Raw genomic sequence first — 288,358 nt, forward strand, 5'->3', positions numbered from 1 at the left:
CAAGACCATAACCTGACCTATTTATTCCTACTTTTCCAGTCTTCTTATACCTTACACCTCCCCAAGTACTCTGTGAGTATATTGATATCTTGACTAATTAGATATATCATATTGCAATTTGTTAAGTGTATTCTATAAAAAATCAACTGGCAAAATGGGGAGGTTTTGGAGAGGGGGGAGAAATGGTACCTTTTTTGAGGGATGGGGTAATCCACTTCAGGTAGCTACTCTCTGAGTGTCTAACCACAGACAACAAAATCAAAATTCAACTCATTTCCCTAGGCCATCAGTCCAAGACCACGGCTAGAGTCACAGCTGCATAAGACAATGAGGGTGCTCATTTGCATTAATGACTATTATTCCCCACTATAGTTATTGAATAGACTGAGCATCCACTTGATATCTGTTATTTTGGGGTTGCCATTCAGCTGGGAATTGGGGTTAGTTGGGCGAGACCTGGCAAATGCCACTGGCAGTACTGTCTACTGCAGAAGACATGTCTAATGAAGAGTAAAACAAGCACTTTCTTTCTTGGTGCCAGGTCAAGGGAAAATGGCCAATACCTTGAGATAGTTCTATTCCCATTGGTTGGCTTATAGGACTTTATTTTTAAAGTGATCCAGAAATTATATTAGGGATTATAGTACACCTATTTTTTTCTTCCAGGGTAGGGCATTTGAGTGAGTATAAAAGAACTCCAAATATGAGAATTTGTTGAAGAAATTAGTTGCCTTCACAATGGGCTTATTTCTTCTCCCTACCTGTTCCATTTTCCCCAAATGGAAATTCTATTAGAACCTATTAATTTGTGTCCTCTACTTGCCATTGAAAATAAATTAATTGAGTATGCATAAATTAAGTGAGTGTGCATATAAAATTAAATTAAGTGAGTGTGTTTGAGATACTACATTAAGTTCCAAGTATCCAAAGACAAAAACAAAACAGTATATATACATACATTAAATAATATAATATGTATGACTATATAGGCAGATAGATGGATGAGTGGAGATAGATAGATAGATATATGTATATATATATGTGTGTGTGTATATATATATGACCTACTCAGTATAATCTGTTATCTCTTAGTTGTGCCAGCAGAAGCCAACACAATATATACATATATATATATATATGACCTACTCAGTATAATCTGTTATCTCTTAGTTGTGCCAGCAGAAGCCAACACAATGGTAAAAACAAAAAAAAAATACATATGGGTAGGCAGAGTCCAATTCTTTTAAAATACAGATTTATTCTCTAACTAAAAGGGTTAAATTAGATGCTAAGAACTCTTTAATAAGTGTGGGAGATGTAAAATACTTGGGTCATTGTTTGAAATCAGATGATCCTACATGGAAAAATATTAAGATTCCTTGAAAGAATAAGAGTATGACTATTACAGCAAGTCAATTCCAGTATTCATTAGTAATGTGTCAAGTGGTAGTCATTTGAGAGAATTGTCCTTGGAAATCAAGTCTCTCTCCTTCCCACTCTACCATCATTAACCAAGTGATGACCTTGTGAACTTCAAAAAGTCAGAAGATTTGGAGTTCAGTTGCATCCCATAATAGCAATGGCTGATGGCAACTTTTGCATGAGGAATAGAGAATAAACAACACGGATAAAAGACAGCTCAGAATTTTAGAATGGCACTAATCCTAAGATTCCAGTAGAGAGCTATACCTAAGGGGAATTATACGAAGTGATTGAAATGGGGGAAAGGATTTGAAATAATCAGGAGACATGTTTGCCCATCTGCCATATTAATTCTTTACATTTGAGCCCACTCCTACCTTCTTTCTTGTTTACAAACATGCCTACAACTTCCCATCCTCAAAACCCTCTCTTAATTCATCCATCCTGCTAGTTACCATCCTATATATCTCTTCTCCTTGAGAAAGTTTTCTGCAACAGGAGCCTCCACTTCCTTTCCTCTCATTTGCTTCTTAACTTTCTACAGTCTGGTTTCTGACCTCATCATTCAACTGAAACTGTGATCTCCAAGTTACTAATGCTCTCTCTCTCTCTCTCTCTCTCTCTCTCTCTCTCTCTCTTAGTTTTTGCAAGGCAATGGGGTTAAGTGGCTTGCCCAAGGCCACACAGCTAGGTAATTATTAAGTGTCTGAGGTCAGATTTGAACTCCGATACTCCTGACTTCAGGGCTGGTGCTCTATCCACTTTGCCATCTAGCTGCCCTTAATGGTCTCTTAATTGCCAAATCCAATAGCCTTTTCTTAATCTCATCCTTCTTGACTCTTTGTAGCCTTTGCTACCCTCATTCACTCTCCTTGATGTTCTCTTCTCTCTACAATTTTGTGAAGCTTATCTCACCTGGTTCTCCTCCTTTTTAGCTGACCATTCCTCCTCAGTAGGCTTTCCTAGACCTTATTCAGGTCATACCCTGTAAACATGAGCTAATTTTGGATCCTCTCCTCTATATACAATTTTAATACTTCACCTCCCATGAATTCAACTAGCGTTTCTATAAAGATGATTACAGATTTCTTTGTCTAGCTCTAAATTTTTTCCCAACTTTCAGTGTCCTGACCACATCTCCAGTTACTAGTCATCTCAAACTTCATGTCTCTTATACAACCTGGACAAAACTGAATTCATTTATCTACCCCCTGCAACTCTTTCCTCTTCCTAAATTCCTTATTACTGTCAAGTATATCATCAATCTCTCAGTCAACTAGGCATACAATTTAACTGTCATTCTCACTTTCTCTTACCCCCAAATCAAATGAATAGGCAAATTCTTATCATTTCTTCCTCTGTAATATCTCTGGCATATGTCCCCCTCCTCTCTCCTGACACTGTTACTACCTTTGTGTAGGCCATCATCTCACACCTAGACAATTGAACTCCTCGCCTCTATTTTCTCCACTTCAGTCCATTCTCTATCCATCTCTCAAACTAGTGTTCCAAAAGCCCAAGTCTGACCATATCACCCCCTATTCAATCAAGTCTAATGATTCTTTTTTTGCCTCTAGAATTAAACATAAAATCCTTTATTGACTTAAAAAAACCCACTTTACTTGTCTCCTTCCTACCTGTCCAGTCTTCTTTAATTACTACCACCACCCCCATGAAATGTTTGATCTGAGGATATTAGCTTCTTTTCTGGTCCTTAAATAAAACTCTCTATCTCTGGAACTTTGAGCATTTTCATTGGCTCTCCTCCATGTCTAAAATTCTCTCTCCTTTTTCAGGTTCACCTCCTAATTTCTCTTGTCTCTTTCAAGTTAATCTGAAGTCTCACCTTCTGCAAGGAATCTTTCCCAATTCTAGTTAATGCTAGTGCCTTCCCTCTATTAGTAATCTCCAATTCATTACATATTAATATGTATATATATATTACATATATGCATATATGTGTCTTTTTGCCCATAGTCATTTGCATGTTGTTCTCCATTAGACTGTGAGAACTTTTGTCTTTTTCTGTATCCCCATTGAAACCTAAAAGAAGGAAGGTTGGAGTGCCTATTCCCTAGCCACTTCCCATGAGAGTAAAACCTGTCATTGTCACAAGGAGATCTGAGGACAAGTGTGGGTGCACTGAGTGGATGGAAGGGCTGTGTAAAGACTTTTGCTTACTCATTTGCTTGTATAGGTTTCTGGGTCATGGATAGTTTATAGCTTCCCCAGGGGCTGAAGTCTAGAACAGAAGGGAAGGTGTTGAGAGCTTAAACAGCCATGGAAGACTAATCTTAGAAAGGAGTAGAGTAGGAAATAATTACCTAATAATGATGATAATAATAATAATAACAATAATGTGGAGTTGTTTTGAAGATGAATCCCAAAGTGTGAGATGCAACTCATCTCCCAATTAGTTATCACCCTACCATTATTCCCTAGTGTACAGGGATCAACTTGGGAGACTACTTCCCTAGGGGTGCAACTGTGAGTCCTTTCCGTATTTATTTATCAACAGAATTATATTTTATTTGTAAATCTGAAGGCATTGTGAGGGAAGTTGGCAGCTGCTCTTATGGTAGAGGCAAAGAGGGAAAAGATGTAGTGACAGATATTGGCATTACCAAGTTCTAACTGGGTAAGGACAATTTGTTAGAAAAGCAAAAGATGGCCAAAGTGTACCTGAGCTATACATAAGATTATAAAAGTGCAAGGAATCTAATAGACTGTCCAATTCCCTTCTTTTTACTAGTGAGGAAACTAAGGTCATAAAAATTTAAATGATTTATACAAAATCACACAGGTAAATTAGGGATTCAAATTCAGGTCCCATGATTCCAAGTTCAATGCTCACATCAGAAAGAAGCCTTTACTATAAATCTGTCCCTAAAGCAATTCCCAATGTTTTCTTTACTCTGCCATTGAGAGGAAAGGTGTTAATTCCTGCAGCAGATGCCTGTTTTCATCTGCCTAGGGAATGCTATTATGGATGTTCAGGTTCATATCAGCAATCCACTTGGAATGTTAAATAGTATCTCAGTTTTGCATACTATGCTAACTTCTACCAACAAATGGCATTCATCCTATTTGCCAGTGAAGCAGATGAAGTGCTAATTAGTGCACTTAATGCTGAAAGATTGACCAAGACCTTAAAAGCCTCATGAAAATTGGATATGGGGAAGACCTATTGGGCTATTTCATGTATTCCTGCCAGTTTAGGATGGTTCTCCACAAAATAACTACTAGTGCTTTGGCCAGTCAGGTTATAAATGTATTAAGTAATTGTATTTCTGCAGTCCTCCTGGGAAATTATTTCTCTGTTTAATTGGTCTCACAGTCAGGATGTTTTTCCTGATCAAATAAGCCTAATTTTTCCTTTTCTTGATTTCATTCCATTACTTCTACTTACTTTGTCTTGTTCTCTGGTAAATAAGTTCCCTGCATTTTTTGATATTAACAGTCCTTGGATATTTGCTCTGCAAATGGATATTTCATGATCTCTCCATATTAAGATAGTCAAGTCATGTATATTTAATTTTTTAACCTTCCCTCATAAATCAGTGGCTCTAACTCTTTAATCATTTGTGCTGATCTTCCTTTCTTGAATGGGTCTTAGGAAATAAAATATAGTTTATTGAGATTTTGGTTCACTGGAGTTTGAGAACCAAGCCTACCTTATCTCATCATGCAACACCTTGTAAGGATAAGATTGACAAATCTTAATCATTTCTGATTAAAGACCCCTTAGGTGGACAGACACAGTTTTCCTACTTTTTATACTCATTTGCTAACTAGTAGCAGTCATCTCTGATTCCTATCATTCACATTTGCAAACCAAATAAGGGGTCCAGAATTTAATATTGGATGCTTCAGGAATTTAAGGCTAAGAGAAAGAGAAAATGAGAGGCAAAGAGAGATCATAAGGAACTGGTTATAGAAAGAGTGGCACTAGAAAGATGTCCTGTCTCTGGCAAGGGTTCAGCAAGAAGCTATTAATTAACTAATGTGCTGGACAAAGGTTACTACAATCTGACCTCCTCCCACGATTGGGACCTTTTTCTCCCAATGCAAAATAGAGTTATAGATATGAGCACCAACCCAGTGAAATAGTGTGAAAGGATTGCTAAGGTGTGAATAAGTAACCCAAAGTAGAAGTGGCTATGAGAAAAAAAATTTCCCATAAAAAGTACTCAGGCCTGTACTGTATAAGAACAGTTTGCCCACTGTATTTAGTTACATAAACACACCCTCCCTCCTCTACCCACCTATGATAACAAGTTTTAGGAAGAGATACATTAATATTCCTATTTCTCTTTCTTTAACAACAGATCAAAGTTACTGATAGTATGTTATACCTGCACTCTTCTTTTATCACTAAAAATCAAGACACTTTTATCAGCCTGAAATCAGGCTGATGGAACTTGTAGTGTTTAATCTTGTGGGAAGCTAAGTGAAAGGGGCATTCATCTTCATTTTGTACCCTTATTGATGATATAGAATTAGAAAATTAATGATATGGTAATAAAGTCTACAAAAGAGTCTACAAAGCATTTCAAACATTAGAAAATTCAGTCAAATAAAATTAATAGTGTATAGATAAGAGAGAGAAATTGAGAATTAGCTGGGGAAAATATGAACTAATGTAGGTAAATGAAATTAGACAAGGACATAGATATATATTGAATCCTATTTTAATAAATATTATTAGAATTTCTCTGCATCTTTGCATAACAAATATGTTCTCAGTTTTGATCAACAGATATCATTATATATATACAACAAAATTTAGTAAATGAAAAGTTCTGTATGACAAATGACTTTGCAGATTGCTAATTTTTTCATCAATTAATGTGGAGTCTAACATGTATTGAAGTATTTAAGTACTGTATTTATTAAATCTATGAAACACTAGTCTATCAAAAATTGATTTTTGTACTGGTTTAGATGTTGAACTGTTTTTAAAATAGTTTGAGTACTCTATATATCTATCTCTTTATGTCTCTTTCTGTATTGTCTCTAACTTTATCTGTCCAGGATGACATGCCTTCATTGGAGAAGGTGCTGTCTTCTATGAGCAAGGCAGAAATGTAGGAACTCAAAAGAAATTTGAGATGTGAAAATTTAGAGAATCCACCCCAAATGTTCATATAGCCTATTCATGCCCATCCTGTTATAGAGTATTCTAAGCTAATATCAGTTTGATTAGTCACATTTGTGACTGTAACTCTAACATAGTGAGATCACTTTGGTCCTCTACAAGAAAGATGGACAAAAACCAACCATCTATTCTGTCTCTCTCATTCTCTCTCAAATCTGTGAACCAGAAAAACAAAAGCATAATGTACATGGAAAAATTAAAAAGGAAGGCAAAAAAGAAAGGAAGAAGTAACAAAGGAACGAGGAAGGAACAAAAACTGAAGGAAAGAGGAGGGGAGGAAGAGAAGGATGGAAGACTGAATTCTCTATAGTAACAAAACTTGGACTTGAATAAGAAATGCTCCCTTCCCTACAGAAGTGGTAATCTATAGTGTGACTATGAGAAATTTGCATATGCTGTCAGATTAAGTTGAAGTATTGATTAGTTTTGCTGAATTGCTTTTACACCCCTTTTGTTCTTTGTTAAAAGGGATAATTCTCTAGATAAGAAAAAATATATTTGAAAACAAAAATCAGGTGAATAAAATAGCAAAAAAAGTTTAAAGAATGCTTCTTAGAAGGATTAATTGGACTTTGCTAAAAAGGAGATCTTAACCTGGAGCTTATACCTTGGCTTTAAAAACTATTTGTTAACTCTATTTCAATAAGAATGATTTACATTGTAATCATCTATATTTCATTTGATGCCTTAAAAATAAATATTCCATAGGGTTTCACCAGATCACCACAGTAACCCATGATACAAAAAAGTTTAGACTGTGGTTGACCTACTGACTGTGGTTGAATTCTAATTCTCAGATTTGACCCCAACTGCTCTGTGAGAGTGCACTATGTAAATAGATGGTGCAGACTAAATGGGTAGGTTGAAGGGATTGGTGAGTGAAGTCAATGGGTAGGAGTCCAGCAATTTAAAAGTTGCATTTCTCTTAAAGGTTCTGAGAGAATAAGCAATGGAGGAAGCTAATTGGAGAAAAAGGAATTGAGACAGAGTGTAAGAACTGTTTCTTCCATCTGACTTGGATACCTGATATTTTTTTTTTCCATCTTGGAGACAGCTAGGTAGCACAGTGAATAAAGCACTGGCTTGGAAAACAGGAAAATTCATCTTATTAAATTCAAATCCAGCCTCAGACACTTACTAGTTGTGTTACCCTGGGCAAGTCATTTAATCCTATTTGCCTCAGCTGTTCCTCATCTGTAAAATGATCTAGAGAAAGAAATAACAAACCACTCTTTGCCAAGAAAACCCCACATGGGTCATGGACAGTCAGACACACCTGAAGCAATCAAATAACAATAATGCATTTAAATTAGTTCTTTACAGATATGGAAACTGAGACTCAGAAAGATAAGGTGACATCCTTAGTCACAGTGCTAGGAAATACTACGCCCAGGACTTAAATCTAGGTCTTGCAGTCTTTGCTCTTTCCAATATGTAAATTCTTAAAATATTTCTTCAAATACAATTATAAGAAAGAAAAATAAGATAGAACAATATTGATTTTCCCAGGTTTTAGAAGACTTAAAACATTTTTTTTGGACATTGTAGCATGTTCCTCATCCTTTTCTATGTTAATGTTACTGCTTACAATTGTGCCCTGAACATTTGTTTTATTTTAGCAAAGTAATCCCACGAAACTACTAATGTAGCCCCTTCTCCCTTGGTGTCTTGCAGAGCAGGTTTCTATTTTAATGAGATTTAAATACAAAGTAGCAATTTCAATGTCCCATCAAGTTGGTTAAAATTGGATTTTACCTGCACTCAATAGTGGGAAGGTTTGAAGCAAACAGCAATGTTCAAAGTAACCTTTGATTAATTAGGGACACAATATTACATTATTAATTTACAATATGCTCTTATCTCCCCAATGGCTAAGTTAACTTCCCATTCCTAATTAATGCATTAACTCTTTCAGGTCATTAAAGAAACTTGAGCAAATCATGTAGCCTTGGGTAGGGAAAACATAAAACTGATTGTGGCAGGGGAAAAAATCCAGTACAATTAAAATTGCAGTATTTCTTTTTTTCCTCTTTCCATTTGCAATTCTAAGGTGAAAAAACAAATAATAATCCATTCCATTCTAGATGCTTTTGATATTAAAAATGTATAATTCCATAAAAGATGAATAAATTGCCAAAGAGATCAATCTATCAATCAACAAATATTTATTGATCACCTACTATGTTATAGGGAGACCTTGGACTGGGTATTGTAGGGGAGGGAGAAATTTTAAAATTCTTTATATTAATTCCTCATGAAACAAATATTTATTGAGCACTTTTCTAGGGGTTGCAAAACAAAGTCAATAATAATTTGAATAAAATTTTTAATATTTCTCAAAATCCTTCCACATAGATATTAAGAAATATTCAAATAAGAGAATTATTGGAGGTGAACCAGGAGACCAAAGCTGCCAAAAACAAGATATAAACAACTCTTTATTTTATTTGACTTAAGGGTCTTTCCTAGATGGGGCAGGCAGAGCAAATCATATGCAATTTTCCTTCCCCCTTCCTAACATTTGAATACAAGTGAATTAAGATTAATAGAAATATCAAAGGGCAATCTTGAAGGGGAAGAGTTGATCAAGGGAGAAGTAAAGAGTCTGCAGAATTTGTTTAATTGTATAAAGGCAGTTCAGCTGTACCTTGCTGGATGGGTAAGGTGATAATTAATACTAAAGGTATATAGAATTATTATGTATATTACAGGTTTTATTTATTTTTCTTGCTTCCTTCCATCCTTTCTTTCCTTCTCTCTCTCTCTCTCTCTCTCTCTCTCTCTCTCTCTCTCTCTCTCTCTCTCTCTCTCTCTTCCTTTCTTCCATTCCTTCCTTTCTTTCTTTTCTTTGAAAAGGACTCCCCAATACCACCACTATCTTCCCTATAAACTAACCCCCATGTCGTACTCATCTGTCAACAGTGTAGTATATCTGCCTCATTTCCTATACTCTAAGGAAATCTATGAATATTAGACAGGAATAAGGCAAATAAAACAATATCTACCAATAATGCTAGCAACATAAGTCCCATTTATAAATAGATTTATTCCCACTTTGTTGATAAGGAAACTGAAGGACAAAAACAGACAACTTGACTGAAGTCAGTAACCCAGAACTCAAATCCAGGCCTTCTAACTCCAAGTCCATAATCACATATGCATAGTGTTTAACAACCAAAAAAGCAGTATACAAATTTGTTTTATTTGTGTTATTATTGTTACTATTATTTCTTATACACCTAGCTCTCTCTTACTTTTACCCAAGGGTCAAGTTTAATCCCCACCAAATTTTCCTTGCCAGAGCTGCATCCTAGTAAGGAGGTTCTTTTCCCCTCAAATAAAAAATAAACAAATAAATGAGTGAATGAATAAATGAATGAATGAATTAAAGATTAAATGAATAAATGAAGCAATAGGATAACAACATGTCTGTATTTTTGAAACTTTAAACCCTGATATTCTATTGCAATCTCTTATCAGGAGGTAACCCTGAATTTTCTAAGGTTATGCAAGAGGGGTACAATCTCTAGTAAATCCTATCTAGAAAGAAAACTTCGGTTTATAGGCTTGGGAACAGAACATATGTTTGTGATCTAGTTTGTGATTTAGTTCATTTCAGAGAGCTTCAGCACCAAAATATTAGCCATTAAGGTGCTTGATTTTTTTCAGTAGTAAAGTTCATCCACCAAAGTGAAGAAGCTGCACTCTGTAAGGTGATGGAATGCATCCTGAGGACTTCCTGGAACTTTGAAGTAAGAAATATCTTCCTCAGAAGGAACAAAAAGTATTATCGAAAAATATGACAAATTTGTATATGAAATAAAATTAATTTTTACTTGATTCTCAATGAAGACAACGTATCATTACTTAAGAAAAATAATTAGATTTTTAGAAGACTCAACCTTAAGCAGGTCAAAGAAAGTCAAAGCATTTTATATCAAATTTAAAAATGAGCATTGGCAAACTGTAGCATTCTTTGTCTATTTTGTAGGCTAGACAGGAAGTCATGTTAGGCCCCTTCCATCTCTCATTCTGGTGATTCTGTGTTCTTTTGCACTAGTTGAACTGCATGACATTATGCTATTCTTTTTCATTTTTTAGAACTCCACTCACCACTTAATAAAGCCAGTTACTTAATTAGCCTGGCCAGAGCCTCCCACCCTACCCACGCTATGTGGAACAGTTGATGATGGCAACTTAATTAAAATTTTTGCTTTCGTGCTTTACTCCTATCACTTGGAAGGGAGGCTTCTGGGTATATGAAAATTTAACGCTCAGGAGATCATTAAGAAGACAGGCCGATTATCATTGCTTTAATATGTTTAGCAGCAGACTAGGAAGTGAACAGATCTGTGAAGTTGATACTTCAACACCCCCCAGCTCTCTCCCTTCCCCCAACTTCCAGGTTTGCTTGTCATCTGAGCTAGCCTAGCCATGGAAGCAGCAACGGGGGCTGCGCAAGTATATGGTGATAGGCTTCTTCTAATAGTGGGGCTGCCAGCTGCTCCACTAATTTCTTAACACAGCTCCATCAGAAAAACCATCTGGGCCTGATGCTTTCCCTGATGCTAATCTCTTAATAGCTTGTTTTCCCTCCTCTCTGGTGATGGGTTAGTCCAATCTTTCTTGGGTTTCCCGCGATAAATGGGAAATTCTTCTAATTTTCAACAAAATATTCTTCTGCTGCCTTACTGCCTTTTATTTGCCAAAGTGAAGCTTCATGTGTTGTTACTTGGGGAAACAGAGGGAAGAAAGGTGTTATCTGTCTCCTGCTGGAAAGAAAGCTTCTGACTTGCTCTGATCCTCCAGGGACACCAGCTGATGGTGTTGCTATTTATTTTCCTTTTAATTGGAATGCAAGGATCTTATCTCTTTATTACCCCCTTATTGTGCCAATAACTGCTTTCACTAGTTTAGCCTCCACAAATGTTTGTTTTATGTACTAAACCTCAATGTGTGGCCCCTCTTTTTAAACCCCTCCCCTCCCAAATAATACATATATACATGTATTTGTATATGTATTATGTGTGTATATATGTATTTGTCTTACACATAAATGCCACTAAAAGTCAGGGGCTTATACCCCTTCCCAGGCTACTAACTGCACTGTTGACATTGATTGGTCTACCCAGTTTTCCAGGAAGGGGCTAGGCTGATTGACTACTCTTGTTCATTACCACCTGAGTTGCCCTGCTGTCCTAATTGTTGAAGATAAATTCAGAAAGGAACTAGTGCAACCACCACTGTAACCTTAAGGTGGCCTCTGCATGGCTTTATATTGTTTGGAGGGAGGCAGGGGCAGGAAACTTGTGCCTCCATTTCCTCTTCTGGGGCTGTCCAAAGAAGGATTTTGCTGACTCTGCTCTTTCCTCAGTTGACCAATCTAAAAGGAGACTTAGGTAGAAAACTTCATCTTTTGGTAAGCCAGTGCCAAGAATTTCTCCCCCAAAAGACATTTATAATATGCAAGCTCAATAATGTCCCCTAAACAAGAGGTTCTTAAACTGGGATCCACAGATTTCCAAGAGGTCCAGAAATAGCTTTCAGGGAATCTTAACTTAAATGAAAAAAAAATCTTTATTTTCACTAACCTCCCACTGAAATTGAGCATTTCCTTCAATTGTTTAAAAATATTATTCCAAGAAGGGGTCCATAAGCTTCACCAGACTGACAAAGAAGTCCATGCCACCCAAAAAAATTAATTATCTTAGCCTTTAATCAATGAATCAAATTGTATGACCACCAGCCACTGGCAGGAGTGAAAGCAGTCAGGTTATTCTGGAGTAAGGAAGGTGATTCCATTTTGCTGAATTTTTATATTCTTTCAGAAACAAAAATTCCTTCATAATTAAATGATCCTTCCCCTATCCCCTAAAGGAATGAAAAAGGAGTACAAATTAAATGGTGTGACATCAGGAGGTCAGATCTGAATTTTGTCATAAGGAAAGCTCCTGAATTAAAAGTCTGGGAAATAAAAGTAAATTTTCATAGAATTGACACTGATCACAAATGGCATCATAGAGACTATTATTTAGTATACTCTGTAACCAGTATTTGGGATAATCAATGAAAGTGTAAGCAGTATTTGGTACATGCTCATATCACCTATAATGTAGGCATCTGCTGAATGACTTTCATAGGAATATTCTTTTTCTATTGGCTACATAGTCAAAACTATCTGCCTCTTTAAATCTGCTAGTGTGATATATAGTCTCTCTCTCTTTCCAATAGCATCCAGATGAAAAGGTCTCAATATCTTATAGCAGGTATTTCATGGACATTATGCAATAAGCAGAGGAAAGGCCTAAGGGACACTTTCCCCTTTACTCAGGTTGCATGAACCCCAAGATAGAGGCTTCTGCTTTTGGTCTTTTTTTTTTAATTTGTCTCCTAGATCTAGGAGCTTAAGGTATGAGAATCTTGGAGCCTGGGATTCTAAATTCAATGTTGTAACCAGTCCAGCAGAGAAGACCTTGGGTAGCCAGCATCCCAGGAGGCAAAACTGGTTTGTTTTGGACTTGGAACTTGGTGGGCCTAATGTTATGTAGAAACTGAACTAAATTGTGAACTTAAATTCCAGTGGCTGGTGATATGCAGAGAAGGGAGAGCATGCCCATATTTGTGTTAGTTCTTGCTTCACCTTTGAAGTAAATATTTCTTCTTCATTTGTCAGAAGGTTCTACTCTAGATTCTCTGGAATTTCTATCTGCCGTGCCACAGAAGGCTCCTCATGCTGAAATTTCACTCCACACTTGGACTTTTCACACTAGAAATACTGCTCCTGTGGCTCCTCTTCTAATTGTCTTTTTTATCTTAAGGTTCCTTCATTTTAAGAAAAATTTCAGGTTAGTCAAGTCTTCATGCCTTTCCAGGTTTTATTCTCAAGCCTGTATTTTCTTTATCATATCCTCTCTTTTCAGCTTGTGGATTATTTTCCTCCAATAGAAGGTAAGTACTTTGAGGGCACTGACTTTCTTCATTTCTGCTTATACTTGAACTTCTACTTAGCCCATTGTGTGGCACATAATAAATCCTTTATAAAGGCTTATTTCTCTGACTTTGTAAAAGTTGAACTGACTGTTAAGTGGTTTTTAAAAAATGTGGAGCACTTGAACACCTAAAAGTGAGAAAGAATTGGTGAAGACTTGAGTCAATGGCAAGAGACTACAGATATCCCTCTCCAACCCTCCAAGGCAGAGGCACTACCACAGCAACCATAGACAGGACTTGAAATTCAATAAATTGAAGAGCTTTTTAGGGGTGAATTAATTAAATGTTTGATCACATGTAGCAGGCAAATAATGTTATAAACATGCAAATGTCCCTTGGCAGAAAAAGTTTCGCACTCCTGTTCTAAGAGTACCAGAGATCTGAGGAGGGTTAAAATGTAACACCCTTTCAGGAAGTGGGATCAGAAAATCATTATTTCAACAATGTGAATTATAAGAAGATACAAAAGAGTCCCCTGAAAGTTTATCATATACCTAGAAACTCACAAGTATCTATGACACAGACTTTAGAGCTCTTTTTTGAAGAAGAGGGCAAGCAGAGCACATTAGAATGTAGAAGTGTATTGAGGAAATAAAGATGATGATGATGATAATAACAACAACAATAATAGATAACACTGGGACAACTAGATGGCACAATGGATAGAGCACTGACCCTGGAGTCAGGAAGACCTGAGTTCAAATTCAGCCTCAGACACTTAACAAGTACCTAGCTGTGTGACCTTGGGCAAGTCACTTAACCCCATTCCTTGTAAAAGCCAAAAAATAATAGATAACATTAATATAGCACTAACTTTGTGCTGGGCACTAGTTTAATCACTTTACAATTATTATCACATTATAACATTATCTCATCATAACAACCCTGAGAGGTTGGTGATATTATTATTCTCAGTTTACAAATGAGACAGGGCAGCCAGATAATGTAGTGGATAGAACTCATTTTCATGATTTCAAATCTGGCCTTAGACAATAATTTGCTGTGTAATCCTGGGCAAGTCAGTAAGTCCAACATCTTCATTTTATAGATGACAAAATTGAGTGAGAGAAGTTAAATGATTTGTCTGGGGTTATAAAACTTGTATCTCAGGTAGGGTTTGACTCAGTTTCTTTACCTGTGAAATGAACTGGAGAATGAAATAGCAAATCACTCCAGTATCATTGCCAAGAAAACCTCAATCAGACATGATTGAAAATGACTAAGAACACCAGATAAGACAACTGAGGAAAATAGAGGGTAAATGATTTTCCCAGGGTCATATAGCTAGTAAATGTCTGAGACCAGATTGAAACACAGGTATTCTTCAATTCAGATTCATGCTACCCAGTAACAAGTAGAATTTATATGAAGAGTCTTTAAAGAAGCTCATATAGGCTTTAAAAAACCCCAACAGAACTGTGTTATTATTTTACTATTTATACAGAGATCTCAGTGAAAGATGCCTTTTCCCAATTGACATCAAACTTGCTCAGCAAATTATCATCTTAAAGAAAGGATTTTTAATCTGGGTCATTTATACCAAAAGATATACCTTGTTATTGTTGATCAGTCATGTCCAACTCTTCCCATTTGGGGTTTTCTTGGTAAAGACACCAGAGTGGTTTGCCATCTCCTCCAACTCATTTAACAGAAGAAAAAACTGAGGCAAATAAGGTTAAGTTATTTGCCTAGGGTCATACAACCACTAAGTATTAGAGGCCTGAACTCATGAAAATGAGTCTTTCTTACTTCAGGCCCATCACTCTATCCACTGCACCACTTAGGTGCCCAAGAATGTGTCATCTGTTATGCTATATTTTGAGTAGGAAGGGTCTTTAAAAGTCATTGAGTCCAACTGCCTATTTTTATAGATAAGAAAATCAAGCATGAGAGAAGTTAAGTGACTTATCTAGGGTTATACAACTTCTATCTCAGGTAGGGTTTGACTTCAAGTCTTCCTGGCTCCAAGCTCAGTTCCAAGGTGACACAAGCTCCAACATATTACCTTGCTGCCCAGGGTCAAAGGTGGCACTTGAGCCTGAGTGTTCTTCCATTTCACCAAGTTGCCTCCCTGGATTCAAAAATTCCATTTGAAATTATTTCATTACCTTGGAAAACATGAACCTTGCCATTACTTTGGCTGCCACATTGCCAAAAAAAAGAAATTTTGGAAAACAATGCCAAACATCCATTAATTCATTTAGCAAATGTTTTTGAGCTCCCACTTGCATATAGCACTTTGCTAGGCATTTGAAGCATCATTATAATTATAATCATTACAAGACAAGGTCATCATCAACAAATAGTATGTACAAATCATCAAAGCACATGGCATGTTTCTATATTTTGGAATTCTAAAATGCAATTTGTAAAATAAGTGAACCTGTACAAAAATCCCAAAATAGTGGGAGAATTTTTATCATCCCTCTTTTTGGAATAAGTGACAAAGTTATTTTATTAATTCTTTGAGTCACCAAAATGAGACTAGGTAGAGTTGAAGGGCAGAGTCTAGGAAAAAAAATGTAAAAGTTGATGCTAATTGGAATTCCAACACTATCTTTGGAAAAGATTTGAGATGGCAAATAACTCTTTATGGGTTTTTTTTGTTTGTTTTTAGGTTTTTGCAAGGCAAATGGGGTTAAGTGGCTTGCCCAAGGCCACACAGCTAGGTCATTATTAAGTGTCTGAGATCAGAATTTGAACCCAGGTATTCCTGACTCCAGGGCCAGTGCTTTATCCACTGTGCCACCTAGCTGCCCCTACTCTTTATGTTTTTTAAACAAACTTATTGATATTAATAATGTTACACAGTAATACAATAGGAGGATAGCATCAAATGGCTGATATCATAATAATAAGACACCTAAAAAAAAGGAACTTGAGGAAAAGGACTAATTGGAAATTTGAAATAGCACAAGCTGAATTCACTGCTTCCAAGATAATCACCCTTTCATATGAAGAGCTTCAGTTCATGGGTGTCAATTTCCTCAAGAGGAAATTTCCTCAGTTTCCTAAGAACTAAATTAATATGCTGCTACATTGAGTAAGGAGAGTTAATGGAAGGTTTTTAATGCACCAGGCCCTTCAAAAAGCTGATGAAAAGCACATTGTTGGAACTGAATGAATCTTAAATAATAATGAGTTGCAGAGGAATGGTTACACATTCCACTTGCTCAGGGAATGCCAATACAGCAGTCAAAGAAAATCAAAAAGAAGATGGGTATAATACAGAAGGACATAGGTGAAAAAAGAAGGTGGGCAAACCATTTTTAACACAGATCAAGTGAATAAACTTACATGAGATATTTTCACAGCAGATTGTTGTGGGAGTGAGGGAAGAAAGAATAGTTCTCACATGGGGTCCAAAACAGTTACTCTTCGGCTCTCTCTTATTTTCCTCTTGCTCCTTCACCTAAAATCCTATTCAGCTAAAAAACAGCACTGAATTCCTGAAAGTAGTCACACCAACACCTACATATTAGACTCTTCTGCAGTGCACATAGGACAACTAAGGACTGCTGACCAAAGAAAGTAAGCCTCAGGAAATAGCCCTCAGTGCTAACCTCCTGATGTCCACTATGAGATGCTGTGGGTGAAAACGTTTGAGAAAATGTAAGTGCATTTTCAGATACGACCAATATCTGTTGTTTTCCCTGACTCTGTTTGTTATAAGGAAGAACTTCTGTTTAGAGGCAGGAAGAGTTAATGAGTAGTGGTAAAGATGTAATCTTTTTTTAATAGAACATAATCAAATATTTTGAAAATAAACAGAAGAAAAAATTTCAGAAGTGGAATAGATAGGACATCTGTGTTACTAACTTGTTAAATTAATATATTTTTCAAAATAAATTATAAATAAGAGTTTATAGGTTCACATATTAACTTTTTATTCTTTGTAGATAAAAATAATTGTTTTTATTGTTATATTTTTGGATTATCATTATGTTCATAAGAAAATTTTAAAATACAAGTGTTAACCAAATATAAGAATGTATCATTATTACTGCTCTGCTACTACCAATAACTAATGACTCCTTCCCAAGCTATTTAATTTGACATCAAAATAAGAGCATGGAATTCCTGTCTTCTGTGCTAAAATCAGAGAAGTTATTTATAAATAAATATGCCTTAGATTCAAATGCCTTTTTTTTGTCAAAGAGGTACAAAAAATACAGAAAACATTTAGGACTCCAAGTAACATTAGCAATGAATCTGATAGTTCAAGGAGTAGGGGGTTTTTGTCCCCAATTTACAAAATAGAGAAACTCAAGCAGTGAAGTGCCTGACTCACCCAAAGTCAATAAATGAGTCATTGTCAGTCATAGGTGAACCCCTGTTTCCTAAGTCTTTGGTCTACCAGTATTCCAGGGGATTTCGTTGAGTTAAGTAATGAAAAGAAGAGGAACTTCAACTGTACAGTAATAGAATTTTTAAAAATGGAATCTTAGAGCTGGAATGATCTTAACTAATCTCACGTTTCTCATTTTAATGTTTTTTAATTTAAAAAATCAATTCAATAAATATTTGACTTATTTTTAAAATTTCATCAGTGCCGTTTCCCAATGATCCCACCCATTCCTATAGAACACTCCCTACTAATAAAGGAAAATAGTTTAGAAAAATCAACCAAAACACAGGTCATGTGTGACAACTAGCCCTCATTCTGCACCAGAGGACACCCTCTCTTTACTTCCAGTCCTTTAGAATTAAACATGATCATTACATAGATCAGGGTTCTGCCATTGTTCAGTGTTGTTTTCCTTCACATCATAGTGGGCATTATGTAAATTGTTGTAATTCCACCCCTCCACCAATTTTACTGATGGAGAAACTGAAGCCCAGATGAGTTCAGATGACTTGCTTTAAGTCATGCAGCTGGAACTCAGGAGTCCTGATTCCTCATCCAAGGCTCTTTCTGTTGTGCTGTTTCTTTAATTCTAATAGAATTATAGTCTGGGGAGCAAAGAAAAAGGAGCAGCAGTCTCAGGGAAGCCATGGCCTTGAATGGAGCAGCTCTTATATCACCACACCTGGCAATTAAATGGAGCTTCATACATGTTGCTGAACTGAATTGTGAGTAATGTCTGTGACCTTGAAAAGTACAGGGGTCATGATCCTAAGGGGGTGGTAGAGAGAAAATATAAGTTTCACAGAGGTATGGAGGAAGCAAGAAGACCTTTAAGGCAGCTCTCTAAGAGGAGCATGACTGTTAAAGCTCTGAGCACCTTTATGAGAACAAAGAAAGAAGCAAAATAGGAGTAGAGACAGTTAGTTGATAGTGGATAAAGTACAATACTTGGATTTAGGATAAAAATGAATTCAAATCCTACCTAAAATCATACCTAAGTGACTCTGGGTAAATCACTTAACCTCTCTTTACCTCAGCTTCATCAGCTATAAAATGAGAATAATTATAGCACTCAGGAGGAACAATTGAATTTGCATGAAGTGTTTTCTAAACCTCAAAGCACTATAAAAATGCTAGTAAGTATTAGAACAAAATGTCACAACTTTATTGTTTATCATGCTGTTGGATGTTTTTGGTAATCTAAAGAAACCAACCAGATCACAATAAAAAGTCTATGATCATCTGCTTCATCATTTAGTTCATCAAAATACAAGTCCTTTGAAGTAAAGTATTTATAAATCAAAGTTATGAAATGATCAAATGTACTGGTCAGAGTTAAATGGATTTGCTACATTTGGAAATACAATCGCCAACAGAATTGGGGTATAAGTAACAGCCTTCCTGTTCTAATATGAAATGGTGAAAAGGAGCTAATTCAAGATGCAAAGCTCAGACCTTTGTTTTCAAGTTGGAAAAAGCATTACTGTTTCTAATTTTCAGTGAAATTACACTAACACACGCACACAGCTACATACACTCAGTAGACTCACGGTACCCACTTAGAGTAGAAGATAAAATCTTGGACTGCCATCCTGTGGTCAAAGAGGAGAAAATAATGAGTGAGAAAAAAATTTCCACTGGAAAAGATAAGGCAATTAATCCTCTGGAAAAGCTATGAAAAAAAGAGTTTACATGGACAATCAACTAGCAAGTGTCTAGATATGAGAAAAGATTTCAGGATTTCTTATGTAGTAAACCTAGAAGATTTGGGAGAGGCAGAGCACACCATTTAAGAAAGAAAGAGCTGCCTTTCTGATGTTCTGTCTCAGCTAGAATTGACATTCCATCTGCTCCTGAAGATATTTGAGAGTTAGTATGGACTGATGGTAAAGAGGCCACTGAATTAATAACAGACCTGAGCACTAAACCCTCCCCCCACTGCTTCTCGGTTTGAACTTGGCCAAGTCACTTACCATCTCTAGACCTCTTTTTCAGAGAAGGAAAAATGAGGAGATTGAACTTCATGATCTCTAAGGACCCTTCCATCTCTACAATTCTATAATTCTGAGATTTCTGCTCTATGTTTTTCATCCTGATGTCCCTGAAAAACACAAAAACCATGTGCCAGATACTTGGCATAGTTTCTGGCATGTAGTAATCACTTAATAAATGCTTGTTGATTTGACTTGACTTGATCTTCCACCAGGTGACCAAAATTAATTTTTCTAGAGTTGGGGACATGCCAAGCTGACTCAACTTGAGGTCATTCCAGATTATCAAAGTGATAAGGTAGAGTCCACTATGCTGAATTTGAATCAAAAAAGCTTGGGAATGTGATTCAATAAATAGCTTGAAGCTTGAATACTGGTCAGCACTTATCTGAACTATCCAAGCCTTTTAAGTCTGAAAAAATTTGGCTGTAACCAGATTCTCCCTTGAGATTTTGGTACTTCCTGCTACTGGCTAGCCAGTCATTGCTAAGAACAGCTTTTCTCATGGTATTTTGGCAGTTGTACCTTTCTTGCTCTGCCAGAATCAGGAAATGTAAAACAAAAAAATTATTTATATATACTCATATATACTAACACATATAATATTGTATACACAGGGATGTATACATACATGTATTTATTTACACTCATTATATATACATTGTAGGTATATATACACACAAATATATGTATATATATATATATATATTATATATATATATATACCTGATGATGTGTTAATAAATTCAGATTTTGAGAAAAAAGGTTGATTCTTGCTTCATTCAAATCATGACATCTGGATTCAGGCATATTCTGCTAAGTTTGTAAATCTATAAATAGCAAAATGTGGAATGAATTTTTTTAAATGCTAAACTTTTCTATGAACTACTTGGATTAGAAAGGTACTTGAGAAAGAGTATAAAAATAAGTATTTTGCTTTAAAAAACACTCTGCAGCTGATGGAATGAGGGACTTTAATATGGGTAAAGAACAGAGGTTCTAAAATGAGTAAAGACTGACTAATATTTGTCTTCTATTCCTTAAGTGTCTGATAAGTGTCTGGTTCTACTCTTATACTTGAAGATTTGGAAAGTAGTTGTGAGTCACCAACTTAATCAAGCCTGAAAAGTTTGAACTACTCTCTTTCCTCCTCAATCTCATCAATTTGCTGTAATGAGAAATCTATGGGTGAAGGAAGATAGCCAAAAACAGAGAACTTACAAATATGTGAGGCACATTGCACAAAACAAGCCAAATGCTCATCTCTCCTTTTGTCCAGAAATGGATGACATTTTCTGACCAGAGATTCATTTGAGACCAAGATTAGCCTTCTGAAGATATAGGTATATATGGAGATTATTGGCAGCAAGGAAATTTTTCCATTTGACTGTCTGACTTAGAAAGGAAAAGGTTTGTGGACCTCTGGGGCAGTTTTTATTGGAATTGAAAAAGAAAAAAAGCAGTGACATCTACTTTAAATATGTAGTAAATTCCATTTGGGGGAAATGAATGGAACATTGTCTACCACATTACCATAGGGTAACAAAAAGGAACAGGCCAAAAAAAAGAGGGCATAAAGTGAGCCAAGGAGGGGAAAAAAGATGTCACGTAGGTAATGTGTAAAATATGCAGCTAGGAAAAAAGTAGGACACTCACCAAAATGTCTGGTGTGCAATTCAAAGCTGCCTAGGGATAGCTCTGACTTGTAGTCTGCCACTAGAGGCAAAGATCCAGTCATGATTTACTGTTACAATGTGCCTGGGAGGAAAATGACCTTAGAATTGTAAGGCTGATAGGTGCTTGTTTGATCTGCTTCTTTGTCAATTTAATTCTGAGACACAGATATAATCTCCCATCCTCCCACCAACTCTACAACTCCCCCCATAAACTGTTAGTACCTTCTGTTTGAGATTAAGTACCATTTGCATTGTAGATAGTTTATACATTCAGAGCTGTTTTTTTAATGTCTCTCCTCCATTAGAAAGGGAGCTTCTTGAGGACAGGTACTGTGATTTCTCTTTCCTCTACCCCTAGCATGTAGCTTGGCACAAAGAATATTAATAAATGCTATTATTTGCTTACTTTTGGAAATGACCTCACATTTTCATACATCTATCTACATAATCTAAATGTGGAGTATTTATAGATAACATCACTATGTATATATGAAGACATGAACTGGTCATCCCTTATGTTAACCAAACCCAGTAAGAGAAAAATTCAGATTTGTACCAAAAAAAAGAGGTTGGCTAGAAACAGTCAATCATTCTATTAAAAACTCTTAAAGGAGAACTTTTAGTAGTAAGAGCACTCTTAAAACATGATTGCAGGGTGAAAATTTGTTTTATGCAAAACTTGTTAAGAATGTCTATTAGATAAACCAAGATTTGCTTACAAGTATTTCTGCTTTTTATAATGATAACAAGTTTGTCAGTTCTAAGACTTATCTTCTGTAGATAAATACCTTCCCTTTCCCATTCTCAACTATTCATACATCCTCATTTCCTGGCTACACTTCTGTTCATAAGCTTTCCCTTAGTAGAAATCTATAATAAGTAAGCCATGTTCACCTGGATGAACATTTTTTGCCTCATCACTTCCTAAAACACTTTTGAACTGGCATTAGATTTATCACATGTATCTCAGTTTTTTGACAATTGGGTCATTATTACTTCCTTGACTTAACTGTACAAACCTCTTTTTCCTGACTATTTGCATGTCATTTCTTCTTTTCAGACTCTTAGTTCCTGCACTGTTAAATGAGAAATGTGTTAGATAATCTCTAAGGTCCTCTCAGATAAATCTAATATTATGTAATAATGACCTTCATTTTATCTTTTAATAATATCTGTTTTAACCTCTGGGTGCCTAAAGGATCTTCCTATTCAGTCTTATTCTTTTCCTTTTCCTCTTCACTATCTTCAGTTATACCAGAGGTTTTCTTTATCTTTCTCCTCCTTCTCAATCTGCAGAGTCACTAGGCACCATCCATTGTTTCCAGTTTTCTCTTTTCTTCACTTTCCTTTGTAATGACAAACCATCATTTGATTCTTCTATCTTCATGGATGACATTCAAAAATATAGCTTCCACCTCTTCAGCTAGATGCCCTTCTTGTTTGCCTTAGCAGATAAGTTATGTATTAAACTTCACTCACTTCTTTCTCCTCTTGGGACATTCTTCCAAGTGAAGATCACTTTAAAAAATGAAAAAGAACATTTATTCTTCAAATGCTTGCAATTTAAGGGGACTTACTTTAGTTCATTTTTATATCTCCTTCATATGCACACTTGTTCATATGCTCATATATCTCCCCTGTATATGCTCACTTGTTCAAACTTCTTCCTGGTCTGAATTTTGTAATTTTAGTGTAAAAGTGGCTATAAATGTAGAAAAAATAAATTGTATCAAAGACATACTTCCAAAAAAGGCCAATTGTGCCACAGTGTGGCAGAAAATAAGAATGCAAACTAGAAAGTGGAAATTTGCCTTAACAGCTTAACATGTTTGTTCAATTCAAGATATGGTTTCAAGTGCCTATATTAGACATTGGGGATACAAAGCCAAAAATCAAAAAGGTCTTGCCTACAGAGAACTTACTTTCTATTGGATAGAACTATTTCAGAAATGAAAATTATATTCCTAAATTTTAAAAGAATCAAATATCCCAGTCATTTTCTGAAAGTTTCTTATCCTCAGTAGTTTTTTTAATAAAAATGGATAGGACACTGTATTCTTGAAAGTTTCATTTCTAATATTCCTATAACAACTACCCCCCATCTATAATACACACATACACTGTGAACATAGAGAAAGGATTCAATTTATTCTTGCTGAATAGAGAGCCAAATACTAGTATATATTAGTCATCAAAGAATTATTTAACAAACTTATTCTCTGGCCCTGACCCCCTCATTCCAATACTTTTGTAGATGGTAAAGAAGTCCTTGGAATGTTGTGATACTATTTCCCTTGCCATTTTTTGAGTTGGTGATAAGAATATGAGAAATAACAATATATGTATATACAATTTTATAGTTGCCACCCCCATATTAGCCATAGGTCAAACCATGAGGGAAATGTATGAGTGTTTTTACTCTTAGATTATAAATAAACTGAGATCCAGTTGACTGAAATGATTTGCCCAAAGTCCCAATGAAAATCTCCTAATGAAAGAGTTTTGTGTGTTTGTGTGTGTGTGTGTGTGTGTGTGTGTGTGTGTGTGTGTGTGTGTGAGAGAGAGAAGAGGAGGGGGATGGGAACACATGAAAGAAAAAAGGTTTGTTCTGACAGGATGTGGAGTGTGGAGAGAATTAGGAAAAGCAAGAGAATGAGAAAAGCACAACTCTCTTCCATGTGTCCCTAGAAATTTACATGTCTTCTCTCAAAAGGGTGAGAAACACTAAACAAATAACTACCTATATATTTTTGAAAACTTGAATTTCAATTTCCAAGTGTGGGCATGTTATATACTCAAAACTGTATAATACATACACCTAATAAATTCTCCCCTATTTTTCCTGTTGGATGTACAGGGTCTCCCAAAAGTTTTAGTGTACTTTTAGACTATTAAAACTTGAAATTTCACTAAAATTTTTGGAATACCCTGTATAATACATGTGAATATAAACTCCTTGAAAGAATTGGCTTCTTAATGATATTGTCAGTCTGTTGAGGTTTTGGATTATTGTTACTGCAATCCTTTCCCCTTGAGCTAGCATCTAAAACCCAATAAATCAAAGCTATCTTAGATTCAAGGCTTGGGGGAAATTCAATATTGGAACTACTCAGTAATTAGAATTGTCCCCTCCTCATTAACATGGAACATTCCCTTATGTTAATGAAGGAAATTTCCCATTCCCTTATGTTAATGAAGGGAATTTCCCATTCTCTTTAAGCTTTCCACATTTGTCTTTTTTAAGAAAATTGAGGTTTGTCTTTCAAGAAATAAGGTCAGTGATTATGTATCTGTCATGAAGTTGATGAGCTCATTAGAATCTCTCAGGGAAAGTGCTGGCTATACTGAGTCAATACCTTTTTACTGCCCAAATAGGGTCTCCTCCACCTTCTTTTTTAGGCTCCTGTACCTTCTTATTTGGGAATATGTCCATGAATAGATGCTTCTATAAGGCAGAAGGTTGCCACCTAGTGGATTTCTTTATTTATTACATGCTCAGGAAGCCATACAACTTTCCTATTTCATTGTACCAAGTCAATCAGAATAAATATATATAAAAGGTATAGTAATAATGAAGAGAAAAGAGTAAATGCCACATTCTATGGATCTTTCACTAAAAAATTCATGTCCCTAGTGCTCTGATTTTTTTCCTGTTTTGGAGAAAGGAATCTTCTAACAAGTTTCCACTTAGAAAAAAAGAGAGAAAAAGAAAAGAAATTCAGACATCTTTTCTTTCCTTTAAAGTACAGATAAATCTTGTACTTTAAAACAAATAGTTCTGGGTCTTTATTTTCCCTAAATGCCATTTCTTTTTTAAGGCCATTGCTACCAACCTAATGCTTTCAAGCCACAATTATACAAAGTTGATATGAGGAGCATCTGCCTTCACTCCTGTGATGCAGTTAAGTTTGTGGGTGTGGCTAAATTATGAAGCCTTATTCTAAGGAAAGGCTGAGGAACACATCTGTTTCTTAATGCAAACCATCTGCTATTACCAGACACTAAGTCAGGCATTTTAACACGATATATTCCTTACAATTACACTTACTAAACAGAATACTATTACAGAATTCCTACTAATGTTCTCATCGCACACCAACTCAGGGATCTTCCCTTGCACCTCATATGGGATTGATCAGTGCAATTATTTTGTAAAGGTCTTTGTCAGTAGATTCAAAATAACCAGAAATAGTAATTATTATTATTTAGCATTCAAGTGTTAATTTTCCAGCTGAGATGTTGCCTCAGCTTTACACAGTTACAGGTGCGGAGAAAGTCAAAAATAAAGTCATTTGTGTGCAGCATTTTTTTGGAGGAGGGGAGAAAGATGGTAGTGGTGTTTCTTCTTCTTTGACAGGAAGTATTCTTATTGCTTACATGTAGGGTGAACATTGCCCTGACAAGCTCCACAGAGACCAAGTTCTATGAATCCCTGTCTGTCTAACAATACTGAGTGGATACCCCATGCTGTCCCTACATACATAGGTTATTTCTGACTGTGTTCTTAAACTCAGGAAAAACTAGCTCCTCTGAACTTCTGAGAGAACGTTTCTTTTTTTGTGTGGTGTTTTGTCTGTTTTATTTTAAATATGGCAGGTAGTCAATGAATCTCCTCTCAACTCAACCTAAGGCAAATACTTCATTAACCCAAGAAGAGCTGCTACATAGGTTGGAATAGATAAACTCAATTTTCTTGTTAAACTCAAGAGATTATTGATGGGACTATCATATCCTGGTTGAAAAATCAAAATCATTAGATTTGGAAAGGATCTTGGCAATCATCTTGTTCAATTTCCAATCCAATCTTATTTATAACATTCCTAAAAGGAAAGAAGAAAAATATTTTCTCATTTGAGCTTTATAGCAATCTGAGGAAATAGATGCTATTATCATTCTCACTTTACAGTGGAAGAAACTGAGGAAAGCAGCAGGTGTGACTTGCCCAGGGTCATCCACTGTACCACCTGTTAATCTATTATAAATGATCAATAAATCTTTGAATATGTATTTCCAGTAATAGAGATCTCATTGTTTCATAAGGCAGTCTATTATATTTTTAGTGGATAAAAGTATTAATTTTCCCTTCTATTGGACTGAAATCTGCTTCTGTATTTGCTTGCTCTTAACCATATTGCTTTGGGGAGTAACACAGAACAGTTATTTTTAATAAGTTTTGCCAATGTCACCAATCCAAAACCAAGTGTTACCCAACTCAAAAAGTGCTTGCATGAATAATATTTCAAGTTCTTTTGACATCACAAGTCACCTATTCAGCCACACCTGAGCTGTTGTCAATCAACAAGAATGTACTAAGCAAGTACATATTAAGTGCCAGATACCTGCTAGGCCCTTGGAATATAAATTCAAAAAAGAGAAACTGTTCCCATTCACAAGGAGCTTGTATTCCAATAGGGGAGATAACATAAGAATATAAAGATATAAGAATAAACATATAATGAATAAATATAAATATATTCAAAATAGTTAATTTCAAGATAGTTTATAAGGGAAGGCACTAGTAGTTGGCAGGGGATCAAGAAAGTAGTTGAGGGGATCAGGAAAGAATTTCATCAGAAGATAGTGCTTGAGCTACATCTTGAAGGAAGAGAGACCCTCTAAAAGGAAGATGTAAAGATGTAGCACATTCTAAGCATGAGACAGACACACAGAAATGGGTCATGGAGTCTTATGTGTGAGGAGGAGAGGGAAAAGTCATTTTGACTGGATCAAAGGGAAAGGGAGTAATAATAGCATCCAATGAGGTAGAAAGATAGTTTTGGGGGGTCAAGATGTATAGGGCTTTGAAAGCTAGGATCATAGCATTAGCCTTAGACAGGACCTGAAAGACCATGTAATTCAATTAATTCATTTTACAGTCAAGGAAACCAAAGCCAGGGATAACAATGACTTTTCCCAGATCAAAGTGAAATTTAAATCTGGGTCCTTTGACTCCAGAATCAGGCCTTTTTTCATGCATCTAGCAATCTGAGGTTCATACACCCAAAGGACAATAAAACTGTGTGTAACCTTTGATCCAGGAATATCAGTACTAGGTCTGTATCCCAAATAAATCATAAGAAAGGGTAAAAAAATCCCAAAATATACAAAACTAGCAGCATTTTTTATAGTGGCAAAGAACTGGAAATTGAGGGGATGCCAATCAACTGGGGAATGGCTGAACAAACTGTGTTATATGAATGTGATGTGATACTAATTTTCTGTAAGAAATCATGAGCAATTGGACTTCAGAAAAGCCTGGAAAGACTTACATGAACTGATACTGAGAGACGTGAACAGAACTAGAAAAACATTGCACACATTAACAGTGATATTGTATGATAATCAACCATGATAGATCTGTTCTTCCCAGCAGTACAATAATCAATTTTAAAAGTCTTGGGATAGAAAATACCATCTACATCTAGAGAAGGAATTATGGATTCCAAATGCAGACCAAAACTTACTATTTTCAATTTTTTTAATTTAAGTTTTATTTTTTCCCCTCATGTATTTTTTCTTATTGTTCTGATTCTTCTGTCACAACATGATTAATATGGAAATATGTTTAACAAAGTTTTAACCTATATTAGTTTTCTCTCTGTGAAGGGGAGGAGGGGAGGGAAATAGGGGAGGAAGAAAAATGTGGAACTCAAAATCATACCCAAAAAAATGATTATTGAAAGCTATCGTTACATATAGTTGAAAAAATAAATAAATTTATTTAAAAATTTTAAAATCTGAGGTTCAGAAAGGCCTAAATGTCTGTCTAAGGATACATATATATGTAGCAGAGCTGGGATTTGGACCCAATTCTAGGTAGATAGTTGACTCAGCGGTTTTGAAATGAGAAAGACTAATGAGTTCAAATCTAGCCTCATTCACTTGCTTGCTGTGTGAACCTGAGCAATTCATTTAATACTGTTTGTCTCAGTTTCCTCATCTGCCTAGTAAGCTGGAAAAGAAAATGAGAAACCACTCCAGTACCTGCCAAGAAAATCTAAATGAGATCACAAAGAGTCAGACACGACTGAGCAATCACAAATCTGAATCCAAATTGAATGTTTCTTTCACTAATACCATACAACCCATTTCAACCTTAGGTTCTAGCTGTTCTACTAAGATTGTCAACAAAAGTGCCAGGTGTCCTCTTAATCATAATGCTGAGCTTTAAGAGCATGTGGGGAAAAGAGTCAAGTTCACAGGTCAATTTTTTCTAACTCTCCAACAGACTTATTGATCAAGCAAATTTCTCTGCTACAAGGAAGCAGAAAATAGAAACACTTGTTACTTGCTGCACAAAAAATAGAGAAAATAAGGCTTTTTTTCCCTTCCCAAGGCACTGATTGCTTATTGGAGAGTTTTTAAATTTATTTTATTTTTTTAATGTAGTATGGGAAGACTTGAAATAATAGGATGACTGGTGTTGGCCTGGATACAATGGGAGACCTTGATCTTTTTAAAATCATTGAAGCACCTTGGCATTGGAATATCATCAAGCTTAAGGGATTTTGGCTTAACAACATTCAGTCAAAATTCCACAACTAGTAGTTGTATGCCTTTGATTCCTCATTCAAGCAGATATATCCAATCAACGGAACTATAGTTCCACTTGTATTAGGCAATCAATCATCAGCAGTAGGGTCAAACTCGCCTAACCTGTTCAGCTCTGCAAACATAATCTCCCTGGAACCTAAAAACTTTGGTTTCCTAGAAGTTGAATGACTGGTCATGGGATCATGATGATGATGATGAGGATGAGGATGAGGATGATGATAATGACTATTATTATTATGTCTAAAGAAAAACAAAGGCAGTCCACTTTATATATTCATTTATACAAATGTTTTATTAACATTGATCATCAATTGACTGTTTCATTTTTAGAAAATTATTAAATATAATTACTTTTTTTGGATATTCTTTTCTGTGAAAGGGAATTTTTAAAAACTCTCTGAATATTAAAGTAAACTCTTCAAGGACTTCAAGGTAGCTATTCCTGCTTAAGCATATATCATTGAACATAATAGTATTAGAAGGGTTTATGCTTTGTTTTCATAGTTACTATAAATATTTGTTACCATATATATATATATGACTCCTATCAGTGTGATTCCATCAATGTAAATATTCTCTCTATTAATGAAGGTTATAACCCATTTCTCTAACTAATTCCTGCTCAGTAGGTGCAATTCTCTTCAATATCCTCCCTCACATTTGCCATGAAGCCTACCCATTGTGGGCCTCTTTCAGATTCTCTTGCCATAACACAGATGCCAGTAGAGCATGTGGCCTTTCCAATAGTTATCTCTTGTCCTTGCCTTGTGACTGAACTATCTTTTAAAAAATATTCTTTTTAGTGATATCTTCAGGTTTTTTTTAACCTTCATTTTTTATATATTTCCCTTTCCCCTCCCATACCCAGTGTACTATTCTCTTGTAACCAAGATTTTAAAAGGGAAAAAATGTTAGTAAAACCACCTAAGACATCAGGCAAGTGTGACAATATACAAAATATCCCACTTCCATAGTTTTCTTCTTGTCCCCTTCTGTAAAGAAGACAGAGACAATGCTTTCTCAACTCTGCTCCAGGCTAAAATTTTATTAATCATTGAATTCAGTTTCATTGTTCTGTTTTCCTTATAAAGTTGTCATCATTGTATCTGTTGTTTTTCTGTTTCTGCTTACTTCACTCTTCATCACTCTACATCAGATAAGTAATCTTTCCATGATGCTATGAATTTCTTTTATGTCATTTCTTATAATATAGTAATATTATATTTCTGTACCACAATTTACTTAGGCATGCCTCAACTGATGGGCATTTATTTTCATTACTGTCCTTTGCTACAAAAAAAAAAAAACCAAAGCCCATCTTTTTTTCCCTATTCATATACTTCTTTAGGGACATTTATCATACTGTTTCTGCTGTGCAATTCTGTGTTTGAGATGTATTACAGCCTTCTCACATCTACTAAACAGCCTTCTTTTGTCCTGTGAGTAATCTTCAGCTTCAATTTTTTGGAGAAGGCATTGTTTCATGAATCTTAAATATATAATATATAAATGGAAGAAGATTTGCATTAAATAACTTCAATATTTATGTTGAATTATTTTTTAGGTTTTTGCAAGGCAAATGGGATTAAGTGGCTTGCCCAAGGCCACACAGCTAGGTAATTATTAAGTGTCTGCAGCCAGACTTGAACTCAGGTAACTCCTGACTCCAGGGCAGGTATTATATCCACTGTGCCACCTAGCCACCCCCAAGAATTTTTAATGTTTCTTTTAAAATTTTTTTGTTTTAGAGAAAATCTTGGGGATCATGAAAGAACTTGCGATTTCTTGAAGGCAAGCCAACTGATCTTTGTTCTGTTCATTTCTTGGGCCAAATTTGTTCAATTACTTTTCTCATCTTTATTTCCTTTACTGCCATTTCCACTTTTACTGTAAGTCTAGACTATCTTTGTATGTCTCCCTCACTTAATACAGGGGCTTACATGTAAGAGGTACTTAATAGATATTTGTTGAGTGAATGAACTAGAAGGACCCAGATAGTCCTATAAAACTTCTATAACTGCTGATTTAATAGTATGAATGTGGTAGCTCTACATTGTCCTTGACAGTAAAAAAAGCTTACTAGAAAAAATTTTTTAAGTCTTTTCAATTTTTTATGTTTGTGGACTTCCAGTTTCATCTTTAAATTTCCTCAAGATCTGGGGCGGCTAGGTGGCGAAGTAGATAGAGCCCCGGCCCTGGAGTCAGGAGTACCTGAGATCAAGTCTGGCCTCAGACACTTAATAATTACCTAGCTGTGTGGCCTTGGGCAAGTCACTTAATCCCATTACCTTGCAAAAAAAAAAATACAAAAGAAATTCCCTCAAAATGACTTTACTTATCACCAAGTTTTTTTGTAAATTTGTTTTGCCCGTTAGTGATTCTTGTTTTTTTATGAGAAAATATTGCTCAAAAATCTTCCAGCATTCTTCTCTGTAAAATTTTACAGATGAATTTTTATTCCAAACTAATGTTGCCTTTGGCTGTCATATCTTTCTCTTTGGCAAGGAAATCAAGTATTTGCTGACTAAGATGGCTTTTTTGCCTTATGTAAAATTAATAATATGTATGTATATATATATATATATACAATATTTTAAAGAGATAGTGAAAAATAATGTTAATTTAAGTTCCACACCAATGCCTCGTTATAATGCATACATCACTGTGGTTATGCCAGCACTGCACAAATTTTGGCATCAGGTAGGGGTCCAGTAACATATTATCTTTCTGCCATTGAAGGCCAGCCTAGCTAAGTTCAGAGAAACCCTTCATCAGGGTGATGAATGTTTTAGTTGCAAAAGCTCTTTAAGAGCAAAGGGATTACCCACACTAACAAAAGAATTTTTCCTTAGAATATTAAAATAAAGAAAAAATAAAGAACTTTAATTTATTCCATGTTCAATGAAATTGGAGGGGGCAGGGAAAGAAGTCAATAAAGGCATGTTAAATTAGAGTTAAATGAAAGCTACTGAACAAGAAAAAAGGAAAATAGAAATGAAAATTTGGTTTGGAAAAGGAAAGTGATTTGTATATAAGAGTACTTAGTAGTTTGGAAGAAGAACATAAAGTTGAGCAACTTGGTAATAAATAGACCACATGAAATATATAAAAGAGAATATTTGCTAGTCTCAAATTTTTTTAGTACTGTGTGGGGAAAGGAGTACTAATTAGTGGATATTATAAATATTCTCCATAACAAATAATTCTAAAGCTACAAAAGTAAAAAAAACTTTGAAATTGATGTGATCAAGAGGCATTTTTAAAAGAACTAGAAAAGAGAGGGACTCACAGAATTCAAATTTGGAAGGTATAACCATAGTCATCTGGTCCGAACTATGCTTAAAAGAAAAGGAATCTAGAACATGCCCAAGTCATCTAACATACACTTGAAGACCTCCATTAAAGAGAAATAGATAATCTCCTATGGTGGTCTTTTGGATAGCTCTCATTGTTAATAAGTTTTTCCTTACACTTAAGTATAAGGAAACCTCTTCAATTTCTACTCCTTGACCATAGTTTTTGTCCTCTTTGGCCAAGCATGACAAGTACAATCCCTTTTCTCTATCAGCAGACTTTCAGATACTTGACTGTCCCTAACACATAAGTTTTTAAGGATAGGAAAAAGAAACCCATAAAATCCTTGCACTGGGGATGTGACTTTTGGAGAGAAGTTGTGAAATTGAATTCTGTTTCACAGAAAGGAGAAAGATCATGATTGGAAACAATGAACTATGATCATGATAAGAAAACTAGACTGGCTCTTCCCTAAGTACCAGAGGGAAAAGACAATTTTTTTGAATAACTAGGATTTGGTTATAAAAGAGAAGTTAGAGGATTACAATGTCCTCAAAAGCTCTTTACTCAATTCCCTGAAGTCCCCATCTGCCCTCTCTCTAAGTCACCCTTACCCAAATGCTTCTGTAGTCACTACTCCCAGGCCATTGTAACTACCAACATTAGTTTAGAGCTAAGACTATTTCCACTGGCTAGCAGGTGGTAAAGGGAGTGAGTGTCCCTAGTGAGTGTCCCTAGTTCCCTCTATAGTATGGAAATGTGTGCTCTTAGGATCCCAATTTGGCATTCTGAATGTATTTTCCCAAAGAAATGTTGTTCTCCATAGTGATTGTTTTTGATGTTGTAATTAATACAGGCACAGCCAAGGCAATCTGCTCTTTGCCAATATCTAGAATAAAGCAATTCCGTTCTCCTTTTTTGCTAACTCCTTCCACCTCTGCCAGAATGCCAACCACTTGAGAAACCAGACTGTTTTTTAATCTTGCTTTGAGCCGCAGTCACATTGCTCTCTCTAGCTGCATTCTTACTAGGATGACCTAGTGGTCTAAACCATCTTGGATGGCTAGGATCAGTGTAATATTCATCATAAAGATCAGTAGCTTTGGTCTCAACCAATCCCTCAGTAAACTCCTTTAAGAAAGAATCTTTGTCTCACAGTCTCTTTCTTGGAATCCCCGTCTCTTGTAAAGAAAACATTCAATAACTATTTCTCAGTTATTTTTGTAGTAGTTTATTTCCTGTCAAACAAATTGTCTATACCTGACCCCACATAACTGAGAGTTCTACTTTCATCAGAATCTGCAAAAGACCATGAACACCATTCTATATAGAACCTTGAGCTGATTTAACTTCCTAAAACTTGGTAGTGCTCATACATATGATTAGCAAATTCCTATGATTCATGATTCAAGATCACCTTCTACCTAGCTGAAAAAATCCTTTCCCCATACTACCTCTTTCCATGTATTCATTCCAATTGAACTTAGTTGTAGTTCTCCTGGTTCCCTATTCTCCTTTGTCCTCTGACATTCCTCTGTGTAACCTACTCAGTTGTTAATGACTCTCTTAAAGGTTTAATCCTAATTTTATGGCTCTTCCTTTCATATTTTTTTCATCTTCTGAAGCTCATTGAAGCCTAGCTTTTTTTCTGATGACACTAAATCTCTTGACACCCTTTCCAAACTGGGCTACTCCTTCTTTCTCATCCCCAATAAAAAGGGTCAGGCAGAGTTGGCGTACTCCTTGTTTTTCCTGCCATGTTCAGACTCTCCTACAAAAATGCCAGCAATCATCTCTGTCTTAAAAGTTAATTCCAAGGGGTGGCTAGGTGGTGCAGTGAATAGAGCAATGGCCTTGGAGTCGGGAGTACCTGGGTTCAAATCCGACCTCAGACACTTAATAATCACCTAGCCGTGTGGCCTTGGGCAAGCCACTTAACCCCATTGCCTTGAAAAAAAAACCCTAAAACAAAAAGTTCATCCCATCACCCTTTTTACTATCATCTATGGAAGCAATTCTAAAATTAGGTGCAATAGACAGACTCTTGAAAATAAAATGACACTAAAAATCATTATCTATTTGCCTCAAAAGACTGCCATCTCTTTAAATCATTATAATTTCATTCAGAATTTATTCTGGGAAATCTCCAAATATAGCTTGCATTCATCTTGCATATGGGTTCCCAGAGATATGAGAATAGGGTCCCCAAACCTTTTATGAACACTGAACATAACAAATTTTGTTATTAGGGAGACTACAATCTTTATTTCATTTATCAAAAATCAAGATGATTCAAAGAAGTCACAGGAAGCTATGAATAAAATGTACAAAGCACATAAAAGTGCTTATAACAGTCTATAAATAGCACAATTATCCTCCTGCTCTGTGAGTCCCAGTTTCTTCTGGACTTTTACCCTGTCTTCCTTTCCCAGATTCCTGCTATCATCTCATGGTTTGGACTTTTTAACAAAGGACACACAGCTTGAGTCTAAAGATAAGAAATCTCTTTCCTATCATTACTATAATGCCCAATTAATACATGGCAATAGTAAAGAACATAAGTCTTTTGTTCTTTCATGTGGTGTTCTTGCCCCTTTGTTGAACCTTTGACTGGTAGGGAATAGGGAATGTCTTAAGACAAAGAGAAAAGTAACTCCTGTAGGGTGGTCCCAATGACTCCTTCCCCTAATCCACTCAGCCCCCCACTCCTGCCCCTGAGTATCCTATCCTATTCTTAGAAGAAGCTGAACAAAACCCATTAGCTGAGATATGAGTGTAGAAAAGAAGACTCAGTGAACTTTCCTTACTTCTAGCCAAAAGTCTTCATCCAGGTCCAATGAAGCTACTATTGGCATAACTCATATAAAGAGAAGCTCCTTAGAACTAGCCCCTCAAGGGACGCCTAGGTGGCACTGTGGATAGAGCACCAGCCCTGGAGTCAGGAGGACCTGAGTTCAAATTTGACCTCAGACACTTAATAATTGCCTAGCTGTGTGACCTTGGGCAAGTCACTTAACCCTATTTCCTTAAATTAAAAAAACTAGCCCCTCCCTAGTGTTTCTCCCAAACTAGCTACACTGACTCCTTCAAGAGGGACCATCCAAGACCTCCAGAAAATTCTCCCCTCTCCTCTCATACCTGTGATGGATAAGCACCCCTGCTCACAGCATCCATTTTTATTTTAGCTCAGAATACTTCTCCAACTTGCCCACCAAGATGTAGTCAATTAAAAAAAAAACAGAACCTATAATCACTGCTACAAATGCTTCTTGCATGGCAGAATAATCCCTAAGCCAGAAACAATGTGTCATTATAGCTGAACCTCTTCTCTTTCCAACAGACATTGCTCAGGAACACTCACATCTCTGGATAGAAGACTGAACACTCAAATTTGGGGTTAGTAATTAGGCAGTTTCTAAGGCTAGGGTTACTCAAGAAATTTCCCTAGGAAATCCCTGTTGTTTATCTAGAAGTCAATAGTTCATGAGTGACATCATCCATGAACTCCTCTCTTTGATCACATGGGCAAGTATGTATAGATTCTCTAGAATAACTGTACCACTGATCCAAATCCTGCCATCTCTTGGTCCATGAATGCCTGTTCTTATATCTTTAGTTCTGATCTGCATTCAGACAGAAGAAAAAAGGGACCAAAGATAATGAGTTACTCTCCTTTTGAGCCACAATGAGCATAAGCAGTCCTTATGTGGCCATGTACCAAAATTGAAGATGGGAAAAAATGGGCTTCAGGGAGAGGGGGTTTAGGAATCCATGGGGGTTCATTGTGGGTGAAGAAATCACCAATTCTCTGACACAGGAGAGTAAGAAAAGGCTTAAATTTTAATTCACAGATTACTGCAAAAGTTTTCAAGTTACTACGAAAAGCTTACAGGTTAGGTTCTTTGGAGAAGCAGGTTTCAATAAAAGTAAAAAGAGAGTGGGAGAGTTTGGTGGTACAGTGGATAAAGCTCCAAATCTGGAGTCAGGAAGACTAATCTGAGTTCAAATCTGGTTTCAGATATTAAATGAACTGGAGAAGGGAATGGAAAATCATTCTAGTATCCTTTCCAAGAAAACCCCAAATGAGGTCATGAAGAGTAAACATGACTGAAAAACAACTGAAGAATAATACATTAAGATAGTCAATCAACACACATAGTTAACAGTGTTTTTGAGGGTTGTCTTGGGAAACTAAGTATCATTTATAAACTATTTCTATGAGGAAATGAATTCTGAGTTCCAAAAAACTTACAAATGAATTTTCAGAATATGTACAATCATATGAAGTTCACTAATGCAAAGCAATTTTGAAGCAAAGTTTTTAATAAATTTTCTCTAAGGACTAATCCTTTATGTGGAGAGGAAAAGCACAAAGCACTGTTATGCTAAATCTCATAATTGGCATTATCATTATATTCATGAGCATGACTAAACAACATATAGTATTAGATATTAAGCATATGACTCCAATGCTTGTCATTATCAAGAATAATAGCATTTTGGGGCAGCTAGAGGACCTGTGTTCAAATTCAACTTCAGAAACTTAATGCTTACCTAGTTGTGTGACCTTGGGCAAGTCACTTAACCCCATTGCCTTGCCAAAAAATAAAAAACAGAATAATAGCATTTTGAACAAGTTATAAATATTTAGAATAATTTAAAATTTGGATATAAAATAATAGCTACTATTTAGACTAAATGTACTACTAATCCTGTGATGAACCACACCATTCCAAGTATCAGGGATCTCTGGGATCATCTTCAAATCAGGTATGAATGGTTGTCTTCACATTATATTTAATGAAATGATCACCCTAAGAATTCCAGTTAAAACTCTTGTGCATTTTTTTCCTTCCATCTCAAAACTTAATGTAGAACAACATTGTAAAGAGTCACTGGAGAGATGTTTCTTTCTATTAAACATCCCCTCAATTTAATAGTCTCTCCTTATGTCTGTTCTGTGCTACATATCAATGATTCAGATCCATCCTCTGTTTTGAATTACAATAAGATGGTCACCTTGGGTGTAGATTTTTTTTTTATAAAACCTCTCTCCAGTAGCTATTGTGGAAACTTGGGAATTGTAGGAAGAGAAACAACCTTGACTGAGCTTTACACATGAATACCAAATGGAATTCATACAGGGAAACTATTTATGATTTACATAAAAAAAATGAGCAACCAATAACTTACGCTTTAGATACAGATGAACAAACTGAAGAAAGGAAAATGAAAGGAAGAAAAGAGATATTTATTAAGTAGCTACTATGTTTTTATAAGTACTATCCTATTTGATCCTCATGACAACCCTAGAAGTGAGGTTCAATTAATATCCCCATTTTATAATTGAGGAGACTGAGATAGATAGAGGTTATACAACTTGCCTAGAGCCAGAAACTAGCAAATATCTGAGACCAGATTTGAATTCAGATCTTCCTGACTTTAGGGCTAGTGTTCTGTCTACTGTACTACCTACTACCTCCATTAATGAGCTTCATGAGAGGGCAGCTGGATGGCAGCTAAATTGCGTTTGGAGTCAGCTAACAGTAGTTCGAATCTAGCCTCAGACATTTGACTCTTGCTAGCCATGTGATCTTCAGCAACTCACTTAACCCTGATTACCTCACCCAGGGCTGTTCAAATCTGCCTCTGGACCCAGATGACTATGGAGGAGAAAGTGAGACTGGTAACTAAGCAAAGTACCCCCTCATTCAAAATCCAATTCATGAGCTTATCATGACATCATCTCCCTGATGTTGTGGTCTTCTTTGAAACTGAAGGACAAACATTTATAAGGTTGAATTCATGGAACATCTAAATTATCAACCTATCTTTAGATAGCATTCTCTTTTTTAAAAAAAAGTAATTTCAAAAGGATAACTTAGACATCAGTGGTAAAGTCGTCCCCATCCTATAATGTAATATGTAATGAACCTTCAGGATTCACTTCAAGGAAATTAATAATAGCTCCCATTTATGTAATGCTTTAAGGTTAACCAGGGGCTTTCCTCACAACATGGTAGTGCAAGTATTATTCATGCCATTTTACAGGTGAGGAAATCCAGGCTAAATATGGTCATATGGCTACAAACGTCAGAACTTGGCTATACACACACACCTATCTGACTATGTTTCCAGGATGTCTGCCATTGTATCACAAATAGACATTATAGAATTGAACAAGTCCCTTGAAGTCAGGGCCTGTAGCTTATTTATTCTTCTACCTTCTTCTATCTCTCTGTCCCCTACAACCCAAGCATAAAGCATTCATAGTAGATGCTTAACAGATGGTTGCTCAACTAATTCTCAGGAGCTGGGTCTCAGTATCAGAGTACCTTAAGTTAAATTTAATAGTTGGATTCATTGAAGAGGTATCTCAGAATTTTTAAGGAGAAAACTTTAAGCATGGTAGAAGCCAAATTATGTTCCTTTCTCTTAGATTTTCTCTGAGGAAAAAAAAGCTGCTCACATAACCCCAAAGCATATAGGGAAAACTCAGTTAGTGAAACTTCTTACTGCTATCTCCATACTCTTCTGCTAATTAGCAATATAATTGAAGATTATAATATAAAATTGAGTCTTTCAAATTCTGATTCTTTAAGGAGTCACTAAACATATATTCCCACCGGTCTTTGCAGCAGGAGAGCCATCTAGGGGTTTTATAGCTTTTCCCTTTAGTAGGAATGAAATGACAGTAAAAGTAGAAGGTAGAAAGAATTACTGTCTGCCTGCATCTTCTCATGATTCTCCCATTGCTTCAAAGTGCTAGGATATATTCCTGAAAAACAGCCCACTGTTAGTATAAAATACATCCTAGGCCATCTCTATGGAATATGTACATGGCTTCCTCAGCATACCCTTTATTCTAGTCAATTTGTGGGATCATTTGAATGCCATGTTTCTGATTGATAGTTAGAAACCAACGTGTTCTAGTCTCTCTGATTCCAATCCGTCATGTTCAGTGTGCCAGATGCTCTCACAGGGAACAAAATCACAGATGTTGTCTTCATTCCTTATGGCTCTTCTTTCCTTCTCTATAGCATAGGAACCTTTTCTAACTAATATATCGTTTTTTATAGTACTCTTTTTTTCCAAGAGCATACAATGTATTTTTTTAAAAGGTAGTCTGTTCCTTTTGGCCAAAATATATTCACTTTCTTAATTTCTAGCTTTTCAGAGAGCCATCTTGGTGAAGATAAAAAATGTTAAAGCCCTTAGGAATACTAAATAGAGATATAAACACTTGATTGAACAGACCTAGTACTGACTTTTTCTTTATAAAATGGAGTTTGCTTTGGAGACACTAGGTATTTGGCATGATCTGATGAGTCTAAAAAATTGGATGTACTGTTAAAATTGAGTTCTCAAGCAAATCTCAAAATTTAATTTCATCTTATATGAAGGCTTTCCTTTTTACTACTAAACTGTATCATGTTTACAGATATATTTGAAGCATTTTTAGACCCCATTGACTCACCTTAAGATTGCTAGAATTTAGTTCTTCTGTTAATATGTTTCTTCATTGGTCATTAGACAAGAGCCTTGAATTAAGATGACAAACATCTATGTTAAATTTATAAAATGTCTAAAACTTGTGTTATTCTTAAAGACATTTCCGCCACTGTAGAAAACATAAGAGATCAAACAGGATTTATAGCTACTTTGTATTTGTTTGTTTTATACATTGCCAAAACTAAGGAATTCATCAACAATTGGGAAGTCTACTGGGAGTGATATTCTTAATACTTAGAATAATCTTCAGGAAATAAAAACAATCTATAGTCAGGATAATGATGATGTTTGTTCATTCTCAAAGAAGACCATGACATCAGGGAGGTGATGCCATGAAAAGCAAGGGAAATGAATTTGAGTGAGGGGGAACTGCATCAAGTTACCAGTCGTACTTTCTCCTCCGGAGTCATATGGGTCCAGTGGCAAGATATGGATCAGGATGACAGGAGATGACCCTAGATGTGAGGTATTCAGGGAAAAGTGACTTGCCCAAGGTTACACAGCTAGTGTCAAAGGTATGAGGCTGAATTTGAACTCAGTTCTCCTGATTCCAGGGCTCATGCTCTATCCATTGTACCATCTAGCTACCCTCAGTTGGTTCAGATCATATTCAAAAGCTATTCAGCACAATAGACTCTAAGTTCCATAATATGCTTCAGGAATCTAAGGTCACTTTCATATCATAGTGAAGCACTGGAGTAGAATGAATGCAGTCAAAAATAGAATACAAAGAAATAAGAAAGAGAAATAAAGTCTATTAAGGAGATGTATAAAAAAAAGCAGACTGGTTCTTGTCTTTTCTTATCAAAGAAGATCAAAATGACATCATTATGTTGAAGACATATTACAGTGTGTCTAATTGTGGCTGATCAGACTGATACAAGCTAGAATGCCCTACCTACCTCAGATTGAGAACAAATAGTCCATGTGAACAAATGGGGTGCTTACTCTAAACATACATCACTTGTTTCCTCTAACCTGCTTCAATTCTTCCTTGCTCATATAGTCCAGCGCCCTCTCTGATGAGGATGCCATAATGGGTGGTCCTCTGTCAGTATCTCCCATACAGCACAATCAGTTCCAAAGTTCCGAGACTTTCTGGGTGTATCAGTATCACTTTTTCTAACCCCCTTGTGAGTGCTTGCCTATGTAAGGTCTCCATAAAATAATCTTTTTGGCAAGCAGACATTTGAAATTCTAGCAATATGGCACATCCATTGTAGTTGCTCGTTGGCAGTTTGGCTCTAGAAAGGACCTCAGTGTCTGGTATCTTCTCCTGCCAGGAGATCTTCAAAATCTTCTTAAGACAATTTAAATAGAATGATTCAGTCTCCTGGCATGGTCACTAGTAGACTGTCCAGATTTTACAGCATACAGTGATGAGGTAACACATTGGCTCTGTAGACCTCATTTTGGTAGTCAGTCTAATACCTCTTCTCTCTCACACTTTCTTTCAGAGCCTCCCAAATCCTGAACTAGCTCTGGAAATGTGTTCTATCAATATCATTATCAATGTGTATGTACCTCCCTGAAAAGTATACTACCAAGGTAAGTGAACTTATTTGTAGTATTTAACATTTCTCCATTTGCCTATAATCAATGGTTCCACATATGAATAGTATGATGCTGGCTGATGGAGCACTTGTGTTTGCTTGGTGCCAATGGTTAGGTCAAAATTAGCACAAACAACAGAGAATTGAAACTTTATTGCATCTCAGTTCCAAGGTTGCACTGAGTATACAATCATCCACAAACAGAAGATCAAGCACTACCTCCTCTTTGGTTTTGGCTTGTAGCCTTTTCAGGTTGAAGAATTTGCCATCAGTGCGGTAGCTGACCTTGATACCCTGTGCATCCTCAGTGAAGGCATTTGATAACAAGACTTAAAACAACATGATAAAAAAGAATGGGAGCAATAGCACATCCTTGTTTCACTCCATTGGTGACTAGAAAATCTCGAGAGCATCATCCACTATGCAGGATCCAGGCAAGCATGATGTCATGAAACTGACAGATAACATTGATGATCTCCTCAACTGGCAACAGTGATTGTCACCCACTACTGAAAACTTGTGCATCTCATGAGTTTCTTGTCACAAACACTGTCTTCTGCTAGACTGATCACAGCTTATCCTTTGTTTATGAGTGTGTGTACATTCCATGGACCAGTGGAATCTATTTTCTCATGTCAAGAGAAAGGGACAAAGACCCAAAGCACACTGAGGCAATCCTCCAATCCCCTAATGTAGACATGAGCAAGAATCATGCAGGAAAGATAAACACAGATGGGTCATGGAGGGAACTTTCATGTTAAGGCGCTAATTACTTCACATAAATTTTGAGGGCAGCTAGGTAGCACAGTGCACAGTGCCAGGCCCAAAGTCAGAAAGACCTGAATTCAAATCCAGTTTCAGGTGTGTGACCCTGGGCAAGTCACTTAATTCTATTTGTCTCAGTTTCTTCAACTGTAAAATGAATTAAAGAAGGAAATAACAATACTCTAGTATCTTTGCCAAAACAACCCTAATGTGGCCACAAAGAATAGGACATGATTGATGATGAACTGCATGTATTTCTGCATAGAAAAATGACACTGATAATACTCATATGAACCTTCTAAGTTAATAGAGCAAGTAGAGGGAGCTTTTATAGTTGAAGCACAGGAGAAAGCTGAATTTGAAGATAAAATATGGTGTAAAATGGAGTCAATAGAAAAAAGGGAAATGTAATGGGAGAAAGAAAAAGGAGAGGGGGAATAGGCCAAGATATTTCATATTTCATATAATAATTTTACATTTATTTTTATTACAATGAGTTATTGCAATGATATGGAAGAGGGGAAGGCAAGTGGGAATGAGGGAATCTTTGCTCCCATCAGAGGTGGTTAGGAGAGGAAACAGCATATATACTCAATGGGGTATAGGCATCTGGAGTAAGAAGGGGGGGACAGGGGGGAGGGGGGATGTGAATGATGGAGGAGAGGATGGACCATGAGGGGAGAGTGATCAGATATAACACATTTTCTTTTTTACTTCTTGCAAGGGGCTGGGATTGGAAGGTCTGTCTGGGACCATAGGGCCAGGTGGATGCTGGGCCTAAGGGGTGGTATGTGGGCTCCTGGCCTCTTGGTCCCAGGGCCAGGAATCTGTCTGCTACGCCACTCAGCTGCCCTACAGCAGAGTCAGAGTGAAAGGAGAGAGAAAATATAGTACATGGCAGTGGAGAAATATGAAAGGAGGGAGTTGCGATCAACAATGGCAATGGTGGAAAAATATGGAAGTAACTTTTGTGATGGACTTATCATAAAGAATGTGATCCACCCACGACAGAGTTGTTGGTGTTGGAACAAAGACTCAAGCACATTTTTTATTATTATTATTTGGGGGGGGGGGGGTTCCAGGGAAAATGGGACTGGGTGGCCTGCCTGGGGCCGCATAGCAGGGTGATCGTTGGGTTTCTGAGGTCGTATTTGGACCCAGGTGCTCCTGGCTCAAGGGCCAATGCTCTGTCCACCACCCACCCCTACTATTATTACTATTTTATTTTATTTTGGGTCTTTTTTTTTTCCTTTTTTTTTTTTTGGTTTTTGCAGGGCAGTGGGGTTCAGGTGGCTTGCATGTCACATGGCTGGGTGATTGTTGGGTATACGGGGCCGGATGTGGGCTCGGGTGCTCATGGCTCCAGGGCTGGTGCTCTGTCCATTGCACCACCTGGCCATATCTATAATTATTACTATTATTTTTTTTAATTTTAATTTATTTTCTCTCCCCTTTACTTTATCGCTCAAGCAAATCTATATTTATGGGGGGGTATTTTGTTTACTCTTAAACAAGAATATTTTATTAATGTATGAAAAATTATTTGTACAAAATGAGAATAAATATTAAAGAAAAAAAGAAAAAATAAAGAATAGGACGTGATTGAAATGACAGAAGAATAAAATATTTTGAGTGAAATGAAAACTCAAGTTACTGACACTGATACTTCAAAAAAATTAATATATCTTGTCCTTCATTCTGTTTAAACTCCACTTTTCTTATTCTTTGGGGCTTTATGTTTAGAATGTTATTGCTAAAGTTATTGCTTTCCATGTTTACCACTTTAAATAAGGTAACCCATCATTTTCCACATGTATCATTTTGTGATTCTGTTAGAGATTATATCTATTTTCTGTAGCAGCTACAACCATATATCTACTCTTTTATCCTTTCTCTTTTTGATCTCACCACAGGTAGACTTCTTCCATGCTCCAATCTTATTTTCAGCTTCCCCTTTGGGGTAGGACAAGTTTTAAGATTACATTATTGAAGGTTTTTCCTCTTTACAATGCCTCTCCAGGTAGTACAAACCTCTCTTCTGTTATGACAAACCCATTAGATTCTAAAAGCTCACTGTATAATGATTCTGTCACAGGTTTCAATCTAGCATATGAGGCATAGATAGCACTGATAGAATTGTCCCCCAAAATTGAATGATTTCTGATAATTATCTTTATCCTAAATGATGTCCTGAATCTTCAAATGGAATAGAAAAATTTCATTTTCCAAGAAAACTATTTATGACTGCTAAGTGTTTCTGTCTAGGGCAGTTAAGCTCAGTTGATGAGATATTGATGTTGAGGAAGCCAAAATTAAAAGTTCAAATCCCATATGACAATATGATCATCTAGGTCCACTATCTTGTAAATACATGCTAAATCCTCTGTACCTCCTGAAAGAGAGATTATGACTTAGGGTTTAAAAAGATAGATAGATAGATAGATAGATAGATAGATAGATAGATAGATAGATATAAAGACAGACAGATATTTGAACTCCAAGTCCAAATATATATATATATATATATATACACATAAATATGTCTATGTATATAAACATTATTTCTATAATGTTTATATAGATAGCCAGTTCAGAAATATATTTTGCTGGACTGTACATTTTTGTTGCAAGGATTTTGTTTTTCTTTTCATTTTTCCCAGTAGGAGTGAGAAAGAAAGCAAATGGGAAAGAAAATGGATTTTTGTTAATTGCTGAATAAATAAACAAATAAATAAATGAATTGATTAATTAATTAATTAATAGATAAATGAATAAATAAATGAGTAAATAAATAAACAAATGAATGAATAAGTAAATAGATAAGTAAATAAATAAATAAATAAATAAATATGATCCAACTATAAGTTATAAGGTAGTCTAGGGAAAACTTATGATGCAATATAAAATCATGAATAAAAAACTAAAGTGTCCTCCCTTAATGATTTCTTCATTGGTGGTCAAAAAAATGCATATACACAAGTACATACAACTGTGTATCCTACTGTGAAGATATTATAATACAAAATAAGCATTCTCTTAATGATCAGTCTCATTTTTGACATGAGACATGTCTTGCATTGGGTTTTGGCTTTAAGTATGCAGTGTAATTAAGAATGGGTAGAGAAAGATAATTGAATTAAAGTGCAACTTTCTAATGACATACTTATTTGAGGATATTTCACCCAACTTATTCAGGGCATCTTGGCAGGTAATTTCAGAAGTCCTTAGACACGAATACATTTTCATTAGTAAGCACTGGTATTATGAAGCTTTCCCATGTTAATCACTGTCGATTCCTCTCTCTACTAGCCTCCCCATTGTTCATAGTTGCCCCCCATAGAAAAATCACTTTGTATTTACATATGCATATTTATATCACAAACTTTTACACATAGTTTCCCAGTAATATAATGGAAACTCCCTGAGGACATAGGCTGTTTTTGTCTTTGTAGCTCCAGCACCTAAAACTGTGCCTGGTTTGAAGCCTGCATTTAATAAAAGCTTGTTAATTAATTGATTACTAGCTTCATTGACCATAGATTAATATGTTATGGAGTATAGTGAATACAGTGCTGAACCTAAAGTCAGAAAGACCTGAATTCAAATATGATCCCCAATTGTAGGGACCTGGACAAGTCATTTCATCTCTCCTAGCCTGTTTCCTCATATATAAAATAGGTACATATTAGCACCTAATTCACAGGGTTGTTGCCAGAACAAAATGAGGCAATATTTGTAAAGCACTTTATAATAAATTGTAGTTGTTATTATGAACAATAGTATTGTGGTTATTATCCTCTGTCACTAGACTAAATCAGCATTAGTTTCAGCTATTTAAGGTAAAACATACAGAGGGGAGTGTGGTAGAGTGGAATGAACTCTGGCTTTGCAGTTGAAGACCCAGGTTATGAATCTCAGACCTACTCCTTATTAGTTATTGATTATTGGCATATTACTCACCTTTCCAATTTCTTACTGAACTAACTGATCTTCAAGATGCCTTCCAGTCTAAAACTAATGATGTCCTCAGGAATCAAAATTACTGCAACACTTTTGATAGAAAGAAGATAAAGGCTTTATCTTGAACCTTTTGTCTGACTTATTTTATCCTCAGAGTATACTGGGGTCTGTGGGATGTTCACAGAGGACTAGCATCCCTGGTAGGAGGACTTGTCAAGCCTTTTTCATGGTTATTCATTCATCTTTGATGTCCATCTGGCACTCAGCTCTTACCTGTAGCTCCAAGAAGCTGAAGCATGAACAGCAGTCATACCCCAATAATGCCCTCTGGGCAGATAGGAATCATGTAGAGGGTAAGCCAAGGGGCCTCAAACACATCAAAGAGTCAGGAAGATGTCAATTCCAAACATGTGAAGACTTCCATAGATGGAATGAGCACAGGAGAACAATTTGTTTCAATATCCATGAAGGTTGTTGAAGCAGGCATTGTGGGGCACTTAGAGCTTGGTCTAATACCAAAGACAACAAGGTTGTTCTGTGATGGGTCATCACAAGTCATTCGAATTTCATCCACCACTGAACTTAGATGTCTCTGGAAAAGAGAGTAAGTCTGATGATTTTGTGTAACTCTGTTTCACTTATATCCAGTTCACACATATATCAAGATACCATCTTGTGATATCTTTTTCCAAAATGAAGGACAAAAAACAATATCCTAATTTGCACATTAGGGATCCAGTTTTTTTTTAAAAGGTGCTATATGTTTCAACAAATGAATTGACATACTTCATTCATGGAGACAATTATCTTTCATACTTTGGTTGCTTTATAATCCTTACTTTCACAGTGGAAGAGCAGACATAAAAATTCAAGGCAATTTTTTCCTCTTCTGTATCATACTATGTGGTATTCAACCTAATTAACCAAAATGGAAAAACCAAATATATAATGAGGGAATCCATATGTTTGGCCTTAAAAATAATGATAATTAAAATAAAATTAAATATGTATTAACCTTCAGATGTTAACTTCCTGAGATTGGCCATAAAGCAAAACAAAATTAGGTTAACATACACATTTATTAATATTTTTCTTGATTACATAGGCATGCATGAGGGATCTGGTTAGAGAACCCCCAAAATAGAGCCCTAAACTGAGGTCTTTATACATTCCAGTATCAGAAGAAGGGATCTGAAAAGTTATTTGTCCATCAGAAAGGGGAGGACCCTCAACCCAGAATAGGGTGAGGTCTCTAAGGATGAGGCAGACATAGACAAGAATTGCACAGGATGAGCAGGTATAGATGGGTTGCAAGCTGTATAATTAGAGGGAATGCCCACATCAAGGAGATCACAAGTCCATTGACGCATCTAGTGCTGTACTTGGCACAAATTAGGCATTAATAAAAGCTTGTTAATTAAAGTATTATATGTGTCATGCATCTCAGAAGGTGCTCAATTCATTCTCTAATTCAAAATATATCTCTGGAAAAATATGTATTCTGGCCAGAAGAAAGTATCAAATGCAAACTCTGTAAAGAACAGAAACTTTCCCCAAAGGGATATGAATGGCATTTCAGAATAATTACACTCTGTTAGGATTTTGTGGGAAGAGGAAGGGGAACAAAAGAAATTGCTGTTCATTCTTGAGTCCTAGATTATAGCCAGAATTCTGCAGGTTATTGTCTTCAGGTGATTACCTCTAGGAAGACACTAAAATTGAGCAAACCAGGGCAGTATTCCCAGAAGAAATGAATCTGCAGAAATTTCCCAAATATAGTTTTGTTTTAGGAGAGCTACACTAAAGATTTTTTAACCTTCTTTAATAGAACTATTTTATGTTTTCCAATTATATACAATAGTAGCTTCTACTAATTATTTGTTGCAAGGTTTTGAATTTTACAATCACAGATATTTTTAAGAAATTTTAAAAAACACTTAGTTAAACAGATGGACACTTGTAATCACAGTACCCAGGGCTTGGATGAGGACCAAATGAGATAATATTTGGTTCTGGTTTTTTAATTTTAATTTTTTCCAATTACATGCAAAGATAGTTTTTTCTCTTTCTCTTTTAAAATTAGTTTTCATTTTCTTCTTAAATTTTTTTAATTTTTCCCCAGTTACATGCAAAAACAAGTTTTATCACTCACTTTTAAAACCTTGCATTTCAAATTCTGTCCTTTCTTCCCACCCCAATCCCCCCTTATTGAGAAAACAAGTTATTTGATAGGTTAAAAATGTGTACTCAAGAAAAACTTTACCGCAATTATGATGTTGTAAAAGTAAATATAACCCCCTCCCCCCAAAAAACTGAAACCTCAAAAAAAAAGTAAAAAAAAAAGTCTGCCTCATTCTGTATTCAGATACCATCAGTTTTGTCTTTGGGATGGATAGTCTTTATTGTAAGTCCTTCAGAGTTCTCTTGGGTCACAGCATTGATGAAAAAAGGTAAGTCATTCACAGATGATCATTCTACAACATTGCTATTTCTTTGTATATAGCATATTTCCTATTGCATCTTGTTCATTAGCATTTCATCTTGATCAAATGCCAGTGTGTTGAGTCATCCCCCAAATGATAAGCATCTCCTCAATTTCCAGTTCCCTGATGCCAGAAAAGAGCTGCTACAAACATCCTCTCCTAATTTTCATTTCTTCTCAGGTAGTGGCATTACTAGGTCAAAGGATAGACATGGTTTTATAGCCCTTTGGGCATAATTTCAAATTGTTCTACAGAATTGTCAAATCCCTTCATAACTCCTCTAAAACTTCATTAATGTCTCATCCTTCCTACATCCCTTCCAATACCTGTCAACCTCCCTTTCTATCCTACTAGCCAATCCAATAGATATTAAATATAACCCCAGGATTGTTCCAATCCATATCTCTTCTGTCAACAGTGAGCTAGGAGAATTTTTAAAATGATTTAAATAGATAGCATTGATATCCTCATCTGAAAACTGTTCATATCCCTTGGGGAATGGCTCCCATTTTTATAAATCTGACTCAAATTCAATTCATGGCTTGTTATGGAATCACTTCCCTGATGCCATGGTCTTCTTTGAAAATGAAAGATAAACATTATTTCACTCAAGTGACCAGGAAGTGATGGATTCAATTATCAGCTCTATTCTGAACAGTCTCAAATCTACACATATAACCCTAACCTCTCTCCTAACCTCCAGCCTCACATCTCCAACTACCTATTAACCATCTTAAACTAGATATCCTACACATATCTTAAACTCAATATGTCTAAATCTGAACTCATTATGTTTTCCCCAAAACCCTATCCCCCTTTCAGACCTTTCCGTTATCGTTGGGGGTCCCCATCACTCAAGCTTACCACTAAGGTATCATCCTCAATTCCTTACTCTCTCAAACCCCATGTCTCAGCTATTGTTAAGGTCTATTAATGGCCTTCACAACATCTTTTATGAATGTCCCTTTTCTCCTCACCACCTCATCATCTTAAGCCTGGACTGTGTCAAGGGGCTACTATTGGTTGAAGTCCTTTCTAGAAGTCTCTCCCTACTTGAATTCATCCTCCATTCAGCTACCAAAGTCATCTTCCTAAAGAGATCTGATCATGTTACTTTTCTACTCAATAAATAAAATAAAACTCCAGTGTCTATAACCTCCTGTATGGAATTCTCTGTTTCACATTCAAAATTTTTCATAACCTTAGTCACCCACTCCCATCTTGCTAGTTTCCTAATAACTTATATTTCTCCATATATTCTATAATTAGGTCAAAATGGCCTATCTTTGCTGCTTTATCTCAGCACTGTATCACCCAAACCTGGCTATCCCTTTTTTGCTGGAATGTTCTCCCTCCTCATCTTTGCTTCCTGGTTTCCTTCTTATCCCAGCTAAATTTTTATCAACTATATGAAGACTTAATCCACAACATCCCAAAGAGATGTTGTGAAGGCAATCCATTGAGATATGGGATTTGAGAGTAAGGGATTAAGGATGATACCTTAGTTGCAAGCTTGCATGGCAGGGAGGATGGTGGTATCTTTAACAAGGTACCTCTTCCCACCCTCCCCCCCCCACTTAATACTAGTGCATTCCTTTGCTTTAATACCTTTTTAGGAGAAGATGGCCTGATTTGTATGCGGAGGGATGATTTCTCCCACCATACCCTTCCATGTTACTAGGGTTTTCTCTTTATGTCTGAGCAACACAACACTTAATATGACCAAGTATTCTTCTCCAGCTTCAAAGAGATTCAGCAAAAAGTCTAAACTATGTGGGGCCAGGGAGAGAAGGGAGGAACATTGCCTATATGTTGAGGTAGAGAATAATTGGATGAAATTCATTCACTACAAAACAGTTAGGAGTAATGGTTGGGGGACCTTTTTTTTGTAAGATAATGGGGGTTAAAGTGACTTGCCCAAGGGCACACAGCTAGGTGAGGCTGGATTTGAACTCAGGTCTTCCTGAATCCAGTGCTCTATGCACTGTGCCACCTAGCCACCCCTGGGACTTTCTTTTGAGAGAGTTGAGGCAGTAGGTATAAACAGAAGTCTGAGAGACCTTTTCACATACTAACTACATGGAGTTGGATTAGATCACCTCTGAGATTCTTTCCTCCTCTAATATTCTGTGATTCTTTGTGCTTTGGGGGATGTGGACAAGATTTGAAAAAAAAGAAAAAAATTAATATATGGAAATGGGTTAACTAGTCCATGGTTACAAAGTCATCTATCACTGCATGAACTGTTAATATTTTCTTAAGAAAGATTTTGATGGCAGCACAAGGAGGTGGCAGTGAATATTAAGTGAAAACTATAATAGAAAATCAAGGAATCCCTGGACCAAGATCTAAGCTTCAGGACTATGAACTAGTAAAAGTGGCAGTTTGATGGTACAATTGTATAGAGTACCAAGTCTAGAGCCAGGAAGACTCCTTGATTTCAAATCTAGCCTCAGACAGTATTAGCTGTGTGACCCTTAATTAACCCTGTTTGTCTCAGTTTCCTCTTCTGTAAAATAAAATGGGAAAGAAAATGTCAAACCACTCCAGTATCTTTACTAAGAAATTCCCAAAGACACAAAATGATTAAACAACAAACACAAGTAGGATGGAGTTCTGGTGCCAAATGAAAGAGTAACTGACTTAAGCCAGGAGCTACAGGAGTTAAAACTAAGGAGCAACAGTGCATAGAACCAGGATATAGAGGAGCAAAGTCAAATCTGATCCATCACTGATCCTGTGATAAAAATGGTATATCACTGTGGTCTTTGCATGTCTGGTAGAGAATAGGCTGATGGTCTAGAGACCCCAAGTTCTTTCCTTACAGAGTCTTCAACTCCCTAATAGGTTGTAAGTCTCCAGAGATTAGATAAGTTTATGAGAAAATTTTTGCTTGCTTAACTCTCTAACAATAAATCATTAATTATTTTCCCACATTAGAGGCTTCAACCCCAGGAAAATAATACAAGTCTAGAATGACTATAAAGATCCTTGGGAAAGGGAATGTGGAGTCTTGGGGTGGGGATCCTTTTAGCATGAGTATGTTCTTTTTTTTTTTTTAGATTTTTGCAAGGCAAACGGGGTTAAGTGGAGTATGTTCTTTATATAATAAGCTTTTTTTCAGTATATCAATTCAGTTTATGACATATCAATCCTCTTATGTTTTCATTTCTTACACTTTAGAAAAGACAGTAAGGGTCAGCTAGATGGCACGGTGGATAGTACTGCTCTTTCAGTCAGGAGGATGGAAGTTCGAATCCAACCTCAGACACTTGACGCTTACTAGCTGTGTGACCTTGGGCAAGTCACTTAACCCTGATTGTTTCAATTCCAGGGTCATCTCTAGTCATCCTGATTCATATATGGTCACTAGTCCCAGATGGCACTGGAGGAGAAAGTGAGACTAGTGATTTACCCCTCACTCAAATACAATTCATGTACTGGTTATTGCATCATTTCCCTTGACATGGCCTTCTTCGAGAACAAAGGGCAAGCATCATAATCAGAAAAGGCAGTCCAGGGGTAGCTAGGTGGTGTAGTGGATAGAGCACCTGCCCTGGAGTCAGGAGTACCTGAGTTCAAATCCATCCTCAGACCCTTAATAATTACCTAGCTATGTGACCTTGGGCAAGTCATTTAACCCCATTGCCTTGTAAAAACTAAAAAAAAAAGGCAGTCCATAATCTCTTAGACCACAAAAGAATCTCAAGATCAATGCTTGACCATTTATGAACAGAAAATGACTATATGCTTTATTTTATTCTGGAAATTTTTCTTTAATCATTCATTCATAGTTGCATCCTCCTCTTTATGATCCTATGCACCATGCTATCTATAGCATTCTTGGTAAAGATACTGGAGTGGATTGCCATTTCCTTCTCCAGTGGATTTAGGCAAACAGAGGTTAAATGACTTGCTCAGGGTCACACAGCTAGTTAGGGTTTGAGGTTGGATGTGAATTCAGATCTTCTTGACTCCAGGACAGTGCTCTGTATTGGTGGAACCACCTAGCTACCTCCTACACTAGAATTAACTGTAAGAAGCTACTCATAATTACAGCTTTCCCAAAAGAGACTTGACTTCTCTATGAATTATAATTTAAAGCTTGTCCCTGAAATTACAAGCAGAGGTGGGGTGGTTGCTACCAAAGGAGAAAATTTTCTTTACTTTCTTTGGGCTTAAGAATGAGTGTTTCTGCATTTTTTATTACCTATAAAAAATGTAATCTACGATCCATGCCTTGGAAAGCTTAGAAGTTCAAGGGGAACTGAGAGTACCTGGACAAGAGTTAGAAATTGATACAGGAATTTCCTCACCAAGGACTCCTCTACAAATATTAAATCACTGGTCCAGTTTAGAGAACAGTTTTAGTTTCTTTTCTTCAAAATGTTATATGTTTCCATGTTAAATGAACATTTTAAAAATGAGAATAGCCTAAAAGTAAAGACAAGATGTCAAATGAGTCATTCAGATATTTGCTTGTAGCATGAAAGGATAGTGTTTGCCAAGACTATTGCTGCTGTCCAGCTGAAATTTAGGTCAGCCATCCCATGACAAGCATATTGTATCATAATTTTGTAGGTTTTTAACTTTCATTCTTATTCATGAATGAATAACAGACCATAAAGAAATACTGTTGTACAATTGCATTTCACCTTAGTTTTGTGCCTAATCATTGTATATGAATGTTGGAACTTGGTTGAAAGTGAAAATAATGGACATATTTATATTAACTTCTCAGGAATGTGCATTTTCCCCCATATTGTAAGTATTTATGACCTGAGGCTCCAGCTATTTACATAAGATTTTCCTCATTAAGGAACATGATTACTCCGCAGACCTGTGTGAAGTACAGAACTGGTGAGAGCTCAGAGGTGAGATTCTTATTTTTTTGAGTTTTATATGGACATCAGGGAGAGGACCCTGGAGGGAAAGAAAGACACCAGGAAGAAGTTGAACATTATAAATGTGTTTATTTTTTTTATTTTTTTGCAAGGCAAATGGGGTTAAGTGGCTTGCCCAAGGCCACACAGCTAGGTAATTATTAAGTGTCTGAGGTCAGATTTGAACTCAGGTACTCCTGACTTCAGCACCGGTGTTTTATCCACTATGCCACCTAGCCGCCCCCAAATGTGTTTATAATAAATATAGTAATAGATTTCATTGTATAGTCCTTTAAAATTTGAATTTAAATTTAATATTTAAATTAAAAATAATTTTTTATTAATATTATGTCATTTGAACAAGGATCATAAGTTTATAGGTTTAATGTTGTAAGAGAATGTAGACTCCAGTCTAAACTCCTTATTTTACAGGTTAGAGAACTGAAGATTATTAGATTGTAAATTCTTTGAGGATAGGAACTATCTTTTGCCTCTTTTTGTATCCACTTAACATAGTGTCTGACACATAGTAAGTAGGTGCTTAATATATTTTTATTGATTAATTGGAGAGGTCAAGTTAATGGATGTTTTAGAAAAATCAGGGCTTCAAGTCACCACATTAATATTTTGTAATCCTTCAGAGAGTTGGAGGGAGATTTGGGGGAAATATTTAGAGATTTGACTTGGGTAAGATGGGAATTTTACATGTAAAAATTATGCTTTTTAATTTAATTTTTAATTTAGAGTAAAGCATATTATGTGCATTTAAAAAAACTTTTTATGTTTTTTCTTTCTTTCTCATGGTTTTTTCCTTAGTTCTAATTCCTCTTTCACAACATGGCTAATATGGAAATATGATATGCATAATTATACATAGACAACCTATATATCAGATTGCTCTCTGCCATGAGGAGGTGAGAGGGAAGGAAAAAAGCAGTAGAAAAAATGTGGAACTCAGAAACTTGCAAAATGATTTTTGCATGTAGTTGATGAAAACTAAAACTAAAATAAAAAATAAAATTATGCTTTTGAGGTATAATTCATACCATTTAAATTTTTGTTTAAATAAATAATAAAATATTAAAATTCTGGTAGGATGTGACTCACATTGAAATATTTAAGCAAAGCTTATTAGAGAATTGAAATGCTAAACCTGTCTCTTTGTTCTATGACTGGTCCACTTATATAAAAGTAGGCAGATGAAAAGACTTTTATGCAGGTCATAAGAAGTTGTACCACATTACTTTGTCAGGTCAATCAGATGAGCACAGGGGAATACCTTGCTGCCCATCTGTGGAGGTAGGAGTGTGGGATGGAGGAGGGGTGAGGAGAGAAGTGAGGGTCCAGTGTTTACAGAGAAAATTCTTATAATGCATAGAATTTACAGTCTTTTAGAGAAGAATTGTGATAGAAATTTAAGACAAATGTATTTGTATCCTTTTGAGAATGTGGTGGATATCCCAGGAATTGTATTTAATTTTTTATATCTTGAAAGAGATCTAAAATTATTCTCCATCCTCTGTCTCTCTCTCCAACCTCCAACCCTGCTTTGTTGGAGGTGGGATTTTGTAGCCCTTGCCTGAGCACTCAAGATATAATCAATCACACTCATTTAATAGTCTTCCTGGGGAAGGTACTGGTGGTAGGAGAGTCAGGGTAATGGAATCTAGGAAAGTCTCCTGTTTCTAAAGATGTTGCTTGAGCCTACTCTTGAAAGAAGTCAGATAGTCTGTGAGGTGAAGGAGACTGGGAAGAGCATTCTAGAAATGGGGAGAGGTAGGAAATTAAGCATTATGTGTAAAGAGTAACAAGTGGAATAGTATGACAGTACTGTATAAATGTATCAAGGAGATAATGCATCAGAAAATACAGGAATACAGGAAAAGGTCAAGTTGTGGAGAGTTTTAAATGTCAACAAGGAGTTTTTCTGGTCATAAAGGTAATGGGGAGCTACTGAAACTCATCAAGTAAGGAGGTGGTCAGGTCAGACTTGTGTTTTAGGAAAACTTTGACAAATCTTATGGAGGACCTATTGAAGTGAGGAATTAGGAGTCCATTTCAGTAATCCAGACAAGAGGCAGAGTCTTTGGGGGGGGGGTGGAGATAGTATTTTTAAACACATATATAGCCCCCCCACACACACATATACACATATACATTCATGTATTTAAAATTATAAAAGTGGGGGGGGGGGGGTAGCTAGATGGCGCAGTGGATAGAGCACCAGCCCTGTAGTCAGGAGTACCTGAGTTCAAATCTGACCTCAGACACATAATAATTACCTAGCTATGTGGCCTTGGGCAAGCTACTTAACCCCATTTGCCTTGCAAAAAAAATAAAATAAAATAAAATTATAAAAGTGACAAAATGGATACACAAGCCAAGATAGGGCCTATCTCTTATACACTAGTTTTTTAGCCTTGGAAAACTCACAATTTCCCAGTGCTCTGGACAACTAACTCTCTAAGTAGTTAGAGAAAGTTAAGATTTGTATTAAGACTTAAAGGGTGTGACCTTAGGCAAGTCACTTACCCCATTGTCTTGAAAAAAATAAAAAAAAAGACTTAAAGGGAATTTTCTTCATCAGTAAGTTCTTAACACCAATGAAAATATAAATCTAGTCTGTATTCCCTATTCCTAATAAACTATGCTAATATTAACTGTAGAAACTACATTAATATCAGGAAATTCTAAATAAACTGATTATCTACTCAGAGGGGACAATGCAGTGGATAACAGTCCTCAAATTAAAGTGTAATTGAGAAATATTTATCAAAATAAATAAAAACACAATAAACATAGATAATATTAATTTACATATTTATAAATCAATATGTGGTCTTTTGTTATGCAGTTTAGTGGCTATTTTGAATTTGATGCCATTGATCTACAGAAGTTCCACAGAGTAGCCTGTCTTCTGTATGATATTTCTTTATTGTTGTTGAGTCATGACTTACTCTTTGTGATCTGATTTGGGGTTTTCTTGGCAAAGATACTGGAGTAGTTTTCCATTTCCTTCTTCAGTTTTTACAAATGGATGCTGAGGCAAACAGGGTTAAGTGACTTGCCTGGGGTTACATAGCTAGTAAGAGTTCAAGACCTGATTTAAATTTAGGGAGATGAATTTTCCTGTTCCCAGGCCTGATACCCTTAACTACTACTGACCCTTTATTATCTAAAATTCAACAAATATTGTAGTAATGAAAATATTTTCTTATGTGTAGATATCACTTTGTGCAAAGTATCACCCAGCTTAGATTACAGTAGTTACTAGAATTTTTAAACCTCATATTAAATTTGAAAGGAAAATTCCAAACTTTTGATATGAATACTTTTTTCCTAGAGTTTTGGATATCTTGTATGAAATTTAAAATGTGGAAGCAGAAATTCACATATAAAATTTTTTCACCAAAAGTTCAAGTATGGGGCAGGCCTGTGTCCAGTAATGATGTACCCAAATGTATCATCTTACTATCTAATATATTATGTTATCATTCATAAGCTAGTTTTTTAAAGGTATATATGAGCTAAAGTTTATTTTAAAGAATTAAAGCTGTGAAAGAATCCTCTTCTAATTCCCAACTCTAGATTTTCCAGTAAGTACTAACTTCTTTTTCTAGTAAACCCTTGTGGTGATAACCTCACTGAGTGTCCTTTATATTATCCAAGGCTAAGCCTGAAGTATGTGATAATTTTAACATATGGATAATTGAGAGGTGCCACTTTTAATGGACAGTCCCCCCAGTAACTTCTTTACTTACAATACCATCCCTCCGGAAGAAAAAAAAATCCAATTTTTGATTCCATAAATATAGATTCAAAATTTGTTCTCAGTTGTAGGATTTGCTACTAATGGTCATTGTTTCTTTCTTTAATTCCTTAAAATAGAAATTTTATACTAAATGGATTTCATGTTACACCTGAAATGTAAATTAAAATTAGTAACCTCTAGTGTTTAACTAAGTTTCAGTAATGTATCCCTTTCAGCAATGTTAAACTATATTGCTCATCAGAAACATTGTAGTGGTGTTTTTGAATATATTAAAAAATTATTTTTCCTTAGAAAAATGGACTACAAATATTAACTTATTTTTATTTTTTACAGGAGATGGGAGCATTTTAATGACAGAGGAATAACAGAGTAAATTTCTCCCTAGGCAAAGCTAGTTTCCTCAGGTCTTGTCTTGCTCTGTAGGCCAGTGCTTTCTTTGTCAATCCTTCCCTGGGGGTCTGTTAGACACTGAGGAAGGTCCTCTTTCGGGCTATGTGAGTATATGGGTGCCAGTGCCACTCCACGTCTGCTGTGGCTTCATGCTTCAGAGTGTCCAGGTGGATCAAGTACAATTTCATCTCAAATCTTGGCCCCACCTCTGTCAGCTCCACTGTGTTATGATCTGGTTTCTGGTATACATGTTGCCAAAAAGAAATGTAGTCATTCTTCTTGGCAAAGGTAATGACACAGAGGTGGCTAGGTGATGTGTGCAGTGGATAGAGCACCGGCCCTGGAGTCAGGAGTACCTGAGTTCAAATCTGGCCTCAGACACTTAATAATTACCTAGCTGTGTGGTCTTAGACAAGCCACTTAACCCCATTGCCTTCTAAAAAAAATTTAAAAAAAAGTAATGACACAGTGGCTATCATCCTTAGATACGGGGAAGAGGTATCGGAGGATATTTGAGACTCGTCCAAGATGAGAAGAAAAGCCATGGAAGATAAGGTGGAGAAGGGCCTCTGAGGCAGTGCCAAGGTCAGGGATATCATGTCACATCACCACATTACACAGTGTGAAATATGCAGTAGGCCCAAAGGGCAAGTGACTCACAATAAGGCCAACTGGAGTCCCTCGGTGCTCATGAACCAGCAGCAGATCTGTGACTCTTGGCTTTATAAGCACAGACAAGAGTACCCATTTCATGTTGACCTTGGTTTTCTGAGCACCATGGAATATCAACTTCAGCTCCTTGGCAAATATCTTGAGCCTAGAGCTGGGATCTCAAGATGTCGGGATCATGATTCTGGGGTCTTCTACACTGCCCATCAGTATTCATTATCTTGGTGGCTCAAGACACCTTCACCTCCAGCATCATCAAACTACAATGACCATTTGAGAGTCAATGCTTCCCTTCGCAGCTCAGTAGGTATTGGCTGATTCTCATCGAGGGTTCTTTTGAGTCTCAGTTTCTTCTCCTCCAGAAGATGCTGCTTCTGCTCCTGGGTCTTGTGGTACAAACACTCCTGGCACAGGCAGACCTCACATCTAAGCCTGTCTGCAGTCCTCCACTGCTTCTAATTAGACCACACTCATGGGGCAATCAAAGCCCCTGTTCATTCATTTTTAGAAGTATCTCATTATCTCAAAATAAAAAAAACATGTGAAACAATATTAAATATGCTGACATTGCTGTTTGAGATGAATGGTTTTATTTCTTTCTTTCTTTTCCCCCTCTCCATGTTGACTTTATTTACATAGTTATAGTCATTAAGTAAATTGACCTTTTGGCCATGCTTTCATCATTTTATATTACTTCATCTGATCTTGTATTTCTCTGAATCTTTTTTTATTCATCAATCCTTAAGGCAGAGTAACATTTTTACATTCTTATACCATAGTTTATTCAACTGTTCTCCAATTATTGGGCATGCATTTTATTTTCAATTTCTTATTATTACAAATAATGATGTTGTAAACATTTTAGTATGTAAAGGTCTTTTCTTGCTGTCAATAACCTTTCTTGGATTTAGTTCTAGTAGTGGAATCTATGGGTTAGATAAAAGGTATCAACAACTTAGCAACTTTTATTTAATGTTTTTAAATTGGATTCTAGAACAACTGAGCCAGCTCACACTTCCATCAGCAGTAAAACAGTGTGCCATTCTTCCTGTCAGTTTTCCATCAATGATCATCCCTATCTTTTAGCATGTTTGTTAGATGGAATTTTGTCTGAATTTCAATTACCCTGTTTTTGTTTTTCATTTCATTTAATTCATTTTTGTCTTTTTTTTATGAATAGCTTGGTCTAATATATTTCTAGCAATTACCTACAGATTTTGGACATTTTTTTATTTAATGAAAAGATCATTTTTGCACTTTCTATCTTTTCTTCTGATTCTAGCTGGATTGATTTTCCTTTTAAAAAACCACACCTAGGGGCAGCTAGGTGGCATAGTTGGTAAAGCACCGGTCCTGGAGTCAGGAGTACCTGGGTTCAAATCCGGTCTCAGACACTTAATTACCTAGCTGTGTGGCCTAACCCTGTTTGACTTACCAAAAAAAAAAAAAACACACCTGAAGTTTCATTGCTATGGGGAACTACAGAAAAAGGAAACTACCTCTACCAATCTGTATTGGCATCTGTGCTACAACTTACAGTTTTAAAGCTCTTATTAACCTGAGAGTTTAAGTCACTTGCCCAGAATAACATAGTTAAGACTTCTTGATTCTGAGGTTGGCTTTCTGGACACTAAATCATACTGCATTTAGCATAAATTTTATTTGTGAATAATTTTTTTAATTTTACATAATCCAAATAGTCTATTTGTTCCTTTTCTGCCCAAGGCTAGATAGGAATTTTTCCCCATCTGTAACTGTGAAAGCTTAAATTTGCAACATCTCATATTCTCCCTTAAATTTTAAGATGTGGTTTTTCTATTTAAATCATTTATCCTTTTCAAATTTATCATGATATATGTGATTTTAGTATATTTTATTTAAATTGCATCCTATATTAGAATAAATGAAGCTTATATAAATCAAGAAAATGAATTTAAATTTAGGTCCCTAAACCCCAAATAACTAATATTTCTTGTTCCCCTATCAAAGGAGAAAAATATGCTATTTAAATTAACTATTTAAAGAATTGCTTAATATTTATTAAAATGGATTTATTTAAATAACTAAGTCTGGTACTTTCTGGGATAGAAATAATCAAATCCTGTTTTGTTGCTACACTTCTGAGCTGCATTTCTTAATCAGTCTTTGACTGATGAGATTTTGTCTTACCTTTTTCTGACCAGGTCACAACACCACACTGACTCAAGCCTTCCTCCAATTTTCTTCTCCTATCTTCCTTCTCTCCATCTTCCTCCTTCCAAAATCTTCTCCAATGGAAGGCAGAAGAACTTCCAGCTCAAATGTCTACAATACAAACATCCTAAAGAAGAGTAATAAGCAAAATGAAGTAGAAAGCTCAACACAAATAAGTAAATTTTACCTCACAGGTATCACTGACATTCTGTAAGAATGAGATCCATGATTGGAATAATACTCTGTTTGGTTATACATCATTTAAGAGGAACGAGATAAAAATGGGAGGGAGAAATATAGTAGAGTTGCATAGTAAGAAGGTATATACTTAGCTGAGAAAATACAAGAATCAGAGGGTAGACAGTTTTTTCTATGAATTTGATGGTGAGACAAAGGAGCCAGAGAGAGATAGGGACCTTAAGGGGATTATAGAATCAAGTGAAGATTATTTTTTAAGTATGGGAAGGCCTCAACATTTGTTTTATAGACATCAAAGAAGGAGTTTGTATAGAGATACTGAAGACTGAGGGTGGAATGGTAGGAAAAAAAATGACTGCTAATAAATATTTATTAAATATCAGGGAGTCAAGGCACTCTGGTGGGTGTTGGGGACACAATTATAACCCAGTAATCTTTCCTCAGACCTTAATCTTCTTGACCTCTATGACACTCCTGAGCAATCTCTCATCCTAAACACTTTTTTCCCCTGGGTTTTTGGATTTATTTTTCTCTTTTTTCCTATCACCTGTTTGTTCTTTCTGTTTTCTTTGCTGAAACGTAATTCATCTCTATTCCCTACTGCTGGAATACTCTCTAAAGTTCTGCCTGATCTTCTCTTGTCTTATCTTCTCTCTCCTTCTTTCTCTTCTTTCCAACCTGTTTCTCAAAACCTACCCAGGATCACAGGGTAGAGAAGATCCCCGACTACCATGCTTGCCTTCCCCCCGTTGGCCCTCCCCAAAACTGTCCATCCTAGAATCCATCCAAGCAGAGGAAGATTTGTCGCCACCATGTGACACTTTGCCCTTGCTCATCTTGCCTGAAAGCAAAATCAGCTTCTCTATTCTTCTAATGATATTGGGGGATCACTGTGTCTTGCCATCTTGTTGTCCTTTATAGCATCTACTTTTCCTCTATGCCTTTGAGTCCCTTAGCACTGTCATCTGACTTATTTCTATAATCTAAAGGCCAATGGACTTTGCTGCTTCCTTAGGGCTTCTGAACTTCTGACAGCTGAACTTTTATGTATCATCTCTTACAGTTGGAGTGCGAGCTCCTTGAAAGCAGAAACCATATTAATTTTTCTAATTGTATCCCTAGTGTTTAATGTCTTGTTTAGCAAATGGTAAAAACCAAGTCCCTGCCTTCAACATACTTACACTTCAATGGGGGATGCAATATGAAAATGTATAAATGTAAAACCATACACACACACACACACACACACACACACACACACACACACAAGCAGAAGAGAGAAGGACACAGACCCCAGGTTAACTCAGAACTAGGTGGGGCAGATCTCTTCTAATCTCAGGTTTAGATCAGGTTGAGGCTAAGTCTTTTGTCTTACACTCACATACCTGCCCATGGCAACAATATAGGCAGACCCCAGTCTGAAAACTAACAATCTCCTTTCACATTCTTGTGGAAGCCAAACACACCCACATATTCCTCACAGGTCAGAAAAATGGAGGGGGGGATATTGTAAAGGGGAACAACCAGTGAAATTACATAGAGGTGGGAGATGTTATGCTAAGTCTAGGGACAACAAGGAAGACAGTATCATTGGATTTCAAATTGTTTATGTGGAGGGGTAAATAAGGTGTAAGAAGACTGAATGGATAGTTATAAAGGATTTTAAAAGCCAGCATATCTTACATATATATGATCCCAGAGGCAATAGAGAGCCATTGGAATTTATTGAATGTGAGGTGCACTTTAGAAAGATTACATTGTAGGACTGCAATGGGAAGAGACTTGAGGCAAATATCCATCAGAAGGCTACTGCAATAGTCCATGCATGATGTGATAATGGCCTACATCAGGATGGCAGCTATTCAAGGAGAGATGAGAGAGAGAAAGACAGACAGACAGACAGAAACAGAGAAAGATAGGGAGACAGAGATAGAGAGACAGAGAAAAAAACAGAGACAGAGAGAGATACAGAGAGGCAGAAAGAGAGGGAAAGGGGGGGAGAGAAAGAGAGAGAAGAGAGAGAGAGAGAGAGAGAGAGAGAGAGAGAGAGAGAGAGAGAGAGAGAGAGAGAGAGGAGAGAATGAGAGCTACAGAGTGACAGAAAGAAACAGAGAGAGAAAAACCTAGAGATGCTGCAATGGCAGAATCAAAATATTTGGCAACAGATTTGGTTTTTAAGGGGGTGATGTGAAAATGAGTAACTGAAAAAGTAAGAATGGTGGTACCCTCTAAAATAATGGTGGTACTACTAGGTCTATACCCTGAAGAGATGATGAAAAAAGGTGAAAACATCACCTGTACAAAAATATTCATAGCAGCCCTGTTTGTGGTGGCAAAGACTTGGAAATCAAGTAAATTTCCTTAAATTGGGGAATGGTTTGGCAAACTGTGGTATATGTATATCATGGAACACTTGTTTTATTAGAAACCAGGAGGGATGGGAATTCAGGGAAGCCTGAACTGATGCTGAGTGAGATGAGTAGAACCCAAAAAACCACTGAACACCCTAACAGCAACATGGAGGCCATGATCAACCTTGATGGACTCACTTATTCCATCAGTGCAACAACCAGGGACAATTTGGGGCTGTCTGCAATGGAGAATACCATCTGTATCCAGAGAAAGAACTGTGGAGTTTGAACAGAGACCAAGAACTATTAACTTTAATTTAGAAAAAAACTGATATCTTATTGTCTGATCTTGTTATCTCTTATACTTTATGTTTCTTCCTTAAGGATATCATTTCTCTCTCATCACATTCAATTTGGATCAATGTATACCATGGAAACAATGTAAAGATTGTCAAATTGCCTTCTCTTGGGGGTGGGGGGAGGGAAGTAAGAGTAGGGGAAAAATTGTAAAATTCAAAATAAATAAAATCTTTAAAAAAATAAAATAATGGTGGTACTCTACAATAAAGAAGGGAGGGTTTTTTTGGGGGGGGGGAAGTAATGAGTTCTTTTCTGGAAATGTTGAGTTTAAGACATCCATGGGACATCCAGTTCCAGTTGCCAAAAAGGCAGTTGGAAAGATGTAACTAGAGGCTCCAGAAGAGAGGGCTGGATAAATAGATCTACAAATCATTTATATAGAAATGACAAAATATATGACAGCTAATTAGATCATCAAGCAAAATAGTATACAAGGAAAAGGTAAGTGGGCTTAAGATGGAGCCTTGAGAGACATCTATGGTTAGCAGGCATGACCCAGATGAAGATCCTTTAAATGAGACTGTAAAGGTGTGGTCAGACATGTAGGAGGAGAACCAGGAAAAAGAAGTGTCTCAGGAATCTGGAGAGAAATTTTCAAGGGGGGAAAAAGTGATGAACAGTATCAAAATTTACAGAGAGGTCAAGAAGCATTAAGAAAAGGTCATTAGATTTAATAATTAAGCAAGTAAAGTAGTAAAGAACAGTTTCAATTGAGTAATGAGATAGGAAACAAGACTGCAGAATGAAGTAAAAAGAAAGAAGGGGAATGGATTGAAACAATTTAAGGTTAATCTACATTTTCTCCATCACTCTCTCCCATCTAGACAATTAACAAAACAATAAATCAAGGCTTATTTGAAAGTTTGTTGAGATCTGACAGGGTAAATGCTGACACTGAAAATTTTTAACAATCAGTTCTCCCAATAACCACCAAGATTTCTGGGCTTACCCAGGGTATTCATTTGTATTTACTTTTATATATATGTGTAACTGTTTTCTTCTGATAGGAAGTAAGTTCCCTGAGGGAATGTTTCATTTTCCCCCCTCTATTTCCCCAGAATCCAGGACAAATTCTGGTATATAATAGGTGCTCAATAAATGATAATAAATAAGTGATTGAATGTTCTGATTCACTGATATAGTTCTGTTCACTGATATAGTCACTAGCTTATAGTGACTATTTAAACTTCCTTCACTCTTCTTTCTTCATGCTAGAACCCAAATCTTACCTCTGCCCTTACTAACTATATCACCTTGGAAAAGTCACAAATTTTGTGATGCTCAGTTTCCTCATTTATAATATGGAAGACTAGCATTTTAACTTTATTGCTAGCCTTTTCCATTTTTTATCTTACTGTTCAAGGATATATTTATAAGTAGTTAAGTTTTGATGAAACTTGGCAGGCTTCAAGAAAGTATTAAGATTCAATTTGTGGCATATTTTCTGAAAATTTGAGCAGATTTAAATTTGGGGTAAAGACTAGCTTATAAAGATTCTTAATTGTGCTTTGTGAATCTGACATTTCACAAAGCTACTGGCTTTCCCTTCTTTATAGAAATTATGAAAACAAGGAGCCTGATTTCCCCACCAGTTTCTAAGTGTTGGTTCACACAATCACAAAGGTTGAATCAACAAGCCAGCTTTCTGGAGGATTTTTAGTGAAGAAGCAGTTTTATTGTTTCTCAACCTAACTCAAGGTATATTGTTCTGTAGAATGCTAAAATATATAAACTCTGCAATTATGACTTCTTCACTTATTGTGGGTGGTTCTCAAGGGTTGGAATTTAGGGGGGAATAGATTCAGGGGTATGAGGAATATTGGGGGTATGTTTGGTTCCCATAAGAATGTGAAGAGAGATTGACTAGGGTCTGCCTGTATTGCTGCCTATGCACAGGTATGTGAGTGTAAAACAAAAGACTTAACCTCAACCTGATCAAAACCTGAGATTAGATCAGGTCTGTCCTACCTGGTTCTGAGTTAAAGCTAGGGTCTGTCCTTCTTGTGCTTTCTCCAGAAGATTACTATTCTCACCCCTGTGCTCATTAAGGGGGGGGGTGTCTTTTGTTAAGATATCTTAATAAAAAGCCATTTTTAATTACTCTGTGACAAGGGGTAAGGGGAGGGGTTCTAAGCTTTTTTCGTGTCATAGAACCTTTTGTGTCATAAAACCTGCTCAAACCTTTAGATCCCTCAGAATGTTTTAAAATAAAATACATAACATCACAAAGTAAGTCAATCAAAAATAAATTCAGTTACTAATATACACACATGTGTGCTTATTAAGGTATAAAAGCACATATTTAATCCACATAATATACACATATATGTACATATGCATATGCATATGCACACACATCAACTTCATTGATCAGCTTAAGATTCCCTGCTTGGGGGAGAAGGATGAAGCTAGAGCAGGTAGGAATGAAGCAAAGCAGGGTCGTGAATCAGTAAAAGAAATGGTTTAAAAGTTTATAAATTTTATGGAGCAAAAAGCCTTTGGTTATATTTTATTTACTAGATAAAAATTTTGTGGGTCTGTCTGGTCCACAGTTGAGAAACAGTGTTTAATTCTAAGGCATCATTAATACTTGCTTGAAGACACTCCCACGCTCTCCATCCCTGTTCCACCTCATAAGTGAGGTGCTCCTATTACTTTGTTAATTGTTTCTTGGGTTGGGCTTGTCTCCCACAACTTGACTGCAGGTTAATTAGGGACTGGGACCTGGAGATGTTTTGGGGTCAGATACGGCAGATGTGATAGCAAGAGAAGGGACTGGAACATCAGGGCCAGGAGAACCCTAGAAGGTTCCACAGTCCCAGGCAGCCCAGGGGTGGCTGTTGTGAGTGGCAGTTGGCAGTCTAGGGTATCTATCTCTTCCATTCTGCTATGAGAAGCATCCCTTGCAAGAAGGCCCTCTGGAGGTACTGAAAATTCACTTTTTTTTTGGGTGTCCCAAGAATGGGGAGTTGCTGAATTAGTCTACCTAAATGCTAGGTTGTAGAGGTTTTCTTTTCTCATTTCTCCTTTTAAAGGATGAGGTGAGGGGAGAGGCAAGTGAAGGGAGACTCTTTTAAAACTCTGCCTTACATTCACGATGTCAAACTCAAATAAAAATGAATCCCTGAGGGATCTCATATTGATTTTCAACATTATCCTTGTTGTATTTTTATTTATTTGGTTAAACATTTCCTAATTCCATTTTTTTTTTTTTTTGGTTTTTGCAAGGCAAACGGGGTTAAGTGGCTTGCCCAAGGCCACACAGCTAGGTAATTATTAAGTGTTTGAGACCGGATTTGAAGTCAGGTACTCCTGACTCCAGGGCCGGCGCTTTATCCACTGCGCCACCTAGCCGCCCCCTAATTCCAGTTTAAGATCTTGGCACTCTGGAGTTTTGCTGGACACATTGGTCAGTGAGTTTGACATTTCTACTTTATGTGACAGAGAAAATAGATGCATTGGGGAAAGGGCAGGAAAGGAGATTTTGATTGATGAAAATGTTTTTGGGTGGCGATTTGCCAAGCAAAACTGTAAAATGGGAAGCTTGTCTCACAGCACTCCCCACCCACCTCTTTTAGCAGTATCTCCTGGTTGCCAGGGCTCTTCCCCTCCCAGTGCCAAGGGATAAAGGAATTTGCTTTGAGGTGTTATCCCTTAGAGGTAGCTGTTAATCATTTTTGCTCTAGATTGAGTGAGGAAAGTGCTTTCTAAACCAAGTGTTATCAGGATTAGCATTTTAAAATGACAAGCAGGGAAGGATTTAACAGTGGACTGCCAGACCCTCCAGCACCTCTGAAAAGGATTTGGGGGTCAGAGCGCCTAAAATGCTATCAAGTTTGCAAAAGTCTCCACCTGGGCAATCGACTTTTGCTCAGAACGGATGATACAAGGGTGGACCTTGCATGTTCGGGCTGATGAGCCTAGAGAAACGCAGATGGTGTTTCCTTTGTATCTCTAGTCCCCAGAAGAGGGCCCTGATGCCCAACACTTGTTTTAATCACTGTTTCTCCAAATGCAATTGAGAACTTGGTGCTCTTTAGAGCGCCCCCCCCCCCCCCCCCGTGCTTGTGAACTCGGGATGGGTTTCATAATTTTGTGATAAGACGGATCTATTCATTGAAGGAGTCGGGCCAGGAGTGTCCATAGCTCCTGAGGCTCTGTGGAAGCAAGGGGCTGGGAAGTCTCTCCATTAGTACCAGGGTGGGTTCCCCAGCAATGTGCTAAGCTGGGGCGTGAATTTTTTAAGTCCCGTTTCTTATTTATAACTCGCGGGCGGCTTTCCAGCCGGGACCAGAGACTACGGAGGGACCACAAGGATGCTCCTACAATTTCTCTCCGTGGGAGGGCTCTCGACGAGGTTCCCGGGGTGTCGACTACGCAAGCGCAAAGGGCTTTCCTTCCTTTTTTTTTTCTTTTTTATAGGGAGGACCCGTTTGCCGAGAGACTACAAGTCCCGGCATCCGCCGCGTGAGGGTAATCCAGGAGGAGCAGCGGTAGGTCAGGCCGGCTTCCAGAGACGCCACTGGGGACAGTTGCATGCTGGGATTCGTAGTCCTCAAGCGGGCGGACATTCAGCGAGCAACCACGAGGGCTCGGGCGCAACCGCTTCCGCCGATTCCGCCCCGGCGCGGGGTATCCCTCGAACGTTTCCGGTACCAGTTGCTCCCGCGGCCGCCCTCCCCCCGAGCTCCCGGTCCTCCGCGGCCCTCCCTCCCGCGTGCGTGAGCGCGTACGTGTGTTTACACACAGGCCGCCCGCCCACAGGCACACACGCGGTCCGGCGGAGCACGTGAGAAGCCGCCCCCCGCGCGCCCCGCCCTCTCCCGTCCGTGACGTCGGCACGTCGTCCAGGAAGTCGTCACGGGCCGGGGCCACTGGCGCGCGGTGACTCGCTGAGCGCAGGGCGGGAAGAGCCGAACTGACCACCTCCGCCCCTGCCCCGCCGCCGGGGCGCCGGGAGTTCCGCGTTACTGTGGCTTTAAATGGGAGCCGGGCCCTGAGGACGCCCGCGCGCCGGCCCTGCCTTCCCTGCCCGGGCGCCGCCGCCCGCCCCGGCCCGGCCCCCCGCCGAAGGGACACTGACTGCCCGCGCCCGCTGCCCGCTCCGTCCGCTCCGGCCGCCGCCGGGGCTCGAGCCGGCGGCCGGCGCGTTGCCATAGCGACTCGCCCCGCGCGCGCGGTGCCGCCCGGCCGGAGGGCCATGGAGGCGCCGGCGGAGCCCGGCGTCGGGGACTCGGCGGCCGGGGGCCCCGCGGCGCCGCCGCCGCCGCCTCCGCCGCCGGCCGCGGCCGTGACCGAGATCCGCTGCCCGGGCCCCGGGCCGCTGCGGCTGCTGGAGTGGAAGGTGGCGGCCGGCGCGGCGGTGCAGATCGGCACGGTGCTGGCCGTCTGCCTGCCCGTCGTGCCGCCCGCCGGCGGGGAGGCGGGCGCGCTGGCGGCCGGCGGCGCGCGCCGGAGGGCCGGGGAAGGGGAGGCGGCGAGGGGCGGCGGCGGCGAGGGCCCGCGCCCGGGGCCCGCGCCCTGCCCGGAGGCCGGCGGCTGCGGCCGGACCGCGCGGCCGGCGGAGCGCAAGGTGAAGTCGGAGCGGGCCGGAGTGGTGCTGGAGCTGTGCGCGCAGCGGGGACAGGTGGTCCCGCCGGGGTAAGCGGCAGCGGGCGGGCCGGGGGCGCCCCCGGCCCCGGCCTTCGCCTCCTCCTCCCTCCCCACCGGGCCCCCAGCCTCCGGAGGACGCCGCTCCTTGGCTCTGCCCCAACTCTCGGCCAACTCTGGACTCCTCTCTTTTAAAGTGCTGCGGGTTTTTTTTTTAGTTTTTTTTTCTTTTTGCAAGGGAATGGGGTTAGGTGGCTTGCCCAAGGCCACACAGCTATTAAGTGTCTGAGATCAAATTTGGTCTTCCTGACTGCAGGGCCGGTGCTCTGTCCACTACACCGCCTAGCCGCCCCTTGTTTTTTTTTTTAATTAAATCTGATTTTCTTTAACAATTTTTTTCCCCTTCTTGTAACCAGAAAGCTTTGATAGTTGTTATTTTAGTACAGTCAAAAATAGGGGGATTGGAGTCAAGCATATTTATATCACTTTTTAAAAATTTTATTTGACCTTAAAAATGAAATGATGAAAGTGAAATATGTACATATCTATACATGACTAAATCTTAGTAGGAAATGTGTGTATGAATGGACACATGTGTTCATATATACACATATAACTGGATCATATTGAGTATTGTTTTGACACACCGACGTGTTCAAATCGAGCAAGTTGATACTCTCTTTTTTCTGAATTCTAATCTTGTGAGAATAAGTTATAAAAATGTGATAAAATTGTGCATCTTAGGCAAAGAGGAATGCATGAGACTGAACTCTGTAGAATATAAAATTACAGCAACGCTTTGTGTCTAGTCAGCTCCATGCTAACCCAGTCCTTGTTTGTTTCAAACTCTTGACCAAAATGAGTCATGAGGTCATCATAGGATAATTAAAGGTGAATAAATAATCATTTCACTTGAGTGGTAGAGTCCACTGCTCAAATGTTTACTTTTTTTTAAAAATATATTGTAGTTTATTCATCAAATTCTGGAACTTTACTGTACAATGACTCTAAGGGAAATTGACCTATAATTATAATTTCCCCTTGGGTTCAAAATAATGTTATTATTCATTTTATATGTATGATAGGGGAAATGGTCAGCTTTTTGTATAGCATACTTATTTGCAATTGGTCAAAAAAGTAACCTTTTTATAAGACCTTCGAAGAAGTGTGGTGTGGTGGGTTAGTTAGAAAGCTTGTCTTTAAGTATCATTCAGAACTGTGTTTAAATTCCACTTCTGACACAAGCTGTCTACATCCCCTTAAGCAAGCCAGCTAGAAAATTCTCTGAGTACCAGTACAACTGATAGAATAGTAGCTGATTTGTTTTGGTAGAGGGAATTCCTTCACTTTCAGTTCCCTACTCGTGAAACTATACCCCACAAACCTAACTTAGGTTTAGCCTACAGATTAAAAACAAATCAATTTTATTGCTTCCATTGTTGTTATTGTTCCTTATATAGATTACTAATATGGCATCAGAAATCAAAGAGCAGAGTCTAGCCCCCTTCCTTTTACAGAAGAAGAAACTTTTGACCCAAGGAGGTTAAGTAACTTGCCCAAAATAATAGTTTAAAGTGATGTAAGAGATGACACTTGGACATCAGATTCAGTACTTTTTAACATTGTACCATGCTGTGGTGACCATTTTTTTTTTTTTGCCTCTGGAATTTAATTTGATAGGAAAGTCAATCTTTTGGTTTACTTTTGCTCTTTCAATTCAAGTTACAAATGTTAGATAAGGCATTGCTAGCTTTTGTGGAGTTCTGATTAATGGAGGGTAAAACATGAACAATTAAATACAATACACTGTGAGAGTTTGACATTACTGGAATTACAAAGGAATGTTAAGGTTTAGGGGTTTTTTTAATCCTTATTAGGGGCAAGAATCAGAATCCTTGATGTCATTTTAATTGGGTTTTTAATCAAATGGATTTGATTTAGTAGGTAAAGAGATGAAAGGTAGGGTTTTTCAGCCATAGGGAATAGTAAAAGCAAAGGTACAGAATACATTTGGAGAACAGAAAATAGTTTGGTTTATGCATAGAGTACTTTAAGAAAAGTAATATGAAATAAGGCTATGCAAATTGTGGAGTCAAGCAAACATTTATTAAGCTACTACTGTGTGCCAGGAGTTGAATTCCCAGTCTAATAGAGGAGAGGACATGCAAACAGCTATTTAAAAACAAGATCTAAACAGGATTAGTTGGAGATAATCCCAGAGGGAAGTCACTTACTTGAAGGAGGATAGGGAAAGGTTTCTTGCAAATGGTGGGATTTTAGGTAAGATTGAAGAAAGCCAGGGACTCCTGGAGTGAGAACATTATGGAGTGTCTTTTGTGATCATTAGCAAGGGGACGAGCCAACGTAACTAGATCACAGGGTAAACAGGAAGAGTAAGAGACAAGAAAACTAGAAAGGTTTTGAAGGTAAGAGTATTTTATATTTATGACCCTAAAAGCTATAGGGAGCCAATAGAGTTTAGTGTAGGGGAAGACATGGTCAGACTTAAACTTTATGAAGACCATTTTGGCAACTCAGTAGAGGATGAATGGCAGAATAGTGTAAAATTTGCTTAAAAGGTAATATTTATGGAGAGGGATCTCCTGAAGAATAGAGCCCAAAATAATGACATGGTCAGAAAGCCATATTAGAAAGATGAGACTGTCACCTGTTTGAATGATATTTCAGAAAAGATCGAGTGATAAGACTTATTTGGGAGCTGTTGCGGTAGTCCTTATTAATGTTATTAAAGTATGGATGTGGGATTAGCAGGATGGATATGAGAGAATTTACAGAGAAGTATAATTAATTAGAATTCACAGTGAGTTGGATATGTACCATAGAGAGGAAAGAATCAAGAGAATATAGTATTACTATAATAAGGAAGTCAGAAGAAAAAGTAAATTGAGGAGGAAAAATAAGAATAGTTTGGGTATTTTGAGTTGGAGTGAAGTGGCTATCCTGGTGATGATATATATCACACACACACACACACACACACCATAGGTTGTACATTCAGGTCCAGAACTCAGAAGAGAGGGAATGGAGGGAATGATTGAAGATAACAGATGTGGGAATCCTTTGCAGAGAATTCCCTTAAAAACCCTCTGTGAGTGAATGAGATTGTCAAGAATAAAGAATGCAGAAAAAGATAATTATGGATAGTAGTAGTATTACCCTTTCTCAGCCTCTCTACTAGTGTAGTGCTTTGCATTTAGGTACATGTTGGATAAGATTGGATGAGGAGCTAGGGAAGCAAATAGTTGTAGTTATTGAGTTGGGGAGGAAAAACTAGGAAAGTATATATTTCTGAAGCTAAGAATGTTCTATTTAAGGAGTGTTAAGAAAGGTTTTGAATTGGAAGTTAAATGGTCATTGTCATTTTGAGAGCAGTTTCAGTAGAGTGGTAAAAGTTAAGGTAGAATAGATGTTAAGAAAATGGAGGCATTGGCTATGGTGACTTTCAAGTTGTATGGTGAAGAGAGAGAGAGATGAAATGTTATCTGAAATGGGCAAATGAAGAATTTGTGTTTTTTAGGATTTGACACACATAGACTAATTAGAGTATCTTCCTTGGATAACTCTTCTTTCTCCTGATCTTTATATATTTTGTGTGTTTTTCGAGTTTCCTTTCTGCCACTAATTCTTCATGTGTTATGACTTTGGGAATATCTTTTATCTCTAAAATGAGAAGGGGGGTTGATCTCCAAGTGTACCTCTATTAGCTTTAAAATTCCATCATCTATAAAATATGCATATATATATATGTATATATATCTTTATAAACACAGCTCTCCCAAGAAATGTTAATCAGCAAGCACTGTTGAATAATTGTACTATGTTAGACCTATAGGAATTAGGACAAAATGATAGTACTTAAGGAAGTTTATATTTTCTTGGGGGAGATAATGTACATATATGAGCAAATACAAAATATATTGAAGGTAATCTGGGGGGGAGAAAAGGGAGATACTAGTCAAGGGGGGGGTCAAAAAGGCTTCATGTAAAAGGTGGCACTTTATCATGGTTTTGAAGGAAACTGAATTATTAGAGACAGAAGTGAGAACAGAGTACATTTTGGACACTGGTTTTCCTGCTTTGTTAATTTGACTCCCATAATGTTTGTGAGAACTCACCTTTGGAGAGATTTAACTAGGAAAGACCATTTAACAAAGTCATTAGTTAAGGCCGTGTTTGCATTTCTTTTGGCAACTCTAATTATATTTGTTTGAACTAAGGTTTAATGCTTCATTATAATCATTAGTGTGCACCAAGGAATGATGTATTGTAATTTCTACAAGCATGCCTGACTTTTTCAGTTGGAGCAAAAACTATTTTCACATACATGAACACTTATGATTAAGATATAGACCTCAAAACTAGTATTTTCCCCCTTCATGGTTTTCTTTGTGTGATATTTGTTTCATGTATATAAATAAACATACACATATGTGTATATGTTTGTGTATATGTATGTATATATGCGCATTTTTTAAAAAATTGTTAAATTTTATGTATTAAAATTTTAAATTGGGAGTGGGGGGGGAGTTGAACCAGATCTTCAAGTTTTGAGTAGCCTTTTGGAGTCCTATCACATCCAGCAGTGCTCTTGAGTTTGTGAGCTATTCAAGTTTATTTTTGCTTACATTAACTCAGGAAATGACTCTAGACTGCTATCTATGTCTTTGAGTTTCTGAATTTCTTCCATTCTTTCTTTTAACTTTTTCTTTTCTTGCTACCCTCTATCATTTAGAACTCTGTGCTTTCCTGTAACAGACATAGTGTTTTTATTTTTCCTCTCCCCATTCTAATTTGCTTTTCCCATCTGCTACTATCAGATATTAGATAATAAAATAATCAAACTTTTTAAAGCAAAGGTAAATATTAGACTGAGGGAGATCCTCACATTTTTGACTGCTGATATTGATTTTTACTTATTATTTCTTAATTTAAAGAATTTTTCTAGGTAATTTGCCAGAATACTAACTTGAAGGGTAAAATATGCTAGTGATTTGTTGCATCTGAAACTTGAGATTTGATAAAAAAAGATCTTTAGAAATTATCTAGTTCAATTTACACATCTTATAGATGAGGAAACTGAAGCATAGAAATGTAGAATGATTTATGCAAGGTGACACAAGAAATCAAATCTGTGGCCAACATTAAAACTTAAAAGTTATTTTAAATTATTTTAGGAAAAAAGGAAGATTTTCATATAATCTGTCAATGTATTGTTTCAGTATTGCTTACCAAAGCATGATATTAAAAAAGAAATGAAACACAGATTATCAACTTTAAAATAATAAGCCTGGGGAACAATATATATTTTAATTCCTGATTAATTATTTGAAAAGCATTCATTTTTGTTGTTGTTAGGTTTTTGGAAGGCAATGGGGTTAAATGGCTTGCCCAAGGCCACATAACTGGGCAATTAAGTGTCTGAGGTCACATTTGAACTCAGGTCCTCCTGACTCCAGGGCTGGTACTTTATTCATTGTGCCACCTAGCCACTCCTGAAAAGCATTCTTTTGGTACATCATCCCAAAGAGCTTCCACTCTATTCCTCTAACAGTGATGTACATTTTGAATATTTTTTTTAAGTCTGAACCAGTAAAATATTAGCATAGTTCCAGACTTAATGGTAGTTTACATAATAATTTGAGATTTAAAGATCACTTTACACTTTAGAAATTTTATCCTTATAACAATTGAATTATCATTTCAAATATTATCTTCATTTTACTGATGAGAAAATCTTGAATTCCTTAGTACCCAAGTCTTTTGGTTCCACGGTTGCTAATCTTTCTAATAAACCCATATAGGTAAAGTTACAGGTGGAATATATCTAGTATTTGTGTAATTCTGAGACTGTGCCTATCACAGAGACTTCTAATGTTTTAGGAGATATGAAATTGATATATAGCCCAATTTCAGAAATGCCCATGCCAATGTTTGAGCCTTGAAGTGAAATTTAAATTAATTTTGATTTGAAAATTTTTAACACCTTGAATCTGTTCATTTATAGAACTGAAAATCATTTTTATTTTTGACTATTTTTATGATTGCTATCATTGGCACAGAATGTACTCCTATTTGTTTTACATATAGTAAAATGTGACCACAAATAAACAAAATTCACAGGGCAAGGCAAATGTGAGAAAAGGTTATTAGAAATCATCTCTAAGTATCTGTAATAGTTTGGAGACTATTATTCCTGAAACATGGAGATTTTATTTACACTCCAAAAGAAGAATTTTTATGATGTTATGACATGTCTCTAGTATTTCAAGGAACCATGATTCCTTTGGTGTAACAATGTTGTGGTGTAGTAAAGATTACTGTATTTTAAGTTAGAGAATCTTAGTCTGAATCGTATTTCCATCACTGACATATCATGTGAATTTTACTTTTTAAGTTGCTTCCCTTAAATTCATAACCTTATCTTTAAAATCTATTTGGGATTATTTGATCATGTGACATCTGAGGCACTTTCTGGACTGAAATCTATGATCCTCTGACATGCCTTTTTCTGATGGAGCATTACAGTCACTCTGCAGCTTAGTCTTTATTTGTTTCTGTGACTGCTACCAAAACCCTATCACTTTGTAGCCAACTTTGGGTTACCTGCACTTTACTATCCTGATGTGTTGCCAGATCTAGAGGCTTTCTCTAATTTTGAACTTGCCATAACTTGTACACTGCTGGCTTAAACCTTAAAGAACCCAAAATCATTTCCAATAAGACTTTCAGAGTAGTATTCTATTGGGGATAAGGGAAGGACTTCTGCTTTAAAGAAAATAAATTTGTCTATAAGACCGAATCTCATTCTATTTTAGTTTATTTATTTAATTACATTGCTTTTGTGTTTTTCATCTTTTTAGCATCAGAAAAGTAGAAGTAAGGAAATTTGGTGCTTAGAACATTAATGAAACATTCTAAAAGTCTGTGAGGAAAGAATGTTTTTGCAAAACTCAATTTACTTAATACTTTAACATTCTTTTATAATAGTCTGAGTTTTTTGGATATTTTCTAAAATCTTTCCTTTCTTTTTTCCTTCCAGCTAGCATCAAAGACTGACTTAGATTGACTTAGAAATTAATTTCAGTTAAGCAATTTTTTTTCCTTCAATGTTGACTATTGCTCAAAAGATCACATTTAAGTTTGCAAGGTGTGAAATTATCACATAACCCAGTGGATTCTATTAAACCAGAAGTTGTTTGTGTTTTCAAGTTTAGTTATAACTTAACAGGAAACAGTCAAAACTTTTTTTACTTCCTTTGTTTTATAGTGGCAAATTGTATATTGGGAGGGAGTGGAGGTTAATTTCTTTATTTGAGTGCTTTAGAATTTAAACTTTTTTAAAGACTGTGAATCATTCAGAATGTTTGCTATTTAAAGATGCTGAAGGCTGTGAGATATCATAGTCACTCTCCCTGAAACTCAAGCAGCCAGCAAAACTTCTGAGTGAGGCCTAAACCAGATTAAAATATAATTGGAATATGTTTAATAAAATAAATAATGCTAATTTGTGGTTTTCTAAGTCATTATCTTTTTCTGTTTGTTTTTGGCAATACTTCTCTAGGATCCAAGAAAGTATAATATGTATTATCAAACAGTAGCTTCTTAAGATAAACATGTAACTTTTTTTTTGAGTTAACAAATGGTACCTGATTCTTCAGCTGGTGTCAGTGAATTTATTCTTTTAATGTTTTGCTTATTGGATTTCAATTTAATTGATTTATTTTATAATCTATGTATTTTATATATTTAAAAATATTTTTAAGAGAAGGGTTCATAGCTTTCCCCAGATAACCTTGGATGGGAACTAAAAAACCCCATTAAGAATCCATGTCAGGGGGTGGCTAGTGTGCCCTAGTGGATAGAGCACTGACCTTGGAGTCAGTAGTACCTGAATTCAAATTTGGCCTCAAACACTTAATAAATTACCTAGCTGTGTGGCCTGGGCAAGCCACTTAACCCCATTTGCCTCTCAAAAACCTAAAAAAAAAAAAAAAGAATCCATGTCAGAAATATTTGTTGGAATGAGAAACTGCTGAGATTCTCCTATTGGTTATTTTTATTCATTTTATAACTTGTGATGTATGGTATCTTAACTGTGAGGCTTTGGGACTGACTCAATTCAAATTGAAATCCTTTTCATGCCTTCCTATCTTGCGTTGTATAAAGGATACGTCCAGTGTAGGAGAGGCCTTTCTCTTGTCTCTCTGTCTTACCAAAAGACAAATTTTGTGATGCAGAAGTAAAAAAAGATTTCAAGGCTCACTTTACAGCTGAGGAAACAGACTCCAGTAAATGACTTGCCCAAGTCAAGACCAAGGAAATAAGTAGCAGAATCAGGATCTTCAGACTCTCTATGGAGTTCTTTTACTAGTTTTATATACATCTTTTAGGCCATTTTTTTGGTGTATTCACTGTTATTGATAATAACCTGCTGTCTACTTATGTTTATCATATTTCTTAATATTTCTTATGTTCTTAATATGCTTAAATATTTCTTAATATTTGTAATTTTTATTCATCTATATTATGTCATGACTTACTTGAAATCACTTGGGAGAGATATATTGATGTCAGAAAATGGGTAATTGTGGTGGTGAGTTGTTTGGGACAATAGAAAGAGCTGTGTAGTTTCTAAAAGAAGTTCAGCCTGATATTCCCCTGTAAGCCTTTTCCTATCTCATTGTCCATCTGCTACACTCATTCATGATATACATATTGATGAACTTACTTGATTGCCTAAATGCCACTGTCCAGGCAACATGTATTTTTTTTTTACTGGGCTGGTAGCATATATGGAAAAATTAAAAGATAGAGAACAAAAATATAGCTCTCTTACTTTGAAAACATGTGTGGTCCCCATGATATACTGAAATTGTTATAGCAGCAGTTTTTTGGGTTAGCAAAGAATTGGAAATAAAGTAGATACCCATCATTTGGACAGTGGATAAACACGTGAAAGTTATGAAGTGTTAAATATTAATATTTATTAATAAACATTAAATATCTGCTATAAGAAATGATGTGGGTGATAAAAACATAGACAAGCATGGAAAAATCTATAGGAACTGTTGCAGAGTAAAGAAAGTAAAACCAAGAAAAATGTATACCCAATAGCTAAATATAAGTGGAAAGAACTACACAGCAGAGAAATCAAAAGTAAAAAATTATAAAGATCAAGAAGCATTCAAGTGAAGAGATATGACAGGACACATTTTCATAATAGCAACCCAACTCACCCTTTCAGAAAGACAAAACACATTGCATATGTTTTCAGACTTTTTTTTGGATGAATCTATTAATTATGCTCATTTTTTTTCTCCTCTAAAAATACTATTTGTTATAAAAGATGACTTTGGGGAGAGGAGAGATATGTGATAACTATGAATGTTTAAGAAACAAAAGACATCAATAAAAACTTATGTAAAAAAATAAAGATAAAGTGACTCCAAAATGGACTTCTATATTTGTAAATTGACTTGATAGGAGAGTGCAGTTTTAAATGAATGCTGTAAAAAGATTAAAAATAAATTTTCATAATTTTATATTTTCATGTTAGGATTTTCTTGAGGGAGGCTAAGGATATTTATTATATTTTCCACTTTGTTTTATTTTAAGCTGATCCCTTTCAGATTCTGCAGTGTAGCTTAACTTCAGTTTTATTGTGTGTTTCTGCTTTAATGACAATTTTCAGAAATTGTTCTTTGATGGTTAGTCAGCAATTTGTTGAATACCTCTGTGGTTAGACCCAGTTTTGTCTAGACTTTTAGTGGCAAATTAGTGTCATTTATTTTCAGGCTGAATATAGTTTTTCTTTTGATAACAATAGAAAAGTAAAAGCAGCTAGTTCAAAATGACCATAACTAAAGAATCTTACAATTTTGAATACTTGTGGAATTTTCATAATAAATAGCAAAATTTACGTTAAATTAAATTAGAGATTTAAGACATTATTTGGTCTGGTAGATAGATTTTGGGAGTCCATGAACTTGGGTGGCAAAAAATTACATCTTTGTTTCAATGTAATGTTTCCTTTAGGATCATAGGTATTTTATTTTATTACAAACAGTCTGAGAAGGGTCCCATATGTTTCAACAGACGTTTTGAAAATGATCTCTGAAGAAGGAGAAGGGAAGGGAATAAAGCATTTATATAATCCCTACATTGTGCCAGGCCTGGGCTTGGCATTTTACAATATGTCTTTTGATATGATACAAAAAGGGTTCAGCTTGGCTTGATCCAACATGGTGTTTAAATAGAGAAGGGAAATGGCTCCTTTTGAGAGCTAAAACTTTTGCTCTTGGTTACAGAGCTGAGTAGTGACAGCACTCAATCAGTTGTCCTGTTCTTTTTACATACTGTCTTTCTTTTACATTATGCTTAAGCAGTTATTTACCTAATTTCCTCATTGAAGATGGGTATTGAGTATAAAAATGCTACAAGCACAGAATGCTGTACCAAAAGGTTGGACACAAATAGACCATATGAACATTTGGGGTGGATTCTCTAAATTTGTGCATCTTGTTTCTCATGAGCTACTTCAATTCTGCTTTGCTCCTTGAGCACCTTCTCTTATGAGGCCAATGTAATAAGCTTTTTAGTCGTAGCTTCATTTCTATTTATTTATTTTTTTTTTCTTTTATGGAAATCAGTGATACCATGTTGTGCCCTACTTTGTTTCCTGTTCTACAACCACATATCTTTTTCTGAGAAGGTACTTGCCATTTGACTGAATGAATTTTTGTTTGTTTGGTATAGGCATAGGATGCTAAAAAAAAAGTCTATTCACTGACTCTCTTCTTTGGGAGTACCTTCTTAAAACACCTTTAGACTTGGGGGCAGCTAGGTGGGGCAGTGGATAGAGGACTGGCCCTAAAGTCAGGAGTACCTGTGTTCAAATTCGGCCTCACACTTAATAATTACCCAGCTGTGTGGCCTTGGGCAAGCCACTTAACCCCATTCGCCTTGTAAAAACCTTAGGGAAAAAAAGACACTATTAGACTTGATGAAGGAAACTGAATGTCTTTTATCTCCCTTTTTCAAAATTCAGAAACTAAGGTACTTTGAGAGAGGATATTAGGTTCAAGTGATTAAAAACTGGAGAAATCTACCTCTGTGACTCAATCAATATAACATGATTTTTTCATTGTTCTGGTCAGTATGATAAATATATTGACTTGGTGACATTAGACAATTCAAATTTTCCTGAAAAAAAAGATTATGCAAACCCAATATGAGTCAGCATTGTGATATGACTGCCAGAAAAGATAATGCAAACTCAAACTGCACCAAGGGGCATAACTTTTAAGAATAAGGAAGTTGTAGTCCCTCTATACTATACTATACTCAATTTTGAAGTATTGTATTAAGTTCTGTGCATCATATTTTAAGAAGAAGAATGATAAACTAGAGGGTATCCAGAATAGGGTAATCTAGTAAAAGACTTTGAGTCTGTTGTATGAAGATTGAAAGATCTGGAGATGTTTAAATAGAGAAAAATGATGGAGGACCAGGTAGAGGGCAGGATGAGATAGAATTTTTTCTTTAGGTTTTTGATGGGTTGCCATGTGGAAGAGTTTCTATTTTGTCCCAGAAAGCAGAGTTAGGAGCAATGCATAGAAGAAATGACTGAGGCAAATTTAAGTTCAATGTTAGGGGAAACGACCTATCAATCAACAGATATTTATTACCTACATATTACTGTACCAGGTACTATCCTAATCACTGAGGATATAAAGAAAAAGTGTAAACTGTCTGCCCTTAAGATTTTATTCTGAAGGAGACAGATATGACAGATACAAAATAAATACAATAAACCCTTAGAAGGAAGGTACTAGCAGCTGAAAAGAATAAGGAAAAACCTTTTACTTCAAGTGGTCCTGAAGAAAGCCAGGGCTTCTAGGAAGTATAGGTGTGAAATTCCAGCCATGGGGGATAGCTAATGCATAGGTGGAAGATAGGACTTGTATGTAGGCCAGTTTGAATTGTGGAGTGTAGTAATGAGTGGGAAGTGATGTGTGGATTGTGAAGCATTCTTTTATGCCAAACGGGAAGTAATTGGAATTTAATGAGTTGGGAAAAGATATGGATAGATTGGAACTTTTAGGAAATTGCTCTGGCTGCTATGTGAAAAATGATTGGATGGGAGTTAATACAACTGTTTAGATCAGAGGTGATGGAGACTTGAACTAGGATTAAGTGCTGTGGGAATAAAGAGAACAGGATGTTTGTGTGTACATATTATGAATATCTCTCTAAAGATCTATTTTGAATATAGAAATAGCTTGGTGGTTCAGTGGATAGAGAACTGGGTCTGAAATCAGGAAGACCTGAGTTCAAATACATTCTCAGACACTCAGGCTATGTGATCCTGGTAAGTTACTTAACCTCTCTTGGCCTCAGTGTCTTCGTTTGTAAAATGAGGCTATAGTACCTCCCAGAATCAAATGAATTAATAATTGTAGGGTGCTTAGCACGGTATTTGGCAAATAGTAAGCACTACATAAACTTTAGATTTTATCACTATTATTATGTGAGATTAAGGGATAGTAAAAAATCAGTGGTAACACTGCAGTTGTGAAGTAGGTTTGAGTACAAGTTGACCTTACTTTATGAATAAGTTATGTTTCAAATTACAAATAGTTATTTGATTGGAAATAGGAGTGCATTTTCTTTTAGAAAAGATAAGCAGTGAGTCAGTTCATTAAGAAGTAGCTCTAGGGGGGGCTAGGTGGTACAGTGGATAGAGCACTGGCCCTGGAGTCTGGAGTACTTGAGTTCAAATCAGGCTTCAGACACTTAATAATCACCTAGCTTTGTGGCCTTGGGCAAGCCACTTAATCCCATTAGCCTTGCAAAAAACTAAAAACAACAACAATAAAAATAAAACAAGGAGCTCTACTTTTGTACATTTAGGACTGAAAAATGAAAAATAGCATTGTTGCAATATTAGTAATTAAGTAAAATGAAGTTAATAAAAAGGGTTTTATACTAAATGCTAATACGCGAGGGGAAAGCAGCTTAATTATGCAACTACTGTTAAAGACTTTGAACTTTTGTGAAGGGCTTTAAGGGTTGATACTTGTTCTTTGTTGAATTTCATTTCCAAACTTAGCATTCCATTTGCTTGATTTAAAAAAAAAAATCTTTGTGGAAGTATAGTTTGGCTACTGCTCCTGCCGGTAATATATAGTCATATCTACTAAGAACCTAGAAAAGAAAGTTTTTGTCAAAAAATTTAACAATAAAAACTGATATATATGGTTTAGTCAATCAAAATGATTTTAAAGATGTATTGCCATCCGCTTTGTACCTGTGTTCTGAGGACATCTTACAGATGACAGCTTCCTTTTCCTTTATCTCCTCTATTGGAATGGAAACACCTTCCCATTTGTATTCTAGCTCTTTGCAGACAGAAAATACTGAATAATTTTTTCCCCCATTCATTCATGCCCATTGATCAGAACTAGGTCAATGTATCATGATCTCTTAGCCATATTTAGAGTGCTCTCTGCAGTCTGACTTCTACTGAAGCTCATCGCTGAGGTTACCAGTGAGTGCAAGAGTGCCTTCCCCTGAGTTCTTAGCACAGTGCCTGGCACATAGTAGGGTGCTTACCAAATGTGTATTGGATTGGATTTTTTTCACCTAATTTAAAATATTATTGATTTCTTTTTGTTGAGATATTGAAGTAATTTGCCTCCCACCTCCTTCTTTGAGACAGAGGAGAACATTTAGGGGAAAAAAATTGGATATAAAGAACCAGGCTGGCAATAGAGATAATATTCTGTCCTGCTGTGACAGAAGAGGGCTTGTTGGTATGTCTCAATAAATCATCTCTGTAATTTTCCTTAAGCCATTGACCTTTTTGCAGTCCTCATTTTCCTTAATCTTTTTGGGATGTGATCCCTACCCTCCTTCCCTTTTGGATACTCTCTCTTCCCTTCACTCTCTTGGCTCCTCCTACTTCTATCTTCCTTCTGTAAATTCTTTACTGGTTGCCCTGGGCTTCTGATTGGTAAGACTTCACCACTTTTTTTTTTTTTTTTTTTTTAGGTTTTTGCAAGGCAATGGGGTTAAGTGGCTTGCCCAAGGCCACACAGCTAGGTGATTATTAAGTTTCTGAGGCTGGATTTGAACTCAAGTACTCCTGAATCCAGGGCTGGTGCTCCATCCACTGCACCACCTAGTCACCCCTGACTTCACCATTCTTAAGCCTTTTCTTGAACCTCTGTTCTCCTTTCCACTTGTCTGGGAATTATTAATCAAATCAGCATTGTCATTCTAAGAAAGGTTGTGTCAGTCAGATGCTGGATGACTCTACTTATCATCCCTTCAACATCACTAATCAAAATCCCTTGCTGGCCACCACTCATATTTTGTTTTAGCATTTTGAATGTTCCTATTATCACAGTACCTGGCGCATTTAATTTTAGATTTTTTCATTTTTTTTTATTTGCTGGTTTTTCTTCCTAGCTCTCTAAAGTGGATATACACTTCTGACCTTATCAGTCTCATGCTTTACATTTCTTCCCTTAAAATTTTGTTCAGTCCCATGTTTTCAAAGAGAAGAAAGGAAATAGGCATTGTGTTATATGGTATGTCCTCTGCGAAGTGCTTTATAAAAATAACCTATTTGATTGATTTTCATTTTCAGTTCTCATCAATGTGAAGTTAACTCCTACATGACCTATATCAAACCATATAGGGCATCTCTATCTTTTGGGGGTTTTTTGTTTGTTTTTTGTTTGTTTTTTTGCAAGGCAAATGGGATTAAGTGGCTTGCCCAAGGCCACACAGCTAGGTAATTATTAAGTGTCTGAGACCGGATTTGAACCCAGGTACTCCTGACTCCAAGGCCGGTGCTTTATCACTATGCCACCTAGCCACTCCCCATCTCTCTTTTTATTTTCTTACCTTATTTGTTATTAATGGTACTTTGTCACCCAGATGATTTGTTAGATAATTTTTCCAAACTTCTTATCCAAACAGTTGGAAAGTTTTGCCAATTCTACCTCCACTTTACTTGTTGGTCTCTGTCTGCTTTGCAAAACTCTAGAACTTATTACCATTTACTTGAACTGGTACAGTACCTCTCTCCAATCATGATCTCCTATCTTTTTTTTATCTTAGTTGTCAGTTAACTCTCTATGCCTCAGTTTCTTCATCTGTAAAGCGATCTGGACAAGGAAATGGCAAAATGCTCCTTTGCCAAGAAAAACACAAATGGGATCACAGAGTATTAGATGTGAATGAAAACAGTTAACAGCAATAAATAGCTAGTGTGCTCTTTCTTTTCTACCCCTATCAACTCATGTAAGCCTTCACTGGTTCTCTGCCTTTCCTATTCCTCCATTCTCCCTACCTCTATCACACAGAATTTTGCTCATACTTCTTATGTGCTTATGAATTATTTTATGTTGGTTGTTGTGCATCATTCCCATGAGGGAAGCTGCTTAAATATTTGAATTAGATTTTTTTTTTTAAAATCACAGATAAAATGAAAAGGAGGAAGGAAATTGTTTTTAGTCAAGATATAGATAACATGCTATTCCACTATAATAAATGCTGAACAGGGGCGGCTAGTGGATAAAGCACCGGCTCTGCAGTCAGGAGTACCTGGGTCTCAGACACTTAATAATTACCTAGCTGTGTGGCCATGGGCAAGCCACTTAACTCCATTTGCCTTGCAAAACAACCCTAAAAAAAAATAATGAACAGAATGCTCTCAGAAAAACCTGGAAGACTCTCATGAGTTGATGCAAAGTGAAATGTACTGCATACAAAGTAACAGCCATATTGTAGGATGATCATGTAGGATGTGAATGACTTGCTTTTTCTCAGCAATAGAGAGACCTGAAGAACTTATGAGGAAGAATGCTTTTCATTCCCAGAGAGAGTGAGCCTGATAGTCTGAATACAGATTGAAACATACACTTTTTAAACTTTATTTTTCTTGAGATTTCTTTTTTTGGGGGGCAGTTGGTCTATGTTTTCTTTCATGACTATTATGGAAATGTTTTGCATGACTTCACATTTGTAACCTATATCAAACTACTTTCTTTCTCAATGGGGATAGGGCAGAAGGAAGGGAGCAGATTTGGAACTAAGAGTTTTAAAAACAAATGTTAAAAATTGCTTTTACATTTAACCAGGGAAAACAAAATACTAAAAAAAAGAAGAGTTTTATTCCAGAGGGGAAAGAGAAAAAGTGATAAAGTTGGATTTGTCTAAAAAGATAGTTGATTTTTAAAAGATAAACTTTAACTGATTTGGAGTAGTGGGAAAACAGAAAAGAGCACTGGATTTGAGGGCTTCAGTTCAAATCCCACCTCTCCCATTTAATACCTGTGTGACCATGGGAAAATCATGTAACCCCTCAGGGTTTGAGTTTCTCATCTGTAAAATGAGAAGATTGGGCTAGGTGGCACTAACAATCCTTTTAACTCCAAATACCATTCTAGGAACATGATTCTTTTTTCCTGCAAAAGAAAGATGGTTAAAAAAAAAAGATATTAGGTCAGAGAGTTCCCTCTGCTGGCCATCAAATAAGAAGTCAACCCCAGAACAATTTACTTTCTATCTGGTGTGGTTTGGAGTTAGGGAAAGGAGACAAGTATATATAGATAGCTATTCATATATGAAGGGTGTTACATAACTTTGGATGTGTTTAGTTCTAGGAGTGGTAATTATAATTTGCAATATTTTGTCACCTAGTTATAAAACTTTCTGGGATTACTTAGATATACAAACTTTATAAAAAGAGAGATCAGTGATTTATGATACAGAACCCTGTCTTCCTTATTTCCCTATTTTGTTGTGGTGGAGTTGTCAGTGCACCTAACTCCCTTATTTTAGCACATCAAAATAAAGAAGCCTGATTTTAGCATCTTGCTATTTTTTAATGTTGCATACATATAAAATCCTGTTTTTATCAATGCCTTCTCTTTTTATACATCTTAATTTCTGAGTAAATCCCTTTCTCCCTACCCCCCCCTTAGCCATCTTTGTAGCAAAAAATTAAAAGGAGAAAAAAAAGGCAGTTCATCAAACTGCCAAAACAACAAAAAAATTGTCTGATGGCATATGCAGTATTCCACAGTATTACTCCCATACATGTTCAATGAAGTGGTATTTTATCAACTCTTTTCTGGAACCAGATTTGTGATTTTAATTTTATACTGCTCAGATTTGTTGTGTGTGAATACACACATATACATTATATATATATATATATATATATATATATGTCACTTTAAAACTTAATGTATCTTAAGTTAGAATGACAGCATCTTTATAAATTATGGTGTTTTATGGCTTGTTTTTTTTAATAAACTGGTATAAGTGGAAATAACTTGATTTTGAACTGCATTTTTGGTTTTTTTAAGGATATTCTACTTATGAAACAATATAGTCAAGTACATATTTTCATAGTTCTGCTTACTTTATACTGAATCAGTTAATTTAAGTCTTTTCCATTCTTCTCTAAAATTTATATTGACCATTTCTTAAAGGCACAATAATGTTTCATTACATTCATTTATCATAATTTTAGACATTCCCCAGCCAATGGTTCCCTGTTTTGTTTCTAGTGCTTAACTACCATAAAACTGAGAGAGAGAGAGAGAGAGAGAGAGAGAGAGAGAGAGAGAAAGAAAGAGATTGAGAGATTGATTTCATCGAAGAACTGTGGAAATTCTTTTCCACTGCCAATAGTTTGGCAACTGATCTACATTTTGCAGATTTAGCTGCTGGTGATGCTGGGAATTCAAGTGACCTGCCCAAAATCCTACAGATAGTAAATGTCAGAAGAAGCTTGAACTCAGGTCATAAGATCAGAGATATAGATCTGGGGAATCATTTATTCTAACCCCCTCATTTTATACTAGGTCTTTACGCCATAATTAGTTCTCATTCCCTTGCCTACTACTTTTGAAACTTTTTAACACTTTGAAACTTAATGTATCTTAAGTTAGAATGACAGCATCTTTATAAATTATGGTGTTTTATGGTTTGTAGTTTTTTTAATGAACTGGTATAGATGGAAATAACTTGATTTTGAACTGCATTTTTGGTTTGTTTGTTTTTTTTTTAGGATATTCCTACTTATGAAACAATTCCATTTAATCCTCTTGATTCTTTGAATCTTTTTATAAATGTAAACTACTCATCCATGTTGTAAACATGGCAAATGTGGAGAGGAAAAACCCCAACAAGCTTTGGTTCATGTCCAACTGACTGCAGGCTTTAGAGTATTGCCATTACCTAAAAAAGGGCTACTATTGTCTATACAGCATAAATTTGAGTAAATGGAGTGTCCCACTCTTATCTAGAAATAAGGGGAAAGCTCATCTTTTGTTTATTGTTAACTAAAGTATATAAGTATTTTTAAAAAAATACTGCTAGTATAAGAGGTGGTATTAGTTCTTGGCTTTGTGTTAACTCCTCTAAAAGTCTATCATCTAACTATATAACTGTTTTCAGAGATAGCAAAAAAGTGGCCATAATTTATGCTGAGTAAAGTACAAGAAAAAAAGTTTATGTACAAAGTTAGAAAATATTGTAGTTTTATTAGCATGGTGGGAAAATGTAGCTAGCTTTGTGTCTTACAATAGGAATGCTATCTAAGGCAAATTTAAATACCTCTTTTGAAAGTATTTTTAATTTTTACAACTTAAAGTATTTTAATCGGTTCAAGATTTTATCAAGAATCTTAATACTATTTTATTCAGTATTTCTTTTTCACTGTATTTTTTAAAAAGTCTGAGATGCTGCAAAACACAGTGTTTTTGTAGTAGAAATTGATGTAGGGTGAGGTGGGGTTAGAATCACATAGGAAACACTTAGCCTGTATCTGAAACAGGAGGGTCAGGACATTATATATTGAAGACCAAAGCTTTCTATAAATCTTTAAGAAATATAAAATATGGAGCAATTACTAGATATAAGTAATGTTATTTCACCTGTAGAACAGACTTGGGCAAAAAAACAGAATTCTCAAGTGATGGCTGTAGTCTATGACAGAAATTGTTCTTTTTGAACATTGGTGTTAAATTCAAATGGAAATGGGGTCTGTATACTAATCTGGAAGTATCTCTGTAGACCTTTTTTTTTTTCTTTAGGATTTTTTGCAAGGCAAATGGGGTTAAGTGGTGTGCCCAAGGCCACACAGCTAGGTAATTATTAAGTATCTGAGGTCAGATTTGAATTCAGGTCCTCCCAACTCCAGGGCTGGTGCTCTATCCACTGTGCCCCCTAGCCACCCTTAGACCACTTTTTAAAAAAAAGATTTTATTTATTTTGAGTTTTACAGTTTTTCCCCTAATCTTAACTTCCCTCCCCCCATCCCCCCACAGAAGGCAGTTTGCCAGTCTTTACATTGTTTCCATGGTATACATTGATCCACATTGAGTGTGATGAAAGAGAAATCATATCCTTAAGGAAGAAACATAAAGTATGAGAGATAGCAAGATTAGACAATAAGATATCAATTTTCCCCCCCAAAATTTAAGGTAATAGTCCTTGTTCTTTGTTCAAACTCCACAGTTGTTTCTTTGGATACAGATGGCATTCTCCACTGCAGACAGCCCCAAATTGTGCCTGATTGTTGCCCTGATGGAATGAGCGAGTCCATCAAGGTTGATCATTGCCCCCATGTTGCTGTTAGGATGTACAGTGTTCTTCTGGCTCTGTTCATCTCACTCAGCATCAGTTCATGCAGATCCCTCCAGGCTTCCCTGAATTCCCATCCCTCCTGGTTTCTAATAGAACAATAGTGTTCCATGACATAAATATACCACAGTTTGCTAAGCCATTCCCCAATTGAAGGACATTTACTTGATTTCCAGTTTTTTTTTTTTTTTGCCACCACAAACAGGGCTGCTATGAATATTTTTGTACAGGTGATGTTTTTACCCTTTTTCATCATCTCTTCAGGGTATAGACCCAGTAGTGGTATTGCTGGATCAAAGGGCATGCACATTTTTTGCTGCCCTTAGGCATAGTTCCAAATTTCTCTCCAGAAAGGTTGGATGAGTTCACAGTTCCACCAACAATGTAATAGTGTTCCAGATTTCCCACAACCCTTCCAACAAAGATCATTATCCTTTCTGGTCATATTGGCCAGTCTGAGAGGTGTGAGTTGGTATACCTCAGATAAGCTTTAATTTGCATTTCTCTAATAAGTAATGATTTAGAGCAATTTTTCATATGACTATGGATTGCTTTGATCTCATCTGTACATTGCCTTTGCATATCCTTTGACCATTTGTCAATTGGGGAATGGTTTTTTTTTTTTTAAATAAAATATGACTCAGTTCTCTGTATATTTTAGAAATAGTCATTTGTCAGAAATATTAGTTTTAAAGATTGTTTCCCAGTTTACTACATTTCTTTTGGTCTTGTGCAAAAGCTTTTTAATTTAATGTAATCCAAATCTAGTTTGTTTTTAGTGATGTTCTCCATCTCTTCCTTAGTCATCAACTACTTCCCTTTATATCTGACAGGTAAAGTAATCCTTGGGTGTGAGGTGAGGTCCAATCTAAGTTTCTTCCATACTAACTTCCAATTTTCCCAGCAGTTTTTATCAAGGAGAGTTTTTTATCCCAATAACTGGACTCTTTGGGTTAATCAAACAGCAGGTTACTATAATCGTTTCCTGCTATTGCACCTAGTCTATTCTACTGGTCACCACCCTATTTCTTAGCCAATACCAGATAGTTTTGATGACTGATGCTTTATAATATAATTTTAAATCAGGTAGGACTAAACCCTCTTCTTTTGCACTTTTTTTTCCGTTAAATCCCTGGCAATTCTTGACTTTTTATTTCTCCATATGAATTTACTTACAACTTTTTCTAACTAAAGTAATTTTTTGGAATTTTAATTGGTAGGGCACTAAACAGGTAGTTTAGTTTTGGTAGAATTGTCATTTTTATTATATTAGCTCTACCTGTCCATGAGCAGTTGATGTTTGCCCAGTTATTTAAATCTGATTTAATTTGTGTGAGAAGTGTTTTATAATTGTTTTCAAAAAGTTTCTGAGTCTATCTTGGCAAATAGACTCCCAAGTATTTTATATTGTCTGAGGTTACTTTGAATGGAATTTTTCTTTCTAGCTCTTCCTGCTGTATCTTGCTAGTCATATATAGAAAAGTTGAGGATTTATGAGGGTTTATTTTATAACCTGCAACTTTGCTAAAATTGCTAATTGTTTCCAGTAGTTTTTTGGATGATTTCTTGGGATTCTTTAGGTTTACCATCATGTTATCTGCAGAGTGAGAGTTCCGTTTCTTCCTTCCCAGTTCTAATTCCTTCAGTTTCTTTTTTCTCTAATTGCTGATGCTAACATTTCTAATAGAATATTGAATAGTAGTGGTGATAAATAATGGGCATCCTTGTTTCACCCCTGATCTTATTGGGAATGCCTCTAGCCTCTCCCCATTGAATATAATGCTTGTTGATGGTTTCAGATAGATACTGCTTATTATTCTAAGGAGCAGTCCATTTATTCCTACACTCTCTAGTGTTTTTAGTAGGAATGGGTGCTGTATTTTGTCAAAAGCTTTTTCGGCTTCTATTGATATGATCATATAATTTCTGATAGGTTTGTTGTTGATATAACTGATTATACTAACAGTTTTCCTAATATTGAACCAACCCTGCATTCCTGGGATGAATCCTGCTTGGTCATAATGTATTGTCCTAGTGATAACTTGTAATCATTTTGCTAAGATTTTATTTAAGATTTTTGCATCTGTATTCATCAGGGAGATAGGTCTATAATTTTCTTTCTCTGTTTTAACTCTTCCTGGTTTAGGTATCAGCACCATATTGGTTTCATGTAGACCACTTTTTAAACTTAATTTTTACAAAATATTTTAACGTGTTTTTCATTTTGGTAAATATTTACAAAATTTACATTTTAATCTGGTTTGATTTGTCATGTTTTTAAACACTTCAGTTTTAGTCTATAACTAGTGATATGGATTGTAATTAGGGTTAATAGCTTCCCAAAAGGTCATTAAACAAAGCTTAAATAGAGTTTTAAGTCTACTTAATTAAATTATTTAGTGAAAAAATATTTTTTGTAATATCTTAAAAGTCAAGGTTTCCTATTTTTAATTAATAACCTTAAATGCCTTAGTCTCTACAGAAAAGTGATATTTTCTTTTAACTACCAAATTATGTATTACTTTATATTGGTATGTATGTGTAACTCCTTATACAGGATATCCCAGAATGTAATTTTGAGTTGTTAAGTTGTTGAAGTTTATAAATGCTCTAAGACATTTGGGACATTCTGTAAGTCTAGAAGTTGCAGAAAAATAACTGGTCTGTATTGGTAGGAATTTTTTCCATGGGAAGTTTACTATAATAATGAAATCAAAGATTTGGACCAAAATTCTTTTAAACAAACCAGCTGGAAGTAGCAATTATTCCAGACAAATTCTATGAAATTCTCCTTTGCTGTAGTGGATTACAAAAAATTGAAATAATTTTTCTTGCTTTCTTTTGCTGATAGGGTCCCAGGTGCTACATCCTAATAAAAATATTATAATATTTGGATAAGCTTATATTTTATAAAACTATAAATTTTATTAATCTTTTCCTTCACAGTACAAAAGCCAGTCACTTACATGTTGAAGCTGGGACTTAAATCCAGGAGTATTCATTTCTATTCTGATGTGCTTTACCATATTTAATTTACTGTTTGTATTAATTGTGCTATTAAAATGTTTCATGTCATTTTGTTTTGCAGAGGTGTTCTGGTGAGATTAGAAGGATGTAGCCATCCAGTAGTCATGAAAGGTTTATGTGCTGAATGTGGTCAAGACTTAACACAGTAAGTACAATTGTAGGTTAAAAAAAATAATAAAATTTGTTTGAAAATAAGCTGGTTAGCGAGTGGCTAGGTGGCACAGTGGATAGAGCACTGGCTCGAGCACTGGCTCTGGAGTCAGGAGTTACCTGAGTTCAAATCCGACCTTGGACACTTAATGATTACCTAGCTGTGTGGCCTTGGGCAAGCCACTTAACCCCATTGCCTTGCCAAAAAAAAAAAAGAAAGAAAGCAAGCTGGTTAAAAGGATTAGACCCAATGTACTTGATTATTAACATGACTAGTGTTATAACAAAAACAGACCTAACTTGATTCTCTTTTGATCTATTAGCATTGATATTTATCTGATACTGACTACAAATTTAAGACAGTTTTTTGTTTAATATTAAAATTGACTTCTTTCATCTATTATTTTGAAATTACATAAGTCTAAGAAAGTAAACAACTTGACTTTATCGTTTCTCTAAAGGTGAAGATGATGACAGACAGATATAAAAAGCTTTGAATTAATTATGTGTGCCAAAGCACATGGCATAGCTCATATTGGTACTTGTTTGTCTGTCTGCCTATCCTCTGGTCAGGCTGAATGATCAAAATTTAATTTTTTTAACGTGAAGAAAAGTCAGAAAAAGGAAAAAAATGGAAATATTGAATATTTTGCCAAGTCTGTCACATTATTTAAAAAAAAACTTACTCCTTGGTCATCTTAATTTGATTTTCATGTAAACAATTTTAACCATAAAAAAAATTAAACATTTATATAAATATATATATATATATATATATATATTCAAATGTATGTAATTATACTACTCCTAATCTGTTAACTTAAAAACTAGGAAAATTATTTGTATTGAAGGATCTAGTTAATAGAATAAACATAAAAAACAGACTCATATAGTTTGCTTAAAAATTTAGAAAATTCCTAATCCTTCAACCCCATAGGGGATGCACAGTTCATCCAGAATATTGGGAGTAATGAGAAGGTGATTAGGAGCTTTCCATTATGTTCCTTATACCTACTTTGTTAGAGCATTGTATTAAATTTTTTTTGCAAGATTTTGCAAAATATCGTAATTTATTCAGTCTTCCCTAATCAGTGGCACTTCCTTAAGTTTTAAATTCTTTGACACCACACAAAGAGGTATATATGTTTTTTGCACACATCAGTCGAATAGTATTTTTAAAGCCCGGCCCTATATTTAGCACTGGGGATACAAATAAAGGCAGAAAACATTCCCTGCCTTCAGAGTTCACAGTCTAAAAGGGGGAGAACAATATACAAGCAACTATGTACAAATAAGTAACATGCAGGATGGTTTTAAGAAGTAATCTTTACCCTTTGAATAAAGAGGAAGTTTTTGTTAAAAAAAAAAAAAGGAGAGATAATCAACAGAGGGAATTTAGAGAAATTTCCTTTAGGATGTAGTATACTAGCTGAGATTTGAAGGAAATCTAGAGAGGGAGATGAGGAAGGACAGCCAGAGAAAAGGAATGGCAAGGAGGCCAGAGTCACAGGATGGCAGAAGACACAGTAGGGATTGGGGGGCGGGGTTAGGCTAGGAGGGGTCTGAATGCCAGACAGGATTCTTTGATCTTGGAGGTGATAGGGAGCTACTGGAGTTTATGGACTAAGGTGCTTTCCTTCTGATTTTTGGGGGAGGAGAAAGAAGCCTACTGAGGGTATCACTAGGTCAAAGGATGTTGGACTAAATATTATGTGATATAATAGTTTGGACAAAATATCGTGTGATGTCATAGTTGTTTAAAGCGGGGGGGATCTCTGAAGCTGGAAAAAATGTTAACTTCTTTTCCCAGTTTTCCAACACTAAAATTTTCCTAAAGAATTTATAATATGTAGGGTATAATGCTTGTTCAGATACAAGTAGTATCTGTAAAAGGGAGAAGAGAACAAAAAAACATAGAGTATCAATTATTTGAAGGGGATGACTGAGAGGACTATCTAGAAAAATGATCACCTGCAGATTTTCCTCAGGGTTTCTGTTGCTTGATTTCTGTGTGCTTGGACAAATTCATTTTCCCTGACATTGAAGTAGTAATGCAGCTAAGTAGTAATGCTGAGATATTTTAGACTTGTAGGGGCTCTGAAATAGAAGTTGTAAATGTGAATTTTTGTTGAAAATTTAGAAAGGTGTGTGTGTGGTGTGTGTCTAATGCATTGATTCTAAGATAGAGACTTAGGGCTGTGATAAACACTTAATCCTGGTGATATAAAAATAAGGTAAGTTAATTTATTTTCAGTCCGTTACGATCCCTTCATCTCTTTTAAATACTGAGCAAGTGAAAAAACAGATATAGTTTCCAATAAAGCATTTCATCTGTTACTATGAATTCTGTCACAATAAAATCTCTTTCCGACAAATGGATTTAATCCACTCATTTTCCAAAAAAGTGGAAAATTTAAATGGTTTTAGAAGTATTATAAAATTTTCATGATTTTTTTTCTCAGCACATAACAAGATAGGTCTAACCTTGTGCTTTATTAGGCAACATCCAGCATCCAACAGATATAATAATAATAATAATAATTATTATTATTATTATTATTTTAATTTTTTAGATTTTTCAAGGCAGTGGGGTTAAGCGGCTTGCCCAAGGCCACATGGCTAGGTAATTATTAAGTGTCTGAGGTTGGATTTGAACCCAGGTACTCCTGACTCCCAAGGCCGGTGCTTTATTCACTGTGCCACCTAGCCACCCCAGATATAATTATTATTTAGATGATTCTTGTATTATAATATACTTTGAAGTAACTTCAAATAAAAGGAATACTTACTAAAATCAAATTGCTTATTCTGATTTATAAATAAAATCAAAATGGTTTATCTTGTAAAAAATTTTTGGAACTGCCTATAATTAATTAAGCTGTAATTTAAGGTCTAATTTTATATTTTTAGGTTTAATTTCTGGAAATTGTTAACTAGTTGGTTGTTTAACTTTTATTTTTATGACCTTCAGTCCATTTCATAGTCATACATTTAATGCAACTCCCAAAATATGATATTCAAAAGTTAATCCTAACACCTGAAGGTGACTTTTTTCTTCTTGAAGGATTTGCAGCTTTTCTCCAATTTAAAAAAAAAATTTTTCTCTTTTGTTTCTAAACAAAGGTTACAAAGTAAGAATGGAAAACAGCAAGTGCCATTATCCACAGCAACTGTCTCCATGGTGCACAGTGTGCCAGAACTGATGGTTAGCTCTGAGGTAAGTTTAGTCACTTGGGGCAAAGATTTCGGAAGATTTTTCATTAAAAAAAAGTGACAGGGAATTTCTGTTTCCAGCCTGATTGGAGGGAGAAGCGGGGAGGAGATAACAAAATCACATTTCTTTTGTTCACAATTTCTGAAAGTTAATATTAACTATGCATCTTATTTTTTTAAACTAATTATATTCATACAAAGCTCCTGGAATATAATCCTGTTCTCTCATTTTTCTTTTTTCCAAAGGGCATTCTGCACTTGAACAATAGAATTATATTAAACTGAAGTATTACTAAATGGTTACATCAAGTTAATCATTTTAGGAATTTAAAAATTTTTCTTCTCTATATTTAGTAGAAATCAGTACATAATATTATTGTCACATTTAACTTTACTTTCACGTTATGGAAAAAAATAACTTATTTCCTCTGTCTTATTTTGCTTAATTTAAAATCCAGTATTGGTTCAACTTACAAATAAAATCAGCTTTAGGGATTTAAATGACAGAGAATCTCTTTTAGTTAAATGTTCCTGATTTTTGGAAAGTTAAGACAGCAGGGTTATTCTGGATTATCTCAAAAAGTAATTTTTTTTAGTATTTTTAAAAAGGTGCCTTCTTACTTTTCTAAAGTTTATATAACTATATTTCCAATGTTATTCACCTTTTCTCATAATAGAGGGGCAACTCCTTGACAGTAGGGAGGATTTCATTTTTGCCTTTGTAATTCCAGTTTTCACAAAACATCAGACACAGTAAATGCTTAATAAATGCTAGTAAATTGATTGATTTTCTTTACCACTTTTTTGTTTCTTTTAGCGCTTCCTAATATTCTTTGTTCGTCCTCTCCTTTCTAGTTTTTATTTAGAATATGTTCATTAATAACTGTAACCAAGCCCTTCACAATTTTTAAAAGTGGTAGAGGACATGTTGGGAAAACAATTTTGTATATTTTGTAATTTTTCTCTTTATTGGATATAATTATTAAGTGAAGCTATTAGAGTTTAATCATTAGCATAATCATGTAGCATAATTCAGCTAGGATATTCAAAAGAGATAAAAGTTCCATCACTTTCCTTTATACAAAGGTGTTTTCCATACTTAAACTTTTTTTTTAATTCCTTCATTTTAAAAGCAGAAGACTTTAGGTGATTTGTGTGTGTGTGTGAGAAATCTGTAAGGCTAAGTTCACATCTAGTATTGTAATACTTTCTAGTTATTTCTTTATGGATTATTTTCCTAACCTTTTCCTATTATAAGATAAAAACAACTTTACATTTTATTTTTATTATATACAAATTTTATAATGCCAATGTTTTCTTTATTGATTATATTTCATCATTTAGTAACCTTTTCTTGATATGTTCTGTGTCCTTGAAAAAGCATGGAGTATAGTCAAGAGAAAAAAAAAGAATGGAGAAAAATAAATTAGAAGGGATAGTAGCAAGGAAGAGGAAGTTTCCTGTCATAGGGAATTATGACCTGTTCACAGTCTTCACTCAGTCTTAATATTTTGTCTTTTTTAGTATGATACAGATACTCACTCCACCAGTACAAATTGTAACTTATTGGCACCTCCTTACTCTTGTGCTCTGAATGTTTTTTGTACTCCTGGATTGCTTTTTTTTTAAAGTAAAAATAACTCACTTTTTATATTAGCTTTTTTCTGAAGAGATTTTTTCAGGGGTGAGTAATAATGTCATATGCTTGATGTGACATTTTATTCATAATATTTGAAAGTATAAGAAACAACTGTCAAACTATATTTTGTATTCATACTTAGAAGTATTAGTAAATGCAATTTTATTAGGTGAGTTGTACTGCTGAACTTGCTCCAAGTTATTTTATAATAGGAAGGCATATAGAGCAACCTTAGGATTTTTTTTTAACTGAGATCTCTTTTTAAAAAGTGTCAGCCAACTTTTTCTTGATCTGCCAGTGTTTAAAAAGAGTTGAATCTCTAGTTGACCTTTTAGTTTATGACTTATTTTGTTGCTTTTATTCTGTTTGTTTTTTAGCAAGCTGAACAATTAGGCAGAGAAGACCAACAAAGGCTGCACCGAAACAGAAAGCTAGTTCTCATGGTTGATTTGGATCAAACATTAATTCATACTACTGAACAGCAATGTCAACAAATGTCAAACAAAGTAAGTGATATGATACATGTAGCAAGTAATTTAGTAATTGTTTTTTGGAAATGTTTACTATCTATTTGGATGGAGGAAGTTTCCTTTTATACTTTGTCATTTCTCTGTTTCCATTTTTTTCTTTGACCTGTTTGTAAAACTAACTAGATCTCCTAAATGACTCTGTGTGTGTGTGTGTGTTTGTGTGTGTGTATACACTTACTTTTTTTTAAATTTTTTTTATTACAGATATTATTTGAGTTTTACAAGTCTCTCCCCCCCCCCCCGTCTTACTTCCCTCCCCCCACCCTTCCATGGAAAGCAATCTGTCAGTCTTTACTTTGTTTCCATGTTGTATCTTGATCCAAATTGGGTGTGATGAGAGAGAAATCATATCCTTAGAGAAGAGACAAGAAGTCTAAGAGGTAACAAGATCAGACAATAAGATACCTGTGTTTTTCTAAATTGAAGGGAATAGTCCTTGCACTTTGTTCAAACTTCTCGGCTCCTTATCTGGATACAGATGGCACTCTCCTTTGCAGACAGCCCAAAATTGCTCCCAATTGTTGCACTGATGGGATGAGCAAGTCTTTCAAGGTTGATCATCACTCCCATGTTGCTGTTAGGGTATACAGTGTTTTTCTGGTTCTGCTCATCTCACTCAGCATCAGTTCATGCAAATCCCTCCAGGCTTCCCTGAAATCCCATCCCTCCTGGTTTCTAATAGAACAAGAGTGTTCCATGACATACATTATACTACAGTTTGCTAAGCCATTCCCCAATTGAAGGACATTTACCTGATTTCCAATTCTTTGCCACCACAAACAGGGCTGCTATAAATATTTTTGTACAAGTAATGTTTTTACCCTTTTTCATCATCTCTTCAGGATATAGACCCAGTAATGGTATTGCTGGGTCAAAGGGCATGCACATTTTTGTTGCCCTTTGGGCATAGTTCCAAATAACTCTCCAGAAGGGTTGGATGAGTTCACAGCTCCACCAACAGTGTAATAGTGTTCCAGATTTCCCACAAACCTTCCAAAAATGCTCATTATCCTTTCTGGTCATATTGGCCAATCTGAGAGGTGTGAGGTGGTACCTCAGAGAAGCTTTAACTTGCATTTCTCTAATAATTAATGATTTAGAGCATTTTTTCATATGGCTATGAATTGCTTTGATCTCCTCATCTGTAAATTGCCTTTGCATATCCTTCGACCATTTGTCAATTGGGGAATGGCTTTTGTTTTAAAAATATGACTCAGTTCTCTGTATAGTTTAGAAATGAGTCCTTTGTCAGAATCATTAGTTGTAAAGATTGTTTCCCAATTTACTACATTTCTTTTGATCTTGGTTACAGTGGTTTTATCTGTGCAAAAGCTTTTTAATTTAATGTAATCGAAATCATCTAATTGGTTTTTGGTGGTGTTCTCCAACTCTTCCTTAGTTATAAACTGCTCCCCTTTCCATAGATCTGACAGGTAAACTAGTCCTTGATCTTCTAATTTGCTTATAGTATTGTTTTTTATGTCTAAGTCCTGTAACCGTTTGGATCTTATCTTGGTAAAGGGTGTTAGGTATTGGTGTAATCTAAGTTTCTTCCATACTAGCTTCCAGTTATCCCAGCAGTTTTTATCAAAGAGGGAGTTTTTATCCCAATGGCTGGACATCAGATTACTATAATCATCTCCTGCTTTTATACTTAGTCGATTCCACTGGTCCACCACTCTATTTCTTAGCCAATACCAAACAGTTTTGATGACTGATGCTTTATAATATAATTTTAGATCAGGTAGGCTAAGCCACCTTCTTTTGCACTTTTTTTTTCATTAAGCTCTTGGCAATTCTTGACTTTATTTCTCCATGTGAATTTACTTACAATTTTTTCTAACTCATTAAAGTAATTTTTTGGAATTTTGATTGGTAGGGCACTAAACAGATAGTTTAGTTTTGGTAGAATTGTCATTTTTATTATATTAGCTCTACCTATCCATGAGTAGTTGATATTTGCCCAGTTATTTAAGTCTGATTTAATTTGTGTGAGAAGTGTTTTATAATTGTTTTCAAAAAGATTCTGAGTCTGTCTTGGCAAATAGATTCCCAAGTATTTTATATTGTCTGAGGTTACTTTGAATGGGATTTCTCTTTGTAGCTCTTCCTGCTGTATCTTGCTAGACATATATAGAAAAGTTGAGGATTTATGAGGGTTTATTTTATAACCTGCAACTTTGCTAAAATTGCTAATTGTTTCCAGTAGTTTTTTGGTTGATTTCTTGGGATTCTCTAGGTTTACCATCATGTTATCTGCAGAGTGAGAGTTCCGTTTCTTCCTTCCCAGTTCTAATTCCTTCAGTTTCTTTTTCTTCTCTAATTGCTGATGCTAACATTTCTAATAGAATATTGAATAGTAGTGGTGATAATGGGCACCTTTGTTTCACCCCTGATCTTATTGGGAATGCCTCTAGCCTCTCCCCATTGAATATAAAGCTTGTTGATGGTTTCAGATAGATACTGCTAATTATTTTAAGGAAGAGTCCATTTATTCCTACACTCTCTAGTGTTTTTAATAGGACTGGATGCTGTATTTTGTCAAAAGCTTTTTCAGCATCTATTGATATGATCATGTGATTTCTGATAGGTTTGTTGTTGATATAATTGAATATACTAACAGTTTTCCTAATATTGAACCAACCCTGCATTCCTGGAATAAATCCTACTTGATCATAATGTATTATCCTAGTGATAACTTGTTGTAATCGTTTTTGCTAAGATTTTATTTAAGATTTTTGCATCTATATTCATCAGGGAAATAGGTCTATAATTTTCTTTCTCTCTTTTAACTCTTCCTGGTTTAGGTATCAGCACCATATTGGTTTCCTAGAAAGAGTTAGGCAGAGTTCCATTTTTCCAAAGAGTTTATATAGACTTGGAACCAGTTGTTCCTTAAATGTTTGGTAGAATTCACTTGTGAATCCATCAGGCCCTGGAGATCTTTTTTTTTTTAGGAGTTCAGTGATTGCTTGTTGAATTTCTTTTTCTGAGATAGGGTTGTTTAGGTGTTTAATCTCTTCTTCATTTAACCTGGGCAACTTATATTTTTGTAAATATTCATCCATTTCACTTAGATTACTAAATTTATTGGTTGGGCAGAATAATTTCAAATTATTATTTTAATTTCTTCCTCATTGGTGGTGAGTTCACCTTTTTCATTTATGATACTAGCAGTTTGGTTTTCTTATTTTTTTTAGTGTACACACTTTCAAAACAAGGATATTTTAAAAGAGAAGATAGTTCCTCTTGCATCTGAGTTTAGTCAAGTGACATTTTTTTTTCATGTCTTCTTGATGATAATTTGGAATACCAAGGAGCATATGATACAATCTTAAGGAATTTACAATCCAGTTGAAGAGACAAGATAAGAAGCATTTAAAAATAATTAATATGGCATTGTAACAGTAAGTAGAGCAAAGGTTCAGAGGAAAAGAGCCAGCTTTTTGATCTGGGCCTTGAAAAATAGTAGGATTAAGATAGGTGAAGGCAGAGATGTCAAACAGCTAGTGCCAGAAGGGGCCATATCTCTCCTTTGTATCTTGAATCAGATTAAAATGTAACTGGGAAGTATGTAACAAAATAAATAAAAATTCAAAAAACATAGATTACATTATGTTTTAATAGTAAGTCAATAAGTGGTAAGCAGGGATCCTTATGCACAGATTAGTGGCCCCTGTGTTTAAGTTTGATACCCCTTAGTTTAAGGAAGACATGGAAAAGGTATAAAATGAAACTTAAGAAGATTGGAATGCCCAGTAACTAGTTTATGGAACCATGAGTTTAACAATCTGGTTGAAGCAGGGGGTTATTGTGAATGAGTATAGGGAGTGAATCTTCAAAGTAGTTTGAATCTTGAGGACCTTTAAGTCATGTCTAACAAGAGCAGAAATGGGAACAGTGGGTAGAAATGATTGAGGTAAATTTTGGCTTGAGACACAGAAATCTTTCTAATACTAGAGGTGTACAATGCTGCCTCTAGTGGTAGAGGGTTCTTCCTTACTAGAGGTCTTCAAGTGAAAACTGAATCATGATGTTTGGGCAACATTGTTGTAGCATGAAATTGTAAGTCACTTAATAAAGTGGGATCTGTGGCTAGTGAAGAGATTGGTATTCTGAATTTGGAATTTATCCTGTGGTCATTGACATTTTAAAATTACTTTAATCTGGGAAGGTATATGTAGAAAAGTGTCTTGGAGGGAGAGAAGCATGTTCTTGATAAGCAGTGGCTTAATCCATGATTACTTGGTTGTGTTAGGTTTGGAGTTGGTGGGTTTGTTTTTAATCAAAGCATTGAATGTGTTTGTAATTGTTGGAGAGCTGTGTTATAATCCAAGAAAATTGAAGAATAGCTGGATGTAAGAATACTTATCGAGTTGATATTGGCTATAATAATACTAGCTGGTGTTTCCCAGGAAAATAATTACGATTCTAGGTAATGACCCACACTGAAACTCTTCATTTAGTGGGCAGCATTAGTTTTAAAATAACAAAGCTACATATATAAACATATTGGTACAGTTTTTTTTTTAAGGATTTTAAAAAAGCTTTTTCAGGAAAAAAAGCTACATATAGTAAAAAGTTTTAATTTTACATGGTTAAGTTTTTTCATTGGCTCAGTTTCAATTATAATGAATAAGTTAGTATCATAAATAGAACTGTAGTGAACAACTTAGGAGAACTATTACCATTAATAATTTATGTGAAAGCATGACAATAATACTGTTGTAAATAAATCTTAGATATCTATTACAGTTGGCCTTGTATCACCTTTCTGTATGCCTTATATTTTTTAAAGTTAAAGCTGCATTTCCTTAAGAAAAATTTTTATATTTCAGATAAGGTAAACCTCAATTAGTCAATTTTACTCACATATTTGTGTCCTTGAAACTTGAAAACAAACATATATATATATATATAGCCATTACAACTGATTTTCATTCCTTAGGAGATTAGTAATTACATTTATCTATTCAGATCTCACATGAATCAGGTCTTCTGTTTTGAAATAACTACAAAGTTAAGAAAGCAAGTTCTTTTATGTAAATTTTTTTAAGGAACTTATTTGAACCATTATACAAAACAGTAATAGGAATAAAAATTCTGGAGCTTAATCACATCATTTTATATATGAAGAAGGGAAGGGGAGAGCTCAGAAGTAGAGCAAATTGTTATATGAAATGTATACTTAACAGTTATTTTGGCATGATACCTCTTTACTATTTCTGATGGTGATTTTTGAATTTATAAGAATTTTAAATCATCATGGGGTAACTAGTAAGTAGTAGTAGAACAATAATTTGGCCCATTGTAATAATTTGCAGTTTCTAATAATACATTTTATTAAGAACAAATAGGATATAACTCAAGCTACATGTTAAAAGTATTGTCTCTGACAATACTGAAAAGAAAATTTAATGATGAGTTATTACTCTCATTCCTTAGTGATTTGTTCTTTTATCAGTTTTTCTTTTCTTCTTCTTAGGGTATATTGCATTTTCAATTAGGCCGAGGCGAACCTGTGCTACACACCCGTTTACGTCCTCATTGCAAGGAATTCCTAGAAAAGATTGCCAAACTATATGAATTGCATGTTTTCACATTTGGTAGTAGACTTTATGCACATACCATTGCAGGTAAGCAGTCTGTTTAAAAAGCTTTGAAATATTTTGCTTAACTTGACATAATGGGATTATTATTTTTATTTTAATACTTTTAACTAGGACAGGGCTGTCCAATTTGGGGTTATCTTAGGGCCACATTAAAATAAAATAATTGTCTGAGGGCTGCACCCAGAATAAAAAATATGGTATACTAATATAATAGTAAAAAAGTTGCCTTATAATAACTTCTTAGAAAGTAGGGGAATGCACGTCATCAGTATGACAGGTGAAGGCACAAATCACAAAAGCAAACACAAAACAACAACACCAGGGTCTAAAGGTAGGTGCATATTGACTAGTCTGGAATGCATCCACAGATTGATTGAAAATTCCATTTTTGACATGTTCCATCCATAATACTGCTTAAAAACAACAAAGAAAATTAGCATCAATGAGTTTATTTATTAGTAATAGAATTTTAAAATCTAATATGCATTCCATGGAAATTATTATTTTATTTTTTTGCTTGTGAAAATTAAAACCCACAGGTGGGCTGCATAAAATCACATTGTGTATTTTGGATAGCCCTGAACTGGGATGTGGAATATTGGAATTAAGACTAGCAGTGATTTGATTACTTCTTAATCTGGCTTCCTCATTTTACTTAAAGGGGCAACCTGAGGCCTAGGGAGTAGTAGTGACTCACCCAAAGTCACAATATCAGAGCTGAGATTTAAACCTAGGTCTTTGGCTGCAAATCCATTGCTCTTTATATTACATTATCCTATCTATTGATTTATTTTCATTCTACAAATAGAATAGCTATTTTGACACAGGTAACACAGTTATCATTCGTTTATGTTTTTTTGATTCGAATGCTATATTACAGTCATTTTGGACCTTGGGACCATAATCTGGTTTATTCACAACAGTACTGACAAGGTAGAAATCTTGATCATACCTATATGTTTTGTCTGTTTTTCTTAGTTTGACATAGTTTTTGAACTATACTGAAAGACATTTTAACAGTCTTTAAAATACCCTATAGTGAACAACACACAAGTAGTGATTATTTAGGCAAGTGTCATTTGAGGTTGTATTTTTTTAGTCACCTAATGGGACATGTAAAAGTTACTTTAGCTATAACAGGGTTGAACACTTGGTGGCAGTGTTGATCATAAAAATGGTTTATAAAAATATTTTTTATTTTAGTTCATTGGAATTGAGATCAAAGTTAAAGGGCATTGCATTGATCTATTACAGAAAGATCATTAATATAAAGTTCAATGTAGGGGACTATATATAGTTATTGATATATGCCTTTCCCCAATCCCACATCTAACATTCTGTTTTGTTATGATAAAGGCAAAAGATGAAAATTATTTACTGTAGAACTATAAACAGAATCTTGATTCAGAATTTGATAATTGTTTTTCTTGCCAAGTGCTTCATATTATAACTTTTGAAGGCTATCTTATAGTTTTATAAAAAGTGGTTTACTTAAATTTAAAATATTTTTGCTTTTAAGAATATTTTAAGTTTTTATACTTGTTCCCCTTTTAATACATTTATGACTCGTATATTTTTGTAAGCTCAAATTTAGTACAACAACAGTATCTTTGGGATCCAATTCCACTCAAGACCTCCTAAGGTTGTCTAGTCTAGACCCTCGAACTCCTGGGGCTAGCTAGGCTGTGAGTAGAATACTTAATGACTTAAGAATTAAAAGGCCAGAATTTAATAGCTTTGTCTGTCTGGGTTATGGTATGGGGGATTATAAGCACGATCATACTAGATCCATTCATTAGACTCTTTATCAATTCATCATTTGGGAGTAGTAAGGAGTTAACATTACCTTGATAAAAATATTTATTTTTAAAGAAGAGACTTGTTTTTTACACTTTAATCAAGAAATTCTAAAAGAGCAAATGAGTTGCTAGTGTCTAAACTTTTTTGTTGAGGGAGTAAGAAAGACTTTTAATTCACAGGTTGATCAAACAGTTTACTTCAAGAAGTTCACAAGATACTACAAAAAGTTCACAGATTAGGTTCTTTTGAAGAAGCAACAAGATAGTTTCAATAGAAAAAAGAAGGTGGGAGAGTTTGGAGAATCATGACCCCCAATAGTGGGCTAGCTTCACAGCAAAACAAGCATAGAGAAGGGCTAAGAGACAGGAAAGTTTGGGGGATGACACCTCCCCCTGACCAGGGTGGACTGCTCTCCAAAGGAAGGCAGGTTGGCTAAACTTTTAAAAAGCCATAAAAATATGTTTAAATTGGACATTTTACATGGACATTAAAGTTTTCATTATATCTGCATTAAAAGGAGCATAGTTCTATCTGAAATATCACAGAATCTGGCTTTGAAGTGACCTGTTGGCCATTAAGTCCAAACTTTACCTGAACGGCCTTTGATGGGTAGGCTCATTTTGTAGATACTAAGACAAAGTGAAACATTTTCTGCCTTCATAACCTAACAGGGTATGCACATATAAAGATGCTTATATAAAACCTACAAAACAGATTTGAGATTACTAGGAGGAAGCAAAGGTTAAGGACACAAGAATTCCAAGATGTAGAGTTTAAGAACAAGAGTTTATCTTTTATTATTGAAATAACAGATACTGGAATTTAGTGAAGGGAAGGGGACCCTTTTAGGAAAATAACAGTTTTGGTCTTAGTTGGACTAGATGGCCACCTAAACTACTTCTAAATCTGAGATTGTGATGTTGATAATTTGACAATTAGACTTTTATTCATTTAGGGTTTTATTTAAAGTTTGGCCACTGGGTGGCTCATTTGCTCTTATAATGGAATACCTATTTTTTGATTATGGTGTCCCAAAAAACTCATAATATTTGATTTTTATAAAAATTTAAGGCAATGAGATTAAGTGACTTGGCCAAGGTCACACAGTTAGGTAATTATTAAGTGTCATAATTAATTATTAATTAATTATTAAGGGGCCAGGTTTGAACTCAGGTACTCCTGACTCCAGAGCCAGTGCTCTATCCACTGTGCCACCTAGCTGCCGCTTAATATTTGATTTTTAAATTAGGATATTCAACAGTGGAATGTTAACTTCTTACTTTTCCCATGTGGTGAGTTGGTAAAGAGTCCATTTATATAGTACCCCCCCCACCTTCATCCTCCATCCTCCCTCCCCTCTTCACAAGGCTATTGAATTTTTGAGGGCTAATTTTTAAGTCATTCCAGAGTAGATTACTTAAAGCTTGGACAGCCCCAGGAGGTCAGGTGATTTTAAGATTTAATTGGGGCAACCTTGGAAGGTCTTGAGTGGAATTGAAACTGAAAAATAAATACTCTTGTGACTGAGCTGGATTTGAGCCAGATTGTATAGATGACAACCCCCCCCCCCCAAAAAAACCCTTATAATTTATCTCCATTTAGTTTTTAAGTAGAATTACCATCTATCCTTTTGCATTTTTGTTATGAAGAATTGAGTTGTAATTTGGATAATAACTAGCTTATTTTGTGCTTTTAAGTTAAAAAAACCTTATCATTTATCACCATTTAGTTTTTAAGTAGAATTACCACCTATCCTTTTGCATTTTTATTATGAAGAATTGAGTTGTAATTTGGATAATAATAACTAGCTTATTTCATGCTTTTAAGTTTTACCAAGCACTTTATAGGTTTAGACATTTATAAGTCTTAGATATACTTTATAGATATAGGTATAGGACTCATTTGATCTCCCAGCAACTGTATGAAAAATAGATTCTGTAGTTTCCTCATTTCATAGACTAAGAACCTGAACTTCAGTGAGGTTCACACAGCAAGTATATACATCAGTGACTGAATATGATCCTATCTCTCTGACTCTAACCCCTAGTATTGTATCTACTATACCACCTTGTGAAAATAATTTCCTAGAAAATTCATTTGAGTAAATGTGTGAAATTGAACAAAATCTGATAGGATCATACATTAAGTTAAAAACCCTTAGAAGACTTCTAGTCCAACCCCTTCATTTTACAAATAGGGAAATTGAGGCTCAAAGAGGCTAGGTGGCATTCCCAAGATTACTTAAGTAGTAAATGACAGATCCTTTGATACCAAATCTGGTGCTTATATAATATAGTCTTAGATTATTCTGAATACTGTAATTCATTTATGAAAGCTCTTTAAATTTCAATAGGGACATGGTTAATGAAGTAGGGTAAAGGATATAGTTTCAATGAATGGAGACTTTATTTTGTCTTTAAAATTTGAATTATGATGAAATCAAGGGCAATATGAAAGAGCTTTAGACTTCAAGTCAAATCAGAATTTGAGTCCCACTCTGCCAGTACATTAGTGGTGTTAAGAAAGTTAATGTAATTGAGCCTCAATTTCCTCATCTTTAAAATGAAATTAATACCTGATCTGCCTATATCATAATTTATGACAAAGCATAAATTGGTTTTTATGCAGTATGAGATAATTCTCCTTGTTAAAATATTGGCAGCATGTCATAAAATGAGATATTTGGGTGTTGTCAGCTCTAATGAACTGCTGAGTGGAAGGAATCCTCTTACTAAGCCATTCAAGATATAGTAGCTGAGAAGAGAAATTATTTTCATAACTCTCATATGTATAGAACTTTTAGGGAAAAGATAAAGCTGCTTAGAATATTGTGTTCTAGGAAAGATAAGTTTGAAAAAAAATTAATTGTACTGTTACAGAAACTTTTTTATTTTACACCTCCCCAAATCTTGATTACAAATGCCTATTTCAGCTACATATTTTCCTAACATAAATGAAAATATTTTAGGAGTTTTTTTAATCAAGTATTTAACCATTCATTGGTCAAATTAGAATTGGGTTTGATGCTTCAAATATAGTCATATAATAGATTTTTCAGGAAGGAACTATATTTTTTATGATAAAAATACATTTATTTTCACTGAAAAAAATTTTTCTTAATATACCTGTGTCCGTCATATGCATTTCATATCCTTTATTCTTAAGACTATTGTAAAAAGTGACATTCTAAGTTCTCTACCTCCTAGTTATTTGGTGCTTAGAATTAAATAAAATAAACTTATGATTAAATATTTAGATCCTTATTAGTACAATAAGGCTTACCTTTCATCAGGTCAGGTTGATCAGTTTTCTGACACATACATATATATACATGGGGGTGTGTTTATGTGTGATTAATACTTAAATATGCTGGATTTAGTGATAGTTTTTCTGAAAGTACATGTAAGTTAATTCTTTTCACCATCATGCTTTTTGTCTGTGATATTACAATGGAAACTTAGAAGTCAAATACATCAAATGAAGTTTAGAAATAATTTAACTTGTCCTTTTTTTCTTTCAAAAGGTTTTTTAGATCCTGAAAAGAAGCTTTTTTCTCATCGAATATTATCAAGAGACGAGTGTATTGACCCATTTTCTAAAACAGGGAATCTTAGGTATGTATGTGATTATATGTGTGCAATTGTAGTCATCACCTTAGAGTTTCTTTTTTTTCTCTGAGAACAAAATATATTTGGATGCCACTGTAAATTTAAATGTTAAAAATGTTAGGTTACAGTCCCATTTAATTCCTCCCTTCTCACTCATTTTTAAATGTAATTTTGAAAAGCATATAATAACTTTATATTCTGATGAAGGGAAATTATTCTCACTTAGCCATAGTACTCTGGTTGTAGTGGATTTTTTCCTAAGCTCTGTTCACATCTTTGTACTTCCAATTTCCTCATCTGTAAAATGGGCCTAGTAATACTACTTATGTCATCTCAGAATTGTTAGTAAAGTGCTTTATAAACCTTTAAACATTTCGTAAGTGAATAATTACATATTTCAAAATATCTTTTGCTTTTCCCCCCCTTCTTTTTTGTTCCTTCCCAAAAGCCTCTGCTTAAATCAGTATTCAGAGATGGTGGTGGTCGTGGATGAGAGCTCGTTGCAGTATTTCTGTAGTTTTGTGAAACTTTTTCCTAAAAGGGCAAGATATGTAGATTTCTGATCAGAGTATTCTGATCTATGTGGCCATTTCTAAGGATATTTTTGTTCTTTTTTCTTTTTTTTTTTTAAATAGTGTACCCAGCATAAAGTCCTGGGAATAATGCAAATGGATGATATGTAATGACTAAGATATGAGAGTTAGGTATGGGAGGATAGAGAACAATGGAGGTTTGAGGGAACATTGAAGCAGGGATGAGGGATGTTAAGTGATGGGAATGGATACTAAAGAATAGAAGTAAAAGAGGATCAGATTGTAGAAGAAGGAAAGGGCTAGAGTCTGGACAAATATAAACTCTACAAGTTTGACTCTAAATATATGAGCAAATTTTTCAGCAAATATTGGCATTTTGCTAAGGGCACTCATCTTACATTTTCTTTATTTACAGCTAAACTCTTTTATTTTCACTTTCTAAGGAATCGATATGTTAACTCTCAGTAGCTTACAAAATCATCAGTTACTTCAGAAATTATCAGTTCTTCATCTTTTATCCATATCTTTATTTTTCTACTTCACATGTTTCCTACAAGAGTTCTCTTTTCTGTTTGTCCAGAAGCTGTTGTTTTTGTATTCTAGGTAATGCTACTTATTTTCCCTAAAAAGTATTTGAGGTTCTGTCTCAAAAAATAATCTTTCCCTTATAAGAGGTTTCTTGTTTTTTTCCTTAAATATTGATATTACACACAGCCTTATGGATGATGTCAATGCTTATGACCCTTGCCCTGCCCTGCTTTAGAAACTGGTATACACCCTGAAGTTACCCTTGGATAAGCTTATCTATTTTACCTTAAGAAAATAGACTTAAGTCCTTATTTTGTGCCAGGCACTTTGCTAAAACTGACAAAAAGGAAATTCCCATCTACTAGGACTTGCTTTCTAATGAGAGTAGATCACATGCAAAGGGATTTAAAGAGCTAGTGGAGCTGTGTGGCCACAGTTGAAGGTGAAGGTACCCACCCAGGGTCTGGTGTTGATCTTTAGAGAGTGAGATGCATTGTCACAAGGAGAAGGAAGGTTGGCCATCCTGGGTCCCTCTTTAAAATGGAAGCAGTCAATTCCAGTTTGAGAAGGACCCAGGTCCTGAGGGAAGCTCCAAAGGGAGGCTTCATTTGAGGTATAGCATTACAGTCCAGAAACTCAGAAGCACAGGTTATTTCTATAAAACAGATGAAAAATTACCGTAAGTGATTTTAGAACGGATTCTTATGTGTTTCCTTCTCAGTAGGAATTCTCCTAGTAAGTCAGTCAATAAATATTCATTAAATGACTACTATGTGCCAGGCCCTCAGATAATGCTAGAGGCACTATTCAAATCTGACTCAACCACCTGCTAATTGTATGACCCTTGACCAATTACCTTCCCATTGTTTGCCTCAATTTCTTCAACTGTAAAATGAGGTTAATTACAGCACCTACCTCAAGGCTTGTGGCAATAAGGATAAAAAGCTATTTGTAGCCTTTTTTAAAAAATTTTATTGGGGCTTTTTTCAGTCCTCATCATGGTGTTTGGCACACTGTAGGTGCTATGTAAAATCTTAATCCCTTCACTTTCCTGCTATGTGAATTAATATGAGCATTAAGAGAAGAGAACATTTTAGAGGTTGGCATAAGAAAGAAGGAAGACAAGTAAAAACACCTGGATATGAACAAGCATCACTGCTTCCATGCAAAAAAAAATGAATATTCTGTCAGTTTCTCTTTAATTCCTTAGGATCAAGTGCCTTTTCCCCCCTTCTTTCCCTCAAAAAAAAAAAAACCAAACAAACAGCTGAATTTTACTGTTCATTCTTTTCTCTTCCCTTGTCCTCCACCCTTGATGTATTTAAACACTTTTAAGATCTACAACTTTTACCCTGGTTGTTGCTCTTAAAATGTCAAAGAAGAATAAAAAAAATAGGAGTGTCCTGTAGAGCTAAGGCTTTTGGGCATTTATCTAATCATTTTTTTTTTGTGCTCATTCTTTATTTTGAAGAAGAAATATGGGAAGAAGCTGGGTAAACCAGAAAGTTAAGTGCTGGCTTATTGATTCCTAAAGTTGGAATTACAGCGTTACTTCTATATCATTCTTAACAAGAACTGCTTCATATCCATTCCTCTACAGCTTAGTTTACCTTATGTCAGAAGCCAAAACTTAGTGTAACTAGAAATGTGAAGAGGAAAAGAAATGTGTATTGTATTCTATATTCATTAATATCTGTGATAAATGTATAATCTTTCAATCACATTTTCTGATTGTTTGAATTCCTATTTTAAGAATTAAATTGAATTTTAAATATATACATATTTTCTTTCCCTCCCCCACTGAAAAAGGAAAAAAAACCCTTGTAACAAATACTTGAGCAAAAACTAATTCCTGCATTGGTTATATTCAAAAAATATGTTTCTTTGTATCCTAAGTCTATTATTTTTCTGTCAGAAGAGGAGTAGAATGTTTCATCATGGGTTTTCTGCCTTGTGGTTGGTCTTTGTGCTGATCAGATTTGAATGCCTCTTTTAAGAATGGTAAAGCTTCCAATAGAAACATGATCACATTAAGAGAAAAAAAAATGATTTTTTAAAAGGTAGTCAGTGTCTTATATTCTCTTGTGTGTAAATAGAATCTCTTAGCTTTCTTAGAAATTCAAATGCATTGAGGTAAAGTATAGTTTCATATTTTCAAAAAAAGCTTTTTAAGAAGATTGGAAAAATTACATTTGCTTTTTTTCTTAAAAACTGAAAAGAAAGCTCTTTGGTGAGAGACTCATAAATTATTCAGAAATTGTTTATTGGTAGTGTTGCTTCTCAGTTATTTCAGTAGTACATATGCCTCTATATTATATGTGGAAAGAAGCAGAGAAAGAGAAACTTTCCTGTTGACTAAAAGTAAAAGCTTAATCCAATCAACCCAGTAGAGTTTTTTTTTTAAAAATTATGCTAATAGTACTCAGACACATTTTTCCTTTTAGAAATCTTTTCCCGTGTGGAGATTCAATGGTTTGCATTATTGATGACCGAGAAGATGTCTGGAAGTTTGCGCCCAATTTGATAACTGTAAAGAAATATGTATACTTTCAGGGCATAGGAGATATTAATGCACCCCCTGGATCCAGGGAAACTCAAATGAAAAAGAAAGGTGGGTAACAAGTGACAGACGTTTCACAAAAAAATTGCAAGTTAACATTTTGCTTTATGATACTGTAATACTTATGTGCTATTTATCTATTTTAGGTGATAGAAAATTTAGAACTGCTTTTTTAGTCTTAGAGGAATATTTTGAAACTAAATTGGTGGTGTCTACTTTTAGTTTTCTATTAGTATTTCATGTTTTTAAAAAAAGAAGAGTAGTGTCATTTTCTCTGGTGTGAAGATTTGTCCCCAGTATTTCTTAAGGAGAGAAACCCCATGTCAGCATAATAGTAATTATGAATTATTTGTACTATTCTTTAAAGTTAATGGAATTTTCAAATTACCTAATTGTAGTTCTGGGACAAGTTGGGTGACTACAACAGCTTAAGTAGGAAATCATTACCCATCTCTTTTATTAAATACATGGTATGTTGAATGAATGCATTGAATTGGGAAGGGAAGTTGCTTTAGATAAAATAACTTATTATGACTTTTTTTAATTATGGGAACTTTTTTCCCTTTTATATGCATTCTCCTAAAGCAGCTGAAATCTCAGAACAAACCACACCCCTGAAAGATGCTGAAGATGGAAAGAATGTTTCTTGTGTAGAAGAACAGAGTAATGGCCTTGGAAAATCCACAAAGGAATTGAATGGTAGTAAGGTTGTACACAGTGAATCCCCAAAATGGTGTTCTAGTGATAAAATAAATGAGAGAAATTCCTTCCATAGTTCCAGTGATCACATAACAGATGCTACTGGTACTAATGATTTGATAATTACTAAGGAATCTCAGATTTCTTCAGAACAGGATGATAGAACATTATCAGAAAAACATCCTGGCCAAAGCAATGCAGGTAATGACTTGGATTTTGAACTCTCAAGTGACAGTGAAAGTAACAGTGAATTAGATGGTCGAAAATCTGCTTCCTCTTCTGCATCTGATAGTGAAAATGAGGAGAAGAGAAAATGGAAGAAGTCAAAAGCCCCACAAGAAGAGGATTCTCAACAACAGGATGGCACAGACACAAGTGGGGAGAAAACAGTTGGCATCAATCATTCCACAGAGTCTGGACCTAGTATACATCTTCATGGCAAAGTTGGTGACCTTGAAGTACCAGAAGAAAGTGAACAAGATGGTCTTTGTGATCTGGGAAATGGTTGCACAGATAAGAAAGAAGCAGAGACAGAGTCCCAGAATAGTGAACAGTCTGGGATTACAGTGGGTGAATCTTTAGATCAGAGCATGGAAGAGGAGGAGGAAGAGGAAGAAGATAATGATGAAGATGATCATCTCATATACCTTGAAGAGATTCTTGTTCGAGTACATAATGATTATTACACAAAGTATGATAAATACCTGAATAAAGAGATCCAGGAAGCACCTGATATACGGAAAATAGTACCGGAACTGAAAAGTAAGGTGTTGGCAGATGTTACTATAATATTTAGTGGGGTATGTCCAACAAATTATCCAATAGAAAGGACACGAGAACATTATCATGCAACAGCACTTGGAGCTAAGATCAATAAGAATTTGATATTGAATGCAGATGATCCCAATAAAGCAACTCACCTTATTGCAGCAAGAGCAGGTAAGTAGTTTGTTGGCCTGATATAATGTCAGGGTTTTTTTTTAACTTTTCAGTCATATTTTCTTTTGTATCTAGGTTTTTCAGAATATTTAAGGTGATTTTCTGTATATTCAATAATTCTGTATTGACTTCTCTCCTTAATTATCCTGCTGACAGTATTCATTTTAAAATTAGTGTATATTTCTTCAACATTAAAATACCAAATGAATTTCCAAAGTCATTGCATTTCAGAAGAGAATTAAACTGATCATTTATAAATAAATCCAAACCTGTTTACTTTAAAAAAAAATAATTTTACCTATTCCACACTTTCACAGATAATTATTAAACAATTTTGATGTACTAGGCTCAAGGGAGACAATGATTAAAATTATCTTCTGTGCCCTCAAAGAGCATACATTTTAATGTAAGATAAACTTAATTATTTTTCATATGGATAAGTAAATAAAAGAAAATGAATAGTGTTGGCAAGAAATCAATTTTACAAACCTCTTTTTAGGCATAAGAAATTAAGCACCTTGAGTATGTGATGAATGGAAGTCAGGACCACTGATTAAAACCCCAAATCTTGAGAGTTCTAAAAGACAGATGCAAACATTTTGTTAAGACTGGACCCATATATAATGTCCTTGATAGCATTGATGAGAAGACTGAAATTTCTTTTCTTCCCTTTACCCCCCATTTTAATCACTTTAAAAATAAATTGAGGAGTTAGTATGTATGCTTTTTTGTTTGTTTACAACTTATTTTTCCTTTATGCTCAAGGCATATGTAGAATCAGGAGCAGATGAGTAACATGTCAGAGGTTAATTTATATGGTTTATTTTATTTTTGTCCTGTTCACTGCTCATTGCATTGTTTGAAACTTTAATTTTAGATATAGTATATTTTTAAAAACCAAAATGGAACTCGAAATCTTTATGAGAAGAAATGATTAATTTATGGAACACATAGTTTTTTTGTTTGTTTTTTTAGTTTTTTTATCTCAAGGAGTTTACAATCTAATTAGGAAAAGGCGATAATAACTCATGTGAAACAGACAACAGTGCAGAACCATCTATAACTAAGTGCTAAATGTAGATTTCACAAGAGTGAGATTAATGAAGTAGGTTAGATTAGGCTTTCATGGAAGAACTAGGTGTTCATTAAGATTAGTGTAAGTAGGGACAGCTAGCTGGCACAGTAGATAGAGCACCAGCCCTAGAGTCAGGAGGACTTGAGTTCAAATGTGACCTCAGACACTTAATAATTACCTAACTGTGTGACTTTGAGCAATTCACTTAACCCCAGTGCCATACCAAAAAAAAAAAGACAAAAGAAAAGAAAAAAGATGAGTATAAGCAGAATAAAGGCAGTCAGGATTTCAGGTGCTGAAAATATGGGGATAGAAAGATGTTTGTTTTAAAATTTGTATGCCATAAATAGTTCTTCTGGGTTGACCAACTTCTACCTTGAAGAGATCTGACTAGTCATGTTGATAATTCTTTTTGCTTCAATGAAACTTAAAGATGTATGACACAATAATGCCTCAGTATCAGGCTCAGAAAGCATTTATTAAGTGCTTGTGCCAGGGGCTAAAGGCAAAACATGGTAACTGTTCTAATCATGTTCTAATCATGCAAATAACTATGTTATCCAAAACTATATAGTTTAAATGGAAAGCAATTCTGAAGAACTGAGGACCATCTCTTTCAGAAGGTGGGAGTTTTGAATGAAATCAAGGAAGCCAGAAGGCTGAGGAGGGGAGAGAATTCCAGGCATGAGAAAAATCATTCCCACTTTGTTGACTTGAGCATGGGAGAATAAGCAGAAATCTTTTGCAGTAACTTTGAAATGGTGAAAGCCTACATCATGGTGGTAGCTATGTGAATGGGTAGAGGGGGACAATTATAAAACGTGTGAGGGTTGAAACAAAAAGTTGCAGCAAGATTGGGCATGTGCAGTGAGTAGAAATGAAGATTCAAAGATGACACCAAGAATGTTAAACTAGATAATGAAGAAAGAAAGTTGGAATCCTCAATGGTAAAAGTAAAGTTAGAAAAAGGGGAGGACTGCAGGGAAAAGACATTGAATTCTGGTTTAATTAAATTTGAGATTTCTAGTAGACAGTAATGCCGTACTGGAAGAGAGATTAGGACAGTATATATAGATCTGGCAATCTTGTGCATTGAGATGATGATTAAACTCACAAAACTAAGGAGATCACCAAGCAAGATATTACAGATGACAGAGGAGACAGAACCTTTTCAGAGATTACCCATAGTTTTTAGGCATGACTTAGATTTGAGCCAACAAGAGAGACTAAAGATTTAAACTCGTTGGAGGAGAGTCAGAAAAGTAATGACTTGAAAACTTAGAGAGAAGAGTTATCCAGGTGATTATCCAGTTTACATTGTCAGAGACAAAGAGTGGCCTGGAAGGAGGAGATTGAGAAAAATTGTCAAGTGCTGTCTTATCCTGTTTGATGCTTATGCACCAACCCTAACTCATTTCCTAGGTTCCTGAATGTCTTCTTCCTCAGTTTTCTAACTCATAGTTGCTTAAGCTATCTTCCTGGATTCTATACTAAAAACCTGTGACCTCTGATCTCTTCCTAACTTATTAAGTCTTGCTTTTTTATATGACTAATCCTGTTTGGGTTCAAATTTTAGCACTAACATATTCTTCATGTTGAATTTATGATCTGATTTTAGTTGCCTAGTCTGTTTTGCCCATCAACTTCCTTGTTCCTCTAGACCTGACCTGTTCCTTACATCTTTCTCCTTAAGTACTCAGCTTGTCTTAGTTTCTTGGGTCCTCTTTTTGTATCTTTTACCCGTTCCTGCTTTAATTCTGTATCCTAACCATTGAGTTAGTTGTACTGTAAGGAAGCTGGCCAAAGTAGAACCAGAGCCATAGATGTCAATCATTCAACCTTCTTTCTTCTGTTTTTTCTTCCTTCCTTCCTATCTTCCTTAGCTTTATAGAAGAGAGAAAATTCCCTAGAGAGAAAACTATTAAGAAGACTATTAAGTTTTATCCCCGTGTTTTCAATGTATAGTTTTATGTAATGAAATACTGGATAAATCAGAAGTTAAAAGTTGCTTTAGTTAAATACTTTCATTAAATGAGAATATATTTTATTTTTTTCCTGATCACTATACATGTGTCTTTTATTTTTGCTTTTATTTATTTTTAGGTACTCCCCTCTCCTAACTGAAGCCTCTGAATCTCTCTAATTTCAGACCTTCACTGTTTAAATCAAGTTAATAGGATTCACCACTTTTTATTTAGAACCTTGGGACTGATTTATTCTATAAGCTTCTGGTTCCTTGGTAGCCTCCCCTTCCAGCTTCTATGAATCCCTTTCATTCTTGACTATTTCCTGTTAAAGAAAAAAAAAAATCTCTTTGTCCTATCATTGCTTCCATTTTTCCCTGAAGTTACCATATCTTTGCTATTATTTCTCAAGGAAAAAAAATGTGCTTTTTTCCCTCTACTTATAAACCCTTTCTCACCCACTGTCAGTCAAACTCTTTTTCTTTGAAGTTCATACCATTTGATTGTTGTTGCTGCCCATCTAATCTGCTACTAGTATATTCTTCCTGCAATGCTCAGTATCTGGTTTAGAGCCATACCCTTTGAAATCTTGAGTCCAGGGAGAAAAATGCTATTATAGTCCTCATTGTTTGCCTTTTATAAAAAAAATTGCTTTGTGGTAGTTTTTCCATTCTTTCAGAATCTTCTTCCTTTTAGAAATTATGAGACTGAGGAGTTAAGATGTATCTAATCCAAATTAAGGTTTCTTCTCTTTGTACTTAGTCAGAGACAGGCATTCTTTTCTGTTACATCTTGAATATAGTACCTGTTACATCTTGAATATAGTCCATGTATCATAGCAGTGGAAGACCAAATGTGGTTATTCTGCTGTTTAATGCCAATAAAAGAAAATTATAAAAATGCTTCCATATCTATTCCATTTGTTTTCACTGTCCTGCTTTTACTAAATATAGTCTTAGAATAAAATAGTTAGAGTTAACAGTAAATTTTCTTCAGGTTTACTTTTCCTTTAATAATTCTTACTAATTTGAGGCAATATAGTGCCTTATCTTTAATTTTCCTGCTGCTAATATATTCTTATATATTCATCTCTTATTAAAATCCCACTTGTACTGATTTATTCAACATTTCCCTTGACTTAAACCCAGTGTGATTATCTATCAGAACTGTGAATGGACGTGGCATATGGTGCTTATTAAACTTTCTCTTGCTTGGGGACAAGGGGAGTACTAAGTATAGTATTAGGAGTCCCAGCTCAGGTAGCAGACATGCCAAGCCAATATCAAAAATCAGGAGAACTGATCAGTGAATTAGAAAGAGCCAGAGCTACAGGGCAATGTTAAAAAAAAAAAAGATGTCTCAAAACCTGAAATGGACAATGAGCAAGATCTGATAAAAAGTTTGAGAGGGGAAATGTCATGGTTTGAGACTGCAAGGGTTTGTTCTTAGGTGTCAGGAGTTGATATAAGCAAAGAAAACTTGTTCAACTTTTCCTCCTAAAGATTGCAGTGTTGTCTGAATCTTAACCTCTTAACCCTTCCTGTAGGGAGTCTGAATAGATTTTTCAGGAAAACCTGTGAATTTTGATGGGGGAAAAAATTACAATTTTTTTGAAATGAAATTGATTTTCTTTATAATCCTGTGTTTTGTTTTATGCATTTAAAAAATGTATGTGCCTAAATGGAGAAATGACTAGAAAGGTTAGAAACTTGACATAGAAGTTTATCTAAGCTTAAGGTAATTATGCCAGGACAATGTTCAGGTAGTTGGAGGGAAGGGGACAAATATGAGAAATGTTTTGAGGGTAGACGTGACAAGACTTAACAATAATTTGAATGTACTTATGCATTAAAAATGCATTTGTTTTATGCATTATTATAAGGAGTTCTTAAACTTTACCAGACTCCTCATAGTCATCCTTGCTCAAAAAACTCTTATGGAAGCAAGAATTTCTAGAACTGTCAAAAGCTTTACTAATCTTTCCAACTATTTGTAGAGGGAAAGACATTATTCTTCTTCCAGGGAACTTGGAATTGTGTATGTTGGAGAGTGGCTTGGTGGCATTCCAGTATGGAGTTAAGTTTTGAAAAAACCTAGAGTGAAAATAATTGTTTGAGTGTAGTGAGGAGTTAATTTTGGAGCAGTTGTTAAAGCAGAGTCATTTTCCTGAGAGCTTTTTCCACCATGAATTAGAATACAGGGACCATTGCAGTTTTCAGTTGTCTTAGAAGGATGGGAATGGAGGCTATTGTGTGGTGTATTAGATTGAATATTGGACCTAGAATCTGGAAGACCTGAGTTCAAATCTAGCCTTGGACACTTATTAGCTATGTAAATAAGTCATTGTCTGCTTCGGTTTCTTTCATGTATAAAATGGGGATAGTAATAGAGTAAATTGAAATCAGGAGAATGAGCTTCTGGAGAACAGGACTTGAGGACCAATGTGGGTTCCTTTTGAGAATAATTCACCAGAATCTCTGATGCATGGAGGTAAGAAAGGCTTAGATTTTTAATTCACAGGTTGTACAAAAGTTTACAATCCACTACAAAAATTCACAAGGGAAATTCTTTAGAGAAGTAACAAGATAGGGCAGCTAGGTGGCACAGTGCTTAGAACACCAGCTCTGGAGTTAGGAGGACCTGAGTTCAAATTCTAGGCATCAGATACTCATTAATTACCTAGCGGTGTGCTCTTGGGCAAGTCACTTAACCCTGTTCCCTTTAATAAATAATTTTTTTTTTGCAAGGCAAATAGGGTTAAGTGGCTTGCCCAAGGCCACACAGCTAGGTAATTATTAAGTGTCTGAGGCCAGATTTGAACTCAGGTACTCCTGACTCCAGGCCAGTGCTCTATCTACTGTGCCACCTAGCCGCCCCTGAAATTTTTAAAAAAAGAAGTAACAAGACAATAAGTTTCAGTATTCTGTGAGTAAAAGAGAAAGAGAAAGAGACTTAAAGGACAGCAGATGCTGAGGGAAAGAAGGGCTAAAGCAAAGGCAGGAAATTACTGATCTCTAATAAGGGAATCAAATTTAGGTACTTTAACAAAGGTAAAGAGGATGAGTTTCTAAGAAGGTTATCAAGATAAGCAAAGACAGACAGTTATGAGTGGAGAAATGGGACTTTCTAAGTAGGTAGTGGAGTTAAGGGAAAAAGAGTCAGCCTGAGGAGCTGAAAACAAATCATGTTATTGGGAGTAGTAGTTTTTGCTACATTATAGAGTAGAGGGTAGTAAAGGATACAAAAGACTAGAAACATAAGAAGAGATTTGATTATAAAGAACTTTAAAGTCTGGAGGAAATATAGGGAGTCCCTGGTATTTGTGCTTTAGTAATGGCACCTAAGTGGAGAAATGACTAGAATGGTTAGAAATTTGACATAGAAGTCTATCTAGGCATAAGGTAATTATGCCAGGATAATGTTCAAGTAAGTGGAGGGAAGGGGATAAATATGAGAAATGTTTTGAGGGTAGAAGTGACAAGACTTAACAACAATTTGAATAGGTGGTGGGAGGGGAATTAAACCTGACCCTTAGGTTGCAAGCCTAGATGTGCTTCCCTTGTCTGTAATATTCCTTGAACTCCACAAGAGAGATAGAATTGTTGACTACCAGTGGAGCAGTCCATCAAACATCTTCCTCTTAAAGTCCATTTTTTAAATCCCCTAAGAAGTTTTATCATATCACTGTGGATGATGCAGATTTGTGAGGTCAGTCTCCTAAATTTCCTTGACCTGCATGTGACAGGCAACATAGTATAAGACAAAGCCTAGGTCTGGAGTCATTAAGACCCGAATAGAGTCAGATTCAAATCCTAACCCTAAGTATTTAGTAGCTATATGGCCATGGGTAAATTAATTAACTTCTCTTAGCTTTTGTTTATTCCTAGAGAGTATATACTTATATGCCCATCTTACAAGGTTGTTAAATTAAAATGAGATAATGCTTTGCAAACCTTAATGTGCTGTCAGTATCAGATATTGTGCCTAACATCTTTGCCAACCATCCACAGTGATGGTCATTGTTTAGATTTTACCATTACTGCTACATGAAACATGATCATTACCTCTTGACTTTTCATCTCTTCCTTACTTGCTCTCCTTGGACTTATTCTTTGTACTTACTATGACCTCTAGAATATCCATCTCTCTTTTTTGTTAAGAAGTTTGATCTAGAGAAAGGAAGGATCAGAGGAAATAGTCTTTGAGACACCTCCTAATTCTAATCATTGTAACTAAAACTTGAACCAGACCTTTGCAGTTGCATTCTTGCATTCTGTTTCCAAATAGACTCTAACCTTGTTTTTCTGGCACTGGCTATTCCAAACCTTTTCTGTTCTCTTACAGTCTTTTTTTTTTTAATATCCTTTTCCTCTTAGCAAAGAAATTTTCCTGTTTGAGCTCACGAAGCATCATGAACTCCTCTTTCTTTTCTTTTTCATTCCCCCAGAACTCCTATGTTATCCTGAATCATTTCATTTTGTATTACAGTTTCTGAAGAGGAAACCCTACCCTAGCCAAGTCTAACCCCCTTGCCTTATACCCTGATTCCATCCTTTCCTGTTTTCTCCAAGGGTTTGCTCCTTCAATCAGTTGCCCTATCCTCTTTTGATTCTCCTTTATTGCCTCCTTACCTGCTCCCTATAGTCTTGCCTCTCACTCTGTAATTCCCATTCTTTAAATTCCTTCCCTTGTTATGTTATGTCGTCAAATTAGCATTTTGTATATTTTGTATATTTGCTATAAATGTCTACAATACCATTTATACTCATGCTTTCTTGTAATCTGCCTTCTGACCATACTACTTATGCAAGTGACCCCCAGAATTGCCATTCATCTCCTAAATATAAAAATTAAGGACTCCCCTTCCTTTACCAGTTTTCCTTTGCCTTCTGTGGCATTGCTTTGTCTTAGTTCTTTACCATTTTCATCTTCACTCAAAAATTATATTCTCTTCTATAAGGCAGCTGTCTGACGCATCAGGTAGGGCACCAACCCTGAAGTGAGGAGGATCTGAGTTCAAATTTGACCTCAGACACGTACTAGCTGGGTGATTTTGGGCAAGTCACTTAACCCTGATTGCCTCACAGGGCAATTTCCAGTTATCTTGATTCATATCTGGTCGCTGGACCTGATTACTCTGGAGGAGAAAGTGAGGTTGGTGACTTAGCACAGCACCCCCTCACTCAAATCCACATCATCTCCCTGATGTCATGTTTTTCTTCAAAAATGAGGTAGGTGCTATTATTATCTTCATTATACAGATAGAAAACTTAGAGTGTCACATAGTTAGCAATGTTAGAGGCTGGATTTGAACTCGAGTTCCAGAGCTCTATCCACTACACCACCTAGCTGCTTTATCCTTTTAGTCACTCAGATATTGTTTTTCAATTGTTTTAGTTACGTTCAACTTTTTGTGAACTCATTTGAGGTTTTCTTGGCAAAGATACTGGAGTGGTTTGCCATTTTCTTCTCCTCCAGCTCATTTTACTGATGAGGAAACAGACAGAGGATTAAATGAATTGGCCAGGGTCACATACATAATAAGTGTTAAAAGCCAGCTTTGAATTCAGGTCTTCCTGACACCAAACCCATTGGACCATTTTAACTGGCTAGGTTTGTGATCTCAGAATTATATTTTGATTTTCTACACTCACCTACAAGTAGTTTCTCTATTTCTGTTGATTCTTCCTACAAGTTCATTACCTTACTATAGACCTTTATCACTTACTTAACTAAACTATTATAATGGCCTTCTGATTATTCTTCCAGCTGCAGAAATAGATCATCCAAAGCCCCTACTTCCTACTATGCCCCTCTCCTGCTCAGAAATTTCGAATGACTCCCTATTTCTTTTGGGATAAGATGCAAACTCATCAATGTGACTTATAAAAGATTTGGTGGTTCTTACAAAGAAGATGGTGAAGGATGCTCAGGTCTGGCTCTCACCAGTCCTGACACCAAGAATCCAGAGTGTAAATTTCAAAGATGAATGGCTCATTTCCTCCATGGCATGATCTTTGGAGGGTGAAATAGAAGTAGCAAGGAAGATGGCTGAGATGATGTAAATATTAACAAAAAACACAGTTGTGTCTAAAAGCATTTTTAAATATGTTTGGTTTTTATTTTTTTATGGGGCAGTCATGGGATTGTTTTAAATAGATCACTACTTAAACATTAATTTTTAGAGTAATTATTTTAATACTAGGCACAGAGAAAGTAAGACAAGCTCAAGAGTGTAAACATCTTCATGTTGTAAATCCTGACTGGTTGTGGAGCTGCTTGGAAAGGTGGGACAAAGTAGAGGAACAACTCTTCCCTCTAAAGGAGGATTACATCAAAACGCAAAGGTAAAAATTCTTAACTTTTCCACTTTTCCTCTTGAATCATTTCATATGTGGGTAAAGAATTAAGACATCTAGACTAGATGGTTTAGGTCTCTTCCATCTCTAAAATCCTATGACTTTCTAGCTTGCTTCATATCCCGCTCCTCACTTTCACAACTGATTTATTATTACTTATTTAGCAAGAAGAATACATTGAGGGACATATTAGTTTTTTAGAATTTAGAGCAAAACTTCTTCTTTGAATAAACTTCAGAGGTGTTGGGAAAAATAACTCATTAATAATTAGTGGGTTTTTACATTTTAACATTTAATAATTCACCATTACTCAACCCCTTTTCCTCATTATAAATCCTTTGTTTCTACATCATGTCACCCCATTCTAGTTTGAACTTTTCCCCTCTTATTATAAGTAATCAATCTAGAGGTAGTTTCATTTTTGCAATTCTTTCCCTTCCAAAAAAGAACGTACCTTGATTTTTTTTTTTATAACTTCAGCATTCTAATTTACAATACTTTTATTTGACCACAGTCAAATACATCTTTTTATCTGACATGGTGTATTATCCCCATCATTACTCTTTATCATCATCATCATCATCATCATCATCATTATTATTATTATTATTATTAAAGTGGTTAATCAAAATTAGTTAGAGATAGCAGCATCAAATAGTAAATGGAAAGCCAATCTCTGAGTTAAAGAGAACTGGTTTAAGTTTTGCCTCTGACATATGCTGGCTGTGTTACATGTTCAAATCATTTAACATCTCAGTGTCCCAGATAATTAATTTACACATGCCTAATATGAAAATATTATGTATGTTTTGTGTAGTGCAGCATATTTCTATATCATTGTCCTCTCAGTGGGTTGGGGAGGAACTGGAAAGAGAGAGAACTTAGAACAGAAAATTTAAAATTGAATGTTAGGGGCAGCTAGGTGGTACAGTGGATAGAGCAACATCCTTGGAGTCAGGAGGACCTGAGTTCAAATCCGGCCTCAGACACTTAATAATTACCTAGCTATATGACTTTGGGTAAGTCACTTAATCCAATTGCCTTGGCAAAAAAAATAAAACAACTAAATTGCATAGCAGTTGATCTTTATTGGTAGAGGGAATTTCTTAGAATAATAAATTCAGACATTTGTTCTCCCCCCCCAATAAATCCATTTACCTGTATTTAGTATGTTTTATGTCTGAGCTAAAAGATGAATTTTTATTTATATATTGACTAAAAATAGTGGAGGGAGTCAAAATCCCCACTCTAAATATTCTCCCTCTTCTATTTAGAAACTGGAACAAAGTATCTTATTTAGAATGAAATTATATTGATTTTCTAATGCAGAAGCCCTTAAAGCCCATTCATGTGACATTATTATATTTATTATACTCATTTGGTAATCTGGGTTACATTATAGTCATAAATAAATAATGAATTTTATATATGCGGCCCTTGATAAGTTTTTGTTGGGTGATATGACCCAGGAGAGCTAAAAGCTAGACACCCATGCTCTGCTATAAAAAAACTATAGCATAGTTTTTTTTTAATCAATAAATTTGAGATATTCTTTTCTACCTTATGTTTAGTAATTCTTTCAGAAGAATATTATAAATACTTTTCAAAGTGGAGTTAGGAGCATCTATTACAAAATTTAAAATGTTTTATCAAGAGTCCACTTCGGTATATTTACTGTGGAGAAATCAAAATCAACATGTTTTGTTTAGCCCAGTTCGGTTTCGAAGAATTTTGAAACATTTTCTAACCAGAAGGCTGAATGTCATAGCTAGATAAACAGAAGAAGTTTACTGCAGAAAATCTGTGGCATATGTACCCTATAATGGTTCCCAATAATTTCTGGCATCTAGATTCCTAATGAGAGCAGTATAGCACATCTGTTCCCAGTAATAATGGTCACTGGTGTGACTGTTTTTCATTCCATGGCAATGGATTATTCACTTACATTTTTGAAAGGTTTCACAAATCCCAAATCATTGTACAGATTTAAAGTATCCTCCGAATGTAGTTGAATGTTCCTAAAATTACTTAACTATTGATACCTACATTTTTTTTTTCTGGAAATGACATGAGGTATCTGTTTTGTTCTTAATTGAAAATCATGATTCTTCTTTTCTGTTGAATACTAATATTAAAAATATTTTCTAATTTAAAACTGTTCAATCTTTATCCAACAGGGAAAATAGTCCAGCAACATTTCCTGATATACAGAGTGCTTTTCCAACAGCCTTGTTCCATCCAACTCCTATCCATCCAAAGTGTCAACCTGGTCCAGAAGTTCGAATTTATGATTCTAACACTGGAAAGCTAATCAGGAAGGGGACTCAGAATTCTGGACAATCTCTGTATATCCAGTCACCAGCTTCTCCTGTCACCTTACCAGTCCATGGGGAGCATTCTTCTTTCAGGTACATTAGTTAGTAAGCCTGGACCAATCAGATTAATTGTCAAAAATTATTTTTTCAAACTCAAAGATTTTGAAAAGTTAATTCATTTATTAAAATTATTATATTATATAATTATATTATTATATAATTATATGTTATATTATATAAAGTATATTAGCATATGAAGTTAAGAAATTTTCCTTTGTTGGCTAGAGAATTTGGGTTGGACCATCTTGACTTCAAACTTAAATAAATGAGGACTGAACCATAATCGATTAATCCATTAATAAATTATACCAGTTTATTTGTCATTGGTATTCAATCACTGAACAACCGCTTACCTCATGATCACAGAATTATAACAATGAGAAACTCCATAATAAAGACTCAAATCTCTTTTGAAACATGATTCAAACAATATTTGTGTCAACATAGTCTCAAAAATTGAAAAATTTTAGCAGCAAGAACAGTAAATCTGAGTGGTTATATCATACCTGGTATCTTCTTGACACCAAAAAAACCCCCAAACATTCTTCCTTTGATCTTTTAAAGGAGAATGTCAAATCAGAATAGTAACCGACCCCCACATGTATTCATAGAGTGTATCCAAAGTAATATTATACTAAATAATATCCTTTACTCTCCAAAAGCAAATCAAAGATAGGTCAGACATTGACTAGCTTAGTTGAAAGCCAGATACTTTATAAAATGTTCATTGCTTATAGCAAGGCATAACAGAATATATTAATGTATTAGTACATTAATGTATTCTTGAGACAACTTGGGGAAATCCAAGTAAAACATTCCCTCTCTATTTCTGTCATATAGAAGAGGGATTAGATTTGTTTTAGGCCAACTGAGAACTATAGGCAGAACTTTCCAGAGACTGATTTGGATTGGTAGGTTGAAAACTTTCTAGCATTTGAGAACTTTCCAAAAAATATCAGTTTCTTCAGGGATTACTGCATTCCCTTCACTTTAGCTCTTTAGGAGTCAGCTGGGTCATTGCAGGGAGGATAGGGTTGAGTTGGATTAGCTAAGCCCAAAGGAATCTTCCAACTTTGGGAATCTGTGATTCTGCATTAACTTCTTCCCTTAGTTTCAGGAAAGATGGTTTGACCAGTATTTGAGGTGGGACACTGAGGCTTCTTGGGAGTGGCTTTAGTTAATCCTGCTTCCTGAATTATGACAGTGTACCCCCTTCCAGAGTTACTTTTCCTTTCTCCCCTTCCTTGCACTACCTACTTCAGTCAAATTACAGGCAGAGGAAGCTGTATGATGCAAGCTGAAGGGAAGTTAACAGAAAGGGAAAATAATACCCTTCACTTATGAATACTTTGTTGCCATCCCCATGAAACCCCATAGTCCTAACCACTGCCATTTCTACAAAGGTGAGACCAAGCACCAAAAATGTTGAACTCTTTCTTGGACAAATACTCACTTTCTTGTATTAATGATTTGTACTTCAGTAAGATAGACCTATTTCCAAATGTTCCCAAAGGGAATGATAGTGGTGCTATCAGTGGAACTTTCTGAAGAAGAAGAGCAGTTGGATCCAGGAATAAGCTCTGATCACCAAGTGGAGAAGGCAGAAGCTACTAAAAAGAAATGTTCTCTAAGCCAAGGAGATATCCCCAAACCTTTCTTTCAAAGTCAATGCTTTGTAGCACTGTTGAGCTAAGACTGGTATGAATATGAATCTGACCATCTGTTTAAGTTTGAAGCAGTCTAGTATCCAAATAGGTCTGCTTGTGTAGAACTTTAACATCTGAGATAGTCATTCTTCTACCTTAGGTTTCATAGGAAGTTCTTTTTGTGTAATAAAATTTGATTTAGATTTGACTTTTCTTTCTCAACAATAATTTAATATTTACTAACTTTTACATAATTAGATTTTACTTCCTGTTGTTTTTCTGATTTAAGTAATTTTGTGTTTTTTCTTTGTCTTTCCTTCCCCATCCCCACCTCCCTTTAAACATTTTTTTGAAACTATGGCTAGTTATTACCTCATCCTTTTTTTAACAGGACAGTCTTTTGATCTCTCTTTTTCTTGCCTTCATTAAAAAAATAGATTTGTTATTTTTGTCTCCTTTTCTTTATAAGTTGTAGAAGTAGCCCTTTCTTGGTCCAAGCAGTATTTTATAATTCTCCTTTAAGCTTTCTAGTATTTTTCCTGAATCTCTGCTGTAATAGAGTGGAACTGATGCCTTGCTTTTGTATGTAAATGATAAGGTTATCAGGAATTTTGAAATAGATAACACAGCAGCATTTCAGTAAGAATAGCTGTAAAGAAAAGATTATTTCAGGTACCTTTTAGATTTTTGAAGGCTTGAAATTGTATTAATGGATTTTCTTGTGGTGGGAGTGGCTACAGTTGGCCAATCCTTTTTTTTAACACTTAATAAATTTTGTGGATTCTTGTAAACTGAACTTGATTCAGAGAGATAATTGAGTGGTTGTTTGTTTTAAAATATAAGCATTATTTGGATAGGATTAATACATTACTGAATTTTGCTAAAGTCATTGTGGTAGGATCCCATATTTTATCTCACTTGTTCCTTTATTGTGCAAACCAATTAACAAGGAAATATTGTGATGATTTTTTAATCAGGTTATTTCCTATCTGTAATCTTTTTTGTTTTCCCATTTTATCCTTCTTGAGAAATATGCTAATTATTATATAGTTTGCATTTATTTACTCAACAAAATTATTCCTTTTTTAAGTTGTTTTTTTTTTTTTTGCAAGGCAATGGGGTTAAGTGGCTTGCCCAAGGCCACACAGCTAGGTAGTTATTAAGTGTCTGAGGCCAGATTTGAACTCAAGTACTCCTGACTCGGGCCAGTGCTCTATCCACTGCGCAACCTAGCCGCCCCCTCAACAAAATTATTCTTTAGGAAATAAAGTTGCTTTAATATTGTAGTAGGGGTCAAAAACCCATGAAAAAGGTTTTTTTTAAATCCACTTGCCTTTTCATGTGTACTCTTAACAGTATTAATTGATCTGATGTGTTTTTCCCCCCATTTTCTCATGCTATTAGGTAAAACATTTTGTATGATAGAAACAAAATAATGTAATTAAATATTTGGGGGGAGAAATATGTTATCCTATGTTTGTAATTCCCATCTGCTAAATGAGTAATAAGAAAATGCCTAATTAATTAAACTAATTAATTAAAAATTCAATGTATGGGAGAGAATTAATGTATAATAAAAATAGTTTTTACAATGAGTTTGGCAGGATTGCTAGAAATTCAAAATGATTTAAAAAAAAACCTGAATGCTGATGGTAGATATTGAGATCTCATTGATACATTCTATTTTGAACAATGAAGAATTTCATTATTAAAAAGTTTGATTTTATGTTATCCCATTGTTTACCTTTAAAATATTAACATCTGTGACTTTTTAGTCCCTGCATTAAGGCTTCTGACATTAATAGTAAAGGACAATGAAGTTGTACCAGATGCCATTTATGTTTTGTTTTTATTGTGTGAAGTTTGAATAGTTGCCCAAGTCAGTGACTTTTTCATCTGTGCAATCAATTTCAAACTACTAAGGAAGAAGGTAGCCAAGAATGATATTAGCAGCTATCATTAAATTATCATTGAGTGCCAAATAATTAATACAATAAAAAGTTAGAGGTAAGACTGCAACAGGATCAAAGAATAAATTGAAGCTAACAATCTTAAATTTGGTAAAGCTGAGCAGAAATTGTATGTTGTCTACTTTAGAACTAGGAAGTACCTCAGAGACCAGTCCCTTCCTTTTATTAGATGAGGAGACTGAGGCCTAGGGAGGTTATAGTTACTCAAGTAGCAGAATTCTGACAAGAAATGGAATTCAAACTCAGATCTTCTGACTCACGGTAATGAGTTCTTGTGCTCACAAATTCCATTCTTCATTTACAGGATAGGGGGGGAATGCTCTAGATAACAAGCAGTTCTTATAAAACAGGGATAAACTGCTATGATCGACTGCAGCTCAACCAGTCAACAATGTATCATTACAACTCCAGAAGCTAACATGATCATAAGCTTTCATTCAGTATGGGAGGTATAGTTTCCAAAATGAGTAAAGTAAGGATTTCCCTGGTCAGACTACATCTGGAGAATCAAGTTCCATTATGTTTCATGATTAGTTAATAAACCATTTAAAAAAAATTTTTTTCAGGTCTGAATTCTCTCCCTTCAATTTCCCTCTCTTACCCTTTGAGAAATCAAGAAAAACAAAATCCATTACAATTATGTATGGTCAAATCAGAAAATTCCCATTGTTAGCTATGAAACCTCTTCCCTTACCACCAAAATAAAAGTATGCTTCTGTACTCTTTAGTTCATCACTAATTATAGCTGGTCATTGTGTTGATTAGAATTCATAACTCAATTATTTGTCTTTATAATATTATTGTCATTGTATAAATTGTTATGCTGGTTCTTTCTATCATTTTGAATCACCTCACAAAAGCCTTCCCTGATTCAACTCCTTTCTTATTTCTAAGAACAGAAAAGTATTCCAAGACATTATTATACTTTATCTCATTTAGCCATTCTCCTATCAATGGGTGCTCCACTCCCTAAGTTTTCAATTCTTTGCTACCACAAAAATAATTACTATGATTACTTTTGAACATATGTAATCTTGTCCCCTTTCTTTGATTTCTTGAGAGAAATAGAATGAGTAATGGTTTGTGGCATCAAAAGATATCCATTGTTGAAAGGGTTTGGGTCACAGTGCCAAATTGCTGTCCAAAATGGCTAGACTGGTTCATACCTTCACCAGCAGTGCATCAAAGTAATACTTTTTTCCACATCCTTAACAGTATTAGTCCTTTCCCTTTTTTGTCACTTTCTCCAATCTGATGGGTATGAGGTAGTACTTAAGAGTATTTTTCTCTAATTTTCAAATTTTTCTAGTTTTTAGTGATTTAGACCATTTTTTCATAAAGATACTGATCTGAAAGCTGCTAATCCATAGCCATTGGCCACTTATCATTTGGGGTAATAGCTCTTATTTTATGAATTTGATTCACTTTTTTATATATACCTTAGATAAGCCCATTATTAGAGGTTACTTGCAACAAATTTTTTTTTGCCAATTTTCTACTTCTAATTTTAGCTGTATTAGTTTGTTCTTATAAAAACTTCTAAATTTTAAATAATTAAAAGGGTCCATTCTATCTCTTATGAACTTATTTTTTAAAAATTATTACCTCTTCCCTTTTCCCTAGATATACAGTTAATTTCTTCCATGCTCCCCTAATTTGCTTAAGATGTTACCCTGTAAGTCTAAGTCACAATTATTTGGAGCTTGTCTTGGTATGTAGAATGAAATCTTCTTTCAAACTGCTCTCCATTTTTCCCAATAGTTTTTCCTCAAATAATGAGTTCTCTTCCGAAGAATTAGGATCATTGGGTTTATCGAGCTTTAGGACACTATGCTATTTTGCTTTTGTATGTTATATACCCGAAATGTCTTATAAATTAATCTTTCTGTTTATGATCCAATATGAAATTACTTTAATGATTATGACTTTGTTATGTATTTTGAGTTCTGGTACTCACAGCCTCCCTTCCTTCCTTTTTTTTCCTTTTCATTCTTTTTTTTTTTTTTTTTTTTGCAAGGCAAACAGCGTTAAGTGGCTTGCCCAAGGCCACACAGCTGGGTACTGAATTTGAACCCAGGTACTCCTGACTCCAGGGTCGGTGCTTTATCCACTATGCCACCTAGCTGCCCCTCTTTTCATTATTTCTATGGATATTCTTGACCTTTTGTTTATCAGGATGAATTTTGTTAATATTTTTTTCTAGCTCACCGAATTATCTTTTGGTAGTTTGTTCAGCATTGAATAAATAAATTAATTTTGATAATATTATGGATTTTATTATACTGGCTTAACTTACTCAAGAGCAATTAATATTTTTCCATTTATTTACATCTGTATATAGAGTTTTGTAATTGTGCTCATATAGTTACTCTGTGTGTTTTGGTAGGTATACTCCCAGGTATTTTATATGCTTGTTTTTTTATGCAATTTCTCCTTTTTGTCTCTTCCTACTAGAAATGGAAGTCATTTATGTAGATGTATTTTATATTGTGTAGCTTTGCTGGAGTTGTTAATTAATTGAAAGTGTTCTTTCTTTAAGTTAACTTTCTAGGCTTCTCAAAGACATCATAGCTGCAAAAAATGTATAAATTTTTTCCCTCTATTTTTATCTTTCAATTTCTTTTTCTTCTTGCTATATGTATATCATTTCTAGTACAATATTGCAAAATAATGATGATGATAGCCCTGCTTTACTCGTAGTCTTATTGGAAAGATGTCCATTATCCCTATTGTTTGCTCTTAGTTTTGGGTAGATAATTTGAATTATGTTATAGTTTTTCTGATTTTGAACCAATTCTACATTTTTGTTATAAATCCAGCCAAGTCGCAGTATATTATTTCTACAATTTATTGCTATTGTCTTCTTGCTAATATTTTATTTAAAATATTGTCAATGTTCATTAAGGAAATTGGTCTATAGTTTGCTATTGTTTTCTTGCTAATAATTTATTTTAAGTGTTTATATCAATATTCATTAGGGAAATTAGCCTATAGTTTTCTTTCTCTGTTTTAACTCTTCCTGATTTAGGTATCAAGACCATATTTGTATCTTCCCTTTTTTTTTTAAACTTTTTTCCCCCACCCTATTTCCTTCTTGGGTAAGGTGTATTTCTGTACTCAACACTATGTATCTGTATTCTTATCTCTTGACCAATTCAAATGAAAGTACTAAAAGCACCTCCCTTCCCTTTCTTGTTTTATAGACTTCTACCTTTTCACTGCACATTCTTCCTCTGATTTCCCTTCTCTCCAGATGTATGCTGCTACTCTACCATTTCTATTCTTTCTTTAAAATCATTAGAACATAACAGAATCACAGAATCACTTCTAGGTTTTCTTTTTTTTTTTTTAATTTTTATTAAAGATATTATTTGAGTTTTACTTCTAGGTTTTCTAATTAAACTCCCTCTATGATCTCTGATGATAATATAGTTTTTAGAGACTATCTGTATTATCCCTTATAATAATGTAAATCATTTAATCCCAATTAGTACTTTAAAGTTGTTTGTTCATATTTCTCTTTTTATGTATCTCATGTATATATTAAATTTTCTACTCTTTTTATGAGGAATACTTGCATGACTTCTGTTTCATTAAAGGTCTGTTTTTCTTCTTCTATAAACTTATACTCATTTTGATTTAAAGTCTTTTTCTGAAATCGTCCTGCTTGTTATCTCTTATAAAATGATAGTATTCCATCAAAATCATGGACCACAATTTTTTTCAACCAACCTCTAATTGATGAACAGCCCCTTGATTTCCAGTTCTTTTCCACCACAAAAAGAGCTATTATCAATATTTTTGTACATATATGTCCTATCAATTAATCTTTTGGGATATAGGCCTATTCGTGGTTTTACCAAGTCAAATTTTATAGCCCTTTAGGCTTAATTCCAAATTGTTCTCCAGAATAGTTGACTTTACAACTCCACCAAAAATTCATTGCTGTCCTGTTTTTCCCTACATCCCCTTTAGAATTTGTTGTTTTTCTTTTCTGTCATGTTAACCCATCTGATAGCTATGAAGTAGTACCTCACTTAGTTTCATTTGCTCTCTCAGTAATGGGGCAATTAGGTGGCACAGTGTCTAGATTGCTGACCTGAAGTTGAGAAGACTCAACTTCCTGAATTCGATTCTAGTATCCAGTACTTATTAGCTATGTGAATCAGGGCTAGTCACTTAATCCTGTTTACTTCAATTTCCTCATCTGTAAAAATGAGATGGAAAAGGAAATGGCAAACTGCTCCAGTATCTTTGCCAAGAAAACTTCAGTGGGTTCATGAAGAGTCAGACACAACTGAAATCAACTGAACAATTGCAAAGTGAGTTGTGATTTAGAACATTTTAAAAACATTATTATTTTTGCTTTGGGTTTTGGTTTTTTAGGTTTTTGTAAGGCAGTGGGGTTAAGTGACTTGGCCATGGTCACACAGTTAAGTAAGAAGTGTCTGAGGCCAGATTTTTAACTCCAGTTCTCCTGAATGCTCTATCCACTGCACATATGTAGTTGCCCTCTGTGAATGTGTTTTTGTTTTTTTGGGGTTTTTTGCAAGGCAATGGGCTTAAGTGGCTTGCCCAAGGCCACACAGCTAGGTAATTATTGTCTGAGGCTGGGTTTGAACTCAGGTACTCCTTACTCCAGGGCCAGTGCTCTATCCGCTGCGCCACCGAGCTGCCCCATACAACTTTCAAATACATATTACCTTCTCTTCACATACACAGCCACCACTCTAGGTCAGACCTCCACCACTCTAGATCAGACCCTCACCACTTCTTCCTGGACTGTTCCAAAAACTTTAAATTGTTCTCACTGTCTCAAGTCTCTCCCCATTCTAGTCTATCTTCCACTTTTTGCCAAAATAATTTTCCCAAAGTGAAAGTCTTACCATGTCATGCCTTGTTCAGTGGCTCTCTATCCCTTCTAGAGTCACATGCAAGACATCCATTTAGTATTTCAAGTTTTTTTTATAACCTGATTACTTCCTTCCTTTGCAGTTTTCTTAAATTTCATTTCTTTTCACACAGAATACAAATCAGCTACTCTTACCTACTTGCTTTTTTTTGAGTTTGATATACCATTTACCTTCTTTGTACCTTTTCACTGGCTCTGCTGCATGTTTAGAATGTTTTGCCATTGTCATCTCTTGTCTTTTAATTTTCCTTGTTTCTTTTCAAGATCAAGCTCCAATTCCACTTTCTGCAACAGACCTTAGACCCAGTTGTTAATGTCCTCCCCCATGTTGTTTTTCAGCTATTCCTTATATATCTTTTATGTGTCTTTCTATTTGTATGTTTTCTACCCTACTTAGAATGTGAGCTCCTTAAGGACAGAGATTATTTCTGCCTTTCTTTGTACCCCTGGACTTAGCATTGTGTCTGGCACATGCAGCCTCTTTGTAGACTGTTTGCCTGTGCTCTTTGTCTCTTTGGAGTAGTTTCCTTAGTAGTCCTGAGGATTTATTTTCTAGGTCATAGACTGGTTTGGGATCTTCATTAAGTTTCATTCTTTTCTATGTTTTCTATGTTGATGAAACTGGATATCTTGGACTGTTGATAAACTGAATTATATCAGAAGTAAAAGACTAGAAGGTGAAGGAAGGAGAATCAGGAGATGGATGTTTTCAAATATATGAAGTTGTTCAAGCTTTCTTTATGTATCTCAAGAACCTAACAGAGAAATTTGCACATAGTAGGCTTTTAGTAAATTGAGCCATTTGTGAGAAGGCAAAGTTGGAGTAATATTATTGTTGGATCCATAAGAAATAATTTCTTACTGATTAAGAATATCTAAAATTTACTTTGAATAATACTTTGATAAGTGGTAGGTGGCATCAGTTTTCTGGCAAAGGCTGAATGATCTTTTTTTATCTGTAATATTTTTAAGTGTTGAGTATTGTATTGAGTCAATTGACCTCTGATTCAAAGATTCTAGATGCTGATTTTTCTGATGAAACATTTGTTTTTAAACGAAGTAAGCTTAAGTTTATTTACCAAAGACTAATAAATCAGTCTAATATTAACCAATTGTAAGCGAAAATAGCAGCCACTTTCTAAGAATGATGGTGCTGTTGATGATGGGGAAGTTTCAAAGAGGGTATGATTTTGGGTTTCCATTTTTGAATTGTGATTAAATTTGAGATAACTTTAGGAATTCCATGTGGGAATGTTCAGCTGGCAATTGGTAACATTATACTAGTGTTTAAAGGGGTTAGGGCTGAGATTCACTTCTATAAAGATAATGCTTGATCTCCTCCCAGGAGAAGATTAGGTTACTAAGAAAGAGCAATTACAGAGTAGAGAGGTCCTAGAATGAAATACTAGAAAGCCAAACTCAGGGATGGAAGGATGATTTAGCAAAAAGAAAAAAAAAAAGTGAAGAGAAGTCAGATGGGTAGAAGGAGAACCAAGGAGCAGTGTTGCAAGAATGTTCAGGAGGTGGAAAATAGTGTTAAAAGCTCCAGAGTGGTAGGTTATGTGAGACACTACTGAGTTATAAATAAGTTATTAATCTTAACTAGTGGAGGGGATTTCCACTTGAGAAGGCTTCCTATTCTGTTGAAATAACAGAGCTGTGTTTACTACAGGATGGATACCAGAGGAACTAAAGGAATTAGTGGATGAGAAGAAAAGTATAAAAATTTTTGCCAGACAGATGAAGTATTACTGGGAGATCTCTGAATAGAACTTCTGTACTTTAAAGAAAGGGAGTCATTCTAGATTTGCTTCTGATAGTGCATAGTAACTGATAGTATTAGAAGCATCTTTGTCAAAGATAGTATGATATAATGAAAAAATGCTAGATGATTTGGAAAAATTGGATTTGAAACCCAGCTATTTTACTGAGTAGTGTAACTATGGTTTCTTTATTTGCAAAATGAGGGTGATGGTCCAGGTATTCTACTTCAGGATTGTTACAAGGAAAGATTTTTAAAACTGCAAAGTATACAAATGAATTACTATTATTATTACAATTATTTCATAATAGCTTTTATATTTGGTCTTTTGGAAGAAGAAAAGAAATTTTAACAAAATGTGTATAAAGTACTTTATTGGCAACCAGTACAAAAATATGCCCCATATCAAAAAAGATTAGAAACTACAATAGCTTGAATAATTGGTAATGTTTTTTATATGCTGTTGTTTGGGGTTTTATTAGCAGAGATATTGGAGTAGTTTGCCATTTCCTTTTCCAACTAATTTTACAGGTGAGGAACTGAGGCAAAGGGGGTTATGTGACTTGATATTGAAGTTGGATTTGAAATCAGATCTTCCTTACTTTAGACCTGGTACTCTGTCTGTTGTGCCATCTTTACACATGCACACAGTATACATATTTTAGGCAAGTTTATCCAGAAGGGTAAGGAGATTCAGAGTTAGCCCCCCCCAAAAAAAAAAAATAAGAGAGAGAGAGAAGGCAATATTTGGTCAGTCATTTCCCAATTGATGACCATCCCCTCAGTTTCCATTTATTTCTAAAAGACCTGCTGTAAGTATTTCTGAACATTGAGGTCTTTTTCCTCTTTGATCCCTCAGGGTTACAGACCTAGCAATGGCATTGCTGAGTCAAAGAGTATGCACAGTTCCGCAGCCCTTTGGGCAGTGTTTTAAGTTGTTCTCCAAAACTTTTGGATCAGTTCACAGCTTCACTAGCAGTGCATTACTTTATCTTTTTCTACATCTTATCTAGCATTTGACATTTTTCCATTTGCCTTTTTTTAGAATAATTTGAGAGCTGTGAGGTAGTTTCTCTTGAGTTGTTTTCAAGTGACTTAGAGCATTTTTTCATGTGATTATTGATAACTTTGATTTCTTCTTCTGAAAGCTGCCTGTTTATAGCCTTTGATCTTTTATCTAATGGCTCTTAATTTTTGTTTAAATTTGACTCAGATCCCTATATATTTGAGAAAGAAGATGTTTATCAGAGGAATATGTCATAAGATATTCCTTGTTTCCTTTTTTATGGGTTGTATTTTGTCAGAATCTTTATGTGCCTCTCTTGTATACTCATACAACATTTGTTGTTTTAATTATTGATATGTTAATTATGTTTATGGTTTTTTTATAATTAGAAAACTAGTCTGGCATTCCTGGTATTTTTAAATCCCAACCTGGTCATAATGATCCTTTTAATATATTGCTAGTATTTTGTTTAAAATTGTTGTATGATTAGAAAAAATTGGTTTGTAGTTTTTGTTTTTCTTGATTTAGGTATCAAAGCCAAATTTGTATCACAAAAATAATTTGAAAAATATTTTTCTAACTGTTTACATAGTATTAATAAATAGTTTTTTATATGTTTGGTAGAATTCACTTGTAAATCCATCTGGTTATAGGAATTTCTTTTTTTTTCTCCACTTAGGGAACTCATTTATGGTTTGTACAGTTTCTTTTTCTAAGAATGAGTTACCAAAGTACTCTTCCCCCCCACTTCTGTTAATCTGGCCATTTATATTTTTTGTAAATATTCATCCATTTCATTTAGGTTGTCAGATTTATTGGAACATAATTGGGCATAATAGTTCCTAATGATTACTTTAATTTCATCTTCATTGATTTTCACTTTGATATTGTTAAATTGGTTTTCTATATTTTTAAAATTAAATTAGCCAGTCGTTTACCTATTTTATTGTATTTTTCCACATAAAACCACTCCTAGTTTTTTTATCCAGTAATTTTTTTCCCTTTACTTTCAATTTTATTAACCTCTCCTTTGATTTTTCAGGATTTCTCTTTGGTACTTATTAGGATTTTTTCATTTTGGGGGGGGTTGTAACTTTTTTTATAGTGACATACCCAATACATTATTTACTCTTGCTCTCTCATTTATTGACATAAGCTTTTAGAGATACAAATTTTCCTCAACTGTTGCTTTGATTGCATCCCATAAATTTTGGTTTGTTGTCTCATTGTTTTCATTATCTTTAATGAAGTTGTTGATTGTTTCTGTGATTTGTATTTTGACTCACTTATTCTTTAGTATTTAGATTATTGAATTTTTAGTCTATGCTTCTATGGTTCTTTATTGAATATAGGGTTTGGGTTATTTTGGCCTTATGATTTGAAAAGGGTGCCTTTAATATTTCTGCTTCTTTGCATTTGCTTGTAGGGCTTTTATGCTCTAATACAAGTGTCAGTTTTTGTGTTCTCCAGAGGTCAGTCATATCTAAATTTTCTAAAACTTTCTTCAACTTCTTTTTTATTTAAAAGTTAGATTTAGCTATATTTAAGGAGGGGTAAATTGAGGTGTCCTACCAGTTCAATTTTACTATCTCTTTCCTGTAATTCAAGAATTTGGGATGCTCTGCCATTTGGTACATAGATATTAATATTGCTTCACTTTCTGGTACTTTTAGGAAAATACAGTTTCCACAATTATATCTTTTAGTTAGGTTTATTTTTTTATTTTATTTTTTTGTCTGCAAACATGATTGCTTTCTCATCTTTTTTTTTCCAACTTCAGATGAAGCTTAGTAGATTCTGCTCCAGGTTCTTATTTTAATTCTGTGTATATATTTTTGTTTTCAAATGTGTTTCTTTTAAGTAACATGTTGTTGATTCTGGTTTCTAATCTATTCTGTTATCCTATTTTGTAAATGAGTTCATCTTATTCATAGTCACAGCTGTATTTGGTAACCATGTGTTTCTCTTTCCTACTCTCTTCGTTATCCTTCTCTTTTTTGACTTTTTCCCCTCTCCAAAAATTTATTTAGCTTTTGATCATTATCTTACTTAATTTATCATAATATATTTTTAAGAAAGATTTTATTTATTTTGAGTTTTAAAATTTTTTCCCCATTATTGCTTCCCTCCCCCCACCCCTACAGAAGGCATTCTGTTAGTCTTTACATTGTTTCCATGGTATGCATTGATCTCAGTTGAATATGATGAGAGAGAAATCATATCTGTAAAGTAAATCTATTACCATATACCTCTACCATTATTCTTAGCCTCTTCCCCTCCTGCTTCTCTATTATGTAAATTGAGTTTCTTTGCCCAATTTTGTGTGTGTGTGTGTGTGTGTGTGTGTGTGTGTGTGTGTGTGTGTGTTTTTCCTTTGAACCAGGTTAAATGAGAATTCAAGTATTTAAATGTTGCCTGTTCTCCCCCTTCCAATTTTCTTTCTATTTTAAAGTCTTTCTTGTGAGATAGTTTACCATTCTTCTTCTTCCTTCCCCCTTCTCTCAGTGCATCCCACATTTTTACCCTTTTATTCTTTTTTTTTTTGAGGTTATCCCAGAATAATAGACTTACAACCATACTCTTTATCTAAGTTATTTATGTCACCATTTATCATTAATTCTCTTTTAATTTTTCTTTTATTCATGGTTTCCTCTTAAGTCTTGTGTTTGAATGGCAGATTTTCTATTCCATTCTGGTTTTTTTAAATTTCAATTTTCCCCCTATAGTATTGTGTTCAGTTTTGCTGGATACTAATTTTTTGCCTTTCAGAATATCATGTTCCAAAACCTGTACTCCTTTATCCTGTTAACCTCTCAAACTTATGTGATCCTGACTATGACTATGTGGCATTTGAATTCTTTTTTTCCTCACTGTTTTATTTTCTTCTTTATATTGGAGTTCTGGGATTTGATTGTGATATTCCTAGGATTTTTCATTTTAGGATCTCTTTTCATGAGGTAATCATTGGATTCTTTCTGTTTCTACTTTGCCCTTTGGTTCTGTTATCTAAGCCATTTTTCTTTTTAATCTCTTGCAATGTTTATGTCTATGTTAGATAACAATTAGATCACAAAGTTCCTTTACTGATCCTTTACTAAACATTTATTTGAAAGTGTTTGTAGGTTACAAAGCATAATACAGGGTGGAGTTTTGAAAACAGTGTTAGAATGACTTTTCAGGATACCACATTTTTATTAATATGCTCTAAAGATTTTGTTGTCTTTTTCAAAAGCGGTCACATTGTTGGCTCATATTAAGTACTAAGAGTAAAGCAAGTTTACAATAAAACTTTAGCTGAAAATAAGTCTTTAATCAAAATAACATTTTTGCAAGTACAGGATAGGAAGAAATGTGTTTTTATTAAGATCTTAATGGTTCCCTGCTGAGAAGGTTTTCAGTCATAAACTCAGTGTGTTGTTATAGGAGAACAGATAGAAGCATATGTTATCCCTGTTCTTAAGGATTCTACTATGTAGGAATACATGAGGAAAAAGCAAATAAAGTAAGACTAGGGATAAGCAAATGCCAGTTTATGAGAAAGGCAAAACTGCAGGAGATCAGAGAAGGGGAAAATTATTGAAGACTGTAGTAATTAGGAAAGCCTTTATTGTAGAGCTGAACCTTGAAAAAAAGGACACATTTATTACAATAGATAATAAGGAAAGGGGAAGGCTTCTAAGGGAAGGGAATAGCCTGAATCTGTTCATAAGACATTGAGATTAGATGATTGAATTAGACTGGAAGCTAACTACATATTGCATGGTAGGAAATAAAATCCATTCGTTTGGGGTCATATCCTGGAGGATGGTGAAAGTGAAGGTAAACAAAATTGATTAAAAAATTAAGAATAATCCAATTTTCTTGAAAGAAAATAGTAGTCTAGTATATACAAGATTTTACATAATTTGCAAAGTACTTTTCTCATAAAGACTGTGAGGTTGGTAATAAGAGAATAATCCTTATTTTAAAAAAAATAAAACTGAGTCTCTGAAAGGTTAAGTGATTTATCCATCAGAACATATCTTGAGGTGGACTGTAACAGATTTCCCAGTTCCAAGTCTGATGCCATTCATGATGCCATGCCATTTCTAAGATAATGCTGGAAAACTGGAGGATTTATAATGCCATAATTCAAGTTTATTTAATATGTAGGAAGAAGCCACTAAAGGATTTTTGAATAAAGCAGTGATATGAAAGCAGTGCATTAAGAAGATGACTCAGATGGCAACATGAACAATGATTTGGAGATGAGATAGAATTATTTATGTCAGAGAACATTAGTATGGATATTGTCTTTTATAAATATTACTACTACTAAAAATATCTCTCACAGAACATTTAGGAAATCCTTCTCAGATTCTCATAAGACCATACTTATGGTCTGCCATAGCTAGTACAAGTGCTAGACCCAGGGTAAATATCATGCTGTTTTTTAAAAGTAGATTTTTGAAAGGTTACATGTCATTTATCTGTTTATGGGACAAAGGAACACAAAGGGGACTCAGAAGTACCTATGTCTCTTCAGAAACAAAAAGGGTTTTTTATATAGTTATAATCACAAGCATTTGTAATTTGTATATGTTGTAAATTTCTAAAAAGAAAATTTATCTTGATTACTTACATGTTTTATTCTTGTTTCTAAATGTTAAAATCCCTCTAGTGATGTATTTGTTTTTTTGTATTTTTCTCTTGTCAATTATGCCTTGCCATGCCTCATCCTAGCATGTAATCCTCAGTTTTTGAAGGTTTTCAAAGTAGAAGTCAAGTTCTATTAAAAGTGGAATGAATTTGGGTATAGCCTAAGAAGAAGCATATTTCAATGTAACTTTCCAAACATCAACCTAGTTTAGTTTGAGAAGTTTATTAACAGAAGGGTGGTCCCTAGGAGATAAGTTATTTCTGCTGTAGCAGTTCATTGAAAAATAAGCTTAAGGCTTCAGATCTCTGATCACTGCAGTGATCAATCCTTACTGGAGAAGACTGATGATGAAGCATGCTTTGGCACTGTTCACAATGAGGATGTCGATCAGGGATGCGAGTTTTCAGACATGGCCACTGGATCAATGAATTTTGTTTGGTGGCACAGTGGATAATTTGTTGGAGTCAAGAAGATTTTTCTTCCTGAGTTCAAATCATACCTCAGACATTTACTACCTGTGTGACCATAAATTTCTGTTATATTCTTAAAGATATTATGAAATTTTGTATTTCTGTTGTTTTAAATCTTTTTTGTTCTTCATATATTGAAATATTTTTGTTTGCTTAAGTTAATAATAAAGAATGTTTAAGAAAAAATTTTGAAGTCTAAAGCTTAGATTGTGAATTACATCAGTAGAGAGGGAACGTTGAGATGTAGATCTTGCAGCATTTTTCCCAATATTGATGTTTTAAAAACATAGATCTTGAACTTTATTCAGTATCTTGTACTTTGAATAGTGGCAAATTAAGAACATTACATATCTATAAAATGTAATGCTTGTGAAATTTAATTTCTGATTTATTATTCTTATAATACAATATATTGTTATCTTAAAATATTTTGAGGTCTGAATTATGTGTAATTAAGATGAATTTTGAAAATAAATCTGTTATTAATATTTTTCTAGCATGAAACCTATGCTTTTGACTATATTCTTTTTCTTTGGTCAAAATCAAGAGCAAAACACAGGCATGTTGTCATAAAACATATAGAAAACATACAGCTTAATAAAAAAAGCATTTGACTCATTCAGCTATACTTGGAAATAAATGGCAATAAACTATAGAATTACAAAGATTCATGAGAGAAAATAATTAAGTGTTGTCTGAAAACAGACTTGCAGATGGTATGCTGAACTTGAGTAAAGTAAAAAATAAGACAGTGTGTTCAACTTGGATAGCACTAATAATACAGCAGAAGATAACAGCAGATTTGTTCCAAAATGTGTATAATTTACATGTGAAAAGTAGTTTTTCAGTTTCAAGTGACATGGTATAAAGAGGCAAAAATGTTTCAGTTACTGGAAGTTTCTGTTGAGAAAAATTTGTACAATCAGGCTGAAATTTGCACAAGGAGTATAATATATTGTATAAGTTTCATCTTTTTAATTGGAAGTTTGATTTATGTCAAGGTGACATTTCAAAATTTTTAATGCCTATAGTGAGATGTTCATTTGAATCATTTCTGTATTGTGGTGTAGGGTAGCTACTACTGCCTTTAGTGAGATGTTCATTTGAAATTTTTACTCTATTGTGATGTAGTCAAACAACAAACATTCTAAGTTCTCTCACTAGAACAGACATTGTGCTGTTTTCACATTTATTGTGGTCCATCAGATGGCAAAATATAGAGAATGCTGTATTTGGAGGTAAGGATCTGTCTCTAAACCTTTATTTTCTCCACCGGTCTCATGGAACTAATGCTATTTTCAGTCTGTAGAACTAGAGAAAAATCCTATGTGTTTCAATTCTTACTTCTAAAATCCTACATGTTTATCCAAAATGAAAGAACTCATGCTCCAAATTTCCATGAACAAATTTGTTAGAATTGAAACATAGTCTATCCTCAGGAGACCTGGAAAATCAGAAAGCTACTCTTAGCCAAGTCTAAAACTCTCACTTGTCCTTCATTAATTGTTTAGGTGACTAGTTGCCTATAATGGCATCTCATCTTAACATTTTTTAATGTTGGAAAGGTCATAACTCTGATATTGTGCCACTTTTTCTTGTTTCCTAGTGTGTCTGAGGTAGTTTTTAGTATTACTGTAAGGTGGTATATCATCTCTGCTCCCACTATATACATTGGGATCCTTGAGCATAATATTTTAGGGGCCCAACTAAGGAAGAGTCTGACTTTGCTCGTGGTTGACGTATTTGGTTTGTACTCATAGAAAAAGGAGTCTGTTCTTATGGCCTGGGCTGTTCAACACAAATCATTCAGCTGTAAATTTCCCAGAATCTTTCATCTCACAACAGTACCTAGAGTCATAGTAGGCACTTTAAATTTATAAATTCTTAATGAGTGATCAATCCTTCTGCATAGTTTCTTATAAGGAGCTTCCTGGCAAAAGAAAGAACACAGATAGCATGGTCTAAGATTCCAGCTAATTGACAGGTCTCTCCTACAACATTTTTTTTTAACATCTCCTCTCTGACTATAGAATTTTATGATATAATAGAAATGTTTTTGTGGAGGCTTTGAATCAGCCTAATTTCATTCTCAATGTATGTCAAAAATTTTTTATTTGTTATTGGTCTTTCCTGATGAATGCTTCAATGAATCTTGATCATATCAGTGTGAGAATTCTGTCTACTGTTACATATAACAGTTCCATCTTTTTCTTATCTTTTGCTTTTATCTACATAATGATGTTTATGTATTTAAGTTATAATGGTAAGCTCATTGTAATGATTAAAACTGCATTTGAACAATGATAGTTCTTGCTTATGATTATTATATATTTTTTTCTTTATGATATAATTCAAAGACTGTGGGTTTCCTAATTTATCCCATGACAAACTGTAGTAGAATTCTACTTGCTAGAAAATTATATTGAAAAGAAATTTTAGATACATGTAGAGGACAATTTAGAGCATGTGGATTTAGAAGGAATTTGGAGAAAAATAATTTTACCTCTAATGGCCAGCTCTCTGTTGTTTAACTTGTTTACATATATTCTTTCTTTTGATGATGGTTTGCTCTGTAATTTTCTATCACTTTAATATTATTACTTCTAGCACATTATAGAGGACCAAAACTAATGTAATAAAGCTGTTGCTTCATCATATTCCATCTTGCTCTCAGCTGGTCCAGGGTGGTTTATATGAACTGATTCAGTTGGTGATACTAAATATACTTTTACTTCTCAAAACTGTTTTTATTCATTTCACTCAATATTTCTCAGTTACCTGTAAAAAATTAAATAGTCTTAATTTTGGATTTCAAATTGTCTATTTCCATATCTACTTCCTGCCTACTTCTCCCCCCGCCCCACTTAAAGGCAAATATTTTGATTTCTATGTGTGATCATAGCAAACATTTTCATATTAGCGCAATTGTTTAAAACTATACACATTCACACACATACACAAATGAAATAAAACAAAATAAAGTTTAAAAAAGCTCATTTCTATCTGTATTCAGAGTTCATAAATTCTCTTTCTGAATGTATAAAGCATTTTTTGTCATGGGTATTTGCGGATTTTTTGGATTATCTTATTGATGAAGTAGCTGAAATTTTCATAATTGATCATCTTTATGATTTTGAAATTCCAGTGTATATATTGTTTTCCTGACTTCACTTTGCATCAGTTCATAAGTCTTCCCAGATTCCTCTGAAATCATTCTGCTTGACATGTCTTACAGTGCAATAATATTCTATCATAATAACATATCACAACTTGTTCAATCATCCCTCAGTTGATGGACAGCCCCTCAATTTCCAATTCTTTCATGGTAAAGCATTATTTTGTGTAAATACATCCTTTTTTCCTTTAGTTTGATGTCTTTAAGATACAGATATAATAGTGATAGTGCTTGCTGATATACAACTCCACCAACAATGCATTGATGTCACAATGCATTGGTGTCTCAATTGCCCCACATCTTTGCCAGCATTTGTCATTTCTAACAGCTGGAAATTGATGTTTTTTGCACTAAAGATTTCAGATCATGTTTAATAAAATATTAAGTGTTCCTTGGATTTCTTGAAGGGAGCCTTGAGATTCTATGACTTTAAATCTCTTTGGTACTCTTTTATGACTGATCATCTAAATGCATATAAAATATTTCTAAGCTTTTGTTATAAATAATGATAAAAAAGTGTTTCATTCTCAGAAAGAAAAAATGAATGTTTCTTAGAAAAATTTATTTTCTAAATTGATAATTGAAAGGTTACAATTTATTTTCAAGCAAAGATCCTGACCAAATTCCATGATGTAGCTCTTCTCAAGGTTAATGTTTTCTGTACTTAGTATATTTGTACATGTTATTCATAGTCATGTTAAATTACCAAAACACCTGATTACCCCACTGTACAATCTACTCTAATAATCCTGTTCTTAGTCATATTCATAATGATTATCATAAATACTACTAGACAAACCTGATTTTGTTATTAAGATTGGAGATTTGATTAGTTTAATAATCAACTTTAGAAAACCATTATTTACCAAAATATCATCTATGTATTTCCCTGATTTAATCTGATAAGACTGGTGGACTGTGACTCCTCCTAACTTCATTTGACTTCACATGGCAACTAAATACTAGACTTGTTCTCAAAACTGTTTCTCTCTGGAACTTAGCATCTCTGTCACATGAACAATTCTGTTGACCTCTATGAGCTTCAGTTTTCTTATCTCTAAGACAGAACTTAATACCTGTGCTGCCTTATTCACAGGGTTGTCTTGGGTTTCAAATGAGACAATATATATGAGTACAGAACTCCTTGTATAGTGGTTGTTGACAGCTTTTTGCAGACTGATTTGTTTATATATGGGACAGGGCTTAATCTCATTAAAAAATTTTAATAGCCATCATTTACTGGCTCCTATTTTCATTTGTGAAGAATTTCAATTCTTAAATATTAATTGAAGAAAATATTTTAATGAATTTATTTCAAATATAAATTCTCATTATTATTGATTCTAGATAAAGATCATCTTTCTATACATTTCTGTTTTATCTAAGACAACAGAAGAGAGATGCACAACTTCAGCCTAGAAAAATAATGTTCTCATCTTTGTAGCCCAGATGGCATTGATATTGCTTCCAAGTTCCTAACAACACCCTCCTCCCCATCCCCAATCTCCTACAGACACACAACACAGAGATAATAGAGAAGCAGGAATGACACTTATTTTCTTTCTTTTTTTTTTTTTTTAAAAGATTTTTCAAGGCAACGGGGTTAAGTGGCTTGCCCACGGCTAGGTAATTATTAAGTGTCTGAGGTCGGATTTGAACCCAGGTACTCCTGACTCCAGGGCCGGTGCTCTGTCCACTGCACCACCTAGCTGCCCCAACACTTATTTTCTTCAGGAATCCTGAAATTAGAGGAAATAGGTACATGGAGAAAGAGGTAGAAACTCAGGTGAAAGTCTAATGGGGAGAATACTGTGTGAAAACCCAAATTGGAGACAAGACATTCTAAAGCATTTTTATTCAGACTAAAGGGAAGAAATCACAGTAATTGGACTCTTTTTAAACCAAATTCCACTTTAATAGTAGAAGAATGAAAAATCTTTTTTTTTTATCAAGTTACTGACTGGGTGGAACACAAGAACTCATGCAGAATTAAAAAAGCAGTTAAGTTTATAAGGGTCACAAAATAATAAAAATTTAAAATAAGTTTTATAAGCAGGTTGTTAAGGAGGAAAGCAGAAGAGAGGGGAAGAAAACATAGAAAGAATAAGTTAGGGGCAGCTAGGTGGTGCAGTGGACAGAGCACCGGCCCTGGAGTCAGGAGTACCTGGGTTCAAATCCGGTCTCAGATACTTAATAATTACCTAGCTGTGTGGCCTTGGGCAAGCCACTTAACCCTGTTGCCTAGCAAAAAAAAAAAAGAAAAGAAAGAAAAAAAAGAATAAGTTATAGAGCTTTTAAAAAAATCTTTAGTTTCTCAGGGTAAATGATGAGTGCTCAATACATTGTTGGTACATAGCAGATCCTTAATGTTTACACATTGATCACCTATCGCTTCTTCAATTTTCAGAGTTTTTGTTTCTTTAGCAGTTAACTACTTTTCAAAATTCTTTCATAGTTTTCATCCAAACATTCAGCATGTTCTAAGTGAGAAATTATTCCCTATCAGTAACTGTCAACTGAGCAATATCCCTAAATTGTCTCCTTTCCTCAGACCAGTTAAATCAAGTTTGGAGGCCAGCTTCTTATCCCAGGATTCTGGGTAGATCTAAATGTAATTCTTCATTAACTTGACTGCTGATACTTAAACTAGTGTTAGAGAAATTTGGCTACCTAAGATAATTAACATTCCTTGCTAGCCCCTACTGTTGAGACCAGTATTCTGTCAATTGTTTGAAAAGTAGAAGCTCAGGGGGGCAGCTAGGTGATTCAAGGGAGAGAATGCTGGACTTGAAGTTAGGAAGACTCATTCATCTTCCTGAGCTCTGATCCTAGGAAAGACACTTCACCCTATTTGCCTCAGTTTCCTCATTTGTTAAATGAGCTAGAGAAGAAAATGTGAAACCACTCCAGTGTTTTTGCCAAGAAAACCACAAGTGGGGTCATAGAGTCAGACAACTGAAATACAACTAAGTACATCATACCTGTGCTACTTTTTCTTAATGTATTGTTCTCTGTAGGAGCTCTTTGGATCTCAGAGTGATCTTTTTGTTTTTCCTTTTAAATAGCCATTATTGATATTAGAAATAAGAGTGAATATTACTTAATACATTACTGCAGTCATCAAATGACATTTTGAATATCCCTTTGTGAATAGAATAGCCAAGGAGCAAATACACCACTAAGTTGAAGAAAGAAATGTCTCTTTTGGACGTTATTGGCTTACAGTGGGTGTTTGATTTGAAGTTTTCTATTTTAAAGCTAGATCACCTAACTTTATTTTTATTTTTAAACTGAAATGACTAGTTGCTTTTTTCTTAAACTCATATAATTTGTGTAAAATAAATGGACAAAATCAGTGTAAAATAATGCTTTTTGACCTGAACAAAAGCATATATCAGAAGTTATTTTGTTGGACCATTAATTCTATAGACTGTTGGGCTTGGCTTTTTTTTTATTGGGGGGGTGCAGGGTAAAGTTTTGTTGTCATGTCTCTTACTTTAGTTTTTTGCAAGGCAATGCAGTTAGGTGATTTGCCCAAGATCACACAGCTAGGTAGATAATAAGTGTCTGAGGTTGGATTTGAACTCAGGTCCTGACACTAGGACCAGTGCTCTATGACTCTTACTTTACAAAGGAAACTGGAGACGTTAAGTGATTTCTCAAAGTCACACAGGTGGGAATGGAATTCAAACATAAGTCCTAGTCTTCCTAAGGTTTTTTGGCTGTGTTTTGCTTTTTTTTTTAAACTCTTATTTATGAACATCCAAGAGTCAAGAATCTGATTCATTGCTGAAATGATGCACTTCAAACTATTTTTCCTCATATGGGACCTGTGAAATTTTTTCAGAGTTGTTCAACCACATCAGCAACAGATGTTTGATGAAGAATTGCCAACAAGTCAAGATGAAGATGAGCAGCCTGGTCCAGCCAGAAGAAAACGACAGCCAAGTATGTCTGAGACAATGCCGCTATACACACTTTGTAAAGAGGATTTAGAAAGTATGGATAAAGAGGTGAGCCATGACCAAATGCCAGGAATCTAAACAAAAGGTTTTGGGAATATAAAACAGAAGTGTTGGCTGTTACTAATAGTGGTAATATTTGATCACCATTTTTATTTCTTTGCATTCTCTCTTACAGCTAAGTTTTGTTTCTCTAAATTTTGGTAAATTGCATAGCAGAAGCAAAATTGGAATACTATATTTATGTTGTTAGTTTTACATTTATGTGTTCTTTTATATTAGAACTACAGGCATTGTAAAAACTATTAGATCCATGAAACCATTGGCATTGTGTACTTTGTGCTGTAGACATTATTTTTCGATTTATGTACTAATTTTTACTGCATTACACATATGCAGATTCAAGTGGACCTAGTCTAAAACTAAAAATATCTATTTGTCACATAGTGATAATGATTTTTCCTAATGAATTTTAATATTTCAGTTTTTATAATTTTTTAATCTTGTGGTATGTGGAAAGGTTAGCCTCCTGATGCTTTTATATTGCTTTTTTAGATAGTTAAATAATTTTAGACTAACTTTTTTAAAATGCTGCATTGTGGATCTAATGATAGTGGAATCCAGTCTATTTTTAACTACAGACTAAATATAGTGGTTTTATTTCTTGGAGGGAAAAAAACCTTAAACTTAATAATGAAGATTTTAGATTTTAACACCAATTTGCTCAAGTTAAACTACTAAGCAATGTCATCTTTAACAACAGATTAAATTTTTTAGGTCTAAATTCATGAATGCTTTTAAATGAATTAAAATTTTATTAATTGGAGTAATAACTGCATATTTTTCAAAAACTTGTAATTTTTTTTTACAAGACACTTATTTTCCAGTAAATGCTTTGTTTAGGAATTTTAGGACCTCTTAAAGTAATTCCTCAAATCAACAAATTGGGAATCTCTAATGTAAGGACTCTTTGAGTTCTATCATTTTATGGTTCTTTATGGTAACCACATACAGATTTATAACACGTATTTAAGGTTTTTAAGGAATTCTGATTATGTAAAAGTTGTCATGATTTCTTAATTCGTGAATGTCTTTCATAAACCAGCCAAATTAATTTAGTTCTTTTTACTTTGGAGAGAAAATAATCATGTAAGTTTAGATTGAGAATAATGGACCATGATAATGAAAGATAACACCTTAGTGTTATTTATATTAAAATTCACAATATTATAATATTATCAAACTACTTTCAGAATTGCCATAGTTATTGTTATGCCTTCCTTGTTTGATTACTGTTGATATACATATTAAGTATTAATTTATTAAATATTGTATGTCTGAGGAAACAATGAAAAAATAAATACAATACAGATACAAAAATGAAACAATCCCTCTCTCTTCTGTGCATTCTATTAGAAGCTGCAAATACCCATGTAAGTAAATAGAAAGTCTTCAGTGAGGAAAGGCATTAACAGTTGGCATCAGGAAGAGCTTCATGTAGAAGGATTCTAGATGGTGGAAGAGAGAGAAAGAAGAATCCATTCCAAGCAAGGGAGATGGAGGTGCAAAGACATGGAAATAGAAGAGTGACATGAATAGGGAGGAGGCCAGCTTGGCTGAACCATAGGGATGTAAGAAAGATGTGTAATGAGATTGGAAAGATTAGTTGAGGTCAGCCAAATGGAGTAGCTTTTATCTTGGAGGCTTTAGAAGTCATTGGAGTTTATTGAATAGGATGAGATAAAATATACTCACGTTTGTTTTACTTAGTTATCTTAGAAAAAGCTTTAAGAGAACTCAAAAATATTTTTTTCGAATAATTTTATTGTGCTTTGTAACAACATGGAACAATATGGGCATAGCTGCAATTTACAAGTCATTAAACAGCAGCATGTTTTGAACCAAGGCAAGAGAAAAGTATCATTTGACATACAAAAAAAGGATATCTTTCTCTGGGGCATGTGAGCTTTTGAATATGAGCTAGTTCCCATAGGTATTTTATATACAGAAAACATAGTCATAATAGGTTCACAATTATATAGTCACTGGCTTGTTGGGGAAGGGACAACAAAACCTTTCTAATATTGTATGTTCAGTTGGCTTATTCTTATTTTTAGCCTTCTGACATAATTTATCAACAAGTTTAAAGTTTGTAAATATTTTACTTATCCTCAAATTTACAAAATAATACTATAACAGATTTTTGATTATTGTGTTCAGTCTTGCTTACTACTTAATTGTTGCTTACATATATGATCAAAAAGTGTTTTTTCAGTACCTACTGTGTTTTGGTGAATACAATGCTAAAATGCATCCTTGTTTCTTTAGTTTATATTGTATTATACCTTAGACTGTGCTGATTAGTCAGTATACAGTTGAGTTTATGAACAGTCTTTCTGAACTCATGATAAGTCTAGGGAACAGTTCAGTTTTGGCACATACTTAGCATCCATGGGAAGCAAGCTCCTATCAGAGGGCAAGCAGCTTGCCCAGTGAAATTTATCTTTAACTGTCTCAAGAACAAGTATGAAAAAGCTTCTTAGAAAGAAAACATCAAAGCTTGTTTTCTTAGACTTCTTAAGAAAAGTTACAAAGTATATTAAAATGCTTGAACTTATCAGAGGCAAGCTAGGAGGTTAATAGATTAATAGGTAGATTCAAAGAAATTTGTTAAGCAAGCAGAACTTTTCCCAAAAGGTGGGTCACATTGCAATTTCCATATTAATTAGTAAAAAATTAATTCAGTTCCACATAGGATTTGCTTCATCACTAACCCTTACTTTTCTGAATAGAAATTCCTACTTGAATGGCACCTCACATTGTATAAACCTGTGTTAAAGGATACTGGCCAACAAAACCCACTCATAAAATAGTCAAACTACATGTAGAATATGTGTTCAGTTCAGGGCCCCCACTTTTTATGAAGAAATTTGAAAAGCGTGGGTGTATATATATATATATATATATATATATATATATATATATATGTATACATATAAACTAATATACATATACACACACATATATATATGTGTATATATATATACATATATATATATAAAATATATATATATAAACTAATATGGTGGCATGGAGTCTCTTTGACTTTTATGGAATGTCATATAGGGCTCACATGATGTATTTGGGGATTTAATTTAGGAGGTTGTTCTATAGCTTTGTTTGAACCCAGAATTTATACTGGTATCACTGGATGGATAGATAGATGGTAAAAGGAAGTTGGTTTCAGCTCATTAATTTTACAAAAAGTACCAGTCATTGACCTTTAAGAAACAGTTAGTTTGAAGGTGAAGTAGACCTAATTTCTGGAGCTTATGTAATAGAATAAGAAATGGACATTCTTGGGGCAGCTAGGTGGAGCAGTGGATAGAACACCGGCCCTGGAGTCAGGACCACCTGAGTTCAAATCCGACTTCAGACACTTAATTATTACCTAGCTGTGTGGCCTTGGGCAAGCCACTTAACCCCATTGCCTTGCAAAAAAAAAAAAAAGAAATGAACATTCTAGATTCTCTTTCATTTTAGATAAGATTATGTGATCATTACCATTCATCTGTCATTCACAAAAACCTTGTCTGAAACAGCTATGAAAACATCCTTGTGCATTGCACATTCTTTCACTGAGGCCTGAGAAAAATTGAATGCTGTATTTTTTTTTAAATTAATGACCTGACTACTTCCTACCATGGGTGTGTGTGTGTGTGTGTGTGTGTGTGCGTGTGTGCACGCGCGCACATCTATGTTATGCCTGCATGTGAAAAAAAAGAAATGCCTGAAGATGATAAACTCAACTATTCCAGAGGTGAGACATTAAATGTACCTTTACTGGTCATTAGCCAAATAATTGAGTCCATTATAATTAGCATTATTGAAAGTAAGAATGCTATATATGTCATAGGACATATATGTCTTCCAGTAGTTTTTAATTCATATATCTACAATTGTGTTAAGTTCAGGGGTGATTTTTAGAGGATGTTGATTGATATCAATCCACAGTGTCCTAGGCATAAAATATCTAAAGACTTTCTTAGGGGAAAATAAAAAGTTTTTACTGAATCATCTAACCCGGTCATGACAAAGCAGGCCAGAGACAGAGTGCCAATAAATCAGATAACAGTTAATTACTTTCTTTTTAAGAAACTGATTTGCAAATCACCAGATTGCTCTATTCCTCCCTGTTGTATGGAACCAGATATTTTCTACATAATCATAAATGGTCAGGTAGATCAGGGTACTTAATTATTAATTAGTTCATTAATTAGACTAGCAAATAATCATTAAATTGAGTAGACTCTATAACCAAAAATGGAGATCCCTGAATATTTAAATACCTTTGGAAAAGTAGGTACACCTGAAAGGTAAAAATCAACCCTGATTGGTGAACAATTAATGGGTGAATATTTTCTAATTAGGAAACGGGCTAAAAGTCTTAAGGTCCTTTTGCTTAGAATGTGACTTGATCATAAGACTTAGCTGCCTCTCAGGATATAGGAATCTATTTTCAAACAGACTACTCAAATTTGAACAAAGGTGGGAAGGGTGGATTTGAGACTAATGCTTTCAGGGCTCCAATCCTAATTTTGTTTATTAATATTTGAAAGAAATAAATTCTCTGATTTATATGCCATGGATTGTGTTAAAAGCAATGGATACAAAAAGAAACAAATTAGTCCTTGCCCTCAGGGAGCTTATGATCATTAGAAGGAAACACCATGCAAACAAGGAGAGATACATATATCCAAATATGAAGCAAGTTATATGCAGACTAAATAGAAAATAATTGACAGAGAAGAGGCACAATATCAAGAGAGATTGAGGAAGGCTTGCTGTAAAGGTGAAATGCTGGTTGAGAGTTAAAGAAAGCCAGGGGGACAGGACAGCTAGGTAGCACAGTGAATAGAGCACTGACCCTGGAGTCAGGAGGATCTGAGTTCAGTTCTGCCTCAGACACTTAAATAATTACCTAGCTTTGTGATCTTGGGCAAGTCACTTAACCCCATTGCCTTGCAAAAAGCGAAAATACAAAAAAAAAATTGAAATAAAGGAAGCCAGAGGGAGAGAGATCAGTAATCAGAGCAAAGGAGAGAAATCATTTCTGGCATAAAGAACAGCCATAGAAAATGCCCAGAGTCAAGTTGTCTTGTTCTTAGGACAGTCAGAAAGGCCCATGTCCCTAGATCAAAGAGTTCGTGTTGAGGAGTAAGGTGTAAGAAGACTGGAGAGGAAGGAACTAGGTTTTCCAGGACTTTGGATACCAGAGCATTTTGTATTTACTCCTGAAGCTTTTTTGAGTAAATGAATAATTAAATAGCACCTGCACTATAGGGAAATCATTTTAATGATTGAATGGAGAATGGATCAACAAACAGACTATTGTATTAATTCAGATGTAATATGATAAGAGCCTGTACTAGTATAGTAATGTGAGAGAAGGGGGCAATAGATTTGGATATGGGGACTGAGATATTGAGGAATATAACTAACTCCTAAATTGCAAGCCTGGGGAACTGGGAGAATGATGGTACCTTCTATAGTAATAAGATAGGAGAAAGGGAAAGTTTGATGGGGGGGAGGAATAATGAATTTTGTTTTGAACATACTGAGTTTAGGTTCTGTTGGACATTTAGTTCATGATATCCGAAAGGCAGTTGGAGACGCAAGATTGGAGGTCAACAGAGAGACTGGGATAAGGTAGATTTGAGAATCATCAATATAGAGATTGTAATTAAATCCATGGTTGCTGGTGATATCACCAAGTGAAATAGCCTAGAAGGAGAAGGGAAGATGACTAGGAAGGAACCCTGAGAAAAATCTATGGTTGGAAGGTGGGATCTGGAAGAGAATCCAGCAAAGATTGAGAAGGAATAGTCAGGTAGGAGAACCAGGTAAAAATGGTTTCTTGAAAACCGAGAGAGAAACGAGTATTAAGGAGAGAGTGATCAACAGTGTCAGAGGTTGCCGAGAGGTCAAGGAGAATGACTGAGAAGAAAATCTATTGAATTTGGCAACTAAGAGATGTCTGGTAACTGGAGAAAGTTTCAGTGCAATGATAATATTGGAAACCATGTTATAGATGTGGAAGAGGTAAAATAAAACATGAATCTCATAGTTTTTGCAGTCTACTATCATATAGTGTCAATCTCCCTAGTAATTATTTTCAGGAGTTTTATGGCATTATGACTGAGAGATATCATTAGTCTTAGTGAGCAGTAGATACATAGCCACAGGTTTGAAAATATACTGCATATCGAAAGTAAAGCAAAAACCTTAAACCAATGAAATTATTATAAGAGTGAGGACTAGAAAAATATCTTGACTAAAAATTACTACTTAGCCATACAAAGCAGAAGTGAAAAGACATTTCTGTTGCCATTCATAATGCACCAGCCCTAGAATCAGTTCAAATGTGACCTTAAAACACTTGACACTAATTGTGTGACCTTGAGAAAGACACTTTACCCTGATTGCCTCATATCCAAGGTCATCTCCAATTGTCCCAATTCGTATCTGGTTCCTGGACCCAGATGGCTCCAGAGGAGAAAGTGAGGCATCCCTTTATTCAATTCTAATTCATGTGCTTGTCATGGCCTCACCTTCCTGACATTATGATCTTCTTTGAGACTGAAGACAAACAACAACAAAGGATGATAACTGTTGTACATAAAGGAACAGTTCTATGATGACTGCTTGTTTCCAAGTTACCTAATCATTGGTAGGTATCCATTAAAGGGACAGAGAGTGAAATTTAAAAATAAAAGTTAATTTTAAAAAATAAAAGAGTAATCCCATTGATTTATAAGGTCAAAGACAGATTGAAACCTTAGAGGCGTGTAATATAATTCTTCATTTTATAGATGAGGAAAGAGATTATAACTGAAAAGATTTTGATTTCATTTCATTTAAGTGGTAGAAACAAGAGTTGGACCTCAGATTCCATTGTACCAGTTTAGGTTCTTTCTCTTAAACTGTGCAGTGCTTATCTTTGTCCTTATAAATCCTTTGTCAGGGATCCAACCATCTTGCTGAGTCCTTCCTTTATGTCTTCTAATATTTTGAGATGATGCTACTGCAATAAGGATAGCTCTCTTTTATTCACCACTTCTATTACATAATCAGCTTACCTTCAGCCTTTGATTTCATCATTGTTATTTATTAAGCATAAATCCTTGTGGATAATGAAGCAGTTTATTTACATCTACTATGCAACTTTCTCTTGCTTTGTGGGCCATTTGCCATTTTGATTCTTCTGAGATTGCTGTGTTCCATGATTGATAGACATAGCATCTTACTGGGCGAGCATAGGAAAAATGGGTTTTGAGAAGAGGGAAAAGCTTAGATCTATTTAGCACAATACATTTTCTTTAAATATTATTTAACTGCTCTTATCTCTTTCAACTTTAGGTTCTGCTCACTGTCAAATTTCAATTTCTCTTCATGGTTAATGAATTAATATAGTTTCTCTTTTATAGTACACACAAACTGCCAAAATACTTGTAAGCATATTACTCTTCTATTCCAGAATGTGTCATAGCTACATATTATTGTAGAATATCACACAAACTCCTGAGCTTGACATTTCTAAAACATTTCACTCAAGCCTAACTTTCAAGACTTAGTTTCATCCCAGTGCTGAATATTTGGGGCCAAATTTGGGCCAAAATATAAATTTCACAAGAGATCAATTATAGTTGCAGTTTATGTTACTTTCTTCCTAACTATCCTATAAATTAAACTAAAAGAAACTATATAACAAATAAAACTTGCAGAAAAACCTGCATTTTTCAGCAAAACATGCTCCTACACTGAAAGAGTTAGGAAACTGGAGAAGCCAGGATGGTCAACAGTGTCTTGTGTTTCCAAGAAACTGAGAATAAAAATCATTGAATTTGCAAGTAAGCAATGAAATTAATGGGTGGAAAAGCATTAAATGATTACTGTGTGGCAACTGGGTAGCTAGGTGGTACAATGGATAGAGCACTAGGCTTGGAGGCAGAAGGATTTGAGATTAAATCTGGCTTTATGACTTTGGGCATATCACTTAACTTTCTCATCCCTAAAATGATCTGGAGAAAGAAATAGCAAATCACTCTAGTATTTTTGCCAATAAAACCCCAAATGGAGTCACAAAGTTGGACATGATTCATATGACTGAGCAAAATGTGGTAAGTGCTGTGATAAGCTTTAGGGATACAAATGCAAAAGGCCTCCAAAGGAAATAAAATTCTAGTTGTAGAAGATAAAACATACAGGGGAGCTAGAGTTGGAAAGTGGGAGACAGAGAAGAGGGGCAGATGGTAAGTGTGTGGTGGCCTGGTTTGATTCTGTTTAACAAAAAGTGAAAAATTCATCTCCCAGAGTCCAACCTCCTGGAAATGGAAAGTGCAAATTACATGGTTAGAAAATGGCTGAGAAGCTGAAACTTAGAGGAATTTGGAAACTAGAGTGCAAAAGATTGAGAAATTTTTTAAAAAGTTAGGAATTTCCACTTAAAATGGTGATATAAAACATCTCTGAGAAGTCAGCTCTCTCAAGTAAAAACCCAGGGGGAAGAAATGGAAAAGGACTTAACAAAGAAAAGCAGAGTCAGTGAGAGCTCACCTAAATGGACCAGAAACCAACCAACACAATGATCAGAGAAGTCACAAGTGAGGCAGAGTTCCAGCAGTTAGAAGTTTGATCCTAGCTCTTGGTATGTCAGAACAGAAGTGAGAACCATCTCCTAGACAGAGTGGGATTTGTACTTAACAAAACACTTGGATTAGATAGAGTCAGAATGGGGACATAATTTAGACAGAAAGGCTGACATGGGAAAAATTTTCTCTACTCCTCTAATTTGCTTATTCTATGCATAAAGAAAGAGCTTATGACCAAACAAAAGAGGTAGAGAGGATCAAAGATATTATATGCCAAAATTAGAAAGCAGGCAACTGGGGCGGGGGGGGGGGGGGGTGATTTTACAGCAAAAGTGCCATTCCTCAATAAAGTCCAAGAATATGAACAAGCAGTTTCAATTCAGCGGTACCAGTTTTCATATTGTTTTTTTTGGGGGGGGGGGTGTTTTTTGCAAGGCAATGGGGTTAAGTGATTTGCCTAAGGTCATATTTGGGTAATTAAGTGTCTGAGACCAGATTTAGATTCAAATCCTCCTGACTCCAGGGCCAGTGCTCTTCTCCACTGCGCCACCTAGCTGCCCCTACCAATTGTCATATGAAAAATACTCTCAACATCTGTAAGATTGACTAACATGACAGAAAAGAAAAATGACAAATACCAGTGAGAATGTGGAAAAATCAGAACACTAATGAGCTGTTAGTTTTTAATTGCTCCAGATATTCTGGAAAGCAATCTAGACCATAAAAGAACTGTAAAAGTAGTACTCTTTGATTCTACAATATCATTACTAAACCTGTGGATCAAACAAAAAGGTGCAAACCTAGTGATAGTAGTTATTTTTTGTAGTGGTCAAGAATGGGAAATCAGAGGGATGTCCATAGGTACTGTTGTACTGATCAGAAATGATGAGTGGGATACCTTCAGAAAAACCTGGGAAGACCTGTGTGAATTTATGCAGAATGAAATGAATAGAACCAGGAGAACATTATAAATAGTAACAATAGGGTAATAAAAGACACAGTTACTCTACAGTAGTCCAAGACAGTTCTGAAGGACACATGATGAAAAATTCTATATACCTCCAGAGAGAGAACTGATAAACAAATTTGAAATATAATTTTTTATTTTTCATGCTTTTTTTGCAGCATGGCTAAATAATGGAAAATATATTTTGAATGATTAATGTATAATTGATATCGTATTGCTTGGGAAGGGTCTCAAGGGAGAGAATTTGAAACTCAACCACCTCCCCCCCCTCCCAAAAAAGCACTTGGATCCACAAAAGGGGATAAGGCCAAGTAAGCATCTGTAGTATAAGGGCAAGGGAAATTGTACAGGTTTGAGATCATTGTAATCTTAAACATGTGACTGGAACTTGTCATGGCCACATCACGGGATGAAACCAACTCCTGATTGAGATGAAGAAGGAGATGAAGAAAAGTCAACAGTGGTCAGAACCTGTGGTAGACAACCAGGAACTTGATTGAAGATCAGGGAAGAACATAGAATGTTCTATTAATCCCCCATCTATATTGGCAGCAACAGCAACATCTAGACTAGAAGAAAATGAGATTTTTTTAAAAAAGCCTCCTCAATTTGTACAAGAATGACTGACTTAACACAAAAATCCTAATCCAAGAACTGAATTTGAAAATATGAGAAAACAGAAGAAAAATTCAAACAAAAAATACCATGAGTTAAGATAAACCCCAAAGGTTAAATGCAGGTAACCCTACCATAACTCCAAGCAAAGCTTAAGAGGAAAAACATGATTTCAAGGACTACAATGAATAGTGAGCATAATGGAAAAGATTTTAAAAATTATACAGAAAAAATTGAAAGAATGACTATTTTAGAACAGAAACTATAAAACCTTAAGCAAATAAGGAGTATATTTCTAAATCTAGTATATATATTCTACAAATAAAGAACTCAAGAAGAGTTTAAAGGGTTTAGAAAAACATCTGCTATTCAAAGCAGCTGACCTGAGAAATGGGTCCAGGAAGAAATAATTTTAAGTGCCATTGGAAATTATGAAAAACCATAATCAAACTACCTGATTAATTAGGTTAAGAAATAATTCAAGAAAATTGCCTAGATTTATTAGATTTAGAGGATTAAATAAATTTTTGATAGTGTGATTTGAGAGTATGAGGAAAGGTTGTTTTATGTGATGTTGACAACCTAGGGTTTTAGAAATGACTGTAATACAAAGGAACCAGTAGGTCTGAAAGAAAATGCAGGTCATGTTTTTATATTGTGACTTGATGGAGTGTGATCTCTGTGAAGCCAGGGGCAAAAGAGTGAAAGGAAGAGTTCAAAATGAAGGAAAGTTTGTTAGTTATGGACTAAGGGTATAATGGTTAAGGTAACCAAAGAAGAAGGGAGACATCAAGGTATTTAGGGTTGTGGTGGACAGCAATAGGAGGTATGAGGTGAGTTTAAAAAAAAAAGGTGCAGAAGCTAAGGCAGCAGCCTTAGGATGAAGGAGAAATGACCAGAGAACAGTTGTTTCCCTCCCAGATTTCAGTTATTTGTACTGGATTAGCAGAAAAGCATTGAAGGAATTTTAATCAACAGATAGTTAACTATTTAGCTCTCTTTATCTAGGAAAAAAAATCCTTTAAAGTAGTTTGTTGCAAGCATTGTTTTTTCTCTAATTTCTATACTCAATACTTTTACTTTCATCAGTGCAAAATACTCAGTAGGATAGTTTCCCTTTATTTTCTTAGCATTTGTCAAACATATGCAGAGGGCTAATAGGCATAGTAAATATAGCTGTAGAGCCCCCACTGTTCAAACCTTTTGTCTCAAAATAAGAATAAGTTTGACATTTGCTGTTCAATTTAAAGTTCATAATATAATGTGTGTATGTATGTATGTATATAGATAGACCTGTACTTATAAACGTGTGTGTACATATATACATATGCATGTATGAGTGATCCAAGAAGATCTCACTTATGGAAAATGACTTTGGTATCAATATATAGAATGAACTGGAATGATGAGGTCAGTTAGAAAACTTTAGCAATTATCTAAGTGAAAGGGCTTGCAGCAGAGTGGTGGATTGTGTGAATGAAAAGAGGGAAATACACATGTGACAGCAGAAATGGCTAATTGATCATCAAATGGATATGTGAGGAGTTGAAGATAATATTGAGATTGTTAACTTGGGAGACTAGAAGGATGAAGGTACCTTCAACAGAAATGTGAAAGTTTGGAAGAGGGGAGAGTTTGGGGGTGGGGTGGGGGCAGGGTTTAAGTTTCAGACATGTTGCATTTGAGATGTATCTAGCACATCCGGTTTGAAACATTTAATAGGTAATTGGTGATGAGGGACTAACGCTCAGAGAAGAGAGACCAAGGTAGAATATGTATAGATCATAAGTCACATGCCTAGAGGTGATAGTTAAAACCCATGGGAGCTGATGAGGTCACTAAGAAGGAAACTCTGGGGGCAACTAGGTGTCACAGTGGATAGAGCACTGGCCCTGGAGTCAGGAGTACCTGAATTCAAACCTGGCCTCAGAAACTTAATAATAATTACCTAGCTGTGTGCTTGGGAAAACCACTTAACCCCATTGCCTTGCAAAAAAAAAAAAAACTTAATAAAAATAAGAAGGAACCTCTGGAGTGAAAGAGAAATGGATTTAGGGGTAGAACTGGAGGGAATACTTACAATTAGGGAGAGCTTTATGGAAAAGGCGACATCAAAGAAGACAATAGGGGTGATCAGACAAGTAGAATAAGAACCAGGGAAGAATAATGTCATAAACCCAGATAACAGAAAGTGTTTGTGCAAGAGGAAATGTAATCCCCAAAGTCAAATGCAGCAGAGAGGTGAAGGATAAGAACTGAGAAGAGACCATTAGATTTGGCCATTTCAAGATAATTGATCATTTTAGAGCAATTTTAACTAAGAAATGAGATCAGAAGATAATTGTAAAGAGTTGAGGAGAGACAATGGAAGCTGATAGAATAGATAGCTCTTTTATTTTTATTTTTTAAAGGACAGAGAGAGAAATATAGGACAATTGCTTAAAAAGACAGTAAATTCTGGTGGTTAGGGGAGAGTTGGACATTTTTGAAGAAGGAAGGAACTAATAGATAAAAGAGAAAGAAGAGGGAAAGAAAAAGATGTATTCTCCTTGAGAAGACAGTAGAGAATAGATTTGAGGACACATGAATGTATAGGGGTTGATTATGGCAAGGAGAAGGGCCACCTCCTAGTCAGACACTGGGGGAAAAGGACAGAAGAATGGTAAATGAGATGTTGAGAATGGGGAAGGTGAGAGCTCATATTTGATTGCCACACAATTTTTTCAGGAAAGTAAAAGTCAAAATCTTCAATTGAGAGAGAGTGGAGAGGAAGTTACAGCACACAATGTAATAGATTTGGATTGATTTCTTTGGGAATGAGGATGAATGAAAGATTTACCTTGCAGCTGAGGGCCTATTTCAGATTGTTACTTATTGCTGCCTTCATTAAAAAACAGTAAAGATTGTAGAGGGAATTCTTTCTTGGTTAGAGGTTGGACTAGATAGGTACTGAGTTCCTTTCCATTTCTAAAATTCTGTGAATTTATAAAGCCACATTCCTGAGAAGCAAAGATTTGGACTTAAAGTATGACCCTAAAGATGAACATCTAGATATAATGCAGGTAATTCGGTCAATGAAATTAATAACTATTCGATATGATATGGTTTTTTTTGGTGGACATTAACCAAAGAAACTATGTAATTATTTCTTAAATCAAATTTCTTTTATCTGCTAAAGGCTATATAGACTTCTATGTAATATCTAATATCACGGGGTGGCTAGGTGGTGTAGTGGATGAAGCACCGGCCTTGGAGTCAGGAGTACCTGGGTTCAAATCCGGTCTCAGACATTTAATAATTATCTAGCTGTGTGGCCTTGGGCAAGCCACTTGACCCCATTTGCCTTGCAAAAACCTAAAAAAAAAAATCTAATATCACATGTAGAATGAATGGGAATGGTGAAAGTCCTGCACCAGGAGGTCAGTTAGTAAACTTAGCAATTATCTAAGTAAAGTTACATATTACTATGTAATAATTGATAAAATGAAATTTTATCTGTGTAAAAATCCAGTAAATGATTTTTGTCCTTATTTTTAATTAGAGAAATAAGCTATTTTAAGTGAGGAAATCTATGAAACTTTTTTGAAAATATATCTACAAACATATGCATTTTGCATATGCCCCTCCTTGGGGATATAAACACTTTATAATTGCCTTATTGTTGCAACTAATAAAAATGAAGCATTCAGAGGCAGCTAGGTGGCACAGTGAATAGAACACTGGTCCTGAGGTCAGGAGTACCTGAGTTCAAATCTGGCCTCAGACGCTTAATAATTACCTAGCTGTGTGACCTTGGGCAAGTCCCTTAACCCCATTGCCTTAAAATGAATGAATGAATGAATGAATAAGAAAAATGAAGCATTCATTACCAAAATCTGTTTTAAGGGAATGAATGTAACATAATTCTTAAAACTTTCAGACAATTTCTTTTCTAGTCTTGGAATGCATAGTGTAGTTTACATTGTTTGGTACATATTTATCATGGAAAATAAAATGTCTTCCTTAATTTTGCAAATTCAGTTGTCTTATTTATAAAGTTAAAAAATGTTCAGCAAGTCTGAGAAAATGGTTTTCTGTTGGTGCAAGAGAAACATGCACACACTGCAGCTTTCAAAAATAGTAAGTTTAAAAAAGCTGAATTTCTTCTTTGTAGCCCCAGAGCACTGGCAGTTTTTTTTTATCTCTTTTACCAAGGTAATTATGTTTAGATGCTGTGTCAAGTGACCAACAGTATGACCATTTGTGTCCAGAAAATGTTATTCTTGTTCTTAGCTTTTAAAAAATTAATAGGTTGTATCCCTCTCATTGTCTTAGAGAACTGTGATTAAGATAAAATGCTTATGAAAACTAGCTGCTTTTCCAGAAAAGACTTAATTGAATAAATTGAGTACTTTTCTTGTGTGTGTACTGTATTTATTGTCATTTTTGTCCCAAAAGAGATTTCATCCTAAATAAATATGAATTGATCTAGTGCTTTGTCGTTCTTTAAAATATTTAAAAGTAGCAATACAAAGGCAGAATTCATTTTTCCTTTGACTCACTTGTGTTTACTGCTTGATATCACATGAAATTCTTGTCACCTAAAAATCTTCCTTCACATTATCCACATATAGGCATTTTGGGTAACTCGTAATAGTCTCATAATTATTTGTCTGCTACTTATTTTACAGTTTAAATTGTATATTTTTATCCATATACCTTATTTTGAGCTAGGTTGATGAATGAAGGAGGCATATATCCATTAACAAATAAATGATCATTTTCACATAGATTGGAAATTTGATTTCTGCTTTCCTTGTTAAATTGATTCCGCTGTCTCCAAGATTAACTCATCTCTTGCCAAATTGCCCTTTCTCAGTTTTCAGCCTTCGTAACCTCCCTTTAGCATTTAGATGTTGTCCCTCTTCATGGATATAGAATTTACCCTGGTTTTATTGGTGTCTTCTTTGTTTCTTCTATCTGTCATACTGTTCTTTCCCAGTATGTATTTCTAGATACTTACTCATGTCTTCTACCTCCAGTTTCTCCAAGGTATGGGTATGCATCAAAGCTCTGGCCCTTTTTCCTTTCTTTTAGTAATTTCTTAGTGATTTCATTAGTATCCATGATTTTAGCTATCATTTCAGGGTCAGTACTTCATAGAGATCAAGGTGGATAACAGTTGAAAAAAGGTTGTAGGATTTATTAACAAACACATCATTTGTCATGGTAAATAGAGTGCTTCTTGTAACATAATGGAGTGAAGAAAAACTGCAAAGAATTAAGGAGCAAGTTGTGAGTTAACTTTGGCTAGACGGAGCCAAGTTGAAAGAGTTGGGGGCTGATATGTGGGAAAAGTTTTAAATCCTGTCTCAGACATTTGGTATCTAAGTCACCCTGGGCAAATGTTAATTTTTCTTTGCCCCAATGTCCTGCTCTGTAAAATGGGTGTGATAATAATTATATTTACCTCACAAGGTTATCATGAGGATCAAATGAGTTAAACTGTGAAGTGCTCTTAAACCTTAAAGCACAGTATAAGTCCTAGCTGTTTTTATTGTTGTATTTATTCAAGGTTGGCAGAAAAAGAGGAGCAAAGGAATGACAATGAAAATGGTTAGAATGGAGGATTTGTGTTAGAGAATAGTGGACAAGAAAACTGGACATGTAAGTTGGGCCAGATTATGGAGAAATGTGAACATTAGGATCTTAGATGTATTATCAGTGCCAATGTGGGGTTTTTTCTTTTGTTCATGAGTGATGTGGTGAAATATAATTTGGAGTGAAGAAACTAGATTCACCATAATCAGTTATTACTACTATTTTTACTTGTACATGTATGAAGTAATGAGAGCCTGGCTTAGGAGAGGATGGAATGGAGAGAAAGGTATGAATCTCAGACACTGCTAGGACAATGAATGACAAATGAAAAGGCAGTTTGGTGTGAGCTAATTGCAGTTTATAGCTAATATGTTTTTCAAATTCAACACCGTCATTTTCTGGAGCAACAGTTCTAAATGAAAGATTTTTCAGGAAATAATAGTGGTATTAACCTCTGCTATAGGTTAACCTGGTCTACTCTTTTTTTATTAAATATTCTGACACATGATTCCTGATGGAAAAGCCTTGATAATACCTGCTATGATATTTTCACATTGCCACATTTCCCTCATTTGAGTATAGCAGCTGTTCTCAGTGTGGCGCCAGTATGATCTGATGAAAAAATCTCTTTTCACATAATTGCCTCTTCCTCCCCCTGAAGTATTAACCACAGTGCATACTCATATGTGAATTACATAAGAGATGTGTTTTTTCCTTAGAATAAAGTATGTGTTTTTAATTAGATGCTGATTTGCCCACCCTAATTCTTGTCTTGTTGAAATGTGAATGTAGCAAGTTTATACAGTGCTAATGTCATCCTCTTTTCCTTTAGAACATTTCAGTATAAGTGTTTCAAAAAAGTATTGAACTTAGGAGAATCTTAGATTTGAATCTTGCATCTGATAACTTTTCTTAAATTTATTAATTTATTAAAATGAATTTATTCTAATGTTTTCAGCATTCATTTTTTGTAAGGTTTTGAGTTCCACATTTTTTATCCCTCCTTTCCTTCCTCCCTTGATGAAGAGTAATCTAAGTTATACGTGTTTAACTTTGTTAAACATAATTCCATATTAATCATGTTGGGAAATAAGAATCAGAACAAAAGGAAAAAATCTTGAGAGGGAGAAAAACATAAAACACATTTTAAAATTTTTAAATGGTATGCTTTGGTCTGCATTCAGAATCCATAGTTGCTTCTCTAGATGTGGTTGGTATTTTCCATCACAAGTCCTATAGAATTGTCTTTGATCATTGTACTGCTGAGAAAATCAAGACCCTCATAGTTGATCATCATGCAGTATTACTGTTATTGTATACAATGTTCTGGTTTTGCTCACTTCACTCAGCATCAATTCCTACAAATCAGGCTTTTCTAAAGTCTGGCATCTCATGATTTCTTACAGAACAATAGTACTCCATAATATTCATATACCATGACTTATTCAGCACTTCCCCAGTTGATGGGCATCCCCTCAATTTCCATTTCTTTGCCACTACAAGAAAAGCTGCTATAAATATTTTAGTACTGGGGGGGGGGGGGGGGGGTTGGGATACTGATCTAGTAGTGATATTGCTGGATCAAAGGGTATGCAATTTTATTTACTTTTGGGTGTATTTACAAATTCTCCAGAAAGGTTGGATCACTCCACCAACATTGCCTCTGATAGCTTAATAGTTTTTGTGACCTGGGACAAATTACTCATGCTCTCAGACCCTCAATTTTCTCTCTATAAAGTAGAATGATAATACCTGCTGCATCTACATCATAAGCTAGGCTTAAATGCAATCATGTATATAAACTTGGTGCTAAATAAATAATTATTATACCTGGTGAACACTGATAAATATTTCTGATCTTGGTCTAAATCTTTTAATCTCAATTCTTTCTTTGATTATTCTTATTTCTTTAGTAGAGTTTATATGCATTGAAAATAGCAGATCTTATTACTGTATTTTTAGGATCAGATTTGTGAACAATGACTTTTGACAGTACTTTTACAGATGCAGATGTTTCTTTTGTTACGTCTTCCTCTGCATCATCAACATTTATCCTAATATGTTAACTACATATTTTAGTAACAATTCAAAACCTGTAGTTAATTTATAAAAGACATGATTTTCCACATTGCTTTAATTGTACTTATTTGGCATCTCTAGTGACAGATTGGATAATTTTTCCTTTTTTTCTTGTGGATATGATCTGCTACTAAGGCCCAGGAAATAGGGAGTATATAGTGAGTCTTTGCAGACTGCTTCATTTCTTTATCCACATGAAGGTTTGGGGGGGGACAAAAAAGCTATACACTTATAGCAAAAATTAGATAATCTCATTTCATACTTTGCATATATTAAAGTATTATGAGGAAAGCACAAATATATATATATTATTGTCACTTCTCCCAACAAGTAATATCTTATTTTAAGATCAAATCAATTTTGAAAATGTTAACTCTGGGACACTTAAATTATAAATTTATGGGGTTTTAATATTCCCTTATTCTCTTTTGATTGTCAGTCTCTGACATGTACTGCAATAAGCGAATGTCAAGATTGTCCCAAGGTCGTTATTCTCTGACCTTGTTGTTAAAAGTACACCTTTTGTCTTGGATTAGTCTTGGAATTTTTTTTTAACTTGTTCTTTTGGTAACTATGTGATTTCATAGACTTTGCCAAGCTGCATTTTGAATCTACTCAGATAAGTGGTCTCTTATTGGTTTTTTGGAGGATAATAAAAATAAAATATTTTTGCCCTAATGAAATGGAGACATTATGGAGACTATATTCATATTGCCATGAAGCCTCACTGACCTGCTTGTATGTCCTTTGAACAATTAACTAAAAATAGATGAAGCAGATCATAGGTCAGTCTACTAAAAGATGAGACTTCTTCATAACTTATATAAATTAAATGCCTCCCCCACCCCAGCATTGGGTAGGGATGGGATGAAATGGAAGCCTAGGACATTATTTTCTCAATAAGTGCTGTGTTCCAACTACTCTTTTTATTATTTTTTCTTGATTCAATATGTTTTACTTTTACTGTTTGTCATTTTAAGTTATCCATAAAGCATTGAAGGAAATCTCCCAGTGTTTTTGAGAACCTGAGTTGGTTTCTTCACGTAAGAAAGCACATAAATACCTCTATGGTCACTTTTAAGTCTTACATATACATTACCATTTTTCTCTTCATCCTTCTTTCTTCTCTGACTAGTCTGGTCCTAAATTCCTTCATGTCACACCAGCAGGCAAACTTCCTGTGCACACGGCTTCTGCAGTGTTTTTTATTCTGTGTTCCTCCCCAAAATAATGTTGCAATGCCAGGGAAGAAAGCAGGTGGGAGAAAAACGTTCCTCTCCTTCAGTCAGAAAAATAAGTGACCTTCATTTTCTGGGAATGGTTTATAGAAAAGTGGTTCTTTGTTTACCCTTTCTAATGCTATATGTTGAAGAAGTTAGACTGACTCTAAGATATCTCAAATGTTCTATTTTGTATCAATACTATTTGTGTCTTTATCTTCTTTTTCCTCTCCACCTACCCCTGTGTATAAATCCAATACTCTTTTATTCTGTACTAAGTAATAAGCTCTTTTCTATCTCCCTACCACTATTGCTACGTAGGGGCCAAATTTTGTAAAACACCTTTTATTTCAGTAAATATCTGTCAAATTAATCATTTGGCTCTAATTTTAATGGTTTAGAGTGAATATTTCATTTATCCTATTCTGAAATTATACTAAGGTTTTAATTTTAAATTTTACAATTAACTTTGTATGAATGAGATTTTTTTGCATTCAGTAGATATTTTTGCTAACATTAAAAACTCAGATAACTATCTACATCATGAACTCACTTAAAAAAACACAATTTGAAATGTTTTTTTTGAAGAACCATGTTAACCTGTAACAAAGCATTCTCTATCAAAGCTTTTTTCAGCTATGTTGAATATGTAGTGTGAACAAGGTCAGAAACTCTAGCTTAGAACATTTTCTCCTCATTATCGCTTCCTTATGCTATGATGAAATAAGCAATGAGGGGAGAATTTTTAGCATAATTTAATTATATTTTAATAACTTAGATAAATTTTTAGTATCCCAAGTGAGAATTTAGCAGTTATCTTTTGCCTGTTTTATTTTGTTTCACCTTTAGACAGCATAGGGATGTAAAAAAATAGCTATTTACTTTGGTTCTAAATGCTTATTAAATATTACCAGATCCTGTGTAATCTTTATTTGAATTTTAATAACTGGAGAACTTTGCACATAGTTAAGTGCTTTAATCTGTGCTGATTAATAAGTATCTATCTCAAGAATTTTCTTCAGTGTATTCCTTCCACCAACAAAGTTCTTAGTTCCTTTATAACTTTGTAGATGGTCTTTGACAATTTCTGTATCTAAAAAACAATTTTTCTTGTGCCCAGCCTTGTCATGATCCTCACCAAACCCAGCTAGTCTGCTTGCAGTTGGTGTGTTGTGTGGGTATGTGGGTGCATTTGTGGGTAGGTGTGGGTGTGTCCCTATCAAAAGTGCAGTAGCATACAAACTGCTTGAGGACAAGCAAGCACAATAGGGCTTCACTACTTATCTAAAATTATAGAAGGATTCAGATTTTGGTTTTTGCACAAACTTAATCTAACAACTAAGACTGAACATAATAATTATAATAAAACATGGAACACAGTGAGTAAATACTGTGAGTTAAGAGAAGCCAAAGAGAAAGCCAAAAAAAAATGTATGATTAAAGGATAGTAAAGCAAAAATGCCATGATTCCGACAGTATCAAGAAATTTTAGAACAAAGTCAAAAAGAGTGAAAGGATAGACCATATTAAGTATATCAGCTACAACTTGCCTATAAAGAATTTAGAGAATTTTAAGAATCATCAGATGCTATGAAAACAATGACCAAAGAACCTTAATATCATATTTCTATACATAATAAAAGAAAGCTGCTTCTATCAGTATCAAAGGGCAAAGTGAAAATAGAATTACCTGTCATTTCTTGTAAGAAATTCCAAATAGGAAACAATATCTTAACCAAAATTCAGAAATTCTCAAAGAAAATACTTCAAGCAGCTGGAAAGAAAGTTCCATTACCAAGGAGTCACATCATTAGATAACATACAACTATGCAGCAACTACTTACAAAGAAGAGACCGCTTCAGAAGCCAAAGAACTTAAGTATCACAACTAAAAATAACTTATTGAAAAAACCAAGACAGGCCTTCAGGGGAAAATGTGACCATTAAATAAATGAGAACTTTAAAGCATTCTTCATAAAAAGACCAGTTGGGGGCAGCTAGGTGGCACAGTGGATGCAGCATCAGCCCTGGAGTCAGAAGGACTTGAGTTCAAATCTGGTCTCAGACACATAATAAGTACCTAGCTGTGTGACCTTGGGCAAGTCACTTTAACCCCATTGCCTTACCAAAAAAATCATAAAAAGACCAGCTGGGTAAAATTTTTAAAGTACAAATATAGGAAACCAGGAAACCTAGAAAGATAAAATACCTTGAAAAATTGGAAGAGGCTAAGGGGTGAATAAGTACTTACATTCTAATGAGAGAAAAGAGCTATGTTCCTTTAAAGTCTCACTATCTTGAAGAGTCACAGAAAGAAAAACATGGAACTTAGGGATTGTTTGATATCACCTTGAGATTTTGAAAGAGGAAAGAAGAGAAACAAAAGGAAAGAGTTCATTAGTGAATAAATTAGGAAGAGGGAGGAGCCTAGTTTTGAGGAATGTGAGAATGGAGAAGAATGAGATAAAGGAGGGTTCAGTACTCATACACATAATTTGACTTAAAATACATTAAATTCAATACAGAAACATAGGAAAATGAGAAAGACATATTGAAGAAGAAAAGTATCAAAACAAACCGAACAAACTCTCTTCGGAAACTGGATCACAAAGAGACAAGAAATCACAAAGAATCTGACTGTTGAAAAGAGGAGTGGTAGAAGAAAGTTAAATGAACTTACGATAGCATATTTGGCCCAAGGTCGATCAACTCAATCATTAAATTTTAGTTTAAAAAAATCACAATAATCACATGTTTATAGTAAAAGAGTAGACCAACAAATAATAACAAGTGTTTTTGTTAGTTTGATTTACCACAGTATAACCGTACTGATGGTCTCTGAACTTCACATCATTCAAGAAGATCACCTTTTAGAGGACTGTATCAGAGCTGTCATACACTGTTGATAAAATTGGACAGAATGGGGAGTATTATTTCAAATATTCTCATAACCTTCAGTCGCTCCTGTAGTATGCTTTCACACTTCGTATTTTAAGAAGCTAATGGTGCCATTCAGTTCAACACACACTTATTAAGTAGTTGCTGTGACTGGTCCTCTGACTTCAAATCTGTTTCTCTTTATATTACCACTTTATTTTTGCTTTTTCAAAGTTATTCATACATAGTGTCATAAGTAACTTTAAAGAGTTACTGTTCATCTTGAAATCTAACATTAATTTTGATGTCTTATCTTTTATATGGTTTAAACATGGATTTTTAAAAATAGGAATCTGCAAATTACTGCTCTGTTTTCTTTGGGCAAATTAACTTAAAGTCTTGAATTAGTAACTATATGAGAAGAACTCATTAACTTTAGATTTTTATTGATACTATTTTATGTCTCCTAAAATTTTCATCTCTCTCTCCATCTCGAGAACTTTTTATCCTAATAGAATTTTTAAATTTTTTTTATTTAATTAATTTATTTTTATTTTTTGTACAAATGATTTTTATAATTACTAAAATATTCTTGTTTAAGAGTAAACATAATACCCACTCCTCCCAAAGGATATAGACCCTCATGAGAAATAAAGTAAAGGAAAGAAAGGAAAACAAATGTGCTTCAGTCTACGTTCCAATACCACCAGCTCTGTCTTGGGTGGATCACATTCTTTATGATAAGTCCATCCATATTTTTCCACTGTTGGCCATTGCTGATCACAATTCCCTCCATTCAAACTCCCCACTACCATATACTATATTTTCTCTCTCCTTTCACTCTGTCCCTCTTCTAAAATGTTCTGTAGGGTAGCTGAGTGGTGCAACAGACTGATCACCAGCCCTGGGGCCAAGAGGCCCCACCCCTAAGGCCCAACACCCACTCGGCCTGGACAGGCCACCCAGTCCTAAGCCCCCCTTGCAAGAAGTAAAAAAGAAAATGTGTTATATCTGACTACTCTATCCCCACCCTTCCCCCGTCTCCCTTCTCTTCGTTTTACACTAGATGTTTATACCCCATTGAGTCTATAAGCTGTTTCCCCTCCAAGCCAGCTCTGATGAGTGAAGGTTCCCTCATTCCCCCTCACCTTCCCCTCTTCCACATCATTGCAATATCTCATTGCAATAAAAAAATCTTATCGTATGAAATATTACTTAGCCTATTCCACCTCTCCTTTCTTTTACTCCCAGTACATTTCCCTTTTAGCCATTGACTCTATTTTTACGATATATTATATCTTCAAATTGAGCTCTCTCCTGTGCTTCATCTGTAAAAGCTCCTTCTACCTGCTCTATTAAATGAGTTTTATATGCATATTATCAGTATCATTTTTCTATGCAAGAATACATACAGTTCATCATCATTAAGTCTCTCATATTTTACACTTCTCCTCTGCTCTCTGTGCTTCACCTGAGTCCTGTATTTGAAATTCTGTTCAGCTCTGGTTGTTTCAACAGGAACAATTGAAATTCCCCTGGTTCTTTGAAAGTCCATCTTTTCCCCTGGAAGAGGATGTTCAGTTTTACTAGGTAGTTGATTCTAGGTTGCATTCCAAACTCTTTTGCCTTCCAGAATATTATATTCCAAGCCCTACGAGCCTTTAATGTAGTTGCTGCTAACTCCTATGTAATCCTGACTGCAGCTCCACGATATTAAAATTGTGTTCTTTTGGCTGCTTATAATATTTTCTCTTTGACTTGGGAGCTCTGGAACTTGGTTATAATATTCCTGTGGGGGGGTTGTGGTTTTTTTTGGATATCTTTCCAGAGGAGATTGGTGGATTCTCTCAATTTCTATTTTGCCCTCTGCTTCTAGGATATCTGGGCAGTTTTCCTATAGGAATTCTTTAAAAATAAGGTCAAGGCTCTTTCCTGATCATGACTTTCAGGTATCCCAATAATTTTTAATTTATCTTAACTGAATTCGTTTTCCAGATCAGTCATTTTTTCAATGAGATGTTTCACATTTTCTTCTAATTTTTCATTCTTTTGGTGTTAAAGTATATTATGTCTTAACTTCTCATAAAGTCATCAGCTTCCTTTAGCTCCATTCTGAAGGATTTGTTTTCCTCAGAGAGCTTTCTTATCTCTTTTTTCCATCTGTCCAATTCTGCTTTTTAAAGCATTCTTCTCTTCAATAACTTTTTGAACCATTTTATCCATTTGACCTATGCTGGTTTTTAACATCTTCAGCATTTTTTGGATCTCCTTGACTAACTAAGCTGCTGACCTTGTTTTCATGTTTTTCCTGCATCTCTCTCATTTCTTTTCCCAATTTTTCTTTTATCTTCCTTACTTGACTTTCAAAATCTTTTTTGAGCTCTATCATAGCATATAGCCTTTGCCCAATTTCCATTTTTCTTGGAGTCTTCAGATGCAGGAGCTTGTACTTCCTCATCTTCAGATCCTTCTTGGGATCATAGACAATGTATTTCTTAATGGTGTTCCTCTTTTTTCCTTTGTTTACTCATTTCTCTAGCCTGTGCCTGGTTTTGGGGTGCTTCCTGAGCTTTTGAGTATTATTGGGACCCCCCCCCCACAAGGATCTCATTGTGTGAAGCTCTGTCTTCCCTCCTGGTCTGTGAATGACCAAAACCGGACCCCTCTGCCACAGGCTGAGGTGGGGGGGGGGGGCGCTGTTCTGTGGAGGGCCTAGACTGCTATCAGGATCTGAATGTGGTCAGAGTCCCAGAGTCCTCTTCCAGGTATAGAGGACAGACCTCTATAGTCTCTCCCCACTCCCCTACCTTTGGTGGGCTGAGCACTCAAGGTGCTTAGGGGCTCCTGCTTACCAGCTCTGCCTGCTTCTGTTTCCTGGATCTGGGCTGCCACGGGTGCCCCTGCTCACTGAGTGCCCTAAGGGCTGGGCTTCAGGTGCTTGCTCTGTCAAAGGCCATCCCCCACCTCCCCCACTGATCTTCTAAGTTGTGCCTGGTGCTCCCCGGGATATAGGTCAGGAAACTGCCCCTGCTGCTGTGAGCCACAGCTCCCAGGTGCCCTGAGGCTCCCTCTGGGAGGCTACAGTTTCTTCACTCTGGTGGGCTGCCCCTCTCACCCTGTGGAGTGGAGCCTTTCCACTATTTTTCAGGTTCCCTTGGTCTGGAGAATTGCCTCAACCGATCTTTCTGTAGGTTCTGTCTCTCGCAAATTTAGTTAGAGTCTTAATTTTAAGATTTTTGAAATATTATGGATAGAACACCTAGGAGAGGCTCTTCTGTCGCCATCTTGGCTCTGCCCATAATAGAATTTTTTAAAAAGAATAAGGGAAAAAATGACTAAAGTACTGTCTGAGAGAGATCAAAAATACAATCTTATGCAATCATCTATACCCATCAGCCCTAAACCCCTCTGTAAAGGAATTGAGAAAAGTGTGTGTGCATAAGTATGTATGTGAGTGTGTTGTGGTTGATCCTTCTATTCACATTGTTGTAGTCATTGTTTATAATGTATTCTTGTCTCCAACTCCTTTTTACATCAGTTCATGTACATATTGACTCTTGATCAATTGATAGGTTGATGACATCTTAGGAGAAGGGAGTGATGACAGTGACACTGAAAAGAAGAAGCTAGAAGAAGAGGGAGAGAAATCCCAGAAGGATGAAACTGAGAATCTTGGAACAAAAATTGAACAAAGACCTGGATCATCATCATCAAGTGAAAAAAGCCTGACAGGCGGTATACCCAGGTAAGAATTCACCATGAAGACAAAAATAAGTTACTAGGATTTCATGTTGAGTTATGTTTTGCTTTGCTTTTGCTTTGTTTTTTGGTTTATTTTTTTTTTAGAATTTACATCTGAAAATCTTTTACTCTCTCAAGATATTTACCTATAATAATATAATCATTAATTAACTTGAATTTCATCAAAATTATTTCACTATCTCAACTTTCAAAAATAGAAGCTGGTTATAATCTCATGTAAAGGTAACATATAGTACTATTTAATTTTTTTTTGCTAATAGCAGATGTTCAATGCACACTATGTTTATAAACAATAACAGATTGGCAGATATGATAGTGCAAAGTATTTATCCAAAATTTGAGCTACTGTTACTCTACTCCTTCTATGTCTGTAATGTGAAAGTCTTGTAGGTCATCTAAAACTTGTAATTCTTGGTTTTATCTGTCCTTTTCCAACAAATGAAGCTAGAGGATATAATAAATTGCAGATTCAAATTATACAGATGAATAACAGAATTGACACATTGGTTTTATCTGGGTACCATCAAACTTCAGTCTATTTGGTGTCTTCCTCCCTCCCTCTCTCTTTCCTCTTTCTGGTTCTGTTTCTGTCTGTCTTTCTGTTTCTCTTTCTTTCCTCTCAAAAAGAATTAAAATCAAAAGAAAAATCTATAAGAGAGATCTGCTTAGTCATTTTTTAATCTTCTGTAAGCTAAAGGCAACATAATTTTTAAAAAAGAATCAAAATCAAAAAGAGAAAATGATTTATGGCAGAAATCCCTTTTTTTTAAGTTCAAAGTTGGTAATTCCTTTCTCTATTTCCTGTTATTTTTTATGAATGTTAGTTTCATGTTTACATTATCACCAATATAAGAGACTATCAACTCTAGAGCTAGGTGTTTCAATCTACACACACTTAATAGGTTAGATACAGTATGCTAGATACCTTGCTAAGTGCTGAGGATTCAAAGGAAGGCTTTGTCTTCATGGAGAGAAGCAAGATATAAACCAGTTGGATGTAAACATAGAGGAAAAGGGTTAAGAAATGGGGGAGGAAAGGATGGGACACCAAGAAAGCCTCCTCTATATGGAGCTGAGTCTAGAAGGAACTCTGGAATGTCAGCAAGGGCTGTGATGATTTTCACTTTTTATTATTTACTTTTCCTTGTCTTTCCAACTGAGTTGTCTCCTTCAGGTTTTATTTCCTTATCTGCTATAGCACAAGCCTTTAACCTGATAACCTTTTTCTTGGATTATTGCAATGACCTCCTAAACTGCCTCCCTACCTCAGCTCTCTCCTCTCTCCAAATCATCCTGAACTCAGCTGCCAAAATGATTTTACTAAAGTCATTCCACACCTCCTACATAGACTCCAATGGTTCCCCAGGATCAAACGAATAAAGAAAAACCATTGATTTGACATCAGAAGCTGCTGCTGCCTTGCTACCTTGCCAGCCTTTACAGTTTCTTACCTGACATTCCATGCCTGGAGGGATCTGCCTTCTTTGTCCCTTTCTCTGAATTCCTTCTACACTCCAGTCAAATCCCAACTCCTACAGGAGGCCTCCCCCCCAACTCCAGCCTTGCTGCTAGTGCTTTCTCACTGAAATTATTTTCCATCTGCTCTGCATATGTCTTTTATGTACATATATAGATAGATAGATAGATAGATAGATAGATATAGATATATATATATATATTTGCATGTTGCTTCTTCCTCCATTAGAATGTGCTTCGAGAACAAAGACCTCAATTTGATCTTTCTTTATATCACCATAGCTTAGCACAGTATCTGGTACATGGTAAGCAATTCATAAAGAGCTTATTAATTGACTGACAATTGTAATTTGGGGGGGGGGTTGTCATCTTTGCCCATCCTTTGAGTGTAATGTGCTATCTCAGAATTGTTATAATTTTCACTTCTCTAATTATTAGTGATTTTCACTAGGCTGTCAATAGCTTGAACATCTTTAAGAACTGATTGTTCCTTTCCTTGGCCATTCATCTCTTGGGGAATGATTCATTTATATGCAAATCAGTTCCATCCAGTCTTGGATTTCAGGGCTATATCAGAGAAACATTGTTCAATGATTTTTTTTCCTAGTTCAAATTTTAACAACTTATGCTTTTAACATTGTTTTTGTATAAGCTAAGCAATTTATGTAGAGATATTTCTTTCCCTTGATTGGTTTATTGTATGACCTTTCATTACCTGTGATGTATCTATAATTAATATAGCTTACATCACAAAGTTATAGATTACCCTCATCTCCATGGTTGTAGAATTTCCTGTACCATGATTCAAGAGCATATAAGTGGTTCAGTTAGAATCCAGGTTTGGCAAACTTACTACAAGGATGACATGGGATAGGATGTGAGGGGAGTGATTGACACTAATCACAGTGTATAGTTGATCTAGTGTATGTACAATGCTTAAAAGAGGAAAGGTAAAACCAGAGCAGAGGTGATGTTCTAGTATCTGGAATAGGAAGTGCCAGGAGAAGTTCGGTTTTTTAAAGGCATGAGATAAAGAGGGAGGAAGCTGTGATCAGAAAGAGGAATTCAATAGTAAGAAAGTAATACAGTTATAGATGTTGGACCCAAGTGTGGATAGCTAGCTAAATTGGAGTTAAAAAAAAAAAGACATGTCACTAAGTTAAAGGATATGACTAGTTTATAGCTTAATTCTGAATTGCCAGATTGGTCTCCAGAAATGTTTCTGTTTATCATTCTATTGGCAAGGAGCATGAATTTTTTTTTTCATAATCCCACAAGTATCCAGTTTTAGTTTTTTTTTTTTCATTATTTTTGTCAATTTTCTGGATTTGAGGTAGTATCTTAAGAATTGTATTAATTTGTATCTCTACTAAAATTGACCTGTTAAGACTTCTTATCCATTGTGCACTTAGAATTCTTAAGGTTTTTCTTAGCATTTTAAATGTACTTTTTCTACTACCTTTGTGCGAAATTTTTTCCCCAACCTATTTTAAAAAATTGTTATTTTTGGTTTAGAGAAGATTTTAAAAAAAGAATAACTAAGCACATCTATCTTGTAGATTTGTAAAATCCAAAACATATACATTCCATATTTGAGATTATCATTCCTTTTCCTCCCTAAAATTTAACCATCTGGTTTCATGGGAGGAATCCTTTTAGATAGCCTAGTTTTAAATAACTGAATACCAAAACATACATGTCAGGAGTGGGGATGTCATAGAGCTAGTAAGTATCTGAGGCCAAATTTTTTCTCAGGCAGATGAGTGATCTTGACTTCAAGTCCAGCACATTTTCCATTGCATTACCTAGCTGGTCTACCTAAATAAATATCAAATAAAAGTAAATTTTAAGGAATTGATTAGGTAGATAACCATTGTACTTGAACTTGTTAAAACCTGCTTCTTAACCATCAGTTTCTAAGAGTTTAAGGTTCATTTGTTTCAAGTTACTAAAAATGTTTTCATTTGAATTCTGTACAGGTAGACTATTTAATAAATTGGTGATGTTTTTGGTGGTTTTTCTTTTTTAAAAGAGCTATAACGCACTCCATATTGAAATTCAGCCTTTTATTTTTTTATTTATTTTTTTTTTTAGGTTTTTAGGTTTGTTTTTTTTTTTTTTTTTTTTTGCAAGGTGTTGGGGTTAAGTGGCTTGCCCAAGGCCACACAGCTAGGTAATTATTAAGTGTCTGAGGCTGGATTTGAACCCAGGTACTCCTGACTCCAGGGCCAGTGCTTTATCCACTACGCCACCTAGCTGCCCCTTAGCCTTACTTTTACACATAAATGTTCTAGTTACCTGCACATCCTGCTGATTTCAAATTGGCAGGATGTTGTATAGAATTTTCATTTCACTTGAATCTGACAGTGATTTTCTGAATGATAGATTGAAGGACATTTGGTTCTTTATTTGCATAAAAATACATGTAAAATATATGTATATGTGTATGTGTGTGTGTGTGTATAAATTTCCTTAACCAAATCAACAAATATTAATTGCCTACCACATGCAAGATAGATAAGAATGTGAGACACTTTGCTGAGAAGCCCTTAATAGAAACGGACTTAGACAAAACTTATTTTGGTATTTGAGGAGGATTTATCTATTTTATTGTAATTGAAAGTTGTTATGCCATGCTATTTAAAAATCCCTATTACCTGCTGACCTAGTCTTGAATATTCAGCTCAGTGTTTGAGTATCTATTCTTTCCCTACTGCAATTCTAGGTATAGTTAGATAATACAAAATTGTTATTTAATACAGACTCCCTTCTCCAGATGCTCTTGTAAGAGGGTTTTTTTTTTTTGTTTTGGGTTTTTTTTTTTTGTTTTAGGTTTTTGCAAGGCAGATGGGATTAAGTGGCTTGCCCAAGGCCACACAGCTAGGTAATTATTAAGTGTCTGAGACTGGATTTGAATGCAGGTACTCCTGACTCCAGGGCCGGTGCTTTATCTACTGCGCCACCTAGCCGCCCCACTTGTAAGAGTTTTTAAGAAAGTAAGACATAATATTCTAGAAGAATCAGATAACCATATGCTTATTTGGGCATTATAAGAGACAACATAGCAAAATCTTTAGAGTACTGTAGTGGACTTAGAATCATCAAGAACTGGGTTTAAATCCCATCCCTGACATTTATTAGTTGTGTGATCAGTCAGCATGACCAAATTTGCTCTCAAAATTCATCATCTGAACCTCCAGTTTATGATCTGAAGAAAAGGGATAACGACACCTCTAAATGCCTTCAACAGGCAATGACAATGAGATGCCAATGAGATGATGTGTGTATGGAAAGTACTTTGTAAATTCTACAGTGCCATGGAAATGGCAGCATTTTTAAGTAATTTTGTAGGCCAGACAAATAAAATAGAAGCAATTTATAAATAAATGGTCAAATAAACATGGCCCTCAAAGATTTCATTCTAAAAAAGTAGAAAATTAAAACTTGGGTACTGTGTCCTTATCTCGTAAAATGAAAAAGACATGGTAGTGTAATTTTAATAATGGCCAAAAGGCTCCATTACCTAACTGTGTAGCCTAGTAGTCTCATTCTTCTCTCTCTTTTAGCACTAAAGTGGAATTCATCTATTCAATAAACATTTAGCTCATATTCTGTACAAAGAACTGTAGATAGCAAAGTTTATGATTATAACTGACTAAATTTACATGCCCTTCACCTTAACTTTTTATTCAGATTTTTAATTTTTTTGTATTCTTAAGTTGACAAATATCCCTAAAAGTAAACACTTTGTTTATTTTATTTCCTCTTCTGTCAATCTGGGCAATTTCTTTTTGTAAATATTCATCTGTTTCACCTTGACTGTCAAATTTTTTGACATATAGTTGGGCCAAATAGCTCCAAATTATTGTTTTAATCTTCTCCTCATTGGTGGAGGGTTCACTCATTTCATTTTTAATAACTGGTAATTTGGTTTTCTTCTTTCTTTTTTTGATCATATTAACCAAAAATTTATCTATCTTATTGGGGGTTTTTTATAAAACCAACTATTAGTTTTATTTATTAGTTCAGTAGTTTCTCTCAATTTTATTAATCTCTTCTTTGATTTTCAAAATTTCCCTAATTACTGCTTTGACTCCCATAAGTTTTGATATGGTCTCATCATTGTCATTGTCTTTTGTGAAATTGTTAATTATTACTATGATTTGTTTTGTTCACTCAGATAATTTATTTTCCAATTAATTTTTAGCTTATCTTTCCTGGTCCTTTATTACATGTATTTTTTAATTGCATCATGATCTGAAAAGAATGTATTTCGTAATTCTAACTTTCGCATTTGATTGTGAGGTTTTTATGCCCTTTTGTAGGTGTTGTGTATTCAGATAATTTAGTTTCCAGTTAATTTTTAGCTTATCTTTCTGTGGCCCTTTTATTACATGTATTCTTTAATTGCATCATGATCTGAAAAGAATGCATTTAATATCTCTGCCTTTTTGCATTAGATTGTGAGGTTTTTATGTGCTTGTGTAGGTGCCATGTACAGCACCACTTCATTTTCCCCAGAAGTTTATCATATCTGACTTGTCCAAAATTCTATTCACCTCCTTAACTTCTTCATTGTTTATTTTATGGTTAAAATTATCTGTTTCTGAGAGAGGGAGGTTGAGGTCTCCCGCTAATATAATTTTGCTGTCTGTGTCTTCCTCTAACTCTTTTCTCCTCTAAGAATCTGGAGGCTATACCATTTGGTGCATACATGTTTAATAATGATATTACTTCGTTGCCTGTGGTACCTTTTAGGAAGATGTAGTTTCCTTATCTATTTTTGTTTTTGCTTTATCTGAGATCAGGATTGCCACCCCTGCTTTTTTATTTCAACTGAAGTATAAATTTTAGCCTGTGTGTATATTTCTGCTTCAAGTGTGTTTCTTATAAATAACATTGAAGGTATGGTTTTTAATTCACTCTTCTATCCTCATCTGATTTTGGGGTGATTTCATTCCATTTACATTCAGTTATGATTACTAACTGTATTTCCCTCCAGCCAATCTTCCTTCTGTTGTATTTTTTTTCTTTCCTGTCCCTTTATTCTTCCTCACCAGTGGTTTATTTTTGATGACCGCCTCCCTCAATCTGCCCTCCCTTTACTTTTCAGTTTTCCCCCTTTATTTTTTTTTAATTTTTACTTGTACTTTCCTGCCTCCCTTTTATCACCCTCTTTTCCCTTTTTCTTTCCCTTCCTCTCTCTCCTCTGCCCAGCTTCCCTGGAGGGTAGGATAAATGTCTAAACCCAGCTGAAAATTGTTATTCTTTCTTTGAGCAAACTCTGTTTGAGAGTAAGATTTATTCATTACTCACACTGTCCTTTCTTTTCCCTCATATATTACCATATTTCCCCATGTGCAAGATGTACCTTAATTTTGGAGCCTGAAATTTGAAAAAAACATTACATAAAGTTATTGAACTCAAGTTTTATTCATCAAACATTCATACAACTCCTTATCACTGTCAAAACTCCCATCCATTAATTAGCTCATCCTCATCTGTGTTTAATGATGAATCCCTGTCTTAGGAGAGGCTCTGGCTATTGTCCTGCCTGTGCTCTGGTCTGTGGTTGACCACAAGCTCTACCTGGGCAAGTCTGGTGCCTGTACACATGCTTAGTCCATTCCATTTCATGAACCCAAAGCACCAATTGTGTCCTTTGAAATCAGTAACTTCTTTTTCATCAGCAATTCTTCTTGCCTCATGCTGAACTAGCTTTATGGACACAGGAATTCCAATTGCTCTTTGCTCTTCAATCCACATCTTCAGTTCCCTCACTAATTCAGACTATTTGGCTGATTTGCCTCTAATGACTGCCTTCTGCTATGGCGTTTTCAGTTGTATTTCTTCTGCCTGGTGCCAGTCTCAGACTGTTTTCTTAGTTGGAGGAGGACCAAACTTACTTTCAGCAGCACAATTTCCATTCACTTTTGCAAACTGGAATCACTTTGAACTTGAATTCAGCACTGAATGAAAATATTTTCTGAGCTATTTCTGGACAGAACATGGCAAAATGTAACCTAATATGCTGGTAACAAATGTGAAACAATGAGTGCTGAAATAATAAGTGCTAAAAAACAGGAAATGCAAGTAAAAAATCTATAGCAATGAGTGCAAAAACAAGTGCAAAAAAGAAGGAAATGCTAGTTAAAAGATCTACAACCACTATATAACTTGCTCCTAGTTTTTAGATCCCAAGTTTTTCAAGAGAAGGGTGCATGTTATACATGGGGAAATACAGTAGATCTTTTGTGCCTCTGCCTTCCTTTTTCATTTCCCATGTCCTATTTGTTTTATAGCTAAACTGTATCCCCTTCCTCTGTCAATGTATATTCTTTTCAACTGTCCTAATAGAAGTACAGCTCTTAAGAGCTCTAAGCATCCTTATATCATAATCAGTTTACTCATACCTTTCAAGAACAGTCTCTCCAATTCCCCTAATATAAATACAATTCTTAGGAGCTAAAAGTTTGATCACATCACAATCAATTTATGCCCACACAGCCTTTCCAAGTGTCCCAATAGAAATACAACCCTCAAGAGCTAAAGGTTTGATCACATCAGTCAAATTTTATATACATGACCTCTGGCTAAATATGATCCTTTCAACTGTCTTAAAAGAAATACAGATTTACAAATATTGTCTTTCTATGCAGGTATGTGGACAGTTTAGTCTTATTTACCAACATCTCCCCCCTTCTGTTTAGTTTTCTATGCATCTCTTGAGTCTTGTATTTGAATATCAAATTTTCTGTTCAGTTCTGGTCTTTTTTATGAAGGAAGTTTGAAAGTCTATCTTTTCAGGACAGGTGGATGGCACAGTGGATAGAGCACTGGCCCTAGAGTCAGGAGGACCTGAGTTCAAATGTGGCCCAGATACTTAATAATTACCTAACTGTATGACCTTGGGCAAGTCACTTAACCCCACTGCTTGGCAAAAACCAAAAGAAGCGGGGGGGGGGGGGTCTAAAAAATGCTAAATTTTGTAGGGTAGTTGATTCTTGGTTGTAAATCCAAGCTCCCTTTACCCTCCAGAATATCATTTTCCAAGCCTTCCAGTCCTTTAATGTTGACACTAAGTCCTGCTTAATCCCAATTGTAATTGCCTGGTATTTAAATTGCTTCTTTTGGGGGGCTTTTGCAAGCCAAATTTCTCCTTTTGAGCTCTTCCAAGCAGTCTTTTGAATTTGAGACCAATTCTTAAATCCCTTTCAGGCTTTATGGGTAGGCATTTTCAGGACTTCTGAAATTTGGCTATACTATTCCTTGGAGTTTTTGTTTTTGGGTCTCTATTTGGAGATGTTTGATTCTTTCAAGGACTCTTTTATCTTCTTATTCTAGAATACTAGGGCAGTTTTGTATGATAATTTTATACAAATTGTTGTCTAGGCTCTTTTTCCTGATTGTAGCTTTCAGGCAGACCAATAATTTGTAAATTATCTCTTCTTGATCTATTTCCAGTTTGGTCATTTTTCCTAAGGGTGCTTTTCATTTTCTTCTATATTTTTTTTCAGCTTTTTGGTTTTGTTTGATAAAATCTTGGTGTCATTTGTTTTCATTTGTACAGTTTTATTTTCTTCAATTAGCTTTTATGTTTTCTTTTCCAGTTGATCAATTTTATTTTCCATCTGGTTGATTTTCTTCAGTCAATTTTTCGTAACTCTATGTGACTTCATTTTCTTTTCTTCATTTTTCTCCTTCTCCTCTTCTTTAGTTTTTAAAATCCTTTTTTTGAACTCTTCCAAGACGTCTTTTTGAATTTGAGACTAATTCGTAAATTCCTTTGGGGCTTCACATGGAGGTATTTTGTTACTGCTCTCCTCCTCTGAGATGTTGTTTTTATCATCCCTATCATAATAGTAGTATCATTGATTAGCATTTTTTCAGGGTTTTTGCTTATTTTTGATAGTTGAGTTCTACTCCTGCGGTATAGGGTATGTAGTTCCAGCATTCCAAGACTTGGACCTGCTCCCCAAGCTGCACTGTGGTTAAGTCTCTCACTGGCTTCCTAGCTCTCCCACATACACTGGGTTATATTCCCATTTTGTCCTCAAGACAACCCTTTTTCTGTAATTCTTCCAAGAGATCTCACTGAAAAGTTGTTTCACTTTTACTTTAGGGTCTGTTTAGAGACTCCATACAAAGTTAATTCCAGAAAAGCTCCTTGTGGGAGCTTCCTAGCTTCTAGCCAGCATCTTGAATCCATATCCTAAATTCCCTAAATTTTTTGTACCTCTTATTTCTTTTGAACCACCTTTATTCTCAGATGTTGGCATGCCATGCTGGGAAGTCCTGTGACAGCGTCTCCCAAATCATTTCTTCAGACAACATGACCAGCCCAGTGAGGGCTAGCAACAATCCCCTCCTTCCCTCCTGAAAGTCTAGGTGGAAGATATTCTTGAAGGATAGCTTGTGGTGGGATAATTCCTTTATTCAGTTCCTTTGTGTTCACTGGAGTCCCTTAAAGTCAGTTAAATTCCTTAATGCAAGAATAGATCAGAAATTAGAAAGAGAACTAGATTTTTAAACTTAAGCCATTACAGGCAAAGAATAATGACTTAATGCAGTTACAGGACAAAAGAAGTTATAGCACAAAATCAATCACTTGTAAATAGGATCAATTAAAAAAAAGATACAGAATCCATTCAGTCTTCTCAGTTTGATAGTTTTTTATTTTATAAAAGTTTAAGATCATTAAACCTGTTTATTTGGATTTTTATTAATATAATAGCTAATAAATATAACATATAGCATCTTAAGTTTAAAATAATTTATATTCCTTATTACTTTTGAGTTATATGAATTTGTGAAAATGAATGTTACAGCTGTTATTGCCATTTTTTGATCAGGAAAAGAGGATTAAAAGTTAAGGATCCTAAGTGATTTGCTTAAAGTCACAGAACTAATTGGGTTTTTTTAAATTTTTATTAAAGATATTATTTGAGTTTTACAGTTTTCCCCCCAATCTTGCTTCCCTTCCCCCACCCCCACCCCACAGATAGCACTCCTTCAGTCTTTACTTTGTTTCCATGTTGTACCTCGATCCAAATTGGGTGTGATGAGAGAGAAATCATATCCTTAAAGAGAACAGAATTCTCAGAGGTAACCAGATCAAACCATAAGACATCTGGTTTGTTTTTTTTTTCCGAATTAAAGGGAATAGTCCTTGTACTTTGTTCAAACTCCACAGCTCCTTATCTAGATACAGATGGTACTCTTTGTTCCCAATTGTTGCTCTGATGGAATGTGCAAGTCCTTCAAGGTTGAACATCACTCCCATGTTGCTCTTAGGGTGTACAGTGTTTTTCTGGTTCTGCTTATCTCACTCAGCATCAGTTCATGCAAATCCCTCCAGGTTTCCCTGAAATCCCTTCCCTCCTGGTTTTTAATAGAACAATAGTGTTCCATGACATACATATACCACAGTTTGCTAAACCATTCCCCAATTGAAGGACATTTACTGGATTTCCAATTCTTTGCCACCACAAACAGGGCTGCTATAAATATTTTTGTACAAGTAATGTTTCTACCCTTTTTCCTCATCTCTTCAGGGTATAGACCCAGTAGTAGTATTGCTGGGTCAAAGGGTATGCACATTTTTGTTGCCCTTTGGGCATAATTCCAAATAGCTCTCCAGAAGGGTTGGATGAGTTCACAGCTCCACCCACAGTGTAATAGTGTCCCAGATTTCCCACATCCCTTCCAACAATGATCATTATCCTTCCTGGTCATACTGGCCAATCTGAGAGGTGTGAGGTGGTACCTCAGCGAAGCTTTTAATTTGCATTTCTCTAATAATTAATGATCTAGAGCATTTTTTCATATGGCTATGGATTGCTTTGATCTCCTCATCTGTAAATTGCCTTTGCATATCCTTTGACCATTTGTCAATTGGGGAATGGCTTTTTGTTTTAAAAGTATGACTCAGTTCTCTGTTTATTTTAGAAATGAGTCCTTTGTCAGAATCATTAGTTGTAAAGATTGTTTCCCAATTTACTACTTTTCTTTTGATCTTGATTACATTGGTTTTATTTGTGCAAAAACTTTTTAATTTAATGTAATCTAAATCATCTAATTGGTTTTTAGTGATGTTCTCTAACTCTTCCTTACTCATAAACTGTTCCCCTTTCCATAGATCTGACAGGTAGACTAGTCCTTGATCTTCTAATTTGCTTATAGTATTGTTTTTTATGTCTGTGTCCTGTAACCATTTGGATCTTATCTTGGTAAAGGGTGTGAGGTGTTGGTCTAATCTAAGTTTCTTCCATACTAACTTCCAATTATCCTAGCAGTTTTTATCAAAGAGGGAGTTTTTATCCCTTTGGCCTGACTCTTTCGGTTTATCAAACAGCAGATTACTGTAATCCTCTCCTGCTTTTACATCTAGTCTATTCCACTGGTCCACCACTCTATTTCTTAGCCAATACCAAACAGTTTTGATGACTGGTGCTTTATAATATAATTTTAGATCCGGTAGTGCTAAGCCACCTTCGCTTGCATTTTTTTCATTAAGCTCCTGGCAATTCTTGACTTTTTATTTCTCCATATGAATTTACTTACAATTTTTTCTAGCTCATTAAAGTAATTTTTTTGGAATTTTGATTGGTAGGGCACTAAACAGACAGTTTAGTTTTGGTAGAATTGTCATTTTTATTATATTAGCTCTTCCTATCCATGAGCAGTTGATATTTGCCCAGTTATTTAAATCTGATTTAATTTGTGTGAGAAGTGTTTTATAATTGTTTTCAAAAAGATTCTGAGTCTGTCTTGGCAAATAGACTCCCAAGTATTTTATATTGTCTGAGGTTACTTTGAATGGGATTTCTCTTTGTAGCTCTTCCTGCTGTTTCTTGCTAGACATGTATAGAAAAGTTGAGGATTTATGGGGGTTTATTTTATAACCTGCCACTTTGCTAAAATTGCTAATTGTTTCCAGTAGTTTTTTAGATGATTTCTTGGGATTCTCTAGGTAGACCATCATGTCATCTGCAAAGAGGGAGAGTTTTGTCTCTTCCTTCCCAATTCTAATTCCTTCAATTTCTTTTTCTTCTCTAATTGCTGATGCTAACATTTTTAATACGATATTGAATAGTAGTGGTGATAATGGGCACCCTTGTTTCATCCCTGATCTTATTGGGAATGCCTCTAGCCTCTCTCCATTGAATATAAAGCTTGTTGATGGTTTCAGATAGATAGATACTGCTAATTATTTTATGGAACAGTCCATTTATTCCTACACTTTCTAGTATTTTTAATAGGAATGGATGCTGTATTTTGTCAAAAGCTTTTTCAGCATCTATTGATATGATCATTTGATTTCTGATAGGTTTGTTGTTGATATAATTGAGTATACTTACGGTTTTCCTAATATGGAACCAAACCTGCATTCCTGGAATAAATTCTACTTGAGCATAATGTATTATCCTAGTGATGACTTGTTGTAGTCGTTTTGCTAAGATTTTATTTAGGATTTTTGCATCTATATTCATGAGGGAAATAGGTCTATAATTTTCTTTCTCTGTTTTAACTCTCCTGGTTTAGGTAGCAGTACCATATTGGTTTCATAGAAAGAGTTTGGCAGAGTTCCATCTTTCCCTATTTTTCCAAAGAGTTTATATAGGATTGGAACCAGTTGTTCCTTAAGTGTTCGGTAGAATTCACTTGTGAATCCATCAGGCCCTGGAGATCTTTTTTTTTTTTAGAGAATTCAATAATGGCTTGTTGAATTTCTTTTTTCTGAGATAGGGTTGTTTAGGTATTTAATCTCTTCTTCATTTAACCTGGGCAACTTATATTTTTGTAAATATTCATCCATTTCACTTAGATTATCAAATTTATTGGCATAGAGTTGGGCAGAATAATTTCAAATTATTATTTTAATTTCCTCCTAATTGGTGGTGAGTTCACCTTTTTCATTTATAATACTAGCAATTTGGTTTTCTTCTTTCTTTTTTTTAATCAAATTGACCAGAGGTTTATCAATTTTATTGTTTTTTTCATAATACCAACTTTTGGTTTTATTTATTAATTCAATAGTTTTTTTTGCTTTTGATTTTATTTCTCCTTTAATTTTTAAAATTTCTAATTTGGTATTTGATTGGGGATTTTTGATTTGTTCTTTCTCTAATTTTTTTTAGTTGCATGTTTAGTTCATTGATTTCATCTTTCTCCAATTTATTCATATAAGCATTTAGAGCTATAATACATCCCCTGAGAGTTGCTTTGAATCAATCCTATAGGTTTTGGTATGTTGTTTCATTATTATCATTATCTAGGATAAAATGGTTAATTCTATAATTTGTTTTTTGGTCCACTCATTTTTTAAGATGAGGTTATTCAGTTTCCAGTTTGCTCTGGGTCTATATCTCCTTGGTCCAGTATTGCATATGACTTTTATTGCATTGTGATCTGAGAAAGATGTATTCACTATTTCTGCCTTTCTGCAGTTGATCATTAGGTTTTTATGTCCTAGTACATGGTCAATTTTTGTATAAGTTCCATGTACTGTAGAGAAAAAGGTATATTCCTTCCTATCCCCATTCAGTTTCCTCCATAAATCTACCATATCTAATTTTTCTAATAATCTATTTACCTCCCTAATTTCTTTCTTGTTTGTTTTATGATTTGATTTATCTAGATCTGATAGTGGGAGGTTGAGGTCTCCTACTAGTAGAGGTTTGCTGTCTGTCTTCCTGTAATTCTTTCAGCTTCTCCTCTAAGAATTTGGGTGCATATATATTCAATATTGAAATGACTTTATTGTCTATGGTACTTTTTAGGAGGATAAAGTTTCCTTCCTTATCTCTTTTAAAGCTATTTGGTTTTTTTTGCTGCTTTGTCTGAGATAAGGATTGCTACCCCTGCTTTTTTTTACTTCAGCTGAAGCAAAATATATTTTGCTCCAACCTTTTACCTTTACTCTATATGTATCTCTCTGCTTCAAATGAGTTTCTTGTAAGCAGCATATTGTATGATTCTGGTTTTTAATCCACTCTGCTATTTGCTTACGTTTTAAGGGAGAGTTCATCCCATTCACATTCAAGGTTATGATTACTAATTCTTTATTGCCCTCTGTGCTATCTTCCCTCTGTTTGTATTTTTCCCCCTTTCTCCCCCTTTTATCCATATTCTCCAGTATTTTGTTTTTGAATACCGCCCCCTTCAGTGTGTTTGCCCTCCTATATCACACCCTCCCCTTTCTTTCCCCTTTCCCTTTTTCCCTTTTCCCTTCCCTTCCTTTTGTTATTTCCCCTTATTTCCTCCACTCCACTCCCCTTTCCTTTTTTCTGTCCCCCTCCCCTTTTCTCCTTTTACTTCTTGAAAAGTTAGATGTTTTATAAGTTAACTGAGTATGTGTAGGCTAACTTTAAGCCAAGTCTGATGAGAAGAATATTCAGGTGTTTCTCCTCTACTCCCTTCTTCCCCTCTATTACCATAGGTTTTTTGTACCTCTTAGTGTAATGAGATTTGTCCCATTCAATCCCCTCCCTCCTCCTGTCTTTTTCCTGTCCCCCTTTTTAGGGAGGTAGTGTATTTTTTTTTAGATCATTCTAACTCGGCCCCTCATTGTTTAAGAGTTCATGGGAGGGAGGACAGGAGGGATAAAAGTGTCTGCTGAGAGGTGGGGAGGGAGCGGGAATGTGATCACAGAAGAATAAAGACTCATTATCCACCTCAGGCGCTCTGTCTGGTTCTTCCCCCTATCTAAGTCATAGAAAATTCTGAGTGTCTGTCCCTTCTAGTTCAGTATATTCTGTTGAATAGAGTCAAAATTCCTGAGAGTTATTAGAGTCTTTCTCCCCAGTGGAGTTAAAGCCAGTTACATCCCATTAGATATCAGTCTCATGGATAGGTCATGGATGTCCATCATTTCTAGCTAGGTATATTCTCTCTTTTAGGGTTACATTTCTCAGGATTTATGAGAGTCTCTACCCACCCCATGCTGGGATATAGCCAGTTTCAACTTGCTGGATTGCATTTTTTTCCTTTTACTGCCCCCCCCTTTTTTTTTACCTTTTCATGTGTCTCTTGAACCTCCTGTTTGATATCCAAATTTTCTGTTTAGCTCTGGTCTTTTCATCAGAAATTTTTGGAATTCTTCCATTTTGTTAAATGTCCATCTTTTTCCCTGGAAGAGAAGGCTCAGCTTTGCAGGAAAGTAGATTCTTGGCTGCATTCCAAGCTCCCGTGCTCTTCGAAATATCTCGTTCCAGGCCCTTCGATGCCTTAAAGTTGATGCAGCCAGGTCCTGCGTGATCCTTACTGTGGCTCCTTGATATTTAAATTGTTTCTTTCTGGCTGCTTGCAGGATTTTCTCTTTTATGTGATAGTTCTGGAGTTTGGCCACAACATTCCTTGGTGTTTTCCTTTTAGGATCTTTTTCTGGTGGGGATCGATGTACTCTTTCAATACCTACTTTGCCCTCCGATTCCATGATGTCAGGGCAGTTTTCCATCACTAGATCTTGTAATATTAAGTCCAGGCTTTTTTTTCTCTTCAATGTTTTCAGGAAGTCCTATAATTTTCAGGTTTCCCCTCCTCGATCTATTCTCGAGGTCAGTGGTTTTGTGATGAGGTATCTCACATTTGCTTCTATTTTTTCTATTTTTTGATTTTGTTTAACTGACTCTTGCTGTCTCGTGGAGTCATTAGTTTCTGTAGACTCCATTATTTTTTGGGGGGGAGGTGTTTTTTTCATTAACCTTTTCCAATTGGTCAATTCTACTTTTGAAAGAGCTTTCCATTTGACCAATTGAGGTTTTGAGAGAATTAATTTCTTTTTGCATTTGCTCATTTGAGCATCTGAGAGAATTATTCTCATTTTGTAATTGTCCAGTTGATGATCTGAGAGATTTATTCTCCTTTTGTGTTTGTCCAATTGTACTTTCTAAGCTTTTGTTTTCTTGTTGCAAGGTATTAATTGTCCCCCCCCCTCAAATTTTCCAGTTGATTTTTAAACTCCTTCCTTATTTCTTCAAGGAAGTCTTTCTGTGCTGGAGACCAGATTGTATTCTCAGATGTTCCAGGTCTCTCTGGGTTGGGGTCTTTCCCTTCCAGTAATTTTTCTATGGATCCACCTTTCTGCTGACCCTTCTTCATTATGCTAAGACCTTGAGTTGGGTGGGGCTGGTTCACCTGGGCTTGGGATCGCTAAAGGCTTTACTGAGTGCAGTTTCTCTGGCTGGCCAGTAGGAGATGCTGGTTGCCCTCTCTGGGGTGTCTGTGACCTTGGTTGAGAGACCTTCTCCCTTTGCTTGAGGGAGGGAATTGGAGCTATTGAATTCTTTTGCCTTCAATCAGTGGTGGGCTTTACCCTGGCCTGAGGTCATTCCTCAGCTGGGCTGGTTCTTCTGCTCACACACCTGGGCCTGAAGCAGAAATAGTTTGCATTTGTTTGGGAGGAGGCCTCTGTGCAGTGGAGGTGTGGACTCAGAGTTTTTCAGACCTGAGGAGCCCAGGGATGGTGTCTGCAGCTCTCCTGCACCAGACCTCTCCCCGCAGCCCCTTCCCCAAGCTCCAGGGGGACAGCACCAACACCAGCGCCTCTGCTTCCCCGCGGACCCAAGCCCCCTTCGTCCAGCCCCACCGCTGATCCAGCAGGTCCGGCTCTCGGGCCCTCAGACTCCCGGTTCTGATTCAGCTCTTGGTCTGGCTGATCCTCCCTGGGAGCTCAGACTCACCTACCAGTACTCAGCCAAGGCTGCTGCAGGAGACAAATCCTGAGGTAGATTTTCCTCTCCTGGCTTTTCTTTCTGGGTTTCCTGATTCGGATTTCTTTTAAGAGGTTTGTTTCATATGATAGATGGGGAAGAGATCAGGAGGCTTTAGAACTGTGCCTGTCTTCTCTCTGCCATCTTGGCCGGAAGTCTCCTAATTGTTTTTTTAAAGTAGGATTCAAACCCCAAAATCTCCAAGGTTGCAGATCTATTACTCTAATATGCCATCTTATGTCTCCACCAGCTGAATGTCTGTAAAAATAGGGGAAAATCCTGTATTCCCAATACCCATTATAATTTGAGATAGTGATTCCCTTCCAAGACTACAGTTATTGTACTTTTAAGTTAGAATGAAATGCTTTGTTATCTCCATTAGAAATCCAAGTATTCAAATAGACTTGTGATCTCATTGATTTTGGAGTATCTTCCAGTAGTACAGCTCACACTTGTCCATGATTGCCTATTCTATGCAGTTCTTTTTGACCCAGCATATTTGACAAGCCTTCTTTCTCCCTCTTAACATCACAAGGGTGCCAATATCCATTTGTGGCTTCTGCCATATCTCCATTTTTCTCTTCCTTGATGTTGTCCTTTATTCTTTTGAGTTTCTTTACACACACACACACATATATATTTATATATAGATAATAGACTATGTCCTTCATGGTACATAGCCAGTATCTTGTGATTAGGAGCAGTTAACCCAATGTCATTGATAAACATTGCTGAGAATGAAATTGCCCAAATTTCAACAGATAGGAAAATTTCTATTGATGTGGCAGTTTTCTATGAGTCAGCCATCTGTATATGCTTAGTTCATTAGTTTATCAAAGCTAAGGTATGAATTTGCTTAATTAAAAAAAAGAAAAATTAGAAAAAGTTATATCATTCAATTAAAATCACTTATCCTCATGTATTTTAAATAAAGTCAATTTCAACCAAAATTTGGAAATTTTGTATATTAATAAACTGAATCTATATACTGTTATTTTTTAAAAAGGCTTTGATAAAGACTTAAGTTTCCACATATTTTCATTTTTAGTATATGAAACAGCAATCAGGTTCAAAAATCATCCTCATTGGATTTCCAGCTGTAAAGTGGCAGCTCCCATTGTGAGACATCTGATCCATGAACAGTTAGGAAGACATAGGAACAGTGGGTAGGTTGTTCTCTAAAAAGAAAACTCTGGAAATGTACATATACACAAATACTAAAGTAATATGATCTTTGAAGTTTTGTGGGGTTTTGTTATTTAAGCTTCAATTTAATTTTTTCTATATTTGCGTCTATGCATATCTGGGTCTATAAAGAATTTTTCTTTTAAAACCACAAATTCTTCAGTACAACATTCAAAGACAAGCAAGGGTTTATTCTTTAAAATGTCCATTATTCCTTTTTCTCATCTGAAACCAGCAAAGCCCTCATTGTTTCATAATGTGATAACTGGAAGAGCCTGACTCACAAGAATTTCTTCTTTTGGGTGATAGAATTTGTATTATAAAAACAATCCATTTGCATTATAAAAACAATCTATATAAAGCAGCTAAGTATTGTGATGACTAGAATGCTGGTCCGGGAGTCAGGAAGAAGGAAGACTCAATTAAAATCTAGCCCCAGACACTTAAAGAAAGGTCATATGACCCTGAACAAGTCATTTAACTTCTGTCTTCCTCAGTTTTCCTCATCTATAAAATAAGAATAATAATATTACCTACCTGACATGATTGTTATGAAAATTCAATTGAGTTAACATCCATAAAGCACTTAGCCTTGCCTGGAACATACTAAATATATAATAAATTTTTATTCCCTACACTTCCTTCCCCCACCCTTACGTGGGCCAATTCTGATTTTAAAAGATCAGTCCTTTTAGATAATAAAATATTAAGACTAATGATAAAAAAAAATACTGCAGAAATTTCTCTTAAGAATGATTGTTTTAGTACTTAAATTGTTCAAATTGAAAACACAAGAAATAAGTGAATTTTCATACAAAGGAAGAACTCTTTCATTATGAATAATCAATCCTATATTACATTTTCCCATATGTGCTGTTGGGGAATGGCATACACTCTAAACTGGATCAGAAAGATTATAGGATCTTATTGGAAGTCGGGTCCAACTCTTTGTGATCCCATTTGGGATTTTCTTTTCAAAGATACTGAAGTGGTTTGGTATCTCGTTCTCCATCTAATTTTATAGATGACAAAATTGAGGAAAACAGTGAAGTGACTTGCCCAGGTCACTAATAAGCATCTAAGACCAGATATGAACTTGGCTGTTCTTTCTTTTTCTATTTAACTCCTAGAATAAATTTTCTATTCTTCACCTCTTCTTGACCAATCCATTTTCTTCAGAAGTTTTTGCACTGTAACAATGAATCATTCTGTTTAAATAATTACCTCAAAGATTACCAGTCATTTCCTAACTGCTAAATTCAATGACTTATCTAGAGAAGAATATAATAGGAAATTCTAAGCATGCTTTATCAAATTTCAGAGATCATAAAATCTTATCCTGTTATTTTACAGAAGAGAAAACTAAGATGAGAATAGGTTAAGTAACTTGCCTGAGATCTCATAAGGTAGAGAGCAATAGAATCAGGATTCAAATAGCTTTTGTGACTCCAGGTTTAGTGCTCTTCCACTGTGACCTGATGATGCTTCCATTTGTTACTCATCCATTTTTACCTTTAAGTATCTCTCTCTCTCTCTCTCTCTCTCTCTCTCTCTCTCTCTTTTTAGGTTTTTGCAAGGCAATGGGGTTAAGTGGCTTGCCCAAGGCCACACAGCTAGGTCATTATTAAGTGTCTGAGACCGGATTTGAACCCAGGTACTCCTGACTCCAAAGCCAGTGCTTTATCCACTACACCACCTAGCCACCCCTTAAGTAGCCTTCTCTTCTAGATTTTTCTCTGTATGTTCATGACACAGACTTTTTCAATCTTTCTAACTATTCTTTGTCATTTTCTTATGTTGAATGCCTTCTCCAAGCATAGGTGTACTCTAAAATTGTGCCATGATTATCTTCTCTCAATTTTCCCAGCTTTCAATTTCAGTTGAGGGAAATGTGTTCCTGGCATCATGAGATACAATATATTTTCCTGGAGTTATATTATTATGAATCTTAGTTGTATATTATATTAATATTAAAACATCAAAGTTTAGCTACATTAAGTGAACTTGAAGTTTTTGAGCTGATTTGGGAAACTGCCATCATCATTAACATCATAGTACCAAATGATTAGTTTACAACCAGGTTGTGTTTCTAAATTTGATTCTTAAGTTGAAGTGCTTGGACTGCTTTGAATGAGGGAAGTGATGTGTCATTAATAAAATTACAAGAGACAAAATTTCCAGGTATTGAAGATCAATTTATTAGTCTAACCAACATGTTTCTCTCAGTGACAAAGTCTCTCACAGACAGAGATAGCATCTCCTATCATCTTAAATCTTCCTATTCCCCTTCTGCCAGAGCCGTCCTCTGACAAGAGGTAGGTAGGCTAAGAGTTCTCAACTCCTCCTGAATATTTCATCTTCAAAGCTGGAGGTCAGTTAAGGAATGCAGTTTGGTCCTTAAGTAGCTAGCAGTCTGGACACACTGATAGATTCTCTGGTTTTATTTCTCATATATTAAAAACTAGGTTGCCCCAAATTCAAATGAAGGGAGCAAGTTCATTCCCTGTGGAGAAGGATCTGACTCAAGCTGGATCCTGTTTAGATAGAAAAACAGAACTCAGGGTTCCAGTTGGGTGAGGCTAAGCCCAACCTAGTTAATAAGCTGATGCTTTGTTAAGACAGTCTGATGAATGAATTGGGAAGCTTATTGAGTGAGTACTTAGTACAGGAAAGGTACTGTGTAGGATACAAAGATAGGGAATCATCAAAGAGAGATTTAAACTACAGCTTCCTGGCAATAATGTAATTAGAAGTATGGGTGTAAACTAAAACTTGGTTTTCATTACATGGTATTTCACATTAATCATATGAACTTAAAGTAGAGTATATGAGATTACTCATTGGCCAACAATTAGCAAATGCTCACCTGATGTTAGTTGATAAGACAACAAAAAGAGTAAAGTTTAGGTTGACAGGATTTGAGAGAAACCTAAAAAATATCTCGTGTGTGTGTGTGTGTGTGTGTGTGTGTGTGTGTGTGTCTCTGTATACACACACACACTTATATAATTTTTATAACAATTATCTAACTTGAAATAGCACTTGAAAGTTTGCAGAATGCTTTATAAGTATTACCTCATTTGATCCCCACCACAATTGTAAGAAGTAGATACTATTATTGTTCTCATTTTAATAGATGTAGAAATTAAGGCAGAAGTCAAGCAACTTTCCCAGAGTCACCTGGCTAATAAATGTCTTAAGTCCAACTCTGTCCAATGTACCACCTATCAGTTACTGAATGACTATTTTTCTGTATCCCTAATGCGTTATATAAAAAAAATAGTTCAATTGAGATGTAAGTTATAGACATTTTAAATCATACAGATTTATAATTTCAAATTATACTGAAGTTTAATTTAAAACAGTACTGTAAAATTGCTTCTTCTGAATTAACAGTACAAAGATAAGCACAAGGCTAGGGACCTGAATAGAACTTTAAAAAAAAAATTAGGGATGATATGTTATCTAATGATCCCTGAATGAAATAGAAAGGAACCTATATATTTCTTAGTTATAAATAGTAGTTTAACAAAAATTGACTATGTTTTAGACCATAAAAACTGAGGGTATATTTTCTCTCACAAATGTAGAAAAGCAAAATTGCTAAACACATCCTTCAAGATGCAATAAAAATTATAATCAACAATTTTTCTTTGAAGAATTAAAATTAATTGGAGGCTAAATAATTTAATTCTAAAGAATTGGCAACTGAAATTTTTCATCAAAGAAAATGACAGCAATGAGTAAATATTTTCATAACATTTGGGGTATAAATAAGGGAGACAGAATAATTTATTTCTAAATGCTTTCATCAGCAAAAGAAAATTAAGAAATCAATGAATTGGACATGTACCTAAAATAGCTAGAAAAACAACAAATAAAAATCTCAACTAAACAGCAAATAGGAAATTTTTGGAAAGTCATAGAGATAAAATTAAGAGCAAGAAAAAACTATTAATTTGATAAATAAAACTAGGTTGCTGGTTTTTAAAATTTCACAAAAAAGATAAGCAACTTTCTTATAAAAGAAAAAAACAAATTGTTCACATCAAAAATGAAAAAAAGGATTGTTCTCAATAATTGAATAACTACTAAAGCAAGCAACCAGAAATTATTTTGCTCAACTGAATTCCAATAACTGCAATCATTTAAATAGCCTCTGATTTTTTATAAAAATACAATATAACTTCATTAGCAGAGCCAAATAATAGAAAAAGAAATTGAACAAATCAATGGGAAAAAAACAACTCTCCAGTATCTGATGGTTTACAAGTGAATTCTAACCAACATTCAAAGAATAATTCTAATCTTGCATAAGTATGCTTATAAAAATAGAACCAAAATAAATCTTCCAAACTCCTAGATCCATATAAGACTGATATATCTAATCCCAGGAGAGTATCAAAATAAAAAGAAAACAATAAACTAATAATATCCCTAATGATTTTAGAAAATATTAAAATGTCAGCAAATAGGCTATATGTTAAAAAGATATTACCAGTTTGACCTTATACAAGGAATGCAAAATTGCTTCAATATATAAGTATAACCAAAGCAATTCAAACCACATGATTATGTCAGTAAGTGGTGAAAAAGTTTTTGACAAAATCCAACTTCCAGTTGTCAAACACCACCCCCCAAAACTGGGAATTATAGGAAACAATAAATGGAATTTTCTCTAATGTGCTAAATAGTAGCTATCTAAAAACAAGATACGTAAAAGAGAAGGGTTGGAGCAAGATCAAGAGTGAAGCAAGGGTGTTCATCATCTCACTATTAATTTTATTTAATTTATTTAATGCTACTTATTATTACATTGGAAATATTTAATATAACAGTAAGACACAAAAAAAAATATAAGGGGAAAAAAGCACAGGAGGAAATAAAATTATTGGTTTTTGAAAATAATATGGTGATCAGTCTAGAGAATTCTAAAGTATCAATTAGGCTCTGGCCTTAGAGTCAGGAGGACCTGAGTTTAAACTGGATCTCAGACATTTGACACTTACTGATTGGGTGATCTTGGGTAAGTCAATTAACCCTGATTGCCTTATATCCAGAACCATCTCCAGTAGTCCTGATTCATATCTGGCCACTTGACTCAGATGCCTCTGGAGGAGAAAGGAGGTGACTTAGCCCAGCACTCCCTCACTCAAATCCAGTTCACATGCTTGTCATGGCATCACCTCCCTGATGTCATGGTCTACTTTGCTCACTTCGGCAGCACATATACTAAAATTGGAATGATACAGAGAAGATTAGCATGGCCCCTGCGCAAGGATGACACGCAAATTCATGAGGAGAATGAAGGACAAACATCAAAGCATCACTTAAAAAATTAATAGAAACAAAATCAGTAAAGGTGTGAATTTTAAATTTATAAAAATTAACATATTTCCCACAAAACTGAAAAAAAAATTTAAATTCTATTTAGATTAACTATAAAATGTGTAAAATACTTAAGTACTCCTCAGTTTGCATTTAGTATTGTGCTTGGTTCCAACTTCATGGAACAAGCTACCCCCGTCTCCCACCATTAGATTGTAAGTTCCTTGAGGGATGGCTTTTTATTTTTAATCAATTTTATCTCCAACACTTAGAACAATGCCTGACATATATTGGTACTTAATAAATGTTTATTTAATTGGAGTCTAGATATTACAACATATACGATAATATATAAATGAAATTCCACAACAGTTTTTACAAAAATATAGTTCTGAATATTTGGAGTATTAATCATTGTTCTTGAATTGACTGAGTCAATATAATAAAAATAAGAGTACTACTTTATTTAATTTATTCAGTGCTATGTCATTCAAACGTTTAAAAACTTTTTTTTTTGAGTTAGAAAAAGTAATAATGAAATTCATGTGGAGGAGTAAAGGTCCAGAGTTCATGAAAAAAAGGAGACAAAAGTGGGAAAGAAGTGGGTCTTCAAACTATATTTTTTAAAAAAGTATCCATAAAAATATTTTTGTACTGGCTGCCAAAAAATATATTATTGGAAAAGTTTAGGTATAAAACAAAGAAGCAGATAAATCACAGTAGTATCATGTTGAAAATTGGAAAGACTCATATATTGGAGTTAGGACTCATTACTTGACAAAAATCTTGCTGGGAAAACTAGAATGTACTCTTACAAATCAAATAAAAATCAAAGTTGAAAACTATATTAAGATAAGCTCCAAATAGATTCATGACGTAGACATAAAGGATGACATCATAACCAATTTAGGGCAAGGAAGAAATTACTTCATATTTATGAAGAGACTATGGCCAGAGAAGATGATAGAAGATATCCCTGAACATTTTTGATACATAAAATTAAATGGGTTTTTGCATAAATAAAACAGTTTACCTAATTAAGGGCTCATTCAAAATATACAAAGAACAGATTCAAATTTTGGAACAAGCTATTCTCCAGTAGATAAGTGGGTCAGTGGTCTCTAATGAGAAGTCTTAAGCCATCAGCAGCCAAATGAAAGAGTTTGAAGTACAGTGACCAGTTACAATTTCAGAGGAATGATTATGAAAAGCACATGCTACTGATCCTCCTGATAAAGAATTGATAGACTTAAAATGTAGAATAAGATCTCGATTTTTGGCCACAGCCAATATATTTGGGTTTATTTGATCCTACAAGGGCTTTGTTTTTCTTTTCTTTTTTAAAATTTGAATAGGGATATAGATGGGCAAAGGGTCCTAGAAATAGGATAACAAAAAAAAAAAGAAAGGAAAAAGTACTATTGAAGCCTCTTTTTAAAAAAAAAAATACAGTGAAGAGATCACAAAGAATGTCAGAAAGAAGCATAAATAAACAGAACAACTTTGAAAGTTACAGGATGAACTTGTTAATTAAACAGAAAATCTGTATGATCAATAGTTGCACTTTCGTGTGTAGTTCTCTTTTATACTCTACCAAATGTATGGAAATGTCCATTTTGTTTGGTGTTTTTGGTAGGAATAAAATTAATTGAGGACAAAAATCAATATATTTAATGGTTTGAACATAATGCTAGAAAATACAGCAGTATTGTGTTCAAAAGACTGAAATAAGAAGTTTTCTCAGAGTTGAACATTTTCCAAAATTGAATTGCAATCAGTATTTCTCTCTGGAATTATGCAGTTGGTTGTAAAAACAAACTGTAAACATTATGTATTAAATAAAGAGAATGTGAAGTCAGTCTTGATTATAGGCATTCATTAACTGGGTGGTATGGCTATCTGTTTTTAATTTTTGAGAATTGTTTTTCACTAAAACTTAATCATATATATTTTTAAACATTTACTATATTATTTAGTCATACTTTAATTCTTGCATAAGAGAAACATCACTATCTTTTTTTTATTAAATTAGACTAATGACCCCCCCCCTTTTTTTTTTTTTTTTAGTTTTTGCACAGCAATGGGGTTAAGTGGCTTGCCCAAGGCCACACAGCTAGGTAATTATTAAGTGTCTGAGGCCAGACTTGAACTCGGGTACTCCTGACTCCAGGGCCAGTGCTCTATCCACTGCACCACCTAGCTTCCCCTAGACTAAAGACTCCTGAAGGGAAAAGCCAGAGATTTTTACTTATTAACTTTTTCTAAAATAAGGTCCCTGTAACCTTACCCCTTTACAACTATTAAACCTGTAACTTTTCTGTAAAGACTAAATTAAATGTCCATGGGATCTTCCCCTATCACTGCACCTCCTCTGAAATTTTAATAGACTACAAACCCATGTAAATCAATATATTACAACTTTGCAGGCAAAAAAACCAATATAATTTCAGCATATATGAACAGAGACATAATCTCCAGAATATGAGGAAATAATAATCACATAGTACTTTGTCCAGACCAAACATCTGGCATGTTGTTCAATTTGGGATATAATTTTTAGGAAAGACAATTGACAATCTACAGAGTATTTTTTTAACTAATATTTGGAAGGGATGCCAGAAGTCAATTCAACCTCCCTCCTGAGGAGGAGTCCTCCATGCGGCAGACCTGAGAATCTGTCCATTTGTCACTCTTCTCTCCTTTTGTTCTCTGTGACTTTTCAAAGTTTTTTAATCTTATAGTATATTCATTTTGGAGGAAATTGTTTTTTGAAGATTATGAATACTCTGTATGAAAAGGCTATTGTTAAACAGAATAGTAAATAATGATGGGTATTTAATATTTAGTATTACCAACATCATGTTAAATATAGTCTTACTTTCTCAGTTTAATATAATGGAATTGCTCCTAATAAAAACGTTACAACTTATTCTTTATGGCTTTAAAGTTTAAAAGTAGCAATTCAGCTATGAGATTTTATTAATGCCTTTTGAATTTTAGAAAATTATTTGTTCATTTCAAAGAATTGTCAATATTTGACAGCAGCCAATTATACTGTCATGTACAAGAACCAAGTTCATACATAAATGGTAGTTACCACAAAGAGGCATATTTTTTATTTCTCTTTTCCTATTCTTTTCTTTTTCTCTCACATCATAATGAACTCCAGGTGTTTTGTGATGTCAGAGTCACATAGGGCAATCTTGGTATTGACTCCTTTCTGTCACTTTTTGACTTAGGCTAGGCAAGTGACTTCTGGGGGGAAATTGTAGAATTAAAATAAGCCATTATAAATGGAATCAACTAAATTGTATATTGAATATTTGGAGTAATTTTTTTTCATTGTCTTTGAGAAAATTTTAGCAATAGCTCCGTTAATTTCATTTTTCTAGAAATTAGGTACTGAATCCCTAACCTTAAAATAGTTTATATTCAGAGTTCATTATCATCACAGTGTTGTTAAATGTGTTCTTTATGTTTTAGGTGAATACATTTTAGCAGAATGACTTCCCCTTTAACTCGGACTTAAGTTTTCTCTTTGAGAACTAAGAAAAAAGGAAAAAAGAACATATCAAAACTAAATGAAGCTTTTGAAAATTCATCAGTGAGGGAACTCATTCCTTGTGTACTCTGCAAGACAACATAATCTAATGCAGCTTGCTCCAAATTATGATTCATAGAACCATTATTTACCAACAAAGGTTGCTGGTGGACTTTGTTATTTTCCTTTCTTGCTAGTTACAGTGATCTTACTTGATGCATATTTATCACTTCATGAAGGTCAAGAGGAAGATAATTAATTTAGACGTGAAAACCAGGCTTCTAATTAAAGAGGTCTAAGATCTGATTGCACCCTTTCCTCTAAATTGCCTTATAACTTGAATTTTATTTTTGAAAAAAAGTTAACTACTGTATGCCATTGTTTTACCTTTCTATAAAATATTCTCACATCATGACCCAGGGATTTATCTTGGTCAAAGACAAATTATATTTCATATGCAGTGAGTCAATTTGGGCAAATAATTTTAGAATAGTATTTTAATTGAATTTCTTTAATGTATTCAGACTACATTAATGTCCATCATCACAATTATTCTTTGATTTTTTTGTAACTATCTTGACATTGAATAGACATTAATATTATTAGAAACCATTTTTACAGGTAAGAAAAAAAAGACTGGCATAAGTTCTAAAAATAAAAAACAGGTCTTTTTTTTATTCAGGGCTTTAGTTCATTTGTGTTCATTAATTTTCCATCCTTGGTAAAATGTCATGTTCCACTTATAGCAAATGCCTTGAATAAATTATTTTTGGTGTTTTTAAGTTTGAAAAAAGAAATGAAATTACCAGAGTTTTAATTAAACAAGCAGAATTATTTTTCTTAAAGTTGATATGGTAGTAGTAACATAAAACTTTAAAAAGATTTCCTTATTTCCTCTTTTCCTCCCTCATTGGTACTGATTTTTTTTATTTATAAAGTATGTCTTTGATGTAAATGTCTTTGATATAATATCTAAGAATGAGATTACAGTTAACCAAAACTTGATTTGTTAATCCCTTAGAACAATTATACAAATGTAGTAATTTCAGTGTGTTATTTTAATCTCTACTTACATATGAGAATTATCAGTTAATAAAACAATTGTTTGCATCATATATAAACTAATATAAATTGATAAGTTCCACTCCCAACAGTTGATATTTTAAGCCCCACATGTCATAAAAATAATAGCACTTTGCACCTTATATATGTATAATATTAGTGTTTCAAAGCAATTGAAACTAAACTGTAGCTCATTGGATTCAAATATTGGTTATATCACTTAATCATTATAATTTTACAGTATTCAGTTTCTGTTTTTGTTTTTCTTTTATTTACATTGATAGTCATCATATGTGTTCTTTTTCTGCATGTGCTTCACTATTCAGCAGTTCATATGTTTTTTCATTTTTCTTTGAATTCATCGTATTCAGTTTCCCACACATTATTATTTCCATTGTTCCATGAACTCTTGTACTATTCCTTGATCAATGCACATCTATTTGGTTTCTAGTTCTCTGTTACTACAGAAAGTGCTGCATAAAGAACCTTTTTTTAAAAGAAATCATTTGCCTCATTTGACTAGCAGTGGAATGTCCTAATCATTTTCTTAGTATAATTCCAAATTGCTCTCCAGAATGGTCCAATTCACACCTCCAGCAATTGTGCATTAGTTTGCTTTGCTTTCCATTATTCCTTTAACATTAACTTTTTCTTTCTTCTGTCATTTTCATCAATTTGCTCTGTGTGCAGTGCAGCCTCAGTTGTTTTGGTTTGCATTTCATTTGTTATTAGTGATTTAGAGAATTCTTTCTTCTAGTTAATAGTTTTCCTTTTTTAAAAGAACCTTGTGTTCATATACAAAGAGACAAATTTTAGTTAATTAGATAACTGAAATTTGATGAGTTTTAGTTATCTTTGACTAGAATGTGACTCTTGAAAGGTATAGGAACACAGTGCATGGCTCAAGAGTAAAAATAACATTGTACATAATAGGAGAGGTATACTTATGAAGAGATCTAGAAATCTGGAGAAAATAAGGGCATAGGCATTTGAGGAAATACCAGCAGAAATATACACAAAAAAGAATATTGTTATCAGATTATATGTTAACCACTTGCACAGAATCAGGCAAAGAAGTCATTAACCTGGTACAGAAGTATGATATTGTAATGATGGATAACTTTGGTTTATATGGTCATTTTTTTTGGAGCTCTCAAAAGAAAAACAGCTAGCCATTTCTTGGCTTATCTTAATGATAATTTTATCTTTGTATAAGAAGGAGAAACTAACTGTCATTATGGACTCAAATCTCATTTCTTATCAAGGAGAGAAGTCTGCTGAAGTAGAAATGCTGGAAATCTTGGGGAAAGGAGTGGAGTGGAGTGTCTAGTCTACCTTAGATTTGAAATATAAGAAGAGAAAAAAAACAGACATAGTCTGGCATGGAATCTAGATTTAGGAATAGCAAATTTCAAAGGATTTAGAGGAAAAGATAGGCTTCCATGATCTGATTCTCTGTAGGGCAAATCAGCACATTGGAAATTCTGAAGGCTCAAAGAGAAAATTCAGATGAAGTACCAATGCTAACTTTGAGGGTGTATGTGTATGTGATTGTCATTAACTGACCATTTTTTTAATACATAGAATATGGGCAAGTACAGCATGGTTTATCAGTAAACATCATGGTTTATCTTAGAAGAATAGTGTCAGAAGTATTAGAGCTCAGGAGGAGAGGAAGCTGAAAAGTTAGGGCTAACAACAAAATTGAGGGGAGGGTGGAGGGTTAAGACTTTTAGCTAAATGGGAGAATTGGGGAAATAGCCGTCTTTAGTTGGATTGAATGATTATTATAATGGAAAGCAGTGTTTCTTTGATTTTTAGTAAAATTAGTTTATAGATCAGAAACATAGACAGAAATGATAATAGGGAATTGACACCCAAGATAAGTTTGGACGACAATAAGAGAATATCCAAAAATGTTCAAGTCTTATTAGACCCATACAAACTGTATCTCAGAGCAAAGAACCAGCAGATTACTGAACCACTGATGGCTAATAGTCATCCAGGGAAGGAAGTGGTGATCATATAGAACCAGTTTAGCTTCATCAAATATAAGTCATGCTTACCAACCTTAATAATGCAGTACAGCTCACTTCTCTCAATAAAGTAGGAACGAGGGGAGTAAGTGGGTTCATATTTATATGAATTGTTCTCTAATAACTATTGGTTTCAGTTGCTGTTTCTGTTCGTTTTGTTTAAATGTTTGTTTTTTATAAATCATTTTATTATATCAAAGCAACAACCTCCACTTAATCCTCATTCATTGTTCCTTGAACTTAGCTGAGCTCAAAAAATGATCCATTATATTTTCTGCTTGAATTTTTTGATCACCATTCATTCTGGTGCTATTTCCTTGATTGTTCTTGTAGTTATAGGAGAGAGCTAGACTGTATTGTTACTCTTTGATATCTTTGCCACTCTAAGGTATGCCATACAAATATAATTATCCCCATTATACTGATGGAAGAAAACTGAGAATCAGAAATATAAATGACCTGTCTATGATCATATGGTATTTGAGCTATGACCTAAAATCAGATCTTCCAACACTCAGGCCTTATACCACATAAAGGGATTGACAATAGTTATTTTTTGCTCTTAGTTTAGATTTGATAGACTATTTTTTTTTAGTGCTTTTCAGTAGTATTGTTCTGACAAATTGATTAAAAGCATTATATTTAACTGGAAATCAAGGCAGTTTGGCACTGTGGATAGAGAAATACTGTTGTTATTATTATGGCAATAATAATAATAAATCACAGTACTACAGTTTTACATTTAGTAAGAGTTTCCTTTCTTAGAGTTCCTAAGTCTGAACCAGTTGAAGAACAACAACTGTCACTGACCAAGGAAGGTGAACCTATATGGCCAAGCTCTAAAGACCTCAGTCTTAGGTCATTACAGTCTGAGAGTAAGGGTTGAAAAAGGCTCTTTTCTTGCCCTTGCACTCAACCCAGAGTTCCTTGATAATGTAAAGTAAGGATTAGAGTTATTTTTTAAAGTGATCAGATAGCCACGGTATGGAACAGTTGAGTGTTACCATAAAATTGAAACAAAATTAAACTGACACATTGCATAATTCATATAATTATCTCATGGCAATTGTGTATGCATGTTAAATAGCATATATAAATGACACTTAACCCTTTTAAAAATGTTGTACATTTAACTCCTAAAAACCTGCCTTGTTTGTTTTTTTAAGGTGGATGAAGGGAAAGGAATAAGCTTTTTTATACAGTGCCAGCTATATGACAGTCGTTGAACTTACAAATATTACCTCATTTGATCCCCTCAACAACCCTTTCTCCATAGGTTTTTAATTATCCCATTTCACTTTTGAGGAAACTGAGGCAAACAAAAGTTAGGTAACTTGCCCAGCTAGTAAGCATCTGAGGCTGGATTCTCTTAACTGTTAACAACTGATGCCCCATTTTTTTTCAGGATAAAATACAAACTTACTTGGCATTTGAGGTTCCTCATAATGTAACAGCAAGCTTTATTTCATATTTGTCATCTGCCTTCAGTGAACTCTATAGTAAAGTCCAAGTAGACTTCTAGCTCTTTCTCCCTCCCTCCTTAATTGAGTATTATTTCATATTATATTCATTTGAATAGGCCATCCCTTCCTACCTAGAAGGTACTCTCCTTTCATCTCTAACTTGCAAAATCTTTATTATCATTCAAGGCTCAAGTACTACTTCTTCTTAGGAAACCTCTGATTTCTCCAGTTTTTTTTTTTTTGTTCTCCCTTCCTTACTTCCCCATATACTATATTTATTTATGTATATTCATGTTATTAGCTTTTCAAAGGCAGATTGCTTTCAGTTTTGCCCTTATATCTCCACTGACTTGCAAATAGTAGATTTTAATAAATGTTTTTAAATTGAATTTGGGATAATACCACCTTGGTATGTTAATGGGAAAGTTTTTTTTTTAGATTTTTTTTTTTTTGGCAAGGCAAATGGGGTTAAGTGGCTTGCCTAATGCCACACGGCTAGGTAATTATTATTAAGTGTCTGAGACCGGATTTGAACCCAGGTATTCCTGACTCCAGGGCCGGTGCTTTATCCGCTGCGCCACCTAGCCACCCCCAGTCCCTTCATTTTACAGGTATCTTCTCTCTTACAACCGAAGATATTATTAGCTAACATAATAAGTTAAGTGATGAGTGTGTGTGTGTGTGTGTGTGTGTGTGTGCCTATACACACATATGTAATTATCTCTTTTGTTCTTCATAGATAACCCTCTGAGGTTGGGTGTTACCTCTATTTTATATACAAAGAAATTGAAACTTAAGAGTGTGACTTGCCTCTCATTTGATTAACAAGTGATTGAGGTTGGATTCAAACTCAGATCTTTTTGACTTCAAGTGCAGCAACTTATCCACTGTCTCTAGCTGCCTCTTGGATTAAATGGCTTGCTTAAGATCTCAGACTTTATATGGGTCAGGTTTTAAAAACTGAGTTATAAACTACAAGCCACTTTCCATTCTACCTTTTTAATTAAATTTCATTATACATTATCAAATACAAGGTATAATATATGTGTGTATACATATTTATGTGTACACATACTTTTTTTAATTCAGCAAATTTACTTCACCAATTTTGGCAGATGTAGAATTTTAGAGCCCTCATGTCACAAATGACAAAACAGGCCCAGGGAGATTGTCATTTGCCAGAAGTTATACAACTATTTAGTAGTAAAGCTGAGGTTAGTTCAGATAATAACATAACTCAGTATTTCAGGACCTAACCGTAGATCTCAAAACTGTAGATATTTAAGCAAATTGCCACACTGAGGCTTTCCATTTATTTGCTAGGGCAAATAAGAAGGAAGCCCTAGCTGATAAAAGTATTGTTTCTATTCTTCCTTGTGGGGAATTAATTTTCACTTTTTACTCCTGGAATTGTTAAAACTTGGGCCTTTTCCCCACAATCTCTCCTGCTGCAATATAAAAAATTGAAGATCATAGTAATTCATCTTCACAAAAATAGTGGTGAATCTCTGCCAAATAATGCTATTTGACTCAGGATTTTAAAAATTATCATTTTCTGATCTGCAGGTATTTATTGTGAATGTAGTCATTAAAAACTTAATTTTTTTCCCCCTTTCAGAATGATATTTGAGTGCTTGTAAAAGGTGCTGTAAATTAGTTTCTTTCAATTAAGTTTGTATTAAGCATAAATGAAAGATATTATCTCATCTTGATATACTTGTCAGCTTTTTGTTTAATTCTGTGATTATTATAAGTCAAATAACATAAAAAAGCTTGTTTGGGTTGTTCTTGTCTTTCCAACTTTTAGCCAAGCAATAATTGTTCATCTGGTTAATGGAATTTTTCTTCCAAAAAGCTGATAGCTTACTAAGGCCTGACTTCATTATTTTTCTTAGCATTTTCATAAAGTAAACAATGAGTATTTAGAACTTTTAAAAGTTGAGACCTTGCAGTTCCGAAAAATAAAATAATTCTTAATTTGCTCAAGGTCATATTGTGAATAAATAGTAATTTTATAATCGGAGCCAAATCTTTCAGGTCTTTTTTTTGTATTAAACCAATATAACTCATATTTAGAATTAATGTTGGAACTAGAAGAGATTTTTAGACCAGTAGTATCAAACTGAAATAGAAAGGGGAGAGAGGCCCCTAAACTGCATAAAAATCCTTTTCAGGTGTCATATTGACTTAGGAAAAAAACATTATGGATCTGTGTTTAGCATATTTCCACATGTAAAGCCTATATTAGATTGCATGGTGGGGGGGGGGATGTAAAACTCAAAATCTTGCAAAAAAAAAACCCAGTGAAGACAGCTGTTGCATGTATAAAAATATTTAAGTTGAAAGAAAGCCACATAATAACATTACCTATGTTCTCACCCCAGAAGTTCCAAGTAGCTCAGTATCAGGGGAAATTCCCTCTTCCTTGGGCTGGATGGATGACATAGGGGTGAATGGTTTGAATCTTTTAAATCATAGGTAGTACATTTCCAAGACTTAGCATAGATTTTTCTGGATACATTTAAATTATTCAGGTCATTCCTGGATAGGTGATGAAGACCATAATCAGACTATTAATTTTTCAGTGTTTGAAAGAAAATATTTTTGTATGGGAAAAAGGTTGAATGAATAATGAGCCTGACTTTGTGCAGGCAATTCATTTAGACAAATATTTGAGTACAAAGCATGTACCCAAGTAAGTCATTAATTTAAGCAGAGAACATACTCACCTGTTTTCATATCATGAGAAGCAGAGACCATTCTTACATATGTTGCTTAAGGGAATGAGCAGAATTAGACATAGATATTGATGTGATGATGAAAAACACCTAAATGGAACTAATAACCACCTAATTACAAGGACAGCACTAGTTTGTTGTATATTAGAGACTTTATAAATGAAACCAGGGATTCTCCATGCCCAAAGCAAAGAGAATGATATAACCTGGGAGAGAATAGGGTAGAGAATGCTTCTGTTATGTGGGGACGGGAGGGGGGTGGCGATAAGGCTTACTAAAAATATAATTTGGTTTGACCTGGAGAATAGAATTTTATGTTCATTGTTTACATTGGTTGATCCCCAGAAGCTTTTGAGCTATTAAATCCTTCAATTGTACTTGGCATCCACATGTTGCCCTAGATCACTACAGAATGAAGGCTAGAAGAGGAATATGCAAAAATAAGTCAACATAATAAAGATAGTAAGTATGATGGAGGATTACAGTACAATCCCTTTTTGCATCAAAGATCTCTAGATATGAAGATCTTATATTTCTTATTTTATCATTTTGCACCAGATGTTTTTTATTTCCTTCCTATTTTAGTTTAAACCTATTTCTTCTTGGCCATTCACAGAGGAAGAAGTTAATTTAGCATCTCTTTACACGATTTAAAGTACTAATGAGTTATTCCTTAGCTTCTTTCTTATAACATAAACAACTTTAAGGTATCCATTGCAGACAACCCAAAATTGTCCCTGATTATTTCACTGATGGAATGAGCAAGTCCATTAAGGTTGATCATCACCCCCATGTTGCTGTTGGGGTGTACAGTGTTTTTCTGGTTCTGCTCATCTCACTCAGCATCAGTTCAGGCTTCCCTGAAATCCTGTCCCTCCTGGTTTCTAATAGAACAATAGTGTTCCATGACATACATATACCACAGTTTGCTAAGCTATTCCCCAATTGAAGGACATTTACTTGATTTCCAATTCTTTGCCACCACAAACAGGGATGCTATGAATATTTTTGTACAAGTGATAATTTTACCCTTTTTCATCATCTCTTCAGGATATAGACCCAGTAGTGGTATTGCTGGATCAAAGGGTATACACATTTTTGTTGCCCTTTGGGCGTAGTTCCAAATTTCTCTCCAGTAAGGTTGGATGAGTTCATAGCTCCACCAACAATGTAATAGTGTCCCGGATTTTCCACAACCCTTCTAACAATGATCATTATCCTTTCTGGTCAGATTGGCCAGTCTGAGAAGTGTGAGGGAGTACCTCAGAGATAGCTTACACCTGTTGATAATGAATTTTATTGATTTTGAAAATTACCTAATTTCTTAGGAAGATTGTGAAATTGATTTCTTTCTGTAGAGAGTTAGTCTCCCAAATTTTCAGTGTCTAGGATATCAGTAAAGACATTGAAAAAGAATGAAACTCAGAATTTATTGCTGCTTTCTACCAGTTCCCAGATTGATACTTATTCTCCCCTCCCTACCTCTTTGGGTTTGTTCTTTGAAGTTATTACTCCCATACCTCTATTTGACAAAAAGAATGTAAGGATGACTTGAGTTCAAATATTTCATCAGATATTCATGTATATACATATGTCACCTTGGGAAAAGTCTGCCTCAATTTCCTCATCTGTAAAATGGAGATATTGATAGCACCAATCTCTCCAAGTTGCAGTGAAAATGAAACAAGATAATATTGGTACACTACAAACTTAAAGTGTTATATAAAATCTAGCTGTTATCATCATTGTCATCATCATCATGTAAAATGGAAAGTAAAAGAGAATTCTCATACACTTTGAATGCTCACCGTGGAGGAAATATGTCACCATGGGAGCTGGTAAGCACTGATTTTTTTTTTTAATTCACTAACTCCATGAAAAATATTAGCTGGAATATTAAAAACCATTCTGTACTTTCTTGTTATTTAAAATGATTTATAAATGATTTATAGTTCTGATATTACTATCAAGGTCAAGAATAATCCTTTTCCTCATTTCAATAAAGGGAATGGTATAACAAATTGATCCTATGATAATATATTTTATTATATTTTACTATTTAAATTTTAATTTCTTCCTAAGACAGTAATAGAGAAAAATTGAAAGTATTTTAACGTGAAAAATAAAATTATAAATCCTATTTGATATTTAAGAGAAAATAACCCATTTTATAGAGTGTGAAATTTAAATTTAGTTTATTGTTGTCATTTTCAAATAGTTATCACTTAAAAAACCTTAGAAATTATTCAGCCCAACTCTTCCTTTTGCACAGATGAAAGAACTGAGGTCCCCTGACTTGTCCGAGGTTCCCTGACTTATCCAAGGTCATATAGAAGCTAAATAACAGAGTTAGGCTTCTGTTTATTCATTTTTGGAGCATTTATCTTTCCTTTACGAATAATTTTTTAAATTAAAAATAAACTTCATAATACTTAACCAAGGAAGAACATTTTGATAGGTTAGCCAATTCTACAGATAAATGTCTCAGTGAACATTTTGATAAAGTCCCTAATTTTAATGTCAATCATCAGGCCTCTGGACTCGTGATTCACTATTGTAGTGATCAGAGATCCAAAGTTATTCAAATTTGTTTTCTCTCTGTAATGCTGGTGTCATATAAATTGGCCCCTTAGTTCTCTTCAGCTTTATTCTATATGTGGTCATAGAGGCCTTCCCAGTTTCCCTTGAAACTATTAAAATAATATTCCATTAGATTTATTTATATGTCATATTATGTTTAGACATTCTTTAATTAGTAGGACATCACTTTAGTTTCTAGTTTTGGGTTACTTGTAAAAAGAGTTGCTTTTAAATATTTTGTATACATGCATTCTTTTCCTTTTTCTTTGATCTCTTTAGGGTATGGGCCTAGTTATGAGTCAAAGGATATTTGTGAGCCAGTGAGACCAATTCCTTGAATGTGAAACTATAAAAAGTGAAATGTATGTGAAAAGTATGCTTACTCGTGGCTCCTGTCTGCCCCCAATGCTTCCTAACTGTGGCTCCATTACAGTTTCCAGGGTTCTTGCCCCTCATTCCTAATTAGGTAATTCAAAGAACTACTTGATTTCACCTCTCCACTCAGATGACAAAGTAGTATTCTCATAGTGCCATTCTTTTGTCTTAGAGTATTTGGAACCTAAAGGGCTTAGAGGTTTTAATTAGAGGACATATTCATGGGAACTAAGGTCAGTGAAGGTCACATACCTATGCCGTTTCCCTACTGTCATCTGTTCTTCCCTAACCACCATTTCTGTGTGGCAGTGTTATTCTTTGAGAAAGCCTCTACCCCTTTATCCTTGAAGGCTTACTTCCAACTTGCTGTCCAGAATATATGGACTAATTCACAGCACCATTGTACATGTTTTCCCCATAATCCTTCCAACATTTGTCATTTTCCTTCTTTGTCATCTTTGCCAATCCCATAGGTGTGAGTAGAAACTGATAAGAGTTGCTTTAATTATTGGTGATTTTGAGCATTTTTCATGTGTTGTTCATATATTAGATATTTCCCTTGAAAATTGCCTACTCATATCTTTGAGGAATAATAACTCTTTGTCTTATAAATTCTAAATATTCTGTATATATCTTGAATAAGAGAACTTTATCAGAGATACTTTTACAAAGATTGTTTTTCCCCAGTTCCTTTTCTAATTTTTAACTGCATTAGATTTTTTGCAAAAGCCTTTTAATTTTATATAATCAAAATTGTTCTGTTTTATTATCTTAGATCCTCCATACTGTTTATTTAAACATAAGCCCTTCACTTTGTCACAAATGTGAGAGGTAATTTCATCCTTGCTCCTCTGATTTGTTAATATTGTCATCTTATATATCTTAAGTCTTGTATCCATTTGAAGTCTGTTTTAGTATATGTATGTGTGTGTATATATATATATATATATATATATATTACTAATTTAAATTAATTTATTTTAAGTATTGACTCATTTGACCTCCTTGCTGTCCAAGGGACTCTCAAAAGTCTTTTTTAGCACCACAATTCAATAGCATTGTTTCTGCAGCACTCAGCTTTGCTGATATAACCCAACTCTCACAACCATATTGCTCCTTGATAAATCATAACTTTGATCATATGGACCTTTATCAGCCAGGTTATGTCAGCTTTTAAGTATGCTGTCCAGATTTGTCTTAGTTTCTTTCCAAGGAACAAGCATCTTTTAATTTCATGGCTGTAATTGCCATCTACAGTGTTCTTTGAGCCCAAGAATACAAAATCTGACACTGCATCCATTTCTTCTCCTTCTGTTTGCCAGGGAATGATGGGAGCAGTTGCCAAGTTGTTAGTTGTTGGGATTTTTTTTTAAAATTTTTTTAATGTTAAGCTTCAATGAAGCCAGCTTTTATCTTCTTCTCTTTCACCCTCACCAAGAGGCTTCTTAATTCATTTTCTGCCATCAAGGTGATATCATCTGCACATCTGAAATTGCTGATGTTTTTCCCAATAACCTTAAAAGTAACTTTGATTTACCCAACCTGGCATTTCACATGATGTACTCTGCATACAAGTTAAAGTGACTATATACATAAGTGTGTGTGTATATATATACTTATCCATTTCAGATCTTAAGACAGTAAATACATATTTAACTCTAACTGTTGCTTCTTACTGTGCATACAGGTTTCTCAGGAAAAAAGTAACAGTATGGTACTCCTATTTTTTTGAATAGTTGCCATAATTGCCAGTATGACTATGCCACAGTCAAAAGCTTTGGTGTAGTCAATGAAGCAAAAGTAGATACACGCAGTACTTAAAGAACTTGATGTAGGCTATTCACTAGAAGGTCAAATTCTGAAGCTGAGTCTTAAATACTTTAACAACATGAAAAGGCAGGAGTTACTGGAAAAGACCCTGGTGTTGGGACAAAAGGAAAAGGAAACAGCAGAGAAAGGGATGGATGGATGGATGGATGGATGGATGGATGGATGGATGGATGGATAGTGACATGGAAGCAATGAACATGCACTTTGTCAGACTTCAAGAGATAGTAGAAGATGGAAGAGACTGGCTTGTTCTGGTATCTGAGAATTGGACACAAATGTACATCAGCAACAAAATGTAATGTGAATATTGGTCTGTACCATATTTCTGCCAAACTGTTCTCTAGTAGAACTGGATTTCAAACACAACTCTGGTGACTCCAAGTTCAGTAAATTTTCCCCTACATCACATTGCCTTCCCCCCTTCCTTCATAGGAAGAGATGTTAGAGTGATTATGGTAATTATCGGTTTAAAAAAAACTGAGACTTGCCCAAGGCCACATATTTTCTGGACACAAGGACATGAAGATACCATTATTCAAATTTGGCTTTTCTGACCCAGCATTCTTTCCACCATATTATCTTCCTAATTTACATGTGATGTGAATAAGAAGCTAGGAATAAAAACATTAACCCAGAATTGTTCTTCCTTATCAAAAAAAACCTAGGTATTTGTTGAATATGAAATTGTTTTTAGTATCATCATTTTTTAACCTGCCAGTTTTAGAAATATTTGTTAGGAAAATCAGTAAGCCTCATTTGTTCCAGTATTTGTTCCAGTTCTTAACCATTTTTGTATCATGGACTCCTGGCAGCCTGGCAAACTCTCCTCATAGTAACTTTTATATGCATAAAATAACATATGTAGGATTACAAAAAATACCAATAATAGTGCAATAGAATTATCAAAATTTAAAAAAAAGGTTCACAGATCCTATCCCTCTAGTTCAGGTTTCTTGTGCTCAGATACATATATATGTATATACATATATGTATATATATATATATATATATATGTAAGACTTTAATTGATCACATAATATACTAGACTTTTATCTATACTAAAATATAATATGGATGCTTCATGAATGAACAAAAACTTCTGCCACAAAGACTGGGGGGATAAAATGAAAAAACCTTTAGGGGGCAACTAGGTAACATAGAGGATAGAGCACTGGCCCTGGAGTCAGGAAAACCCGAGTTCAAATCCATCTCTAGACACTGGGTACTTAATAACTGTATGACCTTGGGCATTTAACCCTGATTGCCTCATAAAAAGGGGGCGGGGAACCTATGGCTAAAAATAGAATAACCTGTTTTTAAACCATTTTTTAAAAAAAAACCTATTATAAAAAGTTATAACAGAAAAATAGTAAAAAATTTTCATTTTTAAATGACCTTATTTCTAGCCTAGAATTTTTCTCACATTTATGGATACTTGACTTTTAAAACCCTTTTCACCTGACCCTTTCCTACATTTACATTCTTCTTAGACCACCCCCTTATCCATCATGCCTTGGAATTCAAAGACACTGCTTTCCTTTCTGTTCATTGAAATAGACAAAACATCTTCCAATTCTGGACATTTCCATATTGCTATCCTCCCTCTCTTTCTCCTCATTTACACCTTGTAATTTCTCTGATTTCCTTCACGTTTCAGCTGAAGTCTTCAAATATCTTTTCAGTCTTTCTTAATCTTAGTAATTCTGAAACTGTCCCTAACTTATCCTATCTAAATCTTGTTTGTATTTATTTTCATATTGTCTCTCTGTCATTAGACTGTAAACTTTTTAGAGCAGAGACTTTTTTTTGTCTTTACTCACTATTAAGTTCTGGGCATAAAAAGAAAGCCAATAAACAGTTCTGATTTTGTATTATGGCAGTATTTGTATTTGTGTCCAAATATCTAATATCTCTATTGGTTTGTGATTTTCTTGCAGTTAAGACTTTGCTTCATTTGTCTTTTTAGCTGTCTCAGCTGGACACAGCACAGTGGCTGACTCATAGCTAATAAATGTTCGCTGCTTGGCCTTATCTAGTACATACTAGATACCTAACAAACTTTATTATAAGATGCATCAAACTCAATATTTGAGCCAAAGTTTTTGATACTGAAGTTAACAGTGTGCCAGAAGGATCAAAAGAGGTTAAATTCAGTGCAAATTGAGACTTGGTCCATGAATTTTAAAGGCATGTATGCCTTTTATAACATCTTAATTCAAGCTAATGCTGATGATATTCAGCATCTAAAATCATTTTCTTTTAATTTACATGCAGCAGATGAACAACCTGCAACTTCAATTCATTGCAACAAGTGTGTATTAAGTGTTTATTATTCACCAGACTCTTTTTCAGATGTTAGGGATACAAAAACAAAAATGAAAGACCCCCTGCCTTTATAGAGTTTGTATTCTATTAGGATAAGACCACAAGCACATAGATATAATAAATAAGAAATTTCAAGAGGGAGAGAACACTAGCACATGCAGGTGGAGTGTGGAAATGAGGGAGGAAGAGAATCAGGAAAGACTTTTTATGTAGGAGATGGCACTGTAGTTGTGCTCTGAGGAAGCCAGGTATGCTTCCTGTCAGACAAGAAGGGCATGGTTTGTGAGTATGTAAACCTCCTGGTAAAAGAACAAAGTCAGGAGACAGAACTTCCTATTGTGTAGGAAACTTTGTTTTTTGATTACTTTTTAAAAATTTTAGTAGATTTTTTATCTTTTGTTTTCTAAGTTGGTCTATGTTTCCCCTTGAATTTCTCTTCTCCCCCTCTCAGAGAGTCAAACCTTTATAATGAAGAATGTTAATATGGGGATAAGGAAAAAAACTCAGCAAAACCAATTAACACATCCAAAAATATCTAATGATAGGTGTAATATTTCACACCATTGGGGAAAAGGAAACTGAAAAGAAGATATCTTCATGCCCCTCTTTAGAATCGTTTGTTCTTTATAATGTTGAAATATTCTGTTTTGATTGTCTGGGGTCCTTTTAGTCATTTGTAGCTGTTGTAGTATTTATGATTTTCTTAATTCTACTTAGTTCATTTTGTATCAGTTCATAATTTTTCCATGCTTCTCTATTCAATATCTTCTTTGTTTCATATAGAAATAGATAATAATAAAATAATTAAAATAATAAATGGATTGACTTTTATATGCTGGGCACTGTGCTAAATGCTTTGGATACAATTGCAAGGAAGCAAAACAATCCATTCACTTATAGAGCATACATTGTAGTGGGGGAAGGCAGTGCATCCTGGAGGAAGAGCAGAGGCAGGTGCATAGTGGTCTCACCCTTAACCATACAGTCATGAACCACATTTGGTTTAAAAAGTTTCTAATCAATCAGTATCTACTTTATATTCAGTTCACTGCTACTGGGTATATACAGAGCCTTTCTTTTATCAGCAGTGCTGGTGGCCTAGTGAACAGAGCCTGACTATGGAGTTAGAAGACCATTATTCAAGGGACACTGGATAAATCATTTAACCATTTGTTTCCCTCAATTGCTTCAACTGTAAATTGGGGGTCATAGTAGCCCCTATCTCCTGGAATTGTGAGGATCAAATGAGGGAATATTTGTAAAGCATTTAGCACATAGGAGGGACTGAATAAATACTGTTTCCCCCCTCCCCATGTCCATCTTGGATTTTATGCCTAGCAAGAGATCCAAAAGAAAGCAATGTTTATTGAAGCTAAGATAGGAAAAATTGTCCAGAAGAGGGAGATGATCAGCAACTTCAAAAATCTAGACAGAAATTAGCAACTTGATCTATAATGCTTATAGTTATTATAGGTAAATCTTCAGTGGAGAAGAAGGCCTGAATCACTTTCTCCAAAAAAGCCAACAGGTAGTTAGTTATAAGCCATCCCCTAAAGTCTCCTAGAGATATCTATGAAAATTTCCCCCAAAGCCCTAGAAATCTCCTGATTCTTCTAATTTATTTCATTAAAGATAAGAAAAGAAATATAAAAGAGTAATTTGTGTAATCCTATTAATTGTACTTTTAAGCGATTCATTACTCATTGAGGTTAATCTAATTTAGAAATCTTTATTTTGTGATACCTATAACTGATTAAATAAGATACTTTTAATTCTTTCACCATTTAGTCAGGAACTTTATCCCTAGCCATGCCATTATTTGTATAGGAAAATCAAAATTAACTCATAATACCTTCAAAAGGGGAGGAGTGAGGACCCTCACCCCAAACATGTAGACTACCTATAGTTTTGTTTAAATTTTTTTGGGGAGGCCGGCTAGGTGTTGCAGCAGATAGAGCGCCAGCCCTGGAGTCAGGCATACCTGAGTTCAAATCCAGCCCCAGACACTTAATAATTTCCTAGCTGTGCAGCCTTGAGCAAGCCATTTGCCTTGTAAAAAACTAAAAAAAAAAAATTATAAAATTTTTTCACAACATTTTATTATTCAAACATCTGTGTTTTTTGTTTGTTTTCTGAAGCTGATCTTTACAATTCCATAGAGGAGTCAAAACTTTTTTCCTGAATACAAAATGCAATTGTTTCTAAGGACAGAAAGGAATATTTTCTTAAAATTTATACAGATAAATATTTTTAGTTACATAGAATGTCTCCATTTTTAAAATAACAATGACTTTTGTAAAAAAATTTCTTAATCCATTAGATATAACATAGAAGGAAAATAATTATTCACATTTAATTTGGAAGGAAAAGAAAAAAGTGGTGGGGAATTATTTTCATTGAATTTATATGACTAATGAATGGAAGAACTTAGGCAATCATTACTTAAATTATATTTCTTTCTACTAGGAATTTAAGTTAGCCTAAAGAAGTAAAAGTTGATATTCACCCATTTTGGGGTCAGGTTAAGCAAAAAAATATTTCAGATCAGAAAATTGTTTTCAGGCTTAGTAGTAGTGCAGTAGATTGTAGTAGAATTTGGTGGAGATGTTTGCATCTTAATGATTGGAACAAAAAAGTTCTAAAGAAATTTGTTTTATGTGATAAGCTGAAGACTAATAGCTTACTTATACACATTTAGAGAAAAAAATATTAGCAAGGGCTTTTTTGTGTTTGTGTGTGTATGTGTGAGTGTAGAGCTGTCAGTTTTTCTTTTTCTTCTGCATATGATATTATAGGATATAACAATTTAATCATATTTAGGTGGACCTTTTGGGAGGTGACAGGACAATAGATCAAGAGTCAAAAGAGTGTGAGCAGATATAGGTAGATTGTGCTCTGTTCTAATGGGAGTGGGGGCTGTGGGCACCTACATCAGTAAGTTCACAGATCTATTGAACATTTTTTTCACATAATTTGTTTATTGTAAGATAATTTACGAATATTTTGTCATCCTTGTACATAATAAGAATTCTTCTGACAAACCAAGGTAGGCTAAACTAATTAGCTTGCTTCATATTTCATGTCTTTACCTCTTGAATTTGGATAAAACTTGGATCCATTAGTTGAGAGCTGCAGCACCAGAGATGATTTCAATCAACTCCTTTGTGATGACAGCTTGGCGAGTACAGTTAAATGTCAAAGTCAACTTATCAATCATCTCAGAGGCATTCTTGCTGGCATTGTCCATAGCTGTCATTCTTGCACTCTGCTCACTGGTGGTAGACTCCTTTAGAGTGTAGTAGATGATGTTTGCCAGACTATACTCTTGATAGTTTTGCAACACAATCAGCATCAGTGTCATCAAAAATACTCATACTCTCAGCACTTGCAATGGTATTTAGGGAAAAGATGGGTTTTTCTTCTGTCTTATAACCGACCTAAGTCGATTAAAGATAATAGATCCTTCATCAAACTCATATCCAGGAATTTAGTAGTTCAAGGGTAATGATAGATGCATCTCCAAAGGTAGGGGGTTTCCTCTCCACTTCTTTAAATGTCACCAAAAAGTGGTCAGAGTGAGTCCTATTAGGTATGTCTCTGATTTTGTCACCAACTCCAACAATCATAACTTCCTTTCCAGCTGCTGTGAGAGTAACAACCTCATTTTTTATTAGTTTAGCAACTGAGGAATGGATAGCACCACAGAGGCCTCAATATGAGGATACACCAATAATGAGGTGTTTCTTCATGTCTTCTGCAGCCTTAATATCAGCTTTTTCATAAAGAGCCAAAGATCCAACTCCATATATTCTGGCTGATTTCAGCTCTCTTTCAACTCGAGCATATTTTGCAGCTGCCACCATTTTCATAGACTTGGTAATTTTCTGGATGTTTAAAGTTGCCATATTTCTGACTTGTATCCATTGTGGCTGCAAAGCCCAGGCGTAGGGGCCGGCGAGGGCAGCTCAGCAGAACATGGTGGCTCCAGCCCTGCTGAAGGTTGGGCAGCTGAACATTTCTAAAAGTACTATTTAGTGAATTTGCATTTTCTTAGAAGATTAAAATAGTATGAAATTGATTCTGCAGACTGCTTGTCTTTTAATTTGCTGATTGAAATGTTGGTTTAGAAACATAATTATAATTTGTTTAAATAAAAAAATACTTCAAACTGCCTTTGAAATTTCTTCAGTAGTGACCAGTAATTAAGTTGAATAACATTTGCGAATCCTTATAATCTAACTTTCTTTTTAATTCACTATTTAATACAGAAATGTTATGTTAGGTGATTATTTTTAATGACCCTCCAAGGAAATATTAACTTTCTGATTAAATATCTCAACAGTTTAAGTCACTAGTTAGGATTAACGCATAACAGATTGTATTTTTTGATCTAGAAGTTGGCAAATCTTTATATGGTAATGAAATAGTATTTTGGGTTGATATTGAAATGAATGAATTTGTGGTGGCCAAGGGCCAGTTAGTCTATATCGTGTAGATGCTGTCAAATCCATTTTCATTTTGAAATCTTAAAACTGCCAGAAGAAAGTCACTATGATCACCCTGCCTCTTGTTATTGTCTGTCCTGTTGAAATCTGCCCCATCTCCATGACTCCGACTGAAATGCTTCTCTGTGTGATGCCACTGTCTTCCTTTCTCATCAAGCTTCTATATATCTCTTATGGCACTTATTAAATACTATCTATCTTTAACATATTGATTTGTATGCCTTTTTATTGAATTACTTGAAAGCAGACATCAATCCTTGTTCATCTGTGTATCTGCCACAGCATATATTGATAGCTAACACACCTGTGCTTTAAGATTTGCAAAACACTTCACATATAGTATTTCATGCAGACTTAACAGCAATCCTCTAAATTAGGACATATTATTATTCCCATTTTACAGATGAAGTAACTCAGGCTAATAGAGGTTATCACTTGCTCAGGGTAACAGTATCTGAGGCAAAATTAATTTAAAATAGTGCCACACACACACACACACATATATATGTGTGTGTGTGTCTATATGGACATATATGTATATTTAGTTACCCCTTCCATATCATAAGGTTAGGAGCATGGCACTCCTGTGATTTGGGAAATTTGCATAAATTTTTTTGGACCTACTGGAGAAGTCTAAATTTTTTGTTTTTCTTCTATAGGGTATTTACATTACTTTATTATAAAATTTGGGTTGTATTCTATATTATCACATATGTATTTATGCATTTCTAAGTTTCTAAACTTTTTTTGCTGGCCTTCGTATGTTGTCTGTGTTTTCCACAAAACTCCAAAAGTCCCATTTAATTTCTTATGCTGACCCACAATAAAGTGAAAACCATGATGGGAAAAGTCACCATGTGTAAGGGAGAGCTGTATATCTGTTAAATAGATGCTCGTATTTCAGTACTCTTGTGCCTTAAAGTAGCAGGTAAACCATCACTTTGCAATTTATTGTATTTGTGGTCAGCAGGAGTCATCAAAGTTATTTGGCTGTGTGAGAAAGGTATGGAATATATTTTCTCAATTGATAATAATTTGAGAGTAGCTTTCAGCTTAGTCTTTGAAGTTTTAAAGAATCTACTTTATGGGAAAAAGGCTACAACAGGGCCTTGTGTGATTACTGAACAGTAGTCTCACCTGTCCATGTATCTTCACTTCCTACCCTATAAATAACTCAATTATACTAGCACATTTTGAATGATTAATAAATGTCAAATGTTTTTGTGAACAAATAAACAGTTGTCATTTCATCAAAAGTTGAAATGCTTTCAGCTACTGAAGGCATATCTTTGCTGTGACAGATGCTACAACTAGTGCCATTTTTACTTCTAGTATTGCATATTATAATTACAGTGTTAACAGTTACATTTTTATTACAATTTATCATGAATTGTTAATTCAAGATAACATAAAAGAGATATATATTGCAAAGTAAATTCTTAAATCATTCATATAATCACTAAAATTGTAAATTACCATAAGATAAATATGCCTTATTACCTGTTAAGCTGAAAAACAACCTTATTATGGTGCAAATTCACAATGGCGCAGAATGCCATGCATGGTATTGTTAACTTTACACATTAAATTACTATCTAGGCCAAAAAAAACCAAATAGTAATGACTATTATGAGAAGGGGGCCTGGATCGTTTCCCTTCTTTCTTAAAATAAATCCAAAAACACTGTTATCATGAGACATTGAGCTGTTTAACTTTTCTACTCAGATTATGTCATTTCAAGGTTTTATAACTCTTAAGTTTAAGGCCAGTCAATCATGACTTTTTGAAAAAAGAGACCTGCATTTGTGCTGTGAACATCAGATCTGTTACATGAAGGAATAGGTTATCAGTTTTTTTTTTCATTTCCCAGTTTGCAAAATATCCTTATGTGCCTCACTTTGACTTGGTTTCCCAAATGCCTACACATGAGAACTCCATTTTAAAAGCCTCTAAAGCTTATAATTTAGAACTCACCCAAGAAGAGTGCTTGCATTCCCAAATTCATAACATGACTACCAAAGAGGAAAGAGTCTCAGCACTCATGAGGAGTCAGATTTCTTCTTTAGTGCCCATTGTATATAAAAAGTAATAACCCACATTGGTAGAGTGTGCATTTTCAGTACTCATTTCCTCCTTCCCTTTCTCCTTTTCCTTAGTCCAGACACATTTCTTTCACCAAGTCTTCCAGATAAGATGTAAAACTTGTTTTCAAGAGTGCTGACTTGTGTTAGAATAGTAAGCCTATGGCCATAGAATAAAATAAAGCTTAGAATTACTTCCTGGATTCTAAAATTAATTGCCTAAGTGGTTTTAAATATTCTTAGAATCATAGATTTTGATTACATCCATGGAAGTTACATTGATATTTTGGTGTAGTGTGAAGATTATTCTGGATTCTTGCCATTATTATCCTAAGCTCTGCCAGCTGCGAAGACTCTAGAATGAACCTAGGCATGGATTATTATTCAAAATCCAATTCATTTGCATTGGAAAAACTCATCCTTAGGTTGACTGTAGAATGACAAAGCTTTGAAGCAACAAGATTCTCCAGGATAGACCATCTGCTAGATCGTTAGTGATCAAGATAGATGAAAGAAAGGAGTATCCTCAACAGATTTTGTAATATTGCTAGAACTGATAAATTTTTTTCCTTTTTAATAAACTGATTTTTAAAGTAACTATACATTAAAAGCACAAGTTGTGTGATGCAATATTAATGCACATCTGTAATCTCACTCACCCCTTTTTAATATATTTATAGAGGCCACAAGCGGAAGCTGAATGAGGACGATGCTGCCAGTGAATCTAGTAAAGAGTCCAGTAATGAAGATGAGGAGGGAAGCAGCTCAGAGGCAGATGAAATGGCAGCTGCACTTGAAGCTGAATTGAATGACTTCATGTGACATCTGGAAGGGAGGAGGATTTGTAATTATGTTTTATTTCTTGCAACAGATCACAGACTTCAAATGAGCCCTGTATGGTAGCACTCAGTTTATTTTTTTTCTCCCTCAGTGCCAGTATGTATATTTTGTAAATCAACACAAAAAGGCGACACATTATTTTACACAATCAGAAATAGGTGTTTTTAAGGTGTTTTACTACAGTCAAAGTATACTTTTTTAAATAGCAAAAGTGTTAAAAGGGGAAAAGGGGAACTAGTGTGCAATGCCAAAGAAGTGTTGAATTTTACAGAATATATAGTAGTAGGAGGGTTTGTGATTTATTGACACATTGCAGGGTTGGTTTTTTTTCTTTTAATACCACATCACATGATTTGGGGTAAAAGATTTCAGGGGAACAGACAAGATAAGAGGAATGATATAGCAAGAATCTGATCTAGTTATGCTTTTTCACAGCTAAAACTATCAAAAATATGAAAAGGATTTTAAAATACAAAACAATTTATATTTGTATAGAAACTGAAAATATGATATGCAGGCTTAATGAACTCTGCACTTGACATCCATGTCACTTGCTTCTGAAAGAATACATAATGATCAAATTTCCTATTTTTAAGTTACTTTCTAAAATAGTTGGGCTCTTTAAAAGACTATTGTTTAGATTTTAAACTTTGCTTCTGTGTAACCTGGAATTTTAGCACAGTGTATGTGCTCTGCCATCCTGTACTGCCATGAGGAACTTAATTCACGCCTTTGTTTTCTTCATAAAAGGAATGAGTGCTAGTTTATCTTAGATAGAATTTTATTTCTTTGGCTGAGAGATCTGATGTAAAGTTTTTGTATATTCTATTTCATATTTGACCCACCGAACAGATTTTTCTTTCATTTAATAAAGATGCATTTTGTAAATTCCCTTCTCTTTTGTGAATTGAAGTAATATGAGCATTTTATAAAATTCTTTGATTAGATGCAATTCATATACCTATTACTTAAGAAGTAACTTTATTTTAGAATGGTCTGCTTTTCTAACAGAGTAGCAGTGTTGTTTAAAGACTTGTTCTGTGTAGATGTCATTTTATTTTATTTTGATCATAAAACTGCTTCATATAATTAAACAATAATTCATTGAAAAAGTTTTTAAGTTATAGTTTAAAGATTTCACAGTCTTTCCACTTATTTTCAATGGGGAGCTTACCTCAACATATCAAAAAATTTCAGAGGATGATATAATTGGATTTTTGAAAATATCTAAAGATATCAGAAGTAGAATAAAACTAAGTTTGTTCCATATAGGTTTTTATGATCAACATTATCTTTAACTAGCATGAGGAAAAATTAACTAATAGGTGTTTCCATTAAGATGGAAAAATCCTACAACTAGGGTTTTCAGGCCTGTTGCACATTTCTTAACCTACTGAGTTGGCCCTTAATTGTTTTTTTTTGTTTGTTTGTTTTTTAAGTTTTTGCAAGGCAAATAAGGTTAAGTGGCTTGCCCAAGGCCACACAGCTAGCTAATTATTAAGTGTCTGAGACCGGATTTGAACCCAGGTACTCCTGACTCCAGGGCCGGTGCTTTATCCACTGCACCACCTAGCCACCCCATGACCCTTAATTGTTAAGGCAGACTTTGAATATCCTTATCCATTTTTTAGATCTACCATAAAATCTCAAAGTGTTAAATTACTCACTAAAAGGCATTTGAGTACTTTCCCGGAAGTTGAAAGCAATATTATACTTCATCTTTACTCAGAAATTAATGAGAGTATTTACTGTAAATTATGGATAAGCTTGGATGGAAGAATGATCATTAGGAGCTAGATGTGGTGTGAACCCAGGTCCTCTGACTTCAAAGCCAGAGCTAGATTGTTCTCCATTAATATGGTAGTATCCATCTGAATGAATGAGGTCAAAGACCCATTACGGTCTTAAATGAGTTTTTTGTTTCAATTTATTTGATAGAATGACTTATCTGGAACCCAATTTTAGAGTCTACAACCAGATGTTTATACAACTTGGCTCAGTGAAAATAATTTTGAATGCTGATCAATTCTGGTGTTTGTTGTATTTATTTGCCTAGGAACTTCATTGTTAATGAAGCATAGAAGACCAAGTCAATAAAGTAGTGTTAGGGATTGGGGGATATCAGAGTTTGATAAATGTATTGAAAATATAGTTCAATTTCTTAGAGACTTCTCTATTACTGTTCTGCCCACCATTTCACAGAAAGCATTAACTTGGCATCAGTTGCGGAGCAGATTTCCCTTCTGTCTGTTTTCTTGGGTAACTGACTTACTTCAGGATAGGAGAGCCACTTGGAAATAAAATAAAATGAAAGGCTACTTTAAAAAAAAACTAAGATGATCAAAGAACAACCTTAGAAAGACCTTCATTCTTTTCATTAAACACTGGTTCAGAATTTGTAAACAATACCAAAACATTTATAGTGAAAGTCTTAATCTCATTAGATGCATTATTGTTACTCCTTTATTGTGTATACTTTTACCACAGCAGTAATAGAATCTACATCTGGTTTTCAAAACCCATTAGAGATTTTCCATTCTAATAAGTAGAAACAAAACAAAACAAAAAAGCCTCTGTGATCAAATTAAGAGAAATAACTCCCTCTTTAGTGGAGAAATAGTCAAATCTGGATCTGGAGTCAGAAGACCTGGGCTCAGCTGCTAGACTAGCAACTTAATCCCTTTGTGACCTCAGTCAAGTCACATTTCTAGGTAGTCTCCTCACCTGTAAAATGAGATGAATGTAAAATGAAAAGAAAGAGTGTGTCACAGTGGTTACCTCCTGAATGAGAGGCATTGGACTTAGGGTATAGGAATAGACATGGATAAATAGGTTGATTGGTTAATTTAGTCAGGTTCACATAGGAGTTTGTTTTGCTTAATTGCATATTTGTTACAAGAGTTTTGTTTTTCTTTTTCAGTGAGGGAAGAGGGATTTTGATTGGGGGGGGAGAATTTTAAAAAAATTTGTTAGGAATCACAGAACCTGAGGTCGAGTTCCAACTCTGCCATTCTGTAGATCCTTGAGAAAATCCCTAACCTTTCCAATCTTCAATTTTCTTATTTATAAAATAAGAAGATAGGACTAAATGTATGATTCCATGACCAGTCCCTTGCTGCTCTAAATTTGTGATTCCTCTACTATAGATTATAACTCTTCCATATAGTTTTATTCTGAGCAGTTCCTTGTCCATGCCTTTTTATGAATCCTCACATGGATTAATGATTAAAAATAGCAAGATTGTGAGTGAATTTGGCATATTGAAGGTATTCTGTTGTTTTTTAATCATATTATGGGTGCCATTGCAACACAACCTATCCTTGTCTAACTTATTACATTATAAACTTATCCTCTTTTCCAGTCATGCATGTTTTAAGCAATGTCTTGTGATAAATTTCAAGCATGAATGGCAATATATTGATGTGTCACAGCATACTTGTGCCCCCTTTGTGACTTTCCATTTCACTTTGAGTTCTGTGCAATTATGATTCTATTGAGATTGTGCTATATTCTGTGTTTTGCAGTGATACTTTGTTTGCAGATATATTATAGCAACCAAAATATGGCAGGGTTGAAAAGATGGTCTTTTGCAACAAGAACTTATGATCATCTGGCAGTGCACCATCCAGAATCCAACCGTGTGTGTGTGTGTGTGTGTGTGTGTGTACACACACACAGGTCAGACCTTTGAATGATTGTATCTCAATGAGGAATCACTGTAATCAGAGTTTGATGCAGTCAGAGTAATGGTATTGACAGTCCTGGCTAAGAAGAAGACAAGGCAGAAATAGAATTGTGAATATGGCAGAACTTTTTTAGAAGCAGAGGTTCTTAACCAGAGGTCTTTGAATAGATTTCAGGAAGTCTGTGAACTTAGATGGAGGGGATGACATCTTTATTTTTCCTAATTTCTAAGTGAAATGTAACATTTTCTTTCTTAGGGGCAGGAAACAGTCTAAGAAGAGCACACACACACACACACACACAAACACACACACACACACACACAACGCAGAGTATCATCTTCCTAAGCTCAATAGGTGGTTAACCCTGATTTTGGTTGCTGATTCATTCATTAAAATTGATTTCTTTAAAAAATAACATTGCAGCTTGAAGTAATAGAAAATTTACTTGTCATACAGTATTCTATATTAAACAATTTAGATCTTGAGCAGTAGAGTTACTATCATTGAGTATATTGGAGACCATTAGCCTTGGAGCAAGAAAATATGCAATTTCAACTTAATATTACAAAAATTTCATAAAAATTTGTTATATATTTATGCACAATACTTATTAATAGAGTATTTTTAGGAAAAGTAAAGAGCAGAACAGTGGCCAAAAATAGAATTGAAAATGTAGGCAAAATAAAATTTGGCAGAATCCAGATCAGCACTGGAAGTTTTGTTCTAAGTTTGGTTACCACCTATAATCTGTTTTCCTATAGTCTCTTAATTTTTTTCTTCTTGAACTTCTACACGTTTTCTTAAATGGGAAAAACCCAGAAAAGACTAAACCAGAAAAAATGTTATTTCTTAATAATTTCAATTTAATTAGAAAGAATTTTTAATATGCTTCCATATTCCTATTCTGAAACCTTTTTAATATGCTTCTATACTCCCATACCAAAATATGTAGTTTTTTTTCTTTCAAGCTTATTTATTTAAATAAAAATTTAAAAAGTAAATAAAGGGTTAGTGACTAAACAAAAAAATAGCAAGGATATGAGTGAATTTAAAAATATATTTCCCAGGATAATTTAAGTGTTGATTTAAAGGAGTAGGTACATGAATTAGTCTTCTCAAATATGATTGTTCCTTCATGGTGAATCTGATAAAATTAAAGGGATTTCTACCACTAGAGGGCATCATTTAATATTCTCTGATTAAAGAGGAAATTAACAAAATAAATTTTAAGATTCAGTATCTTTTAGTTTATTTTTTCTTTATTTTTAGCAGTCTTTTCTTTTTAAATTTGGGAGTACAAGCTCTCTCTCCTACTCTCTTCTCCACCTGACAAGGCAATCAATATGATAATCAATTATACATGTAAAATCATGAAAAACTTATTTCCATACTAACCATATTGAAAAAACAAAATGATAAAATTATATTCAACTTGCTTTCAATTTAGTTCATCAGGTTTCTCTTTGGAGATGGATAATCTTTTGATCATGAGTCCTTTGGAATTACCTTCTTTCCACAGTAAATCATTACATTGATTTTTTTTTCTGTGCATATGATCTAGTTCTCACTTCAGTTCACTTCACATCAGTTCATCTAGGTCTTGCTGTGTTTTTCTGAAATACTCTCCTTGTCATTTCTTTTTTGAGGGGGGGGGAAGAGGTTAAGGTCACACAGCTAGGTCATTATTAAGTGTCTGAGGTCAAATTTGAACTCAGGTCCTCTTGTCTTCAGGGCCAATACTCTATCCACTGTGCCACCTAGCTGACCCCTTCCTCATTATTTCTTACAGTACAATAGTACTGCATCAAAATTGTATGCCACAACTTGTCCAGGCATTCCCAGATTAATAAATATACCCTTGATTTCCAATTCTTTGCCACCACAAAAAGAGCTGCTGCTAGTATATTTGTTCATATAAGTCCTTTTCCTTTTCCTTTGATCAAAGATTGAAATATCTCGAAGAAAATGGAGGAATTTTTTTTAATGTTTCTGAGCAGGGAGGCTGAAAGTTGCAGTGATACTTTGTTTTAATTTGCTAAAATATGATGAAGTCTGGGGTTTTAATTTATTTTAAAAAATTAATTTCCAAATTTCCAGTATTTTTAGATTTTTTTTATTCAGTTTCTCAAATATTGAGATTTATCTTTTTTAGAAAAATTTGCCTTTGTTCCCCATACCAGATTTCTCTGAATAGCATAGCAGTACATAACCCAGTAATATTAGATGCTTTTTGGTCAACTGGAGCTTTTCTATCTGTTACAGATATCATGACCACTTGATATGATTACTAACCCCAGAATTACTTGTGAAGAGGTTAAATTATACTCCTATACCTCTACCTAAAAGAGCTTATATAAGGGGGTACTTTAATGGAGCAAGAAGAAACAAGAAATTCAGCATCCTGTTTTCTCTTGCCAGCTCTGCCACATAACTGAGACCTCTATCATCTCTGTTTCCTTCTTGGAGAAATAAAATGCCCGAGTCACCAGTTGAAATGACAGACTATGAAAGAGAGTAAATTGCCTTGATGAGTAACCAAAAAAAAAAGTTAAATGAGAGACATAGAATTAGAAAGAAGGAAAATTTTCAAAAATTACTTGGACAGTGACTATGACAGACTGGTTCAATTTATTAGCAGTTAGCACTATTGGAAAAAATGTGACTGATCCAGTCTAAATTTTTAACTTGGAGTTATATAACATTGTAATGGCACAGATAACATCATACCTTGGAATATCATATTTCATTCTTTGTTAAACTGATTGATCTCCAGTAAAATCACAAACACATGTTTGTCCATTTGCAATTATCTATAGTGGAGTGTGTACGTAATTATCCTTATCATTATCATGTTTTTTAACTAGTTTTGACAACACCCATTTACTTAGGTACTTTGTTGATATTATTTTATTTAACCCTTGAAATTATTTATATACAGTCCACTGCACCAAAAAAAACCTCAACTTTTTTTATGTCATGGACCCTACTAAGAAACTGATGAGGCCTGTGAACTCCTCTAATATATTTAAATGAATAAAATATATAGGTTTACAGAGGAAACCAATTATGTTGAAATCCAAATGTCCAATAGTTCACAGATTCCAGTTTAAGGAAATCTGTTTTAAATCAAACCAATCACTAAGGAAAGGGAACTTGAGGAAAATAGCTTTGCCTAACACAATTTACAATATGGTTATAGAAGAAGAGAGTACATATTCAGTAGCCACTTTAATTCCCAAGCCAGGTCTTTGTAAATGTTATTTACAGAGAAGGAAACTGAATTCCAGAGCATTTAAATGACTTGCTTAAAGTTATAGGTAGTAAAGTTCCAACATTGGAATCTAGTTCTTGAAATTCTAAATTCAGTGATATTTCTATTGTACCATTCTGCATCCCCTTCCCTCAAGAAGACAGGTATGTATTTCCAATATCTGTAAGTAGGATTAAGAGTTCTTAAATTAGGGGGTTTTCCGCCCATTTATCAAATTAAAGAGGAGGAGGAGGAGGAGTGCAGGAATTCTTAGCCTTTTTAGTGTTGACTGCACCTTTGACAATCTAGTGGAAGGGGTCTAGAAGAATGGACAAATCAAAAAAAAAGAACTCCACTTGATGGTGGCAGGGAAGCTTTAGATATATACCAAGATGAAGAGAAGACAAACAAAGCAGCAGAGTAAAACATAGCTTGGGTAAAAATTAATTTAGAATTCCTGTAAAAGATGAAGAGTTTTTAAAAAACTTGAGGGGAAAAAAGTGAAAAAGAAATGAGATCTTTAGAAAAAAGATTTGGGAATTAACATTTTGGCATAAAAGGTATAAAACTCCTGAAAGGTAGAACAGGAACAGAGCTCAACTTCACAATACTGTTCAAATTGAAGCAATAGAATGGAAAAATGAGCAAAGAACCTGACCGAAAAAAATCTACCATGATGACAAGGAAGATGAAGACCCAAAACTCAGTTGACAGCAAATCAAAATAGCTACCAGCAAAGAAAAGTTTATTGAGCAAAAAGTCCCCAAAAAAGAATTTCTGAAGAGCTAGAAAATGATTTTCAGTATGAAGTAGGAGTGGTAGAGGAAAAATTAGTTAAAGACATGAGCAAAGGAAAAAAAAGGAATAAAATCATTTACTTGGTAAAAGAAGCACAAAAAAATAACATTAAAAAAAATTTGGGAGGCAGCTAGGTGGTGTAGTGGATTGAGCACTGGCCCTGGAGTCAAGAGGACCTGATTTCAAATGTGGACACAGATAATTACCTAGCTCTAAGACCTTGGCAAGTCACTTAACCCCGTTGCCATGTTAAAAAAAAATTGACCAAAAAGAAGAAATATAAAAATTAACTAGTGAAAATAACTCCTTAATGGCAAAGTATTGGACATGGAAAAAATGCCCATGATTTGGGAAATGACTAAATAATTTGTGGCATATAAATGTAATGGTATACTATTGTGCTGTAAGAAATACTGAACATAAGGATTTTAGGAAAAAATTGGAAAGAATCTGATTGAAATGAGCGGAACCAGGAGAACATCGTTCACACTACTAACAGCATTAAACACAGCTATGAATGACTTGGCTATTACCTAGCAATATAATGATCCAAGGAAATTCTAAAAGACTCATAAAAATACTAAAAAAAAAGGGGACAAAAAGAAAATGCTGTTCATAGCCAGAGAAAGAACTGATGGAGTCTGAATGCAAATCAAAGCATGCTATTTTTCATGATTTGCTTTTGATTGTTTTCATTGTCTTTTTTCAAAACATGACTAATATGGAAATGTGTTTTACATGATTGCACATATGTAATCTAAATCAAATTGTTTGCCATCTTAGGAAGGGAAAAAGTTGGGGGTGAGGAAAAGAGGGAGAAAAAGTCAAAAGAATGAAAGACTGGAGCAGAATATATTATGCTTCAGCTGAAGAGAAAAAGGCAGGGGTAGCAATCCTCATCTCAGACAAAGCAGCTGCAAAAACAGATCTCATTAAAAGAGATAAGGAAGGAAACCATATCCTCCTAAAAGGTATGAAGCAATTTAAATACTAAATATGTTTACACCAAGCAGTAAAACATCCAAATTCTTAGAGGACAAGCTGAATGAGTTACAGGAAGATAGAGACAGCAAAACTACTGATGGGAGACCTCAACCTCCCTCTCTCAGAATTAGATAGTTCTAACCATAAAATAAACAAGAAGGAAGTTAAGGAGGTAAATAGAATGTTAGAAAATTTAGATATAATAGGCCTTTGGAAAAAATTGAACAGGGATAGATAGGAATATATCTTTTTTTTCTGCAGTATGTGGCACCTACACAAAAATTGACCATATACTAGGCTATAAAAACCTCATAACTCAAATGCAGAAAGGCAGAAATATTGAATACGTCAGACCATAATGCAATAAAAATCATGTGCAATAATGGGCCATGGAGAGATAGATCGATCTAAAACTTATTGGAAACTAACCTCATTTTAAAGAATGAATGGATCAAACAACAAATCATAGAATTAAAATGGCAATAACGAGACAACATACCAAAACTTATGCGATACAGCCAAAGCAGTTATTACAAGCTATATCTCTAAACTTTTTTAGTTTTATGCTTAGTTCATTCATTTCCTCTTACATGAGTAAAATAAAGAAATGAATGAATGAATTAAGCATGTAACTAAAAATTAAAGGAGAAATTAAATTATTAAGAAATTAAATCAAATCAAATAAAACTAAGAGTTGGTTTTATGGAAAAAACCAATAACATAGATAAATATTTGGTTAATTTGATAAAAAATAAAACCAAATTACTAGTAAGAAAAATAAAAAGGTGTACTCACCACCAATGAGGAGGAAATTAAAGCAATAATTTGGAACTATTTTGCTCAACTGTATGTCAATAAACTTGATAATCTAAGTGAATATTTACAAAAATATAAATTGGCCACATTTAAATGAAGAGGAAATTAAATACCTAAATAACCCCATCTCAGAAAAACAAATTCAACAAGCCATCAGTGAGATCAGATAAATTCACAATTGAATTCTATCAAACATTCAAAGAACAATTGGTTCCAATTTGATACAAAGTTTTTGGAAAAATAAGTGAAGACAGAACCCTGCCTAATTCCTTCTATGACACCAATATGGTGCTGATACTTAAACCAGGAAGAGTCAAAACAGTGAAAGGAAATTACAGACTAATTTCTCTAATGAATATGGATGCAAAAAATCTTAAAATATTAGCAAGCAACAATTACAGCAAGTTATCACTAGGATAAAACACTATGACCAAGCAGGATTTATTCCAGGAATGCAGGGTTGGTTCAATATTAGGAAACTGTCAGTATAATTGACTATATCAGTAACAAACTAACAGAAATCATTTGATTATCTCTAGATTCTAAAAAAGCCTATAACAAAACATAGCATTCATTCCTACTAAAAACACTGGAGAGTATAATGTATTGTTCGTTAAAATGATAAGCAATATCTATCTGAAATCATCAACAAGCATTATAAGCAGGATAAGCTTGAAGCATTCCCAATAAGCTCAGGGGTGAAACACGGATGCCCATTATCATCACTGCTATTCAATATTGTATTAGGAATGTTAGCTTCAGCAATAAGAGAAGAAAAAGAAATTGAAGGAATTAGAACTGGGAAGGAAGAAACAAAACTCTCTTTGCAGTATACCTAGGGAATCCCCCCCCAAAAAAAAATCTAAAAAATTATTGGAAACAAATAGCAACTTAAGCAAATTCGCAGGGTATAAAATAAATCCTCAGCATTTCTATATATTTCTAACAAGATATAGCAGCAAGAGTTAGAGAAATTCCATTTAAAATCACTTCAGACAACATAAAATACTTGGGAGTCTACCAGGTAGACTCAGAAACTCTGAAAACAACCATAAAATACTTTTCACACAGATCTAAATAACTGGGCAAATATCAACTGCTGTTGGATAGGTCAAGTCAATATAATAAAAATGACAATTCTACCTAAATTAAACTATTTAGTGCCATACCAATCAAGCTTCCAAAAATTTGGTGAGCTAGAAAAATTGTAACAAAATTCATATGGAGAAACAAAGTCAAGGATGTCTAGGGATTTAATGAAAAAAATGCAAAAGAAGACATTTTAGTCTTACCAGATCTAAAATTATAAAGCAACAGTCATCAAAACTGTCTGGTTCTGGCTAAGAAATAGATTGGTGGATCAGTGGAATAGATTAGGTGCAAAAGAGAAAGCAGGAAATAATCTGCTGTTTGATAAACCCAAAGAATCCAGCTTCAGGATAAGAACCCACTCTCCAATAAAAACTGCTGGGTAAACTGGAAGATTGAAGTTTGACAGAAACTAGGATTAGACTAACATCTCACACCCTATGCCAAGATAAAATCAAAATGGGTGCAAGATTTAGACATTAAACAATATTATGAGGGGCAGCTAGGTGGTGCAGTGGATAGAGCACCAGCCCTGGAGTCAGGAGTACCTGAGTTCAAATACGACTTCAGACACTTAATAATTGCCTAGCTGTGTGACCTTGGGAAAGCCACTTAACCCCATAGCCTTAAATGAATAAAATTTTAAAAAAGCAAAAAACCCCACAATATTATAAGCAACTTAGGAAAACAAGGAATAATTTTCCTGTCAGATCTGTGGAAAGGGGTGCAGTTTATGGCCAAGGAAGAGATAGAGAACATTATAAAAAACAAACTGGATGATTTTGATTACATTAAATTAAAAAGCTTTTGCACAAACAGTAGTAAATTGGGAAATTTTTACAGCTAGTGTTTCTGACAATTCATTTCTAAAATATATAAACTGAGTCAAATTCATAGTCATGTGAAAATTTTCTCTAAATCATTACTGATTAGAGAAATACAAATTAAAACATCTCTGAAGTTCCACCTCATACCTCTCAGTTTGGCCAATATGACCAGAAAGGATCATGATCAATGTTGGAAGTGATGTGGGAAATCTGGGACACTAATGCATTGTTGGTAGAGCTGTGAATGTATCCAACCCTTCTGGAGAGCAATTTGGAATCATGCCCAAAGGGCAATAAAAATGTATATATCCTTTGATCTAGCAATACCACTACTGGGTCTATATTCTGAAGAGATCATGAAAAAGGGTAAAAACCCTCACATGTACAAAAATATTCATAGCTACTCTTGTTTGTAGTAGCAAAGAATCAGAAATCAAGGGGATGTCCATCAATTGGTGAATGGCTAAACAAATAGTGGTATATCTATGTGATGGAACACTATTGTTCTTTTAGAAATCAGGAAAGAATGGGATTTCAAAGAAGTTTAGAAAGACTTGCATGAATTGATACTGAGATGAATAGAACCAGAAGAACACTGAACACCTTACCAACAATGTGTAGTGATGATCAACCTTGAATTTGCCCACTCCATCAGTGCAAAAATCAGGGACAATTTGGGGGGATCTGTGATGGAGAATACCATCATTACCTAAGGAAAGGTCTGTGGAGTTTGAACGGAGACCAAAGATTATTATCCTCAGTTAAAAAAAAAAGTTACCTTAAGTATTGCATAATTTTGCTATCCCTAATATTTTCTCTCTTCTTTAAGGATATATTTTTTTTCTCTCAATACATTCAATATTGATCCATGCATAACATGGAAACAATGGAAAGTCTATCAGGTTTCCTTCTGTTGGGGTGGGGAGGGGGAGAGAAAGGGAGGGAAACCTTGCAAAACCTTGAAAAAAACATGATTGGTAGAGCACTAGCTCTGGAGTCAGGAAGACCTGAGTTCAAATCTGGCCTCAGACACTTAATAATTACCTAGCTTGTGTGACTTTGGGCAAGTCACTTAACTCCATTGCCTTGTAAAAAAGCCAAAAACAAAAAAAAATGATTGGTAGACACTACTATTGTATATAATGGGAAAGCAAAGAAAATATATTTTAAAAAGTCAAAATAATGGAGAAAGAAGAAAATGTGAAATGTTGGGAAAACAATTGACTATATATAGATGAAGGATAGATAATTTAAGAATACCTGAACTACTTGAAAGCTAGGATCAAAGAAAGGGCTAAGACATCATATTTCAAGATATTATCAAGGAAAACTTCCCTGATTCCATAAAACCAGAAGGTAAAATGGAAATTGAAATAATTCATCAATCACCCAAAAGAATTCTCAAACTGAAAACTTCCAGGAATATTATATACAAATTCCCGACCTCCCAGGTCAAAGAGAAAATGCTTCAAGCAGCCAGAAAGAAACCATACAAACACCATGGAGCCAGAGTCTTTATCACACAATATTTAGCAGCTTCCATGTTAAACAAAGGATGAAAATATTGATGCTTGGGAAAGCAAAAGAGCTGGGATTACATTCGAGAATAGCCTATCTAAGCAAAACTGAGTATAATCTTTCAAGGGAAAAATGGATGCTTGAAGAAAATAGAGGAATTTCAAGCATTCTAATGAAAAGACCAGGACTAAATAAAAAATTTGATTTTCTTAAACAGGACTCAAGGTAAACATGAGAGAGAAATCATATGGGACACAGAAAGGTTAAATGTTTATCTTTCTATATGAGATGACACACGTAACTTCTAAGAACTTTATCATTATTTGGGGCAATTAGTAGAATTCTACATGGAAAGAAGGCATGGGAGTGAGTTAAATATGTTGAATGATACTAAAAAAAAAGGCTAGAAAGAAAGATGCCACAAGAGAAAGGAAAGGAAAAATACAAAGAGGCATGCAAGGAAGAGCTTTTACAGTAGAGAAGAAAATCAAGGTTAGGGTGGTTTAAGGCTGGCAATGCTTGAACCTCACATCTCAATTGCTTCAAAAAAAGAAAGATTGTGTGTAAACAAAAGGCAAAAGGATGGAGGGAAGTGCATAGTTAGTAATCATATCTGTGAATATAATCAGGAGGAACTCATCCATAAAAACAGATCTGGGTAGCAAAATAGATTAGAAACCAGAATCCAACAATATGTTTTTTTTATTAAAGATATTATTGAGTTTTACAATTTTCTCCCAATCTTGCTTCCTTCCCCCCACCCCCGCCCCACAGATAGCACTCCGTCAGTCTTTACTTTGTTTCCATGTTGTACCTTGATCCAAATTGGGTGTGATGAGAGAGAAATCATATCCTTAAAGAGAACAGAATTCTCAGACATAACCAGATCAGACAATAAGATATCTGGTTTTTTTTCCCCCAAATTAAAGGGAATAGTCCTTGTATTTTGTTCAAACTCCACAGCTCCTTATCTGGATATACCATCTGTATCCAGCCCAAAATTGTTCCCAATTGTTGCAATGATGGAATGAGCAAGTCCTTCAAGGTTGAACATCACTCCCATGTTGCTGTTAGGGTGTACAGTGTTTTTCTGGTTCTGCTCATCTCACTCAGCATCAGCTCATGCAAATCCTGCCAGGTTTCCCTGAAATCCCATCCCTCCTGGTTTCTAATAGAATAATAGTGTTCCATGACATACATATACCACAGTTTGCTAAACCATTCCCCAATTGAAGGACATTTACTGGATTTCCAAATCTTTGCCACCACAAACAGGGCTGCTATAAATATTTTTGTACAAGTAATGTTTCTACCCTTTTTCCTCATCTCTTCATGGTATAGACCCAGTAGTGGTATTGCTGGGTCAAAGGGTATGCACATTTTTGTTGCCCTTTGGGCATAGTTCCAAATAGCTCTCCAGAAGGGTTGGATGAGTTCACAGCTCCACCAACAGTGTAATAGTGTCCCAGATTTCCCACATCCCTTCCGACAATGATCATTATCCTTCCTGGTCATACTGGCCAATCTGAGAGGTGTGAGGTGGTAGCTCAGAGAAGCTTTAATTTAGATTTCTCTAATAATTAATGATTTAGAACATTTTTTCATATGGCTATGGATTGCTTTGATCTCCTCATCTGTAAATCGCCTTTGCATATCCTTTGACCATTTGTCAATTGGGGAATGGCTTTTTGTTTTAAAAATATGACTCAGTTCTCTGTATATTTTAGAAATGAGTCCTTTGTCAGAATCATTAATTGTAAAGATTGTTTCCCAATTTACTACTTTTCTTTTGATCTTGATTACATTGGTTTTATCTGTGCAAAAGCTTTTAAATTTAATGTAATCGAAATCATCTAATTGGTTTTTAGTGATGTTTTCCAACTCTTCCTTAGTCATAAACTGTTCCCCTTTCCATAGATCTGACAGGTAGACTAGTCCTTGATCTTCTAATTTGCTTATAGTATTGCTTTTTATGTCTAAGTCCTGTAACCATTTGGATCTTATCTTGGTAAAGGGTATGAGGTGTTGGTCTAATCTAAGTTTCTTCCATACTAACTTCCAATTATCCCAGCAGTTTTTATCAAAGAGGGAGTTTTTATCCAAGTGGCCAGACTCTGGGTTTATCAAACAGCAGATTACTATAATCCTCTCCTGCTTTTACACCTAGTCTATTCCACTGGTCCACCACTCTATTTCTTAGCCAATACCAAACAGTTTTGATGACTGATGCTTTATAATATAATTTTAGATTGGGTAGTGCAAAGCCACCTTCGTTTGCATTTTTTTTTTCATTAAGCTCCTGGCAATTCTTGACTTTTTATTTCTCCATGTGAATTTACTTACAATTTTTTTCTAACTCAAAGTAATTTTTTGGAATTTTGATTGGTAGGGCACTAAACAGATAGTTTAGTTTTGGTAGAATTGTCATTTTTATTATATTAGCTCTCCCTGTCCATGAGCAGTTGATATTTGCCCAGTTATTTAAATCTGATTTAATTTGTGTGAGAAGTGTTTTATAATTGTTTTCAAAAAGATTCTGAGTCTGTCTTGGCAAATAGACTCCCAAATATTTTACACTGTCTGAGGTTACTTTGAATGGTATTTCACTTTCTAGCTCTTCCTGCTGTTTCTTGCTAGACATATATAGAAAAATTGAGGATTTATGGGGGTTTATTTTATAACCTGCAACTTTGCTAAAATTGCTAATTGTTTCCAGTAGTTTTTTAGATGATTTCTTGGGATTCTCTAGGTAGACCATCATGTCATCTGCAAAGAGGGAGAGTTTTGTCTCTTCCTTCCCAATTCTAATTCCTTCAATTTCTTTTTCTTCTCTAATTGCTGATGCTAACATTTTTAATACGATATTGAATAGTAGTGGTGATAATGGGCACCCTTGTTTCATCCCTGATCTTATTGGGAGTGCCTCTAGCCTCTCTCCATTGAATATAAAGCTTGTTGATGGTTTCAGATAGATAGATACTGCTAATTATTTTATGGAACAGTCCATTTATTCCTACACTTTCTAGTATTTTTAATAGGAATGGATGCTGTATTTTGTCAAAAGGTTTTTCAGCATCTATTGATATGATCATTTGATTTCTGATAGGTTTGTTGTTGATATAATTGAGTATACTTACGGTTTTCCTAATATGGAACCAAACCTGCATTCCTGGAATAAATTCTACTTGAGCATAATGTATTATCCTAGTGATGACTTGTTGTAGTCGTTTTGCTAAGATTTTATTTAGGATTTTTGCATCTATATTCATGAGGGAAATAGGTCTATAATTTTCTTTCTCTGTTTTAACTCTCCTGGTTTAGGTAGCAGTACCATATTGGTTTCATAGAAAGAGTTTGGCAGAGTTCCATCTTTCCCTATTTTTCCAAAGAGTTTATATAGGATTGGAACCAATTGTTCCTTAAGTGTTCGGTAGAATTCACTTGTGAATCCATCAGGCCCTGGAGATTTTTTTAGAGAATTCAATAATGGCTTGTTGAATTTCTTTTTTCTGAGATAGGGTTGTTTAGGTATTTAATCTCTTCTTCATTTAACCTGGGCAACTTATATTTTTGTAAATATTCATCCATTTCACTTAGATTATCAAATTTATTGGCATAGAGTTGGGCAAAATAATTTCAAATTATTCTTTAATTTCCTCCTCATTGGTGGTGAGTTCACCTTTTTCATTTATAATACTAGCAATTTGGTTTTCTTCTTTCTTTTTTTTAATCAAATTGACCAGAGGTTTATCAATTTTATTGTTTTTTTTCATAATACCAACTTTTGGTTTTATTTATTAATTCAATAGTTTTTTTGCTTTTGATTTTATTTCTCCTTTAATTTTTAAAATTTCTAATTTGGTATTTGATTGGGGATTTTTGATTTGTTCTTTCTCTAATTTTTTTAGTTGCATGTTTAGTTCATTAATTTCGTCTTTCTCCAATTTATTCATATAAGCATTTAGAGCTATAATATATCCCCTGAGAGTCGCTTTGAATGAATCCCATAGGTTTTGGTATGTTGCTTCATTATTATCATTATCTAGGATAAAATGGTTAATTCTTTCTATAATTTGTTTTTTTGGTCCACTCATTTTTTAAAATGAGGTTATTCAGTTTCCAATTTGTTCTGGGTCTATATCTCCTTGGCCCAGTATTGCATATGACTTTTATTGCATTGTGATCTGAGAAAGATGTATTCACTATTTCTGCCTTTCTGCAGTTGATCATTAGGTTTTTATGTCCTAGTATATGGTCAATTTTTGTATAAGTTCCATGTACTGCAGAGAAAAAGGTATATTCCTTTCTATCCCCATTCAGATTCCTCCATAAGTCTACCTTATCTAATTTTTCTAACAATCTATTTACCTCCCTAATTTCTTTCTTGTTTGTTTTATGATTCGATTTACCTAGATCTGATAGCGGGAGGTTGAGGTTTCCTACTAGTAGAGTTTTGCTGTCTATGTCTTCCTGTAATTCTTTTAGCTTCTCCTCTAAGAATTTGGGTGCTGTCCCACTGGGTGCATATACATTCAAGATTGAAATGACTATTGTCTATGGTACCTTTCAGGAGGATAAAGTTTCCTTCCTTATCTCTTTTAAAGCTATTTTTTTTTTTTGCTGCTTTGTCTGAGATAAGGATTGCTACCCCTGCTTTTTTTTTACTTCAGCTGAAGCAAAATATATTTTGCTCCTACCTTTACTCTATATGTATCTCTCTGCTTCAACTGAGTTTCTTGTAAGCAGCATATTGTAGGATTCTGGTTTTTAATCCACTCTGCTATTTGCTTACGTTTTAAGGGAGAGTTCATCCCATTCACATTGAAGGTTATGATTACTAATTCTTTATTGCCCTCTGTGCTATCTTCCCTCTGTTTGTGTTTTTCCCTCTTTCCCCCCTTTATCCATATTCCCCAGTATTTTGTTTCTGAAAACCACCCCTTCAGTGTGTTTGCCCTCCTATATCACACCCTCCCCTTTCTTTCCCCTTTCCCTTTTTCCCTTTTCCCTTCTCTTCCTTTTGTTATTTCCCCTTATTTCCTCCACTCCCCTTCCCTTTCTCCGTCCCCCCTCCCCTTTTCCCCTTTTAATACTTGAAAGGTTAGATGTTTTATAAGTTAACTGAGTATGTATAGGTTGACTTTAAGCCAAGTCTGATGAGAAGAAGATTCAGGTGTTTCTCATCTGCTCCCTTCTTCCCCTCTATTACCATAGGTTTTTTGTACCTCTTCATGTAATGAGATTTGTCCCATTCAATCCCCTCCCTCCTCCTGTCTCTTTCCTGTCCCCCTTTTTAGGGAGGTAGTGTATTTTTTTAGATCATTCTATCTAGGTCATAGAAAATTCTGAGTGTCTATCCCTTCTAGTTCAGTATAGTCTATCAAATAGAGTCAAAATTCCTGAGAGTTATTAGAGTCTTTCTCCCAAGTGGGGTTAAAGCCAGTTACATCCCATTAGATAGCAGTCTCATGGATAGGTCATGGATGTCCATCATTTCTGGCTAGGTATATTCTCTCTGTAAGAGTTACATTTCTCAGGTTTTATGAGAGTCTCTTCCCCCCGCCCCATGCTGGAATATAGCCAGTTTCAACTTACTGAATTACATTTTTTTCCTTTTACCACCACCCCCTTTTTTTACCTTTTCATGTGTTTCTTGAACCTCCTGTTTGATATCCAAATTTTCTGTTTAGCTCTGGTCTTTTCATCAGAAATTTTTGGAATTCTTCCATTTCGTTAAATGTCCATCTTTTTCCCTGGAAGAGAAGGCTCAGCTTTGCAGGAAAGTAGATTCTTGGCTGCATTCCAAGCTCCCGTGCTCTTCGAAATATCTCGTTCCAGGCCCTTCGATGCTTTAAAGTTGATGCAGCCAGGTCCTGTGTGATCCTTACTGTGGCTCCTTGATATTTAAATTGCTTCTTTCTGGCTGCTTGCAGGATTTTCTCTTTTATGTGATAGTTCTGCAGTTTGGCCACAACATTCCTTGGTGTTTTCATTTTAGGATCTTTTTCTGGTGGGGATCGATGTACTCTTTCAATAACTACTTTGCCCTCCGATTCTATGATATCAGGGCAGTTTTCCATCACTAGATCCTGTAATATTAAGTCCAGGCTTTTTTTCTCTTCAATATTTTCAGGAAGTCCTATAATTTTCAGGTTGCCCCTCCTTGATCTATTCTTGAGGTCAGTGGTTTTGTTGATGAGGTATTTTACATTTGCTTCTATTTTTCCTATGTTTTGATTTTGTTTAACTGACTCTTGCTGTCTCATGGAGTCATTAGTTTCTGTAGACCCTGTTCTTTTTTGGGGGGAGGAGTTTTCTTCATTAACCTTTTGCAACTCCTTTTCTAATTGGTCAATTCTACTTTTGAAAGAGCTTTCCATTTGACCAATTGAGGTTTTGAGAGAATTAATTTCTTTTTGCATTTGCTCATTTGAGGATCTGAGAGATTTATTCTCCTTTTGTGTTTGTCCAATTGTACTTTATAAGGTTTTGTTTTCTTGTTGCAAGGTATTGTCTCTCCCAAATTTTTAAGCTGCTTCCTTATTTCTTCAAGGAAGTCTTTCTGTGCTGGAGACCAGATTGTATTCTCCTCAGAGGTTCCAGGTCTCTCTGAGCTGGGGTCTTTCCCTTCCAGGAATTTTTCTATGGACCCACCTTTCCGCTGACCCTTCTTCATTATGCTAAATCCTTGAGTGGGGGGGGGTGCTTGTTCACCTGGGCTTGGGATTGCTGAAGGCTTTACTGAGTGCAGTTTCTCTGGCTGGCCAGTAGGAGGTGCTGGTTGCCCTCTCTGGAGTGTCTGTGACCTTGGTTGGGAGGCCTTCTCCGTTTGCCAGAAGGGAGGAGTTGGAACTATTGAAATCTTTTGCCTTCAATCAATGGTGGGCTTTACCCTGACCTGAGGTCATTCCTCAGCTGGGCTGGTTCTTCTGCTCACACACCTGGGCCTGAAGCAGAAATAGTTTGCATTTGTTTGGGTGGAGGCCTCTGTGCAATGGGGGCATGGACTCAGAGTTTCTCAGACCTAAGGAGCCCAGGAATGGTGTCCGCAGCTCTCCTGCACCAGACCTCTCCCCGCAGCCCCTTCCCCAAGCTCCAGGGGGACAGCACCAACACCAGCGCCTCTGCTTCCCCATGGACCCAAGCCCCCTTCGTACAGCCCTACCGCTGATCCAGCAGGTCTGGCTCTTGGGCCCTCAGACTCCTGGTTCCAATTCAGCTGTTAATCTGGCTGATCCCCAGCTGATCTTCCCTTGGAGCCCAGACTCACCTGCTGGTACTCAGCCAAGGCTGTTGCGGGAGACAAATCCTGAGGTAGATTTTCCTCTCCTAGATTTTCTTTCTGGGTTTCCTGGTTCAGAATTCTTTTAAGAGGTTTGTTTCATGTGATAGATGGGGAAGAGATCAGGAGACTTTAGAACTGTGCCTGTCTTCTCTCCACCATCTTGGCCGGAAGTCCAACAATATGTTATTTGTAAGAAACACTTGAAAGAAAAACAGAGTAAACAAAGGCCTGGAGCAGAACTTAATATACTTCACCCAAAGTAAGAAAGGCAGGGTGAGCAAACATGAATGAACTCAGATAAATCAGAAGCAAAACTAGATTTGATTAAAAGAGTTAAGAGGTGCAGCTAGGCGGCGTAGTAGATAAAGCACCCGCCTTGGAATCAGGAGTACCTGGGTTCAAATCCAGTCTCAGACACTTAATAATTACCTAGCTGTGTGGCCTTGGGCAAGCCACTTGACCCCATTTGCCTTGCAAAAACCTTAAAAAAAAGAGTTAAGGAAACTATGTCTTGCTAAAAGACACTATAGAGTCAGAAATTGAAGTAGTATCAGTACTTATGATATATGCACCAAATGATATATCATACACATTTTTTAGTCATTCTATTTTTCCATCTACATGTAATGATAGTTTTCAACAATCACTTTTTTTACATTTTTCTCTCTCCTTCCTTCCCCTGACAGAAAGCAATGTAATACAGACTCTATGTCCATAACCTAACACACATTCTTAAAAAGTTATATGAATTACAGGAAGAAATAGCAAAACTATACCAATGGAGAACTTCAACTTTACCATTTCAGAACTAGAAAAATCTAACCATCAAAAAAATTAAAAATGAATAATTGAATTATAGAAAAGTTAGATATAATAGACCTGAAGAAAACCAAATAAGAATCAAAAATATACTTTTTTTCTCAGCTGTATATGGTACCTTCTCAAAAATACACTGTGTATCAGGACATAAAAACTTCACAACCAAATTCAGAAACATTAAATGCCCCTTTTCAGACTATAATACAGTAAAAACTAATTCAGTAGGGATGGCTAGGTGGCGCAATGGATAGAGCACTGGCCCTGAAGTCAGGAGTACCTGAGTTCAAATCCAGATTCTGACACTTAATAATTACTTAGTTGTGTGACCTTGGGCAAGCCACTTAACCCCATTTGCCTTGCTGAAAAAAAACTTAAAAAAATTAATTCTGTAAATAGCCATAGCAGTATAGATTAAAAATTAGTTAGAAACTAATCAGCAAAGTGACACAGTGGATAAAGTGAATAAAGTTAGAAAGTTAGGAATAGTTAGGAAAACTCATCTTCCTGAGTTGAAATCTGACTTCAGACACTTAGCTCTGTGAACCTGGGCAAGTAACTTAATCTTATTTGCCTCAATTCCTCATCTGAAAAATGAAGGATATGGTAAACCACTCTAGTATCTTTGTCAAGAAAATCCCTAATGGAGTCACAAAAAGTAGGATGCAACTGAAAAAAGGAGTGAACAAAAAAAAAAAAATTCTAAAGAATAAGTGAGTCAGAAAACAAACCATAGAAACAATATCATTAAAGAAAATGACAATGAGACAATATTCCAAAATTTGTGGGAGGCAGCAAAAACAGTATTTAAAGAAAATGTTTGTCTCTAAATGCATGCATTAATAAAAAGAAAGAAAGAACAGGTCAATGAATTGGCCACACAAAAATGAAAAACCTAGAAAAAGAACAAATTTAAAATCAATTAAACACCAAAGTGGAAATCCTGAAAACAAGGAGGAGATTAATAAAAATTGAAAGAAGAAAAGGAATAAAAAAAAAATAAAACTAGTCATTGGTTTTATAAAAATAAACAGACAAACCACTGGTTAATTTGATTTAAAAAATACTGTAGTAGTATTAAATGAATTGGTGAATGCATCACCAATAAAGATGAAATTAATTATAATGACATTATATGCCAGTAAAAACAATATAGGTAAATAGCTGAATGATTACAAAAATGTAAACTGCTTGGATTAATAGAAAATTGAATACTTAATTTTAAATTAGAAAAAGAAATTGAACAAGCCATAAAAATCCTGGAGAAAAATCCCCAGGAACAATTGGATTTACAAAGTGAATTCTACAAAAAATTAAGGAATTCTCAATTTCAAGATATATAAATTTTAAAAAAAATAGGTGGGGGCAGCTAGGTGGCACAGTGGATAGAGCACTGGCCTTGAAGTCAGGAATACCTGAGTTCAAATTGACTTCAGACACTTAATAATTACCTAGTTGTGTGGCCTTGGGCAAGCCACTTTAACCCCATTATTGCCTTGAAAGAAAAAAAAATCTAAAAAATAGGTGAAGAAAGAGGCCTACCAAATTCCTTTTATGCTCAAATAGAGTAAAAATTGAGAAAACTATAAACTAATTTCCTTAAGAATTATTGATGCAAAAAAATTAAATAAAAACACAAGCAAGAAGATTACAGAAATATATTGTGAAGATTATACAAAATTATCAGGTGAAATTTATACCAGGAATGCAGAACTGGTTCAATATTAGAAAAACTATGAGCATAATTGTATCAACAAATCACAAAAATATATCGACAGATGCAGGAAAAGTCTTTGATAAATTACAACATCCATTTCTATTAAAACAGACTAAAAGTCATTTGAATAAATGAAACCTTTCTTAAAATGGTAAGTAGTTATCTATCCAAAACCAAGAACAAGTTTTTATCTGTAATGGTAATAAACTTGAAACTTCCTCATTAAGATAAGAGGTGATGCATTATCACTACTGTTAATAAATATTGTTCTAAAAATGCAACAAGAGCAGAAAAATAAATTGAAGGAATAAAATAGGCAATGAGGAAACAAAATGATCATTCTTTTCAAATGATACTATGATATATTTAGAAAATCCCAAAAAATCAACTAAAAACTAGTTGAAGCAATTTACAACTTCAGCAAAGTTGCAAACTATAGAGAATTAAACCCAAATCATGAGCATTTATATCATAAGCTGGATCAAAATCCAGCAGGAAGAGCTAGAAAGAGAACTTCCATTTAAAATAAATGCAAGTGGGGGCAGCTAGGTGGCACAGTGGATAGAGCCCTGGCCCTGGAGTCAGGAATACCTGAGTTCAAATTGACTTCAGGCACTTAATAATTACCTAGCTGTGTGGCTTTGGGCAAGCCACCTAACCCCATTGCCTTGAGCCTAAAAAAAAAACCCCAATAAAATAAATGCAAGCAATAAAGAACCTTGCTTTCAGCCAAGATAAACCCAGGGACTATATTGAACTCAATTAAAAACTGCTTCACACCCCAAAAAACAATCTAAATAATTGAGAAATATTAATTGCTCATGAAAAGGCTGAATCAATATGTTAAAATAACTCAACCAAGTTTTATTCACTTTTTCAGTACCATACCAATCAAATTACCAAATCGTTATTTTGTAGAGCTAGAAAAAATTCATGTGGAAATACAGAAGATCAAGAATATCAAGGGAATCAATGAAATAAAATGTGAAGGAAAGAAGGCTAGTAGTTCCAGATTTAAACTATATTACAAACTGATAATCATCAAAACAGTCTGGTACTGGCTAAGAAATGGTGATGGATCAGTGTAATAGATTAAGTACACAATACATAGTAAAAAACGACCATAGAAAGCTAATATTTGACAAACCCCAAAACCCTAACTATGGGGATAAAAACTCACCATTTGACAAAAATTTCCAGGAAAAATGGGAAACAGCTTGGCAGAAACTAGGAATAAACTAACACCTCACTCCAAATACCAAGATAAGGTCAACATGGGTAAATGATTTGGACATAAAGTATATTCTCACAAGCAAATTATAGAAAAAAAATACCTATCAGATCTATGGATAAGTGAAGAATTTATGACCAGAGATTTAAAAAGAATTATGTATGGAATATAAAATGGATAGTTGTCACTACATAAAAATCAAAAAGGTTTCGTACAACAAAAACCAAAATAAAATAAAAAGGAAACTGAGAAATGGGGGTGGTTTCTCTGATAAAGGTCTCATTTCTCAAATATATAGGGAACTGAGCCAAATTTTCAAAGATGTGAGTCATTGTGCAGTTGATAAATGGATAAAGGATATGAACAGGGAATCCTCAGAAGAAAGCAATCCTATCAATAGTTAACCTGAAAACATGTTCTAAATCACTACTAATTAGAGAAATGCAAATTAAAAACAACCTGATGTATCACTTTATATGCATTGAATTGGCTTATATGATAGAAAAGAAAATTACATATGATGTAATTTCTACATCCATGTGGAAAAATAGATATACTAATGCACTTTTTAAAATTTATTTTTATTAAAGATATTATTTGAGTTTTATGATTCCCCCCCCCCAAAACTTGCTTCCCTTCCCCCCCACCATGGAAAGCATTCTGTCAGTCTTTACTTTCTTTCCATGTTGTACTTGATCCAAATTGGGTGTGATGAGAGAGAAATCATATCCTTAAAGAAGAGAAGAGAAGTCTAAGAGGTAACAAGATCAGACAATAAGATATCTGTTTTTTTCTAAATTAAAGGGAATAGTCCTTGTGCACTTTGTTCAAACTCCACAGCTCCTTATCTGGATACAGATGGCATTCTCCTTTGCAGACAGCCCAAAATTGTTCCCAATTGTTACACTGATGGAATGAGCAAGTCCTTCAAGGTTGAACATCACTCCCATGTTGCTGTTAGGGTGTACAGTGTTTTTCTGGTTCTGCTCATCTCACTCAGCATCAGTTCATGCAGATCCCTCCAGGCTTCCCTGAATTCCCATCCCTCCTGGTTTCTAATAGAATAATAGTGTTCCATGACATACATATACCACAGTTTGCTAAACCATTCCCCAATTGAAGGACATTTACTGGATTTCCAAATCTTTGCCACCACAAACAGGGCTGCTATAAATATTTTTGTACAAGTAATGTTTTTATCCTTTTTCCTCATCTCTTCATGGTATAGACCCAGTAGTGGTATTGCTGGGTCAAAGGGTATGCACATTTTTGTTGCCCTTTGGGCATAGTTCCAAATAGCTCTCCAGAAGGGTTGGATGAGTTCACAGCTCCACCAACAATGTAATAGTGTCTCAGATTTCCCACAACCCTTCCAGCAATATTCATTATCCTTCCTGGTCATATTGGCCAATATGAGAGGTGTGAGGTGGTACCTCAGAGAAGCTTTAATTTGCATTTCTCTTATAATTAATGATTTAGGGCATTTTTTCATATGGCTATGGATTGCTCTGATCTCCTCATCTGTAAATTGCCATTGCATATCCTCTGACCATTTGTCAATTGGGGAATGGCTTTTTGTTTTAAAAATATGACTCAGTTCTCTGTATATTTTAGAAATGAGTCCTTTGTCAGAATCATTAGTTGTAAAGATTGTTTCCCAATTTACTACATTTCTTTTGGTGCTGGTTACATTGGTTTTATCTGTGGAAAAGCTTTTTAATTTAATGTAATCTAAATCATCTAATTGGTTTTTGGTAATGTTCTCCAACTCTTCCTTAGTCATCAACTGCTCCCCTTTCCATGGATCTGACAAGTAAACTAGTCCTTGATCTTCTAATTTGCTTATAGTATTGTTTTTTATGTCTAAGTCCTGTAACCATTTGGATCTTATCTTGGTAAAGGGTGTGAGGTGTTCCTCTAATCTAAGTTTCTTCCATACTAACTTCAAATTATCCCAGCAATTTTTTTCAAAGAGGGAGTTTTTATCCCAATGGCTGGACTCTTTGGGTTTATCAAACAGCATATTATTATAATCATCTCCTGCTTTTTACACCTAGTCTATTCCACTGGTCCACCACTCTATTTCTTAGCCAATACAAAACAGTTTTGATGACTGATGCTTTATAATATAATTTTAAATCAGGCAGGGCTAAGCTGCCTTCTTTTGCACTTTTTTTTTTCATTAAGCTCCTGGCAATTCTTGACTTTTTATTTCTCCATGTGAATTTACTTACAATTTTTTCTAACTCATTAAAGTAATTTTTTGGAATTTTGATTGGTAGGGCACTAAACACATAATTTAGTTTTGGTAGAATTGTCATTTTTATTATATTAGCTCTCCCTGTCCATGAGCAGTTGATATTTGCCCAGTTATTTAAATCTGATTTAATTTGTGTGAGAAGTGTTTTGTAATTGTTTTCAAAAAGATTCTAAGTCTGTCTTGGCAAATAGACTCCCAAGTATTTTATATTATCTGAGGTTACTTTGAATGGGATTTCTCTTTGTAGCTCTTCCTGCTGTATCTTGCTAGACATATATAGAAAAGTTGAGGATTTATGAGGGTTTATTTTATAACCTGCCACTTTACTAAAATTGCTAATTGTTTCCAGTAGCTTTTTAGATGATTTCTTGGGATTCTCTAGGTAGACCATCATGTCATCTGCAAAGAGGGAGAGTTTTGTCTCTTCCTTCCCAATTCTAATTCCTTCAATTTCTTTTTCTTCTCTAATTGCTGATGCTAACATTTTTAATACGATATTGAATAGTAGTGGTGATAATGGGCACCCTTGTTTCATCCCTGATCTTATTGGGAATGCCTCTAGCCTCTCTCCATTGAATATAAAGCTTGTTGATGGTTTCAGATAGATAGATACTGCTAATTATTTTATGGAGCAGTCCATTTATTCCTACACTTTCTAGTGTTTTTAATAGGAATGGATGCTGTATTTTGTCAAAAGCTTTTTCAGCATCTATTGATATAATCATATGATTTCTGATAGGTTTGTTGTTGATATAATTGAGTATACTAACAGTTTTCCTAATATTGAACCAACCCTGCATTCTGGAATAAATCCTACTTGATCATAATGTATTATCCTAGTGATAACTTGTTGTAATCATTTTTGCTAAGATTTTAAGATTTTTGCATCTATATTCATCAGAGAAATAGGTGTATAATTTTCTTTCTCTGTTCTAACTCTTTCTGGTTTAAGTAACAACACCATATTGGTTTCCTAGAAAGAGTTAGGCAGAGTTCCATCTTTCCCTATTTTTCCAAAGAGTTTATATAGAATTGGAACCAATTGTTCCTTTAATGTTTGGTAGGATTCACTTGTGAATCCATCAGGCCCTGGAGATTTTTTGTTTAGGGAGTTCAATAATGGCTTGTTGAATTTCTTTTTCTGAGATAGGGTTGTTTAGGTATTTAATCTCTTCATTTAACCTGGGCAACTTATATCTTCGTAAATATTCATCCATTTCACTTAGACTATCAAATTTATTGGCATAGAGTTGGGCAAAATAATTTTGAATTATTACTTTAATTTCCTCCTCATTGGTGGTGAGTTCACCTTTTTCATTTATGATACAAGCAATTTGCTTTTCTTCTTTTTTTTAATCAAATTGACCAGAAGTTTATCAATTTTATTGTTTTTTTTCATAATACCAACTTTTTGTTTTATTTATTAATTCAATAGTTTTTGCTTTCAATTTTATTAATTTCACCTTTAATTTTTAGAATTTCTAATTTGGTATTTAATTGGGGATTTTTGATTTGTTCTTTCTCTAATTTTTTTAGTTGCATGTTTAGTTCATTGATTTCCTCTTTCTCCAATTTATTCATGTAAGCATTTAGAGCTATAATATATCCCCTGAGAGTTGCTTTGAATGAATGCCATAGGTTTTGGTATGTTGCTTCATTATTATCATTATCTAGGATAAAATGGTTAATTCTTTCTATAATTTGTTTTTTGGTCCACTCATTTTTTTTTTTTAGTTTTTGCTAGGCAATGTGGTTAAGTGGCTAGGTAATTATTAATTGTCTGAGGCCGGATTTGAACTCAGGTACTCCTGACTCCAAGGCCAGTGCTCTATCCACTGTGCCACCTAGCCACCCCAGTCCACTCATTTTTTAAAATGAGGTTATTCAGTTTCCAATTTGTTCTGGGTCTATATCTCCTTGGCCCAGTATTGCATATGACTTTTATTGCATTGTGATCTGAGAAAGATGTATTCACTATTTCTGCCTTTCTGCAGTTGATCATTAGGTTTTTATGTCCTAGTACATGGTCAATTTTTGTATAAGTTCCATGTACTGCAGAGAAAAAGGTATATTCCTTTCTATCCCCATTCAGATTCCTCCATAAGTCTACCATATCTAATTTTTCTAACAATCTATTTATCTCCTTAACTTCTTTCTTGTTTATTTTATGATTCAATTTATCTAGATCTGATAGCGGGAGGTTGATGTCTCCCACTAGTAGAGTTTTGCTGTCTATGTCTTCCTCTAGTTCTTTCAGATTCTCCTCTAAGAACTTGGGTGCTGTCCCACTGGGTGCATATATATTCAATATTGAAATGATTTTATTGTCTATGGTACCTTTCAAGAGGATAAAGTTTCCTTCCTTATCTCTTTTAATGCTATTTTTTCTGCTGCTTTGTCTGAGATAAGGATTGCTACCCCCTGCTTTTTTTACTTCAGCTGAAGCAAAATGTATTTTGCTCCAACCTTTTACTTTTACTCTATATGTATCTCTCTGCTTCAAATGAGTTTCTTGTAAGCAACATATTGTAGGATTCTGGTTTTTAATCCACTGTGCTATTTGCTTACGTTTTAAGGGAGAGTTCATCCCATTCACATTGAAGGTTATGATTACTAATTCTTTATTGCCCTCCATGCTATCTTCCTTCTGTTTGTATTTTCCCCCATTCCCCCCTTATCCATATTCCCCAGTATTTTGTTTCTGAATACCACCCCCTTCAGTGTGTTTGCCCTCCTATATCACACCCTCCCCTTTCTTTCCCCTTTCCCTTCTTCCCCTTTCCCTTCCCATCCTTTTGTTATTTCCCCTCTTTCCCCCACTCCCCCTTCCCTTTCTCTGTCCCCCCTCCCCTTTTCCCCTTTTAATACTTGAAAGGTTAGATGTTTTAAAAGTTTTTTTTTTGCAAGGCAAATGGGGTTAAGTAGCTTGCCCAAGGCCACACAGCTAGGTAATTATTAAGTGTCTGAGGCCAGATTTGAACCCAGGTACTCCTGACTCCAAGGCCAGTGCTTTATCCACTACGACACCTAGCTGTCCTAGATGTTTTATAAGTTAACTGAGTATGTATAGGTTGACTTTAAGCCAAGTCTGATGAGAAGAAGATTCAGGTGTTTCTCATCTGCTCCCCTCTTCCCCTCTATTACCATAGTGTTTTTGTACCTTTTAGTGTAATGCGATTTACCCCATTCAATCCCCTCCCTCCTCCCGTCTCTTTCCTGTCCCCCTTTTTAAGGAGGTAGTGTTTTTTAGATCATTCTATCTAAGTCATAGAAAATTCTGAGTGTCTGTCCCTTCTAGTTCAGTATATTCTATCAAATAGAGTCAAAATTCCCAAGAGTTATTAGAGTCTTTCTTCCAAGTGGGGTTAAAGCCAGTTACATCCCATTAGATCTAGCAGTCTCATGGATAGGTCATGAATGTCCATCATTTCTGGCTAGGTATATTCTCTCTGTTAGAGTTACAATTCTCAAGATTTATGAGAATCTTTTTTCCCCCATGCTGAGATATAGCCAGTTTCAACTTAATGTATTGCATTTTTTTTCCTTTTACCGCCCCCCCCCCCTTTTTTTACCTTTTCATGTGTCTCTTGAATCTCCTGTTTGATGTCCAAATTTTATGTTTAGCTCTGGTCTTTTCATCAGAAATTTTTGGAATTCTTCCATTTCGTTAAATGCCCATCTTTTTCCCTGGAAGAGAAGGCTCAGCTTTGCAGGAAAGTAGATTCTTGGCTGCATTCCAAGCTCCCGTGCTCTTCAAAATATCTTGTTCCAGGCCCTTCCATCCCTTGATGTTGATGCAGCCAGGTCTTGTGTGATCCTTACTGTGGCTCCTTGATATTTAAATTGTTTCTTTCTGGCTGCTTTCTGGCTGCAGGATTTTCTCTTTTATCTGATAGTTCTGGAATTTGGCCACAACATTCCCTGGTGTTTTCATTTTAGGATCTTTTTTCTGTTGGGGATCGCTGTACTCTTTCAATAACTACTTTGCCCTCCGATTCCATGATATCAGGGGTTTTCCATCACTAGATCCTCTAATATTAAGTCCAGGCTTTTTTTCTCTTTAATGTTTTCAGGAAGTCCTATAATTTTCATGTTGCCCTTTCTTGATCTATTCTCGAGGTCAGTGGTTTTGTTGATAAGGTATTTTACATTTTCTTCTATTTTTTGATTTTGTTTAACTGACTCTTGCTGTCTCATGAGTCAGTTTCTGTAGACTCCATTCTTTTTGGGGGGGGAGGAGTTTTCTTCATTAACCTTTTGCAACTCCTTTTCCAATTGGTCAATTCTACTTTTGAAAGAGCTTTCCATTTGACCAATTAAGGTTTTGAGAGAATTAATTTCTTTTTGCATTTGCTTGTTTGAGGATCTGAGAGAATTACTTTCATTTTGTATTTGTCCAATTGAGTATCTGAGAGATTTGTTCTCACTTTGAATTGGTCCAATTGATGATGTGAGAGATTTATTGTCATTTTGTAATTGTCCAATTGATGATCTGAGAGATTTATTCTCCTTTTGTATTTGTCCAATTGTACTTTCTAAGGTTTTGTTTTCTTGTTGCAAGGTATTGTCTTTCATAAATTTTTATGCTCCTTCCTTATTTCTTCAGGGAAGTCTTTCTGTGCTGAAGACCAGATTGTATTCTCCTCAGAGGTTCCAGGTCTTTCTGAGTTAGGGTCTTTCCCTTCCAAGAATTTTTCTATGGATCTACCTTTCCGCTGACCCTTCTTCATTTTGCTAAGACCTTGAGTTGGGGAGGGGGTGGTTCATAGGGGTTTGGGATTGCTAAAGGCTTTACTCACTGAGTGCAATTTCTCTGGCTGGCCAATAGGAGGTGTTGGTTGCTTTCTCTGGAGTGTCTGTGACCTTGATTGAGGCCTTCTCCCTTTGCTTGAAGGGAGGGGTTTGAGCTATTGAATTCTTTTGCCTTCAATCAAAGGTGGGCTTTACCCTGGCCTGAGGTCATTCCTCAGCTGGGCTGGTTCTTCTGCTCACACACATGGGCCTGAGGCAGAATTAGTTTGCATTTGTTTGTTCCTGGAAGTCTGAGCTGTAATGGGCCTCAGGGTTCCTCAGATGAGAGGAGCCCAGGGATGGAGTTCGTAGCTCTCCTGCACCAGAACTCTCCCCCCACAGCCCTGTCCGCAAGCTTCCTGGGGGATAGCACCAACACCAGAGCCTCTGCTCTCTAGTTGACTCAAGCCCCTGCCATCTAGCCCCACCACTGATCCAGCAGGTCCATCTCTCAGGCCCTCAGACTCCCAGTTCCAATTCAGCTGCTAATCTCCCTGATTGGGGCTGATCCTCCCTTTGAGCCCAGAATCCCCCGCCCGAATTAGGCCAAAGCTGCTGCCAGAGACAAATCCTGAGGTAGATGTTCTTTCTCCTGGCTTTTCTTTCTGGGTTTTGTGGGTCAGATTTCTTTTAAGAGGTTTGTTTCATGTGATAGATGGGGAAAGATCAGGAGACTTTAGAACTGTGCCTATTTTCTCTCCACCATCTTGGCCTGAAGTCCAGACCTACTAATGCACTCTTGCAGAAATTGTAAACAGGTTCAACTATTTGGAAGAACAATTTGGAAATATGCCCAAAGGACTATAAAATATCCTTTGACCCAGAAATGAATGTTGAAAACTCTCTTTACATGTAATTGGAAAAATAAAATATGATTAAAAGTGAAAAAAAGAATGTAAGGGTGGTTCAACATAAGCTGTAGAAAAACATGTTTACATTTAATGTGAGGGAAGAAATTTCTGAAAACTTCAAGCTATTGAAGTGGTGAAGGGTCTTCAAAGATCACAACTAGTTAAAAGGTCATTCAAAGTAGTTATTCCTTAGTTCACATGTGGGTTGGAGATACCTTCTGAAGTCCCTTACAATTTTGAGATTACATGATCTACACTCACTGTACTAGTCTTTTATGATACAAAAATGAAATAAGGTCTCAAGGATCTCATGATATGAGTGGAGAAGGATTAAGAACTAGTAATAAAATGATTCTAGAGTGGCTTTAAATTTAAATTATTCTAACTAAAACTCATGAGGTAATAGAACATATTTTTGTAAATTTTTGTTTTGCTATTTTTGTGAGTTTTGTTTTGTATTTGGGGGGATCAAACTAAGGGTCAAAGTAATTTTTCTAATTAGTATTGAAATCAAGATTTAAGCACACTACAGATGGAAGGAAGGAAGGAGGGAGGAAGGAAGGAAGGAAGGAAGGAAGGAAGGAAGGAAGGAAGGGAGGGAGGGAGGGAGGGAGGAGGAGAGGAGGAGGGGAGGGAGGAGAGGAGGAAAAATATATTAAGTCTTATTATGTACTTTGCACAGGTGTTAATATGCTGAGGATACAGATTTAAAAAAGGATATATTCCCTACCTTCAAGGAACTCATATTCTGTTACACACAGAAAAATACAGCAATGTAAAATGTATAAGGGGAAATTTGAAGTATGATGAAAAATTTACAGCATCATCTCTGGTGGCAATATTTCCCATGGCAAAGGATACACCCATTTGTTATGCTGGAGTGAGAGGGAGGGAGGGAGGGAGGTGTCTCTCAAAGTTCCATCATAAGCCTTCTTCTTTTCCCTCTGATCATAGCTGCTCCAGTGAGCTCAGTTATCATCACTAACCAGATGAATCTAAAAAGTTGTATATCCAGTCATCCAGTTTTAATTTCTCTTCTGAAATCTGTTCCTTCCTTTTACTGGCACCTGCATGTCCTTTCAGAATTTCACATTGGACTTAGTTCCCTGACTTTGTTGTGGATACCATTAGTTTCTAACCTAATATCATTCTTGACTGTTCCCGCTCCCTTACCTCCCATATTAAATCAGTTATCAAGTCCTGCCAATTCTACATTCTCTGTCTTTCACATCTGTTGCCTCTTCTGCTATCAAGTAGTACAAGTTTATTGGGTTTTCTAATGTGAATGACTTAATGATTTCAAATGAACACTAATTCAAGTCTTCATCAACTTTCACCTGGATGAATGTAATGGAATCTAAATTGATCTTCTTACCTCCACTGTCTTCCTACTCCCATCCATTCTTCTTCCAAATGATTATATTCCCCAAAGGTAAAGGTGGAAAAATCTGGGAGGTGGCTTAAAGAGAAAGAGTCTCTCAGTCTTGATTTCCTTCTCTGAGAAATTATTTAAAAGGGCTTTACTGGCAAAGACATTAAGGAATGACTTTAAAAATAACAACTCAAATCCAGAATAGTCAACATTTCTGGGGAGATGGGGGATAAATATTTTTGATTTCATATATCCCTGAAAGTCTATTGATTTCCTGCTGAGGCTCAGTCTATGTATTGCCAGCCACTCCCACCTATTTGTAGCCTACACAAAATAACCCTTCAAGAATTTTCTGTACTTTAGGAAATGGCACTTTAATTATAACCTCTCTACAAAAGTGACCAGTGCAGAAAGAAAAAAAAATACATAGGCGCACACACACACCAAATTACTGCATTTCCTAAACATTCTTTCCCTTATAAGTCTCTATTTTGTTTTGGTGGCTCTTAATGGATTTGAAATATTACTGCCTGCACAGAAATCTTCTATTAATGTTGTCAGGGGGTGGACCCTATGCCAGTTCACTGAAACCCAGAACCATTAATAGCTATAAAAGCAGGTGGAGTTTAGAAGACATTTAAAAAGTGAAGGGCTTCCAGTGATTTACCTGCTTGACAGGATTTTCCACCTCCCTCCACTGTTTATTTTAAAGTTCCACCATTCCTGAGTGATCCATTCATTTTATATCCCAAAGATAAACCCTTTTGTCAAAAATACATCCAATATTCTGAAGGTATTCTGCATTTAGAATCTCCACACTCCTCAGATGTACTTGCCTTCCACTTTCCCCTCCCTGCTCTCAAGCCATTTAGAGGATTAAGTTAGCTTCTTGACCTACAACATGAATGAGTCCATAAGGAACCTTGTAAGCTGCTACCAGAAAACACATGCTTTGTGTTAATGGAGCAAGGAGGGGCCCCTGAGGTTTTCAGAAACTGAACTGACCACACAGCCTGAGATTGTTCCTTTTGACAAATAACTATATTTAATATCATGGCACAGAAGCCATAAATGAGAATAGAAAAAGTATTTGCTGGCAAGTTGTCACTCTGACTTAGGTAATCTCTCCCCTGCTCCCAGAGGATGGATAATTCTCCTATGGTCTGACATTTGCCAAGGAGAAATGGGGGAAGGGGAAGGGGGAGATGTCAAAGGGACAAAGAAAGACTGGGGTGTGAAGGAAAGAAAGAGAAGGGGAGGGAGGAGGGAGGGAGCAGGAAAGGCAGAGGGAAAGGGAAAAGTCAACCTCTGTTTAAAAAAAAAAAGATTTTGCCTATTAAGTTTTTCCCACAAAACCATAGCTTAAAAATACCTAAGAAAAGGTATGTCATTTAGAGTTCCATGAAGAGGCGTCAAGCATCATAATTAAGATACGATAGGGAAGAATTCAGGCCTTTTGCCTTTTAAATGTCACTCAAAGAGTTTCAAGTCTATGTTAGAAGACTGAGCTCTGAGTATACAAATGATTTTGCTGGAAGTTTTGGGAATATGATTTATGTGTTCTAGAAACAGAAATAGGCTCAACATTTTGCCTATAACTCATCTGCTGCAGATGTGTAAATCTGTGCCTAATTGGGAAAATGTTACACCCTCATTAAGTGAAAGTCATAGGTGAATTCTAAGAAAGTTCAGTTCTCTTGCAGGATATCAAATAAATCCATATAACACATCAGCATTTCTATGTACGGCCACCAAAATCAGCAGAAAGAGAAAGAGAAATTGCATTTAAAATAACTGCAGACATTATAAACTCCTTGGGAATCTACCTGCAAAACAAATCCAAGAACACAATAACAAAACACTTTTTACACAAAGACAGATCAAAACAGTTGGGAAAATAATTTCTCATAGGTAGGTTAAACCAATATAATAAAAATGACAACTCTACTGAGATTAATTTACTCATTCCTACCATACCAAACAAAACACCAAAGAATTGCTTTATAGAAATAGAAGAAAATAAAATTATTCTGTAAGAAGAAAAGATCAAGAATATCAGGGGAATCAGTGAAAAATATGTGAAAGCTACTAGCAGTACTAGATTTCAAACTATACTATAAAGCAGTAATCATCACAATAATCTGGTACTTGATAAGAAAGAGTTATCAGCAGAAGAGATTATATAATTATAAAATTATATAATATAAAGAGATAATTGACCACAATAATCTAGTATGATAAAACCAAAGATCCAAGATTAGGGAACAAGAACTCATTATTTGATAAAAAAAAAAAACTGCTGGTAAAATTGGAAAGCAATGTGGCAGAAAGTTAGCAAACCAACATTCAAATCACACAGCAAAATAAGGTCAAAATGGGCACATGATTTAGATATAAAGGTGATAAACAAATTAAAGGAGACTAGAAAAAATTACCTATTAGATCTATGGATAAGGAAAACATTTGTGATCAAGCAAGAGCTAGAGAATATCTTGGAAGTAAGATGTATGATTTTGATTCCATTAAATTAAAAAAAACTTTTGAACAAACAAGACCAGTGCAGCCAGAATGAAAAAAGAAAAAAGAAAAGTGGGGGAGGGGGGAGAGAGAATTTGCAACAAGTTTCTCTGATTAAGCCTCATTTCTCAAATTTATAAAAATAAGACCATTGCCCAATTGATAAAAGAACAAAGAATGTGAACAAATTTTCAGAAGAAATCAAAAACTATCAGTTGTCATATAAAAATGCTCTAAATCACTAATGATTAAGAGAAATACAAATTAGAAGAGCTCTGATATACCACTTCAAGTCCATCAGACCAATAACATGACTGAAAAAGGAAAATTACAAATGCTGGAGGGAATGTGAAAGAATCCACTCTTGGTGAAGCTGTGAACTGGTTCAACCATTCTGGAAAACAATTGGTAACTATACCCAAAGGACTATAAATCTGTACATACCCTTTGACGTAGCAATACCACTATCAAGTCTACATCCTAAAGAGAGAGGAAAAAGAAAAGAATTAATATACACAAAAACACTGATAGCAGCTCTTCTTGTGGTGGCAAAGAATTAGAAATTATGTAGATGTCTGTCAATTGGGGAAAGGCTGAATAAGTTCAAATATATTATTGTAATGGAATAATATTGTGCTGTAAGAAAGGATGAAGGTACTAGTTTCAGAAAAATCTTGGAAAATTTACATGAACTGATGCAGTAAAGTGAGTAGAATCAGGACACTGTAATTAGTGATAACAATATTGTAATAATAATCAACTGTGAAAAGCTTATCTACTCCAATCCATCCAATGATCCAAAATAATTCCAAAGGACTCATGATGAAAACTTCTACACACCTCAAGATAGAGAAAACACATAAACCCAAAGTACAAACTGAATCTTAAAAAAAAAAGAAAATACAATTCTTAATTCTTTGTAATATTTTAAAATTCTATTTAAGGAGAGAGAGAGAGAGAGAGAGAGAGAGAGAGAGAGAGAGAGAGAGAGAGAGAATGAATATGTTGGAACACTAAGTTGGGAAAAAATTGTCCAAAAAACTGGATATAACTGGCAATTCTTCATTGTCTAGGATTAGTCTGGGTGACAATCCCTCCCTATACTTTGCCTGCCTAACCTCAGAGGTGTATGGTCTCCCTCTATGTCACTATGTGTATATAAGAAATAAAGAGGTTTTCTCCTATGAAAACTGAAGTGACTCTTCTTTCAGTGAAACTATTGGTCCTTGCCAAGGCAATAGAGAAGAGATCGAAGTCTCTGTCAAGATTCTTGACCACTGAGAGAAGCAAACTAGCCTAACAGCATGACAGGGAGGGCCAAGGAGACAGGAACAATTATTTATTAGATGCCTAATATGTGTTAGGCACTATTCTAAGCACATTATACATATTTGTGTCATTATCTCATGGAAATGAATGGTTGTTCTTTGAGTCACGGAAAGGCAGAAGCAAAGTCAAAGATTGGTTCCATGTCTCAGCCAAGACAAACTGAAAGCTATCAAAGACTGGGAGTGGTTGGGTGAGCTCTCAGATAGTGGACAATAAATGGCATGAGTGGTTTACAAAGAGCAACATCAAAGCTGTAAGTATTGAAGTTTCTCATCACTTCCCACTTTATTTTCACTTCAGAGGGATCCTATCTAATCTAAGTATCTGGGAAGACTCCATTTCCCCAATCAAAGGGAAGGAGAAAGTGAAAGGATCTGATACTAACTCAGGAATGTGTGTATGGATATTGTTTTCATGGCCTCACAATTTATTTCTACGCTCATTAAATGTTTTCTTGTTTCATTGTTATTTTTTGGCATCATCTGTTTTCATAATGGCATCTGATTACCTAGGCCTGATTAAAAATTCTCCATTTTAGTACAGGATAGGGACTATCAGGACAAAACTGATAAATTATCATTAAAAGTATCTCCATTGGGGGCAGCTAGGTGGTGCAGTGGATAGAGAACCAGTCCTGGAGTCAGGAAGACCTGAGTTCAAATAGACCTCAGACACTTACCTAGCTGTGTGATCTTGGGTAAATCACTTAACCTCATTGCCTTGCAAAAACTAAAAAAAAAAAAAAAAAAAAAAAATTAAACTTAAAAAACCTGTCTCCATGATATGAACCCAAAACCATGAGTGTCTATAAATGAAGTAACTTACGGATTAAAGAAGATTTTTGGATGCATATTCAATTCTATTCTGTGCATATTTAAGTATGTGATATATAAAAAAGGCCCAGTATCATGTTCTGGGGCTATATAGAAGAAAGGAAACACAGATTTTTGGTGTTTTTTTTTTAAAATTCAGTGAGCTTGGAATCATAGGGGCAGGAATCAAACAAGACAGATACACAATTAACTAGTACAAGGTAGGCTATAATAAGTGCATAGAAAAAGTGGAATAATGAGCAATTTAAATTGAATGAAATAGAGAGTATATGAAGAGAAGTAATTAGAAATGTCTGGAAAGGTATTTGTAAAACAGACAGCAGAGGACTTTGAATGAGAGGCTAATGGGTTTATATTGTATTTGATAGGTAATAGCTTGTCACTGAAGGTATCTAACTACTGGACTAACATGATTAGACTTCTGCATTAAGAAGAATATTCTGACAAATAGTGTAAGAGTGAACAGACAACAATATCTTGATTTATTTTCATGAAAATTTTATCCATCAAGTAGTGGAACAAGAAAGTTCAACATTAGGAAAACAACTAGCATAATTACATAAACAGCAAAACACTGTGATTATCAGATGTAGAAAAGTCCAGAGACAAAATATCATTCTTGATTATTTTTTTAAAAAGTAAGGAAAACATTCACAGGTCAATCAGAGAGTTAGAGCCAGAAAGGACCTCAGAAGAAATCTAGTCCATTCAGCTCATTTTACAGATGAGGAGATCAAGGATCTTGCTCAATGTCACAGATAATAAGTGGTAGAGCCAATTATTTCAGTCTCAGACAACTGACTCTAGCACTCTTTCCACTACACCATAATGTCTTTTTAATTTAATCAGAACTAAGATTTAGTGATGGGAAAACATTGTCATTTTTCCCAAGTACAGGAAGGGGAAAAGCATAGATGGTTCACATTCCATTATTATTTGTCTTGCCAATAGAAGGGTCAACTAAACGATAGGAGAGCAAATCAAGGTATAAACATCATCAATGAGAGGATAAAATAATCACCATTCCAGATGATGGTACAGTGGATAGAGTACTAGTCTTAGAATCAAGAGGACAGGAGTTTGAATCCAGTCTGTGACACTTACTAGCTGTGTCACCTTGGGCAAGTCACTTAACTGAGAGCCTCACACTCAGGGCCATCTCCAGTTATCTGGATTCATGTCTGGCCACTGGACCCAGATGACTCTGGAGGACAAAGTGAGGCTGGTGACTTAGCAAAGCACCCCTTCCCTCAATTCATATGTTTGTCATGGCATCACCTTCCTGATGTCGTGGTCTTTGAAAATGAAGGACAAGGGGCAGTTAGGTGGCACAGTAGATAAAGCACCGGCCCTGGAATCAGGAGGACCTGGGTTCAAATCCAGTCTCAGACACTTAATAATTACCTAGCTGTGTGGCCTTGGGCAAGCCACTTAACCCCATTTGCCTTGAAAAAAAAAAAAGAAAGAAAATGAAGGACAAATAATAATGACAAAGGAGAGCTAATGTAGAGTGAGTTTAGGGAGATGATAAATGATTATTTACTCAGAAAATTCTAGATAATGATTGAAGAAACCAAATGAGATATATCAACAGAGTAGTTGAATATAAAATAAATCCATAAAAATCTTCAGCATTATTTTGCAGATCTAAGTAAAACTAGGAAAAGATGATATTCAAAATAACTACAAAATGCATTGATGATTAAATTTATTTACTAAGACATACTTTGGGCTTATATAAATAGCACTAAAGATAAACTGATTATATCTGGGTCACCACAGCAAAGATAATACTACTAAACCAATTTAAAGATTCAGTGCTAATCTATCACAGGCAGAACTGGACAAAATAACACTATCTGGAAGGAAAAATAAATGACTTAGAATGGGGGTTAGCAAACTATAGTCAGTAGCCAAATTCAGCCAGTCACCTGCCTTTATGTGACAGGCTAACTTGGAAAACTTTACATTTATAAGTAAAGTATTAACTGTTAACAAAAGCCATCCTTAGCTCACAGACTGGTCAAAAATAAATAAGATTGAATTTGGCTTTCAGGCTGTTTGTGGACTCCAATCTAGAAATGAGGGAAAATAATGGAAGGAAAGCAAGAATGAAAATGGTCTATTATTTCCTGTTCACAAATCACTATTAAGCAATAAATATCAAAATTTCTTGATTTTGCAACAATCTAAGACAAATTCAAGGAACTCATGATGAAAAATGCTATTTATCTCCAGAGGGGAAAAAAACTGATGGACTCTGCTTATTGAAGCATACTTTTTTCATTTAATTTTTCCTGTGGTTTTTTTTTGGAACATGACTAAAATGACAACTTTTACATGATTTCATATGTATAATTAATATAATAATAATTTTTGTCTTGTCAATAAATAGGGAAGGGGCAGAGGAAAGGAGAAACTTTGGAACTAAAAATTTTTTTAAATAAATGTTACAATTTTTTAAAATTACTTGGGCTTATTTAAAAATAGGAAAGTAGATCAGTGAAATAGACTAAATGAGCAAGACCTAGTTTGATAAACTCATAAACACAAACTACTGCTGGAATGCCTGGTACAGGAAAAGACAAAGACTGCCCAGAAAACAGAAAAGCAGTTTGAAAGAAAATTATTTAAACCAGCATTTCCCCCTATTTAATAAATAAATTCAACAAATATTAAGTTTTAGGGGATAAAAAGAAAGGCAAAAATAGTTCCCAATCTCAAAGAGCTCACATTCTAATGGGAGAGACAATAGGCAAACAAAATATAAACAGGGTGAATTGGTTAGATACATTTCTCTCCAGATTACTATTTAGTCACCTATACTTAGAAAAAGAAGCACAAAACAGAAGAGGTGATCGATGTCTTGAGATCTTGATGGAGATTCACCCTAAATGGATACATGCTCTGGAAGTTGGGTGCTGGAAGAAGAGAGACTCCTACCACCATCATTTCTCCTAGAAGTTCAAAAAGAACTTCACAGAGTTCTCACATTCTCTGAGAAGATGGAAAAGAAGGAACAAGAGTGAAAATTGTTTCTACCTTTAAAATCTACCAACTAAATAGTTTCTTCTGGCTCAGCAGGCAATCCATTCCCTTCCTTTGATGCTATCATTGAGATGAAGATATTGCTGCATCATTGTACAATTTCAAGTCTTTCAGCACTGAGAGAGGTACTACAAGAAATGGCTGGAGGAATTCAGTTCAGGACCCCACATATTCTACAAGAAATACTTTAGCTAGAACATTTTAGGTCAAGGATGGAGAGTTTTATGATTTCCTTCATTATATTTAACATTTTTAAGGGGTTGCACAAATCAATCAGTGCAACCAAAATAAAAAAACTAAGTGGGAAGAAATCTTTGAATTGAGTATATCTCTCATAAAAGTCTAATTTAAGGACTTTATCTGGAGAAGGAAATGGCAGACCACTCCAGTATTTTTTTTGTTTTGTTTTTAGGTTTTTGCAAGGCAAATGGGATTAAGTAGCTTGCCCAAGGCCACGTGGCTAGGTAATTATTAAGTTTCTGAGATTTGAACCCAGGTACTCCTGACTCCAGGGCTGGTGCTTTATCCACTGTGGCACCTAGCCGCCCCCAGGACATTTTCAAATGAGAAATTTTTTAAAAATCCAAAGTGAAACAATTCCAATGAGGAAAGGAAAGGTAAGTTGTCTAAAAGGGACTGATGTGGATGCAATGAGGACTTGTCAACCAAACTGGATTTTTAAAAAACATTTATGTAGTACCTACTCTGGGGTTGTTTCTCTCTACCCCCAGCCTGCAGTCACAAGTTCAGTTCCCCAAAATTACTTTAAGTTCAAGGTACTTTGAAAGTTTGAATTCTTGAAACTATAACTCAAGAGTCTGCACAGGTAAATTAATCCTTAACAGTTAACCAGAACAAAGCAAAGGCAGACATTAAAATTACATAAAAACATAATAACCTTATAAGAATTGAGACAGGTGTGGCAAAGATCAGAGTGAGATAAAGTTGACAAAGAGTAGGAAAATGTCCCTCAAAATGAGAAGGAATACTCACTGAGTTTTGGATTGTTGAAAATAAAAAGGTATTAATCTTCCCAGAGTTTTTCCTAATCAGGGACAAACAGAATTAGATTAGGAAACACATTTATTGATATTTCTCTAAGTCTCAGACTTCACTGGCATATGGGGGAAGGGGGAGTAGGTGGAGCAGTCATAGTTGGAGAGCCAACCTCATACCCCAAACAGAGGCCAGCATTGGGCTTTAAATAGCCTTGACCAACAGAAGGCATCACCTTCCTCTTGTCCAATCAAAAAAGAATATAGACCCCCCCCCCTACCAAAGTCAGGATGGGACAGAGACAAGAAGAAACAGGGGCAAAGCAGGAGGGGGTGGAGACAAAGGCAACCCACAATGGGGTTAGAGGGAAGTCAGATTGGGTATAGGAAACTCAGGACATGGACTATTCCAGTAAACAGAGTGCTTTATCAGCTGTCCTAAAGATCTTCAAAGAACTGGATCCCTAATGGTTCTTGATGGAATTAAGGCAAGTCTTTGTTCTGTTTACAATTGAAGGAGTCTTCCCTAAGTACCCTTTTCAATTACTAAATTGATCTAATTAAAGATAACTTCACACAACTCTTTTCTTAAGACTTAGAATAATAATTCAAATATACATACATAATGTATATTATACATATATAAACATACAGATATGTATGTATGTAATATATATATATATATATATATATATATATATATATAAATATTACAATAGGTACAGACAACAAAAGGGAGTGTGGATATTAAAACCAAAATTGGGAAAAATGGGGAGATGAAAGAAAAAGAATTCATACTCATAGATAGCAAAAGACTAAGAGGAAACAGCTGCTCAATTTTTATTTTGCTTTGGTTTTTCACTGCTAAATAGAATGATCATTGGATCATTCTGGAAAGTATGAAATAAAAAATTGTTGAGAAGGAGTTGATGCCTAAGATAAGTGAGAAGATATATAAGAGAGTAACTGACTTCTCTTAATGAGTTCAGATTCTCTGGGCTAGAAGAACTATATCATCATAGAGAACTGAAAAAAAACTTGCAGATATGGTTTTGGAGTCACTACAGGTGAATGTTGAAAGACATGTAGCAATTGAAAAAAGACAGATGTTCCAATTTTTTTTTAAAAGAAAATGGAGTCAGTGGGCTTGACTTTGAAACATGGTTGGATAGTGGATTCTGTGAGAACTTTCCATGGGCTTTCATGTTTTTCTTGCTCAGTGTAACACAATAATGGGATACACCGGTCCAAAAAATAAAGGTATCTGGCTATATTAAAAGAAAAAAGTAAAAGTTCATCACACTCTTCTCCAGTCACACAACATATACAATAATATGTTCAGTTCTAGGAATTATAGGGACCAGCTAGAACACATCTGCAAAACAGTGACCAGAATGGTCAGAAGATGGGAGAGTACAAGATACAAAGATCATTTAGGAGAACTTTTCAGCCTAGAGAAGAATAGGTGAGTATTTGACATATGTCTTCAAAAGTGTTACTGTGATAACAAATTGAATTTGCTCATTTTGGTCCCAGAAAACCAGGCTAGGGGAAATAGGTGACAACTAGGAGCTATTCTTTCTGCTTTGGAAACAATCTTCTCAAAATATAGGCATTCCTACTATTTCCCAAAAGGTTTGATTTTCCACATACAATTTTATAGTATTCATAGATTGCAAATTAGGAGGTTGTCCCTAGGTTTATTCCAGTGCACTCTATGACCCTAGGCAAGTCACTTAACTCTATAGCTGCATTTTCCGTATCTTAAAGTGATAGAGTTGGATTCACTGACTTCTAAGATTCTCTCCCAGCTCTAAGTCTATGTTTCTAGGAATATGGTAGTTATAGATATGATACAAATTGAACACTGACCCTGAAGTCAGGACCATCTGAATGAGATTTGTTGATCCTATTTGATTAAGCAATCAGAGTTGAGTAGGCACCTCTCAGGAACACCTCCTCTTGGAGATAGACAAATGACCATCCTCTTATTAGCAACTTGTTGGTCTTATTAATAAAATGATTAAATTACTCTGAAAGTATGCCTCTCAGAACTTTTTAATCATCACACCAGAGTGTTAAATATCCACTTAGTTGTCTGCTTTGGAGCAATCTTCTCAAACATAGTATAGATGTCCCTACTATTTCCCAAGAGGCCTGATCTTCCACATTCAAATTTAGAGTATTCATAGAGAACAAATCAGCTAGGACATTGTCCCTAGGTATGTTCCTGTACCAAATTCTATTAACTGGCTTCATAAGGGATGTTTACATTGAGAAAAGAAAACATACAGAAGAGGCAGCATTTTTTTTCTCTGCAATGTTGGTATCATCTGCTTCACAAACACATCCCTTTAGAACAATGAGGTGCAGTCGAGTTTAATAATTGCATTGAGAAGTTGATATGAGCCTAAATTTTGAGAACATAAAAATAGGTTTTTAGCAGCATGTTTGACAGAGGCAAGGAGATTGTGTGGGCGTGGTGTTCCAGGCGATGAATATAGAATAATTATTAAGAGCTATACTTTTAAAATAATAGCACCAGGAGGGTTCCTTCTTGAAAAATGTTAAGTAGGTTTTTGGCTACTTCCTCCTTACTGAGGAACAGAGCCAGTACGGGGCTGGATTTGTTTCTAAGCATTATGCTCTAATAACTGCTAAGTAGCATGTAGCATTTGGAGAATAAGTTGAATAATTTCTTTTTTTCTTTGATTATGATTATAATAAAATCTTCTAGTGCACCATCATTATCAGGTAATTTGTCTGACCTTGACTTTAACAATCACTTTCTTCTTTAAATACTTTGAGTGAGAGGTAGCTATGCTATCATCGTGACTTGGAACCAGATAATTTCTAGTAATTTATTCCACAAGCCATTTTGTGTTGCCAGAAAACTGCACTCAGTCCCCAAGAGTTCCTTTGACTTTTTATTGTGTGCACTTAGTAGCAAAGCTGGAAGACACATGGCAAGGCCCCCTTCCTAGTGGGAAAATGGCTCTCAGGGCCAGCAATTCAATTCAGTTCAACAAACAATCGTTTTTTTAGAATTTAGAAAGTAATAACAACAAAGATGATAGTGTTCTAAAGTTTTTACAAACCTCACAGAATCTTGGAGTTGGATGAGATCATAGAGACCATGGTATAATTGAGTGTTAGATGCCAGAAGATCTGAATTCAAATCTCACCTCCAGCACTCTGTGACCCTAGATAAATCACTTAACTTCCATAATCTGTTTCCTTGTCTTAGAGTGATGGAGTTGGATTCACGGACCTCTAAGATTCTCTCCCAGCTCTAAGTCTGTTTCTAATCCAGTCTCACACACTTACCAGCTTATTACCACTGCTTGCCTCGGTATCCTCATCTGTAAAATGGGAATCATGACAGCACCCAGGTTGTTAAGAGGATCAGATAAAATCATATTTGTAAAGCATGTAATTGGCACTATATAAATGTTATCTATTAACTAAGTTTCAGTCCAATCCATATCTGAAATAAAAGTGTCTTTTACATCACATTTGATAAGCAACCTTTTCTTGAAGACCACAAATGAGGAGGAACCTACTAATTTAGAGGCAGCCCATATTTATGGGCTCCAGTGTTTCATGGTGGGGTGGAAGTGACTTGGAATTTGCAAAGATATGGTTATAAGTCACAACATCACAAGCTAGATCAGCTTCTACTAAGATAGGAAAGCTTGAACTTCCAACAACCCTATGATATTCAATCAGATATTACTATTGTCCTATTTCATATATAAGGAAATTAAGAGTCACAGTGGTTATGTGATTTGTCCATGGTTACATAAACAAGGAGTATCAACAATGAGATTCAGATGAAGCCCTGGGCATCCGTGCCCACTCTTTCCATGCTTCCATGTTTGTTCTCCCTTTTCAAAGTGGAACAATGATATCAAGGGGTGATGTCTTGACTTGAGTGTGAACTGGATTTAAATGAGATAAAATTGAAAAAAGTTATCAGCTTCACTCTCTTCCAGAGTAATTGATGTCCAATGGAAAGACAAAAGTCAAGATGACTGGCAATGACACAGTGTATACAACACTGATGTCTTCAATGTCTGACCAAGCTCCAAGTATTCCACAGGACCTACTTCATGGCCATTGGAACAAATTGTTCTCATCCACACATTCTTCTGGAAGAAGTCTTCACATCTTTTTTTTAGTAGATATCCCCTTACCTAATTGTGGTGGGTTTTGTTTTTACTTTTTATTTTATTTATTTATTCATTCATTCATTCATTCATTCATTCATTTTTTGGTTTTTGCAAGACATTCAGTCCCCCTACCTAATTGAGTATAAGACTGAAAGGGACCATAGAGACAATCTAGATGAGAGGTTCTGGACCTTTTTGTTATGGGAAGTTTTGGAACTCTGTTGAAGTCTATGGGCCATTTTCAGAATCATATTTTTAAATGTACAAAATAATATACATAACATTACAAAGGAAACCAATTATTATGAAATAATTACCAATTTTAAAAAGAGCAAGTTTACAAATCCCAGGTTAGGAACCCCTGATCTACATGAAGTCCCTCATTTCATAGAGGCATAGAGAAGATATTTCTTGGCCAAGGTCTCTAATTCAGTTTATGACAAAATTAAAACTAGAGTTCAAGGTTCTTAGCTTTACTGGACTACTATTTATGAGTCTGGGTTTTCTTTCCAGAGTTCTCACTTGTCCCTGGCTTGCTAAGGCTGTGAGTGAAAAGGTCACTAAGGTTAAGAAAAAAGTATAATACAATTAGTTCATCTCATGCTTGGCAATGTAAAGATTCCTATAGTAATGCTTGTGAAGCTATCTATATGTGACTCATGCTAAAATAAAACAACATTATTGTTTGTCTTTCATTATTGAAAAAAGACTGTGATATCAGGGAGGTGACAGCATGACATGCACATTTTAGATATAGTATAATTATTTTTGAATACATATTTGAGTGATATTTCCTATATTTAATTAAACCTGAATCATTTCAGTAATATAAAATGAATGGGAAGTCTGTAGGCTAACATTATGAAGCTATTTAAATTACAAAATGGTATGTATTCCTTTTTCTCTAGGTAATCTTTGCAGCAACATTAATAGTGCCTCCCATTGGTTGATGAGGACTGGATCATCCAGTGAGTTAATGAATAGAAAAGTTGGTATTTCCTGAGACTGATACATTATCATTTGGTTCAGTGAGTCAGACTGCCTGGGATCATTATGCTAATGATCCCAGACTGAAACTGAGGGACAAAAAAGAAGCTTCTTAGCAGAAATAGTGTTTAACCTTATTACTTTTGTCTCTGCCTTATTAATTTCTTTGTCTCTATTGAACTTTCTGCCAGAAAGAGCTAGTTAAATCCTGTCATGTCAAATGCTCCTGAAGCAGTAATAGTAATAATAATAATAATAATAATAATAATTGGCAACTAATGGTACATTGGATAGGACAGTAAAACTAGAGTCAAGAAGACATGAATTCAAATCCAACTCCAGGCACTCAGGAAAAAATTGTTATACTCCATATACCCTAGTTCACCCCCCCCCCCCTTCACTATCCCCCCTTGCAGCAAAGTTTCACTCATTCCTGGGAAATTCCTCAATAAGTTTGATCTCCACCAAGCAGATCTGATTTGTTTCCACAAGATCATACCTAAACAAAATCTGCATGTATTGCTATTTGATAGCTCCCTCAAAGTATGGGAAAGACCACAGACCAGTTAGTGACTGCTCACTGGATTCACCTGAAAAGTCATCCCATCAATTAATTTATATAAATGTTTTCTAACAAAGTTATGAGAAGGTATGTGGCACAAGGGAAAGAATGCTGACTCTGTAATCATGAGGACCTGAGTTCAAATGTGGTCTCAGATACTACATGACCCTGGGCAAATCACTTAACCTGGTTTGCATCAGTTTCCTCATCTGAGTGACCTGGAAAAGGAAATGGAAAATAATTCCAGTATTCCTGCCCAAAAAACTCCACATGGGGTAATAAGAGCCAGATAAGACAGAATAACAATATCAATATTTTTTCTTTTTTTTTTTAGGTTTTTGCAAGGCAATGGGGTTAAGTGGCTTGCCCAAGGCCACACAGCTAGGTAATTATTAAGTGTCTGAGACTGGATTTGAACCCAGGTACTCCTGACTCCAGGGCCAGTGCTTTATCCACTGCCACATAGCTGCCCCCAACAATATCAATATTAAACAAAGATGAAATAGACCAAATTAGTGAGTATTACTATAGGTCAATCAAGGAAAGACCATTTCTGGCAGAAACTATTAAAAATTCCTACTCATATATAAATTAGATTAGATGATGCCTGCTCTCTCCAACAATTTTTTTTTATTTTGTGAATAGGCATTTTTTCAGTAATTACTAAAAAAAAATTTAAAAAGATATAGTTGAAAGATGAGAACTACTCTACATAAATTAAAATATGGATGATAAGCTCTTGGCCATTGATTCCAACTGGAAAATCCCAGAAGGGGCTCTACAAGTACTCCATGGTTCCACATTTGCTTAATAAAGTAATAAAAGTTACTATTGAAATATAAAATGAATGGGAAGTCTGTAGGCTAACATTATGAAGCTATTTAAATTACAAAATGGTATGTATTCCTTTTTCTCTAGGTAATCTTTGCAGCAACATTAATAGTGCCTCCCATTGGTTGATGAGGACTGGATCATCCAGTGAGTTAATGAGTTACTATGAGTTACTATATAATGAGTTAGTGAGTTAGTGAGTTACTATTGTAACTTTTATTCTAGTTTTTCAGAAGACCCAATTAATTTAAGAAAAACAATATTTAATGAAATAACATTAAGAACAACAGTTATAGAACACTTTCCCCATAAACTGGGGGCGAAATTTCTCAGAAATACATTATCACTGGGAAAGGCAGACACAAGTATGGAGTACTAATGACACATGTAGGCAATGTGTCACAGGGAATACTTAGAGGGCCAAATCATATCTTTGATGCTCAAGAGCCACTAATGGCTTCTGGTAATATTATTATTTTGCTTCTCCTGAACTTCTGCTATCTAGTTTTCTATGGTCACTATACCTGGTCACTTCCATGAATAGCACTACTGGATATGACATCATGGAATTTTTCTCTCCTACTAAGTGTCCTCAGATGACATACTTCTTCCCCAAAAGAGAAAGTGGGATCCTGCCATTTGTCTTTTTATTTAATGGCCAGAGGTTTACACTACAACTCTTAAAAGGTAAGGTCCTCATATTTGGTTTGACATTAAGGAAAAAATCCTTAGGTTTCAGTTTTTCTGCTTCCCCAAAAGGGTCTGCAAACATTCAGAAGCTTGTTTATAAACAGATACTACCTCTTCAAAAGGAGATTCATCACCCTAGGAGTCAAGCTAAGCAACTAAGAAATTTTTCCATCTTCCTACATAATGTTTATTATGCAATATACAAGTAGAATTATTTTAGATGCTGTCTTCCTAAGAAGTTGCCCAAAACCTCTCTTTCCCCCCAATACAGTTGAGTATTCTCAAATCCAAAATTATTTTTGACTTCTTGTGTAAATGAACAAGAAGGGTAAAAGCAAATAATAGGTCATAATTTTACAAAATATATTGTCTGCCTCTCTGGAGGACACATATCAATAGCCAAAATTATTGAATTTTTCAAAGTATCCCTCCCCTTTTTTCAATGATAATAAGGTTTAAACCAAAGTGAACAAATTATATGATTTATGGAGGCGGCTAGGTGGCGCAGTGGATAAAGCACGGGCCCTGGAGTCAGGAGTACCTGGGTTCAAATCCGATCTCAGACACTTAATAATTACTTAGTTGTGTGGCCTTGGGCAAGCCACTTAACCCCATTTGCCTTACAAAAAAAAAGAGAGAAGGTTATATTATTGATGCAGAACACTTGCTCCAATTCAATAATTAAGAACATGCAAATGAAGTCAACTTTGAGGAGGCTGATAGAGTAATTCAGGGTTGCGATTTGGCATACCTTACAATAAACACAATAAACATGAATTAAGTACCTATAAAGGGCCAGGTTCTGTGCTAAGCAATGGGAAAAAATTTTTTAAAAAGATAGTTCCTGCTCTCAAGGAACTGACAGCCTAAAGGAGGAAGACAATGCATGAAAAAAAACTGGAAAGGTATGGGGTGGTGCAGCATCTGAAGATAATGGCAGAGTCAGATCTAAACAGAGTAGCTGATAAACAAGAAAATGACTGGAATTTTGAATCCTCTATAAAGGAAGACTTGGAAGGAGTTTTTTGATTCTGTCCTCCAAATAGAGGGATAGAAGTAACTGAGGGGGCTGATATGATGCAATTACAAAAGGCAAGGAATAAATAGTTAATAACTGATGTTAGAGCAAAAAGAGTAAAAGGGTTCAAGAGTAGAACATAGTAGAGAATTGACCAATGGGTCAAAATTGGGAAGGAAGAAGAACATAGCAAGTTCAAAAACACTTAACTAGGACAAAGCCGAGGGACAGTCAAAAGGAGTACAAAAAAACAGGGTGAGCTATCACAATGATCACATAAATGAATTTCAGAGTTCATGAAAAAGAACCAAGAACATCAAGAGTATGGCCATCTCTGTGTGAAGATGAGATGGACTAGAGGGATAGATTATAGGAATTTATAGTGAATAATAATGAATAGCCCAATAGGAATTAAGTGGAATGAGGAAATGGGAAGTTTGAACAGTTGAGGTGACATGAATGTGTATATTGAAATCCCTAGCAAGAGGCAAGAGATGGGACTGAGAGAGTGTCCTTGGGGAGAGAAGAGGGATAGATAAATCACAGCCACCAGACCTGGACTGGATAACAAATTTAAGCAGCATGAATCTCCAAAGAAGACATTTAGCTTGAGAGAGAGAGAGAGAGAGAGAGAGAGAGAGAGAGAGAGAGAGAGAGAGAGAGAGAGAGATCAATTCAAAGTGATAATGGGGAAGGAATATTCTTACTTTTCTACCATTACCAGTGAGTTAGGAAGCATAACACAAAACACAGACTGGAAGTATGGCTAAGGAAGGGATTTCATCAGGTGGGAGCCATTTTATAACGATGTTTAGAAGTAAGCTTGGAGTGAGGAAGAAAGACAGTTAAAATGAAGAAAAGGAAGTTTGCCAGTTATGAAACAAACATTGCAGAGGCCACATGGAATGGGCGAACTAATTTGGAGTAAGATAGGGTTGAGGTAGATGAGCCTGAGGGAGTTTACAGTGAGTCTAAGCAAACCATCACTGGTTGGAAAAAGAAATATTGAGGCAGGCACAAAATTGACTTCAAAATCTCCCTTTGAAGTTCAACCTATTGGCAGGTGTCCTTTGAGACACATGGGGGTCTTATGGGGGTCCATGGAGACCAAGTCACTAAAGGCAATTGAATGTGTGGGGCCCCATTTAAGAGATGAGTGTTCTTTGCTTGTCCTGGAGACATCCCTAGAGGGCAGGAGTTTAACAGTTCTTGACCTCAGAGGACAGCCCAATACTGCAGAATGTTCTATGGCAGAACAGGTTGTGGATTATGAAAGTGGAGGTAGATCAGAAATTGGCAGATGAACCCAAGATACCATTTGGAAGTGGAAATGGGCACTGCTCTAGGATCTGATGGGAAATGTACATTCACAGACACATCAGCTTTTGTTCCCTTGTTCTCTGCCCCTAGTGCTGCAAAGACCTTGCATTTCTAAAACTCAGCTTCGGAAAATTCTAAGTTTGAATTCTGCTTGACTTACTTTCTACTTGTGTGACTGTGGAAAATCACTTAACCCCTCTCTCTCTCTCTACGTTTCATGGTCTGTAAAGTAGGAATAATAATAGCCCTTACCTCATAAGGCTTCTATGAAGATCAAATGAGTCAACATATGTAGGGAGTGTGCTGATAAAAGTTTAACAACCAGCTCTTAGGAGGAAGAATTCACAGACACATTTTGACATTTAATCTACATTAATAACTTTTCTTCCTCCTTTTCTAAAATGTAAGCAATCAACAAAATACTAAATAAACTGAGTTGTATTGTTTGCTGATTTCCAAGGTATAAATGATCATGATGAAAATTTAATACTTGGATTTTACCAGTTCAAGCTGGCTCTGGCACACCTCTGAGTATATGTAAGGTGTTTTGCAAAACCATCTAGAGCTATAAAAATGGGAGCTATATTCATTTACTTAAAAGACTTCAAGCAAAGGGGAAGCTCACTATCTTTCAAGGGTACTCACTTTTGGACAGCTCTAATCTTTAGAACATTTTTATTTATGTCAAGCCCAAATTTACACTCCCCCCCACCGAAATTTATACCCATTTCTCCTTGGGATCAGGAATTGTTTTGACCTTTTCTTTGTATCAACTCTTGGCACACTGTGGGAGTTTAACAAAGGTTTTTCTGTCCATATAGGAGCCTTAATTTCCTAAAGTAGGGTTTAGATCAGAGAAAAATTACAAGCACCAAAATCACCTGCCCCCCAAAATTGGATTTGTTATATTGATCAATTAAGCAATAACAAACATTTATTGATCACTTATTATTTGCAAAACACTGTGATAAGATACTAAGAGGTGAAAAGGCAAAAAAAAAAAAAAAATTGAAACAATTCCTGCCCTCAAAGACCTTCTATTACATCAGGGGAGACAATATGATCACATATAAATGCAAAGTAGACAAATACAAGGTGTTTGGGGAGGAAGAGAGGGCACTAGTTGGGAATTGAAGAAGGGCATCAATTAGAAGGTGGTATCTGACTTACATCCTGGAGAAAGTAAGGAATTCTTAACTATGAAGTAAGAATGAGAATAGAGAGTATTCTGGGGGTGGGGGAGAAGAAAAGTGGTGGCCAGAAGCATGCTAAGTTGAAATTAATTATTTATGGAATAAATTGAGAGGCAGGCATAGCTGGTTCTTTGGGTGCTCGTTGAGAAAGACCATTGATGGCTTTAGGAAATGGAGCAATGGCTTTTAATTCAGCACAAGAAGTAGAGGATCAAACAATACAGAGAGTCCAGACAAGTGGCAAAATGTAGATATCCACCATTCTAAGGTCAGAAGTTGGCAGTATTGGACAGAAAAAAAAGGAATAGTTACATATATTTTAAATATGTATTAATTGCACTTATACTACAACAGAGCAATTATGGACAAAACAGATTATCATAGGATCACAGGTTTTGAGCTGAAAAGGGACCTGAAGGTATCATTTCATCTAACATCTCTCCTTTTACATGAAGAAATTGAAGTCCTGAGACTTGTCCAAAGTCACTAGATGTTAGGTTCTTTTTGAACACAGGAGCCGTATTCCAAAAATTCACAAGGAAGTTGGTGATTTGGAAGTTTCCTACTGAATTTTCCTGTTTGCCTTTATAACAAAGCAGAATTCTTTATCCAAGGTAAATGTCTCCTAAGTGAGAAAGGAAAGAGGAAGATAGGGAAGTGAGAAGTTTTGCAAAATAAACTTATCCAATCTGGGAAGAATTTTCTCCTTTTTCTTCTTGACCTTTCTCTGTCAAGCAAAAGTCTTGGGTCGCATTCAAGTCAAGTCTGATGGAAGTGAAAGGAAGCAAATATTGATTGTAAATACATGATTTCCTTAGGTATTTTTTTTGTGGTCCCAGTACTTACCCCAATCCCACATTTCACAAAGCGCATTCCTCATCTCAACCCAAAGGTTGACTTATTAAGCATTAATAGAAAGAAACTGTTGTATTCTTCAACTTTGACAAGATGCAACTAATAATGTCTTTAGGGAGTTTTGTTGTCTCTGAGATAACTTTCTTTATGTTGCTATAACCATTTTGTACCTTTTTTATGACCAAAACTTTAAAGATTTCATTTATCTAGAGCTCTCTTCCAGTAATGTCATGTATCCAAAGGGGAATGTTCTTTGTATAGCATCTGGTGGGGAGCACTGAAGGAAAAAACAAAATAACAAGAAAGTGATGATCCTGCTGACTCCAGAAAGGAAACAAGAGGAAATAAGGTTTCCAACTGGGCAAGTGTGTGCTGTGACACTACAGTCATCGGAACAAGCATAATGCAAGAAAGTCTAGAATAGCACTTCATTTTTAATTTTTTTGAAATTAATTTATTTTAGCTTTTTGATTTCATGAAAAGATAGTTTTCAACATTCATCTTTTTGTAAACTTTAGAGTTCCACAGTTTTCTGTCTCCTTTCCCTTCCTTCATCTCTCCCTATGACAGCAAGTAATCTGATATAGGTTATACATGTGCAATCCAGTTTAACATACTTCCATATTAGTCATGTGAAAGAAAAATCAAAACTAAAGAGGAAAAAGCCATGAGAAAAAAGAAGAAAAAATAAAATAAATTTTAAAAAGTGAAACTCATATGCTTTGGTCTGCATTCAGACTCTCTTAGTTTTTTTTCCTCTGAATATAGATGACATTTTCCATTACACATCTTTTAGAATTGTATTTGATCTCTAAATAGCTGAGAAGAACTAAGTCCATCATAGTTGATCATACCATGTTGTAAAACAGCACTTCATCAAAGAGGTTGTGGGGTGTGGGGAAGAGGCAAGAGAGAACACTGGAAGAATGCACAAGCCTGATGATATTGTTGCCATAATAGTAAATTATAGAATTCATATCAATCTCCGGAAATAGGGCAGCTAGGTGGCACAGCAGATAGATCCCCGGCCCTGGAGTCAGGAGTACCTGAGTTCAAATTCGGCTTCAGGTACTTAATAATTACCTAGCTGTGTGGCCTTGGGCAAGCCACTTAACCCCATTTGCCTTGCAAAAAAACCCCCCTAAAAACAATGTCCAGAAATGGACATAAAAACAAATTTCATACATATTTCAATTCACATGAGTCAATTTTAGCTAGTGATGATAAATCTTCAAGTCAATCCAAATTTTCAGATATCCATGTTCTCTCCCTGTATTTTCAGATATCTTTTCCCCAAAATATGGGCAAGCTGCTGAGGTTTGACTTCTCACTAGATTTTCTAGTGATATTCATAAGTTGCCTGGCACAAGAGAAGGAATGTTGAACTTGAAATCAGAGGAACTAGGTTTGAATCCTAACTCTGCCATTTAATACCTGTGTGACCTTGAACAAGTAACTTCTCTCTGGGATTCTATTTCTTTACTGTGTTTTGAGGAATTGAACTCAGTGACCTCCAAAGGACCTTTCAGCTCACAATCTATGATTCCCTTGTACTTCCTCCTTCCTATATTTATCAGACTATGCCCAATACCTGTATTTCTTCTACACCTCTGTCATAATCCTTCTGTTCCTGCAAAACCCATCAGTTCAGAGGTTCTTCCTTCAAACCACCCACTGAAGTGATCCCCTTCCTTCTCAGAGTTTCTTAGAATATATCCTCTGGTTAACTCTTGCCTTAGCGTTTCTTATAGCAAAATAATTTTCTATTAATCATATACCATAACCTCTTCATCCATTCTCCAACAAATGGGCACACCCTCATCTGCTAATGCTTTGTTGCCACAAAAAGAACTTCACATTTTTGTATTCTTATTTTAGAGTTTGTTTTGCTTAGGAGCAGTTCCTCCCTTAATCTGTCCTCCCTCTAATTTTTCCTTCTTTCTCCCCTTTCCCTACTATTTTTCCTATTGAATGAGATGTATTTCTGAATCCAATTTTAGATTTCTGAATCCAACTCTATATATGTATATTCTTCCCTATTTTGATCAGTTCAGATGAGAGTGAAATTCAATTGTCATCTACTCCCCCACCCTTACCCTTTCCTTCTTGTTTATATAGGCTTCAACTTGCACATCCTGATAATGTGAGACAGTTGCTCCTAACCTTCCCCTTCTTTTCTTACCTTATTTAGTATATTATTCTTCCTCCCTTTCTATTCTTATTTTAAGATTATCAAGAAAAAGGGGATATCTTACAGAACTTAGTAAAATAAAAAAAAATCTGAAAATGCAAAAAAAGCTATCAAGGGAAATGATGAAAAGAAGTAAAAATGAAGAGGATAATTGCCTTTGCAAACAAAGTTCTGAATCTACTGACTGTTAAAGGAAAGGGGGAGGAAGGGCAGTTCATAAGATAGTATTAGGAGAATAGTCATTCACAGAATTTTCGATGAAGCTGTAAGTAGTAGCAGTCACACCTTTAGAGAGCTAATTTGAAAAAACTGGTCCAGAGACTGAGCCCATAGCAGATGGTTACAAATTATTGTGGGTTCTTTCCCTATCTCATTCTAGAACACTCAATAATTAGAAATTAGGACATGCACAATCTGATAATGGAAGGATGTGTATGAAAAAAAGTCCTGGAAATGTTTTTACATAATTGTGTGTGTAATTTAGATGAGATTGCTTACCTTCTTAAGAGAGGACGGAAGAGAAAGAGGGAGGCCTAGAATTTGGAACTCAGAACTAAAAAAATTGTAAAACATTGCTTTAACCTGTAATTAGAGGAAAAGTAAAATATTAAAAAAAAAAGGAAAAAAATCCTAGATTCAGAGCCAGAAGACCCAATTTGAGACCTAGACTTGTTACAAATAAGCATGACTCTTAGTGAGTCACTTCACTTTCTACATCTTATTTTCCTCAGCTATAAAAATCAAAATTTGATCCATATGACCTCTAAGGTCCTTTACAGTTTAAACAATCTGGTTCTAAATAAAAAAAATAGGAATAATACAAAAGTAGATGGAATTTCCATTAGTGTTGATCTCTTCTTTCTCTATATACCTTTCCCTTCCCCCATAGCTGGTACCACATAATTAGTTTTTCTTGCTTTTTAATTGCATTTTCTCAACACTTTATGTCTCTGTAACTGAATATAAGTTCTTTAAGGGAACCTATTCTGTGATATGCTTCTTTTTTCCCCCTATAACTTCTCACAGGATACTGGGCATACATGATGAACATACATGATGAATTAATGTTTATTTGCTTGATTGATTACTATTTCAAAAAAGAGAGAGAGGAGAGGAGAGGAGAGGAGAGAAAAATGCTGAAAGCTAGAGGGGTTATCTCCACACTAGAATGGACTGATTTCTTTTACAATGGCACTGTGGTGTAAATTGAAAATAACCTTGCATCACTTCAGCTTGCTGGAGCAAGTTTTAGCTGTTTCTGGAATAATTTATGTGAAAATGAGAGACTTCTTAAGATATGGTCTTTGATTTTTAGTTTTATAGACAATGTGGGCTGACATGTATTTTTTCCCAAGTCAGGTAATATTATAATATGACATGTCAGTTCAGAGGGATTTTTAAGTATGGCCAGGCCATTTTTCTAGGACAGCTACTCCCTAGCTCCTGTTCTCTAACAATGATTGTATGTTCCAGAAAAGTCAATTCAGATTTTATAAGGTAACAGTTGTTGCTCCTGTAATGAAGGATTTGATTACTTGGTTAGTTTATCTTGCTCTCAGAAGCAAGATCAGATTATTATAGTCTTACAACTATCCTATTTAGAATTTGAAGAAACGTTAAGGGTTATCTACCTTAGCCACTAATTTTACATATAGAAAAATTAAGGCACAGAGAGATTAAATGACTTTTGATTAAATTCAACTTAGAACCAACTTAGACTTGTAGTAGATAGTAAGGCGGGGATTTGAACCTTATAAGTCAAGGTCAAGAGTGATGTTCCTGAGCATTATAGGACAGCCACCCTACTCTATTCTAAATTCTGTGCTTTATAGATATGTAAAAAGGGAAGAAGGAGGTCAGTAACCAGATCCTTTGCTTGGTTTATAGAGTTGTCCAGGAATGATGAATGAGTACTTGAGGTAAAAACCACTGGTCTCTGAATTACATGACATGCGAGACTGTGGCTTAAACCTCTTTCCTTAATATTGTGGAAATTGAAGTTCTAACACATTTAATCAGATGGAATCTCATAGGATCTTTTCCCATGCTGGCTGGATCCAGAGAGCAAAACAATATACTCTTCAAGTGACATGGGAAAAGTGGCCATTGGTGGCACAGTGTATAGAGTGGTGGACCTGGAGTCAGAAGACCTGCCTAAGATACTGGACAAGTTATTTAACCTCTATTTGTCTCAGTTTTCTCACCTGTAAATCCACCTCACAGAGTTGTAAGAGAATCAAATGAGATGATATTTATAAATGCTTAGGAAATTGCCTGGTCCATAAAAAGAAGTAGTATGGTAGAGTGGAAAGAGCAACAGATTTTAAGTCAAAGGACTTAGATTTGAATTCCAGCTTTGCTACCTACTACCTATGATCTGGGACATATCCTTTCATTTCTATTAGTTTCCTAAGTTTGCTTTACTCTCTTACTGAGAGCTTAGTTTCTTCATCAGACAAAATGAGGGGGTTAGACTAGAAAATTTAGAAATCCTATTAACTTTTAACCCATAATTGTGAGAATTTGTATGAGAATTTTTAATTCAATTCAACAAATTTTCATTAAACTTCTGATATTTAGAAGAAAATTTACTACATACAGGCAGGTAGTTGGCACAGTGGACAGAGCACCAGGAGTTGGGAAGATTGCTCTTTCTGAATTCAAATCAAGTCTCAGACTGTTCTAATTGTGTGTAGTTCTGTTTGCCTCAATTTCCTCATGTGTGAATGAGTTGGAGAAGGAAAGAGCAAACCATCATTTTATTACCTCTACAAAAAAATCCCAAATCGGGAGATAAACAAGAGTAAGGGATAACAGAAAAATGATTGAACATATACTATGTACAGAGAATATAAAGATGGAATAAGACAACAGTCCCTGATCTTAAGCAATAGACAGTTTAATAGGATAAAACATGTATGCCAGTTAGATGATGGAGTAGAGAGAGTTCTAGGTATAGAACCAGTAAAATTTTCATATATTGTCTCAAAAACTTAATACCTGAGGCCAGATCATGGAGAGAGCCTTGAATGACAGTATCAAGCACATATATTTTATTCAGTCAGCAACTTGTAATGGAGATCAATGGTCTTATTTGCTGAACATCACTGACCTTCACGATAGAACAGAAGCCCTTAACCTGGGATCTGTGAATGGCTGTTTCTCTGAAAATATTTTGATAACTATATTTCAACACATGGATTCCCTTTGTAATCTTAAATATTTCATTTTATGTATTTAAAAATTCAATTCTTCAGATTTCCAAAGAAGTTGATGAGACAAAAAATATGAAGTATGCTGGGACTGAGAGTAGGAGGAGAAGGAGAAGGAGGAGGTGGTGGTAAAATAGGAGTAGTAATAGTAATAGTAGTAGTAGTAGTAGTTAAACTAATAAACAAAATAAATATTTGATAATTAGACTAATAAGCAATAATAAATATAAGAACTTATATGGCAGATTTGCAAAGCACTTCAGATATAATATGTCATTGTATCCTTTCATCCTCATGATGTTTGTGAGGCAATTACTATTATTAACATCATTTTACAGTACTGGAAATTAAGACTCAGAATGGTTAATTTGCCTAGATTTTCTGGGGCAGAATTTGAACTTGGGTCTTTGAAGCTTCCTAGCTAGATAGAAAACCTCATCCACCAATTCAAATGAGTATTGTTTCTAATTTGGTGGTGGGAAATGGAGGAAGTAGGTCTTCAGGGCACAGTTAGCAAGTTTATTTGAAAGAGATAGTTGACAAAATCAATAGAGTTTCTAACTTAGAATCAGAAAACCTGCCTCCGACACTTTCTAGTTGTGTGAGACACTGGATAAATGTCTTAAGCTTTCTTAGCCTCAATTTCCTCATCTATAAAATGAGGATAATGATAGTACCTACTCCACAGAAGGCTGAGAATCAAATCAAATGAGATAATGTATGTAAAGTACTTTGCAAAGTTTAGCATACTATATGTGTTAGTTATTTTTATTATTTATTGCCTTAGAGAATCTTTTTTTTTTGATAAGAAGGAAAAGTTTTATCTAACAATTCCTACCTCCCAGACAAGATTGAGTGGGCTCCTGGCAGCACCCAAGTCAGACAGAAGCCTGAAGGAACCAGCAAGGATTAAAATTGCATATTATTACTCCAAATGCCTCTCTTTTTCTCCTTCTTTTGCATCCTGTGCAGGGTTAGTCTTAGGTTATAGACCATGGAGAGGCTAGTTAAGACACTTGCTAGCTATGTTACCCTGGGCAAGTCACTTAATCCTGTTTCCTCAGTTTCTTCAGCTATAAAATGAGCTGGAGAAGGAAATGACGATCACTTCAGTATCTTTTCTAAGAAAACCCCAAATGTGGTCACAAAGGCACAACTGAAAAGACTGAACAACAACAAAGGCAGATTCTCCAAATATATAGCTGAGCTCTGCAGGCAGCTGGTTCCTCATTTCTATGGAAAGCAACTAGAGAGATGAAGTGCCTAGCATATTCTATAAAAAGGAGCATAATAACTGGAGAAGAAGGGGGGCCTCCCACTGTTTGGAGGAATTTAAGATGCAAGAAAGAAATAGTTGCAATCCCTTTTACACATCAAGAATCTTTGGCTATATCTTCTGTGCTGACAGTGGCTAGTGACTTGGTATCTCTTTAAAGATATGGGATCCTTCAGTCCATTAACAACTCTTAGGTCTATAAGTGATAGATTTATTATTATTGTTATAGCTATCATGACAATGTAATTGCTATCACTGACTCATCAGTGAACTCTTAAGAGTTCAACACGCTTTACAGAATTTTGTCAGGGACAGAATCTGGACCTGTGATTTCAACAGCATGGAGAGCTTCCAATGGGGAAACTCTCTCCTTCTAATAAAAGTAGGCATAACAATAATTTGTCTAAAGTGTTGATTAGTGCACTGAAAGGTTAATTGGCCTGTCCAAAGCTGTACAAATAGTTTGCATTAGGTTATTATATATTTGTATCAATTCCCTACGTATCTTAGATAATCCGACATTTCCTAGAGAAAGTTGCTGTAAAGATTTTTTTTTAAGTTTTTTTTTTTGCAAGGCAATGGAGTTAAGTGACTTGCACAGGGTGATACAGATAGATAATTATTAAGAGTCTGAAGTCAGATTTGAACTCAGAACCTCTTGACTCCAGGGCTGGTGCTCTATTCACTGCAACACCTAGCTGCCCCTGCTGTAAAGATTGTTACCAGTTAACTGCTTTCCCTTCTATTTCTTTTTTTTAGGTTTTTTTTTTGTTTTTTGTTTTTGCAAGGCAAACGGGGTTAAGTGGCTTGTCCAAGGCCACACAGCTAGTTAATTATTAAGTGTCTGAGACCGGATTTGAACCCAGGTACTCCTGACTCCAGGGCCGGTGCTTTATCCACTATGCCACCTAGCTGCCCCTTTCCCTTCTATTTCTAACCATTAATTTCAACTTTAGAACTTTTCATATAAAGATTTTTATGTAACCAAAATTACTTATTTTATCTCCTGTGATTGTCTCCATTTCACATTTGGTAAAAAATGTCTAGAGTTGTGAAAGGTATCATATTTCTTGTTTCTATAATTTATCATCTGACCATTTGGAACTTAATGGGGAATCTAGTATGCAATGCTAATCTAAATCTAATGTCTGTCATTGTTTTCCTACCACAAACTGTTCTCAATGCTGGTTCTTAATGTCACCTGAGAACAGAATCAACTTTTTAGGATGAGTACCTCCTCCACCATATATGCCTCTCCTTGCCAAAGTTAAGATGATCTAATGATTAAAAACATTTAGACACATTTGATGTTAAGAAATTGTTCTTTCCAGCCCATTATATATCAAATCAAATTTCTCATTTATTAGATATGTTATCATGTTTCCATGATAAAGTCAAGCCACATCAATTGCATTATAAGCAAGATCATACTCTTACTTTCTATCATATCTTTTGCCTTGGAGAACACCAGCCTCAATGTTTTCTTCCAACTTCTTCCAAATAAACCCATTTCCAAAATTTCACCCAGCTTGAAGGAATTCCAAGTTTTCCCATATCTGTTTCTAAGTGATTATTTCCTGTGTTCATGCATGTCTTAACCATTCCTATCACCCTCTTGGGATTCCAAAGGGATGCAAAATTCAAAATGTTGCTTAGTTTTTTATCTTTCCTAAATTTCTTTTTTGATCATAGTGCTGGAACATTTGGTGTAAAATGAATACCTAAGTGACCTGGGTTACATCTAAAGTCAATTCTTCTCCCCCCACCCCACCCCCAATATTTTTTTTGTTAAGATACTTGCCTCATGTCTTGCTGACAGGCTGCAATTTTACAGAAGACTTAGCTTGTTAAACTAGTTAATTTTAATTTTAATTTTTCATTAACCTTTTGAGGTTTTATATTTTTACTAGCTCTTTCACTTACTTTCTTCCTGCTAAAAGATCACAAGTCCTTTAGCCTTCTGGAGAAGGAACGACAGTGACACCCTGTGATAAATAACTTCTAATTTTAGACATAAAATATACCTTTGCTGCATTTTCCCATCACCACCTAAAATTTGGTGTGTTATTATATCTAGAGATCTGCTTCTGCTAGGCTCTTTCACTGACTGGTTTATATTCCCTTTGGCAAGGACATTTCACATGTTTTCTCTTCCTCCCTGAATATAATTCAGAATTGCCTCATCTTCTGCAAAATTTGAACCTGCCTTTACATGCATTTTCTCTCTCTTAACAATACAATTAACTAATTGGGTTATTTCGTGTCATAGTAAGATATGCTAACATATATGTCCCACTCTTCTTCCCAATAAATTTAGAATTTAAATGAACCTCAGAAGTTGACTCTATCCCCCCTCTCAGGTATCCTTTAATCCATCCTACTGGAAACTTGGACTTTATTTCCACAACTCTGGGTTCTGATAAATTAAAAATTTTTATTTTTCTTGCTCAGGACCAGGCTCCATACCACTTCCAGTATTTTCAAATGATTTCTAGTTTCCCTTTTTATGTCATCTTCTCCCATTAAAATGAAAAGTCCTGGAGCCCTTGGACATTTTTTCTTGCTTTCATTTCTATCCTCAGGATTTACTACAGTATCTGGTACATAATAAGTAGTTAATGAAATTCTTTTTTATTCATCATCATTTAATAATTGTAATAAACATTGTCAAACAAAACAAATTTCCACATTAGTCAAATCTGCAAATGTATATCTCACTCTATATATCTAATCCATCACCTTGCTGCCAAGAGAAGGGGAGCAGACTTTATCATCAATCTCCTTGACTGACTGATTGATATTGCTATTAAGTCTTTCCTAATTATCTGTCATTATATAAATTACCTTCCTGATTCTTTTCACTTGACTTTGTTTCAATTCATGCAAATCCTCCCAAATTTCTCTGAAACTGTCTTTGTCATCATTTGTGAAGGCACAATAATATTCTGTTATAGACATATAATATAATTTGCTTAGCCATTCTCAAATTGTTTCAGTCAACCAAATAGATGGGCATGCACATTGTTTCTAGTTCTTTGCTACAACAAAAAAATGCTCTAATAAATATTTATGTGTATATGGATTCTTTATATATTTGATCTCTTTAGGGGAATATGCCTAGTAGTACTTATTTTGATAGTTCAAAAATGTATGCATATTTTAGAACACATAGGTTCTATTCCTTTTTCCCTGATCACCTTGAGAAAGAGATCTAATAGTGATGTTATTAGGTCAACAAGTATAGTTTTATAACTCCTTGGGCAAAATTCCAGATTGCTTTCCAAAATGATTGTATCAATTCACAATTCCACCAACAGTATATTAGTGTCCCAATACTTCACATCCCCTCCAACATTTATCATTTTTTCCTGCTATCATTTTATCCAATAAGGGATGATACATCAGAGTTTTTTAATTTTCATTTCTCTGATCAATAATGCTTTCAAACATTATTCATATCCTTTAACCATTTGTCAATTGGGGAATGACTCATATTTTCATAAATTTTTCTGAATTTTCTATGTGTTTGAAATATGAGACCTTTACTCAAAAAATTATTTATAAAAATTTCCCCTTAATTTTATGCTTTCCTTCTTTTATTTTTTAGATTTTTTCAAGGCAATGGGGTTAAGTATGCTTTCCTTTTAATCTTGATTGCAATGATTTATTTGTGCAACCCCCTTTTAATTTAATGTAATCAATCAGAGCTGTTTTAATTCACATTTTCCCTCTTATTACTGTTTTGGAGAATTTTACATATGATTTCCTGTTTTGATAATTGCCTATTCCTAATCTTTCCCCATTTATCTATTGGGGAAATAACTTTTGTTCTTTTATGCTTGTATTATTGTTTATATCATCTTAATTGTCAGATCTTTCCCAAAGGATTTTGCTGCAAAGATTTTTTCCCCCAATTAACTGTTTTCATTTCTAAGTATAGCTATATTAATTTTAATGTATGCAAAACTGTTAATTTTATGTAATCAAAATTGTCCATTTTACCTTCTATTATCCTCTCTATCCCACATTTAGTTCAAAAAGTCTTCCTCCTATCCATGACTGTAAAGAGTAGCTTACTCTCTTTCCTTGTTTCTCTAATTTGCTTATATTGTATATGTATCGAGATAATATATCCATTTGAACCTTATTGTATCCATACCAGATACTGGTATGAAGAGCTGGTCTAAACATGATTTCTGCCAGATTGATTTTCTGACATAACCTATTCTTTATGAACTAATATTGTTTGGCAATAC

The 288,358-nt window shown here is 35.1% G+C and overlaps 1 protein-coding gene, 1 non-coding gene and 2 pseudogenes across 3 annotated transcripts; 2 read left to right on the top strand and 2 right to left on the bottom strand.

Moving 5' to 3' along the window:
* Positions 1-57,822: 57,822 nt before the first annotated feature.
* Positions 57,823-59,493, bottom strand: LOC141499308 (U3 small nucleolar ribonucleoprotein IMP4-like; annotated as a pseudogene).
* Positions 59,494-69,046: 9,553 nt separating this feature from the next.
* On the top strand, positions 69,047-224,670 carry CTDP1 (CTD phosphatase subunit 1). Of its 2 annotated transcripts, none has more exons than XM_074204321.1 (13): positions 69,047-69,162; positions 91,889-91,972; positions 95,101-95,194; positions 97,207-97,335; positions 102,845-102,995; positions 108,295-108,385; positions 111,885-112,051; positions 112,586-113,638; positions 122,883-123,024; positions 125,214-125,444; positions 148,839-149,004; positions 174,515-174,687; positions 223,623-224,670. In XM_074204321.1, exons 2-13 carry the CDS (start codon positions 91,932-91,934, stop codon positions 223,762-223,764), a joined length of 2,580 nt encoding a protein of 859 aa, XP_074060422.1. In that variant the 5' UTR covers positions 69,047-69,162; positions 91,889-91,931; the 3' UTR covers positions 223,765-224,670. The 2 variants fall into 2 exon arrangements, with proteins under 2 accessions (XP_074060422.1, XP_074060420.1); XM_074204319.1 differs by having other exon boundaries at positions 69,080-69,162; positions 112,589-113,638.
* Positions 198,287-198,393, top strand: LOC141503630 (U6 spliceosomal RNA). The gene has a single exon (XR_012472975.1). It is a non-coding gene; the product is annotated as a U6 spliceosomal RNA (small nuclear RNA).
* Positions 219,427-220,358, bottom strand: LOC141500835 (ATP synthase F(1) complex subunit gamma, mitochondrial-like; annotated as a pseudogene).
* Positions 224,671-288,358: the final 63,688 nt, after the last annotated feature.

Source organism: Macrotis lagotis, chromosome X (assembly GCF_037893015.1).
Source record: "Macrotis lagotis isolate mMagLag1 chromosome X, bilby.v1.9.chrom.fasta, whole genome shotgun sequence".
Taxonomy (NCBI): Eukaryota; Metazoa; Chordata; class Mammalia; order Peramelemorphia; family Peramelidae; genus Macrotis; species Macrotis lagotis.

Bases quoted from the DNA above. Each gene is read 5' to 3' on its own strand.
- CTDP1 (XM_074204321.1), top strand. From the start codon at position 91,932: ATGAAAGGTTTATGTGCTGAATGTGGTCAAGACTTAACACA. The intron at 97,336-102,844 runs GTAAGTGATATG...TCTTCTTCTTAG, and splicing joins GTCAACAAATGTCAAACAAA to GGTATATTGCATTTTCAATT. The intron at 112,052-112,585 runs GTGGGTAACAAG...ATTCTCCTAAAG, and splicing joins AACTCAAATGAAAAAGAAAG to CAGCTGAAATCTCAGAACAA.